The 235,846-nt window shown below is 37.3% G+C and overlaps 31 protein-coding genes and 1 long non-coding RNA gene across 47 annotated transcripts; 14 read left to right on the top strand and 18 right to left on the bottom strand.

Moving 5' to 3' along the window:
• Positions 1 to 2,630: 2,630 nt before the first annotated feature.
• On the bottom strand, positions 2,631 to 3,653 carry LOC148293380 (F-box protein At3g07870-like). The gene has a single exon (XM_088244698.1). The coding sequence runs from the start codon at positions 3,651 to 3,653 to the stop codon at positions 2,631 to 2,633; it is 1,023 nt and encodes a 340-aa protein (XP_088100824.1).
• Positions 3,654 to 9,207: 5,554 nt separating this feature from the next.
• Positions 9,208 to 15,088, top strand: LOC110749193 (Pectin lyase-like superfamily protein). The gene is made up of 5 exons (XM_021949240.2): positions 9,208 to 9,993; positions 11,172 to 11,292; positions 12,442 to 12,690; positions 13,433 to 13,586; positions 14,299 to 15,088. The coding sequence occupies exons 1-5, from the start codon at positions 9,565 to 9,567 to the stop codon at positions 14,822 to 14,824; spliced, it is 1,479 nt and encodes a 492-aa protein (XP_021804932.1). The 5' UTR covers positions 9,208 to 9,564; the 3' UTR covers positions 14,825 to 15,088.
• Positions 15,089 to 22,687: 7,599 nt separating this feature from the next.
• JAZ1 (jasmonate-zim-domain protein 1) lies at positions 22,688 to 25,183 on the top strand. The gene is made up of 5 exons (XM_021949228.2): positions 22,688 to 23,162; positions 23,705 to 23,888; positions 24,113 to 24,429; positions 24,523 to 24,580; positions 24,823 to 25,183. The coding sequence occupies exons 1-5, from the start codon at positions 22,991 to 22,993 to the stop codon at positions 24,926 to 24,928; spliced, it is 837 nt and encodes a 278-aa protein (XP_021804920.1). The 5' UTR covers positions 22,688 to 22,990; the 3' UTR covers positions 24,929 to 25,183.
• Positions 25,184 to 30,570: 5,387 nt separating this feature from the next.
• LOC110749129 (oligouridylate-binding protein 1) lies at positions 30,571 to 35,013 on the top strand. The gene is made up of 12 exons (XM_021949148.2): positions 30,571 to 30,948; positions 31,837 to 31,898; positions 32,129 to 32,231; positions 32,508 to 32,584; positions 32,662 to 32,723; positions 32,807 to 32,894; positions 33,037 to 33,112; positions 33,209 to 33,239; positions 33,366 to 33,485; positions 33,764 to 33,849; positions 34,120 to 34,293; positions 34,470 to 35,013. The coding sequence occupies exons 1-12, from the start codon at positions 30,865 to 30,867 to the stop codon at positions 34,746 to 34,748; spliced, it is 1,242 nt and encodes a 413-aa protein (XP_021804840.1). The 5' UTR covers positions 30,571 to 30,864; the 3' UTR covers positions 34,749 to 35,013.
• A 748-nt stretch (positions 35,014 to 35,761) lies between these two features.
• On the bottom strand, positions 35,762 to 36,953 carry LOC110749130 (senescence-associated family protein, putative (DUF581)). The gene is made up of 2 exons (XM_021949149.2): positions 36,225 to 36,953; positions 35,762 to 36,107 (listed from the first exon to the last, which is right to left on the bottom strand). Exons 1-2 carry the CDS (start codon positions 36,803 to 36,805, stop codon positions 35,948 to 35,950), a joined length of 741 nt encoding a protein of 246 aa, XP_021804841.2. The 5' UTR covers positions 36,806 to 36,953; the 3' UTR covers positions 35,762 to 35,947.
• A 3,589-nt stretch (positions 36,954 to 40,542) lies between these two features.
• On the top strand, positions 40,543 to 44,685 carry BGAL7 (beta-galactosidase 7). The gene is made up of 17 exons (XM_021949147.2): positions 40,543 to 40,707; positions 40,799 to 41,007; positions 41,099 to 41,165; positions 41,262 to 41,354; positions 41,454 to 41,597; positions 41,693 to 41,781; positions 41,880 to 41,985; positions 42,095 to 42,179; positions 42,266 to 42,384; positions 42,484 to 42,645; positions 42,723 to 42,919; positions 43,028 to 43,131; positions 43,239 to 43,348; positions 43,449 to 43,676; positions 43,776 to 43,990; positions 44,084 to 44,357; positions 44,468 to 44,685. Exons 1-17 carry the CDS (start codon positions 40,543 to 40,545, stop codon positions 44,573 to 44,575), a joined length of 2,475 nt encoding a protein of 824 aa, XP_021804839.2. The 3' UTR covers positions 44,576 to 44,685.
• Positions 44,686 to 45,824: 1,139 nt separating this feature from the next.
• LOC110749249 (Integrase-type DNA-binding superfamily protein) lies at positions 45,825 to 46,903 on the bottom strand. Its single transcript, XM_021949318.2, has one exon. The coding sequence runs from the start codon at positions 46,778 to 46,780 to the stop codon at positions 46,133 to 46,135; it is 648 nt and encodes a 215-aa protein (XP_021805010.1). The 5' UTR covers positions 46,781 to 46,903; the 3' UTR covers positions 45,825 to 46,132.
• A 3,774-nt stretch (positions 46,904 to 50,677) lies between these two features.
• On the top strand, positions 50,678 to 52,894 carry CPN20 (chaperonin 20). Its single transcript, XM_021949327.2, has 6 exons — positions 50,678 to 50,835; positions 50,969 to 51,141; positions 51,656 to 51,835; positions 51,962 to 52,117; positions 52,369 to 52,446; positions 52,563 to 52,894. The coding sequence occupies exons 2-6, from the start codon at positions 50,971 to 50,973 to the stop codon at positions 52,734 to 52,736; spliced, it is 759 nt and encodes a 252-aa protein (XP_021805019.1). The 5' UTR covers positions 50,678 to 50,835; positions 50,969 to 50,970; the 3' UTR covers positions 52,737 to 52,894.
• Positions 52,895 to 53,086: 192 nt separating this feature from the next.
• Positions 53,087 to 60,097, bottom strand: LOC110749255 (auxin response factor 19). 2 transcript variants are annotated; one of them, XM_021949325.2, is made up of 14 exons: positions 59,223 to 60,097; positions 58,485 to 58,597; positions 58,293 to 58,388; positions 58,106 to 58,162; positions 57,859 to 58,014; positions 57,661 to 57,745; positions 57,303 to 57,393; positions 57,051 to 57,215; positions 56,755 to 56,950; positions 56,363 to 56,501; positions 54,182 to 56,178; positions 53,789 to 53,979; positions 53,519 to 53,695; positions 53,087 to 53,409 (listed from the first exon to the last, which is right to left on the bottom strand). In XM_021949325.2, the coding sequence occupies exons 1-14, from the start codon at positions 59,263 to 59,265 to the stop codon at positions 53,397 to 53,399; spliced, it is 3,519 nt and encodes a 1,172-aa protein (XP_021805017.1). In that variant the 5' UTR covers positions 59,266 to 60,097; the 3' UTR covers positions 53,087 to 53,396. The 2 variants fall into 2 exon arrangements, with proteins under 2 accessions (XP_021805017.1, XP_021805018.1); XM_021949326.2 differs by having other exon boundaries at positions 53,087 to 53,695.
• Positions 60,098 to 69,222: 9,125 nt separating this feature from the next.
• LOC110749226 (P-loop containing nucleoside triphosphate hydrolases superfamily protein) lies at positions 69,223 to 72,850 on the bottom strand. The gene is made up of 9 exons (XM_021949285.2): positions 72,696 to 72,850; positions 72,410 to 72,592; positions 72,161 to 72,304; positions 71,973 to 72,081; positions 71,489 to 71,838; positions 71,296 to 71,369; positions 70,687 to 70,991; positions 70,043 to 70,283; positions 69,223 to 69,745 (listed from the first exon to the last, which is right to left on the bottom strand). The coding sequence occupies exons 1-9, from the start codon at positions 72,802 to 72,804 to the stop codon at positions 69,497 to 69,499; spliced, it is 1,764 nt and encodes a 587-aa protein (XP_021804977.1). The 5' UTR covers positions 72,805 to 72,850; the 3' UTR covers positions 69,223 to 69,496.
• A 63-nt stretch (positions 72,851 to 72,913) lies between these two features.
• Positions 72,914 to 75,131, top strand: LOC110749227 (uncharacterized). Of its 3 annotated transcripts, none has more exons than XM_088244402.1 (8): positions 72,914 to 73,062; positions 73,163 to 73,501; positions 73,698 to 73,791; positions 73,892 to 74,010; positions 74,096 to 74,179; positions 74,401 to 74,478; positions 74,567 to 74,621; positions 74,731 to 75,131. In XM_088244402.1, the coding sequence occupies exons 2-7, from the start codon at positions 73,211 to 73,213 to the stop codon at positions 74,618 to 74,620; spliced, it is 720 nt and encodes a 239-aa protein (XP_088100528.1). In that variant the 5' UTR covers positions 72,914 to 73,062; positions 73,163 to 73,210; the 3' UTR covers position 74,621; positions 74,731 to 75,131. The 3 variants fall into 3 exon arrangements, with proteins under 3 accessions (XP_088100528.1, XP_021804980.1, XP_021804978.1); XM_021949288.2 differs by having other exon boundaries at positions 74,395 to 74,478; positions 74,759 to 75,131; XM_021949286.2 differs by having other exon boundaries at positions 74,395 to 74,478.
• A 2,397-nt stretch (positions 75,132 to 77,528) lies between these two features.
• On the top strand, positions 77,529 to 83,263 carry LOC110749217 (3-oxoacyl-[acyl-carrier-protein] synthase II, chloroplastic). Its single transcript, XM_021949275.2, has 14 exons — positions 77,529 to 78,299; positions 79,163 to 79,368; positions 79,445 to 79,648; positions 80,052 to 80,162; positions 80,261 to 80,356; positions 80,520 to 80,565; positions 80,665 to 80,744; positions 81,060 to 81,128; positions 81,498 to 81,582; positions 81,925 to 82,079; positions 82,162 to 82,242; positions 82,399 to 82,458; positions 82,573 to 82,736; positions 82,886 to 83,263. Exons 1-13 carry the CDS (start codon positions 77,918 to 77,920, stop codon positions 82,687 to 82,689), a joined length of 1,692 nt encoding a protein of 563 aa, XP_021804967.2. The 5' UTR covers positions 77,529 to 77,917; the 3' UTR covers positions 82,690 to 82,736; positions 82,886 to 83,263.
• A 442-nt stretch (positions 83,264 to 83,705) lies between these two features.
• On the bottom strand, positions 83,706 to 91,590 carry LOC110749148 (uncharacterized). The gene is made up of 18 exons (XM_021949176.2): positions 90,943 to 91,590; positions 90,244 to 90,763; positions 89,821 to 90,081; positions 89,617 to 89,708; positions 88,841 to 89,050; positions 88,357 to 88,761; positions 87,585 to 87,757; positions 87,366 to 87,459; positions 87,202 to 87,258; positions 86,717 to 86,860; positions 86,501 to 86,569; positions 86,245 to 86,358; positions 85,858 to 86,019; positions 85,587 to 85,715; positions 85,374 to 85,475; positions 85,198 to 85,277; positions 84,851 to 85,000; positions 83,706 to 84,567 (listed from the first exon to the last, which is right to left on the bottom strand). Exons 1-18 carry the CDS (start codon positions 91,441 to 91,443, stop codon positions 84,000 to 84,002), a joined length of 3,831 nt encoding a protein of 1,276 aa, XP_021804868.2. The 5' UTR covers positions 91,444 to 91,590; the 3' UTR covers positions 83,706 to 83,999.
• Positions 91,591 to 92,897: 1,307 nt separating this feature from the next.
• On the bottom strand, positions 92,898 to 93,898 carry LOC110749155 (Plant invertase/pectin methylesterase inhibitor superfamily protein). Its single transcript, XM_021949185.2, has one exon. It carries the CDS (start codon positions 93,725 to 93,727, stop codon positions 93,134 to 93,136), a length of 594 nt encoding a protein of 197 aa, XP_021804877.2. The 5' UTR covers positions 93,728 to 93,898; the 3' UTR covers positions 92,898 to 93,133.
• Positions 93,899 to 98,060: 4,162 nt separating this feature from the next.
• On the bottom strand, positions 98,061 to 99,049 carry LOC110749299 (uncharacterized). Its single transcript, XM_021949379.2, has one exon. The coding sequence runs from the start codon at positions 98,839 to 98,841 to the stop codon at positions 98,218 to 98,220; it is 624 nt and encodes a 207-aa protein (XP_021805071.2). The 5' UTR covers positions 98,842 to 99,049; the 3' UTR covers positions 98,061 to 98,217.
• Positions 99,050 to 104,828: 5,779 nt separating this feature from the next.
• FMO1 (flavin-dependent monooxygenase 1) lies at positions 104,829 to 108,163 on the top strand. Its single transcript, XM_021949329.2, has 5 exons — positions 104,829 to 105,432; positions 105,851 to 106,091; positions 106,909 to 107,090; positions 107,214 to 107,566; positions 107,656 to 108,163. Exons 1-5 carry the CDS (start codon positions 104,986 to 104,988, stop codon positions 107,996 to 107,998), a joined length of 1,566 nt encoding a protein of 521 aa, XP_021805021.1. The 5' UTR covers positions 104,829 to 104,985; the 3' UTR covers positions 107,999 to 108,163.
• A 6,342-nt stretch (positions 108,164 to 114,505) lies between these two features.
• LOC110749141 (uncharacterized) lies at positions 114,506 to 119,215 on the top strand. The gene is made up of 11 exons (XM_088256014.1): positions 114,506 to 114,718; positions 114,901 to 115,045; positions 115,262 to 115,323; positions 115,823 to 116,055; positions 116,324 to 116,457; positions 116,614 to 116,777; positions 116,914 to 116,963; positions 117,065 to 117,162; positions 117,246 to 117,530; positions 117,640 to 117,747; positions 117,866 to 119,215. Exons 5-11 carry the CDS (start codon positions 116,434 to 116,436, stop codon positions 117,881 to 117,883), a joined length of 747 nt encoding a protein of 248 aa, XP_088112140.1. The 5' UTR covers positions 114,506 to 114,718; positions 114,901 to 115,045; positions 115,262 to 115,323; positions 115,823 to 116,055; positions 116,324 to 116,433; the 3' UTR covers positions 117,884 to 119,215.
• A 5,675-nt stretch (positions 119,216 to 124,890) lies between these two features.
• Positions 124,891 to 126,732, bottom strand: PRXQ (Thioredoxin superfamily protein). Its single transcript, XM_021949362.2, has 4 exons — positions 126,333 to 126,732; positions 126,099 to 126,236; positions 125,766 to 125,855; positions 124,891 to 125,443 (listed from the first exon to the last, which is right to left on the bottom strand). The coding sequence occupies exons 1-4, from the start codon at positions 126,534 to 126,536 to the stop codon at positions 125,225 to 125,227; spliced, it is 651 nt and encodes a 216-aa protein (XP_021805054.2). The 5' UTR covers positions 126,537 to 126,732; the 3' UTR covers positions 124,891 to 125,224.
• A 330-nt stretch (positions 126,733 to 127,062) lies between these two features.
• LOC110749243 (uncharacterized) lies at positions 127,063 to 128,279 on the top strand. Of its 4 annotated transcripts, none has more exons than XM_021949309.2 (3): positions 127,063 to 127,213; positions 127,300 to 127,518; positions 127,948 to 128,279. In XM_021949309.2, the coding sequence occupies exons 2-3, from the start codon at positions 127,349 to 127,351 to the stop codon at positions 128,081 to 128,083; spliced, it is 306 nt and encodes a 101-aa protein (XP_021805001.2). In that variant the 5' UTR covers positions 127,063 to 127,213; positions 127,300 to 127,348; the 3' UTR covers positions 128,084 to 128,279. The 4 variants fall into 4 exon arrangements, with proteins under 4 accessions (XP_021805001.2, XP_021805002.2, XP_021805003.2 ...); XM_021949310.2 differs by having other exon boundaries at positions 127,095 to 127,213; positions 127,294 to 127,518; XM_021949311.2 differs by having other exon boundaries at positions 127,117 to 127,213; positions 127,316 to 127,518.
• LOC110749241 (Riboflavin synthase-like superfamily protein) lies at positions 128,255 to 132,991 on the bottom strand. Of its 2 annotated transcripts, none has more exons than XM_088243913.1 (14): positions 132,236 to 132,991; positions 131,989 to 132,148; positions 131,478 to 131,526; positions 131,241 to 131,354; positions 130,730 to 131,155; positions 130,231 to 130,614; positions 130,055 to 130,150; positions 129,833 to 129,948; positions 129,566 to 129,736; positions 129,318 to 129,477; positions 129,058 to 129,225; positions 128,814 to 128,942; positions 128,649 to 128,727; positions 128,255 to 128,495 (listed from the first exon to the last, which is right to left on the bottom strand). In XM_088243913.1, the coding sequence occupies exons 1-14, from the start codon at positions 132,789 to 132,791 to the stop codon at positions 128,386 to 128,388; spliced, it is 2,718 nt and encodes a 905-aa protein (XP_088100039.1). In that variant the 5' UTR covers positions 132,792 to 132,991; the 3' UTR covers positions 128,255 to 128,385. The 2 variants fall into 2 exon arrangements, with proteins under 2 accessions (XP_088100039.1, XP_021804998.2); XM_021949306.2 differs by having other exon boundaries at positions 129,037 to 129,225; positions 132,236 to 132,990.
• An 8,417-nt stretch (positions 132,992 to 141,408) lies between these two features.
• Positions 141,409 to 143,446, top strand: LOC110749242 (uncharacterized). Its single transcript, XM_021949307.2, has 3 exons — positions 141,409 to 141,862; positions 142,483 to 143,107; positions 143,209 to 143,446. The coding sequence occupies exons 2-3, from the start codon at positions 142,576 to 142,578 to the stop codon at positions 143,232 to 143,234; spliced, it is 558 nt and encodes a 185-aa protein (XP_021804999.2). The 5' UTR covers positions 141,409 to 141,862; positions 142,483 to 142,575; the 3' UTR covers positions 143,235 to 143,446.
• Positions 143,447 to 144,201: 755 nt separating this feature from the next.
• On the bottom strand, positions 144,202 to 152,026 carry LOC110749280 (putative pectinesterase 63). The gene is made up of 4 exons (XM_021949349.2): positions 151,347 to 152,026; positions 150,424 to 150,630; positions 150,089 to 150,324; positions 144,202 to 144,475 (listed from the first exon to the last, which is right to left on the bottom strand). Exons 1-4 carry the CDS (start codon positions 151,854 to 151,856, stop codon positions 144,316 to 144,318), a joined length of 1,113 nt encoding a protein of 370 aa, XP_021805041.2. The 5' UTR covers positions 151,857 to 152,026; the 3' UTR covers positions 144,202 to 144,315.
• A 6,045-nt stretch (positions 152,027 to 158,071) lies between these two features.
• On the bottom strand, positions 158,072 to 158,917 carry LOC110749297 (SAUR-like auxin-responsive protein family). The gene has a single exon (XM_021949377.2). The coding sequence runs from the start codon at positions 158,763 to 158,765 to the stop codon at positions 158,388 to 158,390; it is 378 nt and encodes a 125-aa protein (XP_021805069.2). The 5' UTR covers positions 158,766 to 158,917; the 3' UTR covers positions 158,072 to 158,387.
• Positions 158,918 to 164,142: 5,225 nt separating this feature from the next.
• On the top strand, positions 164,143 to 171,832 carry LOC110749150 (alpha/beta-Hydrolases superfamily protein). Of its 4 annotated transcripts, none has more exons than XM_021949179.2 (11): positions 164,143 to 165,054; positions 165,300 to 165,576; positions 165,764 to 165,949; positions 166,045 to 166,197; positions 166,326 to 166,793; positions 167,001 to 169,157; positions 169,323 to 169,525; positions 169,605 to 169,760; positions 170,036 to 170,270; positions 170,483 to 170,790; positions 170,982 to 171,832. In XM_021949179.2, exons 1-11 carry the CDS (start codon positions 164,291 to 164,293, stop codon positions 171,301 to 171,303), a joined length of 5,229 nt encoding a protein of 1,742 aa, XP_021804871.2. In that variant the 5' UTR covers positions 164,143 to 164,290; the 3' UTR covers positions 171,304 to 171,832. The 4 variants fall into 4 exon arrangements, with proteins under 4 accessions (XP_021804871.2, XP_088100030.1, XP_021804873.2 ...); XM_021949181.2 differs by having other exon boundaries at positions 164,913 to 165,054; positions 165,346 to 165,576; XM_021949180.2 differs by having other exon boundaries at positions 164,915 to 165,054; positions 165,246 to 165,576.
• Positions 171,833 to 171,929: 97 nt separating this feature from the next.
• LOC110749298 (pectinesterase-like) lies at positions 171,930 to 173,798 on the bottom strand. The gene is made up of 2 exons (XM_088243909.1): positions 172,829 to 173,798; positions 171,930 to 172,711 (listed from the first exon to the last, which is right to left on the bottom strand). The coding sequence occupies exons 1-2, from the start codon at positions 173,796 to 173,798 to the stop codon at positions 172,017 to 172,019; spliced, it is 1,665 nt and encodes a 554-aa protein (XP_088100035.1). The 3' UTR covers positions 171,930 to 172,016.
• Positions 173,799 to 175,064: 1,266 nt separating this feature from the next.
• Positions 175,065 to 181,014, bottom strand: LOC110749140 (sucrose synthase). Of its 3 annotated transcripts, none has more exons than XM_088243905.1 (14): positions 180,841 to 181,014; positions 178,818 to 178,951; positions 178,560 to 178,686; positions 178,311 to 178,462; positions 178,026 to 178,218; positions 177,569 to 177,904; positions 177,380 to 177,475; positions 177,113 to 177,286; positions 176,875 to 176,991; positions 176,594 to 176,760; positions 176,285 to 176,509; positions 175,631 to 176,194; positions 175,407 to 175,545; positions 175,065 to 175,302 (listed from the first exon to the last, which is right to left on the bottom strand). In XM_088243905.1, exons 2-14 carry the CDS (start codon positions 178,913 to 178,915, stop codon positions 175,270 to 175,272), a joined length of 2,421 nt encoding a protein of 806 aa, XP_088100031.1. In that variant the 5' UTR covers positions 178,916 to 178,951; positions 180,841 to 181,014; the 3' UTR covers positions 175,065 to 175,269. The 3 variants fall into 3 exon arrangements, with proteins under 3 accessions (XP_088100031.1, XP_088100032.1, XP_088100034.1); XM_088243906.1 differs by lacking the exon at positions 180,841 to 181,014 and adding an exon at positions 179,816 to 180,485; XM_088243908.1 differs by lacking the exon at positions 180,841 to 181,014 and adding an exon at positions 179,190 to 179,385.
• A 4,927-nt stretch (positions 181,015 to 185,941) lies between these two features.
• TES (ATP binding microtubule motor family protein) lies at positions 185,942 to 192,363 on the top strand. Of its 2 annotated transcripts, none has more exons than XM_021949252.2 (15): positions 185,942 to 186,156; positions 186,655 to 186,907; positions 187,140 to 187,229; positions 187,314 to 187,414; positions 187,645 to 187,758; positions 187,865 to 187,919; positions 188,296 to 188,363; positions 188,677 to 188,736; positions 188,825 to 188,949; positions 189,303 to 189,501; positions 189,614 to 189,706; positions 190,119 to 190,208; positions 190,287 to 191,201; positions 191,491 to 191,801; positions 191,931 to 192,363. In XM_021949252.2, the coding sequence occupies exons 2-15, from the start codon at positions 186,676 to 186,678 to the stop codon at positions 192,256 to 192,258; spliced, it is 2,781 nt and encodes a 926-aa protein (XP_021804944.2). In that variant the 5' UTR covers positions 185,942 to 186,156; positions 186,655 to 186,675; the 3' UTR covers positions 192,259 to 192,363. The 2 variants fall into 2 exon arrangements, with proteins under 2 accessions (XP_021804944.2, XP_021804943.2); XM_021949251.2 differs by having other exon boundaries at positions 187,838 to 187,919.
• LOC110749205 (uncharacterized) lies at positions 192,019 to 193,583 on the bottom strand. Its single transcript, XR_015825657.1, has 3 exons — positions 193,327 to 193,583; positions 192,381 to 193,181; positions 192,019 to 192,252 (listed from the first exon to the last, which is right to left on the bottom strand). It is a non-coding gene; the product is annotated as an uncharacterized LOC110749205 (long non-coding RNA).
• A 1,057-nt stretch (positions 193,584 to 194,640) lies between these two features.
• On the top strand, positions 194,641 to 196,669 carry EIF3K (eukaryotic translation initiation factor 3K). The gene is made up of 8 exons (XM_021949253.2): positions 194,641 to 194,924; positions 195,042 to 195,098; positions 195,200 to 195,250; positions 195,350 to 195,412; positions 195,713 to 195,763; positions 195,837 to 195,903; positions 196,023 to 196,105; positions 196,236 to 196,669. Exons 1-8 carry the CDS (start codon positions 194,802 to 194,804, stop codon positions 196,437 to 196,439), a joined length of 699 nt encoding a protein of 232 aa, XP_021804945.1. The 5' UTR covers positions 194,641 to 194,801; the 3' UTR covers positions 196,440 to 196,669.
• Positions 196,670 to 197,478: 809 nt separating this feature from the next.
• On the bottom strand, positions 197,479 to 205,839 carry LOC110749147 (Phosphoinositide phosphatase family protein). Of its 3 annotated transcripts, none has more exons than XM_021949173.2 (17): positions 205,352 to 205,839; positions 205,006 to 205,271; positions 204,468 to 204,672; positions 204,219 to 204,384; positions 203,443 to 203,665; positions 202,937 to 203,013; positions 202,326 to 202,513; positions 202,154 to 202,251; positions 201,813 to 201,946; positions 201,590 to 201,718; positions 200,932 to 201,295; positions 200,547 to 200,668; positions 200,124 to 200,237; positions 199,467 to 199,658; positions 198,658 to 198,834; positions 198,363 to 198,474; positions 197,479 to 198,122 (listed from the first exon to the last, which is right to left on the bottom strand). In XM_021949173.2, exons 2-17 carry the CDS (start codon positions 205,108 to 205,110, stop codon positions 198,003 to 198,005), a joined length of 2,526 nt encoding a protein of 841 aa, XP_021804865.1. In that variant the 5' UTR covers positions 205,111 to 205,271; positions 205,352 to 205,839; the 3' UTR covers positions 197,479 to 198,002. The 3 variants fall into 3 exon arrangements, with proteins under 3 accessions (XP_021804865.1, XP_021804864.1, XP_088100130.1); XM_021949172.2 differs by having other exon boundaries at positions 205,357 to 205,839; XM_088244004.1 differs by having other exon boundaries at positions 205,006 to 205,839.
• A 2,335-nt stretch (positions 205,840 to 208,174) lies between these two features.
• Positions 208,175 to 209,694, bottom strand: LOC148293379 (uncharacterized). Its single transcript, XM_088244697.1, has 2 exons — positions 208,439 to 209,694; positions 208,175 to 208,262 (listed from the first exon to the last, which is right to left on the bottom strand). Exons 1-2 carry the CDS (start codon positions 209,692 to 209,694, stop codon positions 208,175 to 208,177), a joined length of 1,344 nt encoding a protein of 447 aa, XP_088100823.1.
• Positions 209,695 to 211,689: 1,995 nt separating this feature from the next.
• On the bottom strand, positions 211,690 to 213,561 carry LOC110749174 (uncharacterized). The gene is made up of 3 exons (XM_021949208.2): positions 212,936 to 213,561; positions 212,520 to 212,637; positions 211,690 to 211,710 (listed from the first exon to the last, which is right to left on the bottom strand). The coding sequence occupies exons 1-3, from the start codon at positions 213,559 to 213,561 to the stop codon at positions 211,690 to 211,692; spliced, it is 765 nt and encodes a 254-aa protein (XP_021804900.2).
• Between the last annotated feature and the right edge of the window lie 22,285 nt (positions 213,562 to 235,846).

Raw genomic sequence — 235,846 nt, 5'->3', positions numbered from 1 at the left:
TATCAACAAATATCACATCTTTTAAAGGAAACATATATTCCAGAATACATCTAGCATAGGTGAATCAATGTCATTTTAATGAACAAAATGAAATTTTACCAATCGAGTTCATATGACCGGTGTTATTTATTTGGCAAATTCTATGCTTACTGAAGAAACCTAGACTGGAAAATCACAACACTAGAATTTGATATCCTAATATTTATCAAATCTAGAGCAATATTCAGGTTGTCTCCATGTTTTTGTAAACACTATTAATATGTAACAATATGCCATATGAAGGTACCCTAAAACTTATTTATGAAATCTAGGGTAAAGGCTTACATATATTCATCAAGATACTACAGCGAAATCAAGGTACACTAAAACTTACTTACCAATATTATAGTTGCTAAACATCCAGTTTTAGAGCATCAATAATCTTTTGTAATCCTTTCTATGTGACAATTGTGGCTACAAAATTAAAAGATAAACAAAAAATCATCAATACGAATAATTAAAATTAAATTATTCAGTAAGAACAAAAGAAAGGGACAAAAATTACCAAAAGTGGGCTTAGGGTTAGGCGAGCGATCTGTGGTAGTGGGGTTTACGGTGTCTGTGTTACTGTCCAAAACAGTAGTTTTAGAAAAAAAATTCCGAAACCTTCGTCATTAATCACAGCTCAGCTACAGCAACAGCAAAATTCCCCCAAGGTTGCACCTCTCGCAAGAATCGATGACCATAATTTCTCGCCAAAATTTTGCTCAGGATCCGATCGATTAGGATTCACCCCCACATTTAGAGGCCGAATCAGGTTCCTCCGTTGCCTCCAAATCAAAATAGTGTTCAGAAATGCCCAGGATTCTGTTCACCTCAGTTTCAACTATTCTTCGTTCAGAAATAAGAATATTTGTTGATCAGTGCTATTATATATTGCGCAAGTTTTAGTCTTCTCCTTTTGCTAATTGGAATATAAAAAGGGACATGGTAAAAAAGAAGAAAAAGGTCACTCATTTTTTTTCCTTTTTCTTAGAGGGAAAGCAAATTAAAGGTGGATCCCGAGCCTCTGCATTTAGGAATGGTGCATTTATCCGCATTTCATAAAATCTGGACCATTCATCTAATCCAATGCTTGTGAATATGCCACATTGGCGACAGTAAGTGTATTTCCTTTTTTAAAAACTTGGGTTGTTATTGCCTTTGACAACAGACAAAATAAAATAAAATAAAATCCTCCATCTCTAGTCTCGCCTACCGCTCTCTTGGTTCTTACCTCTTGTGCCTTTGTAAGCTGATCTTGTTTTTTATTTTTTTTCTTAGCTATTGCAAATATGCTCCAATCAATAGCTTTTAAATTCCAAATACCTTATTGGAATTGATTGTTATTGGAAGCTATAGTTATCAGCGTAAATTGATAATAAAAACAATCCAATTGAGTATTATATATTCTGATTGATGAACGGGCTTGGTCGTTTATTTTCTTCAATGCTGGGTTACACTACCCATAGTCATCAGCAAACCTTAAAGATGTATGTTCGAAAGAGGAAGAAAGTACAATTTTCCAAATTAAAAATCCATCACAATGTGGTACAACACCTGAACTTGGGGGAGGGGGATGGACTAGGAGAGCCTACTTGTTGTTCAGAACAGTTGGATGTATTGCCTCCTAGCACATGAAATTCCTCGTCATAGTTTTTTGAAAACCTAGAACCAATTACGAGTCTCCAACGTCTTTGTTGGCTCCTCTTGTAAGCCGAAGCTCCAAAATAAAGTAGCAGAAGAAGCCAAAAGACCTAAAAAAGAAGAAGAAGAAGAAGAATTAATAGATTACAAATATAGAGGAAGAACTCAGACAAAAAAAAACACAGAGAGGAAGAACCAAGAGAGCTAGAGAATTTATTGTCAACATGATTGTTATTTCTTTTCTCTGTCGAATGCACTAAACATCGTCAGTTTTTTTAAAAAGGAAACAACTTTATTATAGTTAATCTGACATATTCACAAGTATTGGATTAGTTGAATTGTCAAAATTTTATGAAATGCGAGTAAATGCACCATCTCTAAATGCAGAGACTCAAGATCCATCAAAAGCTAGTTGGAATGGAAGTTGTGTTTAACTAGGAAACAAACAATTACTTCCCTAATAAATAATCAAGATTTCAATTTAACTAATGAAATTTTTATAACAGAATTGTTACACAAGTAACATGTTCAATGTATGGCATAGCCTTCATCAAAGCATCTTGCTACACAAGTAACATGAATGTTATGGTTGATTCTGGAATTTACATGAATATAGCAACATCATATTTCATCTACATCGATCCCTGCTAACTCAAAGTTACCCCTTGGCTGAAATTAAAGCGACAAAAAAGTTGCAACTCCAACTTACTCGCACGCACGCTTCTCTTTCGATCAATCAAAATGCCATGTCCTCGTTTTTGCTGCTTCAAAAATTGTCCACCTGCACACTCGTCTTTCAACTAAATTGCCATAAGTCTTTAAGGAAATCAAGCCTCTAGTACAACTGAAGATGCTTAGCCTGGGTTGCCACCGCCTCCTACCCCAAAGATGATAATATAGATTATCATAACTGAACATGTCTGGGAATAATGTATCACGTCTGATATATTTTATGGATTTATATCTTATGTCCCAAAAGTAAAACATAAGAGGATATTTTTCAGTGAAAAATATCCCGTGCTCAATTCACCACAAGAGTCAATTGATTTAAGCGGAGAACCTCGAGGCAACATTTCGTTGTCAATTTTGTAATCTAATGCCCACTCTTTTTTTTCATAATTTTTTAGCACCCATATCTCAACAAACAAATTCCCAGATGACACAATGGTCAAACATCCTTTGAAGTTAAGCAAGTGCATGACATGCAAACCACGAATAAAACCTTGTGATGAATTAGGATTAGGGGTCCAAACAAATTCATCTTTTTTGGAATCAAAAGAGATAAAACGATTAGGGTTTCTCCCATCCACATCTTTATAAATCAACCAATGCATGTCTCCATATGCAAATACATTCTTTCTACTAAGCTCACGTTGGGGAACTGAGTGTATTTCTCGCCATGATGATGACCTTGTGCCCAATGTATAAACATAAGCCTTCTGGTATTTGTCTAGTACACTTTTAGAAACACAAACAATCTTGTGAGTGCTAGTTATACTGTCAAATCCTATACCGTACCACTTTCTAGCATATGGTGGAATGAGGTCATTCATTGGGAGCTCAAGAAATTCTCCTCCTCTAAGAGGATTGATCAATAAGCATGGAGCTCTAAATGCCCCCGTCCGTTTAAGGCAAATCAAGTTGCAAAAAACAAAATCTACTTCATAATCACCAACTCGATATAAAATATTTGCTTTGCAACGTCTGCTTTTTGTCAATCCATTCTTGTCATTGTATTTCAATGATTGCAAGGCTGTTAAGAACTTTTTATCCCGAGAGGACCAGGAATGAGAAAGAAGCATAAGTTGTACTTCACCAGCAGTAGTAGAATTGACAGCAGAATTAAGCAAACGTGAAGTGTGCAATGTCGCAAAAAATGGATTATCAATTATGTTTAAAGAGGTCTTAGATATGCAACGAATCTCAGAAAATGATTTTACCGGCAGTCTTGTAAGAACATCGAGGATGATATCCCTGGGTAAGTCCATTAAGGGTGAATGCTCGTTTCTCTTAGCCCTCAGCTTGGCCAACCCTACTTATTCATCAAACAAATAATTCTAGTAACAACTTTAAATACTCTTTACTTGTACATATAAGTATATATACAGCTTCAATTAAGGGATCCCTCAAACAAGTTTATATGAAGGATACTATTATGACCAACAAAATAGACGAACAAAGTGCTTCAAGAAGAGACTATAATAAAAACCATCTAATTGAGTGGTCAAATAATTTCAAATTCAAATGATTTTTTGCTGAGAAGATCTTTGATGGAATATCAAAACAAACAATGCATGGTGGGCCCCACAAGAGTGTGGCTCAAATAAGCTTATTTGAGAAATCCTTCAACTAAAACTCTCATTATATATATTATGAATATTATTCTCGTTGTATCTAAAGATTCATGTTATTATTGATACAAAATCGTAGCATGTACCAAAAACAAAGACACAAACAAGTATCACAATTGATGTCATAAAGTTAAATGTTCAAGTAAATTAAATTGAAACAACAAATCAACAATAGTTACCTTTGATCGAAAATATTAAAAGATGCGGTATCAAAATTAATAGATGATCAATGCATCCGGTTAAAAATTTCTTCCAAACCAGCAACTGCCAAGGATTCCATTCATCTCAGTCCCAGCGACTCTTCGTTTAGAAATAAGAATATTTGTTGATGATTTGGTGTCTTCATATACTGTGCTCGTTTTGCTTACGGGAATGGAAAAAAGGCTAGGGTTTTTATCTTTTTCTTGAGGGGAAGAAAGTGAAGAAGGGATAGCTTCGCTTCTGGGTTCCAGAGATGGCTCCATCTCGGCTTGGAAAAGAGAATGAGAATCTCGTTCAGCAAGAGGAAGAAGATATAGTTGGAATGGAAGTCGTGTTTAGCTAGGAAACAAACAATTAATCAATAATTAAATAAGATTTTAATTCAACTCAAGTTTTGGTTGCTGTCGTTTATTTGTGCAACAATTAATAACGTGGACATATTACTTGTACGATATTTAACAAATTAAGTTCGTGTTTGCTTATTTATAAATAATAATAATAATAATAATAATAATGCCATGTATGTAGTCTCCCTACAAATAAAAATGACATTTCCTAAATCATTCAAAATCCCATGTCCTCGTTTTGCTGCTTCACTGCACACTTGTCTTTCAAACAAATTGCCATAAGTCTCTAAGGAAATCGGGCTTTTTTACTATAACTGAGGATGGTCAGCTTCGGTTGACTCCGCCTAGTACCCCAAAGATGATAACAAAGATTATCATAACTGAAGATGCATAGCAATAATGTTTCAGCTTTTATGTATTTCATGGATTTATATCTCACGTCCAAAAAGTAAAATATATGAGGATATTCTTTTCTGCAAAATATGCCATGCTCCCATTCACCACAAGTCTCCATTGATCCAAGCTCGAAACATTTTATTGTCAATTTTGTAATTTAGCGCCCACTCTTTCTTTTCATAATTTTTTAGTACCCATATCTTAACAGACAAATACTCATATGACACAATAGCCAAACATCCTCCTAAGTTAAGCAAATTCCGGACATTCGAACAACAAACAAAACCTTGTGATGAATTAGGATAAGGAGTCCAAACGTGGCAAGAAAATATAAAGTTAGGGGTTTTTTTTTTCTTTCCTTTTTATTTGACTCAAGTTTAGCTAAGAATGAGTATATAACTAAATATCTCTTAAAAAACGTGGGCAATTACTTGTACGACATTTAACAATTTATATGATAAGTTTTGGCTCCCATAATAAGATCGAGAGGATGATATCGTTTGATTGGTATCACCATGAAATTTCCATTAAACTTCCTTTTAAACTGTCATTCGCGTCACTTCCCCAGAACTTAATCTCTCAAATCCAAAAGTTCCAAACTTTGTTATGTGGTGTGGTTGCCGAGAGACCCAAAAACCCAAAGCTTTGAAATCTCAGCAAAACTCTCATCAACAACCTTTCCTTCAAACGCATTCAAACTTCCCCATTTCACAAACAATCTTTCTTGGTGAAAGAAGATGCTGATACTTGGGAATTAGTTAAGCTTTTGTCTTTCTTAGTTGTATCTGTCTTAATTTCTTTCTTCTTCATTGACAATTTGCATCTGTTTAATGTCATTTTCCACTTCACTACGATATCTGCGAAATGGGAAATATCAGCTACGTACGTACAAGGACTTCCAAAGTTCATTGCCTGAAAGTTTTGGCTTTTTCTATATGATAATTTTTTTTTTGTTGAGGAATCTATATGATAATCTTTAGAACTTGACATTTGATAATAATTAGGTGAGCTTTTGTTATCCTTTATTTGCTTTCTCATCTGGATTTGTACATAAGTGCTCCTATTTATTTGGTAAAATAGATTGTATAGTTAAGCATGATGATCAGATCATAGTTAAGGTATGGCTTTCCTTAGATCTATTTTAAAAAGTTTAATCTATTATAGCTGGCATTTCATTTGGCCTTTCGCTATAAATAAAATGGGAGTGCCTAACATTTTGTTTAGGATTTGTAGTTCAATAATACTAATTAAAGGGAGTCAGTTTATTTATTGTGATGCCTAGGATTGGTCTGAAGTTTTCCCATGACATGATGAAAGTATTTTCTCTTTAGGATTTAAGACTGACCAAACAAAGGTTCGTTGAGGTTCTTGGCCTACAACCATTTGTTTTACTAGAGACTAAAACATGGAGGACAATCTGAATACTGCTCGTATGACCTTGCAAGTGCACAAGAATGATAGTGTTTTGCAAGTCCAATATCATTCCCACGAAGATTCTAAATTAATTTGGAATTTGAAGTCCAAAATTAAATCTAATCAAACAAAACGCAGGACACACAAAGATTAAAACAAACACAAATTAGACTCGATATTAACTAATACCCAAGTGAATTTGTAATGAAAGTCTTTGAAGCAAAACAAAAATTATGAAACAACCAAACAAGTAATTAATCAAAGTATTAGGTCATCAAATTCTCTGTTGCAGCCAATTGCAGTCTTATGGTATTTACACCAACTGTCTCTCTTAAAATAAGATTTGTTAAATATCAAGTTATCAAATTCTCTGTAGCGGCCAATCGTCCATCCACCACCATGCAAGAACGATGTGTGGAAACCTTGAAAAGCTGGCTCTTTGGCCGAGGTTCGGTACTGCTCTGGAATATCTGTTTCCGTATCTTAATTTTTAGATGGGTGGTGTAAATACCATAAGAATACTCGAAATCAAGCTTTGTAGTTGTTACACAATCCAAATAAAAAGGGGTTGTTGATATATATCGTTTACAAAGTTTCCATTTCCATCCAGTTTTTTATTCATTTGGAAATTGTGACCTACTCCAACCTCTTTTCCTAACAATGTGCAATGCGATTATTATGATACTTGCACAAATATGCGATTATTATGATGCTTGCACAAATATGTGCTTAGCACATGCAGACTATATGATTGTTGTAGCTAAAAACTCATCGAATTCCTAGTAAGGTTGGTATATATATATATATGTTAAGCTAGCCAAGTGTACTTTGGTGGTGGTGTAGGAAAGTTGCGTTTTCAGATACATTTTCACATTTATGAATGGTAAGGTCTGAGGCGAATTGGGGTTTGTTTCATGGTAAGTCCACGGCGGTGTAATTGCTTCACGTATTGGCTAATGATATGATACAATAAACCAGACCTATTACATTGTCATGGAAGGAAAAGAAAACGATAAAGTACCGAGAGTATCGTTTTGCAGTGGAGTCTGTCCTGTGCTGTTGGCTCTGCTGCTATCTACGCTGCGACCCATGCTAGAATTACAAACTATCTTTGAGAACCAGACCATTAGCAAGATGTCCACCATTGGAGTATCCAAGTAGGCAAATACAGAACCTTTGCCAAACACCCACTTTTATAAGTGGGTATTGCAATGTGACATTTGCTAATGGTTTGGCTGTCAAACTTAGTTTGGAATCCCAACATGGGTCGCAACATAGAGAGAGCAGTGCCAATAGCACTAGGTCAGACTCTCTTGCTAACGATACTATCTTTCTCGAAAAAAAAAAAGTGCGGCAATAATCCTTCATCAAAGTATTGTTTTCATTATTTCATTTTGAAATATTAGTGGGAGAGTTATTTAAAAAAAGTGAGATGATTTTTGTCTTGGGGTGGGTTGGGTTGAGAGAAGCTGGTGGGTGGGATTATTACTTTCGTGAGTTCTGATTTATTTTGTTAGATCAATCAAACCTAATATCTATACTGTTTTTAAATTTTCAGTGTTGCCATAATTCAATCCAAGTCTAACAATTGTTAAACATTCTTTATCTTTTTAAAATCCAATTTGATTTATGCACCAATTTTGTTAACCAAATAATCATCTGCTCAACCAGCTGAGTGTGGTAAGTATGCTTGGGGTAGGTGGTGTGGCTCATCCAATCCATTGCTTTCTCATAGCATATATAGCGACCAAGCATACACATTTATTAATTAATATTGAAACCTGTCAATGTCATCACTAGTCGACTAACTTTGTTGATATTATCTGATGTGTATTTCCTGCAATGTTACTTCATACTGCAGCAAAAGAGACATTCCATTTGCATCCTATTGCGTATGCTACAATTATGAGTTATGAGACTACAAATTAGTGGGAGAAATAAACATGGGATATTGATTGACAATCTATTAACTTAACTATCAACTATATAACAAAATAACTTTTTTTTAATTAATAGAAATAGGAGATTTGAACTTAATATTTTTGTTGTTGTTTAATTTTGGTATAAATAACATAGAGTATTTTTGCTCACTACTTTAACTCAATGTGTACAATCACCATCTTTTTCAGCACTTGACACATGTTCATGAGCATAATCATGGTTCCATAAATACAAAGCAAAGAGTTAATTATGATTATGCCCATAAATACGTGTCAAATGTTGAAAATTATAGTGAGAATAAACCTTGAGTTAAAGCGATGAGCAAAAATATTTCCATAAATAACACTAAACTTAACTATCAAACTAAAGAGTAATGTAATCAATGTGGATTGTTTTTAGATTTTTGTTTTGTTTTATGAACACCTATCTAATAACACATTCTAAAGACTACCTTAATCTGAATGTGTATTTGGTAGCGAACGAAAACAAAAACAAAATCTATATATATAAAGCAAAAGGCAGAGAATGGTGAAACATTCAAAATGCCAAAAAATGCCCTTTGTTAATTCAAACATTAAGAACTAAAATTATTAGTTAGATGAGGATAATATGGTAAATTCATATTTTTTTCATATTAAAAAAATAAAAATAAAAACAAAATCAGATAATAGGTCCTACTTTTATAGAACATAACTACTCATATTATCTTTTCTTAATTCTAAAAATAAAATAAAAAAGAAAAAAGAAAATCAATTGGCACATGCCTGAGCGTGTGCAAGGGCTAGTAATAATTAATCAGAGTTTATTTCCCTGCACACGTGGCGCGACCTGATACAGGCACCCTGAAATTTCCATGAGACTGCCTGTTAAACTGTCACTCGCGTCACTGCCCCAGGACTCAAGCTCTCATATCCAAAGCTCCAAACTTTGTTTTTCTAGTTGCTAGAGACCCAAAAACCCAAAGCTTTCAAATCTTAACCAACTTTTCCTCCTCTCTCTGACCTTAACAACCCTCCCTTAAATTGCACTCAAGCTTCACCATTTCACAATCCAAACAAACCCACCTGACTCTGATCACCAACAACATTAACGTCTCACCACAATTTCCATGCTATCAAAAATCAAACACCCCGACTTCCCCAACCACCCATCTACAGCTCCATTCGATTTTCTGCATCAAATCGGCCCAACCCAATAGTTCATCTGCGAAAAAGATCATTGCTTTACATTGTTGGACAGTCTAATTGACCATGGTGGAGACCTTACCACTAGGGCGGTTCCACCACCAAAGGCTGGACTTGAAGCGCTGGTTTCCGACCTTCTTGTCCTCGCACAAAACCCTCTTCACTCTGCTTTGGATCGCGGCATTCGCATCGGTTTTTGTGTGGCAGAGGAATATTGTAGATGGGTTTTCAATATTTAAGCGAGTTCCGGTGAGAGCAGCCATGCCAAAGCTGAGACCTGTGGCTTTCAATTTGACTGATTTTGGGGCAGTGGGTGATGGGGTTACTTTGAACACTGAGGCCTTCGAGAAGGCTGTGTTGGCTATTTCCAAGCTGGGCAAAAAAGGCGGTGGTCAGCTCAATGTGCCTCCTGGGCGCTGGCTTACAGCGCCCTTTAATCTCACCAGTCACATGACTCTCTTTCTTGCTGAAGATGCTGAGATTCTTGGGATTCAGGTTAGCTTTTGTCTTTCTTAATTGTTTCTGTATTAGTTTCTGGTTTCTTTTTGAAAATTGAAAACTTGCCGTGTATTTGCATCTGTTTCGTGTCATTTTCCACTTCACTACGATATCTATTTTGTCATCTGTGAAATGGGAAATATCAGCTACAAGGACTTACAAAGTTCATTGCCTGGAAGTTTTGGCCTTTTCTATATGATAATCTTTAGAACTTGGCATTTGATAATAGTTAGGGAGATTTTGTTATCCTTTATTTGTTTTTCTTATTTGGATTTGTATGTAAGTCCTCCTCTAAATTTGGTAATATAGATTATATAATTAAGTAGTAATGGTGATTAGATCAGGTAGTAAGCCTATGACCCAAAAAAAAAAGAAAAAGGATCATGTAGTAAGCTTAGGATTTGTCAAATAAGCAACGGTCACATGATAGTGACAGCTATATCCCAGACTAATTGCCGGTAAATTATGTTATGAGCTTTGTAATAATGTGAACCCAATTGGTAACTTTCCTTTGTTCATTTGATTGGCATTGAGTTGGAGATAGCATTCACGCATGCGAGATGTGTTCTTGAATATCTGCTTCCTTATCGTATTCTTTTCAATAGTTTTTGTGAAAAGACCCTACAATTTGAATCTTTTTTTTCCTGAAAATGATCCCTGCATATGGGTTTTCCAGAACCTAGAGGTTCTGGGCTTTGTTGGAATGTTAACTTATCACTGGAGATCGAGAAACTAGAAAACAATTCATGCACACAGTTATAGATGATATGCCTGCTTATCCCAGTGCCATGATCTCTAGAATAGACGAGGTATGTTTATATCCTTAGATGAGAATTTGACTTGAACCAGACTTATGTGGTGCATCACCTGACCGTTTAAATACATAAGGCTACTAGGAATCAAGCTTTGGGGCTGTTACACCGTCACCCCAAATACACATACTGGCATCATGTTGTGGATTTTTTCAAATTAGCACATAAAAAAAGTCTCATTTTCACCCAAAAAATAAGTTGCAGTCTACGTGGCTTTGCTAATATTCTTTAGATCCTTCCATGATTCTCTCTCTCTCTCTCTCTCTCTCTCTCTCTCTCTCATACACACACACACACACACACACAATTCCTACACATCACTACAGTTATTTCTGATGATGCATACTCTTTTGCGCATGACAGGATGAGAAGTATTGGCCTTTGATGCCTCCATTGCCTTCATATGGGTATGGGAGAGAACATCCTGGGCCTCGGTATGGGAGTTTGATTCATGGTCAAAACCTTAAAGATATTGTTATAACAGGTAAGATATTTCATCCTTTCTCCTGTTGAGGTTGTATGTTTAGTTCATAGCAATAGTGTTTAGTTGGAAGGTAAGTAATTGTTTAAAAGCTAATCTATGTAAGTAGGATCCAATTTGATATTAAACACCAAAAAGGTTTCAGAGCATCCACAGTGGGGGGGTGTATAAGGGGGTGTATGTTAAATATACACCCATTGTGATCGGAATCACCCGCAATGGGGGGGTGTATATGAATGTATAATTACATCACCACCTTGGAGATGTATATTTAGATGCAATTGTACATCTTTTTTTACATCTCTTGCAGGTGGGACCCAGCTGCAAAAAGGTGAGGGAAAATGGAGAAAAGTGGCTTTACACCCCCGAAAATACACCCTCTCATTGGAGCAAAAAGCGTATTTACACCCCTCGGAGGTGTAAAGGGGATGTAAAAGTGGCTTTACACCCCCGAAAATACACCCCCCCACTGTGGATGCTCATATGGCTGTTATAGCCTGTAAACATGAATATAGCATTTGTTGAAATTTGTGAAAATCAAGAAAGATTACATGAGTTAGCCATCTTAGCAGTCAATGATGATTTTCTGTTGAACCTTGTAAATAAAAGGTTGATTAATAGTTTCCCGTTTCATTAACACTATTTAATTTGGTCCCATTTAGATTTTCCCCATAGGTCTTCAGTTGAACCAAGTTGATCCTGACAATTTATATGGCAAAGACAATGAAAGAATTGGCAAATGATTTTTATATTAAAAATGGATTGATAAAGCATATTAGTCTATTGTGATTGAAATACCAGAGGCAGGAAGTTGCCTTCATTTCATTTCTCGTCTTCCACTTGACCGTCATGTGTTCTAGGGAAGTTGATGATCCTAATTTTCCATTATATCGCATAGTTTTCAAGCCTAGACATCTTTATTGCTGGCGGTCATTTTTGCCATGGATACTTAATCAGAGCATCTTGCTACAAGAGTAACATGTTGTGGCTGGTCTTATAACTTGCATACTTTGTATGTCAATCAGAAGGTAGGTGTATCCAGTGCACTCTTATGGACATTATTATGCACGTCTAAGTTGTACACTTCTCTTCTTTCCAAGTGTTCAATTTCTGACTTGTTCTAATTATATTTATGTATTCACTGACCGACAGGGCATAACGGTACCATAAACGGACAGGGTCAATCGTGGTGGAAGAAGTACCGGCAGAAGCTTCTGAACCACACTAGGGGTCCACTTGTTCAGATTATGTGGTCAAGCAACATTTTGATCAGTAATATAACTTTGCGTGATTCTCCTTTTTGGACACTTCATCCATATGACTGCAAAAATGTTACTGTTAGGAATGTTACGATTTTGGCTCCCGTAGTTGAAGCTCCAAATACTGATGGAATAGATCCTGGTAAGTGTATCCTACTCAGTGGTGGGTTTTCGCCCGACGTTATGTTTGATGCGCTGAATAATGCTATTCTGGCACTGGTGTATTTTGTATGGGTTGCCATTCTCTTTATTTATCCATTGCAGATGAGCTTATAAATATTTAAATGCACCACTTGACACTAAAAAATATATTGCGTGACACAAAAGACATAAAATGAAAAGTCAACTGTGCAGACGTTCAGAAATGCTCCAATTCATAGGTTTCATAGTTTTGTTAACCAACTAAACGGGTTTGATCGATAAACAGGGAGAAGTCAATTGTGTTTTTGAGAGATGATGATTATAAAGGCTTGCCATGCTATTTGGTTTTCTTTGTCTAGATGTTGCATGGGTTGTTTGAGTATGGAAACCAAGCCACTTGGAGCAGAAAGAATTAAAAACTTAATATATATATAATATTATTTCATCGACGTCCTACCAACTTGTTAATTATTAATCCTTTTTCGTGTCTGTGTGTATTAGAGAGAGAGAGAGAGAGAGAGATGAATTTTCTTGTATTCCCTCCCCCCAACAAAAAAGAAAAAAAAAATACAGACCCCATCTGGCTTAAAGTCTCTCATGTGATGAAATTGTCTGGGCACTCTTCTTGTATAATTTGAGCTACATTTTGTTGGTTTGCTCTTGTGATTTTAGTGGTATGCTTTATTCTTATTGGTTTATCATCTAATCAATACTGAATAACTTTGATTTTTTGGCATAAACAGATTCATGTGAGGATATGGTGATTGAGGACTGTTACATAAGCGTGGGGGATGATGGGATTGCAATAAAAAGTGGCTGGGATCAGTATGGAATTTCTTACGGACGGCCATCGAAGAATATACTCATTAGAAATCTTGTTGTCCGCTCTATGGTCAGGTGAATATTATGCTTCTAGCAGGCTTTAATTGCATGTATATTGCCATCTTGTGAGTAAAAAATACTACTTTCTCATTGTATCCTGGTCCTGGCATCATGTTATGTATCTTTAATCATTAAAATAGAGGGGAGCCATTCAGCTCCAGTGCAGGGTATGTATTTACCCACACACACTGGAGTGCAGAGGGCAACAGGTAATGCAGATAGCACTCCCTGTAAAATTCCTTGATACCTCTGTCCAGGCATTCTAAGCCCTCTAGCTCCAATTACTTTTTGCATTTATGAATATGGTCTTCAATTTGGACTGAAATGCTAACCCAAGAAATACTGAATAATAACAAATAATAAAAGAAACAACAAAAAAGAAGAGGTGAAGAGGGTGAGGAGAATTGCTAGTCTATCAAAGCTTCTGAGTGGGAAGCGAGGAATGGTCAGTTCGTCAGTCTTGAGTAGAACACTGTTAGGCATTCTACCTGTACGGCCCTCGGCCCAGTGCTGGGTGCCATATAGCAGCAACTGCACTAGTAAGGAGAAACTTCATCTTTAGTTGATTGTGAACATGTAGTCAGATATTTTGGACATCTATTAGTTCACTAATGTCCTAATACTGTCAGAGAATAGAGTTACTATTCATTTACTCCCTTGTCTGTATATGTCTTTGTTGTGTCTATCTGGTAGTAACTCAAAGTTAACCTTGGCTGAAATGCAACAGTGCTGGCGTATCAATAGGCAGTGAGATGTCTGGTGGGGTTTCAAATGTCACGGTAGAGAACCTGCTTGTGTGGAGCTCAAGGCGTGCTGTTCGCATCAAGACCGCCCCTGGAAGAGGCGGATATGTGCGTCACATAACCTATCGGAATCTGACATTCGACAATGTCCGAGTTGGAATTGTTATCAAGACAGACTACAACGAGCACCCCGATGAGGGCTATGATCCAAAGGCTCTTCCAGTGCTCAAGGACATAAGCTTCACAAGCGTCCATGGACAGGGAGTTCGTGTGCCTGTTCGTATCCATGGGAGTGAAGAGATTCCAGTGAGAAATGTGACTTTTCGGGATATGTCAGTAGGTCTAACATACAAAAAGAAGCACATTTTTCAATGTGCCTTCGTTCAAGGTCGCGTAATAGGGACCATCTTCCCTGCCCCTTGTGAGAATCTTGACCGGTATGATGAGCAAGGGAAGTTGGTGAAGCACTCGGCATCCCAGAACATGACAGACATAGATTATGATTTTTGACAAGGTAAGAGGTTCTCCATATCAATGGCTCATATTTTTGGAGGTCAATAACTTCAATGTCTTTATGAAGCATCTTGGGAGGATGAAGATCGATGGAGCAGTTTATGTTGTTTTTACGTTCGTTTTTTTGTGTTTTTTCCTCACTCCCGGTTTTTTGTGTTTTTTCCTCACTCCCATCTTATAGCTTTTTTATTACATGGAGTTGTATATACCAAAAAATTTCAGTTCATGAAGAAAAAAAAAAGGGCATAGTTTGATGTTGTACACTAATCTACTCTACTCACAATTACAAAAGCTTGTGTTTTGTGCATAAAGACCTCCAATCACTGCACATTCAGAAAGATCAAGAGATCACTCAACTCAACCATTATAAGTTATGTTCCAGAACATGCACTCACTTCGATTGACCAATTCCAAGTCATGGTTGCTTATGTTCGGACAACTTTCAAAGCTCCTTTCTTTGGTTGCTCATGCAACCCATCTCTTGTAAATTTCAAAACTATCACAGTTGGGACGGTAATGCATATGGGAAACACAATCAATCTTGTGATGCCACCGGGTATATGTGAATCATTTGAGGAAGGGAGTTGTGATGCCGCCATTTATTTGTTTGGTGCGCCTTCGGAAACACAAACAAATATCACACTTGACTTGATGTCATAGAACTACATTTTCAAGTAAATTAAACTGAAACAACAAATCAAACAATACTTACCTTTTATCGAAAATATTAACAGACAATCGATGCATCCGGTTAAAACGTTGCTACCACACTCAGTGTGGAGACAGTTTCTTTCAAACCATAAACCATAAACTACTCAGGATTCCCTTCATCCTAGTTCCAGCCATTCTTTGTTAAGAAGTAAGAAGATTTGGTGCTTTCATATATTGTACAAGTTAATTTCCTTTTTGTCTGATAATGAAGAACATGAAAATCTGATGTACAAGAGCTTCTGCAACCTCGCTTAATCTTTGTATTAATCAAACGCACATGACTGGACAATATATAATATTACTAATTAATCTACTTTGCTTGTGTTTTATTGTATTTTATATATAAAATATGCAACACTTGGTTTGATTGGTCATCTTGATTCAAAGAACATGCACTCCCTTTCATTGACCAATTCCAAGTTTCTTAGCACAAGATAATGAGAATAATGGTGGAAAAGAAACGGTAAAGTTTGAATGTGGTCATGCAAAAATGTTGGATATATTAATGTAAAACTTGTGCATGAAGTTGCTGGGAAATTCTTTTATTTTTAATTGATAGGGACATGATGGGTTGAGTTGCCTCAATCATGCTATTGGGATTATATTATGTACATAGAATTAACAGAGGGAAAGCAGGTACCAACAAACCTAAAAACTTGGTTTACTTAAGCAAGTTTTAGACTTAATACTGGTTACTAATTTGACACATCACTCATTTCTAAGAAAAAAGCTCAAACAACCATAAATTCTCGACAATGTGCTCGTTACGGACAGTCGTCCACACTCGTGGTTGATTCTCAACCATCCATACTTTTGAGAAAGACTGTATCTTACAACTTTCAATTTTAATACTAAGTAGGTGAGTTTTGTTTTAAGGCGTTGATGAATGTGAGACCCATTATAAGGCTTCATATATGACTTACAATCATCCACACAAGCCTTATTTTCCCTCTCCTAACTAATAAGAAATGTCACCCAACTCTTGCCGACATAAGTTAATGCATGGAGATGCCCATAAGTTAATGCATGGAAAACTTGGTGGCTTTTGATAGTCCTATTATTTCTTTCCATCTTTTATGAGGAGTTTCAATTATTCTCACTCGTATATATACGTATGAGTAATGTATTTTATATTATTCGATTTTATAAATATAAATTACACATTCATGCAAAAATCAAACTTATCAATGATTGAGTTGAGCCAAAGGTTATGAAACATGAGTTTGAAATAGGCGGATTTTTATGAAAAACAGTAATCGCATTCTCTAAAGGCTCGATCGCTATGATCTGTCCAACAGTGACAAGTGAGAAGGTCCAAAGACCACACACGATCTAATTAATTTTTAAGACTCAATTTAAAGCACATCTTAATTTTAAACAATTTTGCATCCAATTGCATGTGAAATGTGAGCTATAGGACTGCACCTCCCCTGATTAAGATATGACCGACCATCAGTCCAAGTCTAAGTTATGGTTCGTATTTTTAGGTCTCCTTTTTCCCCTTGACCTAGTCCTCCTTAGTCTATAATTGGGCACTAGATTGAACCTCTAGGCTCTAGCCCATTTGTATTCCCTCACAAATTAACAATATACTCGTCCTCAACACCAAGGTCTAAAATATCGATAGTTTAAAAATACGGAAATTTTGATGGAAATATCGATATATTAAATTGAATAAAAACCACGATAATTGTAATAAAAACTTGGAATTTTTTATTGAAACTTTTGAGGATGTTTATTTAGTCGATTATCCATTACTTTATTACAAAAAATTGGAAGGAAATGCATTGCATGATGGGCTTAACATATTTAAGTTGATTATATAGCGAGCTGACAAATATTGCGAATGTAGAAAATATATAGTAATTAATAAAAGAAGATTAAACACACCATAATCATTTATTGAATGGATAGTCATTCAAATCATTTCATGAATATTTCACCTCCAAACTACTAAATGTTAAATCCAAAATGTTGTTTTGGACGTAAATACTCTCTCTAATATACACAAAATGAAAAACCAAAAAAACAAAATATTATTGATGGCGTAATAAGTTAAAGAAGGCCCACAGCAGCAGCGGCACTTCATTCATATCAGATAGATAGGTAGACATTGATTGACATATACATTGAAAAATATCAGCTAGTAGTATGGTAATTTTCGCAAATTATAAGCCTCTGTTCGGACGAAGGAATTGAAAATTACATAGAATTCTAAAATGACAATTTAAATTTCCTTCATTTTAATTTTTGGCAATTGAAAATTTTGATGTTTGGATTTATATATGTCGAATTTTGTAAATAGCACTATGAAAATTGTAAAATGAAGCCTATTATTTTGGTGGAAATTAAACTCAAACATTTGATGTCCTAATTTCCACAATTTTTTCCCCGTGTTATTTTATAAATTAAGTTGACAAACAATGAAATTGTCAATTTCTCATATTAAATTCCCAATTTTTAACTAAATTCCGAATTATTTTTCCAAATCCGGAGGATAAGGGCGAAGCACAAGAGTAGACACAAAGATCACGTGGAGGAAATAGAGTTTTGAGTGCCCAAAAAGAGATAGAAGTGTCGGTCGCTGCCCAGCCCAAAAGTAGTTAAATAAAATATCCAAGGGGTGAGAAGCCCAGGGCTCAAACGTCGCCATCACGAGGAAAATGTTCTCCCACCACCGTCCAGTCACACTGGGCCACGTGGGCCAGCACGCGGTGTGTGGTGCATGTGCGCCCCACCCATCGCTCTCCGCGTTTCCCACACGGGTTTGACAACTGTTGCTTCATCTTTGCAGTTGTTTTGTTTGTCCGACGATGGAATTATCCTAAAATCAAATTTATTATATTATATTATATTATATTATCAGTCCCGATTTCTTGGACCACAGGGGTCCAAGAGATTTGTGGTCACTCATCATTGGATGTAAATTCAACGGTTCACTCACTCTTGCACTCCTTTTAAGAAACTTTTTTGAACCATTGGATTAATATCCAACGGTAAGTGACCACAATTTCTTGAACTCATGTGATCCAAGAGATCAGGACTGATTATATTAGATTAAAAATAAAGGAGAATCGAAGCTTTGCTTGGTCTAGCAAACGTTGTATGAAAGAAGTATCGAAATAATTAAGAAAGGTATATAGAATCATCTCTGTCTTTCAACTCAGTCGGAGAACAAATTTTGTAGTCCATCAAATGTTTTTTTTCTTAAATATTCGTATCTGTCTAATTCAATTTCTAATCATGCTGTCACGATAAACCACATAAGCATATCCTTATGTAAGTTGTTGAATTTCTCTCATATATTTCTCAAACGGGGTTTATACTTTATATGCATGCAATAATTTAATATATTCGCAAGACACAAAGTGTAGACACTTTTACCAAAAGCACATTGAAATGCTTCTTTGAAAAGCACAAGCACAAGCACAACCTTAAAAAGCATTCTTGAAAAGAATTTTACATATACTTGTTTTATTTACTCCATAACAAATTCTCATGCCGGTCCACAAACCGATACCTTATTACTTTGATACGATATGTTTTAAACGGTAGACCGAATAGAGGCCAAGAGGAAAGAGGAAAGTGGCAGGAACATATATATGTATGTGACTCATAAATACTTTATAAAATTTATGAATTAACAACTACCTTTGTGTTTAATAAAATTCCTTTTTGTTTCCATTAAAAAGAGTGTCAAGTTGGAATCTTTCTTCCTAAAATAATAATGATAAGACGTTACCAATGCGCTTGCATTATTTAAACATTACACTTCATGCGCATATGACTTTTTTCCACATTTATCTAAGAAATTTATCGTATTTATTTTTAACGCTCTATTGAATTAGTTTGCATGTATTCTTTTGGCAAATTAAAATAATATTAGAGGAATAGCATTGTCCACGTGCCAATTTTTAGTTGGTCGGGGAACGTGGGTTCAACTCGAACGTATACGACATAATAGGTCCTAGTAATTACCTTCTTTTAACTACTTAAGCTACAAATTTTTAAAATATAATTTATGTATTTATAAAAAAAAAAATTAAAAAACCAAAAATTAAAAGGAGCGTGTGGAGCCCGCGTCGGTCCTATTGCGTACCTGCGGGATGGCACATATGATAAAAGGACCAATCACGCACCTGACGCCGTTAACAGTCCTAAAATAAAACAGTGGGAAAGTGGAGGGCCTGAATGTTTTTATACCTTACAAAATTACCAGAATACCCATCCGTGATTTAGATAAAAGTTTTGGCCCCCTTGGCCAAGTGGGGATGGTAGGACCATGGCTGTGTTGACTACGGACTATTTGAGCAGCTGTATCACATGAGAAACTATATATTATTATTATTATTATTTAATTATAATGTAACACGCACGTCGGTCTCACTTATATATTTCTTTTTCTTTTTTAAGATTTTAATTGAATTGTCCGACATATCAGTTGCATAACACATGTCATGCATACATAACAGGAGTTCAAATTGTCTACTTCTCTCATATACTATTTTTGTTCAATAATACAACTAAAATATTTTTCTACAACATCACTTTATAGCTTGCCGTCATTTAATCTCATTCACATCCTCATCTCCCATACACACATAAAGTGTTCCAAATTTTTTTTTTTTGGTCGAAATGCAAATTCATTGAAAACCCACAAAAGGGCAAGGAACACAACAAAAGGGCCAAGTAGGAGCACCCGCAAAGGACTAACGCAACAGCACCCAAACAGGACCATATCTAACTAAAACCCCGGTATAGGCATAGCATGAAGATCATGATCCCGTCCGAAAGAAAATTAAACAGGCATAAAGCCAGCAGTAAAACAAAATCCACACCTAACATGTGGTAGTAACACCAAATTGAAACAATAAAAATTACAGATAATACAGACCCACAACACAGATCTAACCCAAAATCCAGTAACTCTCAGAGCAGTCCAAAGGCACAAGAGTAGTAACCAAGTAACAGGAAGGAGGTGGTGCAGGCACCAGAGTCGGAACGTTGTCGCGGCTCGACACACCTTCCGAGGGGTACGCGAAAGCTCGCGGTTTGGGTTGACCGTAGTCTCCAAGTGATGAAGTCGGTTAGAAAGGGAAGTGGGGGGATCTGGGTTTTGACCAGCAACAACCCAAGAAATCGCATCTTCACCGGAATCGTAGACACCGACGCACCAAGGGGAAACCAGCAACCGAAGAGACGACGGCCACAGGACAGCTCTGAGGAGGATGGAACGGTGGATATATGAGGGATCTAAATAGATAAGAGGCATGAAGCCTACGATACAAGCAGGGTATGCTCGAACGACGTCACCCGCTCTCATCCAAGGAGAGAGCGAAGGGACCAGCAAAATGGGGACACCAGATGCTAAGAGAAGAACTCGGTAGACCAGCAAAACACAACAGGGGGGGTGAGGGGGGAGGGGAAAGACCCGAAACTGCAAATAGCACTAAAATCAACACCGAAACTGCAAACAAAAACACGAAATAAAGCAGCAACCAAAGTCGGCGATCTGCAAAGTAACCAACAGAGGCAGCAAAGTGGTCCCAAAGCAACTCAAAAATTGACAACTCCGGATCTGCAAAAACGAAAACCGAAAAACCAAAAGAGCCAGTCACACAATCCCAGCCCAAAACTGCGAGGAAGGGAAGGAGCAAAAGGAAAGGAGGGACAAGGAGGAAGGGCGGGTGAGAAGCAGAGGGGACGGGTATAAGGGAGGGAGGAGAGGGGAGAAAGATGGGGAGAAGAAGAGAGGAAAGGAAAAGGGAAGAGCTGGGAAAGGAGTAGGGGAGGGGATGAGGGGACGATGGTAGAAAAGAAGGGATCGGGGGAGGAGGGGGAGCCAGCCACCAACCCCCAAAGGGGGCGGCGGCTGCTGTAGGTTCCTAGGGTTTTTCTCTCTTCAAACTAGAGAGAGAGAGAGAGAGTACCAACCGCTTTACTCTTTGTAATGAAGTGTTCCGAATTTGAATCTCACATATTATACATGCTTCATCTCAACATATTAATTACGTACATTTTTTGAATATAACAGTTTAAACACTCACTGCAAAAGACCTGTTAGTATCGTGGTTCGAGTCATAGCATTTGTGATGTGTGTTAAGTACATTATTAGTGCTTAGAGCATCTCCAATGATTGGGATAAATGCAATTTTATTGCATGAAATTGAACTAAAATAGTCAAATCTCTCTTGCAATTGTGTGATTTAGTTAATTGCAATATAAAATGTTATATAATAAACTCTCTATGACAATTGCAATAGACTAATCATGTGACTCACATACCAATTAAAAATAGAAAAAAATACGGCAATTAATGCATTATGCTGCTAATGCATTGCAATAACCATGAGACCTACAACTCAATTGAATTGCATTATACATTTCTTTGCCTATATTTTTGAAGAAGAAAAAAAATCAAATATATACATTTGGTATGAAATTTTGTTTTTCTTCAGATAATATTCAAAATTGATATATATATACTTTTTGAGAATATTTCAATGATACAATTTTAAGAAGATATAATTACTGATCGGAAACTATTGAATTATACCATTGCAAGTACAAATGCAATTAAATTCAAGATATGTCAAAATAGCTCAATCAATTGAACTATTGCATTGAACTATTGAACAACCATTATAATTGCTCTTAAAACGATAATTTGGGTTTGATTTTATCCATTTCAAACACATCTTAATTTGTTTTTCAGTCTCTTTCGATCGGTATCAACCTTTTAAGTTATTCAAAAAACAAATAAGAAAAAGGAAAATAGGCAGATATTATATATTATTATTATAAATAAATAAATAAAGGACAAAAGAATGACGTGCACGCGAAACAACATGGGGCTAAGAAAAATAAACATGAACATTATGGTGGGGAAGAAAATAATATAATAAAATAGGCGGGAGGCGATACTGTAAATAAGTTGAAAAGGCAGGGTAATGTTGAAGTTGGCAGATGGGAACGCAAACTTGGACGTTACCAAGCGATGCAAAGAACACGTGTTTGAAAATCTGAAACCGACTGGTGGTAGGGCCCACCGGGACCAAAAAAAAAAATTTTAAAAATCACGTAGACATTGGAAGGTGAGAGGAACCCGCCTTTTAAAAACACCCATATATTCCTCGTGCTTTAACTCAAACCCCAATAATAATTAACAACTAATATTTTATTAAATTAATAAGCAGAGATAAACCTCTTGCTCTCTCTCTCTCTCAGAGGAAGATGTAGATAAAGCCATAAAGGGTAGAGAGAGAGGAGAGAGGGCCTCAAGTCTTCTCTCAGTACATGAAGAAAAGGGTATAAAGAGAGCTTGTTTCAGCGCCAAGATTGATACTGCCATATTTGTCTGTCTTTATTTTTATATTTTTGCGTTTAGAAAAGGGAGAAAAAAAATTGGATTTTGAGTTGTGGGTTGTGTGATTGTGAATTGGGTCGGCGAGAATGTCGAGTTCATCGGAGACTATGGAGGTTTCAGGGCAAAGAGGGTTGAGGATGGCGGAGAAGCCATCGAGCTTCACTCAGACTTGTAGCATGCTCTGCCAGTACCTCAAAGAGAAGGGCAGCTTTGGAGATCTGAGCCTTGACATGGCATGCAACATGCAACAATCCAACGGTAAGCACTTATTTTAGCTAGTCTTGATTCATGGGAGCTTATGCATCTGTGTTTGTTTGGTTTGTTTGTTTGTTTGTTTGTTTGGTTGCTGAGAAAAGCAGAGGAAGAAAATGAATTTCATTTTTTAATCTTATCTCATGCGTGCATATATATGTTTATTCATTTATTTTTCATATGATGGAAGTTGAATTTTGATTTCGATCTTCATATCGATGTTTTTATTTCCCTTTTTTCTTTCTTTGTTAATTTAATTTTGTAAAGTTCTTTCTTATTTTTGTTGTTGAATTGGTTTTTGTTTTTGGAGATCCACGAAAATCTCGATTGAAATTGATTGATTCCGTTTAAATGGTTCGAGGATAGAAGAACGTGTCCTTTGTTTCCTCCTCAGAATAAGCGTTTTTATCTTCACACTTGTTATGTATCTCGGATTGTGTCGGAGACTTCAATTTTGGTTTCTAGTAGCTGCCCACCAAAGGATTTTAGAATTTTTCTTATTTAGTTCCTAAAATAGTATGTGATTCATTGAGCTGATGCTGCTACAGGGACAGGGACACCTGAGATGTTTCATCAGAAAGCCCCACCCGTGAATTTCTTTCCATTTATGGAAAACTCAAGGAACCTGCCAGCAACTCCTAGAGACTTCAAATCCATGGATTTGTTTCCTCAACAAGCTGGTTTTGGTTCCTCTGTTCCCAGAGAAGACGTTCCCAAGATGGCTGATTCTAGGTATGCCCAGATCTTGTTTCTGTAAATTTAAAGACATTGTTGGGTTCCCATAGCTAATACTTTGTCAGATTTTGGAAAGTGGAAATGGTATTTCTGGAAAATTATAGCAGCAAATGATTTTGTTCAGCTTTTTTCACATGAACAAGTAGGAAGTTATATATGTCTCAGTATGTTATATGTGATGTGTTTCTTTAGCTCATTATGGCTTGTTTATCATGTGTCAGTGTGAAGAAATCTGCCCCAGGAGAGCCTCAAAAGGCACAAATGACCATCTTCTATGGCGGACAAGTAATTGTGATCGACGATTTTCCAGCAGACAAGGCAAAGGAAGTCATGCTCTTAGCAAGCAAGGAAAGTTCCCACGGCCAAGCCACTCAGGCTTCTATTCCGGCCAAGAGTAACAATGTGTTTGCCTCTCATTTGGGCAAGAATCCAATGAATTCCAGCAGTTCAGTTCCTCCAAGTGCTAACATGTTTCCCAAGTTTGGCAATCAAGTCATTCAGGAGGCCCCTAAGCCATCGCCTCAACCCATTGTTTGTGGTAATTTTCTTTTTGTGTGATCCCTGTGTCTCCATATCAAGAAGTGCAAAAAATAACATGCTTCTGATTAATGTTTTCCTTTTCAATTTGCAGATCTACCGATTGCAAGGAAAGCTTCACTTCACCGATTCCTGGAGAAGAGAAAGGATAGGTAGGCATCAGAAACAAATAGAAGAATTGTTTGTCTTCCATCATATCAAAATTACAAATCCATGAATCTCATTAGTGAATTACCAGTTTGTTTTATCATATTGAGATTGTTTCTCTCTACCAGAAGTGTGAAGGATAAATCTTTAGCAGTCAAAATCAATATACCTTTGTTTGCTATAGATTACAGTAATAGATTCCTATGGTCCAACTGATGGATCTTGTTTGCAATTTTTCTATTTACAGGATCAACAACAAAGCACCATACCAAACAAGCAGCCCTGCAGCCGGCCCGGCGAAGCCAGCTGAAGGCAAGTCATGGTTAGGCTTGGCTGCTCAGCCAACCCAATGATATGAGCGCCAATATATATATATGCATCCTTTAGGCTTATATTATAGTTCCAAGTCTGCTATCTTTTCACATTTGGCGGGCTAAGCCAAGAATTTCATGTAGCTCTATTTTTGTTAAATTGTAAGGCTTGGCTCAACTGAGCGGATGCCATAGAATATGTACTAACTGTTGATTGATCTTAGCTGCTGTTGTTGTAATTAAGCTTTGAAGAAAAGGAATTCAATTAATGATAATCTTGAATTTATAATTAAGTCATGTCACCTCTTGTTTTTCTCTCTTGGTGGACTGCAAGTTGCAGCCATCATCTCCAATCCGATAAAAAAGCATGCTTTCCTTTAAGCACGTTCAACAATTATTTATTTTATTATGTGGTCCTCAAAATCCCACCTTTTCTTTTCCTCGGTAGAAATTTATGTGGCCCCTTTTCTTGTTGTGGGTTTGTTGTCCGACCAAATAAAGAACAGCATGTAGCTTGTAAATATGGGAAGTTATTTTTATCTGCATCTTTAACAAATGCAATATCCATAAAAGTTGTTGATGATATAAAAGATGCACTTCGACTTCTTAAAAAAGCATTGACCAACTACCTCCTCAACTAACCACTTATGTCCTATTTGATGGCATTTTCACTAGATTTATGCTCCCCAACCCTCACAAGAACAGAGGAGATCATTTTGATGTGCTGAGAGTAACCTTAAGAATCATTAGTGTTAGAAAAGAACATTAAGATGAAAGACAACATTAAGATGAAAGACGATAATTACAAGAACAGAGGAGATCATTTTGATGTGCTGAGAGTAACCTTAAGAATCATTAGTGTTAGAAAAGAACATTAAGATGAAAGACAACATTAAGATGAAAGACGATAATTTCGCAAACCTCATGACCATTATGATAAAAAGCCTTAGAATAATAATGGGTTTTTGCTCAGCTCATGCACATTGCATACAACTTGCGCACAGCCAGTTTCTGTGACGGCTAAAGCTCCAAAACAAAGAGAGACAGTGAGGCCAAAATATTTTTGGGTATTTCTGATATCTTCTACTGAAAAGCACAGCGGATTCAAACTTGTACACGGAAAAATGGCCTGATTTGCTTTCTTCTTTTTGGGCAGAAGAAAATCTAGCGGTGGCTTCTTTGGCCTCTATCTATTCAACTTTCAAGACAAGTCAATACCAACCAATAGAAACAAAAGGTAGGCAGCATGAATTAATAATGGCAGACACATGCTTTACAAGGCTCATGCACAAGGCACAACTAGTCTATAAATTAGTTTACTAGGAAATATTAGGTCTATATTAGCCACAAGAAATGTTATAACTAGTGTTTTATTTATTAACACTAGACCCTAAAATATGAAGAGATCGACGACAATCTATATTAAAACACGTAATTAAGTGACCTTATATATGTTGAAATATGTATAAATAGATCATCTATATTATAACACGTAAATAAATATCGTTTCGTGTATGGGTTATGGCGAGCACTAAGCATCTTTTTACACCAAGCGAAGTTTGTAAACCAATGGTTTCATATGGTCACGTTGTTCACGTCCATTCCTTTGTTCCATTATTAATTTCTTGCAAAGTGCATGAGTGGATGTGGAATGGAGTGGAGAGATGTATCTTAGGTATTGCCAAATTTAATTAATTGGGCATCACATGCTATGTTGAAAGGTGGTGGGCAGGTGGGGTCGGCTCTCTTTTGACCCTTTCTTTTCTTTTAAAAACAAAAATTATGGTGATTGATTCTCTGAAATGCATATGTTTCACGCGTTTGTTTTGTTTTACCCATTTTGCCACTTGGCATTTCTATATGGGTGCCTTTAGCAACTGGGTTCACTCCTTTGCTCATGCTTTATGGGGCACCCAATTCTCAGCCCAACTTTGGCCCTAAAAAACCCACAATGAAAACCATGTGCCTAGTTCAGGGATATAAAGCATGATTTTATTTTTAGTTTATAAATTGGGGATGGTTCGAACTTGTAATCTCTTTTCATATTAGGATTTAAAATATTATTATTTTAATAAGGAGCCGATCCTACTAATGTAGTGGTAAGGAGTTTTGTCTCCACCCAGCTAATCCTAAGTTCGAGACCTAGCATTGTAAAATGTGTGTGAGTTTGCATCCCCCTCCCCTCCCTTACCAACTTATGGCGTATATATTTGTAATTTGCACTGCATAACTAAACTCTCATTGCTCATATATTGGCTTTGCTTATGGGCTCAAGTGAGATGCTCTAAATTATAATGGTATGAAATGGATTTCAAAGAGTGAGTTGGCTGTGGAACGATTGGTTTTGCTTAGTTTCAAACCCTGATCTGATATATGGTGCTGAAATTTAAAAAAATAGGCCATGGCCATTGGGCCATTGCAAAAGCAACAAAACAAAACTTCACTGATGAGGGCTTTCTTTGTCGTCCATTCTATGAACCCAAAGCATTGGCCCAATAGAACTCAGATCATGGAGTGTTGAATTCTAAAAAGAAAATTTTAAAACTTTCAATATAAAAAAGAAAATTTTAAAACTTTCAATATAACATGGATTCATTCTTTCTTTCTTTCTTTTTTAGTATAAAGCAACTCTTTATAAATAGAGGATTTCTCACACATACACATAATTATGATACCATAATTTATTTCTTTATTTTTAGAGTAAATAAATCATAACATGTTCCGATTTTAAATAAATCATCAGTCCCAAATACGGATTGTCAATTTATAAGTTTGTATTAGGATATGATGCTTGATAAATAAAAGTAAAAATTAACAACAACAACAACAACAACAAAACACTTCCAGTTAGGAGTGTATAAATAAGTTCAAAATCAATGATTTTTTATCAATCTAATTTGAGATTTCACAATTCAATCCAATGTGTTCGGATGTCAAGATCCAATCCTATCTAATGTACATTGGATTGGATTGGATTGGATGATCAGTTTTTTTGAAAATACGATAATTGCAAATAAAATAGTATAGAATTCAATCAAATAGAAAATACCATTAAGTATGTTATAAATAGACATAAATAAATGTTAGAAAACAACACTACAACATGAAGTTTGACATTTAGAGTTTAAGTTACATCCATTCCTTAAAAAAAGGCTAAAATTTGTAGGGGCTTTTTTCTTCCGGCAGCAAGTGGGCTGGGCTGCTGTAAAGAGCAATCTGATGCAAGTGTCCCATTTGTGTCTGAGTTCGAAGATTAAGCCCCAAAGATGTCTCGAAAGGGTGATGACGCCTTAGGAAACTTTTTGGTTATCTTCACCAATGAAAACAACAACAAATTACAGATAAATTTTCTAGCTTGGCATGAGAGGCTTGTGGCATGGGAGCAAAGCAATCATGAGTTTAGCATTAAAGAGAGAGAGAAAGCTATGAGTTCCTATGAGTAACAGGGGTTCTAAGGAAAGAGGAAAGGTATTTTGGAAGGATTTGTTGAAGAAATAGAGAAAGAGGAAGGAAGGTGGGTGTCTTGAGCAATTTCCGGCAGCTCGACGAGAGCTCTGTCAAACTTTGGAACAGTCTAACAGGAGCGAAAATGGGAGGAATGGAGGAATAGGGCACGAAATTGCAGGATTTTGTAGGTGAGAGAGGAAGCTTGCTCTCTAGATGTGGGTTGGTTTTGATGGGTAGACGATGGCTCCTTTTATAGCCGCTGGAAGCCTTCCTTTCCCAAGAAACCCTAATGGTTTATCTCCCATTTTGATAAGTCTCCCCTCTCCTTTCCCTTCACTTCCTTCGACTCACCCCCATTTGTGAAACCCTTTTTTGTCCAAACACACAAAGACAAGGTTTTTGGGAGCTCTAAGGCTTTTCCTGTAGCTACTTTAATGGTGAACACCATTTTTGGTTATCACCTCACCTTCTTTCCTTCTCTCTTCTATGGCCAAACCTGGTAGGAGAAAGAAATTGGTAAGGGCGCTGGTATGAAGGGTGTTTTGCTCAACTATCCTTTGGTTTTTTGGATGGCTTGTGTTGGGATTTGTCTTTGGCCATGTGCTGGAGGTTCCCAGTAGCCCACTCACATGGGTAGCTTTGGTTTTGTCGCTGTTTTTGGTTTCCAATTAAGTGCTGGAGAGATGGCAGATATTTTCCTTGGTTACATGGGCCTCTCTAAGGTGATGGGTTAGCCCATTAAGGGGATGGGCTAATTTCCTAAAGTGATGGGCTATTTTATTAAGGTGAAGGGCTAATTTTTCTAGAGTATTGGGCTTCCTTTTCTCTCTCTTTTATGCTTACCCACATATTTGGGCTCAAGAAATGGGCTTGAGTTTTGGGCTCCCAAGAAACCCAAAACTTCCATTTCTCGGCTCATCAATGGGCCTCACGAAAGCTTGTTACCATCCATACCACAACTCACTCAGCAAGCCCCGGGCATTCGAGTGGCTTGGGCCCACTTAAGCTTGTAGTGCGATTGGGTGTGAAATAATAATTTCCCGCTTGGCATGACATGTTTCTTGGCATGGCATGTCGTTTGGCATGCTTTTAATTATGACGCTTGATAGGATAATTGGCATGGATTTGCAGAGCTAAATGCATCTTTATAATTTTAATCTCAATTTCTAGCATGACAGATTTTTATTTGGCATGGCATGCAGGGTGTGGCTTGTGCATGGCAGACTTACGTGTATTCCAAATCGGGTCTTTTTCCAATAATATATCGTTTTGGGCTAGGAATTTATTCGGGCCCAACCATGGATTTTTTGGGCCTCAACAAAATCAACACAAAAACTTAGAAATCTATCATTTTTATGCTATATTAATATATATTTTTTCGAAAGAATATCAATAAAGTTGTGTTAGTGTGTTGGTGTAAGTGAAACATGAAAGGTGGTTTAGGTTTGAACATTAGAGCATCTCCACTGGTGCCCCCCCAGCCCCGGCAATAAGGGGCCTAGCCCTAATTTGTAGTTCCAGCGGGCTTCTACAGCCCTAGAAACTCATGGGTCCGAGCAAATCAGGCCAGCCCAAAGGCAAGAACAATCTGGGCTGTTGCCCGGGTTTGCTGATGTTAGCAATGACGTCAGTAACAGAATTTTTATTTAAAAAATCTAAAAAAATTACTAGATTTTTCAGATTTTTTTATATACTAAATACTTAGTTATATTCTTCACTTCTCACCAAAACTCTATACAAATTCATCTCTTCATATCTCATGTGAATAGTGGTTGCCCTTGGGTTACCTGGCAATGGGTGGAAACACCACAAGTCTTTTCCAAGGGTTTTCGCGTGAATAGTAATAGCCCTTGGCTTGCCTTTGCCCTTTGCCATGGTAAATGGGTGGATGTGCTCTTAGAAAAGTCAAATATTTGCATCTATTTTTAAAATGTTGGATTGGTTCGGTTTGAATTGGATTTCAAATTTTAAATTCGTTAACCAAACCAATCCAATCGATTTTTCATTTTTTGAATCTAATCCAATCCACTAATATTATCAAAATTAATAAAATTAAATTGAATTGGATTGGATTGGATTAGATTGATTGGTTTTGACGAATTAGTTTGGATCCTGTACACCCTTACTTCCAGTGGTTTCGATACAGCTGATAGTTACTCACCCAACTAATTTCAATATTTTTTTTGAAAAAATTGAAGTTAAGAAATTCGAATATAAAAATCAGCAGATATAATAAAGGCGCACACTCGCCCAACTCATTCTCATTTTCTCAATCAATTACCATCTTTTTGCTTTTTCGTTCTCATCTTTCCCTCCTCTTCGAGAGGGTTTTTATTTTTTTTATTTTTCCTTTTTTTTTGGTTTTTCAATTTCGTTTTTTTTCGTCTTCTTCCTCTCTTTTTCCCTGATTTTTTTAAAAAAATTTCATCTTCGTCTTCGTGTGTCCCTGAAACCCTAACCCTAAAATTCCACAGCTGGTTATATAAAATCTCGGATTCTCCTGTGTCTCTTTGTGTCGTGTGAAGAAGAGGATGCAACAGCAGAGGCTCAAACAACAGCAAGCCATGATGCAGCAGTCGCTGTACCAACACCCTGCCATCTTAGCCGCTCCTCAGGTTCTTATTTTCCCCTTCTCTCTCTGTTTGAATAATTTTGTAGTTTAATTCTCGTCTACATGTCTATTTATTTTGTTGGAAATTTTTTATAGGTCAAAATTGAATTCTGATTTTAGTTCAACTGCAAAAAATTGAAATGTTTGACAAAATGTTGGTTTATTTCCTTTGTTAATATTTATTTGCGGGCTCTTTTTGGTTGATCTGCGTATGATTTTCTTTTACGGTGATCCTAAGGATTGAATTTTTGGCAGAAATTTTGTAAGTTTTTGGGGGTTCTGCTGGAATTATCTGAAGTATTCCGCAGCTCATTTATCTTGTTGAAAGTGTTCGTGTTATGTTGTCTTCTTTTTGGGCACTTTTTTTTTATTATCCATGGAGGAATCACATTGTTGTACGTATAATATGACAAACTCTACTGTTTGGAAACTTGTAGTTTGTCCTGCTTGTTATTGTTTCCTTGTTTTTATTAATCCATTATTCAACGAGGGCATGTAAAGTTTGCATAATGAACTGAAGGAACAATATCAGTTTTGGTTTGATTACCATTCACCCTTAAGCAAAAACTGTAGTTACTATCACATATAGTGGTTCTATGTGCTTCATCCTATTAAAAAAAAATATTAACGGGGTTGGCTTTTTTATGCGTTGGATATGTATTAAAGCTTATGTTAAGTCTCGGGAGAACTTGAAGATGAAGGGGATTGTTATTATATCATAGGTTTCCATCTTGTAGATTTATGCAATTGAAGACTGTGGTCTTCATTTTTTTTGTTTCAACCATTTTGTTTGCATATGCATCTCGTTAAGTTTTTGTGAGGAGTGCAAATTCATTACTCTAGGTTTTTTTCTTCTTTTTTGCTTCTTTTTTTTTACATTTTTATTTTGCAGATAGAGCCTATCTTGAGTGGAAATCTGCCTCCTGGGTTTGATTCAAGTACATGCCGCAGTGTGTGAGTGTTGTATAGATATTTTCCGTTTTTCCTTTTTTGTTTATTTTATTTTCACATCTAGGTTTCTTTGAACTGACTGAAAATAATTGTTTTCTTGCATGTAAGTTTAGTTCATAAATATGTACTGAGTCCTTGTATGTTTCGACACATCTATCATGTAGGCAGACTACATTTCTCAGTCATGCTATTGAATTGTATGATATAATATTTTAATTCATGGGAAAATGCAGGTATGTTGGAAATATTCACCCACAGGTTACTGAACCCCTTCTTCAAGAAGTTTTCTCCAGTACTGGTCCTCTTGAAGGATGCAAGCTCATAAGAAAAGATAAGGTGGAGTTTATTTTTGCCTATTTTGTTTGCCTTTCATTTGATGGGGAGGTTAGGACAGATGATAGAACATCTTAGTGCCACCAAAGATTCCATCAGTTTGTTGTGTTAAGCCCTTTAGCCCTCACTCGCATTTATTTATATTTTATTTTCGGATAAGCTGTAGCTTCATATGATTAAATTCTGATAAAATTTTTGGTAATCTGTAATAGTGATCTATTAGATGTTCCTTGGTGAACTTTCTTCTTACATGTTAGCTCCATTGTCTTCTCTATGCAGTCATCCTATGGATTTGTTGACTACTTTGATCGTAGGTCAGCTGCTTACGCTATTGTGACTCTCAATGGCAGGCATCTGTAAGTATAAATCTTAACAGAATCATGGTTGGCTCTCTTTTTGGGGAATTCTTTGTCTCAATATGCTTCTTATTCAGGTTTGGGCAGCCGATCAAAGTTAATTGGGCATATGCAAGTAGTCAGAGGGAGGATACATCAGGTTTGTATATGCATCAGTTTTCAGGGAGTGATGTGTTACTTTCAAATCTTTAATTTCTTATGCTATGTTATTTTGGCATGCAGGTCACTTTAATATTTTCGTTGGTGATCTTAGCCCTGAGGTTACCGATGCTACACTGTTTGCGTGTTTTTCTGTTTATTCAAGTTGTTCGTAAGCTCCATTTCCTTGCTTTTTATCTCCAACAAATCTTGTTTTCCGTTATTCTCTTGATGTCTTTTGGTTTATTGGGATTTTTTTAAAACAGACTCACCTGTTTTAACTTTAATATAATTTGACCTGATTTCTATCACAGAGATGCTAGGGTTATGTGGGATCAGAAAACTGGGCGTTCAAGGGGTTTTGGGTTTGTTTCTTTCAGAAGTCAGCAGGTACTTGAAGAATTCCTTTTTATCATTTTCTTTTTATTTTCCTTCTTGCTGGTTGGGGTCATTACATGATTGTCATTTGTTTGTTTTTCGGTTCAGGATGCCCAAAGTGCGATAAATGACTTAAATGGTATGACAGTGTCCATTGTTTATTTCCTTATACGCGTTGCTTTGATTTTTGTTAATTTAGGAGCAGTGCTGGATCTCTTGTAGCTGTTGGTTGGTTAACTCTCTAACTGTTAAGTTGATATCTCAGGAAAATGGCTTGGAAGTAGACAAATTCGGTGTAATTGGGCCACAAAAGGTGCTACTTCCAATGATGACAAGCAGAGTTCTGATTCTAAAAGTGTTGTAGAGCTGACAAATGGAACATCGGGTGAGCTACCCCATTATTGATGAAACAAGTTTTTTTATAGTTGTCTATGTAGTTGGTGGAAGTAAAATTGTCTCTGTCAAGTTGTCAACTTTTTTTTCTTCTTCATTGTTTGTATAATTTATTTGGATGGTTGGTGTAGCTCTTGTGATTGTTGTTGAATTGTTGTTAGAAATCTATGGATGATGATGCTTGATATATGATCCTCACTGTCCTCTCTTTTTGCCATATTTGTATTCTCCTCATGTTGAGCTTACAATTTTTGTGCTTTTCCCTTGCAGAAGATGGTCAGGAGAAGCCTAATGAAGATGCTCCAGAGAACAATCCTCAGTATACTACAGTTTATGTGGGCAATCTGGCTCCAGAGGCAAGGATTTGTTTTTTTTAAAACTCATACGTTAAAATGTTTGGTCATTTGTCAATCTTACTGTGTAGCTGGTTCAGTGTTGAAACTGGTGAACAAACCAATTCTATAACATCATAGGTTAATTGGGTGTAGTGATAAGATCTGTGGGCAATCAGCTCTGGTGAGCCTGGAACTCCTAAGTGGGCATAACAAATAATTGTATAAAATTTGTCAAATTTGCACAAGAAACGAAGAAAAATGTTTTGAATCTTATTTACTATTAATCTGCAGGTTACTTCAGTTGACCTTCATCGTCATTTCCATTCCCTTGGTGCTGGAACTATTGAAGATGTCCGTGTGCAACGAGATAAAGGTTTTGGGTTTGTGAGATACAGTACACATTCTGAAGCCGCTGTAGCTATCCAGTTGGGGAATGCTAGGTTTCTCTGTGGAAAACCAATTAAGGTATGCTATTGGTGAAGATTACAATTTAGTATAATTAACAACAATTGACTAAAAGGAGAAGCCTGTTGAAAAACCAATATATACACACAAATATGTTTGTGACATTTATATTTTCTAAAGATGTTGTCAAATGATAATTGGCTTGATCATCCTATATTTTTCTTTTTTGGTTACAGTGTTCATGGGGTAGCAAGCCTACTCCACCAGGAACAAGCTCTACCCCCCTTCCACCGCCGGCTGCAGCTCATATGCCAGGTTTCTCGGCCGCTGATCTTGCTGTCTATGAAAGACAAATGGCACTGAGTAAAATGGGTGGTGCACAAGCCCTCATGCTTCCGCAGGGTCAGCATGCTCTGAAGGCAGCTATGGGAATGGGTGCTGGAGCTAGTCAGGCGATATATGACGGCGGCTTCCAGAATGTAGCAACAACCCAGCAACTCATGTACTACCAGTAATGATCAGTTGGAAGACCCCCATTATACCTCAGCACTGAGGAATAAGTACTTGAGAAAACTTGTAGGATATGTAACCGTTTTTCAGTTTCCTTATTTTTATTTTATAGTTTTTCCTTAGTTAGATTGGCGTATCTCTATCACTTATACCTGATCTATGTATGGATACTCTGTTTTTCTTTTTTAACTTCTGGGGGTTTATGATCGGACTAAGATAAAGCATAATCTTATTTTCAGCTTTATGACCTAACGGCCGATTATATTTGAAGCTTGTTTTTCGGTCCCCTCAGGCATTTTTCTAGCAATGTATTTTTGTCCATGGGTTGTTAACCATTTCCATCACCAGTAAAAATGGTCCCAATGGACGACAATGTCTTGGTAGTTTCAATAGCTGAGGTTGGTAGGACCACAAGATTTTTAGGATATGGGTGCTCTCTGTAGCTGGACAGTTCATTTTTGGGGGTCACTGTCTAATTTAGGTTAAAGTCTTCAATGGGCCCCCCCTCTGTTCGATTGATGAGAAAGCTTTCTATGCTCTTTTTCAATCCATTCCATTATTATTGTACTAAGCACTATTTTGTAGAATCATTCCATTACTGCACTAAGCACTAAGCAGCACATTCGACAAAAAGATTTGTACCCCATGTCCTCTGTTTAGAGATTACCAGATTTTGATCGTCACAAATTCAACAGAGGCTCTTAATACTTTCTTTGTCGAATCACACCTCAATGATGTTTCGGTCACCCCTTAAACACCCTTAAACATAAACTTTAGGGAAATGTTAAGGATAGTCGTCTACACGTGCCAACTCGAATGGTTTAGAAATACGTAAACAAGAGGACATCTAAATTGACTTAAGATTAAAGTTCAAACTCCACAACCCGCTGCAAATTACTAGAATGAGATTATTATCTTATGTTATTCTGGGCTAGTATCTAATTTAATTGGCATAAATCTTACATGAAACACTAAATCAGAAGCCGACCCTCCTTTCCAAATTTAACTGAAATCCAAGTATAGAATTGTTCTTTATTCTTCAAAAATGTTCCTGTTGTCATCACAGAATACAAAGGTCGATCGATTACAACTTAGGCAAAATTTTCCTTTTTTTTTCTTCTTACTTTTTTGGTTTATAGGTAAACAAAAAGCTGATAATTCTCATATATATGTATTTAGTGTAAGGCCGCCTATGTACTGACTGTTAAATCACAAGAATCCCAGTTGAGAAGATTTGATCTCTTGAACAAGATGACCCTGAAACTTCCACAGATCTTAAAGCTTCTGATCTGCACTGTTCTTTGCGCTCATCCATCATTATCTGCGTTGCTCTGCATTCTGTGCTACAAAACGCACTCTCTCCTCTGTAAACCACACAGAAAACATATATTAATCACAAACCCAACATCAAATTCAACAACATGGGTTGAACCAAGCATTTACAATGAAACATAAACAAGAGAAAGTAATTGTGGTTATACCTGTACATGTATATGTCTTTGCCATGGAGGTTTTTCTTGCACAAATGGCATGAACTGAGAAAATCCGAGGTGGGAAAAACAGAAGCAAGATTGTTATCATTACAAGTCTGCAAATCATCCTCCACATGATGGTGCATGGAACTGGTTTTGCAGTCACCTCCATCATAGTAAACCCTAGTGAAAGACTTGTTGTGTCCACGCTGAGTCACATAAGTATAATTCTCCAAGCTATCTTCCTCAAACTCCTGGCGAACCCTGGTAGAAAACCCATCACAGTTTTGAGCAGAGCTTACAGGAATTGGCTCTGATTGGTTCAGGTTTTGACCACAAACCGCATACTTCGCCAAAATCTCACGTCCATTATGGCTTGACTTTTCCAAGGCAGCAATTATGCCCAACCCAACACCACCAAGATCATAATTCTTCAACCCTCTGGGGCTAGAAGATTGCATCTTGAGGTCCAATGGACTTCTTGGGCTTGTCTTGGCCATGTCGAAGAAAAACCCGGCACGGTTGCCGTAAACTAGCAATTCCGACAGCTTCCCGATCATTGGAAATGGTCTCTTGCCACACTTCAACATAAAAATATTTGGGTTACCAAAATTGATATGAAGCAGAATGAAATTGAAGCGGTTTGGAAATGCTATTTTGCACAAAATGTGTGTTTTAGGGTCTTCAATATATGAAGGAGGAGTGGGTAGGACTTAGCCCATGGTTTGGTTTGGAATTATATGGGTGATGATTGTTTTTCAAACACCCATGAAATCATTGAGTTGCTTTTACCTTTTTCTTTTCTTTTCTTTTCTTTTTTTATAAAAAAAATTATTATAAAACTGATTCCAATAAAGGTCACTTGTCAATAGGCCAATTTTTTTAGAAAATGTCCCTTTCCGATTATTGGGGCCACATGCTTAGGGGTGTGGCCCACCATAAGATTCCTTGGGCATTATCACCGTTGGACTCGTCGCACGTGTCGACGATCCAAGGCTATTGGGCATGGCAATTATTACTAAACCACTAAAGAGTTGTGTGAGCCCACTGAAAACTGAGGGCCCACTTCTGGCAGTGAAAGTGATGCGGGCCTGGTTTCTTGTTTGCATCACTAAATTACTAGAATACCCTTGCATTGTGATATTCCCATCGAAGGACAAAAATACATTTTGTTTTGAGCATTAGCTGTCTTCTATGTTTTATATTCTTAACTTTTAATTGGGCAAGTAAAACGTGTAGCTTTCATTTCATATGTAAATTTCGCGTTTCTTTGAGAAAAAAAATTGGGAGTATTTTTCTCACCATTTTAATTCAAGGTGTAAATTCATCATAATTCTTATCACTTGATATGTGTTTATAAGCATAACCATAGTTATACAAATCAAATTAGAAAATTGACTATAGTTATGCCTATGAACACTTGTTAAGTACTAAGAAGGATGATAAGTATACACCTTGAGTTTAAGTGGTGAGCAAAAATATTTAAAAAAAATTATGCTTAAATATATTAGGAAAATAAAATCTTAAAGAAAAAAATTAATTTATTGTATCACAATTGATTTAAATGGAGAATTAACTTATTAATATGTAGAATTTAAAAGAAATTATCATCATTTCATAGGCTTATTATGTAGTATGTATTTTTATGAAAACATACCGTAATTTTTAGTATTATATATTAATTATGATCTTAGTTATTACCGTCTTCAAGATATTTTAATAAAATAAATTATAATTTTGTCTTTAAATGTGTGCCAAGCTCCTACGGTTGGGATTCTGAAAATAAGTTAAGCTATTATTTTGAAATTTTTAAGATTTTTTATTTTTTGAAAAAAAAATGTATGAGGTGAAATTATTTTATTTATATTTTGGGTAATGAAGTAGGTTTGGGGAACACCAATCGAATTGTACCAGAAGAAAGGGAAAGGCTTACTATTATATTAACTAGGACAATAAACAATACTGGGGGTGCGTAATTGTATTGAATGTGAGGCCCAATATGGGGATTTAACATAGAGACGCTTTTGTCATAAGCAGAGAAAGCTCCAAAAACATCAATAAACCAGATGGGACCAGAAACATGAGTGGCGGTCTGTGATTAGACGGCTCAGGTGGAGCCACGTGGAGCTGAAGTTGTATAGTATTGCCTGTGGCCGGAGTAAAACCGCAGTCGCCAGTCGCAAAATTGACAATGACCTCCTCAAAAAGAATCATTTTTTTACAGGAGAGGGCGTCAAAGATGTTGATAACATTCAATTATTAATTACAATCCAAATCCAAAAATAAAGGCTCAAATGTTCAAATGGTACTTGTGTTTTATCTTATAGGCCAATTTAGTCCCTGTGTTATCAATTTGGCCAATTTGGTTATAGTGTTTGTATCTGTTAGACAATGTAGTCCATTCTCTTAAAAATATAATATTTAAAATATTTAAAATTAATTAAAAAAACTGTAATTGATTATAAAATTTTAAATTCAATATGAAAATGGAATATATATTTTTTTTAAATTTCACCTTCCCCAATTTCACACACACACCTCAACCACCTCCCAAACCCAGCCACCCTCACCACCACCACTCCAACCCCAAACCCATAGCCATCCTCACCACCATTCCAACCCCACCTAAACCACAACAACTCTCTCTCTCTCTCTCTCTCTCTCTCTCTCTCAGTCTCTCTCAGTCTCTCTCAGCTTCCTCTCTGACAAATCACGAAGTTCTTCATAGCTGGTCACTGTAACCTTGATGGCTCTACAAGGACATGTTCAAGGACAAAAAATATAAATAAAAGATTAAAACACGTAATAGTCCAAGGACATGTTCGGAAGAATTTTTGGAATGACTTAAAACAATTTTTTTACAACTAAAAGCGCTTCTAATTGCATTTGGCAAAGCAAGTGAAAAGTGTTTATGAGTCGTAAAAGTGTTTTTTTGAAGAAGTACCCATGCCATGCTTCTTTAGAAAGCACTTGAATTTTTAACAAAAATTTCAACATTCTTCTAATAAAAGTGCTTATGATAAAAAATGCTTCCTATAGAAACAATCCCAATAGGCCCTAAATTATTCTAATTTGAGAATCGAACTTCCGTGTAAAGGGACATAAACACTCCCCCAACTAAGGTCTGCAACTTCAATTGTTTGTTTTTAATTTTTTGGTGTGAGATGCAAGATGTTGACCGCCACCAATTTATATTTTAGTTTTACTTTCACCTTAATGTTTGAAAGCGATCTAAACGTTGTCTTTGTATGGACTTTGTAGCTACTCTTTTCTTGTATAGACAAAATTGATCAACATCATCACCTCTCTTAATTGACCTCAAGTGTATGGATCACATCAAAGCCGGGGCAAGTAACTTGAATCAAGACCCATTTTGATGAATGGGTCTGTGAGAGTATTGGGCCGGGCTGATAGGCCCCAATACTTGTAAGACCGTGCTGATAGTCTATGTTTTTCCTAAATAATGATTTCCAATTTATGCTAGAAACAGTCTAATATTATAATTACATGTTCCAAAAACTAACAAATTCGAGACCAAATTGATGTACAGGTTAACGTGAAGGACGATCCATGGACGTTTTGCGATAAAATTAAAAACCATATTGCTTAATATAAAATAAAGTGATTAAGAATTTTATAATGTAGACCTTTGTATATTGGTGTTCACATCACAAAGGGTTCCTTTTATTATTTAATTTAACGTTCACATGTATTCTGGCCTTGTACCTCGTACTAGTGTTCTAGTTCTATAAAGGCTTCATATAGCTTTTTCATATACAAGATTTTAACTTTGTTGGTAGTTCTCGATGGTTGGAACCAACATGGACTGTTTGATGGACACCATTTAGTTGCAGTTTCCTTAAAAGAATTTATGTTCATTCATGTATCTTTCTGATTGTGATGAAGATGAGTAATACAACGAAATAAACACATAACTCTGAGTTTTGATATATAATCACACTTGGTATACATTTTGGATAACTTATCTGGTTTTGATAATCATTCCTAGTATAGATTTTGGATAACTTATCCGGTTTTGATAAACAATCACACTTGGTATAGAATTTGGATAACTATAACTATATCGGATTGATGATATCTGCTCTGCTCGGTTTGAACTTCAGAAAAGTTATTCATTTTGGATAAAATTTTAAGTAACACAAACTTTATGATTATCCAAATTTGTTAAACCAGTCATTAATTCAATTCAATCCTTCTGATCAGAATAAAAGTTTGATTAGGATACTTGTAGGAATCACTAATGCATATAAATAGAGGACACTTCTCTGATCATTCTCATATTGTGTTTTTCTTTGTTAGTTCAACAATGGCGATCTCCAAGTTTGCATTTTGTTTTTGTTTATCGATAGCTATGCTTAGCTTGTACGCTGATGCCACCGAAGTTTCACACGATGGAAGAGCCATCACCATTGATGGTAAACGAAGACTTTTGCTATCCGGTTCAATTCACTATCCTCGAAGCACACCAGGGGTAAATTTTCTTCTTAGTAAAATCCGATTCAGTGTTTCTAATGTGTTTTTCTGTAATCAAATTAACTCATTGATATGTTGTGCACATGCAGATGTGGCCAGACTTGATTAAGAAGTCAAAGGAAGGTGGACTAGATGCTATTGAGACTTATGTCTTTTGGAATGTGCATGAACCTGTTCGTCGCCAGTATGATTTTACTGGTAATCTTGACCTTGTCAGGTTTCTCAAAACCGTTCAAGACGAAGGACTTTATGCTGTTCTTCGTATCGGTCCATACGTTTGTGCTGAATGGAACTATGGGTACATGTTCTGTCATAAAAAATTTGTTTCATATTCTTTTACACTAATTTTTGTCTCAAACACAATCTGATTGTTTGCATCTCATCAACAGAGGACTTCCTGTTTGGCTGCATAATCTGCCCGGATGTGAGATTCGAACTGCTAATGATGTTTACATGGTAATTTCATTGACTTCCATTTTATGTCACCAAAATTCTAATATTATGCTAATAAAACAAGTCAAAACCTTTAACCTTCTTTGTTCTTTTTTTCAGAGTGAGATGAAGAATTTTACCACCTTGATTGTTGATATGATGAAAAAGGAGAAACTTTTTGCATCCCAAGGTGGCCCAATTATTATTGCTCAGGTATATATGCATATACATACAATTGTTTTGGATTTATTCATATATTATACAGAAATATATATTTATTGTGATAACTTAAATTTGTTATTATTTTTTTAGATTGAGAATGAATATGGCAATGTGCAATCATACTATGGAGATGCTGGCAAAGCATATATGAACTGGTGCTCAAATTTTGCCCAATCTCTTGACATTGGAGTTCCATGGATTATGTGCCAGCAAAGTGATGCTCCCCAACCAATGGTAAAATTTGCTCGCTCTCTTTTTTTATTCTAAATTATTTATATTAATTGGGGTGTGTATGATTAATTTTTTTATATTCAATTCTTTATTATCAGATAAACACATGCAATGGCTGGTACTGTGATAATTTCAAACCAAATAATGACAACAGCCCTAAAATGTGGACTGAAAATTGGACTGGCTGGTAAGTTCTTGAATCTTACATGATTTTTTTTCTTTTTTTTAAATTATTGATTTTTCTTTTGTTAAAGTTTTCCTAAATTTATATAATGCATAAATCAGGTTCAAGAGCTGGGGTGGTAAAGACCCACTTAGGACTGCTGAGGATCTTGCCTTCTCTGTTGCAAGATTTTTCCAGACTGGAGGAACTTTCCAAAATTATTACATGGTTGGTACATTGATTATTTTAGGATTATTCATAGGATATATATTGTTTCATGTAAAACACTTTTCTTTTCTTCTAACTGTTATGTATCTCTGTGTTTGTCTTTCCTTAGTATCATGGTGGAACAAACTTTGGTCGAACAGCAGCTGCATATATTACCACAACTTATGATTATGATGCTCCTCTTGATGAATATGGTAAGCAAATCGTAGAATTCAAGTTCTACACAGTTCTTATAGTCCTGGCTTTATGATTTCTTACATATTTTTTGGTCCTTTTACAGGTAACTTGAACCAACCTAAATGGGGGCATTTGAAGCAACTTCATGAGATTCTGAAATCCATGGAGTATACTCTCACTCATGGCAATATTACCACCATCGATTTTGGAAACTCTGTTTCAGTAAGTTTATGATTTTGGATTGATTTACTAATTGATGTTTTATAGACTTTACAATTGGCACAGTTACTCATTTTTTGTATAAATATTTATGTATTTTAGGCTACTATGTATGCAACAAATGATACAGCAAGCTGCTTTTTTGGCAATGCAAATTCCACCACTGATCATACAATCACTTTCCAAGGAAACAAATACACCATTCCTGCTTGGTCTGTTAGCATTCTTCCTGATTGCAAAACTGAAGGATATAACACTGCAAAGGTATGCACTAATTATTTCTCAAAATTGCTTCATATATATTAATTATTTTATTAATTTGTTTTTTACCCTTTTTTTAGGTGAACACCCAAACATCAGTTAAGGTGAAAATGGCGAACAAGGCTGAGGATGAACCTGAATCTCTTGGCTGGCTGTGGAGGCCTGAAAACATTGATGACACAAGACTTCAAGGAAAGGGAGAAGTTTCTGCAAATAAACTCATGGATCAGAAGGATGTCGCAGCTGATGCTAGTGATTATCTTTGGTACATGACAAGGTACTATTAAATGTTTTAATTATTTTTGTATCTTTTTTTTTCATTCCATGTGTACATATATAGTTAGTTTTTTTTACTTATAATTCATTTAACTTGGATTTTGAGCAGTGTTCATCTCAACAAAGACGATCCAATCTGGAGTGGGAACATGACTCTAAAGGTCAATGCCACTGGTTTTATCCTTCATGTATATGCTAATGGAGAATATCTTGGTAAGATATTGGAATCTGATTTGTTAATGTATCTTACCTATTTACTTATAGCTTTGTTTGCTAACCTGTTAATTTTCTTTTTCTTTTTCTAACCTCGGTTAATATAGGTTCTGAATGGGCTAAATACAATGACTACAATTATGTTTTTGAGAAAAATGTCAAGTTAAACCCCGGAAAGAACGTGATTTCCTTGCTGAGTGCCACCGTTGGATTTCCGGTTGGTATTAATTAACTGCATTGTTGTTTTAAGATCAATTAGGTGGTTGTGATTAGTTATATCAGTTTTAATTAATTTTAAAATTGTGGATTATGACAAGAACTATGGAGGTGGATTTGATGTGATAAATACTGGAGTTCCTGGTCCTGTTGTTTTGGTGGGACAAAATGGTGATGAAATGGTGATCAAGGATTTATCAGCACACAAATGGTCATACGAGGTTGGGCTACATGGCTTGAAGAACCAGCTCTTTAGCACCGATTCTCGTTACGCTGCTAAATGGTCAGCCGAAAACCTACCAATTAACAGGATGATGACATGGTACAAGGTAAGTAAACCCAAATGTTATAAACATTAAGCTTGTTTTAATTACTCAGTAACTCTTTAAGCAATATAATAATATTTGGTTATGTTTGCTTTGTTTCAGACAACTTTCAAAGCTCCTCTGGGAACTGACCCAGTTGTTGTGGACCTGCAAGGGTTAGGCAAGGGCCATGCTTGGGTCAATGGCAATAGCCTTGGGCGATATTGGCCCAGCTATTTGGCTGAGGAAGATGGTTGTAGCCTTGAAGCTTGTGACTACCGTGGCTCATACGACAACAACAAGTGTGTCTTCAATTGTGGCAAACCTACTCAGAGATGGTAATTACCAACATTTTTCTTTGGCTGCTCATCAAATGTTTTTCCTCGTTTATCTTAAATCACGATTTTAATTATATGTTTATTGTGTTTAAGGTATCACGTTCCACGATCGTTTATGCAAGACGGCCAGAACACTCTGGTTTTGTTTGAGGAATTTGGTGGCAACCCATCTCTTGTGAATTTCCAAACCGTCACAACTGGAACTGTGTGTGCAAATGCCTATGAGAAGCACACATTGGAATTGGAATGCCAAGGTCGTCCGATTTCATCAATCAAGTTTGCTAGCTTTGGCAAACCACAAGGCAGATGTGGATCATTTGAGAAAGGAAGCTGTGATGCCAAGAATGTATTGTCTATCATTCAAAATGTAAGTATTATTTTTCTTCCCCAATCTTTTTTTGTAAAATTCAAGTTGCATTTCCTTCTTAATTATGGAAATAAATATGTAACCTCCCTTTTTCAAACGTGATTTTATAGGAATGTGTGGGCAAGGAGAAGTGCTCGATCGATGTTTCAGAGAGCAAACTTGGATCAGCAAATTGTGGTGCTTCTGTGAAGAGGCTGGCTGTGGAAGCTGTTTGCTAGGGTTGTAGGGTTTCTCTTTTTAGATTAGAAAAGTTAGGTTTTATCTTAATTATTGTATTATTATGAGGTCAATTTGGTAGTAACCAAAGCTTTAATTAGGGGTAGGTTAGGTTGGTTGCTATCATTTTCTAGTTAGTGTCAAAGGCACTATAACTTTTTTATCTCTATCAATAAATTTCTTAGTTTTCTTAATTATATTCTTAGTTTCCTTAATGTTCATTACTTCTATCCAGTTGTGCTTGATGGTTATACATTTGAATTCAAACACATCATATAATAGAAGTTGGTTCCGTGATAAAATTGCAGGAAATTAAGTTATCATAAACAATTTCACACGTATTATAATTTTCTTATCCTAGTAAGAAGTTAGTCTTCGTATCCTAAATGTGAAGTAAGTCTTCATATCCTATCCTATTGCTGAAACTAACTATTTGGAAATCAACAAATCCTTTGTTTTCATCTTTTACTTCTTGTGAAATAACTAAGACGAATGAATTTTTTGTCATAAAATGAAATCTCTCGCCCCACTCTTCTTATTTAAAGAAATTTGTATTAATTTGAAAGAATTAAGGATTCACGTGAGTCCTCCCACCATATTATGATAGTGCACAAATTTTGAGACCAATTCGAAATCAATTGGTCAAAAAAATTGGACACTTAGAGTTCGTACGAAGTTCGTGCCAAATTCGTACCGTGCAAGGGCTTGGATGCTTGTTTTCTTCATAATTGCATAGTTGGATACCTTCACAATTGAAGCTCCAATTTCCTCTTTGTACAGAGTCCCCCCACAAAAAACTTTTATTGTAGACCCTCCTTAGCAAGTGATGGAGGCATTAAAGCCAGATTTAGTAACATATCCTTTTAAAATTGCTTGCATAACAACTTGGGTGCTAGCTAAAGTTATTGGGGTGTAACAGTTACAGTAGCATGGGTTGTACCCTTTACAGCAACTTGAGTATTATCTCTGGTTGCTACACTAGCTAGGTTTAGCAAAAGGACCAGTAGGGTTAGGATAATAAGCACGCACGTGGTAATTGATAGGTGGCCCCCTTCCATTCACTTGCTGTGTGGACCCTCTGGATTTGGATTGAGATATGTAGAAACATGCTTGTTTAACACGTGAGTGCATTAATCTATTCCAATATTATTATTATTATTATTATTATTATATCCAGATAATGGAGAGTTGATCGTTCTATATTTTCTATGGTTGTTCTTCGTTCTTCAAGGAAATAAAAAAAACCTAAAATAAATGAATAAAATTTCCACTAAATTAAGCACAGAATAAATACATTTAGTTTCAAAAATCTATACGAGTCCAATTGTGTTGTTTGTACCAATTGCATGAACAAAATGCAATCTAGGATCTAGGATGGCATCCACAAAAATTGGTTCATCCATAATAGGGTTACGTAATCAAGCTTCGAGAAACTAAAACTTTCCGGAGCTCCAACCCGTATGAAAAAAATTAAAAATTAAAAATTCAATTTTTAATTTTTTTAATTTTTTTATATCTCAATTAGACTCTGTACGTGTACGTCTTTGGAAATTCCAATTTTAGAAATTCCAGAGGAAAGATTCCTGAGCCGGTATAACGCCGTCCAAGTTCTCTTCCGCGTAGTAATCAACGGCTGCCGTTGGCTCTGTCGTTGCTGGACTGAAAAACTGTCCGTTCAGCTCATCAAAACCCGGAAACAACCCGTATTCCGTTGCGTAATTACCCGACCCGAATGTCCTAAAAAGATCCGAAAACGAATCGTTTTGAGTCACTTGAAAATCACTGTCCATCAGGACCGTTCCACTCCCCTCCGACACCGACGGGGATGGAGACTGAGACTGAGACTCCGTCTGCAACTCCGACATCGATTGATCCGAGTGCTGCTGGGTTGTCGGAGGCTCCGAATTCGCAAACCTAGCCGCCTCGGCCTGGATCTCCGCCGGGCTGAGCGTCCGACCGCCAGAAATATTGGGCGGGTTGTCAGGGAAATTAAACTTGGCGGTGCGGCCGCGCAGGCAGAAAAGCGCGGCGTCGAAAGCTCGAGCCGCCTTCTCGGCCGAGTCGTAGGAGCCGAGCCAAATTCGCTCGCGGCTGTTGGGTAGGCGGATTTCGGATACCCATTTGCCCCACTTGCGCTTCCGTACTCCCTTGTACTTGAAGTCGTTTCGTTCCGAGGGCTTCCCGATGGTCTGCTGCTGCTTCACCATGGACGACGAAGAAGACGACGCCGTTTCGTAGGAGTAGAAAATGGATTTGACTTTGAGTTGTGTTGAGTGATGTTTTGTTGTGAGTTTTGTTATAACAACTTGTAAGCATCTGAGAAAGGAATTTGCGGCTCTGCGATATATATATATGTGGGTTTTGGAGGTGGGGCTTGGCCCCTGAGAAGCCAAGGGGTTTTTTTGACTGATGACTGTGGAAGGTCAACACTGCAGTGCAGAGGCGCGTATGCAGGGTTGCTGCAATCGTCAAAGTGGACACGTGGCTACTCCAGAGAGTGGTGTTAGGAGAGATTACGCGGGGGAAGAGTACTATGGGATTCGAGCACGTGTGTTATTCATTCCTCATGCTCCCTTTGTTAGAAAAATAAATAAATTTATAAACAAGGGAAGAGTAACGCCCCAAGTTGAATCTTATACTTATAAGTTATAATAACGTGTTTAGAATAAAACCCAAGGGGATATATATATTTAAATTATTTATGTTACATCTAGAGTTCAAGATTCATCTTGGATGACAAGTTTTTAGTTCAAAGTCACAATTGGTTCCATGGGTTTTTTTTCTTAGTTCTCAAATACGAAACTTGATTATTGAGTCTCAAATTCTACTCTAATTTCAGGTATGGAACTTAAGGTTCAAAATCCTAAATATTAAACTTACATTTGAGGTTCAAGGATCTATGTTGCTGGTCTAGTGCTTGAATTTTTGTTTATAGATTCAATGTTTGAGATTTCAAGCTCCGAGTCCATATTTTAGATTTAGATGTAAATTATGAGTCGAATGTCAAATGTCTAAAAATAAGAGCTTTAATTCATAGAATAGAACCAAGTCAATTGCATAAATGAAATATGAATAATCCTAAACTTTAATTTGATAACTCTCATTTCATTGTATGGATGCTCATTCTCAAATTTATGTGTGAGTCAACCAATGAATACTTTTTTTTTGAAAGGACAATCAAAGGGATATTCATTCCATGGGAATGATCAATGATGTGATTATATTCCTCCGTACCAAACATTCACTAATAAGTACCTCATTTCATTGCGAATGAATCACCAATCATATATTCACCTCACAAATGATAAATTTGTTAGTTTAAACTTCCATAGGCTCTAAAAGGATGAAGAAGAAAAAAAGTTACACGTAATAGGGAGAACACTATTTTGCTATATCTTATCAATAATATAATGATACGTGAAAAACTTATCATACGTGTTATTGCGTTATTAATTGGGAATAGCAAAAAGTATTATTCCTCATATTCTCTCTCCTAATAAGAATGAGGAGATTCTAAAAGTATATTCTAAATTAATGTGAAAAAAGCAAAAGTAAGATATTATTAATTAATTAATTGAAATTCAAAGTAAAAAAGTCCAAAACCGTGACCTCCCCCACCAGCTAGTAAACCTTGTCAACTGGGTCAACCCATCTCCATCAAACTCGCAAAGTACAGATACAGATAGATATAGATGCGTCATCTCAAACATAAGCACCAAATATTTTTCTTAAATGATCAACGAAAGAAAAAACAAGAAATATATATTCAACAACGCGTAGATGCTCTAGTAAGTTGCCTTACATAATGCCAAATGACCTAACTAATATTGCGTCATCCAGATCCACACCCATGCCAATGCCATGCCTGTCCTCTTCCTTCTTCGATGCTTCATATGTTATACGTCGACATGTTCATGTTGTCGGAATGGTCTTATGGACTATTCAATCCCCTACATTTTAAACAATCAAAATCATATGTACTTTAGTTTATGTTACAACAATGATTCATATCGGAAGTTTTTTCGTCGTTTAAAACTTGTAGAACGATGCAAATCGTTAAATTAAACTAAAATAAATATATGGATAATCAAATGGCTAAAACTAATAAACAATTTCGATTATTGAATATGCGTTTGGAAATGGAGGATCAAATGATGAACGTTCTTTCTTTCTGCATTTGGAAATGGCTGAAGTCTAGTGCTTAAAATCTGGCCAAATTATGAATCAAAGAAGAGAACACAGTCAACTTTGACAAGCGTGCCTTTTGATTTGATTATAACACCATCTCAATAGTTAAGCTTAGCCGCCCACATGAAAATTAATCTCTCAAGGGCCTAGAATTTAAAGCATGTGATTAAGAGCATTTACAATTATGCTTCTTATTTTTCACTTAAAATTTAGCTAACAATATTAGAAAACTATTTTAGGAGCTCCTTATAAACCAAACAATCTATAAGGGATATTCATTCCATAGGAATGAATGACTTTGCTAATCCGTAATCGGAATTAAAATAAGGAGTTGAATTCATATTACGGATACTCATGTGTTTACTTCATGTGGAGGAATAAAAATGCAGGTGAGACCCACACAAAATCATAAATTCAACTCATGATTTTGGAGGAATTGGAACTCTTGGGTGAGAGGTGCTATTTTAAGGGCATTTCCACCTATTTGCCATGGCAAAAGGCAAGGGGAGGCCATGGTTGTTACTATTCACATGAATAGGATATCCCATAGCAATTTTTTTGTTGGTTTTCCACTCATTGTCACCCAAGGGCAACCACTATTCACATGAGATATGAGGAGATGAATTTGTATAGAATTTTTGTGTGGGAAGTGAAGAATATGACTAGGTATTTATTTATTTATTTTTTTAAATTCCAAAATTTATAAAATTGTTGGTTTTTTTTTTGTTATGTAATTTGGATGATGATGTCATAATGATGTCAACATTAGGTTAGCTTGACCAGACAAGTCTTGCACTTGGGCTTGCCTAGGTTGGTGGAGCCAAGCTCTTGCCATGGCAAGACTTGGCCACTGAAAACACATTTGGGGGCCTGGGGGGCCTCCCAGTAGAAATGCTCTAATTCCTTGAGAACCAACCTATTAGGTATCCATTGAGATTTTAAAATTCCTAATTTGTCATATACTTTAACCCAATAACAATGGAATTTTAGTAATCAATTTGGCTTATAATTCAATTCCAATTCATGGGAATTTAGTAAACAACTTATAAGAAATCAGTACCACTCCTACCCCAATTCCATATAATTTAGTAAACAACTCCAATAAAAATTTGGATAACTCTCCTCATCTGATTAGGGATTAATAAACATACCATAAAATTAGCTCATTTTCATTGTGAATGAATCTCCAATCATATATGACATGAAATCTTTGACCCCAAAAAACAAACATTGACATGAAATTGGTAATGGTAAATCCCTAGCAAAACTACTTAAATTAAACAAGTCAACTTGGTCAAGTCATCCTTAAATTAAATTAAGTAAGTACAAATATAGAAGCGTCATCTCAAACATAAGCAAGCCTATTTATATAATCAAAAGATTCAAAATAAAATAAAAAATAAAAAATTGACATCTGCCCAAAATGGATCATGTTCAACAACGCGTAGACACTAGTAAGCTAATGAATAAATAAGTTCATCGCGGAGGATGAATGAACAAAGTTTCCCACGTCAACATGCTCACGCAATGCGGTATGACAACCTACCCAAGATTGCGTCATCCATACGTCCCACATGCAATCAGATTTTGCCCTGTTGCTTCTTCGATGGTTCCGTAAGTTAACTTCCTATGTCCAGAGAACTTTTCTATATTAAGGATGTTTATGTTCTTTTCTATATTCCGATGGTCAGAATCGTTTATATTTTAAGTTCTGATTTAGCTGGTTTTTTTGTATAGATAGTAGCAGATGGCCCAAAGCAGAAGCAGAAGCAGAAGCTGGACCCATTTGGAATTGTTGACCCACTCGATCAGGCCCATTTTGCCAGAATCCTCTAGGTTGTGTGGTCGGGCGGGTACCCATGACCCACCCAAATTTAAGAGGTTGCGGTGAATGCAAAAAAAAAAAAAAAAAAAAAAGGAGTTCTAGAAGAGTCGTTTTATCATCTGATAAAACCCAAGCCTGCAAGTGCAAAGTTTAGGGTTTTATCTTCTTCACTCTAACTAAGCCACTGAGGTTTCCTCCTCATCTTCTTCCTATTCTCTCTCTCTCTCCCTTCTGCTTCAAATTCAAGAGGTTATTAGCTTTCCCTTCGTCGTTTCAAACTTGTATAGCTGCGTTTTATTCATTTGGGCAATTTTAATTTTTTCAATTGATATACTTTTTCCTTCATTTCTATGCTGAATTGTTTCATGTGGGTGATACGCAGAAATGGCCACATCTCAGCTGACAGCGTCTTCAATCTCGGCGAGGAACTTGGCGTCATTTGAAGGCCTCAGACCTTCAAACCTCAAGTTTGGGTCTCCAGTAGGAGTCTCACTTGTAAGCCACAGGTCCTTCCGTGGTCTCGCCGTCAAGGCGGCCACTACGGTCGCTCCCAAGGTTGTTATGTTTGCTTCTTCTTCGTTTTTGTATTGCTTGTTGTTCCCAATCTGACTATGCTTCATTTCTTTGTTTCTTTTTTATGGGTAAAATTTTGTTGCTTTGGGAAATTTTGCTAATTGTATGTCTAATTTTGTGATGATAATGATTTGAAAAACGAGTATCCGTACATGATTTGAATTTTTATTCTCTACCCATTTCATCATTTCCAGAGAGAGAATTTATGCCATTTGTAGTGAGAAGGGCTTTGTATTCTCTACTTATACATGTTTGAAACTATTGATGATCGTTGGGTTATTGTTAGCTCGGCAATTTGTTATATTCAGGGTTTTTACTATTTGTGGTAGGTTTACCTGTTTAAGTTTCGAGTTCTGTTTGCCCATCTCTCTAAAAGAACGATTTTTCGTGTTTGTTTTTCTGGATTTGTTATAAAATTAGCTCCGTTATTGAATTTGTTGTGTCAGTTTTATATGTGGTTTATCTGATGTTCTTTGGTTCTGATCCAATTCTGCAGTACACTTCGATTAAGCCTTTAGGTGACAGAGTGCTTGTGAAGATCAAAAACGTGGAAGAGAAAACTGGTGGTGGAATCTTACTCCCAACCAGTGCTCAGACAAAGCCTCAAGGAGGTGAGGTGGTTGCTGTTGGAGAGGGTAAAACAATTGGGAAGACCAAAGTGGGCATCAGTGTTCAGGTGCTTGATGATTGTACATGTCGTTATACTCGTTAGCTATAATGAACCATTGTCTGAGTTTACTGAATGTTTTCCATTTCATTATAGCCCTAGTTTCCTGTTTACTGAATGCTTTCCATTTTATAGACTGGTGCCGAAGTTGTCTACTCCAAGTATGCTGGGACAGAGGTAGAGTTCAATGGTTCTAAGCATCTTATACTAAAGGATGATGACATAGTTGGTATTCTTGAAACCGAAGATGTGAAGGATCTCAAGCCTCTGAATGATAGAGTCTTAATCAAGGTTTGTTGCCCATTCAAATATTTTAACTCTTGTGTATAATTGTTTCAATAGTCAGTTGTTGAAGTAAAGCATAAATTTGATTAATATTCAGGAAGACATACAGTTAATACCTGGTTTGGCTTTTATTCACAATTGATTATCTTCCTCTCTCTATAGTGAAAATGGTAGGCACCAATTGTCAATTTATCACCTTTTCTTCCACATGTTTGAACCAAAGTTCATGATCTTGTCCCTATGTTCAACCAATGCAGGTTGCTGAGGTTGAGGAAAAGACTCCTGGAGGCTTGTTGCTGACAGAGGCAAGCAAGGAGAAACCTTCGATTGGCACGGTAAGGGGTAGTAAGTTATGAATTTTTCCATCTTAGCCCAAGGTATTGCAGCTATTGTGGATAAAGTTTTGGATTTGTGAGATAGTGTAGCTTATGTTCTGCGTACGATGTAACAGGTGATTGCCGTTGGACCCGGTACTCTTGATGAGGAAGGAAACAGGAAACCATTATCCATTTCTGAGGGGAGCACAGTTTTGTACTCCAAGTATGCAGGAAATGACTTCAAGGGCAAAGATGGTTCCGAGTACATAGCTTTAAGAGCTTCGGATGTCATTGCTATACTTTCTTAGTTGTCCAATTAGATGAGTTCAATCTGTATTTTTGAAATATCCGGCAGAGTTTCTTCAAGACATTTCTGATTACATAGCTTCAGGGGCTTCAAATGTTCTGTACTTTTCAATGTAATAACACTTGGAATATAATGATTGCAGTTGAAACAATTTCGTTACCTAGTCTATTTTCAAGTATCCTCAGATGAAGAAGCAATTTATGAGAAATGAATCCTTGTGTGGATTGGTGCTGGAAAATCACAGGGATATTGGTGCTCATACAATCCAATGAATCATTATGTGAATCAAGTGCACAGGGATATTGGTGCTGGAAAATCACAGGGATATTGGTGCTCATACAATCCAATGAATCATTATGTGAATCAAGTGCCATTTATACGCTAGTAATCAATAGCTGCAATGGTTAGAAATGGCACAAAACTTGGCGCCATAAGTCATAACTATAGTCGCATATTCCGTCCCTTGATTGTTCTCTACCGAAGCCTTTACAAACAAGTCAGAAATAGAATGTCAAATTGGTCTCAAAAGACGAAAAGGTCATATTGTACATAATTCAACCCCGCCGCATTGCACCAAAAATATGTGATTGAGCTCAATTCGCCAAACTGGTGGAACCCGTCTCCGTTGAGGAACAATTACATCCCTCCATGAACTGAGACTTCATTTTTGATTGCTGTGATCTCACAAGAAGGATTTTGTTCACATCAATTACAGCTTAGAGTTCCCAACCAGATGGGAATTCATCTATCAAAGACTTGATCATTTGATTGTTGGAACTTTACCGATTAAATGAAGCTGCAGAGTTGTCATCATACGGCGCTCTCCATGCATTTCCACTGTCACTTCCACTACAGGCTTGATTGGGGACGGGAACATTGCCCAGGTCTCCATCCAAGCTCATCTGCTGTACTTCAACGGATGACAGTATCTTTATACTCTGGACACAGCCTACAAACTCCCTGAAAGCAATTTAAGAATGAAAGCATGAGGAAAAACCAATTAGAAGGGAAAAATAGAAGACTAATTTAGTTTTACAAGGTTCTTTGACTTACTCCCATGGATCATCACCGACAAGAAGTATGTCATTTTCATGATCCACATAAACTAGTTTCCAGTCAGTCCTATGTGGATCTTCTAGTTGCCCTTCAATCCCAAACATGCGGGCTAGATCGTGCCTGAGCTCATCGTAACCTTTATAACGGGTGACATCAATGCATCTTCCCACAGATCCACGCTTTTGAACCTTTAAAATGTTTGAATTGGTATTAGGCAAAGGTATTTTCATGAAGATAATAGAACATTACAACATCTTGACCTTTAACCACAGAGTTATTATGGCGAAAACAAAACTAGTTGCAGACAAGTGGGTTCACAAATTCCATGACAAAATATGTACCTCACTTCAAAAGCAGTAAAGCAAAGATAAATCAGTACGAGTGACCAACCTTTGTATATGTTCTCATGCGTTGAGCCTGGTTTGCCCACAATCCATTGCTTAAAACTCCAGGTTCATTTATGGCAACATCACTTGAGCACCCAGGCTTGAAAGGTAAGTTTGCTGCCCCAAATGACTGAGAGCTGATTGCAGCAGTAGATAACTCTGTCTCAATATCTCTTGGTGTTCCACCATAATTAGACAGTAAGTTCTGGAGGTCTTTTTGAGAGTCATATCCCCTTGACAACAGAGTGTCAGGTGCCAATCCCTCAATATTAGTTGAGAAAGGAAGACTGTTCCGAGGATGTGATTGAACATCACTATCCAAACAAAATGTGGGGAGTGCGTAGTTCTGCTGGATTGTGCTAGCATCCAGACAATACGATGTTCCAGATGATGAAGCTTCCAACTGATCAGTAATTGTACCTTTATATTTTATCTGGTCTGGTCCCTTTGAGCTGGGAAACTCATGTTTAATTCGAATATCAGACTTGCTTTGAAGCTCCTGAACCAAATTACTAGCAGGTTCTGCCACTGAATCCCCCAACAACATGGCTGTTCCTTGCTGATTCCTGTTCAAGAAGTTTGATGGGGACATCTGGCAGTTATTAGTAGAAGGGGAGGTTGAACATGATGGACCGTCTCCTTCTGTAAGACCAGAATGGCTTCTGATTGCTGTAAGTGGCTTGTGCTGGCTCTGGGGTTGGACTGAAGATATATGTTGTGACTGCATCAGTGATGGAGCTGAGAAGTTGTTGTTGAGAAGTTTGTCTGCTGAGAAGCTGTTTCCGCTTAGCTGTTGTTGATGATGCTGAGACAGAGGCAACTGTTGTAACTGCTGGTTTTGTTGATGGGCTAGCTGCTGCTGTAACAGTTGGGGTTGCAAAAGTGGGCTTGATGGGGAGAGTAACTGTTGCTGCTGCTGCTGTTGCTGTAATTTCTGTAGCAACTGTAACTGGAGTTGTTGCTCTGAGATACCCTGTTGTGACGATTGCTGCACTTGTGGTTGCTGCTGTGCTTTCTGCGATATGCTCTGGTGCAACAATTGCAGTGGGGACTGTTGCAACTGTGCTGACTGCTGCTGCCTTTGTAAGAGGCTTGGTTGTGGTTCCAGTTGCTGCTGCTGGAGCTGTGAGTCTTGTGATCCTGTTGTGAACTGAAATGAATTCTTACTAGAAGAGTGGACAGTTTGCTGGGATTGGGTATTCCCTGTTTGCAATTGCTGCTGTTGAAGCTGGGAGAACATAACTGGTTGGTGTGAATTTTGGCCTGGGATCTGATTAGGAGCAACAACACCATTATTTACAACAGTTGGTTGTAATTGTTGTTGTTGCTGCTGTTGCCGTTGTGGTTGTTGTTGTGGTTGATGTTGTGGCTGCTGTTGATGTAGCTGCTGATGCTGCTGCAGCTGTTGAGACTCTTGCTGTTGTTGCTGCTCCCGCTGCTGCTGCTGCTGCTGCTGATGGGAGTAATTCTGGAGCTGTTGGCTCGTAGGAGTATGCAATAATTGTTGCAGCTGCTGCTGTTGGGCGTGATTTTGCTGCTGTTGGTTCATAGGAGAGTGCAATAATTGCTGCAGCTGCTGCTGCTGTTGGGGATGACTTTGCTGCTGTTGGTTCATAGGACTATGCAATAATTGCTGGAGCTGCTGTTGCTGCTGCTGCTGCTGTTGGGGCCATGTCACAGTTGGCTGTTGCACTTGACTTACTTGGTTTTGTGGAGCTGATTTATTTAACTGGACACCTGGCGCAGACAGAACTGGAGCTTGAAAACTCAATAACTTGGATGGATCATCAGTACTAAGGTTATTTTGCAGGCCAGTTGGAGGGACCATGGATGGGAAATATCCAGACTGAGCAGCTGGAAACTGATTATTTTGTTGCATGTTCATCCACTGCACCAAACTTAAACCAGGGAAAATTGAGTTTGGAGCACTCTTCATGCCAAAGTCATCTCCAAGCCAAGGCATGGCTCTCTTGAAAGCATTCTCTATGTCGGATTCATCATCTGCAAAAGCACTCCAAGGGATGAGAAAAAGATTTTCTGACACGAAAGGATTCATGTGGGCATACAACAAAATGTTCATCATGTGATTCCATTGGAATTTTTACAAGCTAAACTTTAAACATCCTTCCAAGTTACTAGACTTTGAAGACTTTAAGAATCTAGCCAACTAGCAAATATGGTTTACCTGGCATCCCTGGTTGTTTGGGAAACTTAGGTCTGAAAAATGGAGGAGGGCATATGTAGAAAGGAGTTACAACAGGCTCAATTTCCCAAATTGAAACTCGGCTAGGCCGTTCACCAGCTGTTGATTCATCCCATCCAACCTATAAAAAGTAAAAAATTTTCATTAGCTAATAAGCTTAACTACACGTCAATAATGCCTAGAGAATTTTGACTCAGATGTGTATTATGTAGTGAGCTCTAGAAGAATGAATCAAGGACATGCAACGCTAAAATAAATGCCCATTATGCTACTTAAAATTCAATAGTAACTCTAATGATGTACACTATAAATATACAAAACATTATGTAACATAGACTAATTCCTAAAATACCATATCAATGGCTAAACAATACCTGAAGATTGCGCCACTGCGAATTTTTCCATCGAACAGTATCCATATCGCTAATGCCAGTGATTGTGCCCATGTATCGGCGTACTCCTGACTCTTCAGTCTCAAACATCATTCTGAATCGCATGCCAAGTGAAACTTGGGTATACATCGCTTTGTTGTACTTGGCTAGAGGTACCACAAACTCAGAAGGGCTTGCCCTATTAAGATCAAATAAATTGTCAGAACCTATCGAATAATAATTACAGATGGCGTTTATTACATACCAATAATGACAATCTAAACATCCTATAGCATTACCTTGGGTTGAAAAATATGGTAAATGGACTGTTATTTGCAGCAGCATGAGCTGCAGCAGCAAGAATTCCGATATGCATGCTATCACTGGACATGACTGATGAAGAGAGAGCCGGCTGTTGTCTATTAGCACGCCTTATACCCAAGAGAAGCTGAGATTTTTCATCCCTGCATACAACCAGATTGTTGTAGCTCAATAACCAAAGGAGCTATATCTAGCTGAAATAATCATCTAATTCACCATAAATTTCATACCTTATAAAAAGAACAGAATCACCAGCGAAGAGTCTTTTTGTGCTAACAAAAACACTCCAACCAGTAGTCAGCAGGTGCCTTTTTGGTTGGCCTGAAATGAATGTGCTACATAGTTAGGGTGAAATTTAAGATATTTACATCTCAGTATCTAATAAGAAAAGCACATAACAGAAACAAGTCTATGCTACAGAAATTCAAGGGGCAGGAAATGGTAGTAAATACAAGGAAAAGTTAACAGGGCCAGCAGAAAGGGCTTCTCTAAAATGATACAGTCAAGCAACATATGGCTAACAATTGAACATATATCATTGAAAAAAAAATTGAGAACTGAAGGAGAATGTTTTAAAGAGGGAACTACCTCGATAGATATGTCTGAATGTCCATGCACTGTCATGCAAATCTTTTGCCATAAGCTCCTGGGCAGGTGGTTGCATTGAAAAATCCTATCCAATATAATTTCTTTTAGTTACCACAAGGAAAGGTGTACATTGAATGTACTACACAGAATTCTTCATTATTTTCAAACTAAAATAGAAAGTTTCCAAGTTGTACATACTAGAGGTGGGAAGATCTTCTCAGCTGCTCGACGAGGTACGGAAAATCCACCATGAGTGCTCGTGTCACTAGCTGTAAGAGTTTTGCAGAAAAACTCAGAAGGTTGCCTACTTTGCTTGAGGCCCATGTCAGATGCCAGTATTGCTTCCTTCTCATACTGCAGAACAGACATACAAGTGCATATGATTATACGTACAAAGTAGAGTTGTAAAGTATTGCTTAATTCTCAAAAATAATGGCTGACCTACTTTGTTTACTGGTTGGAGAGTCATCTGTGCGTAGACCTCATCTGTTTCAGTATCAGCCTGAATAAGAAAAACAAATCAAGAATCAGATACGCAATCCATTTACAATCAATGTTATACAAAAACTCACAACTTTATCTTCATAACAAAAATTTCATCATGTTAAAGTAGATACATGGAACTGCCATACATGCAATGTGACATTATGAAGCATGCATATAAGTTTTGACGGAAGGTTGGGGTAGTTGGGTATGAAATCAGTCTCCTTTTGCATTGATGCTGCAACCTGCGAGATTTAATAGTCAAAGAAATTCCATCAGAACCCAGAATCTAAAGAAGAAAATAAAATTTGCTTTTTTGTCATCTAGAGAGAGAGACGCACTTGCTCACTGTGGCCTTGAGGGAAGTACACCACAAGACTTCCAACTGGAGGCAAAGAAACCAATGGCCCAGCACAAGCATGCCATAACTCTGAATTAATTCTCTTCTGTTCTCCTGTTTCAGACCAAACAAAACTTCATCAGCGTTGAAGACAAGTCAGAAGTAATGACAGGATAATAAATGTGAAGTGCTCAACTTCTTAAAATTGGTTGGTTTCCTGTGAGACTACAGCATACAAATATCTAAAATTAACAAATACCTGTATGAGATTTCAAGAACACAAGATCTGTTGTGTTAAAAAAAAAAAAAGTTTATTTCACAAGTGATTTCAAATTGTTTTAAAAAGATTTTAAAAAAAATCTGTGAATGATATATGTATCAAATCCATAGAAATGTTTGCATGTTCCTTCCGGAAGTGATTAATTCACAAAATGAAGTTATATCGGTCGAAAATGCATGATATGCAAGCAAAGAATAACAATCTGAAATCCAAATGTTACATGGCAAGAAAAATTGTTTAAACTTTAAGAGAACAAGAAGACGTTTAATCAAGAGAATAAACTACAAACAGAAACAAACCCCTGACCATGAAAGTACTTCCACTTGCCATGGAAATCAAAATCCAAGAGAGCATTTTCAAAGCACCAAGCTGAGCTAAATCTTAAAAAGTAAATAGATTAAGGGGTAAAGAGGGGAAGAGAGAAGCTGTAATGGCACAAAAGAATAGTAGAATTTTCACCTTCCCCTGAAGTCGCCAAAAACCCATTTGAAGGAGCCTTCATGCTTGAGATTTGAATGATACGTCTAACAGAAATTCAAATTACTGCTCTGTCACTTTAAGATATGACCAAAGAGGGCTCTAGCTGCAGCCCATTACCCTGTAATTGCAGTACCACTTGTTCTAAAGCAAAGTGCTTGAAGAACCAACTTGAATGGTCAGTAAAAGCCTCTCCAATTCACATTGAACCCAGGTAATTAGGCCCTACCACAATCTCCAAAATGCAACAAGGCACTAACTTTGCCTCCAAAAACACAACTTGTTCTAACTTCAGCTAAATTGAAGAAACCCATCATTGCCCTTCAAATCCAGCTGCTTCCTCTCAGCTCAAATCCCAGCAACCATTCTCAGCAATGATATTACCAACCAAAAAACAGAAAGACACCCAGAAAGAACACAACTTTGCAGCTCAAACGTTCGAATCAGCAAAGCAGAAATTCCACATATTCCATTTCCATAGTGAACCCAAGTCTCCAAAGTTCACCAAAAAAACAACCCCACTTTGCAAATTGCAAGCTTCTCCTTCCCAACCACCCAACCGCCAAAGAAAATAAGAAAACTAGAAACTGGGTTATATGAAACAAATCCCAAAACGAAAAGAAAAAACAAAATGATCACAACAACGAGGACTTGTATTTTCTTTTCGTTTGAGTTATTGGGTTTAGCGTTCTTGTGAAGTTGGGTTTTTGTGAACAGATAATTGTTGACGGGATCGAAGTGAAAGAAACTAACTTGTCGCCGGGAAACCAGAGAGGCCAAAGCAAGCAAACAAAGCTCAGACAGCTTTTTCTACTTTATAAATCAACAGCCCGACATGAAATAGACTTGAGCAAAGCAAAGCAAAGCATTCACTCTCATTCTCTCTCAAACAGTTTCTCACACTTAGTTAAAAAAATAACAAAATAATTAACAATAAAAAACAGAGATTAAGTTAATTAAACACCATCATTAATTATTGATGTATGTATCATATTCATTAGCGTGTGTTATGCTCCCCGCAGACATTGATTAATAATATTCCTTCCCAGTCCCTCAGCAGTGCCCACCTCAAAATATCAAATTCCAACCAAATTCACCTCACATTCCTGTAAATTCGCATTTCACTGTCTTGTTTCTTTATATCAATAATGATTTGGCTAAGTTGTTCTGGGGTTAATTTCAGTTTAGTATCCTAAATTCTTACCTTTAAGGCATGTTTGCTCATGCACTCTCAATTTTAACAATTACATACCTTAAGCTTTTCAATTTTTTACAATTTGATTCTGTCACTAACTTCATCGTCAAAATTTCCGTTAATTGCTTTGTGTGACGAACCTGAGTCCCACTTATTCACTTATTTCAAAGTTAGTTGAAGGGTATTTTGTTAAAAAATAGTTTGGTATTAATGCATGTAATGTGTTCTTCATGGACTGGAAGACACCAAATTATGCTGAAATACTCTTCAACTAACATCGAAATAAGCGAATAGGTGAGACCCATATTTGCCATGCAAGTAATTAAGGAAAATATTGATGTTGAAGTTAACGTCGGAATTGGTTTGCAAAAAATTGAAAAGCTTAGGATATGTAATTGTTTAAATTGAGAGTGCAGGGGCAAACATGCCTTAAGGGTAAGAGTTTAGGGTACTAATTCGAAATTAACCCTTTTATTTATTAAATTTGTTCATCATATTATCTGATATATACATTAAGGAAGTCTTATGACTTAATACTGAATAAATAATTTGTTTTCGTAAATGATTTATTATGTGTGACAGTTATTACATGACATACCAATATTGTGATACCAATTCACATATATCATCAAAACTTCAATTTTAGAATATTAAAACATCAATCCACACGTGTTATGATGTTTGTGACATATAATATCACGTCCCTAACCAACACACACTTGACTTAATGATACTTTTCATATCAATTTTAGAAGAGTTTCTAACATTGAATCCCCTGTTAATCAAGTAATCCTTATTTTCTAAACAAAATTTGGTAAGTCTAAAATACATTTTTCTTAATCTATTACTTATTTTTCATTTTATGAAATTAATTATATAATTGTGAAATGTTTGTGTCCAGCTGGGGGAGTACGTGCGACGTTTGGTAACCTTTGGATGAGTGAAATGGGATTTTTAACTTTTTTGGGAAAGTTTTTGACGGTGGGAATGAGATTTGGTTGAACTGCGCATGATCTCATTTGGGAAAAAAAGAAGTTTCCTTTTTATATGGTTGCTGACGTGGCGACGCACTTGAGGTTTGACTAATAAAGGGGGTCGTTTATTTTATTATTTTTGTAGTGATCCAGCATCCAGCATCCAACTATTTCTGCCCTTTTATTTGGGCCTTTTCTATGGAGATTGGACCCACCAAAACCCTTACACCATCATCTACACATCATTTTGATGATTCTCTTCGTTTTGTTTTTTTTCCCCTTATCATGGACCCATGGTAAATAAGGGACTTGTAGTGGTTAAGAGTTGTTATTCTTATATTAAAATTTTTCATGTATACATTTACGACAGAAGACAAATTATAATCACTTTTGAGTCGTATTTAACCTAAATTCTTCTAAAATACTTTTTAATAGACAAGTTATCCACAAATTTGATTCTACGACCAGTAATTAACCAAATGCGGCTAGCCATAATTGAGAAAATGACTTCGGCCAAATCTTTAATCTCCTTTTCTCTCTCTCGAGTGATTCAATTAGATCAAAATGCTCAACATAATATAATGTTGCAAGATAGTAGTTCCGTTTGCATGATATCTCAAAAAAACGCGATAATTTACGACAACTTTTTGAGGGATGGATATGTTTTGTCTAGTACATACATTGTATTTGCAAATGGAATTAATATTTGACTCTACACTTTAGCTCGAACATATTAATTAATGCAAATAATGCTAATTGATTCCTCTATATCAAAATAATAATAACAAATAATGGTTGATTCCTAAACCTTTCAAGGGAAAAAAAAAAAAAAAGAAAGGAGAATTTTATATACAAGGTAGGGAAGGGCAGCAGCCGCAAAAGCAGGAGATGATCACATGTCACAAATTCGGTGGATTCCTCCTATACTTTCAATTAAAGTTTACCTCTCAAATAATATTAAATCATTTTTTAGCAATAAAAATTTAATATAAGTCAAATTTGGGAGACTATGTATACAGATTTTAAGCAGCAAATGACAAAATTGGCAATTAATCTGGACAATAAGAAGATCCTGGTTTTGAGGGAACTTACATAAAGCTGTGACAGCCCAACTATTCCTTTTGTTCATTCCATCTCTCCTTCAAGAATCAAAGACTGCCTCCTTTTCCCCTAACCCACTACCTCTTTTCTTCTATTAAATTCGTTATCTTGTTTTGAAAGAAGAACAAAATTCAAATAACAGATCATTTACAAGCGATAGTTTAAACAACTTTAATTTATGAAGAAGAGGGCTCATATGTCGTAATCAACTGGTATAACCCACGTGTATGCGACAGATGATCTACCAAGTCGGCCATTTTTATTTTTTTTATCATGTGTTAATTAATTCTGATGTTTTCATGTGCTTTAATCTATATATAAATAAGGACCACAATTACTCATGGACCACTTGAATATATATATAAACTTTGAGCAAGAAGTGCTGGTAGAATTGACATATGTTAGTATGTTACTCAAGTCTCAATCAGCTACTGTTAGGTTCTTATCTCAGTTGGTATGTTTGGTTTGGTTTCTGTGACAAAATTCTCTCTCCAAAAAAAGAGTCAATTTCATCAGAGCATAGTAAGAAAAAAGTTGGCAAAAACAAAAGGAACGAAGAAAAGAAAACTGGGGAATTATTTGTGTTTCACTTTCTCATGCAAAGAAACTCAATGAATATAATTAACAAGTCACAGAAAGAAGAAATGTTGAAAACACATGCTTTCTTTGATTCCTTGAAGATGCGTGTGTCCGATCAATTCAAGGATCAACGCTAACTTTTGAATTTTTTTTGTGGACAACAACTCGTTTGTATAAAGTATCAAACTTTTTCCAGTTTCTTTTTTCCAATATAGAAAAAGAAAGCCAGAATAAATTCCCACAATTAAAATTAGTTATTAATATAAACCAGATATAGAGACTAAACACAGATATAAACAAGCTAATCTAGCAAGCAACTCTAATTAATAATAAAGTGAGAAGGTTATTATACATGAAACGAAGACCATCCATTCTTATGGTTTAAAGCAGAGGAGGGCAGGCAGTTGACAGAGAAGACTGAAACCAAAGGAAGGAGGGAGGCGGGGCACGTGCAAGGCTGCAGCTTTTGTCGGGCCAACCACCTCCAACTCCGACCGGAATAATATTGCCTTAAATCTTTGCTTTTGTGGCTCTCCTCCATTTCCACCTTTTTTAACACTTTATACTATATACTAATACATCTCATATCACCTTCTGCCCCCGATTGTACGGACTAATACGGATCAAATATTTATTTCTTTTATTATTGAGGGTTGCTAAGCAGAAATAACTTTCATGTCACGTTGTGTATACATGCATGATGCATCGTTGTATTTGTATCTTTCTTAGTATGCCACGTAAAAGGAGGGATGTACGCAATATATGCATTTGGTGCAAAGTCTCTCTCATGTTACGCGAATCTTATTTTAATAATTAGTGATTGAATGGTACGGTGTACCTGTTTACAATATCTAGTACATTATCGATAGATTGTCATTATATTGAAGATATTATTTGCTTTATTTTTTGTGGCTCTTCTTCATTTCCACCTCTTTACACATCTCACCATTTTCTCCAATTGAATGGACATATAAGGACCTTATATTTCTTTTACGGAGAGCTGATAAGCATAAATAACTAATATATTATGTAGTCTATAAATATTTGTGTTTGTCTCTCTCATTACGTGATGTGTAGTATACACTTAAGAGAAGAGTACATCCACAAAGTTATATGCACCATATGACCTAAAACATGGAGTGATTCTTAGCTATAGATGCATTCGGATCTTCCATAAATAATTGGTGACTGATTAATAAGGTGCATCTATTTACACTATCTTATACATTATTGATAGTTTGTCGAGTCGACATGGATGAAATTATTTGGTTTTACTTGTCGAAATTATAAATAGCTAGCAGGAAATGTTTAGGTAGGAGACTGGCTACTGTCCATTAATTACTGTGGCCAACCTCAACAAAACCTCTTTAACAATTAATACGACCACATGTAGGGTTCTTCCACGAATGGTGACGATGTTAGATAGAAGATTTGGAATATGATGCACAGGGATTTTGATGGATCGTATGAGAACAGCAAGACAAAATGGAAATCTCATCGATTAAATTCACATCCCCATCCGCATATATGATATATCATCCATGAAAAAAGAAAAAGAAAAAGAATAAAAAGGAGACAAGACATAACTAACCCTTGGTCCTCCAATGATCTTTCGTAAACCTAACTGATAGCTTGCCGTACGTAGCTAAAGCTGATGCCATTATTCTTCATTAATTCGAGTTCTCAGATAAAGCAGTTCTTGCTTGTTGTTAGCATGAAGCACTAACAATAAGATGTACATCAACTCCACGCAGAAAGAGTGTCTGCCATTACTATAATATCACCACAAAAGCCACATCTTTTTTTCAATTTTCACGACATGCATGTGCTGTGTAATTTGGATTTAAAGTAAATGATTAGCTAGCTGACACCGGCTGGCGGATATCAATCTATAATTTCTGATACATCAAGAATCGATTACAAGTTAACCTAAATATTCAAAAACCGACAGATTTAATTATCGATTTAGTACCAAGTAGTGTAAATTAAAGATTTGGGATGCACAAGTTCAATTAATTAAGGCATATGGTAGAGGCAAATCCAAATGATTCCGTCTGTCTTAATTATATTCCGTTGCCCGTGGCGCTTGGCATGCGAAGAGAATGATTTATGAAACCATGTTAGTTTGCACATGGCTTTGCTAATCATGTAGTTTGATATTAGCGCAGCGCAGAAAGGTAAGGGACAACAAGGAGACGAAGGAAACTTAATTATACATCTTGGGGCCTAGCCCTGGGTGTCATTTTAATCATTGTTAATTAACTACTGTCTTTAATTGACTACGCTAATCATGAGATTATTCCCCACTAAACCAACCTCCGTAAGTTTAAGTTTAAAACAATGAAAATTAACTAATTTTGTGACTGATATGTTAGTATATGCTAAGACAAGGACGTGACATGCAAATCTCTTGATGGATCCTCTCACCGTTAAACATGAGTCATGGTCCATGCCCTGTGTCCCTCAGTTTTGCAATTCCAATTTTATTAGTAAAAATCTTACAAGTGTCCTTTAGGGTTTTGCATTCTTAATATTCTTGGTTGATTATTTTGGTGATGAAATAATTTGTACTTTATGACGATAGTTAAAGATAAACTCTGAATACGCATAATTACTCATAAATTATGTTCGAGCCAACCCTAATTTCACACATCATTGAGCCCTAGTCGGGAGTGGTTTGTTTTGTGATATACACTAGAAGCTCTCGATGGGTGAAAGATAATAAGGAGGAGAAAGACAATGTTGATAACTGAGCCACTATGGTGATGTTGATATCCGAGCCACTAAGGTCGCCATCCAGGTGATTCAACAATATCTCCAAAGGAGGGCCTGCAAATTATTTGTTTTATCCGCTGAGAAAAGATTAGCCACATTATTTCCTTTATGTAGACCAATTCAAGGAGGCATCTTGTACTGCACCATTCATAGGTGGGGTTCAATCAATCAACTCCCATTCCCTCCAACTTGTGGTTGAAGATAGGTTTTTGAAGCCAATTAGTGATATGTTTGTGTTGTCCGAGCAAATCCCTCCCCACACTCGTCATCTTCACTAAAACGGGTTTGTTCTTAGAGATAATAAATGATTTCTAGCAATCCATTTGATCCTAATAAGCAACTGAGTTGTTAATTAATTATATGTGTAACTCACTCTATGTTCGAGAAAGAAAGAAAAGACATGTATATGTGTACGAACAAAACAAGATATATATCCAACAAGCAAAAAGAACAAGATGACAAAGAAAAAAGAATCGAAATAAATAATAATAAGTAACTCACTCTATATTCTCTATTTCATTTATATATACATGTTCTCTCTTAACAATGGGGGTTGGATCTGATGAGAATATTTGGTAGCCATAACCCTACAAATATAAATATAGATAGAGTGAACATTGAGTAGGAAGCAATTGATGAACCCCCAAGAAGCAAGCAAGAAACGAGATTGACGGAACGAATGCTTGTTAGAGGAAACCTTCCCTTCAAAGTGTCCCAAGAAAAATATAAATGCAGAATTGAGTCTGTAAATATCATTGCCTCTAGATCTGTCTCCTACATTTGCATATCCAAATTCAAGTAATTTCCAATCAAACCCAGCTCCAAAAAGATTAAAGAAATGTCGGCTCTTGCATTTTTATTGCAAGGCCGACAACCCCATATAAAAATTAGTATGAATTATTATTGTCAGTCACGTGGGGACTGGTTTTCAAAATTACTGTGTGTTTTTCTGCATGAAAGCGAAGCTTTTTCCAGCCTTGTTTCTTTTTCTGGTAAAACTTGAATTATTGCCCTTCTTTTTCTGACGCAAAAAAATATATAGCAGGACATTATAAATTTGTCACTATTAGATAGATACGTATCAAATTTATTAGTGCGGACAAAGTTTCTGTTTTTAATTAAATTGTTGAAAGAGAAACATCTTCCAGCAAATATTTGAAGCTTTGACAGAGGCCTTTAAATTTCTGCATCAAAAGGAGAGGCTGGCAAATCATTTGCGTATAATTCTAACTTACACCAAACAACCCATAAACAACAAGTTTTGTGTTTCCAAAAGCATTCAATCTGCGATTTGGTGCAGAATGTACCACCTAAATGTAGATCAATTGAACCTTGCATTTCCTGCTGGATGCCATGTGAGTTGCCAAGCAAGAATTTAGTTGACATTAATTCCATGCCATACTGGGTATCACGTGAATTGTTGAACAAAAAACAGATAGAGTTAGGTGCACATCTTCTAGGGTTCATCCCATTTAATTTGATTTTTTTCTAGCTCGACCGATGAAACTATGATTTTTTTTTTGGTTCAAATCATGTAGTTGTACTTAAGAATATTGATGCCTTTTTATTCAATCCAATCACGATATTTGAATTCAGGACATCCTTAGACTTAATGTTGAATAGTAGCCGTTCACATACCAAAGATAAGGTCACCATTATAATGTCATACCGAACCTTGTGTCTATGCATGCCCTACACTTTGAATCATCAATGGCCATGATTAATTCTTGAAATGAAGATTTCCCACCAATGATTCTGTGCCCATATAATTTCTAACCGTTAAATGCTCCAACCATGCATACTGATTGTGCTTTTTAAAAAGTCTTTCAAATTACTCTAAGGTTACAATTATTATTATTATTATTTTTTGGGGTAGGCTGTGAAATGGGAATGTAGTTTTACGGAGACTGTAATTATTGGAGCTTTTTTCACAGTGGAGAGAGAATATTCCCAGTTGAAAAACAAAGAGTTTTGATTTATGATCCGACAATAAGGACGTGAAGTGGGCCAAACGATGCGTCGTGGGCCTGAGCTGAATTTAAGATGGGCCTACTTTGTCCCTTAATTAGGTAGGTTTGTGGGCCCAACGCAAAGCCGAAACCAAGCAATGCTAAATTCACCTGACGTGGGGGTATGGACACCTCATCATTGGCCTATGGTCCTGCGTTCGTCAACGCGTCTGATGCCTTGAGGGAAGAAATGAGATGATCGGGGTCCACCCAAATTCCGTAGCTCCATCAATCCATGTGGCTTTGATTTTGACCCTTTATCTAACATACGGTTGACTGTTTGCAAACGTCTTGCTCAACTCTGTTCAATTATTCACAAAATTGAACGTCCATTTTGGCTTGGCTTGGCAAAAGAGTTTAAGAGTGTGATAATTTCCTCTTCTTTTTTTCTTGGCCAATTGCCAATAGCAAATGTGTCTGGTCTATCAAACTCTAATCTTAAACTACCTCATCAAGTAGCTAAATCTTCTATTATAGGTTTTACTCTGTTGACACTAAAGTCCGATCTAATGTTCTAACGTACAGAAAAGAATGCAGACAAATTATATCATATAATCGTACTTTAGTACTATAAATAATATTTCCAAACTCTTTTCTTGTTTAAAGAAGTACATGGGAGGTATTTTCTCCTCAAAAGTGATTGACTTATCTACAATCACTCTCAAATGAGCCGTTATTTTATATAGATTGTGGATAATGTTGCGTCATTTTCCATCACATTGAAAATCATCTTACATAAGATCACAACAATTCTGCATTAAAATCTCCGGACTTACTGTAACTGACAGAACTGCACAATTCCTTCCAATGCCAACAAAACCATTGATGAAAGTTTTTTCTCCTCTGTGAGAGAGCATGTGACATGATGAGGACGGTGGATTTGGTCGACTAATATAATATATCATAAATACATACCCCTCCCATATTTTATCGATTTCCTTATTTTGTAGGAAAGGTAAGGTCATCATTGAACAAGTGGTACATTATGCATACTTTCCTAATTCGATAAAGCAATCACATTAATCTCAATGGTGCTCCCAGAGTGGTACAGAGAGAACAACACTGGTTGTGGCCCAAAATTGTAGACTGGCCTACGTTTTGACAAGGTGAGCTATGGTTACAAAGAGGTACTAACATACATTGAAGATGTCTCTTTGGCGGTATTCAAGTTAATCACACACTGCCATGCGTCTTCACATTCCCACATGGCAATGCTTGATTGATTTGGAATCCTCGTCACGATGGCATCCTGTTGCGTGAAAGTTTTCACGGATTGCTTATTGCTAACTCTAGGTTGAGAATTGAGATTCCGTAGTTATAAGTTACAACAAATGACTATTGACTGCAAGTGTGTCAAAACAAATTTAAATTAACAGCAAACTATCCCTTTAAATTTGCAAGCATCAGCAAAACTGCATTGCAAATGAACCATACTTTACAGAGTGAGGTCGACCAACATCACTTCACACTGAAACAAGGTGACAGCAAGTATTCTAAGGAAGCCCGCAATACATGCAAACTTTGTTACAGCATACAAATTTTCTCAACCAAAACAAGCTTTTACCCATCTGCATGATTGCATCTCCCACAACCATCTATATATGTTGGTATCAAGGTCTGCAATCATGTTTTCCTGGAAACCTTCCTCTTTCTTGATAATCCCTTTTGCTTTTCATCCCTCTTCCTCTTCTTTACTTGATTCTGGAATGATTTACCAACCAAGGAAGGTTGTTCTTTCAAGGCAAAGCTTTTTGCAACATGTCCTAAGTGAAGTTTCTTCACCATAAATATTCTTTTCAGCTCACCACGATGGGCAGTGTATGCACGAACCCAAGAGCAAAATGCGTTTTTGGCCAGTGTCTTCGTGTCTGGCTGAGAAAAGAAACAAAGGCAATGTGTTAATGTTAATCACAAAGAAAAAAACTCATAATTATTACAAATATTCAAACCTATAAATCTGGCTGGCATACCCAGCAAACATATTAAACCAAAGGATATTTCCTTATCTGGTTTGGATAAGTCATTTGCTAAGGTTTCACAATAATGCGAGATAGCTAAAGATTAAGAAAAAGTCCAAAACTGGATGGAGGGCTTTCTTCACAGTACAAACACAGCACGACAAAGCATACTTTAAGGCACACTGAAGAAGAATCAGGAGAAGAGAAGTACCTTCTCTGTAAATGCTTCAAGTGCCTTTTGCAAAGACATCACCCAAGGATGTGAGTCAATGGAAAGAAACTTCCTGACATGCTTATGACCAAATAGTGGAAAACTATCTAATACTTTGAGGAGGGGATACTCTTGTAGGGAAACACCATGTTTCTCCAACTCTTTCAAATAATCCATTTCAATTGGCTGTAAAAATAACAAGGAATCTCCTCTTTCGCCAAGCCGAGCGGTTCTTCCAACCCTACATCAAGTATGAAATAAATATCAAGAAAACATTAAACATGCACAATAGACTTAGCATAGTGAAATTCCTTGCTAAGAAACAAAACTTCAAAATAAATAACCTTGTAATTCTAGCCACTGAAAAAACAACATCACTCTGTTTTAAAACCAATTAGTTCTTAAGGCTTTTCAAATATTTGATTAATTTAAAATATTGGGATATCGTTATTTTCTTATGCATCTCATGAGGAAAGTTTGATGATGTATAATCATGTAATGCTGCGGATAAAAGTGTTACTTAGTTGAATGAGCATCCATGGACTGAAAACAATCAAAACTCTGGCTTATATTGTTGCACATGCAGGAGCGAAGAGGGGGGATAAAATGGGAAAAGAAAAATGAAGATGGATAAGTTTAAATACCTATGAACATATTCAGTAGCCTCGCCTGGAGAATCATATTGTATGATACATTTTACTTTCGGGAAATCCAAACCTCTAGCACAAACATCTGTGGACAATAGAAGAGCCGATTTTTCTTTTTTGAAGGTTTCAAACGCAGTTCTTCGATCCTCCTGCTTCATATTCCCATGTAACCGAAAGGTCTTACATCTAACAAACATCTGCTTAAGTTCTGCTTCTAGCCCTGAGTGAGGTCTGAATTGGAACTCACTTATCAAGGAGTAGTGAAAATCCACTGCATCACATGTTGAAAAGAATAGCACAATCTGTAAAATGAGCATGTGAGTGAGAACTGACAAGGTAATGCATAATAAAATGAAGTTAAAGACTGCATAGAAAGACCCAAACTGTGTTAAGAATATAAGACATCACTTTGAGGATTTCAGGATGTGGTAAATAGGATACATCATTGATGCTGAAGGACATTATCCCTTTATATGAACTCACTAGCACAATATCACAGAATTGAAAAGTATAATCTTGAATATGAAGATTCTAAAGACTGCCAAAGAAAGAAAAAGCTAGCTTCCATAACCATTAGAAAATGGAAGGTTGCGAAGTAGGCTTTACCTTTTCGGAAGTTTCTCGCTCAAAAAGATGTTTTAGAACGGAAAGAAGTACAGCTAGCCGTGCATTACATGGTACTGCAAAGAAATTTGATCAAAACAGTTAATCACCACATCTATTATGTAGTCTAATGAATCATACCCTGCCAGTCCCCCAACAATAAAAAGAAAAAGAAAAGAAAACTATTGGCACATACCTTTTACATATCTCTGGGTCAATTGAGCTGGAAGTTTATAATCTTCACTAAAAGAGCCTGTTGTCTTTACTGAAGGTTGTGGTTCATCATCTGTGTCAGATCCTAAATGCTCATGTAATGCAATTGACTGCGTCTTTTTCTCAGGCATGCCAATCATAACAGGTTTTTCTAAACTCATTTTCGCAAGATGATTGACTTTTTCATTTAAGGTCGCTGATAATAGCAAATTCTGCCTCTGAAACTCATATTTAGTTGAAACAACACTATCCTCAGTGGCAGAGCCATGTTGCATTGAACCCAAACGATCTAGTATTTCCTCTATTTCTTTTCCAAATCCCAATTCCAAAATTCTGTAAAAAAAACATATGGATATCTAATGAATGCACGTCCAAATTATACAATGACAATTGGATACAACAATAGCAATATACACATTCATGACAGAGTATATAATAAAAACTCGAATGGTGTATGTGTAGCATACCTATCTGCTTCATCAAAGATAATCCAACGCAAACTTGTGTGCAAGAACGATGATGTATTCTTCAGGTGATCCAAGAGTCTTCCAGGAGTTGCAACTAGAATAGATATGCCTGAAAAAAGCAGATGGGTAGTGAGCAGACCATACAAAAAAAATCTTTAACAAAAACCAGTAACTTAAAGTTTGGGCACCTTTGCGCAGCCTGGCCTTCTCCTTGTTCCTGTTTTCACCTCCCATTACATAACCAGGGACAATCCAATGAAACCTGTGCAGTAACTTGTGCAGGATTTCATGAACCTGCAAACACAGCTCGCGCGTTGGTACAAGAACCAACGCTAGCAATCAAAACAAGCATATGTCAATGTTAGTATGCGAGCTTACAAGCATGTTTGTATGTTTGTTCACAAAATATATCGATGCTATGTTTGTATGGCACCTACCGAAAGTGCCATCGGAGCGCTGAATTCGAGGTTGGTACAAGTGCAGGTGGTGGATAACCGGAGCCAAATACGCCACCGTTTTGCCTGTGCCCGTAGCCGCATTCACAAGCACATGGCGGCCGGAGAGAATTACAGGGATGGCTTGAGCTTGCACCAGAGTTGGAGCTTTGAACCCCAGCCTCTCTGTTTCGTTCAAACAACAAAAAGGTATTTTCTTTATTATTTTGGAAGAGAATTAAATTATAGTTTTGGCATAAAAATAAAAATAAAAATAAATTTGTATTACCTTCGAGCTGCTCGCATAAGTTTGAGTGAAGGCCGAGGCTGGAGAAAGAGCAAGACGAGAAGATTTCACCTTCCTCTGTTTCTGTGTTTTTTCTCTTGGCGGCCACCATTTGAGCTGCTGCTTCTTTCTTGCTCCAAGTTCCTACTTCGAATTCACTTCTTATTCCAGCACCAACCCGACCCGAAACTATTGGGCCTGGACCCTAAATATTACAAATTTGGACCCTGGCCCAGCCCACAATGAAACTGCAGTGCCTGACCCGCCTGAGCTGAAAACTGAAAAAAGCTGAAGAGGTGCTTCTGAACCTCGTCGTCTCTCTTGCATCTTCAACCTGTGAGAAGTCTCCAACAAACACATTAATCAACCGGTAAGCTTCAACTGTTTCCATGTGAACGTGATCGAATTATTTACACTTCGTGTAGTTCAATTTCAGGAAAATTTTACCTTTATTTCGTGGTTGGCTGTAGCTCGGGCTTTAGGGTTTTTGCGCGCATCTGGATCTGTGAGCGATTCAGATGGGTTCGGACGACGTCGTAGGGATTGATAGCTTGGAGAAAGGGTTACTATCCGAAACTGCAAATGAAGCTGAAGATGAAATAGTTCTGTATGCAGCTTCGTTTCAGGAGATGGAGGAGAATTATGTGAAGTACCAAACAGCACAATGGCTTCTTTACTCTTTGCTTTTAATATTGGCATGGGGAATTGGGTTCTTCATGCTGCTTTATTTACCAGTCCGAAGATACATTTTGCGCAAGGATATTCGGTCCAGAAAGCTCTATCTCACTCCCAATGCCATTGTTTACAAGGTAAATTCAAATTTGAAGTTTGAATCTTTTTTCTTCTTGTTGATAATTTGAGCTCTTGAATGTGCTTTGTTCTTGTTTAATATGATTGTTTGTCAATTGATCAATCTTTGAATGCTGCTGGACTATGGTTGGTTTTGCTATATGAAATTATGGACAGATGGTTACCTTTGGATGATGCTTTGTTTCTTTAGCTCAGGTTACAAAGCCAGTTCCATTTCCAATTTTTGGGGTGCTTAAGAAAGAAAAGCATGTTTTGTTGCCTTCAGTGGCTGATGTTGTAATTGAGCAAGGTAAAGAGCATTATCAGTTGCTACATGAATGTTATTTTCCAATACCTTAGTCTTGCTGGTAATGTCTTAGAACCGCCTATAATGCTATTGTTATACTCAGGATATCTGCAGTCTCTCTATGGTGTCTACTCACTTAGAATAGAGCATGTTGGTGTCAGAAGGCCGCCAAGCGATGATGTTCAAATCCATGGTATTGCAAATCCCAGTGCTTTCAGGAAGGTACTTACTCACTGTAGTTGTGTTAAAGTTATCCCCAAGTTTAGTAAGTATGAGTTACTTTATCAACCTTGATGTCCCATTTCAGGCTGTCCTCATGCGCCTGTCAAGCATGACGAATGAGGTTTTCTCTAGACAAGTTTCCACGCTCGAAGACATTCCCAATTTGAGGGTAAGGTCATATGCCAGATGCTTCCGGTCCTTATCAAAGGAAGTTGAACTTATTTTGGTTATATTTGACAAGCTTGATCTGGGCGTATTGATTAAACCTTGATAACCTGTTAGGCCATTAACAATGCTAGGAAAAGCCCTTCCTTATCTCATTCAGCGAGGCAATTGTCTTTCACAAGTTCAATATTTATTAGTTCTCTTTCTTTCTATTGTCAGCTTCAGATGTCCCCGTCAAAGCCCCTCAGGTATGGGGATCTAACACTACTGCAGAAACTTGATGAAGTTGGAAGTTCTGTAAAGGTAGAACGCCAAACTTCTACTTTTGTTTTAAAGGTAGGGTATGCTCTTCTTTCTCGCAGACTTTACTTACATCTGGTATATTTTACAGAGAGTTCAAACATTACTTGAGGAGCACCCTCCAACATCAGAAACTATAGAATGAAGTAAGTTGATTAAAGTCAGCAATGAATTTTAATTCTTCTGGCCCTTCACATATTCGTAGTTGGACATTTTTCTTCTCAACACAAGCTGATTGTTTGATAATATACTCAGATGTGCCGTTGCCTATGTTTGGATCTAGCATGTGATGCAGGATATGCAGGACGTCTGTAATTTGACATCAGGCCTGGTACAACATGCATGCACCCCGATAACATTTTATCATCACCTATCTCAGCTGACAATCCAGCAGTGCATTTTACAACCCCACAAACATTAGATATGCTTCCAACGTGTCTGTTGGTGATTTTGGTGTACTTTGTATCTTATCATTTGCAAATATAGAAATTGTCCATTGTAAAAAAAAAAATTATGATTCTCCCCATTGAGGTTTGTTGTGTGCTGTTCTTTTCACGAAAAGATTTGTTTTTTGTTTTCTTTTCTATTTCTCTCCTGTAATAATCTGGAAATTCCATTCCATATATTTTCAAGTTCAACAGATTAAAATTGTTTCATTTTTTCCTATATTTTCAACTTTTGCCCTCTTTTGGGCCTAAGCTGATTGTGTGAACATCTCTGTTTCTGGCCTTTATCTATGTGCTGCAAATATAAACTGGCCTTTTCTCGGGTTATCCGTGATACTCCTTCGTCAAACTTTTTAATATTTTCCACACTTTTTTTCGCCAAATTGTACGTTCAGTAATTATCTCTGAAGGGCCATCCATGACAAGGTTGTATTTGTTGTGAGCCACATGAAAGAAGCAACGGTAGAACAATTCATTCAGACAACAAAAATGATTATATATTTTTCGTACGATCTTGTCGTGGTGAACCTAAGTTTTCTTGTAAGAAATCTTAAAGCTTTAGGGATGGTTGAGATGAAGTTGGGGAAAAGGAAGAAGTGGTTGTGAGTCGCTCTCTAATAAAATTTTCTATTATGTCTTGGGCGTAGGGTTTGCCAACTAAACTTGTCTTTATTGAAATATGCATGAAAAAAGGAAAACAGAGGAATTTGGTTGGGAAGATGTCGAGTTTGGCTTACCTATGTTGACTTCTCATTCAATTCTCCTTGTGTTTAGTAGAGTTTCCTCTACCTCTTATTATGAGGTCTTTCCGTACCTTCATTTGGGTTTTTTCTTTCTTTCTTTCTTTTAAGTAATACAGTAGTAGTTATGTGGATTATGCTAGTTGGTAAGGCATGTAGGCTTGCTTATTGCATTCGAGTTTGATCATCCTCTTTATACGCTAAAGAGAATATCGATATTGTAAAAGAAGAAAAAAGGGTAATAATTATACATAAAATGTTAATTATCGAAGGAAATATCTAAATAGTGCCCTTCAAGACAATAACAAGAGCATGATGCTTGGGTGTTCATGACTAGATAGATGGACCTTTGATAGAACATGCTCTACGAATTAAATTAGAGGTCAACAAAAACAAAGATATGGATTTGCCTATGGGAGTTTGGATGATTAGTCACTATCTACCGCCCAAGTATTCAGGCCCCTACAAAGCATTTTTAACATTAATAACCAATTGGAATTTGGAAATTGAGCTAAAAGAAGATAGAAATAGCATGGAAACTTGAATTGAAAACTCATTAGGGTCAAGCAAATTTCGTGCTTTTGGGAAAAGACAATTGCAATAGAACACGGATTTCGTCACGTGAAAAATGCCGTGAGCTAATATGGTCGATGAGATTGAGGCGTGAGAACATCATCATCAGCAAGCAAGCATTGGCTTGGCTTGGCCTTTGCATGCAAATGTGATGCAGCACGACATGTTTTTAGAAAAACCAAACTTTTTGTCCAAGCTAGCTTTTAATTGTTTTGCATGCAAAATAGTTGGAAACTTATTTCTCTCGGAAAATAAATATTGCATGCATATATTGATGTCAATAAGGGCCGACTAGCTAGCACAATCTCCTACTTGGATTTTGTTTCTTTTTATATTTATTGTATCCAACAACCTCAATTTCATTTTGCTCTTAATTTGTATGTAGGTGCTTGCTTTTGTTGCCTAGTTTATTATTCGACTGGGATTGTGGGTTTTGGTACACTGTTGTCCTTTTATTTTTGTTTGTATTTTATAAATACAAATGAGATTTTAAACTTCTCATTAATATTTTGAACGACCATGATTCAGTAATATGACATGTGTGATCAGCGAATAATGTAAATATTTGGTTATACTCATTTCAAATGAAATGAATTTATTTTGTTGGAAAGTAGAGCATTCCATTTCCTTGTAGGTAGATAGGTAGGTATAGTAATTAGTGAGTGGAAGCAAAGTTCAACGCCTAATGTTGAGTGTGAATGTTGGCTGAAGAAAGTCATCATCCATAATACAAACAGTAAAGAGAAAAAGATAGATAACAAAAACCAAATCAAATCCAAAACCAAAGGACGACTGGTGGTGATGGTGGTTGTGATGGCGGTGGTGATGGCGGTGAAGAGACATAACTTTTTTAAAATTAATTTATATGCGACTTGGCATGAGTTCCCCCAAACCCAAGTACTGAATAGTTCTTATTACTTTCTGGTCTAACAGTGGATGCATTTATTCCTGATCCCTTTGCTCTCAAAAGAAAAGAAAAGAAAAGAAAAAATACAAACCCATGGGCATATATGTATTTTCAAGAGAGAGAGTGTCCTATATGTGTAACCCAAAAACCATATTTTATTTTTTTATTAAGTTCAAGGCTGCCAATGACAAATCAAAACACATTCAGTCAGTCGCACTAATTAAATTATATGTATTTTATTTATTAATTCATCTGTCTTGGCAGTTTATATTTGGTTTTTTTTAATTATCAAAGATAAATTAATTATAAAAAGATTATATAAAATACATAATTGTACAAATTTTTCTGGTCATAGATCTTTGTATTTTGCTAGACGGTATGTAAAATGCCTCTCTGTCCTCATAGCACAGTAACTCAGTGTGAGAGAGAGAGAGAGAGAGAGAGAGAGAGAGGGAGTGCTTTGTCGTTGTTATTCTGAGGACGACTGAGAGTTGCCCAATACTTGGCGTCTCCTCTCCAACCGTTTCAAATACACAGTGACACAAAATCGAATGCTACCACCGATTCTCTTCGAGTTCTTCACCACCTCAATCCCACCACCATTTCTCTATCTTTCATCAATTCCATCAAATACCCTTTAGCCTTCTTCCTCTTCTCTTCTTCCCAAGATTGCCATTCTTGCAAGCTTTTCTCATTGCTGGGTCTGGGACTTGCTCCAAATCGATACTTTCCAATTGGGTTTTTGCTGTTTTGGGATTTGAGCATCTGAGTCGTCCATGGCTGCCTCCTCTGTTGCATCTCCGCTCTGCACGTGGCTCGTGGCCGCTTGCATGTCGGTCACGTGCGACGGGGACTGTTCCACCAGACCTTCCATGCTCAGCTCCTCCAAGAGACGACCCAAATGTGCTGCAAGAAGGAGGCTGCCGTCTAAATGTAGTAGCTTCAGTGCCGATTTTCAGAAGGGCCTGAATTCTGCCTTCAGTGGATCCAGCATTCAGGGCCTCATGAGCTCCTGTTTGGCTTTTGAGCCTTGCGATGAGTACTACAGCTCAAAGGGTTTATCTTCTTTGGGCTCCAATGGACTCTCCTTGCTGTTTGGATCCAAAACTGGGACTACCAGTCGAAGGCAGAGGCGTTTTCATGGAGCCGCCCATTCTGGTAATTGTGTTTTTGTGATCTTTTACTGGTTTTGACCTGTTATCAGTTGATTATTAATCTTGTGATTATATTTTCAAGTATATCAGAACATGTTGATTGTGTTGTTGTTGTTTTTATTTTCTATTTTTTAATATTCAGAATCTTGGAAGCAATTCAATGTATTTTGTGCGTGCGTGTTTGTTTTTTGGGTAGGGGGTGTTTACGCACTGCAATTGCTTTGGGTATAACTTCTTGTTTCGCTTACGCCCTTGAACGTTTATATCTGAAGTTGGATTTAATTGATTGATTTTTTTTAAAAAAAATATGTAGTTTGGAATTTTAAAAAGCTAGTTTGTGTTGTGTGTAAAAAAGTTCCTTTATTTTTTTCATTACAAAGCTAATAGGCTTAGTTTATCCTTACACTGCAGTTTGTTTATTTGAAGTTGGTTATGCTGTTGGAAAGAGGAGAAAAAGTTTTCATGTTATGCTTATCTTCTTTTCTTTTGTAATAAAAGTGGGTTTATACTGGCCATAAGATAAACAATTGGGTTAATAGTAAAATGGTTCTAATGGAACTAATTGACTCAAAGCATCTGCAATGCCCAACTGTTGATTGATGAATGATTATACTAGCCAGGAAATGGCATTTAAATGTAGAAAAGAGTAAAAATGTCTCATTAGTCAAGAAGTTGCTATATCTTGAACGAGGAAAGAGAAGAGGGACTAATCGTCTGCTACCTAATAAACCTTTGAGGACTCTAACTAAAGCTTTCCTAAGATTCAAATGGTATAAAATGATAGGTAGTAATTTAGTGACTATATACCGTCTGATATGCCGATCATCTCTGTTCATTTCTATATTACTGTTATTGTTGGAAATATAGGGGAAACCATGGCTGTAGCTGTGCAACCTACTGAAGAAAGAACAAAACAGAAGAAACCTACAACAAGACAGAGGCGAGTGGTTGTAACAGGAATGAGTGTGGTGAGCCCACTTGGTCATGATTCTGATGTCTTCTACAACAATTTGCTGGAGGGAGTTAGTGGCATTAGTGAGATAGAAGCTTTTGATTGTACCCAATTTCCAACGGTAAACAATTTACTAAACCTCCCTTCAATTGTTGTATTCTCTATATTATGTTCTTAGTACCTTTTCTTTTCTTTAGAGGATTGGTGGGGAGATCAAGTCTTTCTCAACTGACGGATGGGTAGCACCAAAGTTTTCCAGACGAATGGATAAATTCATGCTTTACATGCTTACTGCTGGGAAGAAAGCCTTGGCAGATGGTGGAATTACAGAAGATGTCATGGAACAAATTGACAAAGCAAAATGTGGAGTTTTGATTGGTTCAGCAATGGGTGGCATGAAGGTAACCTCAGTGCTCTGTGGTTTAACATTATGTACGAAAAATTGGCTTGCAAGAGCTTCTACTGATATATCTTCAATTTATGTTCTTCAACAAGCCTAGTTTAGAGTCTGTAAGGTTATGTCACATTTCTTTTGGTGCTCCGAAACTACTTCCTTTTATTTCAGAACTGGACTTGATTATATTATTTAATTATTTACGTAAGACAGTGTATCACTATTTCTCTCCCATACTGAAATGTCATGTAAAGTTGATCGAATCTTTTCACAAAATATGGAAATTCAAGCTAGATATTACCACATTGAGCCAAAAAATCCGTAGCTGGGACAAGGAATCTTATGTGTTCTTCATTGCTGCAGTAAATATCTCGACTGACGACTTCGTTTGGTATTTTGACATTGATCAGGTGTTCAATGATGCAATTGAAGCTTTACGGGTTTCATATAAGAAGATGAATCCGTTCTGCGTACCTTTTGCAACTACAAACATGGGTTCTGCCATGCTTGCAATGGATCTGGTGAGCTTATATTTAGTGTTTGCAATACTTTTACACACCATAATGACTGCTGGAATTTTGTACTTGTCCTTTTAACTGCTTTACTCATGAAATTGCAGGGTTGGATGGGCCCAAATTATTCTATTTCTACTGCTTGTGCTACGAGCAACTTCTGTATCTTGAATTCGGCAAATCATATCATTAGAGGCGAAGCTGTAAGTGGTCTACAAATCTTATTATGGAATTTTTTTTTTATAATGTTAAGAAAACGTGAAGTGAATCAGTGGTAAAGTTGAATAGAAAAGAGGATATACTGACTAACCATCCTTAAATATGCCATTATGATTTTATTGCAATTTTCTTTGAAATTATATGCAGGATATTATGCTCTGCGGTGGTTCAGACTCAGTGATGATACCTATTGGTAACTCTCCCATCCCTTAACTATATCATTTCTGTCTTATTTTTACTGAGATTTGCACGACGTTTTCATGATATTGTTGCTCTTATGTTATCACTCCAGGATTGGGAGGCTTTGTGGCATGCAGAGCACTTTCACAAAGAAACAGTGATCCAACGAAAGCATCACGCCCTTGGGATATTGTAATGTTATCAATAACCATGCTAATTTCATTTGTTCTTTTTCCCATCCTAATTGGTTGTGTGCTGAAACTTTTAAATTTTTTTGTCAAGAACAAGAAATGGTATGTTCACATAAAGCATGCCAATGTAATTTTAGTTCTAGAAATGTGTATTGAGCTCAAGATTTGAGTGTATTTACTGTAGAAATGTTTAACAGGTATAAAGTGACATCATTCTGAAAGCAAATCCTGTAATCTGTATTCTGGGTTTCTTACTTCCTTGTAGACTTACATTAGTGTTGTTTCTCACAATATCTGGTTTTTGGTTATTGGTCAGAATCGCGATGGCTTTGTTATGGGGGAAGGAGCTGGCGTTTTGCTTCTAGAAGAGTTAGAACATGCTAAGGTATTTTAAACTCTATATCTATGACCGTGGTAATAGCACTTGGGTGTTTCTCGCAGTTTGCTTTTTCTCTTCTATGTTCTATGTAGGATCACATCTTCTGTAAGGTTGTAGGTCATCAGGTACTTTAAACCACATTCTGTAGCAATTCTGTATCCTGTAGTTCCCTCAAGTTAATCCATCTCATGCTTTCTGTTGTTACTTCTCTTGGGTTACATTGGGTGACTTGTAGTCAACTTTGCTTGCTGCTACCTCTGAAGTTGCATGAGCCCATTTTCTAATTCTGCATTTCTATCTTACTATGCGATATGGTGTTTGTGTATAGATGCTACTTTAGAGCATTTAATCACCAATTAGTTTTTATTTTTGTAGAAAAGAGGTGCAACTATCTATGCAGAATTCCTTGGTGGAAGCTTCACATGTGATGCTTACCACATGACTGAGCCACACCCTGATGGTAATATGCTTCGCCTTTGACAATATCGTTCTCTCATTGTTTTGTTGAGCCAAGGTAGCAAGAAAATTTTCTTTTAAGCTGTTTCTGTTGATTTATTAGTTTCTTTATTTTGTACTGCATTTACACTAAAGAAATTTCACTATTTAAGAAATTTAAATGCAAATATTCATATGAATGTCTTCATAGCATGTCTTTGTTTATCCTTTTTTGCTAAGTGATTTTCTATATTGATTTCAAGATATTTGAAAGTATCCTTATGGCTCCTGAGTCACCTTGCACTTGTTTCATTGAATCTTATCACATTCTAGAATCTGAATATGTTATTAATGTCGTCTGAAACAGGTGCTGGTGTTATTCTCTGCATAGAAAAGGCATTAGCTCAGTCTGGGGTGTCTAGGGAAGATGTTAATTACATCAACGCTCATGCTACATCCACACCGGCCGGAGACCTCAAAGAATATAATGCTCTTATTCATTGTTTTGGCCAGAATCCTGAGGTAACCCACTTTGCATAACATGTATTATCTGTTTTCTTAATATCATGTATTGCCATGTTTGGTAACCTCCTACTGTTTACAGTTGAGAGTGAACTCTACAAAATCCATGATTGGTCACCTGCTAGGAGCAGCTGGTGCTGTAGAGGCTGTTGCAGCAGTACAGGTAAGTTATGTGTTGTTTTTACCTTGGAAGAACTATATATTTTTCAAGTCTTGTATGTAAAGACCAAATAGAACTTGCAAAATTATGCCTTAGCTGATTTTTTTAATTGTATGCTTTCAGGTGTAGTTCTTGACATGTAATTTTCTTTTTGTGTAGGCAATACGAACTGGGTGGATTCATCCAAATATCAATCTGGAAAACCCAGATGAGGGTGTGGTATGTGACCTTTTATGGTCTTGTCACCCTTTTCTGATGTATGATAGGAAGTGAAACGATAGTTATTTTCAATTTATCACTGGAATCATCTAATTTGTCTACACATCAATTCAGGATACAAAACTACTAGTGGGCCCAAAGAAGGAGAGACTGGACGTTAAGGTGGCATTGTCTAACTCATTTGGGTTCGGTGGCCACAACTCGTCAGTCTTGTTTGCCCCTTACAAGTAGTAACACAGATCTAGTGTGCTACTCCAACTTTTGCTGCAATCCCTAAGGTATGTTTGCATACTGTCACTTTTTTGTTAGAAGGAATTGTAATATGTATAACAAATAAAGCAGAACCATCTTTCTTTAGGAAGTACAAGATTCACTTTCTTTCGTTTAGTCTGCTTTACATAAGTTGAGCAAAAGTTGTTATTTGCAGATGGGATTGATCCAATTGCAGTAAGCGCCCATGAAGTCTCCTTTGTATTTGATCTTCTGTTTGGTTGAGTGAGTTGCGGCTCTGAAAACTTAATTCGGTTTGACAGTTGATCGCTGGAGAAGACTGTTGAGGTGACCCCTAAGTAGAACATTAAGAGCTCACCCAATGGTTATCAAGAAATACTTTTGCTTAGAAAATTTCCCTTCTCATAAATAGCCACAGTAGGGTTTGATCTTCGTATGTGCTAGTCATTGAACTGCCGCAAGGGCAATAGTTAACGTTTGATTTTGGTTTTCATGTACAAGTAGTTGGCTGATAAGATCAGATAGCTGTAATGAAATTTGAGTTTGCAGTTGCATGACATTACTTTTTTCGAAACTGTGAGCTGCTTTGTATCTTGTCAAATTTTTGCTTTAATCATGATGTTCCAATAACAAGTATTTTGTTTTGTTTTGTTTTAATTTGTGTTTCGTTTTTGCTTTTTGGGTGACGATTTTCACACGCCCATTTTATCCATCACACTCCTCTCTCATAGTTTGTGTTTTAGAAATCATAAGTTCAAGAAAGTTGACAGAATGAGATTGAAAATCGCTTTTCTTTACCCTTATGAATAGAATAGCTTCTTAAAGAGTTTATTAGAGCATGATGACCAAAAAATGAAAACAAACATTCAGTTCCCCTTTTTTCATTTTTCACGTTCCTCGACGATCTCTTTTCCTTCTTCATCATTTTTTTTTCTTTTTCTTTTTTGATAGGCTGGCTGGGCTGCTCAGTATGATAGACCCTAATACTGAAAGAGAAGAAATTCAGAGAAGGGAAATAAAATATGTAAAGTTCCAATTCATTTCATTCATGCTTTCTTTACAGTGGAGCCTCAGGGAGTAACAGCAATACAAAGCCCATTAGAAGTTTCTTAGCAACCCATCAGCTAATATGCTTTCCCACAACATGACCCGAGCCCATAACAAGCGTCTATTCAGTATAAGAACAATAATAACAATTAATAAATCAAGAAAATTACCGTAATTTATAAATTTTAAATAAAAAATTTGAAAAAAAACCTTTAGTACAAGTTTCCCTTCAATGTGTCAATCGAAGTAGTCCTGGTACTCACCTACTTTTTCTTCTTGCTGCCTCCTTTCTTCTGAACCCTACTTTTATTCTTAAACTTTAAGCCTTTAGTGGCGAGAATAGTTGAGACACTCTTCCCTTCCAGCTTCTTTGTCATCTTCACCACACTTGATATCCCTTTTCTTGCAGCTGCCCTATGCTCCGGCCTACGGCTCATCATTTTTCGATCAAGCGGCCAATATGCATACGGTTCAAGTTTGTCCTTCCTCTTCAAATCCCCACCAGCCTTCTTGCTGGCGTACTCTTTGCCGGTGGCAGCCCACCCGGACTCTGATGTCTTCCGCCGCTTCTGTGTTTTCTTTGAGTCTACGGACAAGTAACTACCCGCTTCACTTCTAGCATATGAATCAGGTTCCGATGGCTTTCTCTTGTACGATTCTGCTTCATCACGAATTATTAGGCGCCCATCATCGTCTATCTCTGGCCCATCATCCGACTCCATTTTTCGCTTTAAATTCTCGGATGATCTAAGTGCTGACCTTGTTCTTTGCCGATCAAGCAAGTCGAGTGGCTCATCTTCTAGTTGATCAAGCAAGTTCTTATTTGTTCTTCTGCATTACAAACAATTGTGTAAATTTATCTTAGGCATCGAATGATGTAGAACTTCCAAAAAATGGCAAACAAAACCACCAACTGAACCACAGGCTACATGATCTGCTGGATAAATTTGCTTAAATTGGATTGTGTTTATTTAAGAAATCATTTATTTAACATTTCTAGACCGTCAGATATGATCCAAGCAACACCTGTTAGACAAACTTCTAGCTACCAAGATCATGATTGATGCATAATCTACTCATTCCCAATCCATTATGAACATAAAATACAACCTACCGTAATGAAGATGCTTTGGATTTGAGCTGTGAGAAAGCCTTGCCATGTTTGCCCAAGACTGTTTTGGCATCCGTATATTCTGTATCGCTATCCTCAGTTTCTTCATCATCAAAATCAGAAAATATTTTTGTATGGTTCCACCTGCTTAACCTGAAAAGAAGATAGAAAATAACAGAAAGTTACAAAACATAGCCAAGTAGAAGCTGAATTGAGCTACTGAATTGAAGCTTATATCACATAAGCTTCAATTGGTAACATACATGCGTGTACAATAAGACATAAATATGCACACAAGTATTTGTTGTGCTCAAGCATTTATTAATTTTAAAATTATTTAAGACTGAGACCTGGATGTAGTTGCTTTGGAAACTTGAGATCTAGCTTCCTCAGATTTAGAACCCAGTTTCCTGTCTTTCCGTTCCTTGATCTGTGTTCAATTAAAAAAACAAAACAAAGGATGATCAGAAATAAGTAGCGAGTACCCTGGAAAATGTTCATTCTACCAAGATGTCTCTCGACAGACCTTCCTTATGTTGGTAAGTAATTTCATATGTTCTAGAGGCATCACAGCCTTAACAGCATCGAGCCCACATTTCTTGACAAGCATTTCTAGAAGAAGCTTAACCTGAAATCAAATCAGGTTTTACGAGCTAGTGGTCAGAATTTGGACTAATTATCAAACCAACTGGACTAGATGTCTAAATTGAGTCACAGGCATTTTAATTGAGGAAACAACCTTGGCTTTGAAGTGGGTTTTAGTAGCATCTTGCCACTTCAGCAAGCCTTCCACCATGCTTTTCAAGTGCAATTGCAACCCCTCAGCTTGTGATTTGGCCACTAATACCTTCAACAAACCTAAATTAGCCTGCAATAAGGAAACGCCCAACTAAGAATAAAATAAATTAATGAAAATATTCATGTAAGATCAATTAAAATAACAAATATTAAGCAGTTAACTCAAAATAATTCATAACTCCAAAATGCCAATCTAAAAGAGAGGGGAATACTTTAATTATTTCTTTGTTCTTTCTCTGGAGGAGTAGAAATGCGGACGGAAGCAAATTGGTAGCAGTTGAAACAAGATCAGAAAACTCATAAGCCAACCGAGCTAAGCCCTTCATTGCAGCACTGATCATATGAGGAGTTTCACCAGCTAGGCCCCCAGCTACCTGTGACCATAAGATCAGCTTAGAATTGCTACATATTTATATATCAATTTCTACTCTGGTCCACAGAAGACCAATTAAAGATGATTGAATCAGTCATAATCAAAAGGAGGAAGGGGGCAAAAGAGGTTGCTCCACGCAGGCTTCTAAAGTATGGACTTCTAGTCAATAGACTTATCAGTAAATTTGAGCAGTAATAACTAAGCAGTCTGAAACAATATTCAGTACCATGTTAAAAAATTCCAACAGGTGTTCTCTATTCCCGCCTTTCTCCTCATCACCACAGGCGTGGCCAATTTGGACAAGGATATCATAAGCTCTATTTCTTGTCTTTTTGTTAGCCTGCATTGGACCAAAAACATTAACAATTCATATCAAACATAAAGTTCAGAAGAGCCAACCTCTTTAAGTGCAATAATTTTATCCGTCAGGAATATTAAAACTACTTATTAAACCAGATATTGAAGCTGATAAACCACTTTACCTCTTTAAGTGCAAGAACTATTTCTGTCAGGAAAATTATGATGCCATCCCGCCACTGCTCTGTGTCACTCTACAAAAAGATGGAAGTTCTTAGGTATTGAGCACCATACATACGAAACTTGAATGTAAACTTTGTTCCTAATAATGGAAGATTCAACGCTACAAGGAATGAATCTTAGATGAATTGAAAAGTGAGGTATCGTTTATTTATGGATACCTTTGAAACATGGACTACTAGGAAGTACAAGCAGTCGAGTCTGTGCCGTTTAGCTGAAAAATGGCATGAAGGCAGCACATTAACCATAAGGTCAAGCAATTCCTTGAGCTTCGATGAATTCGATGAAAGAAACGAATCACAGTCCTGACCATACATTCAGCAAAGAGATACATAAGCTAAAAAGGGGGCAAAAAAACACCACGGTAAAGGGCAGGTGATGGCCCAGCAGCACATAATTTCATCTTATTGTTTCTCCTTTTTCTTATTTTTGAAAACATGAGTATTCCAGAAAATTATGATTGATTTATGTGACCAACTCTTCTTCAACTACGACATTAGCCGCAAAACAAACCAATTACACCCAATAAATCATGTTTCCCCATATTTTCCAGTGACAGATGATGACAATAAAAGTCACAGTATGGAAGCATTATTATAGATTATCCATATAATTCAAAGCATACAAATTATTAACTTTTGCATACCCTGAGAATGATTGAAAGAACTTTATATGCCTTCTTTTGTATCAAACCTTCATCATCCTGAAGTCAGGAAGCCCTTAGTTAGTGCAACCTTTCCTTTTTTGAAGCATTGCGGGGTCCCTTAGAAATGAACAAAATAGCCAGACGGAAGAGAAAGACTTTCAAACCTGTAACGCATTCTTTATTGCACTAAATAGAACATCAACCTCATCTTCATGTAAACCAGGTAAAAATGAGACTACCAAGTCAAACAGTTGTGCCCTGCAGTTAAGATGGAAGAATTAATGTAATGTCAGATGTTCCACAAAGAGAGAGAGAAGTAACAATTAAATTATAAAAGTCCAGAACTAAACAAGATAAACAACAACAAAAAAGTATTGATATACCGCTTGGAATTAAAATCTCTAGGACTTTCTGCTTCTTTATCTTGGACAGAATCTCTAGGAGTTCCTGCTTTGCTAGCCTCTTTAGTAACCTTTAAAAGCTTTCCCATTGTATTTCGGAAAAACCTTGACACAGCTTCTTTATCTGCTATTGAAGCAAACTCACCAATTGTGGACTGTAAACGGTGCAAACATAATTAATGTCAACCTCACAAAAACTGATGCCACATTAACAAGTACGAACATATATCAAAGATAAAGGTCTATTTTCAAGTAAAAATTGGATCCATTTTTTAAAAAGACAATAATGTTGGGGGAAGCAACGGGAAAAAAAGAGGTACAAATTTATTTAAAACATCACAGGGAAATCAAAAAGAAAGAAAAAACAGACTGAAAAGAGTGATACTGTAAAAAAGGGACTGGAGCTTATAGAGTGAGTCTGTCAAGACCTCATTTTCTTCCCTTTATTCCTTTGCCTTTGTCGCTCAATTATGTTTAAGTTCTTTAAAATGTCCACTACCAGGTACCTAGTACATGTGATAAAGAGACAACTCCTCTCCGCCTCTCTTTCACGAATACAAGATTGTGTCATGAATACTTTTTACTTTTGGTTTTAACAACAACATGCATGATTCTTATGGGAGCTGTATTTGTTACTCCAGTAGCAAACTCACAAATTCATGACTATTTTAAAATCCATGCCAATTTGGCATTTTTGTCAAACATTTTGCAGGACAAACACTAACAGACATATAACCTCAGTATTCTTACGTACCTGCAAACAGCCTGCATCATCTTTTGTGGTATTCAAGAAAACACCTGATAGAACATGCAGTAACTTGCGAGCAGATGACTTGAGCGTGCTTAAATTATCTGCTGTAACCTGAGGAGTATAATTAGCAATAGCTCTGTGTCTGGCACTACCTACTTCACTATCAGACAGATCATTCATTTCTTCCACAATTTTCTTATTTTGTTGTACAAGAATCTGCAAGCTCAAGCATATTATTCCACGAAACTCAGGTTCATCTTGAAGGGCACTGCACAAGGCTTGCTCTAGATCGTTGAAACTTTCAGCAGTATCTGAAGCGTAGTTGCAAAATGAAGGTAACAGTGACCACAAAGCATGTACAAGTGCATCTGTACTCCTTGATGAAAAAATACGTCCTTGTGACTCGAGCTGCCAAATACAAGACATAACTAAAAAATTCCATCTGAATTAAACAGCTAACACTCCATCAGTATGAACTGTTAAATACCTTTCTAGATTTCTCCTTTATCGTTCGAACCATACCCAAAATTGACTCTGTAAAGAAGCTCAAACGTGCACCAATAGTATGCTGCTTCAGTATCGGAAAGAGCCAAACATTCACCTGAGTTGAGTCTTCAGCCTCCAAATTAAGAGGTAGAAGACCTAAAAATGTTTCAGGTCCCATTGCAACAAGAGCTGATCCAAGGCATTCATGCAGCTATAAAAGAATAAAGTCATTGTATTAGTAAGTGCTGCACTAATCGAGAGTAAACAAAGACGAAATGACACAACAAGCTTCCAAATAATCTTTATTAAAAAAAAAATAGTTTGACTTGTTACCAAAAAAACTTAGTAAATGCTCATAGTGGACCTAGTTACGATATCAAACCTACAACTGTAGCTATAGAATCTAAGATTTATACACATATTATGCATTTGCAATATTAGACCAGATATCCCTGATCAAAGCAATGCAACAAAACAGGGCTCCCCTCATCAAAATTGTTCTTGCAGCTGCAAGTTATACAGTATGAGGAATTATAGCTTTTCGTTTCTTTTCTTATTTTAGCATTGGATGGCCAGAAAACCCAAAAAGATAATAAATGACTGCAATCCAGAATGTAAAAGATGGTATAAGACCATTAAACTGCACAGTCAACAAACCAGTACACAGTCACAATTGTCGAACAACAAAGATAGCCGTGGATCAAATATAGAGATCCATAAGATAATGACAAGTAACAGTACTCTTCATCTCTTAAAACTGAACGATATGAAAAAGACCTGTTTCCTGAAAGGGAAATCTTCATCAGATAACTTCTCCATCTCTGCCAAGCTCCTGAGCGCACCCCTCATGAAATAAGAAGCATATACCCCTGTATGATAACGGATATTACACCTCTTAAGTGAAATGGAGAGTGCATAGCAAGTGAAAAACAATTTAGTTAAAAATGACAGGAAAACAGTCGGATACAGCAAAAGCAATACCTAATTTATCGAACATTGCTGAAACAACTTGGAATGCAAGGTCCCAGACACCAGCATAGTGATAACCAAGTAAGCTTTCAATAGTAGCACATACTTTTTCAATTATAGTTGGCCCAGACTTCCTTGCATCCAGATTTGCATTCATTACAATCTGGTCAACTCCCTGTTTGATCAAGCTTTCATCAATGCAAGCATGAATGAGACTCTTAAATGTATGCGCTGCTGCGTGTACGGCCTCTTCGTGCTCAGATGCCAATACATCTGCCAAACTCAAAGAAAAAACACCACAGTACTTTTTGAGTCTTGATTTCTAGAATGGAAAGAGATACAAACAGGAACTCAGGGGGGGAAGATTTTTTTGAATGTATAGGAAGCTAACATGTATACAACTAAAGTCAATAAAGGAGGGAAAACAATACATACCTCTGAGTGCATTGAATACAATAGGGAGTTTAACAACGCATATATGCCTATTGAGGGAATAAACTTTGGCCATTCCACTACCAAGCAAGCGAGCTCTGAATGTCATCCCATCGACAGCAGTCTCATTCGTGGAGACAGAAAGAGCTAATGAGCATAACAGATCGAGCAACACTTCAGGAGAAACGTCTGTAGATGGATTGAGACAAAGTATATTCAAACTATCTGTTATGCGCTTTGTAACAAGTGGTTGGTGCAGTTCCAAGAGAGTTTTGTAGTACTTGAGGACGGAAGTTTTGTACTTGATTGACATAAGAAAAAGACACTCTTTCAAAGCATCCAAAATATACAAGACCTCCTGAGCTCCCTTGGGTCCTTCACCCGCATCTGCATTTGACCCACCAGCAAGCAGAAGAAACCTTTCAAATAGGTTAGTAACCCCTTCACTTGCAAGGGCGAGCAGCGGTGTTCCTTGAAAACTTTGCAGTACATCACGAAGACACAATTGTGATTGTCTTCTCACCTGTTTTAGAATACAATTAGCATAAAAATAAGTACATTACAAAGTAGACATCTAAAACACCATATAAAAATTAAAACTTGAATCCATTTGATAGAATCTACATTACAAATATCAGAAATGAAATGAATTCCATGATAAACGATCAACATTAAAGAACAAATAAAATGTGAGCAATTCACCTTAGGGCGGGAATCTGTAATAAAGCTCAATAAGAAGCCATACAATGAAGACACATCAGACCAGTTGACACGGCCTCTGATGATAAGCAGATGCGATATGCATTTCAATCCTGAGACGGCGGCGCCCACTGTCAAAGACGGAGACCGCAGAACACGCACCAAGAGCTCCGATAGGAACTCCGACTTCTTCACGAGAATTGCGGCCGAGACTTTTTGAAAGACAATGGAGAGAATTGTGAGGAGGGCGTCGATCACATGAGCGGGAGGCTCGAGCTGGGAGGAGAGGCCGTCGAGAGAAGAGCACGTGAAGCCCAAGTAGGCGACCGGGGTCGAAGGGAGGTTCTTGTCTTTGAGCTCCTGAGCCATGGCACCTATGGCTGCGCAGAGGTGGTGGTGGTCCTCGCGCGTGGAGTTGCCGAAGCGCGCGAGTATTGAGGTGCAGATGTCGTCGTCTTCGATCAGGGGGAGAGTGTAACCGTCGTCCATTTCGATGCCTTCCATGTTGGGCGGGGATTGGGGAGTTGCAGAAAAACCCTAGCTTCAATGAATTCAGGAGGTAGCTAGGGTTTATGGACAATAGTCGAGAGTGAAGAAGGAGAAGTTGGCCCAGTTAGAATTGGCGGGTTCATATCCTGAGTCCGTGAAGCGAACAACCGACATTCATTCCACCGCTTTGGGCTCAATGGTTCTATATTTTACTGGGCCGGGTCGGATGCTTTGCCCCGAATAAAACCTTCCTTTTTTTTCCTTTCTTTTTTCTTTTCTGAGGGCTATGTATGCTTGTTTAAGATGGATTGTTGGTGATTACGGTGATATCAACTTTCTGGACTTTCAAAACAAAATTTACTTACCAAGAATTGGTACGAGAAAAAATAGAATTGCTTAATTCTTTATTTTTTCCACGTTTACTAACATATAAAGAATAAAAAAAATACTTTTGAATCAGTATTCCAATACTTTTTAAACGAGAAATTATATCAACTATGAGGGGTGGTTAATTCAATTTCAATTTATGATTTCCTCATTGATCTCATTCCAAACAAGTAAACATGTCATTAATTAAGTTCTTTGTTTTTCTTTTATAAATCAAATTTACTATGCGACTTGGTGTAAATTTGTGATAATATCTAATGTTTTGTTTGGTTTTCTTTATCATAGGAAGACTCTACAACTTGGCGTGGTCAAATGAAGGGTACATGTTAGCTGTCCTGAGCTATGGCCCAGGGCAACCTTGCCTTGGTTCATAATTATTTTTACAGCACAATATTTTAGGATTTTGCCTCTCTCTAACCCACCCATTTAGCTCTCAAAATATATAGTTTCTTCACTTTGAATTTACTTTGTTATTGCGTGGGCCCACCAGCCCTTGATCGAATGGCTTAAATATTGATCCCTTGTGTTCTCGGGAAGAAGAGAGCATTGATCACACCTCTTCAAAAGCTGCCATTTTGCTACTTCAGTTTGGTCACATGCTTTCTTGTTGTCCATATCCCCAGTCACTTTCAAAAGCTCCTTCATTTTTATATACACACCATAAAGTTTGGTCCCTAAATATTCATGATGCCCCATAACTTTCCCTAGTCATTATTGAGCTTTATGATTCAAAATTATTATTTCATGAACCAACACAGATTTTTTTAGGCATATGAGCTACAACAAAGAAAGAATATAATTGTGTAAGTGGGTTTGGCCAGGTAATTAAAGTATTACACTAGTTTAAAATATTTTCTTCTTGTTACAAACATGAGTTAGGTCAATTAGTCATTAGGTCAATTAGTCATGACAGTAAGCCCACACTCTTACTCGTATTAAATTTTATTATTAGTTAGAAAAAGGTCCGCAATTACTTGTAACCAATGTTTTCAATTAACGAAATTTTGAATAAATAATTATTTGAACATTGTTATTTATCACGTAATTCAAGTGACTTTGATGAGTAAAAGACAAGAAGGACATCAACACTTAAATTTGGTAGCCTTTCAATTTTAGAGAAAACATGACATGATACACTACGAGTCTGAGGAAGAGATATATATGCAGTACGTACAACTTTTTATAAATTAAAAACAAAACAAAAAAAGTACGAACGAACTAGACACGCTATAGATATTAGATAACGCCCGCGGCGTGAACTGATCCGATACACCCAGTGAAACAGAATCACGGCCGTCCATCGCCATCATCATAATCATCAATGTTTAGATCTGGGTCGACCACGGGTTTCATCAAGGCGGTTGATCAGGTACAGCGCATTGCTAGTAACCCTAGCCGCATTCGTAATCTTGCGCTTCATATCCGCCTTCACCTTCACATCAAGCTCCGCAAACCCATCAAGACACGTGTCGTCATCTGTGAGGGCCGCGCTGACCCAAGTCTTGGCGTTGCTCATCTGAAACCGAAACGTTTCGGGGTGGAGGTGCTTCAACTCGTCGAGCGTCCGGGTTAATTCGTCTAAGGACTCGGACATGAGGTCGATGCAGGCGCTGAGCGCGGAACGCTCTCGTTTGGTTCCCTGGTCGGAGTGGGAGAGTTGGGCGAGGTAGCTGGAGACGCGGTGGGCTCGAGAGAGGCTGACGGTGACGGCGGCCTGGGCCAGGTCGCGAGGGGTGTTTGCTGGGCCCGTGTAGGTGGAGAGAGAGTGGATGCAGAGGTTGGGGTAGCTGGCGTGGCTACATGACGAACGGACGAGATGGGATGAGTTGGTTGGGTTGTGTTTCCGTGCGGCGGCGGAGTAGGGTAGGGAGTGGAGGAGGAGGAGGAGGAGGAGAGAGATTAGGAAACGCATCGTTTTGATGTGTAATGGTGGGAAGATCTGAGATAGACAGAGAGAGAGAATGGTGAGGGGAAGTAGAGTGAAGAAGAGTGTGAGTGTAAGTATGTGTTGGGGTTGTTGGGTGGTGGATGGATGTCTGATATGATTGTATTTACTTAATCGATGGGTGCGCCAACGGTTGGTTTTATAAGGGTATGTGTGGTTGATTGGGGGGCAAGGCTACGAAAACAAACCCCTCTTTGAGCTAGGAAAAGATTAATGTTAAGAATACCATATTATTTTATTCTTAATTGATAAATAAAATATAACGGGATTGTCTTGATCGGTAAGAAAAATATTAACAATCCAACAAAATTATGCTTGTTAATTTTGAGTCGAACGTAATTAGAGAGGTTTAAGAGCGATTATTTTGCATATGATTTCTTATGTTCGAGTTCCTCTCTCTTAATATCGCTTGTGTCAAACAAATGTATAAAATGCTTTGTCAATCAATCTTTTCATCCTTTGATTTATGGTGAAAGCAAACCTAAACACATAGTCATGTTAGTTTACCTTTTGTCATATTGACTTTGGTAAATCTTTGGGTTGAAAATACGGATGGTATTTATTCCATCCACTCCTATAATTGAACCGACCCATGTTTTTTAGAGGTATAGATTCATCGCTATCTATTCACTATTTTTAGGACGAATAATTTAATGGCATCCATCATTATTTTTTTGTACTGGTCTAAAGTTTTTTTAAAAAATTTTTAAAATTTTAAATTTTTTTATAATGAAAAAAGGTTTAGAGGGAGGGAAGGGAGTTTATTTTCCTCTTTAGGGATAATCATCAAAACAAATGAACACAAAAATTTAACAAAGGCAATGGAAATTATTTCGAGAAATTCAAATGAGTTATTTACACTAACACTCCTTAAGATTTTTGTTTTTTCACAAAATTCCCCGAAGTTTCAGAAATTACACAAACATCCCCTAAGATTTTTATTTGTTTTTAGAAAATTCCTTTTCATTGATTTTTCTTCCAAAGATTGATGATTTTATAAATAAAAAATTCTCCAAATGACAACATTTACATTTGAAATTAGATTGTATATATATTCATTGAGGTTAATTTTGTCATTTGCAAAAGCAGGTTTTCAATGAAATAATTAATTTTTAGACAAACAATAAATGAAGAGGAGTTTTGTGAAAACAAACTTAAACCTAAATGTTCATGTAATTTTTGAGAGTTTTATGAAAACATCAAAAAGCTCGAAAAGTGTTAGTTTAAATATCTCAATTCAAATCCCGTAACCAAACAACACGTCTTGTCAAACATCTTTTCTTTGTGTTTCTTGTAGGCAGTCTAATTGCAAATTTACGCTCCCCCGTTTGTGGCTATTTTGGCTAAGTGTTTGGGACCTGTCGAGGGCTCTGAATAAATGCACCACAAAGCTATCAACCTACCACTAACCAACATTGAAACAGTATTTATTGACGAATAACCAAAGTCCTCAACCATGTTCTGTGCATGCTGCCTGCCGACCCATTGCCCTCAATACGTTTCAGTGAGGTGACATTCAAATAAATTTGGAGAACCAAACAAAACAATCATAAAAAATGTCATTTTGTTAAACAATCATGAATGACTTAACACATGGATTATTCTTTGGCTTGTATGGTTGTAACTTTTATATGCATAAAAACTCACTATAAGAACGGCATGAAGGTTAGGGGTAGGCAATGCCATTTATAGGAGAAAATTTTAGTTGCGACCATAATAGTAGTGTTTTGTTATCCGTGACCAATAATATTATGCTAGCTAGAAATGTTATCATGCGTGTCATAGCGTTATTGATCGAGAATAACAAAATGATGTTATTTATCCCCATTTCATGGAAATCTTTTTCCATTTTTAAGCCTACATGTGACTCTGTAATTATTTATATCCATACCATAACCACTTTAAAAAAAAAAAAAAAAAAATCCTACATGTGACAACGTAAGTATCTGGATAAAAGAACAATACCAGCAGGCTAAGCCCACCCTTAATTGGAGGGCATGAAATGAAGCTACATATAGTATATAGTGTAGTATAGGGGCCTGTGATGTAATGCTCATCACCAAACGGAACCAATTATATTTTTATAATATAGTGAGTGAGAAATCAAAAGCAACTCCTTTGCATGCCACTTTGATAGAGTGAGTGAGTGAGTGGGAGTTTGATTGGCAAACATTGGTCCCCTTACACATGAATTATTATTAGCAGCAGAAAACCGATAAGAATCAAACTTTTGTGAGCCCAACAGCCTTCCCATGAATTTGACATGGCAGGGGTTGAGTTCTGAAACACAGCATGTGAAATGCAGTCTGGAATTGCATTGTGACATAATGCCTACCCCACAGTATAAATTGCATATGCAATTTTCTCTCTTGGGTTTCTCTCTCCCCTCTCCTGGTAAAAACATTTGACAGCACGGGCACGGCAGCTCTTCCTGCAGGCCCAGTTCAGTTCAAAATGTGTGGCGCGCGACGTGTTTGATAAAATGCCAGAGTGAGCGAAATGAGGTTTGTCTGGAGTGTGGATATGGTAAGGGGTCTACCCACGTGAAGCTGGATTGCGAGCAGTTGGGGCTTTTTGGCCCAATTGGAGAAAACGGGCTTCACAATCCCCACCATTAAATTTGTGGGCCCATTATCATGATGCATACACAATAACAAGAATTCTATATTGACGGTCTTATAAATGACCCTTAGGTGCGGTCTTATTTCTTAACCATTGAATCAGGCTAATCAATTTGATCCAACGACTGTGAAAGCTGAGACCCTATGGACCCTTGGATGATATACAATATCATATCCATGAGCTAGTCACATATAGTAAGACTATAATGAGGGATTATAATGATGAGTCTTTGATAAATGAATTCCTCAATATTAGACGACTAGATTGAATCTCTCAAAACACCCTCTTAACATTGCCCCTCATTAATAACATAAGGTGTCGAGTATTATATAGGAAATTGGGCATAGTATTTTGTATTTATTTTTCCTATATTTACAAGTTAGGATTTCACACCAGCTTGCTGAGAACAGGTTTGAGGTATTCATGAAGAATTATTGGTGATGGTAATGGAATCAAATGACAGTATAGTACAAGTGTAGCAGTGTAACATATGGCCATAGCTGGAATTCAAGCTCTTACCTGGAATCCATAGGAGCCCAACAAAGCTTAGGTTGCTATCAATTGTACACGTACAACCTCTTACCTGGAATCCATAAAGCATATAATTCAGTACACACATAAAAGGATAGCAAATTTGGCGCATACGGTACATGTGCAGTTCTATTATGCAGGATATACTATTGAAAATACTAAGAAATTTATCACCTCCCATGTCCATGTTACACAACTACTAAACCACAATAAGTTTAAGATGTGCTTCAAGATTATGAACTAATTATAAACATGATATTGAGGATGAATTTTTGCATCTTCCGAGTACACTGTGTGCCATCCGATATACATAGGACATGCATTTCCTATCTCAAACATGCCATCCGATATACACTGTGTGCCTTCTACCTTGAGAGTTAGTAGCTTGTTTTTCTATGCACCCATTCCCTGAGTAATGGTTTGGTGGCCATTGGTCATCATTGATGCGGTCCTCACCAATCAAAGATTGTTCATAATGATGTGTTATAACTTATTATTATTTTTCTTAAGTTGTATCATATATATATACAACAAGTGCATGATTTGTCATTAAAATTTCTATGAATCCATCATTCTGTTCCCACACGTACTCATCTTTCCCAACAGGTCCTACTTACTACAAGGACCATTTGTTAAACATAATTGTCAATATGTAGGTGACTTGAAACCATTTGATTGATTGTTACTAGGTTCTAAGATTCTTTATATAATTATATTATATATATTAATAATTTCTCACAACAATCAACATTATTAGTAAGAGCAGAAGAGATTTGCTGATGGGATTTAGTCTAATAAAAAAGGACATAAGCTATCGCTTGTACTAAAAAAATAAGAAAAAATTTATGGTGCGAATAATTAAATCTAATAGAATAAAGTTAATGATGCTGCTTCAGCCTTACTTACCATTTTATAATTGCATATCTAGTCAGATAAATGGTTATTAATTAATATAGTACAACCAAACACAACCGCCCCCACCGCATCAGTCCTATAATTTATCTGCTGCTGTCTTCTCTCTCGCATTATTTTGGCTGTACCCAGTTTGTCAATTGTATATTTATATGTATTTTATGAACAGACACGAGGTACAATAATAAATCACATCAACTGGCAATATAATCGGGTTTAATGGAAAGAGCAAGAATTAGAGAACCAAAAAGAACCAATTAGCATTGCATTGATTCAGTGGATTAATCATGTTTAACCCAGACAAAATGTATTTACATTTTTTTTACAACCCTAATCCCAAGAACAGGAGCTTATTGCAATAAAACAATTCCCTCTGCTATACGACAATCTAACTACCACACGACACGGTGTGTTGATTTTGATGAGCTGTGCCTTTCGCCAACTCTACAACCATCCCATAATCTAACGACGTTACCGTTAAGCTCCGTCAAGTCCTGGTGCCTGTACCAACCCATCTCCCCTAATCTCAGCCCCAGAACACCCTCCAACCATTCCCCACAACCTTCAGCCACCGCCTCATCGCCGGCGTACTCTCCCGCTTCCTCCTCCGCCGTTAGGTCAACGTCGCCTTCTGCGTTATCCGCATAATACAGAGTGTACTTCAACCCTTTTGTCACTACTACTCTATCATCTTCAAACTTACAAGGCGCAGCCACCGGAGACAAAACAGAGCACGGTGGCTCCTCGGCCGTTTCCGAAGGCGTTATCTCCGGAACCAGTGACAACCCATTTGAGCTCCGGTCGTCATTGGAAGGTGGTGAGTTGAATTTCAGACAAGAAGAAGAGATAGCAGTGCTGGCAGCTCTGGTACTGGGTCTGCGCCTGAGGCTCAAGAAGCTGACGGCGGCCGTCACAACGGCGACCCAAGTCCACAAATTGTTCACAACAGTGAACAATCCGAAGCTGGCATAGTTGAAAGCAAGAGCTTCGAGAGGAGAATCCAACACAGAGTTCATGTTGAAATGGAACAGAACAGGGGTTTTCTGGTGTTTTTGTGTTGAGGTTTGCGTCCGAGTGTGGTGAAGAATACGAGGTGTGGGTCGGGTGAGGATGAATTTATGGTGGGAGGAGAGAGAATCCGAGGGAGAATTTGGGCCGTTGGATTTGTGATGGTTGGTGTGCCAAGTCCAGTAGAGGGTCCGTATAGAGAGATGCCAAGAATCGAGAGGTAAGATGCGAATTGCTCAAGGTAGATACCAATTAATATACCGCATTTTTCCACTTGCATGATTTAGTCCCGTGACACGTGTCAGGCAGGAACCAAGTGTCGTCTTCTTTTTCGTGAACCCCACAATCCCTCCCCTTCTCCGCCTCCTCCCTTCTCATGCTGACCACGAAAATAATATGGGGGTCTAGAAACTGATGGAGAAATGTAAAGTAAAATTATGCATGCGGTTCGTAGTTTTCGGCCGTCATTTCAATTTGACACTTGCAAATTTGATTTGTGTCTTTTCTTTGCAAGTTTCTTTGAAGGATAAGTCTCCAAAAAGCCAAAGTACCATCGTCAACAACAACAAAAAATATTGCATTTTGCTTTTGGTGGCTCGTGAAGACCTAGTTATTCTAAGGTGTTAAAAACAAAACTTATTATATTAATAATGTGATATGTCTAGCATTTTCCTATATTTTTCGCCTCGTGAGGAGCTTTCGCATTACTGTGTAGAATATTAACGTAAGATTAAAAAGAAAAAAATGGATAAAAATTGCAAGAAACGTGAAACGTAAGAGAGGGTTGACGCTAGACAAGCTATAGCCTACACGTGGGTACACGTAAGTAATGCGTGTGTCTGTGAATTTCTTACCTATAAATTTCACTACCTTTAGATAATAGAAGGCACAAAAGAAGAAGGCTTGGTTGGGAAATAAAAAATAATAATAATAAATGGGCCAAGGCTTTTGAAGGAGTTAGGTAAAAGTGTGGAATTGTGGAAACTTGCAAGTCATAGATGATAGCTGGTAGTTTAACTATATGAAATGCTGATTATGAATGTAGGGATGAAGTTACCTTACACGTGATTCAAGTATTCATAACTCAGATGCTTTTTATTTTTATTTTAACTAAAACAAAAAGTTTAGTGGAACTTATTAAAGTTTAAATTAAGTCTGTTTGATAACCATTTCAGTTTTCAGTATTTATTTTTAGGAAATTAAAAACAAAAAACTTGTTTGGTAACCAATTTTAGTTTTCAAGGCTTGGAGGTTCCGAGGCTTGGACTAGGTCCGTGGCCGAACACAAGATATGAGTAGCTAGGTCCAAGTTGAGGGGTCCCAAATACCAAGCTTTGGTAACTGAAGTGCGTTTCATTTGTGGTGATGTAAAATTAGTGAATGAAAAAGGAGTGCAAAAAAAAAAAAAAACACTTTCAAGTTGTTTTAAAAAATAAAGGTGATTTTAAAAACTATATTTCAATTTTTTGATAACTGGAATTGAAATCTGTTACCAAACATGTTTTCAGTTTTAACTTTCAAAAAAAGTGAAAATGAAAAATGAAAAAAAATAAATAAATTTATCAAACAATCCCTAAGTTAGTGAACAAACTAGTTTAGAATTTGGGTCCAATCATATAAGCCTGCTATGTTTTCGGGATAGATGGGGTGACAAACTTTCAGCCTGAAAACGACGTATGGTTTTAAGTGAGAGCCCAAGACAAATAGAAAAAGCAGGGCCGTGGATGGGCGAATATATATATACAGAAATTCTCTTATGCGGACATCCGGACGTTATTATCGTGCGGACGCCGTGTATTTAGTACTACCCCTCCCTGTTTTCCTGCCTGTTTACAATAGGATCCGCACGATAATAACGTGCGGACATCCGGATAAGAGAATAACTGTATATATATATATATATATATATTGAGTTCTTTTTCTGATAGCACCTGAAAAATTCAATTTCACACACAATTAAAATTTTCATAAACTTGTGATAAGTATTTAATTTAACAAAAATGCTAGTCATAACACATTTATATACCACACTATGTACCTCTCTAATAGAGGTGACCCGCATTATATTGGTGCGCTTCACTTATGTTAGAGAGAGATGTAAAGCAAACTAATCATCATTTTACATGGATTGTTCAAGTATTAAATTTATTACATTTTAAAGAAAACTAAATAAGGAATTAGACTTGGACAAACTTCACAATAGTTCAAATTTCCATAACCCCAAAAGATTCTTTCATGAAACTAGCCTCTCCGCACGCGCTTCCGCTCTTGCGAGAGGCTTTTTAAAAAAAAAAAAAAATTTATTTTAAAATTAAGAAAGATAATGGGTAGTTGTGTTCCATAAAAATAGGATCTATTATTTGATTTTTCTTTTAATCTTACGTTAATATTCTATTGTCTAAAAAGAAAAAAGAAAAGAAAAGAATGCGAAAGTCATCATAATGTAACTCCATATCCAATGGGTCTTTAAAATTGAAAAAAAGTTGATGCCTCTGTTTGACTTCCATTTCCAAAAAGTCAGCTATTGATTTCAAACGAAGTTATCTTCTACTACAAGTCTGCAATACTGCTAACCCTAACTTTGCAAGCTGAAGAATTTTCATGCGTGCTTCCTCTCTGAAACCAACAAGACTTGTCAATTTCTCGAATGGGATGCATTCACACAGTCATGAAAAAAGTCAAGGCGCTAATCAGTGCAGTAGTGTTGGTGAGCGATGATGATACTAGAGTGCATGCAGCAGACTTGCTCCCACAGTTATGTGAATCTGATCACTTGATGTCCTTCTCAGTTGAAAGGTGCAAAAGCCAATATTTATTTTGCCCAATTGTACATGGAAAACAACAATAAAAATATCTGAATATATACATTTATCATGTGCATAGAGCACATCATATATATAATTAAAGTAGAGATAAAACATACGTGTTTAATCCATCTTCTATCGCTAACAGGGTCTATTTCAGTGGAAAATGACATTGATTTACAAATTAATGGTCTTTGGTTCGAATTCCCATGACATCTTGGTCGTGTGTGCATGTGAGAAACCCCCTCTCCTTATAGTTTAGACTATCGCTTGTATTAAAAATAAAAATAAAAATCATCTTCTATCACTTTTTATATTAGCAACATTTCTATGGACAAATTTGGGTGGGAACTTCCCTATCATGTCATGTGGAAGGTTCAAGGACGGATCCAGAAATTTTCAAAGAGGTGGGCTACTATTTTGTTAAGTGAAAAAATAAAATAAGCTAGACTTACATTGGAATTTTTTTGGACTTCAAGGATGCAATTAAGAATGACTATGGCTTTTGTGCAACTAGCTAGCTGTAAAAATGAAGAAACTACATACAAACTTGACAGCTAGATGGGTGGGCTAGAATTTCAATATCCTAAACTATTGTGCTGTAGAAAGAAAAGGTTGCACTGCGCTATAGTCTAGGGTAGTTAACATGTAGCTTTGTTGTTCTTGGGCAGGACGAGGGTGAGTGACATGTACAATCTAGTTAAAACATAATATGTGTTAAAAAATTGAGTACATATTGGAATCATACAATGTAAGTTGAAATTGGAAATGTGGTTTATAATGTTATCCAAATGACAGCTGTACAATTTGTTAAAGCAAAACTAAACAGAAATTAACAACTCAGTGATGAAAGACTAGGATTAGATGTGGAGATATCTCTATATACTTTGCGCGGAAGATATATGGAGAGAGACAGATGTAGAATGTGAGCTTACCAAGTATAGAAAAAGAAGAAGAGAAAGCAATAGGCCAGAAAAGCATATGGTAATATAATCTGGTCCACACTCTGCATGGGCAGCTGGGAGATGGAGAGGAGGGGATGTGGCCAAAGTTTGTGTTAGCCAAAAGCCACCGCAGTCCATGTGGAAATTATGGATAATTAGTGCCTTTGAAATTGAAAGATGGATGGATGGATCTAAATATAAATGCATTTGAAAAGTCGGGTCAGCTGAGAATTTGAGTACTGGCTTCCTAAAATTAATAGTGTGGAAAGCCATCGTACTTCTGACTGACTTCCAGCTCCATCCATCTGCCAAATGCACGACTATTTGACTCTTATTACTAAGTTACAATTTACTTCATGTTATTTTCATCAATTTCAATTTCAATTTTCATTACTGAATTGTATGTGCTCATGTCGTCAATCTACTTTCTTTTCCTAGGCAACCCCATATTTTGTCTCCTCTTCCCTTTTGCTAGCTTGTGATTGTGATTCATACATTTTGTATATCAATATGAAAACATATATTTTATATATTGTCAAACAGTTCATCTTGACCATTGATGAATGAATGGGTCAGCTCAGATTATTTTAAGAGTTTTGATATAATCATACATGTGAATCATAAACGTACTTTTTTTTTTGAGAACAGGAGTCCTGTATTGCATTAACTAATTAAAAACAAAAAGAGTTTAATTAAAATATACTAGATAGTTGGTAGGAGGCTTTTAGCGAGAGTAATTAAGAGTATTCGAGATTCTAAGTTCAATTCTCCCCTCCTCATATCGCTTGTGTTAAGAGATTAAAAAAACTACTAGATAGTTGGTAGACTTTTGAATTTGCACAGGGTTTTCTTTGGATGAATACTTTTCTACGTACTGAATTATAGAACTTTAAGCACCAACACAGGTGGGTAGGTACTTGTTGTCGGGTCATTGCTGTTTGAAATTTCTAATGTAATTTCATTAATTTGTTTGAATCGAAATTGTCAACCAATACTCCACGTGTGTATCTGACTAATTGTTTTCATACAATCCTCCTATACACTTCTTATTAATATATATATATTTGGATATCGCTGCATATTAATTTCCAGTGTGCTTCTGGCTTCACTTTGCGTGATAAAGAAGGGTAAACTAATTAATTAAATGTAATATATGTCGAAATTGTTTGTTTTCTCTAACACTGAATATTGAAAAATTCAACCCAAAACACAAATATTTAAAATGCATGAAATGAAACCATGGAAGAATCAACAAAACACTGACTGAATACCATTGAAGAAGCATATATATATATATATATATATATAAAGCTTGAATTGAATCAAACTAAACTGCATGCATATAGTCTTAGTTGGGGGTAAAAAGACTTTGATTTTCAAGAGGAGACGTGTGTGTGTGTAGTCTTGATCTTCACATTCCTTTCTCCTCCTAAAAAGTAGATTCAATCTGCAAGTGCCTCATTTCCTTTAAGTTTCTTCTTCGGTTCTTCGATGTTTCCTTCTACATTTGCATGAACTTTCTACATTAAAGTAAGACCGAAACCACCTTTTACATTTTCTCCTTAATCCAACAAGTTGTTAATCTTCTATTCAAAATACCTAAAGTAGAATGCTTATCTATTTTATGTGTATGTGTATGTGTATACATGCATGCACGCATATATGATATATATATGAAATGCATATCCACATACATACACACAATACTATATGTGGTACAGATCGATGTATGCATGTATAATTAATACTTTAAGTGAGGGACAACTACATCTAAAGGTGCATTAAATTGTTTGGTAGGTCTGAGGTGCATGGGCATCCTGATTTCATGACCTGCCAAGAAGACAATATATAGATATATGTATATATGTATGTATGTGCATCATCAATTACTTAATTAAGAGATTGAAGGTGCCATCAGCAAAACAAAATGTATATTCCTGGAGCATATAGATATATGTATATATATGAATGTATATATAGAAATACTAATGCTTATACTTTTCTTAGAGAATTAGGTATGGCAACAGTTCATACACTCACCATTGTATTTTTGTTATTAATTTCAATTTGCATGAAATAATTATGATAATAATATTATAAAGGTAAATAAACCACGAAGGTTCCCCTCCTTGACTGGCTAATTTCACATACGATTACTAGAGAAATATTGGTCACAATAATCTTTTGCCCTAGCAAACCCTTTGATCTCAAAATCAATTTCACATTCATGCTTACATCATACATGAGACCAGACCTACTCATGCAACCCCTATAAATTAGCTTTGCCCGCAGCTTGTTTTGGACACCAAGCAAATCGAGTATATATCAAAATATACACCACCTTTTCAAAACCATCTCATCTTTCAAACCAAAAAAGCTTTGAAACACACCAAAACCAGCAACAATGGCTCCAATTGTCTCAAAACTTGGCATCATTGGTGCCGGTGTGAGTGGCTTAGCAGCAGCCAAGCAGCTAGCCCATCACAACCCAATTGTTCTTGAAGCCTCTGATTCCATTGGAGGCGTCTGGAGGCATTGTTCTTACAGTTCCACAAAGCTTCAGTCTCATAGGCGTGACTATGAGTTCTCTGACTTCCCTTGGCCTGACAGGGACAACGCAGACTTTCCTTCCCATCTTGAGATATTGGACTACTTGAACTCTTATGCTCAGCACTTTGATGTGCTTAAGTTCGTGAGGTTCAATTCCAAGGTGGTCGAGGTTAGGTTTGTTGGTGACCAGGAAACCGTTGATTTTGCTGCCAAACCTGTGGAGTATGGGGGCCTCTCTCCGGACGGCGGTCAGCCTGTTTGGGAGGTTTCTGTGCAGTCCAATGATTCAGAGGCCATTCAGGTTGCTAGCTATTTCATACCCGAATTTTGGTATATTATAAGTCACTTGCATGTGTAGGGTTTTCAACATGTCATGTGGATTTGTAGTTTCTCCACTAGTGGTTGTAACATGAAACTCACAACCAATGTTACACAACCTAACTAATGTTGCTTTGTTTAGATCTAGATCGAGACCAGAGCTAACCTGAACATGATCAACGATCCATATTCACAATTTGACAATATAAATATTTGATGTTGCCATATTACCTAACAAGAAAACATTTCCGATGTTACATATGCATATTGCTGACATGTCCTATACTCTCAACAAATAGTTTCTTTTTCTTTTTCAAAATCCCACTTATGAAATTGCATACAGCAGTAATCATAATTTTATGTTTTTTTCGTGTTCTGATTTTGGTGTGTTAATAATACAGTGGTACGCCTTCGAGTTCATTGTGGTTTGCATTGGGAAGTATGGTGATATACCAAAACTTCCAGAGTTTCCACAGAACAAAGGCCCTGAAGTATTTCAAGGCCAGACTTTGCATGCTCTTGATTACTGCAAATTGGACAAGGACGCTGCTTCTGATTTGCTAAAGGATAAGAAGGTGGTCGTGGTTGGCTACAAAAAATCAGCTATTGATTTAGCCCTCGAGTGTGCAGAGGCAAATCAAGGTAAATATATAGGGTTTATATAATTTCCATCACCTTTCATGTACTTGTTTGATTTTCGAGTGCAGTGATGATGATCACTGGAAAAATTTGGTAAAAAAAGATTCCCAATGAAAATAAAACAAAAATAAATGTCCACAACCACAATTTGGTCGCATTTTCCACGTTAAGGGTTGGAATTTGCATGGTTATAGTTAGTTCCACACACAAGTCACAGTCTCACACAGATATAACACAGCTCAGCTAGCCAAGAATTCATGAATTAAAGATTGCAAAATAATAATAATAAAAAAGGCATTGCGTTGCGTGGTCAAAGTGTCAAAGGGAACTCAATTAAACGTGGTTTTGACTAGACTTTGACTAGACACGTGTTTTCAACGATTCGGAATCATATGAATAGAATAGAATTCCACAACATCAGATTTGACTTGAAACAAATATATATGCTATTCAATTGCTATATGTCATCATAAATTTCATAAATATGTATATGATACAAATTTCAACTTTTCTTTAAGCTTTTACACTACTATTTCCTTACCTTGACCCATCTGCATAACGCACACACTAAAGTAGCAGGCCACCTTGTTGTCTTCTTTTGTTGCTGAAAGTCTCTTCTATGAAAAATGTGTTAATCTAAGTCTAAAAGTTATGCGACGGGTTTGTAACTCAAATGGTTAAAAGTATTTAAACCTACATCCTAAGTCCTAGATTCGATTTCCCCTCCCCCAATATTGCTTTGTAAAAAAAAAAAAAAAAAAGAGTATTGTTGACCTGAGTTATTTTGGTGGTTTGATTTTTCGTGGATTTTTTCTTTCAGGACCAGAAGGGAAGCCATGCACCATGGTTGTAAGGACTTTACATTGGACTTTTCCCCACTATTGGGTTTGGGGTTTGCCCTTTTTCTTGTTCTATTCAACACGATCTTCACAGTTTCTCCATCAAAGACCCAACCAAAGCTTCCTCAGGGCCCTCCTTTGCTCCCTAGTTATGTCTCCAATGGTAAATCAACAACATTAATTAATTAATTGATACGAGAAAATAAAAAAATGTTTTAGTACTATCTTTCTCTGTAGCTAATAACAGAGCACTGAAATTTGGTTGTTGTGTTATGTTTGTTCACAGAGGCATGCAGTGTCCAAGTTTATTGAATCATACATACTGTGGAAGCTGCCTTTGGAGAAGTATGGACTGAAACCAGACCATCCATTTGAGGAAGACTATGCATCCTGCCAGATGGCCATCATGCCTGAGAATTTCTTCTCTGAGGCTGATAAAGGCAAGATTCTGTTCAAAAGAGCAGAATCAAAATGGTGGTTTTGTAAAGATGGAATAGAATTTGATGACAACACTAAGATCAAAGCTGATGTTGTGGTTTTTGCAACTGGTTATGATGGTAAGAAAAAAGTTAAGTCCATCTTACCAGAGCCTTTTCGCAGCTTGTTAGAATACCCTTCTGGTATCATACCCTTATACAGGTACTTGTTTTCTAAGATTTCCATAAATTACCAAGTGTTAGAAATGTTAAAATTGGAGAGTAAAAACTGTTTGAATGTTTCTTTTGCAGGGGCACAATCCATCCTTTGATCCCAAACATGGCTTTCGTGGGTTATCTCGAGAGTGTTTCGAACCTTCACTCTTCAGAACTGCGCAGCATATGGCTGGCTAGGCTGCTGGATAACAAATTTAAGCTCCCAAGTGTGGAGCAAATGCTTGAGCAAACAAGGAAAGAAGTGGAAGTCTCGAAGAAGACAACCAGGTTCTACAAGAGGCATTGCATTTCTACTTTTAGCATCAACCACAGTGATGAAATTTGTGAGGAGATGGGGTGGACATCTTGGAGGAAGAATACTTGGTTGGCAGAAGCATTTAGCCCCTATGGCAGTCAAGACTATCTGAAGAAACAATGAACCTATAATTTGCAACAACATCCTAAATGTATAATTAACAGCTCCTTTACACCAGAACTCAAAATAAAGAACACCTACTTGCAGGAAAAATGATCAATGTATCATGTATTAGCAAATCATAATCTACTTTATCTGAATAAAGAATTTTTCCATCGTTTACTTTTGAAATTCCCAAAAGTATGATGTGAATATGATGATATTGCAGAAGGGCAAAAAAAAGGCAAGGGATAAGAGAACATTAACCATCTCAAAGGTTTACAATAACATTAACCATCTCAACTGGGTTTGAAATATACAAAAATAACCAATTGCTAACCATATCTAGTGGAGATAATGGACACAGGGATGAAAAAAAAGGAGAGCTTTAAAGGCTTTGAAGGAGTTTGAGAGTTTCATCAATTTGCTTCTCAGGTTGGAACTGGTTGGTGTAGATGAGTTGAATCTGTCTTCCAGGCAAGATCTGATGGCACTCCCCATTTCCTCACCTTATTATTCCTCGTCGCTTAGTAATGTGGACGGAAGTTTGTATTTCTTTGCAAAAGCCTACATAAATTAGAAACTTCATAATCAACTTCAAGCACGATTTGCAATAGTTATGTATTAGAAGCCATTCTCAACTCACCCAAGGCTTAATCTGATGATGTCCTCCAACAAACCAAGCAAATTTACCAATGTACTTCAAGCTTTTCCATACTAGAAAATGTTTGTTGGAGAACAGTCAGTATAGGAGCTCTTTTATAAAATAAAAAAAACAATAGTATAGCCGAGTAGCTATAATCCTTTTATACGTGGCGAAGGCGGGCTCTAGCGCTAGGCGGGGCACTTTTTTTTTTTCCATTAAACAGTATAGCCGCTTGGGAAAACGACGGTTTTTTATTATAAAAAAAAATAGTATAGCCGTGCGGCTATACGATTTTTGACACGTGCCCAAATGGGGTCCGGGCTCTAGGCGGGTTCTCTTTTTAAAAAATAGTATAGCCGTGCGACAATATTATTTTTGGCTCCAGGTGGGTTCTCTGTTTAAAATAAAAAGAGTATCGCCGCGCGGCTAAACTATAGTTGTCATTATAAAAATTGTATAGCCGCCCGGCTATACTATTTTTGACACATGGCAAAATGGACCCTATGCTCCAGCCGGGTCCCTTTTTGTTTTATAAATAGTATAGCCGATCGGCTATACTACGGTTTTATTATAAAAATAGTATAGCCGCGCGGCCATACTATTTTTGGTACTTGGCTATACCCTTTTATACAAATAGTATAGCCGCTTGGCTATATCCGGATTTTTTATATAATAAAAATGGTATAGCCGTTCGGCTATATTCTGATTTTTTTATATAATAAAAATCGTATAGCCGCGCGGCGATACCTGGGATTTTTACTATGGTCTTTTTTTATAGGGTTATTCGCAGCAACGGTCCCTCAACTGTACCCCAAGTAACACTTTGGTCACTCAACTCAAATATTAGTTGCAGAGGTCACTCAATTAGGTGTTTTGTTGCACCATTAGTCCTACCGTCAACTCTGTTACTTTTTCTGTTTAAAATGATGACGTGGCAAGCATCTCTTAGATTATTGATGAGAAAATGTGACTTTTCAGTTAAGATTATTTGTAGCAATGATCCCTCAATTATACTCGGAGTTACATTTTGGTCACTCAATTAGGTGTTATGTTGCACCATTAGTCCCTACCGTTAGAGAGACTTGATGGTAGGATTAATGATGCAACAAAACACCTAATTGAGTGACCTCTGCAATTAATATTTGAGTTGAGTGACCAAAGTGTAACTTGGGATATAATTGAGGGACCATTGCTACGAATAATCCTTTTTTATATATAGCATATTCTTCAGCTTGTTCGTTGATTGAGCTTAGATAGCTTGTTTGCAGAAGCACCGAGCATTATAAACTGTAACAATTGAATGAAAGCAACATTTATTAGTCTTTGAGAAGAATAAATAACTTGCTAGATGGGATTTTATTAGTTTCCCGCAGTCAACAAATTTTATTTTAGGGTTAATCGTTTTATTTGTCCCTGAATTTAGACCCGATTTGCATTTGAGTACTTCAATTTCCAAAATGGTTCCCGTGGTTCTTTAACTTTAGTTTCGTTATGACAAATGGTTCTGCCGTCAATTTTGTTGACTTTTCTGTTAAATGCATGGGCAAAATGGTATTTTTGTATCAAAATTGATTAAAATATGAATAAAAAATTTAAAACATTTAAAAATTAAAATTAAACTCTCTCTCCCCCACCTTTATCCCGATTTCTACTTCCCCAAAACTTGATTTTTTTTTGTTGGTTTTTTATTTGTTTTTCTTTTATTGTTATTTTAAAGATATGATTTTTTATTTATTTTTTTGATTTTAATATAAAAATACTGTTTTGCCCTTGTATTTAACAGAAAAAGTTAACAAAATTGACGGCATGACCATTTGTCGGCATGACCATTTGTCCTAAGAAAGTGAAGTTAAGGGACCACATGAACCATTTTTGAAATTGAGATACTCCATGAACCATTTTTAAGGGCTATAAGTTGTAAATAATATATTAAAAGAGTATAGCCGCGCGGCTATACGATTGAAATAGTAAATTTAATAACTATAGCCGGCGGCTACACTTTATAAATAATATAATTAATTAAAAATGAATACAGCCGCCGGCTATACTATTTATTTGAATAAAATAAAAAAAAGAACCCGCCTAGGCCGCCTACGCGGCCAATTTTTAGAAAACATGAATGGTTAAGATTTCTTTTTTCCTAGCGGGTCTAGCATCTCTGCAAATACTCAAAAATGGAGATCATCCCTCCTGTTGGTGATATGAGATATGAATCATTCTTGGACAAATCAAAGCAGGACATAGCCTCTTCTTTAGGGTTGGTGCTGGGAAGGTCATTGTTCATCAGCTCTAAGCCACTCCTTGGTTTCCATAAATTAGGGTGAACCTTGGGAGTTGCTTGCATTCAATCAATATCATCATAATCAAATGACCAACTATCGCTCCGATTTCAATTTCGAAAGGAAAGAGAGGAGAAATCTAACAAGCAGTAAGATTTACTTTTTTTTTTTTCCTCCTGTTTTTTAGCTGGCATGTATGTTTGGTGACTTAATGCATTATAGAATGCAGTGTTAGTTATTCGTATAGAATGCAGGCTCAGAGAGTTTATAAGAAATTATGATTCTTTGCTGTGTTAATAAAATTTTAAGCATCTTTATTCATAATTTTGTCTTTTTGGCAATATAGGTTTTTCTTAATTGAAAATAGGTCCCTCTGTAGTTGAGGTGTTGTTAGTCAGTTTATGTTTGGTGCCATGCTCAGTTTTGTTTTGGCGAGGATGGTAGAGTGCCCATGTGAAAAGTTCGACACAACAGGTTCCTTAATGCAACAACACATATAAGCGAATCAGCCTTCCTTTGTAAATTCAATGGCGGGATCCTCCACCCTTTGAATCTTGTATCCCAAGAAAGCTTGGCACGCAGCGCATTTCACATATGTCGCCAGTATGCTAAAGGAAGGATCACGGTACTCCCTCTCTACCTCAGCCAAGTTTACACATTTTAGGAATATTCCATGTCTCTCCTGCAAAAGAAAGAAGAAGGAAGAAAAAAAAAGGTAACATGTTATAAAAACAAATTTCAATGATTTTGCCGTTTTACTCTTCGAACTATGACCCTAATCGAGGTTAACCCTCACGAACCAAAAACTTGAACTAATTAAAACAGCTGATTTAGCCATGGCTATTTTAAGTTGGGGGGTTAAATTCGATTAGGTGATAGTTCAAAATGTAAAACGGCTGAAAAACTCATCGTAATTTCAAAGAAAAACAACAAAAAGGATTGAGGAAACTGCATGAAACCAAAACCAAGACTCTGAAGTTACAGAGAAGCACTGAACAACAAGAAGTAAGAGCTTAGGAGCTGGTGATTGAACAATGAAAGAAGATGAAGAAAAGAAGAAGAAGCAACGGCTGAAAAGATTGTTCATTGTGGGAACAGATGGGGAAGTTCTTTGGCCATGAATAGCCATTTAAATTTACAATAGCAGAGAAAATTCAGAAATACAATTTCCTTACTCCACCAGATCAGAATGCTTGCAGAACAAGATCGTTATCACTAAAATTATGAATTTAAATTACCTTCATGGTCACCCTAATGCAATCATTCGCTACGGCAATAACAGTACTGCAGTTCTTGCACTGTAGAATCTCCTTTGCCACGAGTAATCAGCGAGAAAATTAATCAGAGAGAAAATTAAGTGAAGATGTGCTTGGGGGAGGGAGGGATGTGCTTGATAAGGGACTCCATGAAGTAGGAAACTTAGAAATAAAAAATTAGGATGGAAATTGGGAAACTTGGAGGTTCGAAAAATTATAATTGGAAAGTGGGAATCTTAAGCATCGGCTGCTCATCTTCATGCTTTACAATTGGGAAACCTGAAAGAAAAAAAAAAAAAATTAGCATGCAAAGTGGGAAACTCGGAGGCTCTTTTCCCTCTCGTAATCTGAATATCAGATCAGACCCATTGGAATTGGATGTGATCATGTGAGGATTGCAAGAGAATTATTGGGCTTTTCATGTACCGTACGGTCCTCCCCTTGTTTAAAGCTTTTTGTTGGGCTAATCTTTTTTATATTTTGGGCTTGGTGTGTTCCTTTTTCTCCCAGTTTAAAGCTTTTCGGATTTTAGTTTCAGGCCGTGACTTATTCAAACCCAGAAAAGTACATAAATAAAATTTAATTAATAAATAAATAAAAATTGACAACCAGCTACCAAATTTTTCCGTAACTTTCTTAATCAATTATTTTGTAACCTTTAAACAGTATAATCAGTACTAACCAGTTTGGATTGATCTTAACAAATTGATCATATAAGAGAGATCTAGAGCGGTCGTCCACAATTTTTATTTCTTTTTAAAAAAGGAGCGCATTTACTTCTCAAACACTCTACAATGTAATAATTTAAAAGTGACTTCACATAAATGAAAAACAAGGTGATTTAGAATAAAACAATCCAGAAATTAAAGACAATTACCAGACTCCATGTGGCATGTAGGCATCTATCTTCTGCATGTCAAGGAAAAACTAGCCCTCCTTTAGTAATATAATGCTACGATCCCGCAGTTTTTCAATCTTGTATCCCAGACACAGTTTGCAAACAACACATTTGGCCTCCAGTGCCACTAAAATAGCATCATCAGGATATGAAGGTTGACACTTCACTTCCAAAGTAAGCTTGCATGGAGATTGAAAAACTTAAAAACTTAAGAAAGCGTAAAACAGTGAATTGATCAAATAGTTTTCTGAAGCTTACACTTTTTGAAATAAGCCGTGGTGTCAGTCGATCAAAGAGGTCCAAATACGGTCTGATGCCAATGCAATGCTTGTACCGCATGAGTGACAGCAGTAGGAGCTTACGCTCGGGGCACTCGAGTCATTTGACTGCACTTGAGACCCATCTGTACGAACTACTTTGGATGAACTAAAGTCATTTGAATACACTCCAAGAGCAGCCTCAGTCTCCAGTTGGTGCATGTGCTTCTCTGTTTTTCCCACACAAAAATCTGCAGGGCCAAAACGAGGTCGTTAAATAACAGAAGTCACATTAGAGTAGAAGCCATGTCTGAAAGTAATATTGTAGTTTCCAATATGCATTAGCACCAGAAGAAACTAGGACATTTAGAGTGTTTGAGAAGTCAAGGCTAGTGACTCTTTTGGAGTGACCCTCAAGCTTCCTTGGAAATTGCAAAATATATAAATCAAGGCAATGACAAACTTTTCGGGTTTGCTTCATCACAACATCGAGCATGATTTGTTTTTTTTACAAGAACAAACAAACTACCCCGTTTGAGTGGAGATTGTATATTACAATGGTGGAATTGTCCATGCCAATAGCAACTATACCGTCATCTCGGGAGTGAAAAGCAAGACATGTTGCCGCAAGTGGCGATGGTGGTGGCACTTTCTTCATCGTCTGCGTTTTTATGCAACAGATTTTTATGAGTACGATGAGTTAGATCATGAGAAATTTGCAAACAGAACCAAAGCATATTGACAAACAAGATTTGGGAAGTTTTGGGTGTTGGGTTTACCTTAAATGTTGTCATGTCAAAAATGGAGATCATCCCTCCTCTGAAAGATAGAGTACCTTCAGACAGAATTGCAAATATGAAACTTAAATATAGTATTTATTATAAAATATAAAAATAGGAACGGCCTAGCCGGCCCATTTTTCAAAAACTTGAGCAGCGTTGTTCTTTTTCCAGAATTTTTTCCCCGGCGGGTTTATTGCAATTATGAAACTTAAATATAGTATAGCCGCGCGGCTATACAATTTATTTTATTTTATTTTAAAAAAAGGGAACCGCCTAGCCCGCCTAGGCGGCCGATTTTTCAATTTTGCCGTTACGTTCCTGGCTGAAAGAATTGGAACGTATGGGTTAAAGCCTCAATCATCATGAGGGCTTATTGTATTGATTTATACAGTATTAGATAGAGTCCTATCCCAAGAGGAATCCCACATGGGATAAGAATACCTGTGCCGAATAGTCGTCGGGAGAGGTTTAAAAAATCGGCCTGGGCGGCCTGGGAGGGTCAGGGCAGCGCTAGGAGGGTCTGGGCGGCGCTAGGGGGGTCTAGGCGGCGCTAGGCGGGTCTAGGCGGGTCTAGGCGGCGCTAGGCGGGTCTGGGCGCCAGGGTGGGTCTGTCGCATTTTTTCCAGGTACGTGTGCCATTTTCTTCGTTGAAGCCGATATTTCGAGCAAGAACTGTATCAGATGCACCACCTTTTGACCCCAGCAATATTGTGTCATTGCAGACACATTTCTGCAGCCACTTTCTTTTAGTCTATTCTTTCACTTCATTTTCTTCTATGTTTATTGATGGTATTCAAAATTATGGCAGCTCATGTTTAGCAAGTTTAAACTTCCTTGGAAATGGGGTCTGCAGATTTTTGTTCCTTCTCTTCTTCCCTCTATAAATTAAATTGGCTTTGCTTCTGCTGAGCCACAGGCTGTTTCTGGGTTCTGCAGATTGTCCTTCTTTGACTGTAAGTTGCTATCTGATATCTTTATTACATTTTGTTTTGATGATGAGTTCCTTAAGTTCAATATGTTGAAAGAATGGGGTTGATTTGTTGTGTTTTTCTCATCATATGATTGATTTACTCATCCGGGTTCTTATTGTTATATACTGATTGTGTCAAAGTTTCGTCCTTTTAAGTTGTCTTGTTGTATCACCTTAATAGTTTTGTTGCTTAATTCAGGATTCGAAGAATTAATGGGCGACGTCTATATTGAAAATGAAATATCTGAAATGCCTCTCGCAGTGAGTACTTTTCAACTTTACGATTGTGCATTATTGCAAATTATCTCTTCTTTTTCTGTATGTTTGTTGTATCTCTTCTCTATTGTAACTTTCTTATTCTTGATCAAGATTAGCTAAGAAATTATAATTAGTTTATCGATTTTTTAAATTTCTTTTTTATGTTATCCCACATAAGGAATAAGGTTATGGGGGTTTGAAGTTTCAATTTGGCATCTTTAGTTTTGTCAGTTTGATTCAGTCCTTGTGCTTAAAGATCTAATATAGGTCCTTGTATCAGGCCTATAATGATACGGTGTGGAACACAAGTCTTCTTTTTGATAGTCTGGGATTCTACTCATCAATGGATGACATTTTCACCCGTCTATTGACACTGGCTAGTTATATAAGTCGTCGATTAATTCAATTTATTGGCGAGTTCTTTCTACAATGCTTACATGTATGTACACTCATGCATCTTCTTATAATGTTATGGTTGGATTTGGAAATGATGTTGTTGCAGAGGATCTTGCGGTCAGAGATGCTGATAGATACTCGGATGATTTGCTGGTCATTTCTGCTGGACAGCATATAAGATCATTGATGTAAATCATTTTCTGAAGGTTGTTCATCATCTTCAAAACCTTGTAACCCTGAAACCTGTGAAAGAAGAGCCTCAGAGCCTACGGAAGATACAAGATCTGAAATTGTAGAAACCAACTTCAATTATACAGATGTCCCCTTCATTTTTAAAGGGTAATACCGTTTTGTGCCATTAGCTTTCTTCAATATCAATCTTTGAAGACTTGAGTATGCACTAAAAAACTGAGGTCAGGCAATTAATCTAGTTTTCATGAGAAAACATCATGAGCCCATCTACTTTTTAAGTGAACTGAATGATTAATTGTAATATTTAATCTTTTTCACCTCCTTCCCTTTCTAATTACAAGTGTTTATCAGAAGTATGACTTACTGTAACTGTTTTGCATTTCTCAAATCTCAAGGTAGTCATCTTCATTGTTAGATTGGTGATGTTGCTTCATCTTGATGTATGTTGGCACTACCGTTACACGGTTTACAATTTGCTTGGAGATTGGCAATTTCTTGTTGGAGAAGTTCTGTCGTGTACGTTAGATGTGCTCATCTTCGAATTTGCAGGTAAAAGAAGTATATTTCAATTATGCAAACTGATGGACTCGTATTCCATAGAGTCTATGAATAGTTTCTTTTAGTTTTAGTTCAGATTGGATTCTGTTTTACTCAGTGCAAATAATTCATTGCTTTTAATTACAAGTCATTGTTTCATTCTTTTAGGTTCACATAGTTGAGCTTCATTTTTGCATTTGTCAGCCTGGCATCTCGAGTACAGAAAAATTGCAAGGTTCATCTGACGATAATGGATGGTTGCCGCGCACTCCTGGCATGCCTGGTGTGGAGGATGGTACAGCAAGATTCTTGGAATTGCTTGCAGGAATAAGGTACCAAGCTAATACAATAGCTCCACTGCACTAGATGGTTGGACCTGTTAAGGAACTGTGTTCAATTTTGTTATCATATCTGTTTAGTCTATTCTTGTATATTCCTATTGCTTGTATGTCATGCTATATACTTCAGGAATGGGGAGCACACATTGCCTAGCTCATTTGTCTATCTGCTTATTCCAGGTAAAGAAAATTTATTTTTCCCTTTGGACTTTGTTCTTCTCCCCCGTTCAATCGACATTTAGCATTGTGGCACCTATAGTTACGGGAACTTTGATTTCCAGGCCTCTTTAGCAATCACTGCCCCTTGTACTTTGTTGGAACAAAGAAATTCTTTTCGAAGATGGGTCTAGCTTGCCATATTGCAAAAATTCACAGTGAGGTAATGAGTCATTACTCTGTGATCATTGCTGACTGGGTTTTGAGAAATTTGTCTTCCCTTTTCATATGTTTTCTTGGATGAAGGCATCTGTTGAGCACAATGCATCGGAACTCAAGCAATACATCGAGGAGCTTTACTGGGGATCCGGTAAGCGTGTGATGCCGCTGGGGCACAGCAAGGGCGGCGTTGATGCTGCAGCTGCATTGTCAATCTACTGTTGTGATTTGAAAGACAAAGTTGCTGGTTTAGCACTGGTACAGAGCCCCTATGGTGGCACTCCCTTGGCTTCTGATATTCTTCGCGAAGGCCAGATTGCAGACAAAGAAACCCGCAGGATCATGGAACTTTTGATATGCAAGCTAATTAAGGTAATAGCACCAATGCCTGAGCTTGTTGAAAGTCCTTTGTGTATGTACTAAACAAGTGGAGAATTATAAGTTGTGTTTGGAAACATCTCAATTCATATTTGCATTGTAGGGTGACATTCGGGCACTGGAGGATCTTACTTATGAGAAGCGAAAGGAGTTCATCATGAAGCACAAGCTACCATATGAGCAAATTCCTCTGGTTTCCTTCCACTCTGAGGTAAGCATAGCCCCTGATATGTTTGCCACAATGACACATATAGCACATGCCGAACTTCCCTGGCTGCCCCTACCAAATTTTTTAACTCAAGAAGAGTCAGATGAAATCGTTCAAGCAGGAAGCTAGCTGCCTGTAGTGATTCCTTTATCTGCTGCAATGGCTGTGACTGCACTTCATCTACAACTCAGGTACGGGGAGAAGAGTGACGGATTGGTGACATGCCGTGACGCTCAAGTTCCAGGTTCGGTTGTGGTCACACCGGACAGGAAGCTTTGACCATGCCTGGATGGTTTATTCCACAACGAAAAAGAATCCTAGTGATGCTGATGCCTCAGAAATGTGTGAGGCCATTTTAACTCTGCTTGTAGAGCTTGGAAAGTTAAAAGTAAGAGGGAAAAAGCTAGGAAATTAATCCATCCATCATACAATTTGTTTGCTTCCCATTTGTTTAGTTTGGTTTGTTAAACAAAATATTCAAAAGCAATCAATTGCAGAATCTCATTCGAATGGAAGAATGAATTCATAAGGCCCAAAACAATCTGGCAGGTCCAATTAACAAAAAAAATCTGCAAAGTCCATGAACGTCCCAACCACATGGTGTACCCGGAATATATACAAATTTCTCTAGCTAAAGACCCTTAAATCTTCTTAACTGAAGTAGCAACCATGAAACACCTCCTTGCTACTCAATCACTTCGGTGCTGGAGCGAGAAACACCTCCTTGCTTTTTAGAACTCCATGAAATTAAATTAGACCCAAGATACAAACAGTAGCCACCCGTGGAGCGACGATCATCAGGATCACCGATTCACTGGCATAGTCCGCATCAGAATAAGCCATTAAAGACAGGGAACCAGGTTTATAGAGATGAGATCTGATAAACAGCACAGAAAATAGATCAGTGCTTCATGTAGCTCTTCATGCTCCAAGGGATGCAGTCTTGTCTACTATTTAGTGTGAGTTTCCTTGTGAAAATGATTAAGCTTTCCTTGGAATAAACTTTGGGTAGTGTTCTCTGGTTTGATTACATTTTGCAGATCCAGAGGCTATCGAAACAGCAAGGGGAAGGCAACTGCATTTGTAAGTACTTACGTATCAATTTTTAAGTGATTATTTTCCAGTTCTCTATGTCAATGAATTAAGAGCCGGTAAGATGCTAAATGTAAGTACTTACTGCTGTCAAACATTGTGGATTAGCTTTCTACTAGCTCCTTCATTTTAGGACCTACCTGATTGAAACAATGAGATTGTCTGTGTTCATGAGTTTATTTCAGTGGCATAGTTCTTGAAGGAGGGATGCATTCATCTGTTAAAGACATGTAGAGAAGTATTTTGTATTTGATACAGCACATAGGATTTTTGGACATGGCATGCTTTTGCTTATGCTTTCAAATTTTTTGTGTTTTTATTTTTGAAAGCAATCTGTATTCTGTGTGTTTGGTTGTAGTTGTGGTGGTTGAAGAAACATAGCCCATATTCAGAGACTATGTTAGATGCATTCTCTGTGTATACTCTTTAAATATATTATTTAAGGCGTATAGCCGAGCGGCTATACTCTTTAAATATATTATTTAGGAAGTACACCCGAGCGGCTATACCTTTTAAATATATTATTTAAGGAGTATAGCCACGCGGCGATACTATTTATAGAAAATTAAAATGAAAACTTGAATGGCGTTTTTTTTTTTTGGATTTCTTTTTTCCTAGCAAGTCTGGCATCTTTGCAAATACATCAAGCTAGGGTTTTAGTGACTATATTGAAGACATCAAATCAGGTTGAGGGGAAAATCTAAGGGAGAAGAAATTTTTTGAAGAATTAAACTTAGTTTACCTAGACTGCAAAATGGTTTTTTTTTTTCATTGCTCATAACTTGGACTCCAGTTCTTCAGTCAACTACATCTAGAATATTGGTTTTGATCATTATTTCATCCCTTTCAATCATATTTCAATGCATTCAGATGTTGAGAATTGTTCAACGAGCATAAAGATCAAATTTCTCTGATATGAGCAGTCGAGTCAGTGCAAAACTATGAGGGACAGCAACGTAAGTTATACATCTGCGGCAGCAAAGGTAGATGCTTGAAGATGTATTCTCCTTTGACACATCGAGCAATTTAATCCTCGTCAAATTGACCGTAATGTGTAACTCAAGTAAATATGCATTTCATGAACCCTCATAGGGTTCCCCTGCTTGTAGATTGACATTAATAATGGATGCCCTCTGATTTCTTATTAGTTGCAAATCAGATCATGTATTAGGTTATCTTTAATTTCTCTTAGAGATTCAATCCCACTCGAGCCTAAACTTATAACTAATGATCCCGATCAATCGTCTCCACTCTTTTCTTCTTTGTCGTCTATAATTTTTGGCTTGACCAGAATGAAATTGTGAAAGAGAGATTGGTGAGTTTTGGCTCAAAAATGACTGTTGAAATGTGGTCAAGATCATCATAGAGAGAGACCATTTGCGCAAGAAAGAATAGTTGAAACTTAAAAGAAATAATGGCTGCAAATTTTCCAAGAAACTTCTGAATTTATTTTGTTGAGGATCCATAACATTATTGATTTTAGATTTATAAAATTTGATGCCGCAAATGCCTAAACTACATAGCATACATTATCTAGAGATGAGTTATTATTATGTTTAGGCCTATCTTATCTAGAGATCACAAGCCAAAGACGATGCCCTCGGATTCCACAGGCTCGCAGCTCTCCAACTTGCTACCAAGTCAACCAACAGTAAAAATACCATATTCATCTCCATCTTCCAGATGCTCAAGGACATGGAGCTCGCCATTGGAGAGCCCCACAACAAACTGGGCTGCTTTTCGTGGATGCGCCGCCATAACAAGTGGATACACCAAAATGGCATCACCAGCATTTGTGTAGACCAGCCTTGATATCTGCATTGCCATAGACAAAGCTAATGAGAAGCTACCGAAACATTTTAATGGCAAAATCTGAAACTTAAATATTAGATGTTCCCATGCTTAGGCATTCTCCAACCCATTCGGGGCTAAACTTAAATTTTCACCCTCCAAAATACAACTATTCATGTATTGCCTGACTAAAAATTTGACCCCACACTCATATTAAATTGTTAAAGAATGGTTTAACTCTATTTTTTTTTTGGTGTGGTTAATTTTTGTTTATAATTCCGTGATTTATTTTCATGAACATTTTGACATAAATATAATTGAAATTTTAGAAAAATAAATTTTGCCTATTTCAGAGCACATTCACATTTGTTTCATATATGACTTACAAAAAGAATTAACAATTAATATGTGCAAGCATCCCATTTGAAAACAACCATTGGATTGCTACATGTACTTTGTTGTGGGCTTGACAGGTGGCGCATACACACACAAAAAAAAGTCACAAAAAAATCACGAGAAAAAAGAACTTTGATGATTGATGAAGATCAACCAACTAACACAAAAGAACTGCTTGGGTTCGGATCTGTGCATGCTGGAGTATCTGCTTGAAATAGGGTTAATTATTTTATTAGTCCCTGAATTTAGACCCGATTTGCATTTGAGTACTTCAATTTCCAAAATGGTTCCCGTGGTCCTTTAACTTCAGTTTCATTAGGACAAATGGTCCTGCCATCAATTTTGTAAACTTTTCTGCTAAATGCATGGGCAAAATGGTATTTTTGATCAAAATTAATTAAAATATGAATAAAAAATTTTAAAAACTAAAAAATTAAAATTGAACTCTCTCTCCCCCACCTTTATCCCGATTTCTACTCCCCCAAAACTTGATTTTTTTTTGTTGGTTTTTTATTTGATTTTCTTTTATTGTTATTTTAAAGATATGATTTTTTATTCATATTTTTGGTTTTAATATAAAAAAAACCATTTTGCCCTTTTATTTCACAGAAAAAGTTAACAAAATTGACGGCAGGACCATTTGTCCTAAGAAAGTGAAGTTAAGGGACCACGGGAACCATTTTGGAAATTGCGGTACTCAAATGCAAATCGGGTCTAAGTTCAGGGACTAATAAAACGATTAACCCTTTATTTTATTTTACCTCTTGCACTCCTTCCCTTGTGATTCTTCCATCTTCATTGCTATCGGCCCTGAAAATATTCCAAATTCAAAAAATTAATAAGAAAATAATAACTTTTCTTAAACCGGCAAAATCACAACCACAATTGACAAAAAGGCAAATGCTAGACGCAGTTGAACAGCATCAAACCTAATTTGTAGGTGTTGATGGAACGTTCAATTAGATGGAACACAAATAGGACACAACATAGCTTGGTTGGCAGAAGCATTTAACCTAATTTTTTAGAGGTGTTTATGGAAAGGTTGAATTAGATAGAACACAACCAAGACACAACATTTGGAAAAGCTTATCTCTTTTGGTCAACTAAACACAAAAACAAAAGGAAAAAACCCACCCAACCCAAACACCCCAAAATAGACTAGAGCAAACCATCCACGTGATTTGTTGAGTGTTTACTTTTACCTATTTAATTTAATTTACCCACAATAATTTCATAAAATATATATTTTAGAAATGAGCTTCACCGTATGGACCGTTGATTTGTTAGGAACGCAATTACAGAAACTTAATCAACGGCTGAGATAGAGAGAGAAATATTGGTCACTATCTTTTACCCCAGCAAATCCTTTGATCTCAAAATCAATTTCACATTCACATGTTACATCATATATGACCAGACCCACTCATGCAACCCCTATAAATAGCTTTTCCCTCAGGTCGTTTCGGACACCAAGCAAATCGAGTATATATCAAAATATACACCACCTTTTCAAGACCATCTCCCCTTTCAAACCAAAAAAGCTTTGAAACACACCAAAAACCAGCAACTATGGCTCCAATTGTCTCAAAACTTGGTATATTGGTGCCGGTGTGCGTGGCTTAGCAGCAGCCAAGCGGCTAGCCCATCACAGCATGTTTCCACCGGCACCAATGATACCAAGTTTTGAGACGATTGACCAAGGACACTGTTTCTAATTTGCTAAAGGATAAGAAGGTCGTTGTAGTTGGCTACAAAAAATCAGCTATTGATTTAGCTCTCGAGTGTGCAGAGGCAAATCAAGGTAAATACTAAATATATAGGTGTGGGAGTCAAATTCCTCCCACGGGAATATTCGCCTAAAGATTCTTTCGTCTTCTTCGCACCTCTCTCTCCCTGCAAAACAGATCGGAGTAAAGGACCACACCCGGGGGGTGTTGGCCAAAGGCCCTCCGATGCCTAAGTTAGGATGGGTGTTCAAGGAAAACCGGGTGGCCGGAGCCGTGTGTGGAGGCCGGAGCCTTGTGTGAGGGAGAGAGAAAGAAGATGGTGGCTAGGGTTTGTGGAGAATTATTTCTGCAGAGTTTCAGTAGGAATTTAGACATACCTTAACCCTTGTGTGTAGCTATGTATTTATAGGAGCCTCGGAGGCTAGGGTTTCAGAGGAATAATTCTGTAGATGGAAAGGAATTATTCCTCCCCGATTAGGCGAGATTTGATTAATTAGGGATTTGATTTATTTGATTTAAATCAAATCCCTAATTAGGGTAGGAATCAAATCAATCCCCATTTTAATTAGGTAATTGCTAATTTAATTGGGTAACTCCCAATTAAATTGAGTAACTCCCAATTAGGTCAAATAATCCCCAAATGGAAGGAATTATTTGACCTAGGGTGATTTAATTCGGTTCCCACAATAGGTTTATAATTCCCATCACCTTCCATGTACTTGTTTGATTTTCAGGTCAAATTTTAAATATGTTTTCCTGTTCTGGATTGTTAGCTTTCTTGTGTATATTTTTTTGGCATGCTAACCAATTAATCTTCAGAGATGATGAGCCCCGGAAAAATTTAGTAAAAGATAATTGTAATGAAAGTAAGATAAAATGGAAAAAAAAAAGGAAGGTAAATTTCACTTTACTACCCTGAAGTTGATCAATGTTCAGACTTTACTACACAAAGTGTCTCACTTTCACACCCAAAGTTTCATTTCACTACAGTTTCATACCTGGCGTCGGTCTTTCCGATAACAACTCTGTTAACTATTGATGTGGCAGTAAATGGGCCACGTGGACCACTTAAACTATGTCAAAGTGAACTCAATTAAGGTGGTTATGACTACACTTTGACTGGACATGTTTTCAACGATTCTGAATCACTTGAATAGAATAGAATTCCACAACGTCAGATTTGTAAAGATGGAATTGAATTTGATGACAACACTAAGATAAAAGCTGATGTTGTGGTTTTTGCAACTGGTTATGATGGTAAGAAAAAAGTTAAGTCCATCTTACCAGAGCCTTTCAGCAGCTTGTTGGAATACCCTTCTGGTATCACACCCTTATACAGGTACTGGTTTTCTAAGATTTCCAGAAATTACCTAGTGTTAGAAATGTTAAAAGTGAAGAATAGAACTGTTGATTGTTTCTTCTGCAGGGGGCACAATTCATCCTTTGATCCCAAACATGGCTTTCGTGGGTTATCTCGAGAGTGTTTCGAACCTTCACTCTTCGGAACTGCGCAGCAAATGCTTGAGCAAACAAATTTAACATTTCTAACACTTGGTGAACCTGGTTGTTTTCTTCGAGACTTCCACTTCTTTACTTGTTTGCTCAAGCATTTGCTCCACACTTGGGAGCTTAAATTTGTTATCCACCAGCTGCTGGATAACAAATTTAAGCTCCCCAGCGTGGAGCGAATGCTTGAGCAAACAAGTAAAGAAGTGGAAGTCTCGAAGAAAACAACCAGGTTCTACAAGAGGCATTGCATTTCTACTTTTAGCATCAACCACAGTGATGAAATTTGTGAGGAGATGGGGTGGACTTCTTGGAGGAAGAATACTTGGTTGGCGGAAGCATTTAGCCCCTATGACAGTCAAGACTATCTGATGAAACAATGAACCTATACTTTGCAATAACATCCTAAATTCATAATTGACAGGTTCTTTACACCAGAACTCAAAATAAAGAACACCTACTTGCAGGACAAATGATCAATGCATCATATTCTATTTTATCTCAATAAAGAATTTTTCCATTGGTTACTTCTGAAATTCCAAAATTATGATGTGATAATATTGCAGAAGGGCAACAAGGCAGGGGATAAGAAACATAAACATGAGCTGATTGCAGAGTTGTCAACTAATTAACATAAGCAAAATACCCTCATGATCCACCATTTACAATAACATTAATAATCTCAAAGATATTACATCACTTAGAACGAGATTATTGCCATCTAGGTCATGCTGTATAGTAGCCATTGGATATTCCACAAAAATTTCGACCTCTATCGATTGAAATTTGCCTTCATAGGGCAGAAAACAACTGCCCTTTTACTTGGGACAAGTACAAACATGGCCAGCAGCATTAGTAATTATAACTGGCTTTCGAATTATACAAAAATAACTACTTGCTGACCGTGTTTTGTGGAGATATAATGGACACAGGGATGAAAAAACAAAACAGCTAAAAACAGGAGAACTTTAAAGGCTTTGAAGGAATTTGAGAGTTTCATCAATATGCTTCTCAGGTTGGAACTGGTTGTTGTAGATGAGTTGAACCACCCCATTCTTGTCCAGAACATAAGTCTGTCTTCCAGGCAATGTCCCAAACAGATCTGATGGCACTCCCCATTCTTTCCTCACCTTATTACCCTCGTCGCTAAGTAATGTGTATGGAAGTTTGTATTTCTTTGCAAAAGCCTACATAAATCAAAAACTTCATAAACTACTTCAAGCATGAGTTGCAATGGTTATGCATTTAAAACCATACTCAAATAAACTAAAGGTACTGTAGATACGATGAATCTCATACTTTCTCAAAAATATAATAATCTTAACTAAATGAACTCACAATTCATTTAGAAGCAAACAAACCTTAGTTATCATCCAGCAATGATCAAGCCAGTAGAATATCTACTAAACCCAATTCTGCTGCAATTACTGCAGCATATGTCCTCCAAACAACCAAGCCAATTTACCAAAGTAGTTAAAGCTGTTCCATACTAGAAACTGTTCACATTACCTTGTGTGATGATGGGTCATCACCACTAATTCCGACGACCTGGGCTCCAGCCTTTTTAAACTTCTCATAAGAATCTCTGAAAGCACAAGCCTAAGGGAGTATCAATTTGTCAGTGTCTGCACTAATTAAAGATACAGTCTTTATCTGGTGTTGTCAGCTCCAATGTGAATTGCATATCATAACAAATTAAAGGTTACAGCAAAAAATATTGGGCAAAATCAATATAGAATAAGCTGACTGAGAAGATAACCAAGCTTCTAAGTAAAACTTCATGCCCCTAACAATAAACTAAAAGGAGAATTAGAACATGCAACAATGTCATTATGTTTATACCTGTTTGGTGCACCCTGGGGTCTCATCAGCAGGGTAGAAATAGAGAACCACAGGTTTTCCTTTGAACTTGGAGAGACTCACAGTTTTTCCATCCTGATCTTTCAATGTGAAGGCTGGTGGAACCTTACCCTTGTCCACCTGTCAAGAAACATATAATCATAATCAATCAACAAAGAAGTAGCCATAGCCCACAAAACACTCAACATATCAGAAAATGTGAATTAAGCAATGTACCTTAGCAGCACAAATAAACATCTTTCCAGAAGAAGAAGAAGATGGGATTGGGAAAGAGGAGGAGCTGGAGAGCTTGAGGCCATAAAATTGAGAATGTGATGAACTTGAGACAATTGGGAGGCTTTTCGAAGATGGGTTGTGTCTAGGAGTTTGAGTGGGGAGCACAGAAGGGAAGTGGTGCTTAGGAAGAGAAAGGGAAGCCATTAGATGCAAGTTTAGAACCAGAGATATATCGAGTGTATCCTAACTTGTGCTTTGAAACTTTGTTTTTGTTGTTAATTTGCGTACATATGTTTGGGGAAGATAAGGGAGGGAGAGAGAGCGTTGCGAGGGTGTTGGGGAGAAGATGGGGATAGATTGGCTTTTCAGCGTGGACGATTTCTGACCCCAACCCAACCCTCTATTACTAGTTCTATTACTAGTTCTACTTCTAGTTCTACGTCGACCAGCCAAAGAGTACAAATTTGCTAAATACAGTAGAGTAACAAATAAAAAGCACAAAAACGAGTACAAATGCATGAAATAGAAAATAGTCAGTAGGGTGGTAACTAACCAAAAAAGCCTTTTAAATGTGTATAATTTCCTATACATTTAAAACACGGTAAAACTTTTGCACTCGCTATTGACGCTCCTAAGAAATTAATACATGTATAATAATAAAAATAAATTAATAAAGTAAATACATAACTGGACCAAGCCCAAGTGGCTGGGCCCAAGCCAGTTTTGTTTTGGGCCTCGAGCCTCCTGCGAAAATTTGGAGGGGTGGTCAACAAATTTGACATCTTCAAGAAAACAAAAAGCGTGCTCAATTCAGTGCTCGAAATCTGAATCGGGCATTGAGGAGGCAGTGTTCTACGGCTGAACCGGGCGAGTCAAAATCGGTAATAAACCCTAAACCCCTCAAAACTCATATCTTCAAGAATGGAATGCATAATGAATGGGGTTTCTGAATTGTGAAAAGAATTAGGTGTTCTGGGTTTTAGGGTTCTCTGCGTTGTCTCTGGAAACATTGAGTTATGGAGGGTTTGCAGAAGTTGATTGGCAAAGTCTCAAAAGACCCACCAAATTTGGGCAACTCTTCGTCTTCGTCCTCGTCTTCATTTGACAGTCACCGTGCCGGTGAAGGTCTCGCTGCCGCTTTGTCTTCTTCTGATCAGTCTCGTATTCTATTCAACAGACCTGCCAGGTACCTCTGCATACCAATCTCTCTTCTCCTTCCTTTTACTTGTTCTGCTCGGTCCCCTTTACAGTTTCATTTCATTAGGGTTGCGTTTGTAATGGTCTCTGTGAAACCATGAAGGGATTTATTTGCAACCAACAAATGTGCTCTCGAAATGGAGAAATGGGATTTTCCGAAAATTGGTTTGGTGTTTTTGAAGCTGTGAATTGCATGGATGCCTTCTAACTAAGCTTTTGGCAATTGTGCTTAGAGGAGTTGAGGTTGATGCTTTTTGGATATAAAATGTTTTGACAAACAACATGCAGTAAATGTTCTAAATTACAAACAAAAAAACAAAAAAATTTGAGAAATTTATGAAGGCTCGTTGGATGTTGTCTTTGTTTTCCTCTTCTTCTTCTTATACTGAACTGGCAATATTCCCATGTCTACTTACAGGCATGTAGTATCACTGTGGACGTGTTCAAAGCTTTGTACACTTTGCTTTGTTGCTGGAATTGTTGTTGGTTATACACTGAAGCGACGTGTCCGAAGCTGGGCTTCCAGACTACTCAAGAGAATCAAAGATGAATGATTGCAGCTGGATCTCTTTGTATTAATCTGCTTAATGTATCGTCGTCCATAGATAAATGACTCTGCAACAATAGTTTTTTGCTCTCGAAAGAGTGCAATTTTGAGAAGTTATCAGCAGAAAAGGTATCATTTTTTTGGAACTTTGTATTATATTGGACGACATTTCTACGTATATGACAAACAATTGCATTTACATCTTTCTGAGCTACGATCATTATACAGATATAATTATTTTCCTCTATCGATAATCAAAATGAGTAGAAAAGAATGGCTGCTTGGTCTTTTGATGACGGTTCTCTAGTTTTAAAAATACTCCTTGTGGAACTCAAAACGTGTGGATGTCTTGTGACTCAGCTCGTGTGATAGCACCTTCAGCTCCTTTGCCAACATTGGCATCCCACAGTAGAATACCCCTGCAAATTAACTGGTTATTCTGATTTCTGTGTTTCCTGTTTCATTATTTTAGCAGATGCATGATTTTGACTCGTAAAAGCAAGAAACATGAACTCATGCAAACTTGTATCGGTAATGTTTTTAACAATTTAGTTTTGGTAGAATATATTTACCTACTGTAGAATATGGATGCTTGGAAGCTATCTTGGTAAACACTTCTTTCCAATTTGGTCTTGCGAAGTGAGTTCTTACCTGCATCGCATCAATATAGAAAGGGTCATTAATTGCTTAAGAACATAATTGCCATGTCAACTGAAAATGGTGATGAAAAATCATACTCGGGTGCCAGATAGGATGTCGACGCCATGTTTGGCATGGTTGAGAGCTTGGACCATTGTGATTAGAGTTGACCTTGCGTCACCCTCCTCGTAGACACTCGTAAGGTAGTTGTGCAGTTCAATCTGACCCTGCAACAAACAAGAAGAGCATAACACAGTCACTTAGCAGATCATCCCAGACGAATTTAATTATAATGTAAAATGATTAACAGTCCAGGTTTACTTTCTGATCCATTTCTGCAACCTCATCCATGACTCCTTTAAACCACTCAAAAGAGCCAGGCTCTCTGGTAACCCAATAGAAGTGAGCATTTGTGGTCCTCTGCGATTTCTTCTTGTCCCCGGGGGTCAAACTTGAAGACGTAAAACTGTTCTGGCTGTCTTCTGATCTACTAGTTTCTGTATTTGAATCCTAGGTCATGAATGCATTATAACTTAGTACCCAGAAGAGAGAAATCGATAAAATTTCCGAAATATTGTGCTTCGAAAGAGTATGAATTGTACCATTTGTTCTTCTGCTGTTTTCGTGCTGTTAAGTAGATCTCGAAGGATGCTTATAAAAGGGGTAGCTCCAATCCCAAGTCCGACGAGGAGCAAGACGTCATAGTTCCGGTATTCCTGTGCTGGTGCCCCATATGGACCGTCTACAAACAATCTGGGTTGGCTGCATTGATGTTCATCTACTACGTTAATGTTCCCATACATACGCTGAACCTAAATCTCAGAAGGTAAAATTGCTTAGGTTTATATACCCTATCGGATCCAGATTTCCTATCTGAACAAGTCTAGCTTGATGATCAACAGATGTTGAATCATCTCCCTCAGCAATGACTCGCTTCAATTCTTGAGTCCAGTCGCCTACTGTTCGGATGTGAACACTGAGGTGATCATCTCCTGGTGCCGAGGTAATGGAAAATGGGTGCCTGAATTTATAAACAAATGGTTCAGTAATTAGTGCATGATAACATTTTCCTGAAAATGGTTCAGTATGATGAAGGTTTAGTGGAAATCACACTCACCATTCAAATGGGGAGATTGTTGGGCATTGTAGAAATATGTATTGTCCACTTTTGTACTTAAACCCAGGCGGTTTGGACATGATTAAGCTAATGACATTTCCTGGTAGGACCGAAACCTGTTTAAGACACTCGGATAGCAATAATCTCTTGTTAATTCTTTTGACTGCAAACAACTCAAAGTATAAACATATAGATTTGAGTAATACACTAAAATTAGCTTACCTTTAGTATCTTAACTGAATAATGCTGTGATCTGCATGTTCGCACACTGCGTTCTGCTATATAGAGCAACAATGGAACAGAGATGTACATCCATGTCTGCAAAGTAGAAGGGCATCAATAATTTCTGAGTCATCAAGTAAATCTTGTTTTGTAATTTTTACTGTCAAATTTCGTACCGTTTTCTCGTACCACTTGTGGGCCAAATACAAGCAGCTTCCATGGATGAGGAGCAAAACGTAGACCAGACCTAGCAGATGATGAGAATACCAGAACGCATTAAATCCAGTCAACTTGTTGAAGGGCGCAGGAAGCCTCACCATGTTCCTCCGAAACCGACGTGCTGCTAGTGTGAATGAGATGGCTATTAAAATCACCATTAAAATTCCAGTCACACCTTCAGCTCCAGTGAGCAGGAATTTGTAGGTTGGCTTCGTGCCATGGAAATCAGAGGAAAGTGGGGCAAATTTTTCTGGAGATGAGTTTACCAGGCGAGGAAAATCGCATGTCAGATGGTTCCCGGCATGAATGATTATCCCAACGGCTATAGCAAATGCAATTATCTGCAGCATAATAAGGAAAATAAAAGGTCAAATATTTTTGTGACTTGAATGAAAAACAAATGGGAAGTTCATGCACCCTTTTCAGTGTTGATTTTCACTGTCACATATACATTACCTTGTGGAAGTTAATGTTGTCATCAAATGGGAAGAAGGACCTAGCCCTGGTGGACCGGAGCCACGTCAGCGTATTTCGACAGACCGGTAGGAGGATGAGAGCCATGTTGAGCTTGAGAGTCTCTGCAGCCCCTTTGGCCACAGGCAAGCAATAGTGCATGACCTGAAATGCTGCCCTGTTTTTTCTGTACTGGTAGAATTTCCAGGCAAAGAGAGAAGCCATAGCAATAACCCACAACAGTATAATCCAACCCCTCTGCCAATTCTCCAGCATGAAACACTGAAGCGAACGGCTCAGTCTATGCAACAGGTTCTTGGGCAGTAAGGAGCTCAGGTTCTGGCTCCAAGCCACACTTGCTGTGCTCAGTGGCCTGCTGTAGTTTATGTAGACGTCTCTTTGTAGAAGCAGTGCTTCCAATTGCCATAACTGATTATAGGGCAAAAATACATTAAGAGACACTAATTGACTGATCAAGACCCAGAATCAAGACTAATGACTTGTTTTAATTTACCTCAATGTAACCGAGGTTTTCAGGATCGAGTTCTTCCATTATTAACGAAGCATATTCTTCAGCTTGTTCTTTGAGCTTAGATAGCTTGTTTGCAGAAGCACTGAGCATTATAAGCTGTAACAATTGAATGAAAGCAGCATTTAGTTGTCTTTGTGAAGAATAAACAACTTGTTAAAAAAGCAGTATTAGATGGGATTTTATTAGTTTCCCGCAGTCAACAATTTTTATTATTTTTACCTCTTGCACTCCTTCCCTTGTGATTCTTCCATCTTCATTGCTATCGGCCCTGAAAATATTCCAAAATTCGAAAAATTAATAAGAAAATAATAACTTTTCTTAAAGCAGCAAAATCCCAACCACAAATGACAAAAGGCAAATGCTAGACGCATTTGAAAAGCATTTAACCTAATTTTTTCAGAGGTGTTTATGGAAAGGTTGAATTAGATAGAACACAAACAAGACACAACATAGCCCAAAATTCATCACTTTTGGTCAACTAAACACAAAAACAATGCTCAACTGCAAAAGGCAAAACCCACCCAACCCCAAAATAGACTAGAGCTAACCATCCACTTGATTTGTTTTTGTTGAGTGCATAAAACTGTGTGTGTTTACTTTTACCTATTTAATTTAATTTACCCACAGTAATTACAAAAAAAGAAATTTAAAAAAATGAGCTCCACCGTCTGGACCGTCGATTTGTTAGAAACAGAACCTTAATTAACGGCTGAGATAGAGAGAGACCCACATGTCAAAGAAAATTTGAAGGCGCGCGTCAAAGCTGTTGTCCGAAATTTGCAACCAAAACTCGCGAAGCTCCTCTTTCGTAATTTTGGTGATGTTCTGCCCCCTCCTCCTCGCCAATGCGTCAAATATCCCCACCGCAAACTCCACCGAGTCCACCATCCCTTCAAAATACGTCAATTTTCCTTTTAAATTTTCTCAGGAACCAAACAGAAAATTTAAGCTCAATGAATTAGTTAAGAGAAACTTACCTATACATTCACCAAAGTCTGGTCTAGCGAGCAAGCCGTCGTCGGCGAGCGACTCGAACCTCGCCTCCACTTGCTTCCACAGCTCCTCGGCGCCATTTGCGCCGACAGTCGTCCTGCTGATGAATCTTAGCCCGTCGAGAGCTTGCCGCGCGCTCGATTTCGTCCGTTGAAGCTTGGCTTTGAGCCGGCGAGCCTCGCGAGCGGGGAGAGCGAACTCAACCGGCTCGGAATTTGACGCCGTGGTCCTCGATGACGCCGATCTCAGCCACCCGAACGTCCGGCGAATTCTCCTCGACCTCGCCGACATGCTCCGCTGCAGAATCCCGTCTGCCGCCGACACGTCGTCTGCCGCCGGAGCAACGCTGCACACGACAATCTCGTCGTTGTCGTCGTTGAGCTCTAAAGTCACTTCGACCAAGTCCTGGCTGAGGTCGCTGAGAAATTTGGGCAGCATTGCGCCGGCAAAGGAAGACATGGTTTCCTCCGGGTGTTCAAACCGGTGGCCGTCACTGGACCGCTTCGGACTAAACGACGCCGTCGCCGTCGCGGTCGTCATTTATTTTGGTAAGTAATTAAAACGATCAGTAGCGTTGAGGTATGCGTTTTGTTGTGTTTGGGATTAAAGAGAGGTGGGTGTGTAGAGCGAAAAACAAGACATGCACCTCGCAACCGATTCGTCTCTCTCTCACTCACGCCATTTCAACTCTTTTGTGTAGTTGGGATTTTGGTCATGAATCAATCAACGAAACCAATTTGTCTCCACTTATATATCACTATTATTGTATTCGTAATTTGATGAGATAAATAAATAAATAAATAAATAAAAATAAAAGTTTGGTGATTTTTTGAAAGAAAAAAGAAAAGTACGTACTATACTTAATTTTCATGATATGTACTATAGGAGGAGTTTGAGAAGAAACAAAGTTTACGTTTCATCAAAATGTTTAGAATAATTCTATTTGCAAATTTAAGTAAAGTGTATTTCTGAAGACAAACCATATAATCTAAACGAAAAGGAAAATTCCCAAAAGACAAAAACTCTTGAGTCTTGACTTTTACATTTCAACTTTAACTTATTATTTTAACAATAATTAGTTATTATGAACTTGTGTTGTCGTATTTTTATTAGACCTCGAGAAATTATAAAATACTACAATAATAATATGATCATCTTGTATATAGGTATTATAAATTATAATATAAGTGGATGATTATGGTGTTGTCTTTTTTCATACAGTTTTATTTGTTGGAATTAATAGTTACTTATTGAAATGTAAATAAAATAGAATTGCAAAGGAGAGCAGATAGTTTTTATTTTATTTTATAATAAAATAATGATGGAAGAGTGAGTAAGAAACAGCTAGTACACGCAGAATGTGAGGTGATTCTTGCTTTCATCTCTGAATAATAATGTAAACTTGTTGTTGAACCGTCAGCCTCAGACTTCCGTCCACACATTGAACCAAAACATGCATGCATGCTTCTTTTTATTCTATATCTAACCATTTCTTTTGACTAGTTAATACGTACCTATATAACTTAATTAATACATATCTTACAAGTATCCGTCATTGATAAATTCTATCTATATCGGGTTTGGTGTTGTGTTGAAGTAAGAAATGAAAGGTCCATTGGCGTTGAAGGATTTTTCATTCCCCTAAATACTTGTAGGTTGGGGAATCATGACCACCGCAAGCCTGCATGTAGCTCCGTCATTTGCCGAGATTGTTGAGTTTCATTTTCATCTCTACAATCTAGTTCCTATGACCTTTTCTCTTTTTCGGAATGCATTCATTAATTTCTACTCTCGTTGAATTTGTTGCTTGGATTAAGAAAAATTCCCTATTTGGGAAGATGCTTGAACTATATATACTCTTTGATTGTCGGAACTAAAATTCTTAGCTAAAGAATGACTCTTTTGGAACGTTGGAAGTTAAATTGTGGGTGTCTGCTATTGGATCTAATTAGAGCATAAAGCTTCAAGTTCAATATGTTAACATTCCCTTAGATTTTGGACAAGTGATTTCAGAATCACGTCACATTCAATTCAGGTGCCTCTTCAAAATTCGAAACCATCTTTCACACTAGCCTATATATTAACTAGATTAGTAGTTGTTGTGATGCCTCGATCATCACAACATATGTTGGTACTTTTTTTATTAGGAGGAAAAGCAATAGTCTAAACCAATGGCGGATCCAGGAATTTTTATAGGGATAGGCTAAATTTTTATTTATTTATAGGAGATATATTATAATCCTTTTTCTCTTGAAACAAATATGTAAATAAAAAATTTATAAATCAAACAAAGCCACATTACGAGCAAATATAACACAAAGAAGTACAAAATATAAATAAATATAAAATCAAACACATTGTTCAACTACTTAAGATCTGAGTTGAGTAAGTTCCTCAGGAATTGAAGATCAACATCAGATGCAAAATGTGTATCACTGTTATCGTTACCCTTTTTTTTGAAGAATAGTTTTTCTTCTCTTTCTCGGTCTATTATCATCATGTAACATGATATCCTAACAAGAAATACTAGACACCGAAAATCATATATACTAATTAATAATTCAAGTTGCAAAAATAAAACATATATAACAATCTCCAAAAGTTTTCACCCAAACCCTAAATCATAAAAACTTAACAACAACAATTAAAATTGGAAATTTAATAATTAAAAAAAGATAAAAACTTACCAAGATTGAAGAACCTACTGAAGATAGGTTGGTACAATTTTTTAGAGGGGGAGAGCTATTTCTTCTAGGCTCTGAAGGTTCAAATATGACGTTTTGGGTGGCTAGAAGAAAAATTGTGAGTTTTTCTTCTAATCAAATTTATATAGGTTATGGATTGCATGTTTACTATTTCCTATATGCTTAAAGAGTGGGCTTATTTCTACATAGAGAGCTGAGCTTATTTTAAATAGAGGGCTAGACTATTATTTACTTTACCTATATTTGGCTTAAACCACTAAAACTACAACAACCAAAAAAAATATATATATATCAACACTAGGCTGGAGCCCACTCCAGCCCAAGTGTACATCCGCCCTTGGTCTAAACTATAGGGAAGGGAGGTTTCTCACACCTCTGGTCTGTAAATTTTCAAGGTCACTTTCCACTGGGCTAGACTCAATTGGTAATATATATGTTGGTGCTCTTAAATAATGATTTCAAATTATATAAAAGAGGGCACAAATAGAATAATCTTGACTTAACGTCGTGTATATTTTTTTTGTTTGATATGATTCTCTTATCTTATTGCTAAGTCTTGTTATTAAAAGGGTTCGTGTCTTCCACTCCTGCCGCCCATGAGGCAGCTCCTCCTTCCTACCACTTACACTTCACATCAAGATAGAGATTGGTGATTTGGTGGTGCCCTTCAAGAAACTAATAAACGCACCAAAATCATGTGAAACAGATTTGGTTTTTACCTAATTTAATCCATATCTGTTGCTTAATGTAAGTTTAATTATATATGTAAGTCAAGAAGTGGTCAAATTGAAATATAACATTACATCTAACGCGGTTGCCATCATGCTATATGCTTTTTTAAAACCAAAAAAAAAAACTGAAAAAAAACTGGGTTAAACATATTTTCGAGCTTTAAATCCATCTAATTATTAGTTCAGATCTTAAGACATCATTAGCAAATGATGAATAGCAGAAGAAACTCGATCGTACAGTATGCTAGCTGAGCTCGTAGTACTGCAAGCTTGCAAATTAAGAAAGACAAGACAAGACAAGACAAGACAAGCTCTTGTTTGTTGTGGTGGAAGTTGACCATTGCCTTCACGTACACTGTTCTCTAAGGTGTCTTTTGCTAATGTTTTTACAAAAAAAGTACTGATTATTAGTGCTTTTGCTAGAAGTGTTTTTATTAGAATCACGTTCAAATTGTTAAAGATCCAAGTGCGTTAAGAAAAAAATAAACATATATTTGAGAGTGCTTCTCTAGAAAATATTTTGATGACTGAGAAACAATTTTAAGTTTTTCTACTAAACGCTTGTCAAAAAGTACCGAGTCATGTCTTGATGCGTTCCTAAACATACTCTAAGCCGATATTCTTTGTGTCTAAATACAAATCTTGAATAGAAGGGATTCTCTGGGGGAATATTTTCAGATAAAGTTAGGTAACGAATGACATGATGAAATTGCTTAGGTCGAACTTAATTTGCATGTCACTCCTCAGCCGTTGCTTGATTTTTCATAATTTCATGTCATCCAAAACTTTTGCATGCTATCTATATATCTCATCTGAAAGCCATAGCTCACGAGCACCACACACAGATGCGCACAATTTTTTTTAATGAGAGAAGCAACTCAACCAACTCATTGACTTTAAAAGTTTTGATTAAAGATGCATCGAGAGCTTTCAATTACAAAATTTTCTCGTCAATGTTAGGACATCAAATTGTAAAAATTCGGACAGTTTGTACTCTAATTAATTTTAAGCCGTAATATGAAAAGTATAATTTCCATTATGGCCTAGCTCTCTCTCTCTCTCTCGTACGGCAAATATTGTACTAATAAGCAACGAAAAAAGAGAGATTTCTTGGGAAGCATTTTGGTAAATTAGGTAGACCCTATCAATCAACTAGAAAGAAATTAAAAGGGCATGTATGTCTTAAGGTGGACATTTTGATGGTGATGCATATATAAATGGACGGCTGAGACCTGGGAGAGGCTGTGGCAAAATCTAAGTTTCCCAAGCAAGTCTCTTGAAATGACACTGACACAAAATCTATAAGTTTGAGTTTAGTAGCCTAGTAGTCCACCAAGTCATTTCATCCTTCAAACTCAAGTCACTTGGTGTGAATCGTGTCCTTTCTCATTTCGGGTCATTTTATTTGCATGTCTCCAATCTCTAAATTGCCTGAAACCTAAGCAAATAATAATAATAATGATAAATTATAATCAGGAACATATAAACCAATATGTATGTAGGAGCTCATTTTCAATCAAATTGTATTTCCTGCAATGAAACCTAATTAGGTGAAGCCATGTTCTAGAATTTTAGATCAGGATATCCCATGCATCATGCATGCATGCTTTTGATACTATATTATTTTGTTTAGACACATTGCTAGCATATATATAAGTAAATTAGGAGGCTGATGAGCTTTTTGGGCTAACTTGAGATTTGGAGCTGAATATGGTATGAAAACCATTCATCTCAATCTGGCCCAAATGACAAGAAAAACTTCCCTAACCACAAGGGCTAATTAGTGTCCCAAGTCCAGCATTTCATTTTTTTTTTCCTTCTCATAAAACGCAAACACATGGTTTTTTTTTTCTTTCTTTTTTTCCAGGTGAACCCAAATAGAAGTTTAAAAACCACAATTTCACTAACGCTTAGGCCCGTTTGGGAGTGCTTTCGTAAGGGTTAAAATCGCTTTCTGACAACCAAAAACACTTCTAACATTGTCTGACATAAAAGTCTAGAAGTGCTTATAGGTCATATGATCGCTTTCTCGAGAAGCATCTGTCATGTGCTTTTTCAAGAAGCACTTCAATTTTTTCTGGAAAATTTAAATATTTTTATAATAAAAGCGCTTATGAGTATAAATGCTTCGTAAAGAAGTAGTCTCAAACGAGCCCTTAAATTTTCAACAAGTCCAAAATACTCATCAACAAATATGACGCCTATATCCTTGGAAGAGGGTCGGTCGAACTTTTGAACCTTAAGACATACATTTTTTATTTAATAAGAAAATGTAAAGTTTACAAATATGAATTGGAAAAAGTATGGCGTGGGTAATCACATGTAGAAAGGGTTTTGGCAATAATAATGCATACCTGTTGTTGTTTGTTCTATCGATTCACAACTATCCAATCCCATCAACCAACCAACCAACCAACCAACCAACCAACCAAACACCCTTCTCTCTCCGCTATCGTTCGCTGGTCTTCTTTTCTTTAGAGTTTTGTTTTAATACACTTTCTACACTTTTTTTTTACACTTTTCACGTTTTAGTAATTGTAATGTAATGTGTGGGTGACCCAGTTGCTTCAAGTCCTCGAATGTTAATGGCCGGTTCTATTTGTCAATAGAGCCCACTCACCAAATGCTTTGTTGCTTAGCAAAAGAAAAAATATAACATGCTAACCCCCTCCCTTTTCAAAAAACAATAAAAAATACCTAGGACATTCTGCTTCCGACTTATTTATTCTACTTCCTTATTTAATGTTGTATGATTTTTTAAATTGTTGATTTTCAAAGTCGTCCTTAATAAGTTTGGCTAGAAGATAAATGGACTAGGAGAACATTTGTAGATTATTTTGCAAAAACCGAGTAGGAGTTAGCATCAATTTAGCCGAACTGATTAAACCGACCGATTCAAACTTTTTAAAATTGAATCAAATTGTAATGATTTGGTTTGATTTTGAGATTTCGCAAATAGGCCTAAACCAAACTGATATATTTATTTTTATTTTACACGTATAGTCATCTCATTGGATAAAACTAGATAAGTCTTTTGAATTTGAAGTTTGATGAAATTTTAAAGTTATTATTTGAATTGCAAGAGCATCCACAATGGGGGGGTGTATAATGGGGTGTATGTTAAATATACACCCATTGTGATTGGAATCACCCGCAATGGGAAGGTGCAAACAAGTGTAAATTTGCATCACCACCATGAGATGCAAATTTAGATGTACATATACATCTTTTTTTTACATCTCTTGCAAGTGGGATCCAGCTGAAAAAAAGTGAGATAAAGTGGAGAAAAGTCAGCAAAAAAAGTTGCTAGACCAAAATTCATATGTGAGCCCATTTTTTGGTTGTCATCTCTCCCCCCTCCCCCCAACGGCTACATTGCTGGACCAACATCTTTAATTTTCAAAATGAAATATTAGAAAAAATACCTTAAAATGTTTAAAATAAATTATAAATTTCTACATAGATATTTTTATGTTAGTTTGTAGGTAAAATCATATGTTCTTCAAATTTAAATTTTGTTAGATCCATTTATTTGGAAACATAAAATGAATCTAACACGCACAAAATTAATTTTAAAAAGATAAAACACAAAAATGAATTATCACAAACAAATCGAATATGCATCTTTGGATTTACATCGTTTCCTATTGGAGCAAAAAACGTATTTACACTAGGCCTGTAAAACGGGCCGGGCCGGGCCAGCCCGGCCCTAAGAGGTGTGAGCCCAGGCCCTAATTAGTAACGGGCCTTTTCAACCCTAAGGAATTATCGGGCCGGGCCAGCCCTATATCAAATATACAAAGCCCAGGCCCTACCCATGGGCCTAATATTTTCGGGCTTATGATCGGGCCAATGAGTCGGGCCTATTTAGCCCTATAAAATGGGCCATTATTTTATGCTTTATTAAACTCCATTTGTTTTCTATGTTTGAAAACTTCATCCATAATTATATAATAACAACAATACATTGAAATTTTGAAATAATGTTGAAACAAAATTGAAATAGACTACAAAACAATAAAAATGAAAATATTTATTCTGCATCTTGGACAAACCACTCCGGCCATTCTTGTTCATCTTGTACAATCATTTTCTTCTTGACTTTCTTTTTTTCTTGTTTAATCCAATCACTTCCACAAATGCACGCTTCAACACTATTTGGAGCCAAACTTGCTCGATGGTCACTTATAACACGTCCACCTTTGCTAAAAGCTGATTCAGAAGCAACTGAAAACACTGGATATTTAAAATTCAGAAGCAACTTAAAATTTCTAATTAACAAGAAAATTCGAACAGCACAAGCACAAGTTGAAAACAAATATTTAAATAGAGATCAAATACCAAGGGAAATCAACTAATATGCTTCAATAAATTGTATATAAAATACCGCAAACTTGAGGAACTGCATAAGTGTGAGAGACGAGAGTCCCCCGAAGTCTTGCTCCTTCTGTCGTATGAGAGGCCACAGCCTAGATGAATGCAAAGCCAGACCTGTGCTAAATAAAGGCAAAGAACCTTTGCAGGATGATACTACGAACCCTAATGGAGCCAAGGAGAAAGCAGTTGCAGGCCAGGGTGAGACTTCGAAAGCTGCTGAGAGTGTAAAGCCAAGCCAGTCTCTGGATGACCAAAAAATTCTCTGGTTTGAAAGAAAGATAGCTACTCCATCTTAAAGAAAGAAAAGTTATATTAGATAGCCGTTTCTTTGTCAGCTTTCAATCAACCAAAGAATTTTTTTGATGAGACAAAGCAAAGCATGCTTTCAACTTTCAAGGAAGAAAGTTGCCGACAAAGCATGCATGAACTTTCTTTTTTTTAATGAGACAAAGCATGCTTTAACTTTCAACAAAGAAAGTTGTCGACAGAATAATATTAATATTACATATAATATAATTATATTAATTAAATTAAATAATTATAGTCGGGCCGGGCCGGGTTTTTAAAGGGCTTAAAAATAAGGCCCAAGCCCTGCTCATTAGACTTCGGGCCGGGCCAAGCCCGCCCATTACTTCGGGCCGGGTAAGCCCATGCATTAAAAAATAGGGCCGGGTTCGGGCCAGCCCATCGGGCCCGGGCTTTTTTTACAGGCCTAATTTACACCCCCTGGAGGTGTAAATGAGATGTAAAAGTGGCTTTACACCCCCGAAAATACACCCCTTCACTGCGGATGCTCTAACTATATTAGTTTATGGAAAAAAAAAATTGTTGAAATTGGACTAAGAAAGTAAGAAAATGCAAAAGAAAAAAGAATTAGGCTTAAGCTCCAACCGGTCAAACCAAATCGAATCAAATCATTTTAAATTGGTTGGTTTCCTTCGTGATATTTGCCAAAACATAATCAAATTAAACCGTTATATCGTAATTGGTTCAACTATAGTTTTGGACTGAAACCAATCCAATGTGGACTGTGCCCACCCCTCCCCTACAAATTATCTTTTTTGCGCAAACATTTGTGAAGTATTGTTAATTTCCGTCCCATTTTACTAAAAAGAAAATAAGAAAACAAATAGGATCAGTAATGACTTGGCATGGGACCCAAGTAAGCGGCGCTTGTGCTGTGGAGATTCCTCCAAGCACGTGGACGCAAAACTCAGAAGCAAGAAAAGCAAGGCGATGCCATTACACACACGACACGTAATAAAATTTTGTAAATTCAATCACCAAAGTTCAAAGTCAAAATCCGTGGCTATAAAGATGCTCTGCTTTCTTTCCTTAAGATCTCTTCTCTTCCTTCCTCCTCACTCACAAATAACACAACAACAACTATTCATTTCATTTTCCACTTCACCAACATTACAAATATATACTCATCCATATTTGTATTTATCTTTGTTTTTTTTGTTTTTGGGTTTATAGAATTAGAAGAGGCCGTTAGGTTTCTTTGGTTGCCAGGAAAACCGAAAAAACAGAGTCCACCGAAATCGTAGGTGGAGCGAGTGAGAAAGGAAAATTTTCCTCCGAAAATTGATGGGAACACAAAAGTAGTAAAAAACTCCCAACTTCATTTTCCATTTTCTCTCCGGGATGGGATTTATTGTCATTATTATTAGAAACACTTAGACTTCCTTGGAAAAAATTTATCTCTCTGTTTGGAGAGCTCGCTCTGTGTATATCCTTCCGAAGCTCTATGGCGTTTCTTCTTCGGGTTTGCAGCTGATATCCTCCCCATCCTCAGGTATTTGCAATTCTACATATTCATACATACATATTTGTATAACACGTATATACATGTTTGTTCATATTTGTGTTCATGGGTTGAAATTGAATTGTCATTATCTTTTCATTTGGTGCATTTTACTTACTGTTTTATGGTTTTCGTGTTTTGGGTTGATGGGTTTTTTTTTTCTGAACCATTATACATGCAAGTTGTGTTGGTAGAGGAATTGGGTTTTCCAGTTGACAGATCTTAATGATATGTATATAGGCAGCATTGATGCATTTGACATGGAACTGAAATTTCCGTTCCTAGAGAGAGAGAGAGAGAGAGAGAGAGAGAGAGAGAGAGAGAAATTCCTCTCTCTCCTTTTGCTTTAGGTTTGTTAGACACTTATGATTTGACAAAGTGATTCAAATCTGACTCTTTGTTAGCCAAAAAATAAAGAATTGAGATGAAGTACTATTGTATTAATTCAAATTTCACAAGGAAAGAAAAAGGATTTTCCCTTTCAGAAACATAAAAAATTACCCATGTTGCTATAATCCTAGAAATCCATGAGGAACTGGTTGAAGTTGGGAACTTGGTGGAATTGGTATGTTTTCTTATAATGACGATTATTTGAATTAATCCTTTCACAGTGCAAGAAGATCTGATGAGACCTTGTTGTCTGGAATCGGACACTGTGAATTCTGTGTTGGGATTCTTTCAACAATTGTGGTAAACATCGAGCAATGGATGACAATGGTAGCAGCAAGTTGACCGGGATCAGGCAGATTGTCAAGTTCAAAGAAATCCTGCAGAAGTGGCAAGTTGTCACACTCGGCTCGAGGGCAAACAGCCCCCGAGCCAGCACCCGCTCTGATCGAGGGGAGGGCACTCCTCGTCGTGGGGAAGGCGCTTCCCATAGAGAGGAGGGCACGCCCCATTCTGATCGAAGTCGCGGGGGAATTTCACCGGCAATCAGCAAGAGGCTAACAAATATTATTTGTGATTCGGACGAGGATAACGGCCACAGTCCCGAACCGCCAGCAGATGTTCCCGAAGGGTACTTGGCGGTTTATGTTGGACCGGAGCTTCGGAGGTTCATCATTCCCACTAGCTACCTCAGCCACTCCCTTTTCAAAGTATTGCTGGAGAAGGCTGAGGAGGAATTTGGGTTTGATCATAATGGCGGGCTCACCATCCCATGTGAGACTGAGACCTTCAAGTACCTCTTGAAGTGCATGGAGAACCATCAGAATGCTCACCCTGATGAAAGCCCAGGTGAAAATCAATTCATCTTTTTGTATGTTGAATTTGAATTCTGAAATAGCCCCTTGATCTGTTTTCCATTTGATAATTGGTTTTGTTGGTGGTTTTTGCAGCTGGAAACTGGAAACTAATTCAATGAAGAGTTAGTAATTGTGATGATGTTCTTAGTGGTCCAGGTTTTAGGGCTGATTTTCTTTGTTGTAAAGAGCAGGGTCTCCTTGTATGCAGACATCTTTTTTCATTTCTCTTTTTGTTTTTAATTAACAAACAATAGGAGAAGTTTTTTAGCTAGATATTTTGATGCTGTGGTGGTGCATCCAATTTGGTGATAGAGTGGTGATTATTTTCTCTGATGTTTGATCAAGTATGAAACACATTTGTCCTCTCCGCTAAAATATATATATGCCAATATTACTTAATTTGCTAATTAATATATGGCTCTGATAGACAAATTCTAGAATATTTTCAAGTGATATATATCTCATTCGGATGTCCGCATGTTATTATCGTAATTTCTGTATATACATTAGAGAAAAACTCTCTCTCTCTCTCTCACTATATATATATATATATATATATTATATCATCACCAGCCTATCTTCAAGAATGAGAGATCTTCAAGTGTCTGTTGCCCTAAATATTATTATGCAGACATATCTGATTCTTTCTCATTTTGTCAATCTTGGCACATGCATAAGTGTGAAGGCCTCCACTCCATGTACTATAATGTTCTCTCTGTCTCAATCTGCCTGCACATGGTTCCAGGATCACAATCATTAAAATTCATAATTGTTTTTAATTGGTAGTTGTTAAGGTCTTGTTCAATATTATGTACATAATCTGATGGCAGTTATCATGTGAAGGACTAAATCAAATTGCAGGCATTATTTTATTGCCCCATTGTTATTCATAATTCATAGATTTCGTCCTCATTCGTTACTAAAAGAACTCGAATTTTGTAGGACATGACCCATTTGTGTAGAGTCCAGCAATCCACCTCTAGGAATGATATATACGCATGTATATAATTATAATATTGTTGGGATCAGATTAAATTCAAAGGTTAATTAAACTGTTTGAATCCATTTACAACTGTGCAAGCACAATTAAGGGGAGAGAAAGGAGAAAAAACTTGGTTGCAATGAAGCCCAGATGCGGTACACAATATGATATAAAAATATGGTAAATCTAGCATTTTCCTACATTTATATATGTAAAGTTCAGAGCTTGGGAGGTGGGAGAACCCACTTTGTTCCTCTGATAAAAGTCATGCCGAGGAAGGGCTTTGCTTCTTCATCAGATAACATCTTTGCATACTTGACCCGACCCGTTGAGCTCGAACCCGGTCCCATACACTTGTACTCTCCATAATACACAGTCCTAAAAAGCAAATTATCATCATATTAATTCTTGTTGGAACGTGTTATCCATAATTCAAAATAAGTTAGTTATGTAAACTATAATGACTACACATGATAGAACACACATCAAGAATATACAAGAGCACATCTCCTCAATCCGATCCCTTCATACACTCATTCTAGATGGGGTGAATTCTTTTGTGTGGGTTGGCTTGATCGGTTGAGCAGGGGCACTTGTATTTATATGCATCTTCCTAAGAGTCTTGCCCATCAAGAAACTCTTAAGAAGTCCTTATTGCATTAGGTTTATAACTTCTAATCCACAATTAAGATAGGAATCCTTCTAGCTCTTATATTAGCCTTAAAACACTAACTTTAATAGAGCTGCAGGTTTAGTTGTATTTGAACTCCTAATTGATATCAAGTCTTAGAATCCTTTGATGATTATAAGACCACACTTTAATGGGTTAGACATCTACACGTCTAACATTCTCCCACTTGGTCTAATGATCATCAAGAACTCAATATCAATTACTGTAAGGCCTATGGAATTCAATTCAACTATAATTCCTAATCAAGTCACTGTCAATCAAAAGAACATGCATGGAACTATCAAGACTTATTGAACATTTCTATATTTCAAGGTCTTTACAATTACACATACAAGCTCTCAAGATCACATGAGACTTCCGTCAAGACTAGAATGCAGAATGATCATGACCAAACTTAATTTGTGTTTACAAAGGTCACTTTCATTCATACGCCCTCCCTTTAGAGATTACCAAGATCTCTCCTTAATGACTCTGGTATGAATTCATGTCTTATGCAGTGACTGTAGCTAGCTATATTGCATGATGACATGTAACTGGATTCATTTGTCAAGAATAATAAATATAAAACTGAAGTCACATAATTTATCAAAAGAATTGAACCAAACAGTAGTAAACAAAATAACTGAACTGTCTCCAAGAAAATAACGAAATTAAGTGGAATAAAACTCAGCTCCCACTAATTCTACATATCAAAACTTAACGGCATAACCATAATTGTAACAAGTATGAAACAACCTTATTCAATGAATCAATGAACCACTGGAAAAATTCTTTCTTTTGCCTTCTCCCTTACAAGCATGAACCAAAATCCAAATGCTTATTAGCAATCACAAATTTCAATTGAAAAGGCAAAAGTCATTGATTAACTACTGAAGATTTGAACAAAACTGTATGAAATAATAAGAACATATAACATACGTAAACCAAACTTTGTTCTTATTAGCCTTAAAAAACCTTAATGCAAAACTAGATTGTTAAGCGATTAATCAGAAATATCCAAATTACCGAATACATCCTCAAAGAAGATCATTAAACGCTCCCACTCATCAAAACATATATTTTGCATGTTACAAAAATGGATCAATACCATATAAAATGAATGAATACATTATAAAACTTTATCGCAGTCCAATCCTTAGAGTTAGAGCTCAAATTTAATTTATTCAATTCTTTCTCAAACAACACTTTACATGTAAGTTGCATGTAGATGAGAAAAACAAAAAAACTGTAATGGAAGCATTCAACTTTATTCCACTCGTATCTTAAACACCGATATTCAATTTTCTTTAAGCAATACAAGTAGAAAACAAGAAGCATGGTAAGAATTTTAATAGCCAAAACGAAACAGTCAGTCATCCAAACAGTTCCAAGTATGCTTATTAGTACTCAGAAAACTTCAATGTGTCAAAAACCAGAAAAAACCAGAAAAGAATTCCATGTATGCTCCAAAACCTATGTGAGCTTTATCAAAATACAAGATAATAAGGTATTGAGTGTGAAGCCCAAAACTTTACATCACTTCTCCCACTTGGGCAAACACTCACTACTTTGCTACGTCAATATATAGTGCACCAATAACCTTATGATTAGAAAAACTGTGACAAAAAGGTGTAAAAGAACTTTCAAGGCGTGCTCCTAATGTACTTCACAGTATAAGCCTAAATGCACAAAACTGTCAAGAAAATTCCAGCAATGATATGTGATTACTTGAGAATTTGCCATAATTAATTTATAAATCGGATTAGCATAAAAAATAATGCAAACAAACTAGAGTCATTAATCTTCAAACAGAAAAATTAATGAGTCGTTTTAGAGCTAATTAAAAAGTCTGAAATTGACCTACAAGGTTACTCAGAAAATTTGTCAGCACATACTTTTCCTGAACACAGATCACTAATAAAATTCTCACAAATAATCTATACATCCAATAATCACGAAACTTTGCAGAATTCACGAAGACACGTATATGCTCAACATATCAAAAATTCAGTTCATTTGAAGATCTTTAAGTGAGTCATTCAACAATCTTTATTCATAATGCGGAAACTGTCAGGAAAATTCCTGTGCATCTGTTTCAACTTTATAAATTCACCAAAAATTCAATTCTCAATATATTTTCATGAATTTAGCGTCTAAAGAAAGCTTAGAAAATGATCTTTATCGCCTAATTTTATCACAAATTAATTCGTACTACAACATTATGTAAATAGACATCATAGCAGCATAGTTCAAAACTGAAAAATTAGTTAACTAGAGAATTATGAATGCTATCAATATGCTTCTCAAAATTTAATTATCCTTATGTGCATTCTAAACATCATAAAACAGTAAGTTGCATGTAGGTGCAAACGAAACAATTAAAAACATATCACAAAACCAAAATATATAAAATGTCACTTTTGAAAAAACACCTTTGAGCAATCTAGAGATCGTATCTTGAGTATTTTATATATAGCAATGTGCCGTATCTTAAGTGATCCTTAATCAAAAGTGCAATTTTATCCATGCATCTCATTCATTAAGAAAAAGCAATACAACAGCAGAATATCCTTATTTCTAATGCAAGATCTAAACTTCATATAGCATGACATTTTCCTCATATTAAAACAAAAGTTTATCCAAATAATTTGCCATGCAAAACCCAAGTTTTTCTTTAGGTTATCCTTCAAAATTATCCTTTCTTGGGTGAAACGATCATATTTCTTAATATCAAGCATGAATACTATATAACATGACATATAATTAGACGTCGATAAACTGAAAATTGAAAACTATAATGGCAATAAAAAAGTGATATTCCTTAAATGCAAGTGATATAACCACAATTAATACTTGTAAATATATATTCACAAGGCAAGTTTGTCTTTATCCAATACTGAAAACATCAAATATAACACCAATCAAGCCTCAAAAACACTTGCAGCAATACGCCATACCATTTAAAACAAGCCAACTTTATTTTATTTCATTCTATATGACGAACACAACCTTACAGATCAATCCAACTTTACGTGATTCAATCCAATTAAATATGTATGTATCAATCCTTTTACATGTATGAATCAATCCAGCTGTATGATATAAAACAGTCACTTGATTGCATATGAAAAATAGCCAAGTATCAAACATGTCCATACATAACCAAATAAGAAAACACAAATTTTCGATCAATCAAGTCACAAATACCAAAATTGCATACATTCTATGAATATGCATAAACCTTGATGTGAACTAATAGTGATCAGAAACTGTAGTGTAACTTGAGAGAATATTTGATATGAGAAATTAATGCAATCAATTTTTCATACTCATATCTCCTTTATGTGATCAACCAAAAATCTATTTCTTTGTCATACCATTAACTTTCATGACTATTCAAGATCACCAATATCAAATTATCATCAACAACTTAAACATGTTACAATCCGTATAACAAGAACAAAATTTGTATGCCAATGGAGTTAAGGTTCATTGTGACATAACTGAAATCTTCCAAAATATATCATATAATCAATCTGTCCCCATATCCTCAATCAAACATAATTAATTCACACCTTTGGGTAGAGAATTAAACATGTTTTCAACACTAGGACATGCACATACACGAATTTCCGGAACAAAGAAACTCCCACATCTTTGGACTGAAGAAATTCCTTGCTAATTCATGCAGTGCATCTCCCATATTGTTCCATTATAAGTGTACTCATGTTAAACCACTCACATCTTTGGACAGAGAGTTTTTTAACACGCCTTCACCTATAATGCCAATTATGATCAATTCTTTAAATCCAGAAAACTATTAATGATTGAGTTGCTTTGGCTCACTCAACCATTGCTAGAATATCTGTAGACTATGATCATAAAACTTCCAAATATGAAAGTTAAAACTTTATACTTTTATCACATTTAATAACCAATCTTAGAATCAAATGTTCTTTAATCAACTAGGTTGCTTTCGCTCTTTAAATTGAAACAAGAACTCTTGAAACTTTGATCTCAACCCTTCAAGCATGAACGAGAAAAAGCTGTATATCGAAACACGCTTAACAAAGTATGTTAGTGTAATAAAGGGTAATAAAACAATATATTACTTAACTTTCAGTTTTAGGTTTTATCACTTTGGGTTGGTACTTTATAACCTTTCGCATGTGTATAGTTGCTATGCTAATATAAAACCTAAACCTCAATAGAACATATTTCTCCAAAATGGGTCACGACAAAAACAGTTCATGACATATGCGATTACTTAACATGCTTGGGTCAATTTAACATTAATAACTGAAGCTACGGCTGAAAGTATGTATCAATTTATGAAAATTAAGCATGCTTGACATATAGAAAACTGATGTCATCTTTATAAAATATTTTAACATGCCGCAATTCACAAACTCAGTATGCATGATATCGTAAACTGAAACCATATGAATATCATGCAAATATGCCGTAAAACAAGATGTTTTTATTTGAAATTGTATTTAATTTGTGTCCAGGGAGGTATAAAAGGGGAAACAATACAAAGGCAAACAATATAAGTGTCACGACATGAGTTCATATTAGAGGTCCTTTATAATACTAGTTGCCAATTCTTTAGGATTAAAACTAATTCGTGACCACTGGATGCAATTTGCATAATTAAAAACATGAAACTAATGTTATAGCCGCAAACTTTAGCAATCAATTCATATTCAATAAAATATCATACCCCATGGAAGCTTGATCAAGATGCAGCAAAAAAGGAGGAAAACACAACAGCCCAAAGTCGTACAGTGTAAGCCAGCAGCAGCAGAAAACGTGGGCGATTTCTTTTGGTTCTAAAACATGTAGCCTAGGCTCTGATACCACATGTAAACTATAATGACTACACATGATAGAACACACATCAAGAATATACAAGAGCACATCTCCTCAATCCGATCCCTTCATACACTCATTCTAGATGGGGTGAATTCTTTTGTGTGGGTTGGCTTGATCGGTTGAGCAGGGGCACTTGTATTTATATGCATCTTCCTAAGAGTCTTGCCCATCAAGAAACTCTTAAGAAGTCCTTATTGCATTAGGTTTATAACTTCTAATCCACAATTAAGATAGGAATCCTTCTAGCTCTTATATTAGCCTTAAAACACTAACTTTAATAGAGCTGCAGGTTTAGTTGTATTTGAACTCCTAATTGATATCAAGTCTTAGAATCCTTTGATGATTATAAGACCACACTTTAATGGGTTAGACATCTACACGTCTAACAAGTTACGTATAAGAACATTATTATTAGCCTATGCTTTGAATTAAGATGGTGTGCTTACTTGTCGCGCTCAGAGTGCATGGCGTCAGACCATCCTTGGCTGTCGATGAGAGATCCCATGTATGTGTAAGCAAACACAACCCTAGCTCTATCCCTCCAAGCCCTCCCAAGAAATGTGTCACCTGTCCCTGTTATGTTGCAATGCACAAACGCAAACCCAGTGTCGTCTCCCTCATCTTCCCTTGCATGTGCTGTTATCACCCCCATTCCATTTGCCACTGAATTTATCCTATTGTTCTGCAATTTTAATATTATTAAGTATGATTATATCTGGATTTAATTATTAAACTTTAAAATTATGAAAACTCTAATTGGGTTAAATAATTAACGAATTACCAAGTAGAGGGATTTGCCATTGCCAAAGATGAAATCAACAGTGCCTTGGATGTAGCAGTCCTTGAAGAAATGCCTCCCCCTGTCGTCACACAACGTGTCCTGAAACCCTATGAACCTGCAGTTGTGGAACGCTGCCTTGTCCCCTGATATTCTCATCGCCACAGCCTGTGCCCCTGGCCTCTTCCCGTCCGGCATTGGAGCCGAATTCTACACACACACACACAGAATAAGCATGCATGCATATGCCGCGTGTAAATCATGTGTGAAATAAATAGATAGGATGAATACAATTCCAGAGCTCATCATTAATTAAACTGGTAGCTAGCTAATTATTCATATTGAAGCTAATGGTCACATGCTTTACACTGCCTATATAATTATAGCTTTTGGCTTTCTCATCTTTTCATGGCTACATGAGCATTTCATGCTGTTTTACAGTACTGGCCAATTTTATTCACCAAATCAAACAACCAACAATTAATATCATTATATATATATATATATATATATATATAATTTCCTTGATCACATTAATTGTGCAATTAATTTGATTAAATAAAGTTTAGCATTGCTGATGCATCTGCAGTGTTTTCAAAGCGAAACCAAAACCAAAACCAAAACGCTCCAAACACTCTAAACCCATTTTAGGGAAAGTGGTCTTAAATAATAGCTAGCTATAGCCATTGTCTTCACATTTTCTACCTCTCTAATCTCTCTCTCTCTCTCTCTCCCTCATGACCTCATCGCTCAAACTAATCCACCAAAACGGCAAGCATGCCAATTTTGCTCACACTTTCTCATAGAGACAGCTTGCAGAGAGCAAAAGCAATGTGAATTAAAACGCACATGCAGAGATGAAAAACGACATCAGAATTAATATTAGCAAAACGGCAAGTCATATAATAACGTATTATTATTATTACCACGAACGCAATGTTGACGGCCACGAAGTAGTCCGCCTCGACGGCCACCGTGGCACTATCCCACGTCCCGTACTTCAACGCCGTGCCATCAAACGTGATCGACGGCACGTCGTTCTTATCCCCGTAAAAGGTCACGAACGGCCGCGACGAGTCGACCAGAATCTTCTCTCTGTACTCACCCCCGCCGATGAACACCAGGACGCGACGTGTGTTCCACGACGGAATGCTGTTGACGGCGTCAGTTACTGTTTTGAAGTCTGCAGTGCCGTCTTGCTTGACTGTTATTATTTTGACGGCGTCCTCGGCGGAGAGTAATTTAGAGTCGAAGCGGAGAGTGGCTTGGGTGGCCTTGCGGTTGGCGTGGTCCCTCATGTTGTGGACGATCCACGTGTCGAGTTGGGAGAGGTAGGGAGGGATGAGGTTCGGGTGAGTCAGAACGAGTTGCGGTGAGGTTGTGATGATCGTGATCATGATGATGGTGATGAGGTTGGAAGCAAGAAATGGTGCCATTGGTGAATTCTTGGGTTTCTTTTGGGTGTTGAGGGTTTTTGAGGTCTTGTAAATGGAGGTTTGGTGTGATTTGATTGATTGACAGATTGTTTGATTGATGGGAAGGGTTTTATAGGGGGAACAGAGAATGAGACGTACAGACACAATGCTATGCGTGCAGCTTGTTCCTGAATTTCATGGGTTTGGTTTTAATTGAGTTCTTGGATTCTTGTAAATGCATATATAAGCTGTGTTGGTCTTGCACACAATTCTCTCACGTTAAACTTCTTCTTCTGTACATGCACCAAGTCACATGATTAGGGCTATGCAATTAGTTTTGTGAAAGGAACATTGTATACGATCGAGACTTTATATGTAAGAGCGGATTTGTGATAGGTAAATATCTAAGTTAGATGCTGGTTTATGAGTGCCAAAGAGGTGGGGAGGTTGTGGGGTTTTGGGTAAAAGGAGGGATTGGGTGGGCAAAGAGAAGAAGTTGGTGTGTTACAAGTAAGAGTTGATGTCTTGTAACTTAAGAAGGAAAGGGGGAAGGGTTTGGTAGGAGAGTGGCAGTTTTTTGGACACACCCAATATAGCAAATGTCAACTGCTTCTCTGGGAAGCAGCGTTTGCCTTTACTTACATGTACTTGGGCTACGTTTCATGGGCTTAACTGATGACATAGAGATAGAGGTTAAAGCTAAGCTGCAAGGGTCGTAGAGGTTGGGCTAAGAAAGCAAATTCCAGCCCAAGATTGGTATTAGACAGAGGGAGCTTCTATAATGAGGGTTTATAGTAAGGAGGCTATTTGAGGAGGCTCATCTCACCATCAAAAGGGGTGTGGACCCCCCAATGCAACCCCCCCAATGTACTTTGTTTTTAGTTGTTGATGGTGAGATTTCACCTCCTCAAATAACCTCCTCACTCAACCTCCTCATTCTAGCCTCTCCATTAGAGTAAACTAGACAGACAGGCTGGACATGTCAACAAGACCGTTGATCAAATTTCTTGGTTTTGTTGGTTTACTACTATTTTCAAACATGATTTACTTCACACATGAGACGCTAGCTATAGGGCAGCCTAGCTAGCTATAGACTATTATTCATGTGGGCAATCTAAATATTCCAATGACTTTTTCTTTTTTTGCCTTCAATCCAATGACTGCGTATACGTACATATATAACATTGATGTCTAGCGTTGTCGATGAACACAATTTCATACAATTTGCAAGACAGGGCATGCTTACAATATTGCGTATGGAAACCTCAAACTTGAAACCAAGGCAAAATTAATGAATCTATAATACCATCTCTTCAATGTTCGTTGCTACTCTACGTTAGAACATTTCTGGGAATACTATTTTGATTGATCGAACAACTAGACAATAAGGATATACTAAATTGGTTATGAATAAATATTGATGTTCATCTCGATCGACAACAAGTTACCAGGGAACCCCAGCCATATATAATATATACTAAAAATCAGCATGTTGCATGTATCGTGATGATGTATCAGATACATCCAGTTGTTTTCCTAACAGTGCATGCACAATACTTTTCCTAAAACGGTGCATGTATGGGCAATATTTAATCTCTAGAGCCAACTGGAAAGAGCTACGCCTATATGCCTTCACACACTAGGGCTAAGCCTAGAAGCCTAGAAGCTATAGAGTATGGTGCCTCATTAGTACCTAACATACCCATTTCTCTTTCAAATGACAACAGCCTGATCAAAGCATAAACCCTAGTTCTAGCTAGCAGCCTTCTGGTATGGGCTGCACTGCAGTGCACAAAGCTGAATGGTTCTGATAACATGCTAGACATGGCGATGGTGTATATATATATATCTCTTGAACATAAGGTAACAGCACATGTAAGTATTTTGGCCTCATCATCGAAATCCAATCCAAATCCTATGCATGCATGGCCATGATATCATCCACCTCAAAATATAAAAAAAGGTCCCTTCCCTTTTCTTTTATTTGACTTTTGACTTTTCTTTGGCATTTGTTTCAGTTGAGAGTTAACCAGGCTAGGCGCAGAGAGAGAGAATATGAATGACTGAAATGGAACCCACTGTTTTTGGATATAGTGGTAAAGTTTTGGTAACGTGGGGGGATTTAATTTCAGATTTGAGACATCACATGTCATGTCTGTGATAATAATAATTTGGTTTTACGGTTTTGGAGTCTTGTGCCTACAAAAGTGTTTTTGGCTGTGTAACAAACGTGCACATATCGTTGAGTTGAAATAACCATTCTGCAGGTACAGATGCTGTCGTTGCTCTTCTCTTTGTTATTGTAAAGAAACTTTCTTTTCCTTGAATTATTTCATATAAAACTGCTCGTCCAAGTAGCATCACAAAGCGCAAGTGTTAGCCTTATGTCTCTTCGAGGTCAATTTATGCATCAGAAATTGAGCAAAATATATGGCCATACTTATTATGAGCCTCATTTGTGGAAACAAGAGCAGGCAGAGGCCCTTTCATAATCAATTCTCATTCACACTGTATCATCTCGTGGAGTTTGCATGGTTCTTCAATGGGACTCTTCCTTTTGTCCTCTCCTGCCCTCTTGCTTTATAGGGCGAACCCCACACACCCACTCTCTACTACATATGCTCTAGGCCGTCCTCCTACCAATCATTTCTTTCCATTCTCTCATCCATTATTTGGAAATTTTTATTAATTGTGATCGTAACACCGTTTATAATTAGGTGCATAAATAATTACTCTTAATCATTTGAGTTACAAATTTCTAATGCTAAACCACTATTATTGAAGTGCCGAAAATTAAACGAGTAATGTAAAAATCGCTATCCTTGACTTTTTCCACACGCACTTTTCAAATTGTGCTACAAATTCAGTCAATTGTTCATAAAAAAACAACAGCATGATAAAGAACAACTTGGTATGCAAATGGGTTTCTAGTGGAAGTTGATTTTTGACTAAAAAGAATACGGTCTCTTCATTCATTGAGGCATGAATTTTAATTTTCATAGGATTTGAAGACAAAAATTCCATGCATCACATGGAGAGTGGTGAGGGGGTGGTCCGTTCAGAGGCCAAATCCGATTTTGACGACCCACTCCCACGTGGGCTGGTCTTTGGCGCCTGACTCTAGTGGTGGCTTCGGACAGAATGACATAAATACCCTCGTATGCATGATCAATTGTCCAGTCACCAAATGACAACAAAATCACTGCAAGGATGATTGGGGGCATCCCCACCCCACATATCATCTAAAGCCGCGAAAAACGGCCGTCTCTTTCTGCAACTTTGTTTTGTCCTCTTCTCGATCCTAACAGCTGAGGGGGCTCCCATGGGGGAGGGGTACTTTTGTCTTTTCACCCTTTCGCCCATAAACTAATTTTGCGTAGAGTATTTAATGGGATAGTCCTTTGATTGCTGGGAAATTTTTGGGGTGGACCTCGTCTCGCAATCACAGGAGTGTCCTCTGCATTTCAGTCTCATACGGCCTCATGTCAATCGTTCTAAACGTAGCGACCGGTGCTTGTGAGATATGCCGAACAAATATAGGGTTTAGGGAGAACAACCGTGAAAATGGCTTTATCAGATGAAGTATTGCTGAACTCAAAAGTGATGTTTTATGCCAACTTTCTAGCAAACATCTTGGAAGTTTGCATGTTATTTCTTCTCTTTTTTTCTCATTATTTATAATTTGATTGCTTTGGTATTATTTTAACTTTAAATCCAATCGCCATGCTGCAAATTAATGACCTAGATTGAAAAGCATACAAAGAACAGGTTAACCTAAATGATCATACTATGAAGAGTGCAAAATTTCATCACATAAAATCATGACATTAATCTTCTTTTCTTGGGTAAGATATAAGGCATTTACGGCTTGTTTGGTAGGAAGGACTAGACTAGACTAAACTAGAAAAATGCCTATATTTCATGTGCATTGAAGGCAATATGGATATGTTACCTAACTTTGAGGAAGAATGGGAACTATTTATAAGAGGTTAATGACTAAAACTTAGATAACAATATTCATATTATGCCTAATTCCCTCATAGGGAATTAGGGGGATAAATTTTAGTCACCAACCTCTTATGAATAGTCCTCATTCATCCTACAAGTTAGACAACAATATTCATATTATGCCTTTATTGCACATGAAATATAGACATTTTGCTAGTCAAATCTAATCGAGTCTAGTCCGCCGTGACAAATGGGACCTTAATCTTTAAATTACAACTCATTTCAGAATTTTTATAAGTGAGAATAAAGTTAAGACTTTTTGTTTTGTTTTCTTGTGTTATGTCTCTAAAGTTTGTCATTAGGACACTTTCTAGAATTTTAAACGTTATCAACTAGTTTTATTGTAATTGATTTGGTGTAACATCCCTAAACTAAAATGAATTGCCCATAATCTATGTCCTCTACATTTCAATCAAAGCTTAATTAGCGCTTAAACAAATCATATATAGTATGCAAAAACCAGTACGGGTTTTGGATTCCAACTCTAATTTAATACCGCCATGATTTAATTATTCATGACCTTTTTGACAGACAGTATAGAAACAAGCAAGCTATAAATACTCAAGACTTAAGACTTAAGAGCTTTACGGGTTGGCAATCACAGCTTGGCCACGCGTTTCTGGTTCTACCAAATGCATGCATTCAACAAAGCTTTGTTGTGTCATCCACTTTCATATGCAATTAAAGTCTTCAATCACTTGCAATAAAAGCGCTTTTTTTCTCCTCCAGAACCCAACAAATCAAACAAGAAACACTAAGCGTGTGGTTCTATTATATATATTTCGATCGCAAAGGCATCTCTCTAACCACCTAATCATTAGCCTAGCTTCCTAAACTATATGGAAAAACATTTTTCTGATGACTTTATGTGTAGGAATATTTTTCAATGCAATTTAATTATAATCGTATCAGAGTTTAATTATGAATTAATATTAGTTTCTGCCGAAAGGTGGGCTTCCTGTAAAGTTGTTGACTTCCCTGCTGTCTCTCAGGGCCTTTTTTTTTTTATATAAAGTTTTTTTTAAGTACTATTTCAGTATTTCTCTAAGGTTGGTCGACCTGTGATTGGTTAGTTGCAAGGGTGTATTCTACTTTTTATTCTACATGCTCTCTAAAAATATGTTTGTATTGAATTGACTTCTAAATTCAAAAAATATAATCATACGAGATTTTGGTGTAAGCCTTGCGCGGACGGCCTATTCTTATGAGACTAATCATAAAAAATTAATTCTCGCAGTTTTTTTTTTCTATTTATCTCAATAAATAGGTTATAGAGAAAAGGAGGTTAGCATCCAAACCCAAGCTATCTTTGCTGGTGGGTTTTAATTATATTGATTCATTACTCTTTTGAATAAACGTTTTTAATGTTAATATAAAATATAAAGAGATATTATAATATAAGCTCCGACGTGACACTTGATTAGCTTAGTCTCCACTGTCACTGAATTATTTAAGGCTACAAACCGCTCTTGTCTTATTCAAAAGGATTTGTTGTCGTTTGCTTACTGTTATTGTTGGTTGATGACTTGATGTTAAAAAAGAAAGAAGAAGAAAAAACCATTTTAACACACACACGGAATTTTAAAGGTAGCCATTATGTTTTGTCTTCCTTCCCAATTGTCAATTTCCACAGCATGTTATGATCTCCAAAACTCCTGCGCAGGACCCATTTGCGACATAAAAATACAAAAGGACCACGTATTGTTGTCGTCAGACCAAACTTATCCGCATGTAAAGTTGCATTATTGCTCTTCAGTCTTCACCGCAAGTAAAATCAGATTTATCGAAATGTCACAAAAGCAACTAAGTATATATGTGCTCTTCACACTACACCCGAGTATATCCGAGCAATAACTAATTGAATTTCACTTTGTAATTAATTCGTAGGTAGCTTGTTATCCTTTAGAGATAATGTCTCAAGTACCACTGACTACCCAGTTAATTTGTGTGGCGAGGAACTTTGGACAGGAAAATAATTACATGGTCGTACTATATAGTTTCTTCCAATGTTGACATTTCATGCTACATGTACCGCACTACCACATTTATCATAAAGCTTAAATATTCGACTTTCCAAATAAGCACGTATGGATCTCGTGGTTATGAGATGTAATCAACTATGTAATTAGTGAAATATGCGTTCTAACTAATAATTAACATTGTAGATTATGCGGAGTCGCTTAATTACATTCCAACCACATCAAGTAAGAAGGTGTGATTTATCAAACTGCAAGAAATGAACATTAATATTTATATATATATTCATAAATCTTTAGAATAGAATGAACAAAGAAGAATGACAGAACTGACGAATCCAGCCCAGATGGCTGTGAAATATTGGGTTAATCATCCTTAATCAAATCACACACTCTCAAACCAATTTTTTTTATCCTCCTCTCCACTCGATCTATCAACAATGTACAGCCTTCTACTGTGCAGATGACCACACAGAATCACCCCCACCTCTCTCTCTTACTCATTATTTTCCTCAGTCACCTACATGCGTATAGATATAGCATTAGATATAATATTACTTCCTCCTCATCAGCAGCAGGCATAGAACTCGACCAACTCGTCCATTGACTCGGGCTGAGGATCGGCATTCTCGAGCATCCAAAGCAAGTGCTCGAACAGCACCACCTCGCATGCGACATTGATTGTGTGGTCGTCTGAGTCCCCGGACCTGTCTGCCAGCTCCTTGAAAAGCGGGTGGTCTACGACGTCGGAGTTTACGAGGTAGCGTCGTCGAGACTTGCCCACGTAGACCGGGCGGAGGTCGGCTGAGATAACGGCGGGGGACGAGGAGAAGTCGTCGTCGGGGGAGACTACGGAGTTGAGGCTTGGGCGGCTGTTCTGCTTGCTGAATGAGTTCCACTTCTTGAGGACTGACTTGAGCTTTGTTAGCTTCCCACCTTTGGCCATGGTGATGATGTTTTAGATTAAATGAATGTTTTCCTAAGCAACCAAGAGAGAGAGAGAGAGAGAGAGAGAGAGAGAGAGAGAGAGAGAGAGAGAGAGAGAGAGAGAGAGAGAGAGACTTTGAGAGTTGAGAGTAGTGTGTTGCTTTTGGGGGATTCGGAAAGGGGAAGGAAGGTTCATATTTAAAGGGAACTTAGGTGAGGGGGGGGGGGGGGGGGGGGGGGGGTGTCATTGTAATTTCATTAAAATGTTTTTTCCTTCTTCTTTTGGAAGTGAATAAAAGGAATTTCATTATAATTTATATGAGATTTTAAATCAATTGGGGATCCGAATTTAGGGTTTCTTTTAACATTAGACAGTAGATTAAGTGTTAGTTGATATGTACGTATATTAGAAGATTGAAGGGATATGTACGTAACTTTTACAAATAAAGAAAAAAGGACAACGGTCAATTCTCGTTTTGGAAGAAATCATTTTACCACTAAATGAACCATTATGGATTTTTTTTCATCAAAAGAGTAGTTAGTTAAAATCAAGGTCTAAAATATCGAGGGTTTTGGAAATATTAGGGGTCCAAAAACACAGAAATATCCGGAAATTATCAAGATCGGTAAAAACTAAATCAAAACAAAGGAAATTATAAGAAAAAACTTGGAAATTTTGATTGAAATTTTGAAAATTGGGTCTAAGATTGGTTGACGTTGCCCATAAGCAAAATCATTTGAAGATTGGGACTCGGATTTTTTCCATCAACAATGTGGTGGATAAGACGTGAAGGAAGAATGGAAATGGCAAGGATTCGAATCCCCCATGTGCGCACGCATAAGCCTTTTTTTTTTTTTTTTTTCTATTCTATGTCCATATCACGATATTATCGATATTGACCAAAATGCTGATGATAATTGAAGGATATTATTGGCGCCGAAATTTCTGTGATATTATCGACAATTACACGCATATGTTCCAAAATATACCCCTCCCAAAAAACGATAATATCCTTAATATTTTGATAATATTATCGATATTAAGGGGAAAAAAAATGTGCAACCACAAAATGTTTATTGCAAGGCATTTTATTAAATATTTTTGTCAGTCTCACTATCTATAATCAAGTGATGTATTTGTATTTCTCAATTATAACGGTTAATTGACATTCATACAATATAACATATCAAACTATATATTTAGTAAAAAATATTCCTTAACATATAACAATTCTTGAATTTGTGATATAAAATTGCAGAACTTTGAATAATAACGGCGGCAAAGCTTGAGGGAAAACCAGGTGCGCCTTTTGGCACATGAGGCGTCATCAACCCAAACAATGTGCCTTCAACGTTTGGTTGGTTGCATCTGAATAGAGTAAGAGTAACCCAGGCTTTGCTCCGTCGAACTGTGTTGAATAAATTTTAAAAAAAACACAAACAAAAAGATGAGTGAGGCTAATTTATTAAAATAAATGTACTTTTTTATTATAAAAAAATGTCTTGGATGAGGGTTTAGTAGAAAGTTGGTGGTGGTCTGGTCTCCATGATTTTCGAACGATATTGACTAAGAACAATTCTACTATTTATCTTTTTAATTAAAAAGAAATGTCAGTGAAAGGGACAGACATGTGCAATGCTGTTTTCAAGGTCGACCTAAAGTAATTAATTATGGGTAAACGATTTGAAAAAGTAAATTAAAATATTTAAGAATTAAGAGGAGGGATGCCTTCCCTCTTTCAGAATGTAGGCGCCAAGCCAACCGGCGGTAAGTGGTAACAGCCTTCATTTTTAATATTATCAGAAAAGACAAGGGATTTTATTAAATACTTAATACACTGTATATAAGTTTAAAATTTTGATGGATCCATGATACTTTAGTCAATTGATTTAACCCGCATATACAGACGACTTTTGATATTTGAAATGACTTGTTATCAACTACTTCAAGAGCTCAAATTAAACATGGAAAAATTTTATGAGAGCTTACGCATTATGGTAACGTGATGAGATGATATAATATTGGGAAACATAAATTTCCAAATTAATACCTACTAATCATGATATGGTTTGGCATTTTGGTCAAATTTGATGTTGATTTAAAGATACAAGGTAGCTGGTGAGCAAGAACATGTGAACAACACATGGACTTAGCATGACCTAGAATATTTGAGCAATGTCTACATTCTAGAGCACCCATACCTCCCCCACGTGGACTCAATTCATGCATTAACTACTAGAGTGCTAATGGAGTCATTATTATTTCCAATGTACATACTTAATCTTAGTCTAATCTGATATTCCTAAATAATTGGACCAACTAATTTACATAAAGCAAGCACTAATGAAGGACTTTGGACGCCGAACATTGTCTTGTCATGTTACATATACAATAATTAATAAGTTTGGAATTAACTTGTGATAAAATTAATTAATTATGCATTTGCTCATGCAGATAAACACATTTGTCTAATTAATTACCAATTAGACGATCCTAATCCCCCCCTCTCCCCCCATAAGACGACAGAGATGAATGAATTAAAGCAAGCAAAAACATGATAATTGAGAGAGAGAAAGTGTTTGGATTTGAAGATTCTTCATGTCCTCTGATCTAAATCAGTTTCCATTTTAAGGTTTGTTTGGGAGTGATTCTAAATACGTTAGAATCACTTTTAGGGAGAAACAACTCTTATGTGCTTCTCTATCATAAAAGTGCTTTTTGGCCTATCCAGAATCACTCTCAAACGAGTTTAGTTGTTAATTGAAAAGCGATTAATGTTGAATGATGCCCAATTAAGTTTGGTCAGACCCAATTAGCAGAAAATGATGTAATTAGTGGAGATGATAGTACAGGCAAATCTGATTCTCTGTTGGAGGAGACACAATCTCAAAATCTCATATATATATATATATATATATATATATATATATATATATATATATTTTGCAGGTGGGTATACATATGTGACAAACAGCATATAAACAAAATCTATGCCTAATATTGTGAACCATATAATTGATCTGAATTTTTTTTTTTTAATCAACAAAAACAAAAACTTTTTGAAAATGATTCCTACTGGTTGGATAAAAAAAAAATTAAAAAGATGTTGATTGGTTTCTGAACATAAATAAGTAGAAACAAGATGATCGTATGATGTCCCTATATTTGTGTGATATGATATGATATGATGGGACATTATAGGCTCCAAAATCATGTGCTTTAGAAAACCTGTTCGACCTCATTCTAACATTAACTCAATTATCATGTTATGAATCTAGCCATATAAGTTTTGTTGTCTACCAACATCCTAATTAATCCTCTAATTTATCTCTACATCATAGAATTTTGAAAATACATAGCATAGGATAAATCGTACATATGCCAAGTCTTCGATGTGACAATGAGGGTGAATTTACTAGTTACTCCTTCCACAAAATGCAATCTAACAACAATTTTGTTGCTCGAGCAAAATGGTGTTGCTGAGAGAAAGCATAGGCACATCATTGAACTTACAAGAACCCTCCTTGCACAGTTGTGTTTTCATTTGAGGCCTTTGGATGGGCCGTTCATTTGAAATAAAGGCCCATGTCGAAACGAAAAAGTGGGCCTACTACATCAAGGTCCATTATAAGTGGAGGAATATAGTTGGGCTGCTTGAAGATTGTTTATCTCTCTTTTTTGGCTTTTTATCACATTGTTTATCTCTCTTTTTTGGCTTTTTATCACAAAACATCCTGACGTTTACGAAACTATCAGATTACATCCTTAAAGTTTTTTTGTATCACTCATGGTTCCTAACGTTAATATGGATGCTCTTAAATAGTCCTTCTGTTAAAAAAACTGTTAAATTCAAGGATATAATCGTCAAATCAATCCAAAATTATAAAATTATAATATAAATATATATGCCCTTACCTTCTCAACGAGTCTCGGAAGTGTCTCTGCTGATAAATGCCTGGCAAGATTCATAGCTGAAGACAGACTCAACCCAACCACACTCTCCAAAAACGCAACTTTTCCATTGTCACCTTTTTCCTTGGCTAAATACCTCACCTTTTCTTTAAACCCAACCAATTCTCTTCCCTCCTTTCTCTCCCGCTCTCTCCACAGCCCAAGCTCATCCAACTCCAAAACCCCATCGACCAACATCCGCAAATACCTCGGCGAATTCGACGAAACAAAGGCGGCTTCTGTCTCAGAAACCCCACATTCTTGAAGAAACTCCCAAAAAGCATCTTGGGCAGCTTTGAATTGCTCCGATTGGTGGTCTGGCGGAGGTGCAGGGTTGTTGGGTGGTGTGGAAAACAGGGGATGGTGAAGGTGGGGTGATGGGTTTTGGAGGGCGTGTGAAAAATTGGGTTTTTGGGTTTGTTGGTTTGTTGGGGATGAGGAAAGTCTGAAACTCAACAGAGCAAGCTCTCATCTTTTTGTTTTGGATTGAGCTTGCTCACTTTTTTGGGGAAGTTTTTTTTTTGGGTCGAATTTTGGTAAGTTAGATATCCCTTTGGTGGGACTTTTGCTGCCATTGATATGACGATTATACCCCTAGATTTAACAAAATTTTTGACAGAAGGACTATTTAAGAGCACCCATATTAACGTTAGGGACCATAAGTAATACAAAAAAACTTTAGGATGCAATCTGATAGTTTCACAAACGTCAGGGACGTTTTGTGATAAAAAACCTTTTTTTTTTTTATAAATTTATTTATAATGAAAACAAAGTTTAGGAGGAGATAAAATTGGCTACTCTCACCACCAGCATCACGACATACCCACAACCTCAAGCTGGAATGCGCGGTACATAACTGCCTGCTACCACGAGTATGAATTTATGTAGGAAATTACAAATCACGCACCAATAAGGACTGTTGGCATTGAAACTCAAACACTTACACACAGTACAATGACTTCACCAACTGATTGGCATTGTTTATATCTTTCTATTCTCTATTTGTTCATTTGTCGTATTTAAAATGTCACACTTTTTGCTACCACACTTAGTTTGATATATTTATACAATCAAAAAATGTACACTGATGTAGAGATCGATGGGTGAGATAAGTAATTATTGGATGGGTGAAAAGTTGTCTTTTTTCCAATTTATCTATGACTTTAAAATCAAGATTTTTCTTTATATATAGATAGATAAGATTAATTTTGTAATAAAATACTAAAAGTTAAGAAATATGGACCGTTCAAGACTTCTGTAATTAAAAATACAAAAAAAGAAAAAAAAAGAAAGACAAAGCAACGTAGAATATGGACCGTTGGGGTTGCATTCTCGGGGATCCATGTTCCTGGGTAAAAGCCGTGTTTAAGCTAACAGCTTGCTCCCTCCCGCCTCTTATATTCACCAATCACCATCGCCCACCTGTCCCATCGACTTTCTCAACCGTTCACTTTCACTCCCTTTGTGTCCAAAACAGAAACAGTTATAGAGCTTTCGCGCTCTCTCTCTCTCTTTCCCCATCTCTGCTTCTCTATCTCTTCTTCACTATAAACTCGAATTTTCAAAACCTGAATTCTCCGAAACCGAAAAAAATGATCAATTTCAGCTCCAACTGCACCCATCACACTAACCTTCACTCCACCTTCGCTCCTCGTTTCTTCCTCAAACACGCTTTCCAGATCCGCGAGTTCCGGGTCTACCGTCGCCGAAGACTCAAACTTGCCCCGCGAAACCAACTCGGAATCGGAAACGGAAACCCTTTCCACGACTTCATTTCCCAATTCCCTTCCCCTAATTCCCTCCAACTCATCGCTCCGCTTCTCGGCTTCGTCTCCGGCGCCACCCTCTACCTCTCTAATTCCAATTCCAATTCCGGCTCGGCCAAGCAGCAATCCGGTTCCGATATCGGAGAGTGGGTTTTGTTCACCAGTCCGACGCCGTTTAATCGCTTCGTCCTCCTGAGGTGTCCGTCGATATCGTTCCAGGGGAGCGAGCTGTTGGAAGACGTGAACGAGAAGCTGGTGGAGGAGGACAGGCACTTCGTCAGGCTCAACAGCGGTCGAATTCAATTCGATTCGAGGAACCGCACAGACAGTGGCGTGGAGGAGAAATTGGAGTATCAGAGACTGTGCGTGGGCACGGACGATGGAGGGGTCATATCTCTTGATTGGCCTTCGAATTTGGACCTCAAAGAGGAACATGGTTTGGACACCACCTTGGTTATCGTGCCGGGCTCGGCCCTGGGTAGTATGGATTGGAAAGTCAGGTCCTTTGTGTGCGAAGCTCTCAGGCGAGGTTGCTTTCCGATTGTTATGAACCCTAGGGGTTGCGCCGGGTCGCCTCTCACCACGCCACGGTATGTGTAACTCGCTCAACTCAACTCAATTAAACTCAGTGAGGCAAGGATCATCTATCTGTTTGTGAATTGTAGTTGAAAACTTGAAATAATGAGGTGTGTGTTGGAAATTTGGTATCTTGGACTGAATATTGCACTTGTTATACGTAATTAAGAAATGGGTCTGGGTTTGTTTTGGATTTTTTTTTTAGGAGAAGAATCAGATGGTGATCGTAGAACGACTTAAGCCACTTTATGTTATGTAGGTTATTTTCAGCAGCTGACAGCGATGATATCTCCACTGCTATACAGTTCATCACTGAGGCGAGGCCGTGGACCACGATGATGGGTGTTGGCTGGGGCTATGGTGCTAATATGTTGACAAAGTACCTGGCAGAAGTTGGGGAGAGCACGCCGCTTACAGCCGCAACCTGCATGGACAATCCTTTTGACTTAGAGGAGGCCACTAGGTCCTCTCCTCATCAGATGGCTATTGATCAGCAGCTCACTGGTGGACTCATAGATATTCTAAGTTCTAACAAGGTGGATGATCAATTTGAATCTTCTACTATACTGCAAAATGCATTACCTTTCAGTCTTTCAATCTTTTACGAAACAAATTGCTACTTAAAATGCTTAACGAGGTGCCATCAAATTATGTTCCATTTAGTTTATGTAATTTATCCCTTGTCGCTATCAAATTACACAATATGCACGCTTGGTTGTGTAGGAACTGTTTCAAGGAAAAGCAAAAGGGTTTGATGTGGAACAAGCTCTTTCAGCGAGTTCTGTTCGTGATTTTGAAAAAGCAATCTCCATGGTATCTTATGGTTTTGAGACCATTGAAGATTTTTATTCAAAATCAAGTACAAGAGGTGTGGTTGGGAATGTGAAGATTCCCGTTCTATTTATACAGGTGCCTACATGGTTGTCAACTCAAAACCATTTACTTCAACTTTGACAAGATCTTGTTTATTGTATGTTAATATTTCAAACATGTCACTTTATCAGAAAGACAATGGGTCAGCGCCACTCTTCTCAGTTCCACGCAGTTTGATAGCAGAAAATCCATTTACAAGCCTACTTTTGTGTTCTTATTTGCCTTCTAGTGTCATTGATGGAGGTAGATTTGCTCTATCTTGGTGCCAGCATGTAACAATTGAGGTAATAAATTGGTTTATTTCTGTTTGCGGTTGAAGAAGTTTTATTTTAAAACACCTCATGTTTGAAGATTGGATGGAATCTAACTTTGTATTTTGATATTCTGATAAGAATGCATGTGGTCTGTGCAGTGGCTTACAGCAGTGGAGCTTGGACTTTTGAAGGGTCGTCACCCTCTTCTTAAAGATGTGGACTTACCCATCGACCCTTCTGAAGATTTAACTCTTGTGGAAGGCAGAGGGTCCAACAATAATGGCAAGTTTTCCAAGCAGTTGGATCTTACCCAGTCAGATTTTTTAAACGGATATACCACAGAACCAACAAACAATATGCCCAGTGAAAGTGATGCTGCTGCTAGCTTCTGGTTAAGATCCAAAAAGAACTCATGGAGAAAGTCAGAGGTTGGACACAAAGCGTTGCCGGATGTGGAAAATGGTGCCCTGCATCAGACCAAATCTGATGACCCAGAATTGGTCAACGAGGAGGAAGTCAATCCTGTAGATGGTGAAAGAGGTCAAGTGTTACAGACAGCACAAATTGTTATGAACATGCTAGATGTAACCCTGCCTGATACTCTAACAGAAGAAAAGAAGAAGAAGGTGGAGCTTGAAATTGCAATTTCATGCTATGGTTTCGCATTTGTGGTCGCATTTATGTTCATGTCATATGTTAATTGGGGTCTCTGGTCTTCTCTATGTGCATTTTAGAACTGATTAACACATAGTATATTTATGTTCTGGTCTATCTGAATCAAATATTGTACCTATTTAAATTTTATCTGAGATTTTTCTGGTATATGTGCCCAGGTATTAACAGCAGTTGATCAAGGGGACACACTAATGAAAGCTTTGCAAGATGCAGTGCCAGAAGATGTTCGTGGCAAGCTAACAGCTGCTGTATCTGGAGTTGTGCAGACACAAGGCACAAACCTTAAGTTTGATGAACTCCTGCGTATTACCCGGATTCCTGATATGTCTTCAGGTCTAAAGTCAAAGGTCCAAGAAAAGTTCACGGGAATATCAAGTTCAGAAGGTTTAAATCAAGACAATCATTCTTCGAATCAGTTGAAAAAGGATGATGATCTGGTAGATAGCTCACTTAACAATCTTCCTGATATGAACAAGCCTCCAGGGGGACTAGAATCAGAGTATCATCCCTCAGATAGATCACAACAGAATTTAAATCCAGATCAGTCCCAACCATTGAGCAGTAATGGAAGCGATGTTTCTGGTTCTGTCAGAAACGATGTTAGTGAATCAGGAAATAATGACGATGAGTCTTCCCAAGAAAAGGCTCCTGAATATCTTTATGATCAGGGGTCAGAACCAGACACAAATACTAACAGTTCCAGCCAGGCTGAAATTGTTGGTGGTTCTGATGAAGCAATTGTTGAGGAGCCAAGAGACCAAGATGGTATAGTAGATCAAGTAGACACAAAAGAGGAGGAAGGTAATGATAATCAAAAGATGGATGATAATAAGAATATGAAGCCTGTGATGGATCAAAGTAATACCTTTAGTGTTTCTGAGGCACTGGATGCATTTACAGGGATAGATGATTCCACCCAATTGGCGGTCAACAATGTTTTTGGTGTTATTGAAAATATGATATCTCAATTGGAGGAGAGTTCAGAACATGAAAAAGAAGTAAGCAAAATTGACTCTGTATCAGGGTCTGAATCTGCAAAGGACCATCTCGATGATGACAGTAGTCTGGAAGATTCAGAAGCCAGTAAGACTGACCAAAATGAACAGCTGGATAGGTTAAGCAATATCTCTGTACCTGATCACCCTGAGATGGATTTGCAATCTGATGCACCAAATGGATGGGTAGAGAAGCCTAATCAAAGCCCCATGTCAGTTAATGGGAATTTTATGAACATTTCTCAGGGAAGTGATGCAGTTAACAGTGGAGTTGAGGATAAAAATGAAAAGAAGGATCAATTGGTTGGTATCAATCTTCTTGCTGGAAATTTAGACAAACTTAATCATGTAAAGAGCACTCCGCTCTGCATAACACCAGTTCCAACTGGGGCCCATATTGATCTTCTTTCAAAGTTACCTACCAAACCACTAGATTTAGATTCAACTACCTCTCTATTGCTGGACTATATTCCAGAAGAAGGTCAGTGGAAGCTCTTAGAACCACCAGGACATGTCGGAAGTTCTGTTGGTAATGATGCGACTCATAGGGAAGTTGATGGAAAGGTTCACGCCCATTCACCTGCAAAGGTAAATGATAAAGTTATTGAACCATCATATGTAATATTAGATACAGAGAAGTATCAGGAACCAGTAAAAGAATATGAAACAGTGGAAAATATGGAGGAGAGAATTGAAATTGGTGAAGAAAAAGAACAGGATTTCATTCAGTTCGTGAAAAATATTATATTGAATACTTTGAAGGTTGAAGTGGGTCGCAGACTAAGTGCAGCTGGCATGAAAAAGATGGAACCCTATCTTGCCAGAGATGCGGAACAAGTGGCAAATGCAGTATCGTTTTGTGTTGGACCCGATGCTCCCATTTTGGAAGTTAAATACCATAGTATTGACAGCATCTCAGAAAAATTTGGTACTCTTCATGGTGAGCATGTGGTTAGAGCCATATCATCCGCTGTTCAGGGCACTAGCTTCTTGAGAAGAGTACTGCCAGTTGGTGTTATAGTAGGCTCGAGCTTAGCTGCGCTGAGAAAACATTTTGTTGTGGTTACAGAGCATGACCGTGGCCAAACAGAAGTTCTGACACTTAGTCAAGCCAAAATATCTGGAGAAAAAGATCTGGGCAAGGCTAGTGGCGCTGAGATTCACCACACGCCTGTTAATAAATCTGATCAAAATGCTAGGTTGGATAGTTCAGTTAACAGGAAAGGGGAGAGTACTGGGTTGAAGAATATAAAGAACACTGTTATGGTTGGTGCTGTTACAGCTGCCCTTGGGGCATCTGCGTTATTGGTGGAGAACCAGGTAAAAGTTTATTTCTTCAGACACTTTTGGTTTCTAGAATTCTAGTTATACTCATTGATTACGTGTTTATGTAAATTTATTCATAATCTTTATGAAGGTAGAAGCCCGCTGACTCTGTCTATTTTGGTATGTTGCTACTTATCATGCTTATATACAAACACACAGGGTTCATACAAAGGTGATGAAAATTCCGAGTGTTCGTCCAACTCCTTGATGGAAGGTAATGGCCAGAGGGAGCCTGACAAGCTTGAGGAGGCACTATCTGAAAAAAACCAAAATAACATAGTCACAAGCCTTGCTGAGAAAGCCATGTCAGTTGCTGCTCCCGTGGTACCTACCAAGGAAGATGGTGGAGTGGATCAAGAAAGGTCTAAGCACACAATTTATTGTATACATACTTACTACTAATTCTCTCTTTTACTAATATTGTAATTACTTTGCAAACAGATTGGTCGCAATGTTGGCAGATTTAGGACAAAAGGGTGGGATGTTGAAGCTAGTTGGCAAAATTGCATTGCTTTGGGGTGGTTTACGTGGTGCGATGAGTTTGACTGACAAGCTTATCCAATTTCTTCATATAGCTGAGCGTCCCTTAATCCAGAGGTATTGTGTAAGTTGTCTTCAGAGTAACCATATACGGGTTAATTCAAATTATCTTTATCTCAAAGTTCTTTGGGCTACGAATTTCTATGTTTAGTAAGTTAATCTTACATGCCAATCTATAAAGGGTATGGTTATTAAGAGAGGATCAAATTAGAACTTTTATCTGTATATTGCATGGTAATCTTTCCTCATTTATGCACTTTTTGTTGAATTGAGTTCTGTACTTAATTACTGTATTTACTGATCTGGTCTTTTATTCTCATTTTCTTCTGTAGGATTTTTGGGTTTGTTGGTATGGTGCTTGTTTTATGGTCACCAGTTGTTGTTCCACTACTTCCCACATTTCTACAAAGCTGGGCAACAAATACATCCTCTAGAATTGCTGAACTTGCTTGCATTGTTGGCCTCTATACGGCTTTTATGATACTTATTATTATATGGGGCAAAAGAATACGCGGATATGAAAATCCCCTACAGAAATATGGGCTAGATTTAACGTCATTGCCAAAGGTACGGATATCTGAAACTCTGGACAAGAACTGGATCTTTGGTTGTGGTTATATATCTCCATTCTTGAGCTTGCTAATTGAAGATCTGATTTGTCTTTACATGCTCAAGTCTTTGTGCGAGAGAACAATGTAATTTGGTGTTGCTTGGTTCATGCAAAATAAGATAATATTCATTACTTGCAGCTAGATGATTTTTCAGTTCCTTTCTTGCAGTTATGCGATTTTTTGAAGGGCTTGATTGGTGGAGTCATGCTTGTGTTATCAATACAATCTGTAAATGCATTACTTGGCTGTGTGAATCTCGCTTGGCCCTCTACTCTATCTTCTTTGGATGCCATGACACGGATCAAAGTTTATGGGCAAGTGCTTATGCTGGTTGGTCAAGGATTTTTAAGAGCAACTGGTGTTGCTCTTGTGGAAGAATTGCTTTTCAGGTCATGGTTGCCCCAAGAAATTGCTGCCGATCTTGGATATTATCAAGGAATAATTATATCAGGACTTGCATTCTCTTTATTCCAGAGGTTGTTTTCTACTCATTTTACTTATTGCCTTCTAGAATTCGTGCGTTCTTTTGTCTTCTGTTTGGAAATTGGAATGGATATTTGCCCTATACAAGATATATGCAATGCAATACTGGAATGTTCTGTAGAATGATTTCTGCCGACCATGTGCAAGATAAATTTAACAGTCTTTTCTTTCATTGGGGTTTCAGATCTCCACTATCAATACCAGGACTATGGCTTCTATCTCTGAGTTTATCAGGTGCTCGACAAAGAAACCAAGGCAGCCTTTCCATTCCAATCGGGTTTCGTGCAGGAATTATGGCTTCAAGTTTCATCTTACAGAAGGGTGGCTTTCTGACCTACCAGGCTAGCTTTCCTCATTGGATTATGGGGACGCACCCATTCCAACCATTTAGCGGTCTAACTGGTTTTGCATTCTCCTTATTTTTAGCACTAATTCTGCACCCAAGGCAGCCTCTGAATAGAACAGATTTGAGAAGAAGTGAAGAATTAAAAGAACAGTATATATAGTGTTATGTTATTCGCAACGCAGATGGTGGTTTAATGGTGAATCAGTATGAGCATGGCAGTCTCGTCGTTGCTTACTGATTCTGGTTGCTTGTGTACTTTCACCTTGAAATAGGAACAGCCTGAGGTTGGAATTCAATGTATGAAAGAAGGTACAAACAGATGAAATAAATTCAGATGGGAAAGGTCATTGAAAGCTCAAAATGCTTCATGGGAGCTTGTCATCTCTAATGCTATAGGTCAACAAGCTGGCGGCCATGGTGTATATATAAATCCCAAAGGCTGCAGGCAAATTTTGTAACTGGGAAATGAGTAGAGTACATATTCTCAATCTACTTGCCTTATCTCATGATCGCACCAACGTGCTCGTGAGTTTAGCTCATTTTGCTTGTTTCTGTTCTTACCTTTTTGCCAACACACTACATGATGTTTACAGTACTGTATAGAATGAACAACCACCATTAGGATTTTGATTGTACTTTACATTTTTAATCCCAAAAAATCAAATTCAAGGCGATTTTTTCTGTTGAAAGTCTTTGTATTTGCTAGGCTTAAACCCTAATTCCGTTCTTTACTGCTAGTGGTGCTAATCCTTTACGGTTAAAACTTAAACCCTAATATCGACAACTTCTCAACATTAAGAGGCAGGAAATGCTACATTATTTTCAAGAATAACAGAAATATGTATCATTTCTGTTTCACTCGCACTATCTTCCTTATGAACCATAAGCAAGTGGAATGCCTGTTGTCTTTAGCCAATGACCTGCTCCATGTAAGAACAAACCAACTGTAAACTGCCTCGCAATCTCTTCACTGCAATTATTTTTATAGCCTCCCCATTTGACCCTGTGCCTTGTATCTGATCCAGGTCCAAAATTCAAATACTCTATGTACTCCACAGTTTCCACAGTGCTATAATCATCCCACTTTGACCACCCTTGTGGGTTTATCATGTCCCCCAAGTAGCTCTTCATGACTATAGTCCTTGAATAATTTCTCCAAGGCCTACCCAAAAAAGTTGTGAAATTTTGCCTCTCAGTCTTGTTGAAATCTGGTGCAGCCACAATGGTACAGTTCTGCAACGAAATGCCAGTGTTTTGATTTGGGTCTGTTCTCCCTTGAGCAGTGATCATCAATTTCTGACCGGGAATCGGTTTTCGAACAATTACTGTGCAGTTTTGGAAGACTGCAGCTGCATTTCCGAAAATGAAATCAATCGTGCCTTCGATTATGCAGTCGCGGTAGAATTGGCGGAGGGAATGAACATAAAGGGTGTCTTGATAAGAACTGAAGTTGCAATGATAGAAGGCAGAGTTAGAGGTCACTCTTGCAGCAACGGCCTGGAACTTCTTTGAACCTGCTGTGTTGGTTATGGTCAAGTCCCTGGCTAAAAACCTGTCCCCAATTACAGCTGCAAAGATCAGAACAATAAATTCTTTAACTTTCAATTCAATACTCATCAAATTTCAAATACATGTAAAAATGTCAAGAACACAAGAATTTTCTGAACCGAAAATTTGTTACTTACTTAAAGTGGCTGTAGCAAAGGTGGAAAACCCATCCGCAAAGCTTTTAGACCCTGTGATTATGGTTGTGTTCATCCCATCTCCAACCAACATGACATTAGCCTTTTCTCTGGAAATCTCTACAGTCTCATTGTAAACTCCTGCCTTTATTTTAATCAAAAACCTGGTCCTGCTCATGTTAGGAGCCATCTTCAGTGCTTCATCAATAGTCTCATAATCTCCACTGCCATCAGCGGCAACAACAATGTCAGCCTTCATTGTTGGTTCTCTCTGCATCAGATTTCGATCACCGGGCAGCATCCACATTGGGAACCTCTTCTTTGGTTTCTTGGTAACAAGCCTCTTCTGTTCATTCAGGACTTGTTCTTGGTATCTGATCATGGCCAAGCAATCGCTCATCAATTCAGAGATGGGAGCCAACAAGCCTTGGAGGTGACCTTTGAGACCGATTTGATTTTCTGAATCAAATTCTTCCAATTCAAAAAACCCATCAGTGCAAGTGTTCTCATTTGTCATAGCTGCACTAAGAAGAGTCTTGAGGTTACCGTAGGACACACGAAATCCATGCAAATCATCAACTGCCTGGCCAAGTTCATAAAGGGTTTGGTCTAACATCTCTAGGCAATCTTTCAGCGCATTCCTCTCTTGCAAATACAAATCTTGGAGCTTCAGAAGACCCTTAATGCTCCGCCTGGTACTTTCCACAGATTCCACAGTTTGGTTGATGTTGGCCTCAAGAAGATGATGAAATGCAGTGAAATGGTCATGGGTTTTGACAGAGGCAAGAGCAGTGAAGCACAGAGATGGGTGAAGAAGAGTGGTGCAAGCGTTCTTGATTGTGGGGTGTGGAATTTGGTGGCCGAAAGAGAAGCCCAAGTGGAAGAAGAAGAATGAAGCCATTAGAAGCAAAGATGTTAAGGAGGGAAAGAACATAAGCATGTTCATCTTGATGCAGTTTCTTGACCGCTTCATTGCTGATTTAGAGTTCGTTCTAAATTTCTGTGACTTTTGTACTTCAATCAAGATTCAAACTAACCAAAAGCGCCGTGCACTGTTTTATAGACAACAAAAAATTATGAAAACAAATTTTTTTTTTCGGCGCCACATTTAATTGGAGAATTAGAGTTGTTAAATAAATAGCGTCTTATGGGGTGCCCTGCAAGTCCGTTGCATGCTCATATGTTTTCACATCTAAATTACAAATAAATAAATAAACAAAAGTGAGTTTTCTATTTGACCAATGCTGAAGCCCAAAGACAAAAGAAAGCAACTTACCTAGGGCTGGCAACTCCAGCCCAATTTTTTTAGACCCATTGAAACCCATATTAGCTAAGCCCAATTAAATTACTATAAAAGTTAGCTACCGTTTGGTATTGCTTATTTAGGGCCAAAATCACATTCTTCAAATTTTTTGGCTACATTCCTGTTCGGTAACGTTTTAAGAGGTTGTTTTCATTTTCAGAGAACAAAAATGAGGCAAAAACACATTCGGTGGCCCAAAAACAGAAAACACTGAGAATGTTTTCATAAAATGAAAACAAGTTCACGTGTACTTGTAGAAAACAGAAAAAGTTGTTTTCATTCTCGTGGAAAACGTTTTCATAAAAATAACTCACATATTATTATTTCAAATTGTACTACCAGACACGTTTTTATTGTTTTTGTTTTCTGAAGATGTTTTCTAATTAATCTACCAGACGCATTTTCATTTCCTGAAAATGCAAATTCGTTTTCTTGTTTTCATTCTCAGAAAATATTCTCAGAAAACACTCTCCGAAAACGTTACCAAAATAATTGAAGTTAGATTAGAATTGGCTGAACTCTACGTAACTTTGAAATGGAGCAACTCAAACACAAAAGTTGTAAGCAATTGTTTTCCATTTGTCACAAAGTCGTTGCTTGCTTACTGGTCAGATCTTACTTCTTGGGGAAATTTCATCCGTATATACCTTCCTCCAAAGGAGCATATGCACCAATGGAAACTAGATTACATCTAGGGCAACCTATGAAGAATCTAGCTTAGGCTAACTTCAAGAAATTTAGGTTAGGTGACCATGCCATGATCTTTTTCTTCTTTGTTTTGGGTCACTGTGACCATGATGTGTTTGGTGTGGTCACTACAAATACTAGTGCGTTCAACAAAAAGAAGAGATAATGCTAAACAAAAGTAACCAAACTTTTTCTTAATTCAAGCAAATAAAAAAAGGAGATGTGATTGGATGGCAGAACAAAAGTAGGTGAAGCAAAGTTGACTTCAATTGATTAATGGGGTTAAAAACCCAGGTTCAAACATTTCCAATAGGAATGTAAAATGAAAATTCCAAAAGAAACGAAAAAAAAATAGTTCAAAATATATCCAAAAACAATCCTCATACTAGGGAGGAAAACTCCACTCTTAGCCAACCAAAGCTTCCGCCTCTTTATTTACTCTTTAGCTTTCCCTTCACTCCTCCTCGGCAAGAGGAACAGACTCAGCCTGCAAATTAACACAAATTAAGTTAGAAAATTAATGGTAAGGAAGAAAACTAATGGAAAGTAAGAAAATCATGAAACGGTACGGTGTTAGGCAAAGAAGTTTACCAGCTTGCGATACTTGAGGGCGTAGAACATCTCAAGATATCGACGGCTTTCAAGGCGATCAAGGTTAGAAACATGCTTCCAGAAGCCATAAACTCCGGTGAGAGTCAAGAGCCTTTCTGAGTAGATTTGCCATGTATACCTACACAAACAGAGGAGAGGTGTAAGAAAATTTAGAAGGCATATGACAATAAAATTATGTTGCTGCACAAGAGGGCTGTGCTTACTTCTCAAAAATACGCTGCAAGCCACCCTGAGAAATCTTGTCCCAGTGGCTAGGATCTGCCCTGCTTTTCTCAAAGAAGTCAACAAGGATCTCCGAAGCTTGATCACCATGATACGGATCAATGTGGTAGCCAGATTTGCCATGCACAATAATCTCAGCAGGGCCACCCTTGCAAGTAGCGAATGTTGGAAGTCCACAGGTCATGGCCTCAACAACAGTCAAGCCGAAGGCTTCATACACAGCAGGCTGCACAAAAGCTCCCTTGGTGTCAGCAATGACACGGTAGAGTTCACCGTTCCTCACGCGGTTCATCTGGGATGAAATCCATCTGAACTGCCCATTCAACTTGTAGGTGTCAATCAGCTCATGCATCTTCTTCATCTCAGCCTTCTCCTCATTGTCCTTGGACTCCTTTCGGCGGTCCCCGGCAACCACAACAAGGTTAACCAATTCCCTAAGCTTGGCATTTTTACCATACCACTCAACAAGTCCAGTAATGTTCTTCACACGGTCCAGCCTTGCCATTGTGAAGATGATTGGCTTGTTCCTGTCCTTCAACACACATCTGTTTGGCAACAAACAAACAGATTAGCATATGTTCAATTACAGAACAAGCAAAATATAATCAAGGCAAAGATGATGGAAGGAAACTTACAAGTGTTCCTTGTTCTCAACTTGGCTGTAAAGGAGCTCTTCAATTTCAGGGTGGAATGATGTCAGCCTCTTTTCCTTCTCAAAGTAAGGGAAGTAAATGCTCATGTCTGCTCCTGGTGAAACAATGTTGAACTTGGGATCGAAGACATCAATACCATGAACAACACGGTAAAGCCCAGGAAGAGTAAAAGCAGTGTGGCTCTCGTACTGGCCAACTGTGTCCTTGCTGCAAACATTTACAGAACATAAAATTAGGGTCCCAAAATATTTGACCATCGATACAAGAAATGTGAGGCAAGAGATATATTACCTTCCAGCAATCTCTTGGAAGGTACTGGTGATGATGAAATCAGTATGGTTCATGGCTATAAGATCAGCTGTAAATTGGGATGAGAAGTGATATTTGTCATCTAATTTCTTCCAGTAAAGGTCAGAATCAGGGTACTTTGTCTTCTCCAGGGCATGGGCAATGGTGCACTGCAAAACAACATCCAAAGAATGTGTTTAGTTAATAAAGACACAAAAATATACCCAGATGAAAAAGCCATCAAAGGGCATAACTAACTACATCTAGTGGTAATAATCACAAACCTGTGTAACACCCAATTTGTGTGCCATCCATGAGGCCACAATGTTCCCATCACTGTAGTTTCCGATGATGAGATCAGGCTTGCCGTGTAATTCCTTGGAAAGTTCCTGGATCGCATCCTGATAACAAAAAAAATTGGTATTTCTTAGAACCAAGTACAAGCAAAAACCAAAAATCAATGGAACATTTGTCACTCAAGAAACAAAATATGGCTGCTGACAGTATCAATAAAAAGTTCACCTCAGCATAAGTCTCTAGGTAGGGCCAGACTTCAAATCTCGAGATCCATCTGCGGACAATACCCTTCTCTGTTCTGAAGGGAACACGAAGAATATGGGAATACTCTGTGTTGTATACTTTCTCAAGACGCTCACCGCATGTTGTTCCAACCGCATCAGGAAGAAGCCTGGTGAGCTGGGGAGAAAACAGAATCAAGCCATCACAATAAGGTACAATATCACCAAACAACAAGAATAAAGGAGCTAAAAGATTTCAAGCAAGACTCACAATAATAATGCGGGGAGTGATATCCAGTCCCTGTTGCTTAATACGCTTAAGCATCTCAGTCTCCAAAGCACGAACTTGATCCAAGATATAAACAACCTAGAAAAACATAATCCATAACCAAAAATCAGGTAACCTAAACAGACACAAAAAGAAAATGTTAAGCATAAGACCTCAGGCTTGTAAACTGACCTGGCCACCAGTGTCAGGGTACCCCAAGACATTGTCTTGAGCGAAATAGCCGTGGGGAGAAAGGATCACAACATTAAAGACCATGGGGATTTGGCCAAGGAACTTTTCAAGAGTGCAAGGATCAGGTGCCTCAAGAAGATCCAAGAGGAGTTGGATCATCTCGAGAACGCGCTCGGCGGTGTCACCCCAACCTCTCTCCAAACCGAGCTTTTGTAACTTGTCCTCAAATTGCTTGTAAGGGGTTTCTGGGGCAATTGTGGAGAGGTAATCCTCTGCCTTCCTCAGAACATGTTGGAGTTCATTCACGTTATGAATTCTGTCATTCAGCATCATATTCTGCAGCAACAACAAAAAAACAATTAAATCAAGAAATCAGCAAGGCGTACTTAGTTCATTATCAAATCAATGATGGTAAATCTGTAAATGAGAGAAATCGATCTGTGTAAGGAAAACAAACCTTGCCCTTGTAGCAGTGAACTCGGAGGAATTCGAGCAGTGGGTGCATGCTCTCCTTGTCATGGAAGAGCTTTGCAGAAAGGTGACGGTTGAGGAACTCAACGCCATTTCCAATGGACTTGGAAAGAGTTGGGCGGGGGAAAGAAGCGTTGAATGGTTCGAAGTCCAACTCAAGCACAAAGTTGCCATTGGCACTGCAATCGAAAGCAGCTCAGATTATTAACATCATAAACAGCAGAACAAACAGATCAAGAACCAAATTAAACATTAAAAACCAAAAATCTACCTTCCATCAACAAGTTCCTCTTTGAAGTGCAAGTACTCAGGCACCTGCAGCTCCTCAACAACAAGTGCGTCGACATTCACACGGATGTACTCCCAAACACCAGGCCGTGGGCGCACAGCAAGAGCCACCCATGGGGGTAGAACAATAACTTCCTACATGACAAACAAAAAAAAAAGAGTTGAAATCACAAAATTCCTCAAATGAACCCAGAAATAATGATTATAATTAAATATGATCTGATAAGTTTACCTGGGTGTGTGTCAAAACTTCACCAAAAGCCCCATCCAAAAGCTTCTGTCTGTTACTTTCAGGAATTGCTTCAAACTCAGCAACAAGCTCATGGGGCTGCATAAACCCTTTTCCCTTGTTTATAATCCTGCAATATCAACAACCTCTCTCACATTAGCAACCTTAAATTTTCAAAATGGTCTTTTTGCATGTTTTGAAACATTTAACAAAAACCCTTTTGTGATCATAGATACAATGATGATCTGAGACGTCTTGTACCTTGAAAGAAGGGCAACAATCTCATTGCGGTGAGCAGAGAGAGTCACGTCCAACCTCTCGCGGAGGCTATGGACACGGGTCAAGGCACGATCCGCCATTGATAGCAGGTTGGTAAATCAGAGAACCTTAAAAAACTGCAAGTACAAAGCAAGCCGTGAGTATAACAAGTCATCCAGAAGCTTCGCAATAAAAAGAGATGGATAATCACCACCAAGTCAATAATTCCAACGTTACAGTAATAATAATAATAACATTATTTATTATTCTAGAAGACTAAGATTTCTTTGATTTTTCAAAACCAAACACACCATCCCCCAACCACCTCATACAAACGTTAATTAGAGAAGTGCGGTTGAACAAAGATTTGCAAACCTAAATAGTGGTTAAGAATAACGAAAAAAGATCCAGATGGTCTGTAGCAGCGTAACCGCTGATTTTAATTATTTAATAATTAGATGCACCCAGAAAGGATTTGCAGAGTGGCTGCCAGATAAAAAGCTTCAAGCCCGTCATAAAAATCCAGGCTTATAATAATTAAGGGTGCTTAGCAAAAGCAGAGAAAACGCTTTTTATCAAAGAAAAATAAAAATAAAAATGGTGCATTTGGCAAATGTTGACAAGAATAAATCTTTTCTCCAAAAGAGAAGCTGAAAAAGACCAACAAGATGAAAGAAAAACACTTCTTCTACTGGTTGCTTGTTGAACTGAAACAAGCCAACCAGTCAAAAAGATAAACAGCTTTTTCACTTTCAACAAACAAAAGCAGAGTGAAAAAAATTAAAGACAGAGATCTGCACAAAATACTGGTGCTACAAAGCAAAAACAGAGTATATACCCTCAAATAAACTCAACCCAACATTCAGAAGGCATTGATCTATGTGATTTGGCAGATGAACCAAAAGAAAAAAAGAGCAAAGACCATATAGCCTAAAGAAATAACCCAACAAGAAGAACAAGAACACAAGGAAAAATAAAAATGGGAAGAGAAAAGGAGTTACCTAGACAAAGAACACAGAGAGAGAGAGCCTTTGGAAACAGAGAAGAGAAGTGTTGTGGTTCGGAAGAACAAAGTTGGTGGGCAATTTATAGCGTGGAACCGCGAACGAAAATTAGCAAGTTAAAAAAACAACTTGGAGCGTACGATAATAAAGGGCAGTGGCAACAAAAAATCCAGAAGGGTAGTCGGAAATCTATTTTATCCATTTTACCAGTCTCATTTCCTTACCAGAAGAAGCCATAAAAAAACAGGGGGTAATTTCGTAAATTCACAAATTGAAAATCGGATATGATAGGATTTATGGAAAGAAATTAGAGAATTAATCAATTTTGTGCTGTTTAATTTTAAGCCTTGACATTCAAGCATTTGCCTTTTTTTGTAGGTCTTGAGCAACAAGAAAAATCCATTGGGATTTTCTGATGTCATTTTTCCATTGAAGGCACCAAAATCATGGAATGTGTGAAAGATAAAAAAAAAAAATTAAAAAAAATATGTGGCGGTCAGGGAAAGTGCAGAGAAAGAGGGGCATGCATGGGTCTAATCGAAGAAGGTGCTGGTTGGGTGATGATTCAGAAGTCGGACTTTTGGCCACTTTTAGACTCTGAAGTTGTTGTTCCCTATAAAACCCTAGAATTCTAGCCCATTGGGTTCATGGGTTTAATGTAATCCAATCTTTGGTTTTGGATTCATGTTTTTTAATTACTATACTATACCATACACGTATACACATTTATATATAATATTTATATGCACACACATTTAGATAAGAAGATATGTTTGAAGAATATGCCGAATCCCATCACACTATAATGTTACTATATATGTTATTAGCTAGTGGGAGCAATCATCGGAGGTGACGTGAAACCGACTGAAAACAACTAATATGTCTAATTCAAACCTACCGATGCATCAAAAGGAGTTTGTAGCTCAGCTAATTAAAACAGGGTTGTTTGGGTTTCCTCTTCGGGAAAACAAAACATAAAGATCAATCCAAGGATGTATAAAATAACACTAGACTAACATTACCTTGGAATGCCAACCAATATGTTCTTCACTAATGAGAGAGAGAGAGAGAGAGAGGAGAAACAAATGAATGAAAAGAATGAATTGAAGAAAGAATAGTGAACGCAGGGGTTCAATACACAAAACGCAGAGAATGATAGAAATGAAGAAGGGAATGAGAAATGGGATGGAGGAGAAGGAGGAGCAAACATCCCTTTTATATTATGGGGGAGGAGAGAGAGGCATGAGAGAGGTCATATCTCCATGACACATGATTTCCTTCCCACTTCCACCTTCCTGGTGGGTAATTGACTTCATTTTTAATCTTCAAATTGACAAAAATTAATTCAAAAATAAAATAAAATAGTGCCTCTGTTTCGTGAAAAATACAAAACCATTGTCTTACCCTCCTGTGGTTTTCTTGTTGCTTTCACAAAACCGCTTTACTTTTCCTCTTATCCACTTTCTTCTTCAATCCCTTTTTTAATTCCTCTCTCACTTTCTGTCCTAGTTTATGTACCCTGTAGGCCCTGTACGATTATTATATTATTTATTACAATTATTTTGGTTCCTGTTTAATTTTTAATACAAGCAAGTGATGGTCTAAATTACGAGTGAGTAAGAGAATTCGAACTTGGATTTAAAGAAGCAGACTCATTGCCGTAATTAACTGGGTTAACCTAACATTTCATCCATCTTTTTTTTCTTGTATTGAGTACATATGCATAACGTGTCCTGCCTTGGTTTTCTTTCTATGGCTCCTGTTTTCCTTGACTCAACGCTGCAAAAAGGTGACTGGCTTTGGCCGGTTTCTACAAGGGTACTTTCGTAGTTTTAAGTTTTCACCGTAATTAATTACTTTTAATTACCCGTCTAACCAAAACGTGGAAGCGGCTGAGCTCTTCTGGACGGAAGTTCGAACGCGCCAGTTACGCTGCGTTTACGGTGCTGGGGGACACGTCACTCTGTCGGAAATGAGAAAAGCAAAACGAAATTCCAAGATCCTCTTTGCTCCAGTGACGTGGCATTTTTTGGTTGGACGGCTGACAGAATCTCACTGGGCGAAGGTGGAGTAGGTGGCGTATATGCACACATAGGATTTTGGATATAGTGTGGTCCCAACGTGGCACGTAGGCCGTGGGGCCTATTGTACCAAATAATATGGGTGAGTGGGTCACAGCTAGGCATCGTCGATGGCTTTCTCTTTCCAATAACGGAGACAGTAGGAGGCTGACGCGGCATTCGGTGTGCTTTTTTAAACGTAAACTCTGGGTTTTTGGGTGTTCGTATTTGTACGTAAGAAGAAAGAAAGAAGCATGGTGTTAATTATTAAGTTGGAAAAATTAAATTGAAATCTAAAACGAGGAAGAGCAAAGTCGTTTCAAAATCCACTGGCTGCCTATTACTAGCCAATGCCATTAGTGGTTTTGGTGGACGCTGTTTTGTGGGTGCATGCTTAAACTCGTGGGCCCTGACTACGGTTTTAAGTTTTGTACAACAGTCTAACGTTTCCAAATATCTCCTGGTGGACACTCCAAATTCCAAAATTTCCTTCAATTCCATATTAGCCAAAAGGCAAGATCATGCGACAAACGCCTCGCACTTCCTGCTATTTTGAAAGACACGTGTCAAGTAAATACTGAAGGAACAAAAAGAGAACACCAACTTTGAGGACAGAAGACATGACTCTCGCCAATAATACTATATATATTTGACTACTGTGATGACTATCTATACAATTAATAGAAGTAGGCCCCACTAATTTATGCGTGACTCATTTGTATTAAAGATGTATTTAGTAAATATAATACAAATAGCAGCACTTGACTCTTAGTATTTTTATTATATATACGACTCTTTAGTATTTGACCAATTAAATTAAATTGCATTGAAAAAAATAATAATATTAATAAGGTTAAATGTTTGACAAGAAAATATAGAGCTTGGGGACCATTCCAAGTCCAACCCTGACATCTACCTTTCAAGGAGTGTTCTAATTTGTTGGGCTGCCATAAATTGTAATTCTCCAATTCAATGGAAGTATAGTTGTGTCCAAATCCTTGTTGGCACGTAGAGTCGTAGGTACACAGGTCCATACATAGCATCATGAATTGCCTTCCAGCTCACGTCAAAGCATCAAAACATTGGAAGGAAATTTGGAAATTCCACTTTCAAATCATCAAAATCAAAGCATTACTAGAAAAACAATGACCACTTTCTTTTGAAAAACAATCAAAGCTTAACAAATTAGCAAATTAGGCAGTTCGATTTTTACTCAAGTTTGTAAGTATCTGTGGTCCATTTTGAATTTTCTTAATTAAAACTTGAAAAGAAGATACACAAGTTTTATATGCATTCATTCTAAGGTAGCAAATGATTTATATTAAGTCTCAAAACAAAGGGCAGGGCTAACAAATTTTCTATTGTCGTGCAAAGCTTAGAATTCCCAATTTGGGGCTTGATATTCTCAACACGCTATTTTTTTTGTGATTGAACTTAATTAGGCAGTTTGATTTTTACACAATTCTCATTTGTAATTGCTAGACACGATGCGTGTTTTTGGCTTCACTCGGTTCTTTTTTTTTTCGCTTTGTAGAATTCTGTTTTTGATTCACCAAGTTCTGTTTTTGGCTTTCATGGCTTCAAGCTTTTGCTTTATTGAGTTCCTTTTCGACTTCATTGGAATCACTTCTCTATGTATTTCGATTCCATCTTAAAGTTAGAGTATCTAACCATAATCAATTGGCCAACCCAAAATATCAAAGTTAGAGCATCCAACTCAAGATACTAAAGTTAGTCTATCCAATTCAAAATCAATCCAGTCATTTTAAGATCAAGGTATTTTATTTGGGAAGAAAGAAAAAAAAAATTGTTTGTAGGAACCAAATGTTCTCAATTCTATAAACAAGTCATACATGTTGAGAGCACTACACCTAAATTGGGTGAAGGCTTGGCCACAGAAAAGTCCACATTTTGTGCTGTGTCATTGATGTTGCACCATAGCATAACCCACCTGCCTGTATCTAAATTAGTGATGCAAGTATCTGTTGTGGCCCCTAATCAGCCATTATCCCCCTAGGCAAAGCCTTCATCTCAATCAACCTCACAAATCACAATATTCTCAACAAATAATAATATTAAAAAACATCATAAATAATAACATATGACGTTGGATGAATGGGTTATTATTTTCCTTTAATCGCATGTTCTGGTGTGCCCCTACCGCAGGAAATTGTTTCTCTTAAGTTTGAAGGAATAAACAATTTGCAACTTGCAAAACAAATGTGACCCATCAATGATCAACTAAGACAGAGGATGACCACCAACATGCAATCCCCTGTTCTCTATCTTAAGCACCTTGCCACCCTCCACCAGGTACAAGGAGCCAATCATGACCCTTTCTTCTTACTTAGACATATAAACTTGTAAAATAACCTAGCACTATATATGGTCTTGGAAAAAGTCACCCCAAAAAATTGCTAATATAGCATTGTGACACACTTAAATCCCGAAATCCAGGTTTAAAAGTTAGCCCCTCGTTATGGTAATAATCTTCAACTTTTTCGTAACTTGCACGTAATTAGTAGTTAAAAGTGAATATGGAGCGAGCTATAAACTTAAGCTTATTATTTCAAACATTTACACAAAATTACTTATCAAACACATGTGATTTGCGAGTGATTGCACCTTAAAATTTACCCCAAACTATTTTGTACGGAAAAAGGGAGTGCACTGGCATATATAGCCATCTCTAATCTAAATATGAAGGGTTTGAGGTCACAATGCTTAGTGTGTCCAAATAGTTACCTAATTTCTATAGGGAGATCATGTGTGAAGGAGTGTTAGGTCATAATTCACTCCCAATGTTATGTGTGGGTCGTTTGAATGATTTTGTGGGGGCACCGATCTCAAATTATGGCTCTCCATTGGTGGTTTGGTGCAAATTACTTCTCTTGCACTTAAAGGCTATGTTGATTATACTTAGAACATGTTTTTCCTTTTCGTTTGGTGGATATCTATAGTTGAACTTATTGCACTCTTCAAAACTATTTAGCCTAATAACATTACCATTTTTATTGTTTAATTAAGATTATAATTATATCCTAAGGAAAGGAAAAGTATGGCCAGGTTAAATCCAAAGTGAAGGTGGTAGGACCTTTCTTCAAGTGAGGCGTAGAAAAATGAAAGAAAATATATGCCATGGGAAGAGAAAAAGGCTCTGCGTGTGCCGTCCTTTTCTGTCAAAGTGGTCAGATATCCAGATGCACCATGCATGTGTTTGCTTAGTTTGGCAATCAGAAGAAAAGCAAGCTTCACATTCAACATACCGGCTCATTGTATTTGTTCGGTCGCTGGTGGTTTCAGCTCCCATAAATTGCAGAGAATTCAGTAAAATGCAATAATATAACGCGCTCATCACATCACGTCATCAGTCGTAATATATACTATAACGTCATATTGTTCAATGATTCATTCATTGACAAAAATAAGAATATTATGACTCCCATAATTAAGGCCATAATTCGTTTATCTTCGATTCGACAAAAAGAGGGAAAACAAGTTCGATTAGACAAAAAGAGGGAAAACAAGTTTGACATCTCTACTTATATGTTTTAGGTCATAGAATTAAATGTGACATATATAACGACCCTTAGTTTGTAGTGTTCCTTGTTGCTACACCAACAAACAATCCCAACAAAATGGAACTGTTCAACCAGAAAGAGGTTTAGAAAATTTGACTTGTTGCACATTTCTTTATCAGAAAAGAGTTTGTGGGTTTAGAATTTTGCTTGCACTTTGGTTGGCTTGGATCTAAAGTTACTTTCAGATTTGACGGGAGCTTTGACTTTGACTTTTCTTTACATGGATGGCCCTTTCTTTTGGGCTTTGTTTCTGTTCGGGCCCGGTTACTAATGTTCTTCGGGCTTGGCCCCTATTTTCTTTTTCGGGTTTGGCCCGTATTTTGGAGCAGCACGTTTTGGCATTAATGACCCGTTTTCCGTTGAAAGTTGAAACGCAGAACGTGACCAGTGCACGTGTGACGCGTGTGCGGCAACCTCAGGCGCCAGAAATTCAAAAAAAGGAAATATTCATCTATTGCTTTTTCTCTCAGGTGCGCCTAAGCAAACGGAAAAAATAACCAAAATTAATAACAGAAGTGCTCAAATAGCCGTTACTCTGCCATCTCCACCTCTCTCTCTCTCTCTCTCTCTCTCTCTCTGAACTTGACCGCAAAGTCACAGACCTCTTAGCATTTTGATAATATAGTCTCCTTCTTCACTGGCACTCCGGACTTCAACAACTGTTTATCTCTCAATCTTCAAGAACTCCATTTTTACTGTAAGCATTTCTTTCTTTCTAGGGCTCTCTTTTTGTTTTTTGTTTTTTGTTGTTGTTGTTTCTGTTTCTGATGATCTCAGTGCTATAGATTCTTGAAGCTTGATGTAGAATGCACTGATTTCTTTTCAAATTTTGCTTTTGTTTTTGAAAAGGTAGTTTTTACTTTTCAGTTCAAGAATTCGAAACAAGTCTGACAGTTTCTGTTTGGTGTTTTAGGTTTTAGATTAGGATGTGAACGCGATTTCTTTATGCCAATGCTTGATTTTGTTACTGAAGCTAGGGTTTCCTTCTCCCCAATTTGTTTCTGTTAAGTTTTGCAATCCAAGAATTAGTTTAGTTTCTATCAAGAACCAGATGAGATCCTTGAAATTTTTATTGTTACTGAAATCAGAGTGTTCTGCACCTGATAAGTTACGTTGCACAATAAATGAATTACTTTGATGGGGACGTCTTGTGCTTAGAGCTATCCACTAAGATATAAAATGTTTGGTATTGTAGAGTGGAGGCTAGTAAGTGAAGATGATGCCTGGGACACCGGCAACACCATTGTCTAAAATCCGAAGGAACCTTTATTCCACTCCGGGTGGTTCAAAAGTTCATGAGGAGAAAATTTTAGTCACTGTTCGTTTGAGGCCGCTTAACCGGAGAGAGCAAGCAATGTATGATCTTATCGCTTGGGACTGCCTGGATGAGCACACTATTGTTTTCAAGAATCCAAATCATGAGCGGCCTGCAAACCCATACACCTTTGGTATAGCTTACATCAAAAGTTTTATATTCTTCTTGTGCTTTCACAGGTCTTATTATGTTACCTTTGACAACAGCATAGAAGTTTGGATTTGTGAAAATATTTTGAGCTACAGCTGTTGTAATGTTTTCGTTTTCCTTAAGAAAGTACTTTTTGTTTTTTCTTCGGGAGGGTACTCTCTGAGCAGAGTTGTTTTACTCAAATAATTGGTTTTGTTGTTATTTGCGTGTGCCAGATAAGGTTTTTGGCCCAATGTGCTCAACTCAGAAGGTGTATGAAGAAGGAGCCAAGGATGTTGCTTTATCTGCACTTACAGGAATGAATGGTAACTTGTAGATTTAGATACCTTTCATAATGTGCCAAAAGGTCTTTTGCCGGTTCTAACATTTCCACATTATTTTTCTGGCAGCAACAATTTTTGCATATGGGCAGACTAGTAGTGGTAAAACATTTACCATGAGAGGAATCACTGAACATGCTGTGAGAGACATCTTCGAACACATCAAGAATGTAAGTCATTGTTCATACCAATATGTTTGATATGGTTTTTGGAATTGGAATCCTCTTCATATTGCAAGGGCAAAGTTTAAGGATCATCGGAAAGTAGTATGAAAAAAAACTGAGTACATGACAAATTACTTAAAGATGAATCATGTTGAACATTTACCAATATAAATGTATGGAAATTCCTATAACCTTTTAGTACTTATGCCTTTGTTGCTATCTTTTTTATCTCATAGACGCCAGAGAGGGACTTTGTTTTGAAATTTTCTGCTTTGGAGATCTACAATGAAACTGTTGTTGACCTTCTGAAACGCAAATCTACTTCACTGCGGCTTTTGGATGACGCTGAGGTACTTACTAGAAATTTTGCTGATGAAGATCAAATGGATTCTTTTTCATGTTAACTTTTCATGCCCTTTTTTAATGTAGAAAGGGACCATTGTGGACAAAACACAGGAACAAATTGTTCAGGATGGCCAACATTTGAGGCAATTAATTGAAACATGTGAAGGTAATCTGTTAATTTAAGTTCATTGAAAATTGTAAGGTGTTTGGCCAACATATGAGGTGACTTTTGGAATTCAGTCTTTACTATTGTAGTATTGTTGTTCCAATAAACAAATGTGTTGTATCTATCAGATTTGCATCTTGTTCCCTAAGCTACTTCTTATCATCCAGTGAACATATTTTCCCATTTTCATCTCTCTTATACAATTTTTTAAGTATTGTATTCCATGATTTAACGTAGCATCTATGCTTTTTTATATTTACCACATGAATCAGAATTGGTGACAAAATGTTAAAAACTTCCTGCACTGGGTAAGATGATCCTTGTATCATCTTCTCTGTTTTGTATGATCTTTTAATTGCAAAAGTTGTCTTTGCAGCTCAAAGGCAAGTGGGAGAAACTGCCCTAAATGATAAAAGCTCTAGATCACATCAGATAATCAGGCTGGTATACTGATGAACTTTTCCTTAGATTTTATTTCTTAAAATAAATGTTCTATGAATGGCAACTATAATATTGAGCTTGTATGAAGACTGCATTATGAACTTGTCACATCCTTTATTCTCGATTTTTCCTTCCTTAAGTTGGAATGTAGGATTACAATGTTCAATTGTTGCAGGCATGTAGATAGCTTGATTACTTTTCCTCTGCATAATTAATGTCATAGGTTGCAGACATGAGCCAGCATGCATATATGCATTTTGACTGGTCCATGAATAAGGATAGAATTAATGATTCCTTTTTTTCTTTTTCTTTTCAGACCATCGAAAGCAGCCTCCGGGAGAGTTCAGGGTCTGTGAAGTCATTTGGAGCCAGTTTGGTATGTTTAGTCACACTCAGGCTTTTGGTATTGAACAACAATGGAGTTTTCTTCACTAGAATTTGAATAGAATTCTGGAATTCTGCAGAATCTTGTGGACCTTGCTGGAAGTGAACGTGCCTCCCAAACAAATGCGGATGGTACAAGATTGAAGGAAGGTAGTCACATTAACCGTAGCTTGTTGACACTCACAACCGTTATCAGGAAGCTAAGGTAACCAAGTGCCAAATGTTCCTAGCTTAGAAACTCTGTAGTTTTTGTTCCTATAGAGCTATACTTTGAAGTTCAACTTATCTTAACCCTGCCTTTGATTTGCAGGCCAAAAAAGTTTTAGAAAATTACTTATTGTCATTTTAACAAGGAAAGCTCCAATTTACACACACACACACATACACACGCACAGAGTCTTGATATGATACTCATCTGTGAGCATGAAAGTCCCTGCTCATCAGTGGCATCCCAAAAAGAAAAGTACTTTTCAGGGACAATTGTGGAGACTTTCAATGCTTCGTAATTTTCTGAACATGTGCATGCGATTGATTGTCTCACAAGTTCTTTTTTTGCAGTGGTGTGAAAAGATGTGGTCACATACCATACAGGGATTCAAAACTTACACGAATACTGCAGTCTTCACTTGGGGGAAATGCTCGGACAGCCATTATATGTACCATAAGCCCAGCCTTAAGTCATGTAGAGCAAACAAGGAACACACTCTCATTTGCAACTAGTGCCAAGGAAGTCACTAATACTGCGAAAATAAACATGGTACAAGAATTAACAGCAATTCCTTCTCTTCTAGATTGTGGAACCTCATTATTCATTTATTGTAAATGGGTTTAAGATAAAACCAGCTTGACCTCGTATACATAATTTGCAGAAGGAAATAGCCAGACTTGAAGCAGAGCAACGAGGTCCAGGGCCTTCCTATTTTATGTCTATACTAGAAGAAAAGGACTTGAAAATCAAACAGGTATGGTACTTAGAAATACAAGGTTTTTCCATGTTCATCAAATATGCAGGATGCTAGTCAACCTTGAGTCCTAGAGATACTGTTCAATTGATGGGAATGCCTTTATAAAGGTCATGGTCATTGACTTGAATTCAAAGTCATATTTGCTCATATAATTTCTGTCGAACAGAAAAGGACAATACGAAATAGTGGCAAAGGATACTCTTCAGTTTGTGGGAAGGCCTTTATAAAGGTCATGGTCATTGACTTGATCATTTTTGCTCATGTAATTTCTATCAACCAGAAAAGGACAATATGAAATAGTGGCAAAGGATAATTCCTCCTTGCCCCCCACACCACAAAGAACTAAACATAAATGGCATCCTTCTATCTATATGATTACTCCTAAATGTAAAGAAACTTCATTTTACAGATGGAGAGGGAAATGGAAGAGCTAAAGCGAGAAAGAGACCTTGCACAGTCACAACTTGAATCAGAACTCAAAGTAAAGAAAGTGCAGAAGGTACTAGTATAGTTTGTGTATGTTTATGATTTTTATGCACGTGCATTACCTTAATTGTTTGACATATAAAAATTTCAGGAATCGAACCAATTTGGGCCCTCTGCTCAAGTCGCCAGGTGTCTTTCTTTTCCTGGAGAGAATGAAACAGTTCCTATTCATAGTAGAGACACTCCACAGTCTCGGACCAGAGCTCCAGTCCAAAGGAAGGCAATGGTGAGGAGATCAGTTACTTCTACAGACCCATCCATGCTTGTGCATGAAATCCGAAAGCTCGATGAACGACAGAGGCAGCTTGGTGATGAGGCAAATCGAGCACTTGAAGTACTGCATAAGGAGGTAGCTTCCCATCAGCTGGGAAATAAAGAAACTGCTGAAACTATAGCAAAGCTGCTGTCCGAAATAAAGGACATACAAGCTGTTAGATCCATTGCTGACGAATCTGTGACTGGAGATGGGGCCAACCTGAAAGATGAAATCGCTCGATGGAAATCTCAGGCAAAAGATATTCAATGTTTAGAAAGGAAGCTTGAGAATGTTCAGAAATCTATAGACCAGCTGGTGTTTTCTTTTACAAATAGTGAGGAAATTTCAGAATGCAAGACTCCGTCAAAAAAGAAAAAGATCCTTCCTTTCAACTTGAGCAATAGTGCAAACATGCAGCATCTGATTCGTTCCCCTTGCTCAACTCTGACCCCTTCTCGTAAAGTGATGGAATATGAGACTGAGAACAAGGTGCCTGAGAACAACGATGCTATGCCTAGTGGTGACACAGTGATTGAGAGATGTAAAGTTACTCCATCAAAGAGTGATAATAAGTCATCCAAAGAGGGAAGTCCTGCTGTGCAGCATTCAAACACAGTTAATGTGAAGAAAATGCAGAGGTTGTTCAAGAATGCTGCTGAGGAGAATATACGGAGCATTAAAGCTTATGTTACCGAGTTAAAAGAACGGGTGACGAAGCTTTCATACCAAAAGCACCTTCTGCTGTGCCAGGTGAGAAACATTTTCCTTAGAGCTATATAGAATTACCACAAGAAATTTGTGCATTGTTCAATGTGGTGTACTAGTCAAGTAGCATACATGCATGCATATTGATTGGACATGAACTTCTGGCTTTTGAGATTGTTAGTTTTGCTTTTCTTAAATTGTTCATTTCCTTTTGTCAGACATTTACTTTGCCTTCATCCTCTATGCCTTCTCACAATATAAGTAGAGCAGTGTACGTCAATGTAGCTCATGAGGACTGAAAACTAGAATTTTTAATGGTATATACGGTTTTTAGGTTATTGCATTGGAGGAAGATCAAGAAGCCGGAGTTGATGGGCCAGATAAAATTGACGAATCTCTTCCTGAGACATGGCAGCTGACTTTTGAGGAGGAGAGGAAGGAAATTGTCATGCTGTGGCATTTGTGCCATGTTTCAATTATACACCGCACACAATTTTATATGTTATTCAAGGGAGACCCTACTGATCAGATTTATATGGAAGTGGAACTTCGAAGATTGCAATGGCTGGAGCGACACTTCTCGGATCTTGGCAATGCAAGTCCGGCACTTTTAGGCGATGAACCTGCAGGCTCAGTCTCAGCCAGGTACATACATCCCAAGTAGTTTTAATCCTCTTATAAGACTAACCAAAAATACTTGTAATAATCTGCTGATATATTTATTGTGTTGTGAACTTTTGACAATATGTTTGCTTGGATGTACGGATTTTGCAGCATCAAGGCTCTAAAGCAAGAAAGAGAATATTTAGCTAAGAGGGTGAGTTCTAAACTGACAGCAGATGAAAGAGAAATGCTGTATGTGAAATGGGAGATTCCCCCAGGAGGAAAACAGAGGAGGCTGCAACTGGTGAACAAATTGTGGACAGATCCTCATAACATGCAACATGTACAAGAAAGTGCTGAAATTGTTGCCAAGCTGGTGGGCTTCTGTGAATCTGGTGAACATGTTAGCAAGGAGATGTTTGAACTCAATTTTGCACACCCTTCTGATAAGAAAACATGGATGGGCTGGAACTTGATATCAAATCTCTTGAATCTGTAAAACAGTAGTGTAAATTTTTTTTGTTATGTAAGCTGTGCATCCAGGAACAAGAATTTTGATGTATGTACTAATTTGCAATTTCAATGAATGTAAATGGTTATTTTAGTATTAATATTGCCAACCTTGAGGGCTTGCTTGAAAGCCTCGCAGTCTTGGAGTAATCTTCCGGTGCGACGGTCACCATGGATGTTTTTTACACTCGGATATTACTATGGTTTTTCTTTTGTTTGAAAACTGAAATAGAAATACAACACGGATCCTCTTTAAATCCCTAATTGCCTATTAATAATAACAAAAAAAAAACAGAAGGAATTAAGGGGCCCAAAAAAAATGTAGGATTTCTCAATTACATGTAACAATTATTTGAGGTTCATCATGATCACAAAAATCAAAGGAACTGTGCAAATCTGCAAAGGAAAAGCTCCATTGCAGTCATGATCACCTAAACCAAAGGAACTGCAAAGTTGATCAAAGAAAGTGCAACTCATCAGAGTAGAGACATATATATCACTTCAATCAGCAGAAAAGTAGCCAATCTTGCTTAAAATGACGAATTTGGAGCTGATGCGGCGGTTTTTCGTTCTCTAGCAGCGAATTTCAGACCTTTAGTGACGACTTAGGTTCTCAAACTTATGAGAACTACCAATAAATTTTCATATGATGTTATTTGTCTCTACATATGATGTTATTTGTCTCTAAAAGTGCAAGTATTTTAGTGCTTGAAACATTATAGATTTCGATAATGATATATAGACACCAAAAATTGCTAAATTATATAAATTTAACTTTTGAGGTGAGAAAATGAAGCTGCCACAAGGAATTTTGTCCAGACAAAAAGACTTAATCAAAGGAAGGAACTCGATGCAAATGATCTTCAATGAAAAAGTCTCCATTATTAGCCGTGATCAGCTAAATCAAAGGACCTGCAATTGATCAAGAATTTTAACAATAATAATTCTGTCATTTCCTTAGAATGAGAAAACAAATATACGCACAGCTCAGCATATATATTATGAATACAAAACCGCCAGAATTACATCCAGCAATTAATAAAAATTTGAGGCTCACCAGAGAAATATTTTGGACTGAACTGTGGGTGGTCTTCACTGGTCATCGCCATGAAATCAAAAGAGACACCTTCAATTATGCTCGAAAGGATAGTCATGCATGTATCGCTTCAATCTATGCTTCATTACAGCTCATGTAATTAGCTCCAAATCATGCTTAGAACCATAGATGGCCAAAGGTTATCCCTATAAATTGTGGCTTTAGCTTCCACCACCAACAAAGTTCGACGATCAAATAGAGTTGAAGGAAAAAGAAAAACAAAGAAAAGTGAGGAGCAATTGATGCTGTGTTGAGGGCTGTGGTTTTGATGAGCAGGCTTGTTCTTGCAATAGCTCAAGCTGATATCAATCCTTCTTATACCAATTTGGTTCAAAATGGCAAGACTCTTGGTCAAGTTGAGGATGTCTCCGATCCTTCTTGCCTATAACAACCAGGGTGTACTTGATTGGCTCTTTCTCGGCTTGACTAAATGCATGATGAACTCAATATGCCTTGGCATGTGCATGATTAAATGCAAGTTTGGACCTTCGGATGTTTTGTATAATTGTGCCAACTCCATTGCCACCACAACTAATTCTGGTAATTTCCTCTCTCTCGCTTTATCATTTGTTTGAAATTATATTTCGATAATTGATATTCTTATATTGGTTTTATTTGATTGATATTATAGATAAACGCTATGTGAAAGGCTTCATGGATTCATGCTATGAGAGCTGCTCCAAAAATAACCATATTAATTAAAGTATTGGCTACTGAGGCGTAAGTGCATGCAATGCGGAGGTCTTGCTGTAGAAAATAAATAAGGAATTATGTCTTGCATATGCAATAATTTTGGTTTGAAACAATAATAAGACTTACTCAATTACTACTTATATTGTGTCGTGGACTTTGTTTCTTTCTCTATGTTCGTGTATTTTTTTCTTCTCTCTAATGGAGCTGAAAACACATAAAATTTTGCTTGCACAACAATTAACGTATGTTCCATAAAAATCGAAATAACACCATATCAAGTAAGCAACTTCCTTACCAATGAGGTGTTTTAGTTGGATTGATCCAGACATTTGATGCGCTCCTAAGTGATCCAAGACTTAAACTCCCATAATACCTGTGTGTGTGAGTCCCCCGTCATTTTCCTACCTTCGGCAAAAAAATAAAGAAGGGAAGTTTCCTTTACCAACCAAAAAAGAATTAAGGGGTATATAGGTAAACATGACCTTGAATTTATAATTTACCCAACCAAAAAAGAAAATCTAAGAAAGGAACGGAAGTAAGGGGTATATAGGTAATTTGGTACGGCTGTAATCGTTAACGCAAAAGTATAGGCCAGAGTGAGCCAAAACCCTCAAACCCTTTTTCGCTCCCGTGTTGTTTGTGTACTTGCAAGCTATCGAAACTGAAGGAGAGACGACGATACAAAATCTACAGAGAGAGATTATTCGAATAAACAAAGAAGAAAAGGAACCCAAATCGGAACAATGGGGAGAGAGGTTCCACAACAACAGCAGCAGCAGGTGGCGTTGGCGGTGGAACAGCTGCTGGCTGTGAATCCGTACAACCCCGACATGCTTTCCGATCTTGAAAACTACGTTAACGAGCAGGTATGTCTCTGTATCTTATTGATGAATGAATGCTAATATTTGGGTTAATTAGTTTTTAATTGAATTAATTATTGATTGATTGATTGACTGGCCTATATTTGTTTTTCAATGTTCTAGGTTTCTTCACAAACTTATAATCTCGATGCCAATCTCTGCCTTCTTCGCATCTATCAGGTAATAGGAGAAGTGGGTTTTTCTTTAAAATTTGGTTTGTATTTTAGATTCTGTAATTTACTGCAAAACTAATCTGTCTATTTCTTTTTTCCTGGGTGCAGTTTGAGCCGGACCGTATGAGCACTCAAATTGTTGCCCGCATCTTGGTTAAGGTCTGCATTAAATCCTATTGCTGTAAAACGTTTCTCTTAGTTTTATTTTTAATGCAAAAGTAAGAAATTTGTCTTATTTGTATGTGTGTTAATGTGCAGGCACTGATGGCAATGCCCTCCCCTGATTTCGGCCTTTGTCTTTTCTTAATCCCAGAAAGAGTGGTATAAGTTCTCTCATTTTCTTACATACCCAGTTGGAATTTCATTATTTTTGTTAACATGAGTGACAAAGTGTTCAAATGGGTACTGCAGTGTGCATATGTGTGTGTCAAAATTACAAAGTGGTATCCAAGTTCCTCGGTTATTCAGCTCTGATTAGTTTCGTCATCTCTTTATGTTATTGCAATGAATTTTAGTATCAAAATTTGAGATTGTTTTGGAGGTTGAATCTTATTGAACTTTTTTGGTCCATGAATGTTGTTCAGCTAATCCTCTCTTTTGTTTTCTCTAATTTTTAATCAGCAAATGGAGGAGCAGTTCAAGACACTCATTGTCCTATCTCACTATTTGGAGGTATATGTGGTGTCTGTGGTCCTTGGATTCAGTACTTATGCATGGCTTACAAAGCAACTTCTTCCTTTTGCAGACCGGAAGGTTCAGTCAATTCTGGGATGAAGCATCCAAGAATCGTCACATAGTTGAAGCTGTCCCAGGTATTCGATTTATGGAATTGTTATGGATGATGTCCTGCTACTGGTTTTGTCACCATCATATTTTCTCAGTATTGTGTGTTTATGTCATGTGATATGTAATGCAAGAGAATTGATTGCAGGTTTTGAGCAAGCAATTCAAGCCTATGCAATTCATGTTCTTTCCTTGACGTACCAAAGGGTTCCCCGATCCGTACTTGCTGAGGTATCTTCTTCAATTTTATACATATTTCACATTTTGTTTAGGAATACTTTTACTGTGGGAGGTCTTAAAATATCCTATACTGCTTTGTATATTGTCTGCAAGACTTATATTTAGTTGTGGTATGTCACAGGCTATCAATATTGAAGGCTTATCCCTGGACAAATTCCTTGAGCACCATGTAGCCAATAGCGGTTGGATTCTTGAGAAAGGTCATGGAAGGGGTCAACTCATTGTCCTGCCCCGAAATGAATTTAACCATCCAGAGCTGAAAAAGAGCACAGACGATGGCATTCCATTAGAGCACGTGGCTCGCATCTTCCCCATTCTGGGTTGATAATCATTTCTGCTGATTTATCTGCTGCTGGACTTTTCTTCCCATATTTCCAGCACGAACTTCAGCATTCTCAGACTACTTGCAGCTATAACTTAAATGATTATATGGTCATCTGTAGCTTGATTTTATTCTATTTGCCTTTTGAGTTTATGTTGAAAACTAAAACGCGACCTGCGGGATTCCTTTTGTAGAATTTTATTTTGGCTATCAATTTTCTCATTAAAAAACCATCTCTATACCCCCTGCCCCTCTACTCTCGTCATTCCTTCTGCTGTTTTGGTCGTTTGGGTTGACCGCTGCTCTTGGCAGTTTCAAAACTTTGCATTTCTGCTTAGTAATCTACTTTAATATTGTGGGTAAAAACTGAGTAATCTGCACCAACAGAGTCACGGGGCAAGGCAATTGGCATCGAGGGGTTTTCCACACAACTCAAAACTCGTCGGACATTTTCTTAGAAATTTTGGTCAAACAACCACTAACGTTTCGGGTCAATTGATCATGGTGGTGAATTACCACTGGTAATCTCCATGTGGTAAATTTGTAATCAGTAAAAATTGTTACCTTCTTCAATGGTCATGTAGTCTTTGTTCTCTATACGTTGGGGATGGAAACAGTTCTCAGTTCTGGGTCAAGAATTGCGGTAACAATTAGAGAATGCCATGCGTGTCCTTCTGGATTTGGACAAAGTGTTCAAATTTGAAGTGATGCACAATTACCTCCACTAAGCTTTGGATTGGATATTCCGGGGGGCCAGTCTCCGTGATTTACCTATCTCAATAAAATCTATGATTGGTTCGAATGAATCCTTTTCCTTTAACTGTCTAATGTACATAAAAGGGAATTGAACTCAGATGTAAAGGAGCGTCTAATGTACATAAAAGGGAATTGAACTCAGTTATAAAGGAGCGGACACACTGACTTGAATATTGAATCTTTTATTTGGCCGATTTGGACACAATTTATTTTTGCATTTAGGGATACATTTTTCAACCTTCAAAGTACAGCACACAATGAAGTCTTTCAATCAAACGCCAAGTCGTACAGGCTAAGGCCTAAAATTAGCGCTTAAAGGCAAGAATGGCTGCACCAGTTCTACAACAGTAGGATACTCCGCAACACTTACCCAACAATGTTAGTTTTATGCGGGTCCACAAATTAACATCAAGGAAAATAAAGAATCAATGGCCTGCAATTCTAAAGTGGAGCTCCAACGAGCAAAATATTTACAAGATTAAAATCTATTATCCATGAACTGATGGAGGAAGAGCTCCTAAAGAATCTTAATTGTTGACTATTTACTCTTTTGTACTTTGGTATAACTTCCGACTGAAATTTTCATGACGAACGAACTCAATGTTGTATCGTACACGAGGACCAGCACAATTGCCTCCAGGAATGATATCCTCCCAATGAATGTCGGTTCCACTGCTTTTGGTTCTCCCTTGCTCCCGATATCGCTAACATGCACTCTATAGTTTCTCATCCATGGACCAGCATCTTTGGAGAAATGGTTGAGCCAAATGAAGGCAGGAAATGAATTATTGAGGAAAAATGATCCAAACTTCAGTGGCAGAGTGTCTCTCCATAGTTGACCCAGTTCACAAAGCTATCTGGATACTCCTCAAGAACATTGGAACTCTCTCCGTTATTAAAGGATAAATTTGGTCCTGTCTGCTCCTTCCCCTACGAACCAAAAGGCAGCAACAGAAGGAAATATAAACACTTTGATGTCATATGTTGAAGCAAAGGAAAATATTTTCGAATGAACCAAATTTTATTGCATCTTTTAATTAATCAGTTGATTAACTATTGCTAATTAATAAATCCAAAAAGTTTTCTTCCTAAAACTATAAATTGTTGTAAAACCAACACCAAATATTAAGTGTGATAATGTTTCTAGCATTTGGAAGGAAGGTTACTGACCTTCAAGCCGGATCCATATTCACTTGTAGAGGGGGTAGAATCCCCCATTATTCCATTAACAACATTCTCCGATGATTGTCCCTCAATTGGAGAGTTTGTCAGTATTGATGACCTGCAATCGTTACATCTCAAATCTCAGCCAAATTATAATGTTCTGGCCCCATCCCCAATAAAGAAAAGGAAGGAGATAACAGGCTTTTAGGATTTCCATCCTCTATTAAGAATTCACAATCATTTGCTTCCTTCCCAGGATCAATAAGAATATAATAAATTCAAAGCTCAATCTAAAAAGTACCTCTCGAATGGCTCCTCCTCACAAGAATTCCCGGAAGAAGATAGCCAGTCTAGGTCAACAAAGTTTGAGAAGTTGTATGAATCTCCACGTTCAGAATAGTAGATATGATCACTTTCAAGGCACCGGTATCTCTGCAACTCTCCAAAAAGTTGCCTGCGAGGCATTGAGGGAGTGTACCTACAGACAAACACAGAAACATAAAAGCTGAATCAGAGTCTTGGAACATCAAAATGACAACAAAAACCATCCTAAACTGTCTTCAAAAAAGTTTGAAAGGTGTGCATTGCAGGGACTTTTGAAAGGAGTAGTCAACTAAAAAATTAACAATAAACACAACCAGGAATACATGCTTCATTATCATGTCAGTATATATTTGTTATTATGGTTGTACTAATATTCTCAATTTACTGAAGCTAAAGGAAGCAACAACAGAAGTTACCTAATCACATGATTCGCATAAAGACAACTAAAAGGCCTTATCTTCTAAGAGTGATTACAAAAGGATTCATTTCACAAACAAATATATCATATTTGTAATGTATTATGTAAATACTGACAGGAGAGAATAAAGGATTCATTCCAAAATTAAACTGCCTTCTTTACTTCCTAGTTTCTATCATGTGCTCTTTGACAAGTTTCTTCTCTTGATTGCTTTCCATATTTAAGATAAATTATGTAATAATGCCAACTTGATTAGTTTATCTCTACTTCACCACGTTTCAGCAATGCAAGCACCGAACACATTGCTGTTCCTTTTCTACATCTACCAAGAAAACTACAGAACCAAAACAAGACTGATGTAGGCAAACCTTGAATAGGCAATATCACTCTCAGAAGTTGATATATCAGGTGATGACTCTGAAAGAATCTTGCTTTCTTGTTGTGATGGATCAGGCATACAAGAGTTAGTAAATTTCTCCGGCTTAACATGTGGGGATGACATAGGTGAGCTGCTTTCACGAAGAATATTACCGTCGGAATAAGATCTTTTGAAAATGGACCTGCAGATAAAAAGGAAATCAGTTGAGCAAATGGCTCAGAAATTAATATGCATGAGTCATAGATCGGAAGCAAAAATCTAAAAATATCAAACAAATGTTACAACCCATATATTCATTAATAATTATGACACTTGTTAAGAAAAGGTTAAGCTTGTAAAAATTCATTGTAATTTTTTCATAGAGATTGCACCTCTGAAACAACACAGGACACACCCGTCGGTTAGCACACAAAAAAGTGCCGATTAATTCCCCTTGGACATTTCAATTTTAAAAGCTTTTTGAACAGAAGGCTCCCGTGATGCGGCTTAAAACATAGAATGGGACAAAAAGATGATAAAATTAAGTTTATCCAACTATAGACCAAGTTACCAACATGCGCACCCAGCATGACATGGAGACTCGAAGTCGTTTATTCTATCTGACAGAAATGACGAATCTTGAGACTTTGATTAGGCTACTACATACCTTCCATCTAGATCCTTATCTTTTGGTTCATCCCTCCCAGAGTAATAATGCTGGTCTGAATCCAATTCCCACAATGCAGGTTTACCTTCTTGTGGTTGAAAATGCCCCAGAAATCTGCTCAAAATATTAAAGGAAAAATCAACATAAATCAATGAAAGGATCTGCTGACAGGAACTTCTACAGCACAACAGTTTTTATTTCTGGCGTGGGCAGTAACAGAGATGACTGTAACTTTACATATAACCTTTATTAACAGCCACAAAAGGACTTCTACAATCGAATGAAATAAATTACACTTTTACAGAGCTGAGGTTTAAAAACAGAAATCTTGATAGGGATTTATTTAACCAAAACATATAAACACATGCATGCATGCATACGTGCTGGAATTCAGACACAGGTGATACTTAATGCAGAACTTACACATTAATTGCATCTTGCTTCTCTGCATCCATGTAAGCATTGCTGTAATACCGTTGAAGAGTTCTAAAGAACTCCTGAGACTGAGTTGCTGCTCTCCACTGACCCCTTCTCTCAGAAAATATCTATACAGAATTTCAACTTCAAGTTTATCAAGGAACCATAGACAATTAAAGAATCAAGGAACCATAGACAATTAATGAATCAAGGTCACTAATTACCAATTATTTTTTGAGTTATAAAATAAAAATTTGTCTACAGGTGTTAGTATGTAAGGTCCATGACTGTATACCTAAACGTTAAGCAGGCCAAATTCTAGTCAACATTCAGACCCCAAAGCTTATTAGACTCAGTTCAACAAGCAAACATTCCAAATCAAATTCCTCACCTTATTGTGAGCAGCTGAACCACCATACTGGTGCGCAAGTGTGTCGCCCATTCTTTCATAAAATCCCATCAAATCATCGGCCAAAGGAGCATCAAGGTCTATCTTTGGATTGTCTACAACTCCCAAAGAATGAAGCTGGTGCCCCAACGCAGCCAAGCCATATGCATACTGAGCAACATTTGTGCGATCCAGACAGTCTATGCAATTGGTCCTAAGAACCCCACTCTGGAATGTGGATGGCTTGACAGAATGATTACCATTTGCAATATTTTTGCTTCCACTAGGTGTCTTCTCTATGTTATCAGCATCCTCATTACCATTAGCACTATGTTCTTGGGGAGATAAGTCACCATTTTCAAAATTCCTGTTCCATATTTACATTGTCAAAGTTCCATCAACCAGAATTTTTTAAAGCAAGGTACACTAGTAAACCTGTTATGAGATCATATTAGCTATCATTTTAGTTACATCATTACGAGGTAATGAACATAGAAGCTCATGCCCAACAGGAAACTGAAAACTATTCCTCAGTTTTACAGCAACCAGAAAATTGGTTTCTCTGAGTGAGAGAGAATTTGTCGGACCTAAAATTTGTAAAAAACTTGCATGAAGAAAGATTATTAAAACTAGAAAACCATTAAATGAGATGGCAACTTACCCAGAGGAAGGCCACTTAATTACACCCTCAGGTCTCAGCGCTGGGTTAACTTGGCAATAGAAGAATCCAGTTAGCGTCAGGGCATATGTAGCCACCTTGCCCAAGAGTAGTAAAGCATTTGTAGCTTTGCTGGAATGGGAGGAGGAAACAAGGGTACCATTTTTCAGAAAAGATAAAATTCCGGAATACCACATTATTAAAATAAATCAAACATAAGCTTTACCGCCGGGAATGTTTGTGCAGATCCCAGTGAAGGAATTTAAGACGGTTCTCCTCAGATAAGTCTTTATTAATGAAATCTATTGCATTAGCAAATTCTGCACGAAGTATGGACTCTCGAGGCCTCTTCTCTAGAGTCTGTTGATTATTTTTTTAAAAACATAAACAAATAAATAGTAAGGAAATACATAAACGAAGAGGGCTACCAAAAGATAGCATGTCAAAATAATTTAAGAGAAAAAGGTGGATTCTAGGTTCAAATTCAGTTTCCTTCATGACATGCAGTTACAGAAAGCAACATGATGAACAGCATCAACATAGAATTGGTCACTAAAGAAACTTTACCTTGATCAGATTCAATATGATAATGGGGTTCCCATATCGCTTGACAAGATTTTCAAAGTGAAGCCTAGTGGCTTCATAGTTTTGGTCCTTCTTTGACACTGGCAGGAGAAAAAAGTTAGTTACAGGAATTTACAGAATAACCTCAAGAGATACTGCTTATGCAAGTACATACATATTATATCTGGTTTGATATTTAAGCGTGATGTTTCCTGTGACCAAAATAGAGGGATTGAGCCACGGTTCTGAACGACAGAACTTATTTGCATCGGACAGCCCTCAGGAACATCCTCAAAGACAATCTGTTCTGTTTCAACATCATTAGCTACTCTTCCCTTCTCATTAACACCACGTTTTAGATACCTACAAGAGTAAAGGCAACACATGAGGCATACACAATCTACACATATGCCCATAAGCATGTAAGCCTAGAAAGCTAATACTTAAGGTAACATCAAATACAAGACAGCAGCAACATATAATGACAATATTAGGAAAAAAAGAAAGAAAAAAGCCATAATCTGAACTGTGTTACACAGCTTCTAGCAATCATACGTTATACAAGAGAACTAAGAAGAAAATATCACATCACAAGTTTGACATTCAGGGTAAAGATTGTCCCATCACTTTATCTTCTTTTGAAATCAAGGACCACCCGAACATCCTTAAATATTTGAGAAACCACTGGTTTTGAACACAGGTTACCAGGAAGCCAATACAATTTTCTTAATCTATGTCAAAAGCATGGAATTGGATAAGAGAATCAAAGTATGAATGCCCCCTCACCTGGTGCCCGCATAATGACGTGAACGCCTTGCAATAAGGGTCAGTTTGAAATCACGCCCAGATATAGAGAGAGTGGCCTACATTTAAATATCATTAAGCCATCAGTCGAAAATTCAATAGTAAAGCTTACGAGGACGAACGGTCATACACCCAAGTTTTGCAGGAAATTTTGAAAAAAGAACAGCTGGTAAAGATCTAAAAAAATTAAGAAATGCTGAAGCACATTCATTTGAACATATAATCTTCTACAGACTTTCAAAGTTAAACTCACTCCACATACGAAAATTCAACCATGCACGTAAGATGTGAGCACCTTTGTATCAAAAGGCAGTAAGGTACTAAATCCTTTCTTTCTTTCTTTTTTCTTTAGGAGGGAGGAGGAGGGGTTGAACTTAGTTACATGAAAAGAGCAACATTAATGAGTATCTCTGAAATTTTTGTTAACCTAACCAGATAAAGCATTAATTATTACTTTCCACACTGTCTAAACACCATTCAAACCTCACCTGTCTAAAGAAGCCGTAAACCAAAGCAACTGTCCAAATAGTATTTTGAAGGTGATTCCGAATTCCCCGAGTTAAGAATTCATTCCAGACAAACATGGTTTCATAAAGGACATGTCCTGTCTGATTCTTACACATGTTCTTTTGCAGACTACGCATAACATGGTATGAGTAGCTGAAAAAGAAGTCCTTTGTAAGGTCCACTGTGCATAAGAGCTTCTTGTATCTAAGGCCATCAATGAAATAGAGAACGTATTAACAACTAAAACCAGACAAAATTTAGATTAAAACATTTGGTAAAGAGAATAGCAAAAAGCAGATGTAATCGTGAACTCTAACAAAGGATAAGAAAAGATTTTACACGATGAACCTCGGTTACACAATGTTTCACCATAAATTGAAAAAAAGAAGAAGTAAAAACTAAATTCTCAGAACTTTGTGCTCATATTTGTGAGATTTCACTTAAAAACCTCCTCTCCAGCTTCCCTTTCCACAATTCAACCAAAAAAATGAGCCTCAATAATCAAAATTGTAAAAATATACTAATCCTAATCTAGAAGCCTTCATAGAATATTATGACATTATACTTGAAATCATACGTGTAACAAGTTAAACTGTTCTAAGAATACGATATAGTTTTTAATTTCGAAAAAGGTTCAAATAGAGCAAGCCAGAAGAATGTACATAAAAAAAATATTTCTCAAAATACAGTACTTTTCCAAACAATGGTCATTGTTTCCACAGACTAAATACATGTACAACCGGAATGGACTAACGACCTGTTTTCATTTTTAGAATTAGCGATATTGGACTGAACAGAAGGATTTGGAAGTGGGATCATTTCACTCTTGGAGATGGCATACACCATGTGACCACAGATGGCACCTATCTTTCTTCTTTTCGTGATAAGAAGCATGTAATATGGCCCCAGAAATTTAATGAATCCTGAAACAAGCAGGCGACAATGAGCAGGGAAATCCTTTTGATTATGCAATAAATGCACAAGATGTGATATCAAAATCCCATACCGACAATTCCGTAACAAGTAGTGACAAACTTCAATCCACCTGTGGCCTTGTTTCCTTCATGTATCCGCCTTAAGAGGTCAGAACATTCTCTTTCAGTGTACGTAGTAGAATCTTCACGAATGTTAAGCTCACAGGGATCCAACCGGTCAATCTTTAGTACTCTCCAATAAGTTCTACTCTTGTCCCTTCCAATCATGTAAAAATTCTGAGGGGAAAAGAAAATGTATAAGTTGGTACACTCTTATAATCCAATTCGCACAAAGCACAATAAACCATCTGAACTAATAAAAATGCAAAAATAAGTAAACATATCATAAATTTACAAAATTTTAGATTCAATCAAAAATCTCCCCGAAAGAAAATGGTTCATATAAACAAAAGAAAACACATTGCCGATTCAAACTTTGCCATTAAACAATGAAAACAATATCAGCCCACCAAAATATTGAAGAATCCTTTATGGAATATAACAAATTGCAACAGATTGAATATAAATAGATCTTCATTATATGAAACAAATAGAGCTGAATGAAATTACCGATCGAGTTTCGTAAAGCCTGAATTTCTGCATATCGAAATGTTGAGGAGGAGGACGAGGTTCGTCTTCCAAGTGAGACAGAGGCTCATTCTCTGAGGACGCCATCGTTGAAGTTTGGAATTTCAGATCCCCGAGCCTCAGGCTCAGGGTTTCTATCAGAATGGCATGCACAGAAGAATCAAAGCCAAGCACACAAATCTTCTATGGTGAAAAACTATTCGAAATCATTCACCTAATGAACCCCATGTGTGAATTGTGGGGTTTGGCTGCTTCAAATACAACATTTACAATCAAATTCCGAGCAAAAACAAAACCAAAAACAAAACCTTCAGCAGCAGACTTTGACCTTGCCTGTTCCAGCTCCTCCTCTTCCCATTAACAAAACCAGAGAAATTGAAATCGGGGAACGATTCAGCGGAAGTAAATATTGAGCTTTTCCCGGTTCAAAACTCTGATCTTTAATCAAAAAAATCGAATAAAGCAGGCGGAGAATCAATTTTCCGAGATCGAATAATATAATTACGCAAAATATGTAGCTAATTGGAATATATACGTATAATTCAGGATATTTATACAGCGAAAACGCAGAGACAGAGGGAGGAGGCGGAGGTTTGAAAATGGAAGCTTTATATGGAAGGGAAAAGCGACGAGGAGAATATGAAGCAGAAAATTTTGGGGCGCAAAAAGATGATAAATACAACGAAAATTAAAAATTGTAGAAAAATAGAAAGAGCTGTGGGAGGTTCGAGAAGAAAAGGGGGTTGGAAGACCAGAGCTAGCAAAGCTATACAAGAAATTACAAACAAAAAAAGAGTAACAGAGACCTAATTATTGAACATGTTATTATTATTTATTTATTTATTTATTTATTTGTATGGTTTGCTATTTTTCTGTTGTTGTTTTTAAAGAGACATGAGAGAAAGGGAAGGAGATCTCACAGACCCAAAGAAAGCCACAACTTCGGTGACCGCTCAGTCAGTCCACATATTATTCATATAGTTTTTTTATATAATATATTTCATATAATTACTTGACTAATTTCTTCAGCTGACCTTGGTTACTATTTTAATTCCTTTTATCAAACGACACTAATACCAATTATTCAAGTTAATTAGTCTGGTTGACCCTGTTATCATTTCTCATTAGCCTCATTGTTATTATTACTCATTTTAAAAGGTGGAAGGTTTGGATTTTTTAAGGGATTTTTACCTTTAAAAAAATGTCGTAATTAGACACCATCATTATCAATGTTAGAGGACGGTTAATTTGGAATTAAAATAACACAATAAAGATGATTTCTTTTGGGCATGCAATAAGAGAGAAAAAATAATTTAGTATGACATTCCACACTATCATTTGTGGTGTTACTAATAAGTTACGTATTATAATATGAACGGGTGACATGATTGATATCTCATGAACTTATATGATATAATATAAAAAATATTATGTATGATGAGTCCCGTCGTGATGTGCTAATATAAATACGGGACATTGTTAATGTGTCATGAACCTAAGGTATCGTATCGTATGATAAACTCCATGAACTAGAATCAATATTGAACAATTAACAAGGTACCCTCCAAAATATATCGCCCTTTCTTCTTCTCTAGCGCGACCCCTCTCCTTAACAACCCTTTTGGGTACACGGGTTTCTCTAGGAACCAACTCCTTCGGCTAATAAATCGGACGCCTCTCTCCCTCGTCATGTTATAGAGAGATTTTCCATTCCATTCCATTTTTGTGTTAGGTTTTGTTTCACCCTAGTTTTGTTTTGGGTTTTCACAAGTCTTCTTGACTGGCTTTTATGGATGTGGAGTTGTCAAATCCAGGTGGATCTTTCATCACTAGGTGTTGTGGGATCATGTAGGATGTTGGAGGCGCTATAGTCTTCTCTAGCCATGTGAATGTTGAGCGGTAAGGTCGTTTCACTTTTGGTGATTCGATTTCTCTGTTATTGTAAAATATGTTGCACTGCTACTGGAAGAAGTCTTATCACTCTCAATGAGTTGAGTTTGCTCCTATTTCAACGCAATTCTGCTTGTTCTTAAAAAAACCTAGTAACAAGTTAACAACTTCATGTGGGCTGACCCAGATCCGGACCCGAATTTGTTTCTTTGACAGTGTGAACACCACAAACATGTAACAACCAAACAACATGATAAAAAAAAACAAAGTAACAAGCAAACAAGTTTAACAACCCAAATGTTTGTGACTGTGTCGCTCATTTGACTTGGCATTGACTTGAATTACCGTACCAGAAACAAGATTGTGAAATATATCAATTTTTTTTATAATTATTGAATTTTGCTTCAAAGTAACATGCATTTAGACTTTGCTAAAACAAAAATAAAAAATGCCGATAGCTGATATCGGTCGGTTGATATGATTTGATGTGCAGCGCAGTCATGAAATCAGCGGCCCAGATTTCGTCCTTGACTCAGTTGCACCCACGATTGCCTGTCACTCCTCTCCCCAATAATTGATCCTCACCGTTCACGTTACATTACATTGCCAGAGCCTTCAGAAGATAATGCCACTCACATATAAAGTCAAATTTAAAACCAAATAAAAATAAATTAAAACGTGTTTCATAATTCATTAGGGTTTCTCAATTATTAGTGCTTTGTCCAATTGCCACGTATACAAAATCTGAACCTCTCATTTTATTTTATTTTATTTATTTGGTTTGGCTTGGTGTTGGGGTTAGGTCATTTGGGCTGTTAGGGATCGAGTATACGACATATGGGCTGAGGCAAAGATTCGAGTATATACCATATGCAGCATTATTAACCAAACCATATACTTTTCTTCTATGAACTACCAACCAATTTATAATAATATATACAAGCACAAAAGAGGTTCTTTATTTTCATCACGTGCGTAATTATGGTTATTTTTAATTAATGGGGAAATTATTGTTAATTGTTAACGTGTTTACCATGTAAGTGTTTTTGTTGGGCTCATTGTTTTGAGCTCTATTTTGCGTTCTTAATGAAACTTGTTTCTGACAAAAAAGAAAAAGAAAAAGAAGTATGTAAAATTCGAAGCCCTACTTGTCGAATACTTAAATTAATTATTTTTATTTCTGTTGATTCAGAAGATTAAGTGAAAAATAAACAAATTTTTTGAAATATTCTATAATAATCAAACGTTGTAGAAAATGTACTCAACCCGTACAATAGGAACAATAGTGGCGTTGGTGTTCAGGCACGCTTAAACTCTGGCCACATCTGTAGCAAAAAGTAACTCTACACCTGCAAATAAACAGAAATTAATCCCATAGGGCAGTAATGGATCGATTCATATATATATATATATATATATTGAACAAAACAAGTTGAATTTGTTCCAGTGAGGAACGACTCTGATTATGACATGTATATGGTGAAAGATGGGATTAACAAATATATTTATGATCATAGAAACTGACCTGCACTTCATGAAATTGCAACCGGTATTCTTTTCCACATAAAACTTACAGTTGGGACATCTCTTCCAATCCTCCATGTTTGCAAGGTTCCTTAACTGGATGTCTTCCCTTCCCCTCTCATCGTCATTCAACTCCTGAAACTCCCAGCACTCCATCTCCGCATGCCAAGCAACCTTACACTTCGCGCAGAAGAGCCTTCGACAATGCGGGCACTGAGACTGCCGCACCTCACTCCCATCATCATCAATAATCAACATCGCGGAGCAATCCCTAAAGGGACAGTAAAACTTTTGAGAGCTGGGGATCGCAGCCTCACAAAGCGCGCTTTCCCACCTCTCAAACACTTCTTGGGGAAGTATCCAGTCACAATCCTCGGGCTCTATCAATCCTGATGCACAATCAGGATCAGGGCACCGAATGGTTGTGACATTCTCTTGAAGATTGGAGACCACGTAATTGACCATGCACTCCGTACAATAACCATGGCTGCAATTTTTGATGTCAAACCGCTGGTGTGCAGCCTTGGGTTCAAAGCAGATATTACAAACAAAATTATTATTAACCGCTGGGACGTGCTCAATATTCTTCGAATCGGAAGGCTCCCCGACCTCATGAGAAACCCTAGAAGAAGCCATGAAGTTATTGTCATGAGCAACAATGTCGTCAACTTCTTCAGGAGTGTTGGGGGGATCGATATTTGATATTGGAAATTCAACTTCTTCTTCATCAAAATAATTTGGATCTCGTCTATTTTTTAAGGGCACCCAAGAAAGCATAAATTCATTCAAGAGATCATCATCAGAAGTAACTTTTTTCTGGGGATTGATTGATCTTGGAAATTCATGAGTTTCTTCTTCATAATTATGATTAACGTAGACCCGACCTCCTCCGCTAGTTTCAAAGGGCATCAAATCAAGCATAAATCTGTCAAAAGCATCATCAGTGGAGAAATTATAATCATCACTATTAGTTCTTACACCGTATGCTGGAGGGAGGAAACTCGATTTCTTCGTCTTCATCTTCATGTTCATCTTCTTCTTCGTCTTCTTGGCTGCATCACTCGAGGGATTTCTTCGCATTTTGAATGGAAGAAGAGCCTTAATGTGCTGCAAGATTGCGTTGCACCAATTTTTGGAGGACCGCCTTTTTGGGGACAACCTTGTTGGGGATGACAAGGGTGTGAAGAACAAGTCATGATCATCTCCATCTGCATCATCATGTTTAACCTCCCCAAAGTTAACGTTCAAAAACGCCATATGAAATTGAGATTGAGACTGCGACACTTTTTTTTCTTCACCTTTGAGCTCAGTTTCTTGATCTTCTTAATTTATTAATTCTTCTATATATATGTATATTACTCTCAATATTGTACACGCCACTCACTCACATATAACTTCCTCTTCTTAAGCTTATATATATGTATATATAATATTAATGTGTTACTTGTACGCTATCCCGAGTCCTAATTAGGTTAGATACAATAAGTTGCCTTAATGTGCCTTTCTCTCTTCTACTTTCCTGTTTTTGCTACCTCTCTCTTCTTCTCTTTTCTTGCATGATGTGCAAGCTACGACTTTTGGAGTCCAGTTTTCCTGTTTCCTTTTTGCCTGTGCCCACCTGTTTTCGAGAAATTATAGAATAATACGGTATCACCACATCCGCTAGTAATACTTCCACTCAAATATTGCCATGTATTTTTTTTAAATATAAAATATAAATGTTTTTTCAGATGGACATTGGGTCTCAATTTTACCCTTTAGAACAAAATTTTAAGAAGAGAAAAAAGAGAAGACGACGACTGCCGCCAAGGTTTGCAGTAAGTCTACCCTTTTCTGCCGCCCCCTCCCATCTCTTCCTTCATCTAAGTTTCTCTCCCTCTCTCTCTCTCTCTCTCTCTGAATCAATTTATTTAATAGTTTGCTTTTATCATCACATTCCATGGGGCCCAACCTTATCTCTGCATATCAAAAATTTCTTAGGGCTTCTTAGTTAAGTTTTCTATACAGATCTTTCTGGATATGTGTTTCTCGGATCTTCTCAAAATTGGATAAAGAGCACTTGGATATGGAGGTTTTGAGAGGAAGAGGTGGAGGAGTGGGACTGCGAAGCGGATAGAGGTGGGAGGGTAGCACGGAGGGAGACTGTGAACTGGATAGAGGTGGCTGTGGCACAATCTTTTTAAAATCTTTTATTTTTATTATGAAGGGTAAAATTGAGACCTAATGTCTAGCTGGAAAAACATTTAAATTTTCTTTAAAAAAAATACACATGTCAATATTTGAGTGGAAGTATCACTGGCTGACGTGGTGATACCGTACCATTCTATAATTTCTCCCTGTTTTCCCCTTATTCTTCTGACATGTGTCCTCTTAACTAACAGAATGTTAACTCTGTTACGTCTTTCAATTTTTATTAAAATTTTATAAAATAATTCTTTCATCTTCATCTTCCCTTTTATAAAAATAAAAAATAAAAATCGTTCATCTTCTCTGCAACCAACAAACCTCAGCGACAGCCCCCTATGCCCGTCACTGCCCCAAGCCTCCTTTCTCTCTCTTTGAATTTCTGCACCATATCAAGATAGTTTGAAATCAGCCCGACTCTTCTCCCACTTCGAATGCATCATCAACCACTGCCAGCTCTCTCTCGCTTCTCTTGTTTCCATTATTTTCTTTTTGATTATTTTATGTCTTTAAAAATGGGTTCTTTGATCAGTCGATCATCAACGTGACAAAGCTAAGAACAATCGTGCCTGGAGATCACTACGGAGAAAATGAAATTTCAAGTTTTTTATTCAAAAAATTAAAAAATAGAGAGCAAAAATAAATTGCAATAGTTTATCAGTTCTCACAACATTTTGGGGGTTTTTGTTTTTTAGGGTGTGAAGAGAGTTTGGTGCTTCTTGTTCCAGATCTATTTCCTCTCAAAATCTTCATATTCAGAACACCTCCATGGCTCATCTTATGAGAGAGAGAGAGAGAGAGAGAGAGAGAGAGAGAGAGAGAGAGAGGAGGGTGGGTGGTGACTGTGGGGTACGTAGTGTCGGTTGTTAGAGTTTTGCTTGGGTTGCTGCTAGGTTTTTGGATTTTTATTTTTCATTTTATTCAAAGTTAACAACGTTATGTTTGATGTTAAGAGATGGTAGGTGTCAGAAGAATAGGGGGTAAACAGGGTGGGCACAGGGAAAAAGGAAAAAGGAAAATTGGACTCCGACTTTTGCATAACTATAGATAGCAAGTTAAACATAAGTTTCAGTACGTAGTGTTAAATTCCTGAAATTATAAGAAACAAAAATATCAATATAATAAGGAAAAATATTGGCTTCTTAAAATTGATAAGGAGCTCCTCCTTACAATCAATGTGATTTTGACACACCTTAATTTTAAAAAAAATTCGTTTTTCTTTTTTGTTGAAACTTTATCAATATTGCTGGAATTTGATAAGTGTCAAAACTTCATTGATTTTAAGGAGTTAAGGTTATCATTCAAAAATAAAAAAGAAATATCAACAGCCAATCTTTCTATATCGAAATATAAGTTGAAAAAATCATAGGCAAATTCCTGCCGGTGGCACTTGAGTTAGCCGCATTTGGGCACTGAAAGTTGTTCTTTTTATTGCTTCGATCTGATCGGCAATCATGAGCTAGAAAAGTTGGCTATGGATTGGCCATATTTATGTTCGGAAATATTATCGTGTATTCTAATAAATTATAATAAGAAAATCAAGATAATAACTTCAAGAATAACGTCTATTAAAATTTGATCACATCTCATTGTATAACAAAAGTGGGCAATAGTGATCTTGTACAAATATTATAAAATTCGTCAAAAATTCTTAAATGCCCCTTCTCTTTGTTTCATGTGTAAATTTCTTTTGAGTTGCATGGATTTTGTTACCATGAAAGAGTGTATTCATACAAAAAGTAGAGAAAAAGAAAGAGAGAAAAGTGAAAATTAGAATTTCTTAAAAAGTAGGTTGATTTGTAGAAAGAGTCTGAATTTTAAAGGGTGATCCCTCTTACTTAAATTCATGACTCCACCATTGCCCACCAGAGCATAAAAATAACAACAAAAAAACTAACAATAACAACAATAGCAAAAATAAGTCCGCAGCACCCTAACAAACAATCAAAATAATCAATTTTGCACTTGCAATTGATGTATAGGTCACCACATTCGTAGCAGAACTTAGTTTTGCACCTGCAATCAACTCAAAAGAGACATAAATTAATAGGGCATTAATTCAAAGAATTCATTGAATTGAACGAAAACAAGTTGAAACAGTATTCAGCAATTTTAGTCCACCTTTGTTTTATTTATTTTATAATTATTAGGGAGGTTGAAATCACATGGGAGTCTGGGACCGCCTCCTTCAACATTAGAAATAGAAATACTTAAGATCGACATGTAACGTTACTGATCAGATTCATCAGTAATTTTTCAATTGTCGTAGTTTTTTCAACTTTTAGGGGAGGAAGAAGGTAAAAGATAAACTGACCTGCATTGGATGAGGTTGCAACCCCGCGATCTTTCCACATAGAACCTGCAGTTGGGACATCTCCTCCATTGTTCCTTCTTCGCAAGGTTTCTCAACATATTCTCCCTTTCCCTCTCAACCTTGTTCAACTTCTGAAACTTGGCACACTCAAACCCTACGTGCCAAGGAACCTTACACTGCGCGCAGAACAATTTCCTACAATGGGGGCAGTCCGATTGCCTTACGATCATCCCTTTCTTCCCATCATCATCAATGATTAGCATTGCAGAGCAATCCTTGTAGGGACAGTAAAACTTTTGAGAGGCAGGAACCACAGCCTCACACAAGGCAACTCCCCACCTCTCAAACACCTCCTGGGAGAGGATCGAACGACAATGCTCGGGATCTAGGAGCCCTGATGTGCAATCTGGATCGGGGCACCGGATGCTTGTGATGTTCTCTTCGAGCCTGGAGGCCACGTAACCGACCATGCAGTCCCTACAATAAGCATGGCTGCAATTTTTTATGCCAAACCACTCGGATGCTGCTGCCTTGAGCTCAACACAGATTTCACAGACAAAAGCCTGCGGACTCTTTGTATTCTCCGAGTTGAAAGACTCCCCAACTTCAGTTATGGATAAATCCATGGGGGGTTTACAGGGGGTTCTTAATCGTGGGTTGCCATATCGTTTTTCGGAGGGAGGGTTTGGGGGGCTTGAAGATTTTAGGGAACCTGGCTTCAACATATCACTCAAGAGATTTCTGTGGGTTTCTTGTTTAGTTTGTTGATCTTTTCTCGCTTTCATTGTGCTCTTTATTCTTACTTAATATTATTCGCAATTAGGTTTATGGAGGCCGAAGCCCAAACATAGAAGGAGACTGACTTTGCAAAGAAGTCATCATCACATACAAATTGCCAGCGAATGGTCAAAATCACCAAGACCATCCGCTATATGGTTTTTATTTTTTAATTTCCTATTGTTCCCATTCTTATTTTTTTAAATAATAATGGACTCCAATTCTAATTATTTATCCTCATCAACTGAGAAAAGCTCTTCTATGTTGTATGGCCTACAGAGGAAGGGGGCCCGTTCCGGGGAGCCTTTGCAAGGTTCTTATGGATCCTCTCAGTGGGATGAAAAGAATCCCACCATACATAATCATCAGCATTTTCACACATAATTGGTAATCTTTAACTTCCTTTGTGCCTCCACAGGTGAAGATGCTCCCATAGGGTCCAGTCCCACAACAAGCATTCACTCCATCTTTGTAACCTACACAGTAAATGTTAGATTAAAATGACCATTAGTTTGTGTAAAATTGAAATTACCAAACTATTTTACTGAGATTGGAGGGATTATTAAGATCCCCTCTAAAGATCATTTTTGTGTCTGAACTGAAGATCAATCACCTAAAATTGAACAATTCGATCAACTTTATGTACACAAACTTTGGCTAATCTTTGGCTAGTAGATGCCAAACTTTCAAGAGAGTTTTTATTAACCAAAAGCCTTGTATTATCAGCCTAAAATTAATATGTCTATTTGCACCAATAATTCGCAATTGACTGAGCATTATTATTCTAGATACCATATTGGTTCTAGTTATTATTAACGTTGTATTCTAGTAAGGATTAGGGGTGGACTAAGATCAATTGCATATGTTGTCAAATCACATTGCTTTCTAGGGCATTTTATTTTTTTGAGTACGAACAATAGTCTAAACTACAGGGGAGGGGAATTTCTCATACACACACAACTATAATGCCGCGGTGATTTGAACTTGAGACCTTTGGTCAAGGCCCTTTTCCATTGGTCTAGACCCCGTTGACATTTTGTTTTTAAAATAATGCTAGAACGATCACATTTTTAAATCATTATATAGCTCATCACATGATGTGACAGTTGATGTGTTAATTAACAGTTAACTGTATATATAATAATCACCAATGAATGTAATAAATTACAAATAACTATTTAGAATTTTTATATATATTATCATACGCAAGTCTTTTCAATTTAGGGTCCATAAGCATGTTTAAGGATCCAAACTAATCAAGGACAAGCTTGCAAGAGAAAAGCGAAAAGTGGACCATAATCCGATGAGGATGCGGTCCAAAGAGATAGTGAGATGATGTGAAACAGTGTCGTTTTGATTAAGTTGTCAACTTAATTCTCATGAAATTAAAATTAGAAAAAAGAAAAAAGAAAAAAGAAAGCTAAAATTAAAGGGCGGTGCGTTTCAAGCATGCGCATGCATGTGCATATACATAAGGCTATATGCGTAATTTAGCGGGCAACAAATCCCCAACGAAATTCAATTGTATTAATGACATCATCAAATAAACATTACAAGAAGAAATTTATTCGCGGCAATTGAGTTAAAGTTCAATTTGTTTCGTCCACTAACATCTTCTTAATGTTATTCAGAAGATATTATCTTGTATTCTAATTAATTTTAATAAGAAAAATCAAGATAATAGCTTCAAGAATAACGTCCGCACAGGTTGACCCGTATACCCATCACAAATACAGCTCAACCCAATGTGTGTCAAAAGCCTAGGTACGTGTTTTCTGAACACCAACACTGCTGCAAAAGCCTCTCTATATTATCTCTGAGCATGCTTTGGTATGAGACAGTCCGAGAAGCTACACTACTCTAAATGCTCCTAAATTTGGATATGTTATAGTAGACATCCATGTCAACAAGTTTCACGAAGACACTAAGTTCATTTGAGAAGGTTGCACCAAATTTGAATATGTCTATTAACACCAAGTCCAAATTCGATTTTGTGCTTCGGTGCGTACCAGTTGGTTATGTTACTCTACACATCTGATACAACTTTCATGCAGAAATCAACTTCGTTTGAGAATTGGAAAATCCAATCGGACTTATTAAGACTAATTGATACGTTTTCGAACATTTCAATTTGTGACAGCCTGAGCATGCTACACCAGCCCAATTACTCTCAAATTTATGTTCATAATATTATCTTGTATTCTAATCAATTTTAATAAAATAAAAAATAAAAAACTTCAAGAATAGTGTCACTTAAAACTCTATCACATCTCGTTGTATAACAAAAGCGGGCAGTAGTGGCGGGATGTTAGACCCGCCAATATTACAACCAGTTACCCACTACAACAATAATTTTAATAAATGACACTAAATACACGACGAATTTTCTAAACATTGTTGTCTTATTTACTAGTAGAAGCGGTTGAAACTAGCAAATTAATATATATAAAGTACAAACTAATGAAACTTGAAGGGTCCTTTTTATTTTTATTTTTTTATTTGTATATTAAATAGTAAAGATAGACCATTTGGAATAGTATAGCCGTGCGGCTGTACTACGATTATTTTTCCGAAACTGCTATATCGACACGTGGCGCCTAATCGCTGGAGGGTCCTCTTTTTAAAAAAAAAAAAACAGCACAGCCGACCGGCTATACTCTGTATTTTTAATTTAAAAAAAAAATAGAATTGTCTTGACACGTGGCGCCAGATGACTGGGTCCTCTCTCTTTATATATAAAAATAGTACAGCCGACGGGCTATACTCAGTTTTTAAATTTTTTTAAGAAAGGTATAGCCGCGCGGCTATACTATTCTACAAACCCTTTAAGTACCATAATATGTATTCCTCTTTTTCAATTACTTTGATTAGAAATCATGTTTGAGTTATTATTTACTTAGTGAATATTAAAGGAAAAATTGAATTACTATTTATTAAGTAATATAATTCATGAAGTTAATTAAAATATTTAATACTAATTATTCACTTCATAAATAATCATTAAAATATAATTACTAATTTAACAAATTAAATCACTCAAATATATTATTTAATTACTAAAAATTAATTAACCTAAACATCCTAAGTTTATATATATATTTTTTGAAAAGACCTCTCCCGACGAAATTTCGTCGGCAGAGGTTATTTCGTCGGGAGAAACCTAATCCGACAAATATTTGCCGGCATAGACCTATCCCGACAAAATTTCGTCGGGAGAAGTGTTTATGTTATTTTTTTCATTTTTTTTGAAAAAATATAAAATTAGTTTCTTTACTTACTTTTTTTCGCCCACCTCTTTAATTTAATCAATACCTTATCCTCTTTAGTTTCTTAGTCTTATATATATCCATGTATGTACGTACGTACGTATTTTTTAATAATACATTCGTATTCTATATACATCTACTGTTTTTTTAAAAGAAACGTACAATAGTCGTATTGTACACGGGCGTACATTTTTCTAATGCTTAATACACGTATTTTTTACAAAATTTTCTGTAAGACACACAGAGTTCACGTATTATACAAATAATTCTCACATATTATTGGATAAGAATAAGATATGTTATAAAAATTATACAAAAATATTATACAGTGGCGGATTAATATCTTCTTTGGATATGTTGAAACTAGCAAATTAATATCTATAAAATACAAACTAATGAAACTTGGAGGGTCCTTTTTATTTTTATTTTTTTATTTGTATATTAAATAGTAAAGATAGACCTTTTGGAATAGTATAGCCGTGCGGCATTACTACGATTATTTTTCCGAAACTGCTACATCGACACGTGGCGCCTAATCGCTGGAGGGTCCTCTTTTTTTCAAAAAAAAAAAAATATATAGTACAGCCGACCGGCTATACTCTGTATTTTTAATTTTTTTTCAAAATAGAATTGTCTTGACACATGGCGCTAGATGACTGGTGTCCTATTTCTTTATATATAAAAATAGTACAGCCGCACGGCATTTATATATAAAAAAAATAGTACAGCCGCACGGCTATACTCAGTTTTTAAATTTTTTTAAGAAAGGTATAGCCGCGCGGCTATACTATTCTACAAACCCTTTAAGTACCATAATATGTATTCCTCTTTTTCAATTACTTTGATTAGAAATCATGTTTGAGTTATTATTTACTTAGTGAATATTAAAGGAAAAATTGAATTACTATTTATTAAGTAATATAATTCATGAAGTTAATTAAAATATTTAATACTAATTATTCACTTCATAAATAATCATTAAAATATAATTACTAATTCAACAAATTAAATCACTCAAATATATTATGTAATTACTAAAAATAAAATTTTAAAAAATTAATTAACCTAAACATCCTAAGTTTATATATATATTTTTTGAAAAGACCTCTCCCGACGAAATTTCGTCGGCAGAGGTTATTTCGTCGGGAGAAACCTAATCCGACAAATATTTGCCGGCATAGACCTGTCCCGACAAACTTTCGTCGGGAGAAGTGTTTGTGTTATTTTTTTAATTTTTTTTGAAAAAATATAAAATTAGTTTCTTTACTTACTTTTTTTCGCCCACCTCTTTAATTTATTCAATACCTTATCCTCTTTAGTTTCTTAGTCTTATATATATATATCTATGTATGTACGTACGTATGTATTTTTTTAATAATACATTCGTATTCTATATACATCTACTGTTTTTTTAAAAGCAAACGTACAATAGTCGTATTGTACACGGGCGCACATTTTTCTAATGCTTAATACACGTATTTTTTACAAAATTTTCAGTAAGACACACAGAGTTCACGTATTATACAAATAATTCTCACATATTATTGGATAAGAATAAGATATGTTATAAAAATTATACGAAAATATTATACAGTGGCGGATTAATATCTTCTTTGGATATGTTGAAACTAGCAAATTAATATCTATAAAATACAAACTAATGAAACTTGGAGGGTCCTTTTTATTTTTATTTTTTTATTTGTATATTAAATAGTAAAGATAGACCTTTTGGAGTAGTATAGCCGTGCGGCATTACTACGATTATTTTTCCGAAACTGCTACATCGACACGTGGCGCCTAATCGCTGGAGGGTCCTCTTTTTTCCAAAAAAAAAAATATAGTACAGCCGACCGGCTATACTCTGTATTTTTAATTTTTTTTTCAAAATAGAATTGTCTTGACACGTGGCGCTAGATGACTGTTGTCCTATTTCTTTATATATAAAAATAGTACAGCCGCACGGCTTTTATATAAAAAAAAATAGTACAGCCGCACGGCTATACTCAGTTTTTAAATTTTTTTAAGAAAGGTATAGCCGCGCGGCTATACTATTCTACAAACCCTTTAAGTACCACAATATGTATTCCTCTTTTTCAATTACTTTGATTAGAAATCATGTTTGAGTTATTATTTACTTAGTGAATATTAAAGGAAAAATTGAATTACTATTTATTAAGTAATATAATTCATGAAGTTAATTAAAATATTTAATACTAATTATTCACTTCATAAATAATCATTAAAATATAATTACTAATTTAACAAATTAAATCACTCAAATATATTATTTAATTACTAAAAATAAAATTTTAAAAAATTAATTAACCTAAACATCCTAAGTTTATATATATATTTTTTGAAAAGACCTCTCCCGACGAAATTTCGTCGGCAGAGGTTATTTCGTCGAGAGAAACCTAATCCGAAAAATATTTGCCGGCATAGACCTATCCCGACAAAATTTCGTCGGGAGAAGTGTTTATGTTATTTTTTTAATTTTTTTTGAAAAAATATAAAATTAGTTTCTTTACTTACTTTTTTTCGCCCACCTCTTTAATTTAATCAATACCTTATCCTCTTTAGTTTCTTAGTCTTATATATATCTATGTATGTACGTACGTACGTATTTTTTAATAATACATTCGTATTCTATATACATCTACTGTTTTTTAAAAGCAAACGTACAATAGTCGTATTGTACATGGGCGTACATTTTTCTAATGCTTAATACACATATTTTTTACAAAATTTTCAGTAAGACACACAGAGTTCACGTAGGTGAGAATGATATTGCAGCACCAGTGAGAATTGGCAATTCTCATAAACTATTGCACTGTTGGAGCAAGAATATTAGGTAATACTCATTCACTTCATTTTTTTTTTTTTTTTTTTTTCTCAAATATGTATTATATAATAATTAATATTGATAATGTTTTTTAATCCTTTGTGCAGGGGTATTTTAAAGGCAAAAAATATATACATTCTCGTAAATCTTTTCTTACCAGTGTGAAGGAAATAAGTAATTATGCTTTCGTCTGTGATCAAATAAAAATAATAAATATCCAGAGTCACATCCAAAATCCTATAGGTCCTAGAGAAGCACGGATGCTGAGAATCAACAATTTGAAGGCGTTCAGGAATATCTTGACTAGTTACATACTCCGGCAAGATGGAGTTTCTTGGCCTAATCGGGACCACTTCTGTGATTTCTTTGACAATAACAAATTTGAGTAAGAAAATTTGTTGTCATATTAGTTTTTACATTAAATATATATATAATTTTATTTGACTTACACCTTTTTTTTTAAATTTTTTTTTAAAAGGTATAATAAATTTATTGAGAAGCTTGTAAATCATCCATTTCTTCAGACTCCAGCTCAAAGAATGTTGCGTCTTCATGACGTATGGAAATACCTGACACTGAGTGAGAAGCGCATGAGGAAATTCGAGAATTTACTAAATGGTCTTGAATTCCAACAATACAAATTCTGGAATAATCTTGATATGATTCCTACATTCCTAAAAATTTATACGTACAAGGATAGCAAATACAATGGTGAGAACATATTAGACCTCCTCGGATTTTTAAGAAATATCAAACAGCGATACATGCACTATGTACTCAGCATTGAAGGGTGGACTACGAGATTCAAAGGCTATATCCCAATTTCTTGAATAAAATTTATACCCACCTGTATGATGAAGGTACTTTTTACTGCATACAATTATGGGGTTATATATATATGTGAATATTAATTGTTTTCCTCAAGTTTTAATCCTTCGGATTATTATTTTTTTGGGTGCAGATGTTTATTGCTAGCCTTGGCTCAACCAATTGAACTGGTAGATTTGCATCTGCTTTTTCTTGGTTTTGGACTGGGAAACAGTTTTTGTTCCGCAGGTTTTTCGGATTCATTAATTTTTTCTTATTAGAGGATCAATTGTACTTTTATTTTCGTGAATTGGAGACGACTGTTTTAGTGAGTTTTTTTCTTTTCTTTTTCTAAATCAATACAGTATTGGCGTTGCACCACCATCCATCTTCTATATTATAATTTGTTCATTGCTAACCATATCTTTATTTTGCCCTCCCTGGTTGGAAGGCATCAAAGACCAAAGTTTTTTTAAATAATAAAAAAAGAAAATAACTCGAACCATGAGTATGGAAAGCTTTGGAACATGAAAAAAAAGAAAATCTCTTTTGGTGGAAATTAAACTTGAAAATCTCGATCCTCCATTTCCATGATATTTTCCGCACGTCATATAATAAGTTTCATGTTTAAGTTGCCAAACAATGAAAGTATCAATTTCTACTCTTCAATTCCTAACTTCTAGCTAAATTCCGAGTTATTTTCCTCCATCTATATGGACTGTTAAAGTTAAAAGTAAGAAATTAATTATTTAAAAACAAGCAAAATAGAGGAAATACAATTAATGAGAAATGAATGATAAGCAGGCCATGAGAAATGAATGAGAAATGAATGAAGCAAATAGTATTATGATAAGCAGGCCAAGGGGTAGTTGTTTGAATCGTATGAGGACTTGGAGCCAACTTCGGTGGCCTCATGAAGACGATCTCTCATAATACTATTTGCTACTGCAAAATTTAATGATATATATAATTCCCTTTAATAAGAAAACATGTACATCACTTTGAAAATTATAAAAGAATAGAAATCTGAGGCTATCATGCATAAGAAGTACTTTGCTCTTTGCATATCTAACCTCCTAATGATAGTTTGGTTAGTAGCATTCTTTGGTTCTTTAATCCGTATAATTTCCTCATTTGAAAATCGACGACAATAGGGATGTCCAGACATGCCTCTTGAAGGTTCATGATTATGCAACAAACTTTTAATCTCCAACTTCCAAAATCCTTCAAGTTTCTTTTTCTTTGTGCCCCAAATTTCAAATAGACAGTTCATGAGGCGAGATGCTAATTTCTTTTTTCTTTCCTCTAGTGGAACTTTCTGCTTTTATAATTACAACCTCTATCACAACCAAGAACAACATATTTCTCAGATTTAGATACTATAATAACCAGTGCATACCTTGCGCAATCTTACGAGCAACTTCAATGAGGTCTTCTCGACTTCGAAAATTTTGGTTTGTCAAAAAGAGCATTTGGTCACTTTTATCAGTCGATGCTTCCTGACTTCTAGCTAAATTCTGAGTTATTTTCCTCCATCTAAAGGGAGGGTTAAAGTTAAAAGTAATTAATTAATTATTTAAAAAAAAAGGAACATAGAGGAAATGAATGAGAAATGAATGATAAGCAGGTGGAGAAAAAAAAAACCCTAGCAGCACCTTGGTCCCCTTTCTCCTTGCCGACAACCAACCGCAAGGAAGCTAAGGGGGGTAGATGACCACTGCCCTTTCTCCCCTCCGCCTATCTTCCCCTTCCTCTCCTCATCTCCCATTCTTTTTCTCCCATATTTTCCCTTCCTCTTATCCCCTCTTCTTCTCCCCTTCCCCTCCCTAAATAGTCTAGATCTGTTTGGATCTAGGTCTGTTTGTCTGTTTGTTTTGTTTGGTTATTTTTGCAGTGTTCTAGGTGATTGGTGTTGTCTTTGTCTCAAAGGCGGCGACAATAGTGACACTAGATTGTGTCTCTCCTCGAGAAAGTTGTGATACATGGTGGCTGATGTTTTGCCTTTATTTCAATGGCTACGGCAACAGCGATGCTGGTGGTAGTTGTTGGGATGTGGTGCTCTTCTCTACTATGCGCCGACCGAAGAACTATGCTTGGTCATAGCAAGTTTTCTTTGTTAGGTTCTAAGTTGAAATTGAGTGCTTCTCAGGGGTCCTTTTAATGTTGTTTCGGTGTTCCTCCTCCGTGTTATCTCCTGGTTTTTGCTATGATATGCCTTGCAGTTTGTGTGGGTGTCAAATGATTATGATTTTGCCCATAGAAGGCTTCTTTTGACAGTTGGAGTGGATTTGTAATGTCTTTGAAGATGCACATGCACATGTAATTGAAATTGCAATTCATCTCCACCTTTCTCTCTTTAAGAATGCAGTTGAACCATATTCGTTCTCATAAGCCTAAATCTATTTAAAAAGAACTGGACAGCTGTGTTTTTTTTTTTTTTTTTTTTTTTTTTCTTTTTCATTTGGGTCAATTTGCAAGCTATGGATAAATCTGATTTGGTCTGCTGGAATCCTAATGACCCAAAAAATATAGTGGGATTATATCCCTAAAAATTTAGAGGAACATATAAAATTCAAATCCATTCTTCGTTTCGTTTTTTGGAATAGAATGCTAAAACTTACTCTTCTTTCGAGATCCAACTCTCAAATTCTTATTGTTCTCCTTAATGAGACTAGCTTGCCTTCCACGTTACTACTAAACAGTCATTATATTATAGTATTTATCTGTGTATAGGTTTATTATCGTCTACTATGTTCATATCTCCTATACTTTATTGGACTCTTGTACATTATATATAAAGTTAATACAAGAGCTACCAAGTACTTCTCCTCAGAGCGATCCCTTATGCTATAATTCTCGATGGGGTTCTAATGCTTTCAAGATGGTGTGATTGACTGAGCATGTGGACATGGTATTAGCTCAGGTTTCCTCGCCCATCAAGGAATATTGAAATTTACTGTAGGTAACTTGAGCTGTCAATATATAACTTTAATCAAGAATTGGAAGAGCAACAAGCTTCATCGATTGACCGTCAACTAGGAGAACTAGAAGTATAGGATAAAAAATTGACCTTCAACAAGCAAAGATTGTGCTGGATAGCTTAAAGAAAAAGTTCGAGTGCTCAGTCAATCACACCATCTTGAAAGCATTAGAACCCCATCGAGAATTATAGCATAAGGGATCGTTCTAAGGAGAAGTACTTGGTAGCTCTTGGATTAACTTTATATATAATGTACAAGAGTCCAATAAAGTATAGGAGATATGAACATAGTAGACGATAATCAGGGCCAGCCCTGGGTGATTGAAGGCCCAGGGCAAAACTCTAAGAGTGTGCCCTTTATTCATAAATTATTTTTTTTTTTTATCAAATAATTAATTTTATTCAAATTATAAGAGTTTACAAAAGGCAATGAAGAACACGTTGGGTCTTATTAGAACCTTTTTTTAACGTTGGGTCTTATTTTGTAATGTTCGAAGATAATAAATGTGAGGAAAAATGTCTGCAGTGTTCATCAATAGGGAAAAATGTTTGAAGACAAAGAACAATAAAACCTGTATTTTAGATGTTGCAGTATGTCGATGGGTGCTGTTGATTCTGTGAGAGTAGAATCAGTGAGTTTCAACTTCTCAAAATGGCTTTGTTTTCCAACTCAGTTTTGGTTTCGGGGAGAGAGAGAGAATCACCCAAAAAAAAAAAAAGTTCTTTTAATTTCAAGAGTTTGCTCCGTCTGCTTCTTGGAAAACAATTAATGTAGACTACCAAGTCAGTTTTCATAGAGAATCTGAAAGGAAAAAAGATCTGTTGGCATACCCATACGCATGCCTCTCTCTCTTGTTTTTTCAGTCTTTTCTCTATGTTGGCATACATGTATATTTTTTTGGTCTGATCATACACACACACACACACACACACACACACACACACACACACACACACACACATATATATATATAAGCAAATATAAATTTTTTTTGTGCCCTTCTCAATCGTGGGCCTCGGGCGGTGGCCCTAGTTGCCCTGGCCAAGGGCCGGCCCTGACGATAATAAACCTATACAATGATAAATACTATAATATCATGTAGATGAGTTAGGACTGTTTAGCAGTAACGTGGAAGGCAAGCTAGTCTAATTCAGGAGAACAATAAGAATTTGATAGTTGGATCTCGAAAGAAGAGTAAGGGCCCGTTCGGTAACGTTTTTGGAGAATCTTTTCTTAGAATATTTTCAGAGAATGAAAATAAGAAAACGAATTTGCATTTTCAGGAAATGAAAATGCGTATGGTAGATTAATTAGAAAACATCTTCAGAAAACAAAAACAATGAAAACGTGTCTAGTAGTATAATTTGAAATAATAATATGTTAGTTATTTTTTTGAAAATGTTTCCCATGAGAATGAAAACAACTTTTTTAGGGCTCGCCTGGTAACGTTTTCGGAGAATGTTTTATGAGAATATTTTCAGAGAATGAAAACAAGAAAACGAATTTGCATTTTCAAGAAATGAAAATGCGTCTAGTAGATTAATTAGAAAATATCTTCAGAAAACAAAAACAATGAAAACGTGTCTGGTAATACAATTTGAAATAATAATATGTGAGTTATTTTTATGAAAACGTTTTCCACGAGAATGAAAACAACTTTTTTCTGTTTTCTAAAAGAGCACATGATGAAAACATTCTCAATGTTTTCTGTTTTGGGCCACCGAACGTGTTTTTGCCTCATTTTTGTTATTTGAAAATGAAAACAACCTCTTAAAACGTTACCGAATGGGCCCTATGTTTTCTACAAGTACACATGAACTTATTTTCATTTTATGAAAACATTCTCGATGTTTTCTGTTTTTGGGCCACCGAACTTGTTTTTGCTTCATTTTTGTTCTCTTAAAAGGAAAACAACCCCTTAAAACGTTACCAAACGGGCCCTAAGTTTTTAGCAATTTTAAACTATTGATCTGAATTGTCTTTATAAAATAAAATAAACTTAAAAAAAAACTGTATCAATCTGAATTAAAGTACAGATTGACTTGCAAAATAGAAGTGCGAAACTTTTGGATGTATGGGCTTAGTTTACTGTAAATTGGACCTGAAGCCCATGTTTGGTTAGAAATGGGACTAACTTAAATGGGATTGTAGAGTCCAATGGTAAAAAAACCCCTCACTCGTTCTCCTTATACAGAGAAGCTGAAAATCGGTTTGCAAAATAAGCGCTTCGCTAAATTGAACAAGCGACTCCGCCTCTCTCTCTCGTTCGCGACTTCGCCTCTCCTTCCTTCAACATCGACTCCTCTTCTTCGAATCTTGACCCATGCAAGTTTTTCTGGTCTTTCCCTTTGGATACCTCTCTTATTCCTTCTTCCACCTCTTTTATTTTTGCAATTGTCCTCAACAATTTTGACTGTGTGCTCTGAATCTCTCCTTCCTTTTCTCTGTTTTTTTTCTTCTTCTTTTCTCTAATTTTCGTAGAAACCATATCTACTGTAGCGACATATATATACTCGATGTTAATTGGCAATTAATTTGCAATTGGGTATTTAAGAAAGCCTAGAAATTCAGAAGTCAACTTTAGAGTAGACTTTTGGATGAGGCCTTGGGTTGTTACACCTCTTGAAAGGAAGAAGTTAGGAGAGCTGTTTGATTGTTTGATTCCAATTAATCTAATAAATTTCTTCTAAAAGATTACACAGAGGAAGATTAGTATTTGTTTTATGCTCGGTTTATAAAAAGCGTATAGCTGCCCGGCTATACTACAGTTTTTATTATAAAAATAGTATCGCCGCTGGGCTATACTTTTTTGACACGTGGCAAAGCGAGTGCTAGCGCCAGGCGGGTCCTCTTTTTCTAATATTTTATAAATAGTATAGCCGCTCGGCTATACTTCGTTTTTTTATATTGGAAAAATAGAACCCTATCACCTGAAAAATCAACAGAAGGACAATAAGCTTGCGGGAACTTAGAAATTCAATCGAGGAAACAAAGGTATAGATATGTTGCCAAATCTCCTTTGTACCACGTGGCATACATATTTCAAAATGATTTCAGTGCATGTTTTCTCCCACTTCCTCTTACCTGGGCAAGTACCTCTCATCCAGGATAGAGTTTCTAGACGCACCTACAAAGAAGTTATTGACAAAGTTCAAGCTAGATAGTAGATTGTCCTCTTGGAAGAGTAATACTCTCTCATTGGCTGGTAAAGTCACTTTAATTCAGTCGGTAACCTCAACTATCCCGTATTATACTATGCAAACTGCTAGGCTGCCTGGCTACATCTGTGATGATTTGGACAAGGCTAACAGAAACTTCTTATGGGATAGTAGTCAGAGGGAGAGAAAGGTGCACTTGGTGGTGAACTGGAATGTTGTGTGTAAACCAAAAAGGCTTGGAGGCCTTGGGATTAAAAGGGCTGCCTCTATGAACCAAGCTCTTCTTGCCAAAGCTAGCTGGAGAATTGCTAATAATCATGATGGTCTCTGGGCAGATATGATGCGGAAGAAATACCTAAGAGGCACTACTTCCTTTACAAATTACAACCTGAAGTCCACCTGTGCTTCCAGTACCTGGAAGGTCGTCATTTATGGTGCTGAGATACTTAATGCAGGAATGAAGTGGAGAGTTGGAAATGGTCAAAGAATTAAGTTCTGGATTGATCCTTGGGTGTTAGAGGGCACCTCACTCTACGTATGCCAAAACTGAGGTGATTGATATCCAAGAAGTGGTTACTGATTATCTTACCACTGGTGGCTAGAATATTGGTAAGCTCTTGGAAGTGTTAGATCTTGAAGCTGTCCAGAAAATTACTAGCATCCCTGCTGATTTTGATGGCATGTTTCCAGACTCCCTTCTGTCAAGTCCCAATTGGGAGTTCACAGTCCAATCTGCCTATAGTATTTGTTGTGGGCTGCCCCAAACTGAAGATTTCGGTGGGCATTCTATATGGAAGCTAAAGATGCCTGCTTCGCGATGTGTCAAAAAAGTATTGTCGCGCGGCTATATTCTTTTTATAAATAAAAAAAACCCGAGTATACTCCAAAGGAAACGTATCATACAAAAGAAGATGGAATATAAACGTATACCAATTTCTGAGTTGTTGTTGCTGTGTCGTTTCGAGAATGAACGAATACCATTGCATGTTAACCTTGCCTGACTGAGTCAACAACCTGGCAGAAAAAATATCAATCAGTTAAATAATCATTCAAATACATACATTACACAAAGGAGAGCCTAAGGAAGAAACCTTCTTGTAGCATATACCATTCTGCAGTTCAATAAGCGGGCTGTAAAATTCTGCTCACTAATACATCGGCGATAACTAGAATCAAACAAGAAGAGTCCTGCTTCTGGATTCACTCTCAGAAACTGTAATTTAAATAGTATGCCTTTTAAATATTAATGTTTAAAATTCTAAAGTTTATTTTTTGGAATTTTTGCGTAGGATTCTTTTCTAAAAAGGAGTTTGATAGAAGAAATGAATGGGGTGTAACTGGTAGGAAAATAGAGTAAAAATACAGATAAAATAGTTCACAAAAACAATAACCTCAGTCTCATTCATGTGGCATCTCAACATTTCATTGTATGTTTCAACACTTGAGCATTGAATATAAAAGTGGCTTGCAATTCGACCAATTTCTGTACAATAGAAGTTGCTACTTTTCTCATCAAAGCGCATCATTTTTGCTTTGTCCAGGGCACGTGCAGCATCTGCTATGAGAGCTCTTTGCTTTAAACTCAAGGAAGGATGCAAAATGCAGAAAGGACGCTCTGATACCACTTGATGCAGTTCAAGTATGAACTAGCGGAGCTTGTTACTATTTTTTTCCTTGTGGATTTCTTTACTACTCTTCACCTTGTTTCTTACCTGTTTTGCACTTTAAAGTATGTTGATAATCTCTTTGGCTAAAAATGTATGTGAATAATTTCACAATCTACTGTCTACTAGATCCCTCCACTAGTTTATGAATCTTCAAGGTAATTTATTTCATTAAAAGTAAACTAAAGTCATAATTTCATTTAATATGGAGAAAGGGTGCCCGAAGATGCCTTCTGCCATTACTCAGACTATTTTTTTTTTAATTTCTTGCTGAAGATATTATAGAGATACATGGTCATTTCAGAATCCTCATGGTGGTTTTGGATTATTAAGCATATCTTATTACATGGGCTTCTTCTTGTTCCAGCAATAGTATGCTGATAATATTGCAGAAGCCTCAGGAATATGATTTGATGTGGTAGAAATAGACCAGCTTGACCAAATGAGAATACAGTATGCTGATTATTTGCTGATATGCTCTACGTTTTACTTGTTTGGCAGATTGGGGACCGAAGGTTGATGTTGTTGTTTTTTGTTTTCTTGACCTTGCTTCAAATTATGAACCCCTAGATTCACTTGCGGAGTGGCTTGAAGCTGGTGAACAGCCTGCCTATATTGGATTTGATAGCCTTGTGAGTTTGTTGCAGCTTTCTCTATTCATGTTTAATATTTTTTTCCCAGTTCTATCCCAGAGTAGCTCTGTTTGTCCTTACCCTAAAAAAATTACTTGTTCCTTCCCAATTAAAACAATCAACCAAAGCCACAATCTCCAAAGAGTGACCACCTTCATGTTGGTCCCCAACGAACAGGTTGTGGAGGTCTATTCATGACAGATGACAAATCGACCATTTGGTTGTTCAGTTGTTCAATATCTAATTTGACTGAGGCATGTCTAATACATGCAGAGTATACCTCTGAATTGCATAGTTAAGGTTACTTGATTGTACATTTGATTGAAATGGTAAATTGTCTTGCTTGCAAAAAAAAATTTATGTGTATTGTATTAGCCTCTTGAAGAACCAGAGAAAATGACCAATATTATTCTTCAAGCTCTGGAAATAACTGGACAGAGAGGCGTCATCAACCGAGGCTGGGGTGGCCTTGGTAATTGTAAGTCTTGATTCTTAAAAAAAGATTACTTTCAAGCACATTGTATTCTTATGCTTCTTTACATCTGAAAGTCTTCATATATATATCTCTTCTCAGTGGCAGAACCAAGTGATTCTGTGTGTTAACGGGTGATTTAGCACGGCCCTAGAGGGTATATGGTCAATCACACACATTACACAGATTTAGAGTGGTTCACCCATGAATAGGGCTACGTCCACTATAGAGCTTGGTATTTATTATAAATGAGTATTACATTATACATAGAGAGAGGCTTGAGAGCCTGAATACAAGAGGAAGAGGGAGAGCTTGGGTGTCTCCGGATATGCGCATGGAGAGGAGAGTTGGAGCCCTTGCTGGAGAGGGGTCTCTTCCTTTATATAGGCAGGAGAGGAGGGCCACTTGCCGTTGTTTAATGGGCAAGTGGCAAAGACATAGGTCAGCCCCAATGGAGATGGGCACGTGGGGAAGGCATGGGTCATCCTCAGTGGAGTATGGGCTGAGCACGTGGGGAAGGCATGGGCTGTCAGGAGACAGGGGGTAGTGGCCTGGTGAAATGTCAGGACGCACGTGGTGATCTGTTATCAAAGGTGTGCGTGGTGGTCTGCACATGGCTGAGGCAGTAGGAGTTGGCTAGCACATATTGCTCGGGTATGACATATTGTTCGGGTATGACATTTCGGCTAGGCCATCTTGGTTTAGGCAATATTGAAACGGGTAGGACATTTTGGGTAAGCCATATTGGCTAGGCAATATTGAAATGGGTAAGACATTTCAGGTAGGCCATATTGGCTAGGCAATATCTGGTAAGCCATTCTTGGTGGGCTATTTCTGGTAGGACAGTTCTGGTAGGACATTTCTAGTACTAACCAGATATGTATAACAACAAGCCCCCAAGTTCTTAGTTGAGAACGAGTTCTAGACTGGGAACTTTCAAGTAATCATGTAAGCCATATTGGCTAGGAAATATCTGGTAAGCCACTCCTGGTGGGCTATTTCTGGTAGGCCATTTCTGGTAGGTCATTTCTAGTACCGACCAGATATGTATAACAACAAGCCCCCAAGTTCTTAGTTGAGAACGAGTCCTTGACTGGGAACTTTTCAAGTCAATCTTTGTTTGGCTGAGTCGATGAGTCTGTTGTGAGTAATGAGCCTTAGCTGCAAATGGTTGGAGGTTAGGCAAGCTGTACACCTTTCGATGGCGAGTTCGTATAGGCCTTATGGCGAGGTAAATCATGGAGAATCAAGCCTCGGTAGGTCTTGGTGGCGAGGCGAGCCGTAATGGAGTTTACACATACAATTTCGCATTTATGACATAATGGAGATGTATGTAATGATGACGTGATGAGGATGTATGTGATGATGACGTGATGAGGATGTATGTGATGATGATATGATGTATGTGATGATCATGTGAAAATGATATATGTTATGTGACACGCTACATACTAATTTACGGACGATATACCCTTTTTCGTCTCACTTTAACCATGGCGGGACCTCGTCGTCTCTCTTTAAACCATGGTGGGACAAGTTGGCGGTGGTGGTGAGGCGAGCTGACATACAAGATGTCTCCCCAGCCCCCAAGTTCCTAGTAGAGAACTAGTTCGACTGGGACCTTTATGTAAGTTCCTTGTTGGCGGAGGCAATCAACCGGTATTTTGGAGAGGGGAAGCTTTTGTTCCTTGGGGAATTAACCTCGCAAGGTGATCGGGTCCATATGCGACGTGGAGATTGAGCATACGAGGTGCTCGGGTCGGCTACGACATGGAGATTGACTATGAGGTGCTCGAGTTGGCTACGACGTGGAGATTTGAGCATGCATGGTGCTCGGGTAGACCATGCAAATTGGAGATTTGTCATGCAAATTGCTCGAGTAGGCCATGCAACGTAGAGATTTGCCGTGGAAGCTACTCGGGTAGGTCATGCGACGTGTGTTCGACCCACCATGCGACTTGGAGATTGAGCATGCAACGTGCTCAGGTCGGCTACGACGTGGAGACTTGAGCATGCAAGGTGTTTGGGTCGGCTACGTCGTGGAGATTGAGCATGCGAGGCGCTCGAGTCGGCTACGACGTGGAGATTTGAGCATGCAAGGTGCTCGGGTCAGCTACGTCGTGGAGATTGAGCATGCGAGGCTCTCGGGTCGGCTACGCCGTGGAGACTTGAGCATGCAAGGCTCTCGGGTCGGCTACGCCGTGGAGACTTGAGCATGCAAGGTGCGCCGGCTACGCCGTGGAGACTTGAGCATGCAAGGTGCGCCGGCTACGCCGTGGAGACTTGAGCATGCAAGGCTCTCGGGTCGGCTACGCCGTGGAGACTTGAGCATGCAAGGTGTTCGGGTCGGCTACGTCGTGGAGATTGAGCATGCGAGGCGCTCGAGTCGGCTACGACGTGGAGACTTGAGCATGCAAGGCTCTCGGGTCGGCTACGCCGTGGAGACTTGAGCATGCAAGGTGCGCCGGCTACGCCGTGGAGACTTGAGCATGCAAGGCTCTCGGGTCGGCTACGCCGTGGAGACTTAAGCATGCAAGGCTCTCGGGTCGGCTACGCCGTGGAGACTTGAGCATGCAAGGCGCTCGGGTCAGCTACGTCGTGTAGTCTTGAGCATGCAAGGCTCTCGGGTCGGCTACGACATGGAGATTGACTATGAGGTGCTCGAGTTGACCATGCAAATTGGAGATTTGTCATGCAAATTGCTCGAGTAGGCCATGCAACGTAGAGATTTGCCGTGGAAGCTACTCGGGTAGGTCATGCGACGTGTGTTCGACCCACCATGCGACTTGGAGATTGAGCCTGCAACGTGCTCAGGTCGGCTACGACGTGGAGACTTGAGCATGCAAGGCTCTCGGGTTGGCTACGCCATGTAGACTTGAGCATGCAAGGCTCTCGGGTCGGCTACGCCGTGGAGACTTGAGCATGCAAGGTGCGCCGGCTACGCCGTGGAGACTTGAGCATGCAAGGCGCTCGGGTCGGCTACGCCGTGTGGACTTGAGCATGCAAGGCTCTCAGGTCGGCTACGCCATGTAGACTTGAGCATGCAAGGCTCTCGGGTCGGCTACGCCGTGGAGACTTGAGCATGCAAGGTGCGCCGGCTACGCCGTGGAGACTTGAGCATGCAAGGCGCTCGGGTCGGCTACGCCGTGTAGACTTGAGCATGCAAGGCTCTCGGGTCGGCTACGCCGTGGAGACTTGAGCATGCAAGGCTCTCGGGTCGGCTACGCCGTGGAGACTTGAGCATGCAAGGCGCTCGGGTCGGCTACGTCGTGGAGATTGAGCATGCGAGGTGCTCGAGTCGGCTACGACATGGAGACTTGAGCATGCAAGGCTCTCGGGTCGGCTACGCCATGTAGACTTGAGCATGCAAGGCTCTCGGGTCGGCTACGCCATGTAGACTTGAGCATGCAAGGCTCTCGGGTCTGCTACGCCGTGGAGACTTGAGCATGCAAGGTGGGTCGGCTACGCCGTGGAGACTTGAGCATGCAAGGTGCGTCGGCTACGCCGTGGAGACTTGAGCATGCAAGGCTCTCGGGTCGGCTACGCCGTGGAGACTTGAGCATGCAAGGTAGTAAGTGGTGCCTTTCTATCCACACATGCGTAATACCGAGCCGATTTGTGGGCACATTGGAGTTGTGGTACCGAGCTAATCTGAGCACACTGGAGGTGTGGTGCCGAGCTGGTATGATTATACAACGATGCAAATGGCGTAAGTGGTGCTGTAAACATGCACAATGGAGTAGTTTCATGCATGTGTAAACATATTCGCTAATTTAGGTATATGCATTAGTGGTGTGGTGGTAACTTCTAGCATGTGTGGGTATTTACTCCCGAGCCCAGCACAAACACCAAAAGTCACAGGGGATACGAAAATGAAGGTGGCCGGCCACTGGCTTCACCAAATAGGCACATACGACCACGGAGTCAGCACGTTGACGTCAGAGATATAATACATACTCTTACATTATAGCTATATTACATAGCATTTTAGTGAAGGAGACACGTGACGGATTTTTTCTACCCGTATGCTCACACCTTTGGGTGGTCTCCCAAAAAGCACATGGGAGCATGCAAACCCCACGTTGTGGACAATTTATTATACTTGTGATTAGGCTTTCTATAGACAACCATCATTTCCAAACCTGCAAAGTAACTCACCTACAAAACCCACCAATCGGCAAAAGCCACGTGGACCACACCAACCTTTTTGGAGGAACTTTTCCAAAAAACTCAAATAGGTGTGCGAATTTCTATATGCCTAGCATTGGTTTTCTCTAAGAAAGCTGAGAGGTATGCATGTGCACAGCCTTGGTTTTCTCTAAGAAAGCTGCCAATTTATTATACTTGTGATACTACATACGTGAATGCCACTTTAACAAGTGTTTTTCATGTAATGGCATATGGCAATGGCATGGTAATGTGATATAATATTTTTTTTGTAAAAATCACCAGAGGTAGCAAAAGAGATAACTTATCTCTTCCGTTGAGCACGTGAGAGTTGACAAACACCATTTCTTTTGCCTGCTGCACTGTCTAAGCAGGGACAAGATGGAGGAGAGAGACCGTGAAGGCGGTTGTTCACGGTGGAGATGAGCTTCACTGTGGAGAAACGGCTTCACCGTGGAGAAGAGAGTAATGAGAACGACATAAACCTTTTGTGTCGTTTCCCACAGACGGCGCCAACTGTTAACGGGTGATTTAGCACGGCCCTAGAGGGTATATGGTCAATCACACACATTACACAGATTTAGAGTGGTTCACCCATGAATAGGGCTACGTCCACTATAGAGCTTGGTATTTATTATAAATGAGTATTACATTATACATAGAGAGAGGCTTGAGAGCCTGAATACAAGAGGAAGAGGGAGAGCTTGGGTGTCTCCGGATATGCACATGGAGAGGAGAGTTGGAGCCCTTGCTGGAGAGGGGTCTCTTCCTTTATATAGGCAGGAGAGGAGGGCCACTTGCCGTTGTTTAATGGGCAAGTGGCAAAGGCATAGGTCAGCCCCAATGGAGATGGGCACGTGGGGAAGGCATGGGTCATCCTCAGTGGAGTATGGGCTGAGCACGTGGGGAAGGCATGGGCTGTCAGGAGACAGGGGGTAGTGGCCTGGTGAAATGTCAGGACGCACGTGGTGATCTGTTATCAAAGGTGTGCGTGGTGGTCTGCACATGGCTGAGGCAGTAGGAGTTGGCTAGCACATATTGCTCGGGTATGACATATTGTTCGGGTATGACATTTCGGCTAGGCCATCTTGGTTTAGGCAATATTGAAATGGGTAGGACATTTTGGGTAAGCCATATTGGCTAGGCAATATTGAAATGGGTAAGACATTTCAGGTAGGCCATATTGGCTAGGCAATATCTGGTAAGCCATTCTTGGTGGGCTATTTCTGGTAGGACAGTTCTGGTAGGACATTTCTAGTACTAACCAGATATGTATAACAACACTGTGTATTTAGTGGACAATTGCCGCCATGATTGGCTATTCCAACGATGCTCTGCTGTGGTAAATTTCAATGCTTTTAATTCTTTTTTATTTGGTTGGGATTTCACTGCACTGGTGTTCAGAACGTCACATGAACTTGATGCACCTTTTTGTCGTTTTGTTGTTTTGTTCCCCCTTGGATAACTAGGCTACTCCCGGTTTCTCACTGGATATGAAAAAATTTCTTAGGTGCGTCATGGGGGTGCTGGGACAACTGCTGCTGGTCTGAAAGCTGCGGTAACTGATAATGCTATATTCTTGGGGAGTCTTACATTTGTAAATGATTCAGTTACTCATTTGGCTCATATTCTGTGTTCTTTTTAGTGTCCAACCACAATTGTACCATTCTTTGGGAACCAGCCATTTTAGGGGGAGAGGGTGCATGTCAGAGGAGAGGGTGCATGCCATTCACAGAACCTTGTTATTGGCAAGACCATAGAAACTCCATGACAGGACAACTTCATCATTTCCTTCCACAGAAGACAGACACCAAGTCAGCAAATTTTGTATTTTTTTCTTCTGCGCCAAGCCGTCAGTGCGAAGAGAGAAGAATATAAGGCGGAAAACAAGGAGAGGAATGGAATTAGATGAATTAAGAGTCTCATGATCTGTTCTTCTATGGACCACACTTGTGCTTCTTCGGCTTCCCAATCTCAAGCTCAAATTTGCAGCAAAATTTTTTCAATTTCGGGTTTCAGACTTTCAGTCAATCACAGTGTTTGAAAAGTCGGCCTAGGCCGGCGGCTAGGCGGCTAGGCGGCTAGGCGGTGGCTAGGCGGCTAGGCGACGGCTAGGAGGGCGCTAGGCGGTGACTAGGAGGGCGC

This window comes from Prunus avium, chromosome 7 (genome assembly GCF_965620075.1).
Source record: "Prunus avium chromosome 7, drPruAviu1.hap1.1, whole genome shotgun sequence".
Lineage (NCBI taxonomy): Eukaryota > Viridiplantae > Streptophyta > Magnoliopsida > Rosales > Rosaceae > Prunus > Prunus avium.
Note: the sequence above shows the minus strand (reverse complement) of the source record. Positions and strands in the feature narration are given on the sequence as shown.

Excerpts from the sequence above, each read along its gene's own strand:
- LOC148293380 (XM_088244698.1), bottom strand. The coding sequence starts at position 3,653 with ATGGACTTACCCAGGGATATCATCCTCGATGTTCTTACAAGACTGCCG.
- LOC110749193 (XM_021949240.2), top strand. The coding sequence starts at position 9,565 with ATGGTGGAGACCTTACCACTAGGGCGGTTCCACCACCAAAGGCTGGAC. Across the intron at positions 9,994-11,171 it reads CTGAGATTCTTGGGATTCAG|GATGAGAAGTATTGGCCTTT; the intron begins GTTAGCTTTTGT and ends TGCGCATGACAG. Across the intron at positions 11,293-12,441 it reads TAAAGATATTGTTATAACAG|GGCATAACGGTACCATAAAC; the intron begins GTAAGATATTTC and ends ACTGACCGACAG.
- JAZ1 (XM_021949228.2), top strand. The coding sequence starts at position 22,991 with ATGTCGAGTTCATCGGAGACTATGGAGGTTTCAGGGCAAAGAGGGTTG. Across the intron at positions 23,163-23,704 it reads CAACATGCAACAATCCAACG|GGACAGGGACACCTGAGATG; the intron begins GTAAGCACTTAT and ends ATGCTGCTACAG. Across the intron at positions 23,889-24,112 it reads CCCAAGATGGCTGATTCTAG|TGTGAAGAAATCTGCCCCAG; the intron begins GTATGCCCAGAT and ends ATCATGTGTCAG.
- LOC110749129 (XM_021949148.2), top strand. The coding sequence starts at position 30,865 with ATGCAACAGCAGAGGCTCAAACAACAGCAAGCCATGATGCAGCAGTCG. Across the intron at positions 32,724-32,806 it reads TCAGAGGGAGGATACATCAG|GTCACTTTAATATTTTCGTT; the intron begins GTTTGTATATGC and ends TTTGGCATGCAG. Across the intron at positions 34,294-34,469 it reads TCTGTGGAAAACCAATTAAG|TGTTCATGGGGTAGCAAGCC; the intron begins GTATGCTATTGG and ends TTTTGGTTACAG.
- LOC110749130 (XM_021949149.2), bottom strand. The coding sequence starts at position 36,805 with ATGTTGAAGTGTGGCAAGAGACCATTTCCAATGATCGGGAAGCTGTCG. Across the intron at positions 36,108-36,224 it reads AAAGACATATACATGTACAG|AGGAGAGAGTGCGTTTTGTA; the intron begins GTATAACCACAA and ends TGTGGTTTACAG.
- BGAL7 (XM_021949147.2), top strand. The coding sequence starts at position 40,543 with ATGGCGATCTCCAAGTTTGCATTTTGTTTTTGTTTATCGATAGCTATG. Across the intron at positions 42,385-42,483 it reads ATTTTGGAAACTCTGTTTCA|GCTACTATGTATGCAACAAA; the intron begins GTAAGTTTATGA and ends TATGTATTTTAG. Across the intron at positions 43,991-44,083 it reads GGCAAACCTACTCAGAGATG|GTATCACGTTCCACGATCGT; the intron begins GTAATTACCAAC and ends ATTGTGTTTAAG.
- LOC110749249 (XM_021949318.2), bottom strand. The coding sequence starts at position 46,780 with ATGGTGAAGCAGCAGCAGACCATCGGGAAGCCCTCGGAACGAAACGAC.
- CPN20 (XM_021949327.2), top strand. The coding sequence starts at position 50,971 with ATGGCCACATCTCAGCTGACAGCGTCTTCAATCTCGGCGAGGAACTTG. Across the intron at positions 51,836-51,961 it reads AAGTGGGCATCAGTGTTCAG|ACTGGTGCCGAAGTTGTCTA; the intron begins GTGCTTGATGAT and ends TCCATTTTATAG. Across the intron at positions 52,447-52,562 it reads AGAAACCTTCGATTGGCACG|GTGATTGCCGTTGGACCCGG; the intron begins GTAAGGGGTAGT and ends ACGATGTAACAG.
- LOC110749255 (XM_021949325.2), bottom strand. The coding sequence starts at position 59,265 with ATGAAGGCTCCTTCAAATGGGTTTTTGGCGACTTCAGGGGAAG. Across the intron at positions 58,015-58,105 it reads CTCTCCAACCAGTAAACAAA|TATGAGAAGGAAGCAATACT; the intron begins GTAGGTCAGCCA and ends TCTGTTCTGCAG. Across the intron at positions 57,394-57,660 it reads ATTCAGACATATCTATCGAG|GCCAACCAAAAAGGCACCTG; the intron begins GTAGTTCCCTCT and ends CATTCATTTCAG.
- LOC110749226 (XM_021949285.2), bottom strand. The coding sequence starts at position 72,804 with ATGGTGGCCGCCAAGAGAAAAAACACAGAAACAGAGGAAGGTGAAATC. Across the intron at positions 72,593-72,695 it reads CTTATGCGAGCAGCTCGAAG|AGAGGCTGGGGTTCAAAGCT; the intron begins GTAATACAAATT and ends TGAACGAAACAG. Across the intron at positions 71,370-71,488 it reads GACCCAGAGATATGTAAAAG|TACCATGTAATGCACGGCTA; the intron begins GTATGTGCCAAT and ends ATTTCTTTGCAG.
- LOC110749227 (XM_021949288.2), top strand. The coding sequence starts at position 73,211 with ATGGGTTCGGACGACGTCGTAGGGATTGATAGCTTGGAGAAAGGGTTA. Across the intron at positions 73,502-73,697 it reads CCAATGCCATTGTTTACAAG|GTTACAAAGCCAGTTCCATT; the intron begins GTAAATTCAAAT and ends TCTTTAGCTCAG. Across the intron at positions 74,180-74,394 it reads AAGACATTCCCAATTTGAGG|CTTCAGATGTCCCCGTCAAA; the intron begins GTAAGGTCATAT and ends TTCTATTGTCAG.
- LOC110749217 (XM_021949275.2), top strand. The coding sequence starts at position 77,918 with ATGGCTGCCTCCTCTGTTGCATCTCCGCTCTGCACGTGGCTCGTGGCC. Across the intron at positions 80,163-80,260 it reads CCATGCTTGCAATGGATCTG|GGTTGGATGGGCCCAAATTA; the intron begins GTGAGCTTATAT and ends ATGAAATTGCAG. Across the intron at positions 82,080-82,161 it reads GTTTTGGCCAGAATCCTGAG|TTGAGAGTGAACTCTACAAA; the intron begins GTAACCCACTTT and ends TACTGTTTACAG.
- LOC110749148 (XM_021949176.2), bottom strand. The coding sequence starts at position 91,443 with ATGGAAGGCATCGAAATGGACGACGGTTACACTCTCCCCCTGATCGAA. Across the intron at positions 89,709-89,820 it reads AGCAATGTTCGATAAATTAG|GGGTATATGCTTCTTATTTC; the intron begins GTATTGCTTTTG and ends GTTATCATACAG. Across the intron at positions 87,460-87,584 it reads AGAGATTTTAATTCCAAGCG|GGCACAACTGTTTGACTTGG; the intron begins GTATATCAATAC and ends TCTTAACTGCAG.
- LOC110749155 (XM_021949185.2), bottom strand. The coding sequence starts at position 93,727 with ATGCGTTTCCTAATCTCTCTCCTCCTCCTCCTCCTCCTCCACTCCCTA.
- LOC110749299 (XM_021949379.2), bottom strand. The coding sequence starts at position 98,841 with ATGAACTCTGTGTTGGATTCTCCTCTCGAAGCTCTTGCTTTCAACTAT.
- FMO1 (XM_021949329.2), top strand. The coding sequence starts at position 104,986 with ATGGCTCCAATTGTCTCAAAACTTGGCATCATTGGTGCCGGTGTGAGT. Across the intron at positions 107,091-107,213 it reads CCCTAGTTATGTCTCCAATG|AGGCATGCAGTGTCCAAGTT; the intron begins GTAAATCAACAA and ends GTTTGTTCACAG. Across the intron at positions 107,567-107,655 it reads GGTATCATACCCTTATACAG|GGGCACAATCCATCCTTTGA; the intron begins GTACTTGTTTTC and ends TTTCTTTTGCAG.
- LOC110749141 (XM_088256014.1), top strand. The coding sequence starts at position 116,434 with ATGTGCTCATCTTCGAATTTGCAG. Across the intron at positions 116,778-116,913 it reads GAATTGCTTGCAGGAATAAG|GAATGGGGAGCACACATTGC; the intron begins GTACCAAGCTAA and ends TATATACTTCAG. Across the intron at positions 117,531-117,639 it reads TGATATGCAAGCTAATTAAG|GGTGACATTCGGGCACTGGA; the intron begins GTAATAGCACCA and ends TTTGCATTGTAG.
- PRXQ (XM_021949362.2), bottom strand. The coding sequence starts at position 126,536 with ATGGCTTCCCTTTCTCTTCCTAAGCACCACTTCCCTTCTGTGCTCCCC. Across the intron at positions 126,237-126,332 it reads TGTTTATTTGTGCTGCTAAG|GTGGACAAGGGTAAGGTTCC; the intron begins GTACATTGCTTA and ends GTTTCTTGACAG. Across the intron at positions 125,856-126,098 it reads CCCCAGGGTGCACCAAACAG|GCTTGTGCTTTCAGAGATTC; the intron begins GTATAAACATAA and ends ATACTCCCTTAG.
- LOC110749243 (XM_021949309.2), top strand. The coding sequence starts at position 127,349 with ATGGAGGGTTTGCAGAAGTTGATTGGCAAAGTCTCAAAAGACCCACCA. Across the intron at positions 127,519-127,947 it reads CTATTCAACAGACCTGCCAG|GCATGTAGTATCACTGTGGA; the intron begins GTACCTCTGCAT and ends GTCTACTTACAG.
- LOC110749241 (XM_021949306.2), bottom strand. The coding sequence starts at position 132,791 with ATGACGACCGCGACGGCGACGGCGTCGTTTAGTCCGAAGCGGTCCAGT. Across the intron at positions 132,149-132,235 it reads AGACTTTGGTGAATGTATAG|GGATGGTGGACTCGGTGGAG; the intron begins GTAAGTTTCTCT and ends CGTATTTTGAAG. Across the intron at positions 130,151-130,230 it reads ACAAGTGGTACGAGAAAACG|ACATGGATGTACATCTCTGT; the intron begins GTACGAAATTTG and ends TCTACTTTGCAG.
- LOC110749242 (XM_021949307.2), top strand. The coding sequence starts at position 142,576 with ATGGATGACAATGGTAGCAGCAAGTTGACCGGGATCAGGCAGATTGTC. Across the intron at positions 143,108-143,208 it reads TCACCCTGATGAAAGCCCAG|CTGGAAACTGGAAACTAATT; the intron begins GTGAAAATCAAT and ends TGGTTTTTGCAG.
- LOC110749280 (XM_021949349.2), bottom strand. The coding sequence starts at position 151,856 with ATGGCACCATTTCTTGCTTCCAACCTCATCACCATCATCATGATCACG. Across the intron at positions 150,631-151,346 it reads CCGTCAACATTGCGTTCGTG|AATTCGGCTCCAATGCCGGA; the intron begins GTAATAATAATA and ends GTGTGTGTGTAG. Across the intron at positions 150,325-150,423 it reads ATGGCAAATCCCTCTACTTG|AACAATAGGATAAATTCAGT; the intron begins GTAATTCGTTAA and ends TTAAAATTGCAG.
- LOC110749297 (XM_021949377.2), bottom strand. The coding sequence starts at position 158,765 with ATGGCCAAAGGTGGGAAGCTAACAAAGCTCAAGTCAGTCCTCAAGAAG.
- LOC110749150 (XM_021949179.2), top strand. The coding sequence starts at position 164,291 with ATGATCAATTTCAGCTCCAACTGCACCCATCACACTAACCTTCACTCC. Across the intron at positions 166,198-166,325 it reads GCCAGCATGTAACAATTGAG|TGGCTTACAGCAGTGGAGCT; the intron begins GTAATAAATTGG and ends TGGTCTGTGCAG. Across the intron at positions 169,158-169,322 it reads CGTTATTGGTGGAGAACCAG|GGTTCATACAAAGGTGATGA; the intron begins GTAAAAGTTTAT and ends ACAAACACACAG.
- LOC110749298 (XM_088243909.1), bottom strand. The coding sequence starts at position 173,798 with ATGAAGCGGTCAAGAAACTGCATCAAGATGAACATGCTTATGTTCTTT. Across the intron at positions 172,712-172,828 it reads CTTTGCTACAGCCACTTTAA|CTGTAATTGGGGACAGGTTT; the intron begins GTAAGTAACAAA and ends TGATCTTTGCAG.
- LOC110749140 (XM_088243905.1), bottom strand. The coding sequence starts at position 178,915 with ATGGCGGATCGTGCCTTGACCCGTGTCCATAGCCTCCGCGAGAGGTTG. Across the intron at positions 177,476-177,568 it reads ACCCTGACACTGGTGGCCAG|GTTGTTTATATCTTGGATCA; the intron begins GTCAGTTTACAA and ends ATGTTTTTCTAG. Across the intron at positions 177,287-177,379 it reads TCACTCCCCGCATTATTATT|CTCACCAGGCTTCTTCCTGA; the intron begins GTGAGTCTTGCT and ends TTTTCTCCCCAG.
- TES (XM_021949251.2), top strand. The coding sequence starts at position 186,676 with ATGATGCCTGGGACACCGGCAACACCATTGTCTAAAATCCGAAGGAAC. Across the intron at positions 187,759-187,837 it reads GGCTTTTGGATGACGCTGAG|AAAGGGACCATTGTGGACAA; the intron begins GTACTTACTAGA and ends TTTTTAATGTAG. Across the intron at positions 190,209-190,286 it reads AAGTAAAGAAAGTGCAGAAG|GAATCGAACCAATTTGGGCC; the intron begins GTACTAGTATAG and ends TAAAAATTTCAG.
- EIF3K (XM_021949253.2), top strand. The coding sequence starts at position 194,802 with ATGGGGAGAGAGGTTCCACAACAACAGCAGCAGCAGGTGGCGTTGGCG. Across the intron at positions 195,099-195,199 it reads GCCTTCTTCGCATCTATCAG|TTTGAGCCGGACCGTATGAG; the intron begins GTAATAGGAGAA and ends TCCTGGGTGCAG. Across the intron at positions 195,413-195,712 it reads TCTTAATCCCAGAAAGAGTG|CAAATGGAGGAGCAGTTCAA; the intron begins GTATAAGTTCTC and ends ATTTTTAATCAG.
- LOC110749147 (XM_088244004.1), bottom strand. The coding sequence starts at position 205,110 with ATGGCGTCCTCAGAGAATGAGCCTCTGTCTCACTTGGAAGACGAACCT. Across the intron at positions 204,673-205,005 it reads GGCTTTACGAAACTCGATCG|AATTTTTACATGATTGGAAG; the intron begins GTAATTTCATTC and ends TTTTCCCCTCAG. Across the intron at positions 203,014-203,442 it reads TTTACGGCTTCTTTAGACAG|GCCACTCTCTCTATATCTGG; the intron begins GTGAGGTTTGAA and ends ATTTAAATGTAG.
- LOC148293379 (XM_088244697.1), bottom strand. The coding sequence starts at position 209,694 with ATGGCGTTTTTGAACGTTAACTTTGGGGAGGTTAAACATGATGATGCA. Across the intron at positions 208,263-208,438 it reads TGCAATTTCATGAAGTGCAG|GTGTAGAGTTACTTTTTGCT; the intron begins GTCAGTTTCTAT and ends GTTTATTTGCAG.
- LOC110749174 (XM_021949208.2), bottom strand. The coding sequence starts at position 213,561 with ATGGATTTATCCATAACTGAAGTTGGGGAGTCTTTCAACTCGGAGAAT. Across the intron at positions 212,638-212,935 it reads TGCAACCTCATCCAATGCAG|GTGCAAAACTAAGTTCTGCT; the intron begins GTCAGTTTATCT and ends AGTTGATTGCAG. Across the intron at positions 211,711-212,519 it reads TTTTTGCTATTGTTGTTATT|GAATTTAACACTACGTACTG; the intron begins GTTAGTTTTTTT and ends TTATAATTTCAG.